The sequence below is a fragment of the Parambassis ranga genome, chromosome 1 (genome assembly GCF_900634625.1).
Source record: "Parambassis ranga chromosome 1, fParRan2.1, whole genome shotgun sequence".
NCBI lineage: Eukaryota > Metazoa > Chordata > Actinopteri > Ambassidae > Parambassis > Parambassis ranga.
This window is the reverse complement of record NC_041022.1, coordinates 16,060,546-16,310,231: the sequence shown is the minus strand read 5'-3', so window position 1 is coordinate 16,310,231 and position 249,686 is coordinate 16,060,546. Positions and strand designations below refer to the sequence as shown.

The following is a 249,686-nucleotide window of genomic DNA, read 5'->3' as shown; positions in this document are numbered from 1 at the left end:
ATTTACATAAAATATACCCCCCCCCCTCCCTCCAAAAAAATAAAAAAAAGAATATTACAAATGTGCTGCTTTTGTCTGTGCGACTCTCACTCTGCAGTGAACAGGATGTTGAATCCCAGAATTGGGGGCAGATGGAGGGCCTGGCAGGGAAAAGCCTGCAGAGCGGAGGAGCAGGTTATAAGTGTAGACAGGAAGACTAAAACAGGCTGATGGTGCATTCAAGCTGGAGTCAGCAAAAGTGACACTAAGTAATTGGTGTGTCTTCTCCACATGAGTTTTAGTGGCTCTGTCCAAAACACTCAGGTTTTAATGTGGCGTTTGGGTGCAGCTTTGCGTGTGCCAATACATTTAAAAAGACATTCCTACAAATCTTTCATCCATCAGCTGCTGTTTCCTTTCGGTACAGTGAATGCTTGTATGTTTACATCACTGCATGTTTATGAGTGTGAATATGTGTGTGTGTGTCCGCAGCATGTGGGCCAGCCTGTGAAAAACACTGCTGATGAGTCGTTACACTGAGAAGCCCTCACTGAGTTTGAGTCCAAGAATAAAAATCTGCTCAGGGATATTAAACAGACCCGTCAGGATAAACATTACAGTGATGTTTATCCTGACAGTCAGATTCTTTTTTATTTTTTTATTTTATTGCCAATTCATGAACAGATTGTATATGCGATATTTGCTCACATCAACTAATGTTAGCATGTTAATGTGGACTGATGTGTTCAGACGACCATGGGTTTTCCTATTTTCCAGGGACACCTCCTGTTTTCAGTGGCTGGTGCTGTTCAGGGTTCAAGATTCAAAGCTTTTACTGTCATGTGGACAGCAAGGAAACAGACTTCCCTGTACAATGGAATTCTTACTTTGCTATTCACACTGGATGCCAGATTAAAGATAACAGATTAAAGCATTCATCTTGTATGATGTATTATGTCTAAAGGTGTACACTTCACACCAGCACACGTATTCAACAGCTGAGAGCAGTAGAAGGTAACTGGCCAGCTAGTTGTATTTAACTTTATTGTCATTATGCCAAAAGACAAGTCAAAGGACAGTGCTAGGTGGTGGACTCTGGTCTCTATATTCAGTACGTGTGAGACTAACACAGTATAAGTGTAAAGACGATCTGAAGAACATTAAATGTGTTTTTCCAGCATCCTGCTGTTGTTCCAGTAATAGCACTGAGCCCTCCCCTGGGACACATGAAGAGTTTTTGGTATTATTTATAAAAACAAATCTGAGGGAAAGAATTAGGCTTCATATTCCTCCTGCTGAAAGGGGCACAGCTGAGTTCTGTTCAGATGAGCTGACGAGCTCGACTCTAAAGGTTATTTTTGGACTTGTTTGTTTTCTTTCTTTGCCAGTTTTCTGTGCGCACTTCATTCTTGCTGCAGCTGTAAAACCCTCTCTCATAATCAGCAGTAATTAGTAAGGCTTGTTTTAGTGTATGATTTTAACCCAGATCTATGGACGTCACAGACTAAACTTGCATCTGTTGAAGAAAATGTGTGAAACCTGTTGCTATCGCACCTTTTGGGTAAAGGGTGATGAAATTCCACAGAGCGAGTGTCACATCTCTTGATGCCAAACTGGAAACAGCTGAAAAGGTAGAATAACTTTGGCCCCTCTGACTTCATGGACCGTCACATACCAGACTGTAGAGACCGCTCTGTATGGATGGCACGCACGTTCTTTGGAGTGTTGAGGTTTTGGAGGAATGATTGTCGTGCACTGTGTTTCTTCATGAATTCCCATGTGGCCTTGAGTTCAATCCTGTTAGACTCCGGTGTCTCTGGGACTCTGTTCCAGCTGTCAGAAAAAAACTCAGAAGAAAAAGTCAGAAGGATGTTATTACACTCCAAAAAAGACAGCACAAATATTGTATATCAACTGTTTCTTGACATTTATTATACATGTTGAAGGATAAAATCTGAGCACCACCATAAGTTTCTGCAGGTCATAATTCTTCACAGACTGCAAGTTAAATTTCTCTTGGATGCAGTGTGAAAACACTTCTTCTACTTCTACTTCTTCCTCTTCTTCTTCTTCTCCTCTTCCTCTTCTTCCAATACCATGAATCTTCTCCTGAGCTTGTCTTAACATGTGGATGAACTTTCACTTTTATATAAGTGAGAAATTCAACAATAATTTGTAATATGAAAATAGTTTAATTAAACACAGACATCGCTACATCTACATGTGAAAACTAGATTTGGATTAGGATTTTATGATGCAGGTGAGTTTGTTCATTAAACTGTATGTTTTTTTTTCTCCAGATAGATACATGTTCCAGTTTTGCTCTTGTACCACCAATAAATAAGTTGCGTTCTTTATTTACACTCTGAAATCATCTTTTCATCTGAACATATTTAAAAGTTTCATTCTTGTTTTCAGGTTCTTTCTGAATCATGTACTTGAGCCCACATTTGTTTTGCTATTTACATGATTTTCTTTGAATTCTCTTTCCCCCCAGTTTGCAGTGAACATGCTGTTAAACTGAACAACAGGCACAGGAAACATTTTGTTGTCCATTGCATGTGAGAAATCTCACTAAAGGGAAGGAATTATAACTGCACTACTGTGTGACTGCTTTGTTGTCACAGGACAAAATACTACGGCCAGCATTGTGTTGCAAAAATCTTCTACAGGTCATCGGACTCTGGGACATCGCCTTGCTTCAGGGTGAGGGTGGGCAAGATCAGGTGGGTGCCCTCAGATATCCACCCCTGGGCCGTCCTGTTGAAGGTGGGCCGCTTCACCCCCGGCTCCTGCAGCTCTGGGTACCTGGGAGGGTTGAGGTCCATTTCGGGCAGTTTGAATGTGATTCCTCTGGGAGCTCTCTCAAAGCCTCCGTAAGGAGTGGCAACCCTGGAATTTAGATCAACCTTTAAGCAGTGTTCTTGTCTGCACCCTGAACCGATTCACTGAAATGTGCTGAGAGTTTTCTCACCGGTTGAAGGACTTGTATTCAGGAAGCTCCGGCCGTGGGTCTGGTGGTGGCATTCTTAGTTTGACAGTTTCCACGAGGTCAGGGTCACCGAGGATGGCTTCCTCCCACGGGGAATGATAGGACTTGGACGTAGCTGTGGCATTTAACTTCTCTGGAGGAACAAAGAAAAACAACAATGATGTGGATGATTGTTCAAACACTGCAACAGTATGAGCGGGCAGGCTGCTGCTGGAAGTTAGCAGCCACAGAGCTGTTTCCTTCAGCCTGTGTTTTAAAGGCTAAAGTTTTAAAGTGGAGATTACGAACAGATACTGCGCTTAGAGAACACTTAAAGCAGGCAGGCTAAGTCGTCCATCACTGCGATCTGAGGCCTTAAAATAGCACATAGTTGAAGTGTGTACTCATCATATAATGTGTCGACATGGGACATGATACCCGGCTGAAGCATTCTACAATAAAGCACAGAACTCTGCTGTGAAAATGATAAAACTTAATAAAGGTGTTCAGGTTGTATAAAGTCTCATACATCATGCTCTGGAAATGTGCTGCCAGACAAAAATCTGTCCAATGTGCATGTTAGGTTACATAACCATAACCTTACCATGCAGTGTAGACATTTCATGTTTGTCATTTTTTCCCTTCATACACAGAAAAAAGCTCTCACTCACTCACTGAGCTGCATAATTACCTGAAACAGTGTTTTCTTCATTACTTCCAGGAGGTGCGTCCACCTTAATTTCCACTGTGTGTGTATTCTCATTCAACATGTTCTGCAGAAGACAATTTAAGAAAAAACACTCAGTTATGTGGCATGGAGCTTTGTTTGCACACAAATGCAAGTAACATTTCAGCACACACACACACCATCAACATGCACTGATAAACAGCCTCTCAGAAGATCTGGCTGCAGGACGCCAGAGGCACGAGGCACATGTCTCTGTTATCATCCAAGTTTTGTAACGCTTTTTTTCCAGGAACATATGTCCTGATAAATTCAGTTAATATTTGTTCACAGGGAGCTCAGCTCATTTTCTGTCTGCTCTGCTAAACATCATGAAAAGACGAGCTGACTTACATTCAGCTGTGCGTTTGCTTCGTTTTGAATACTCTCAAATGTGTATTTGTCAGATCTCCTCTGGCGCATTTTGAAAAGCCGGGAGCCTCTGTTGGAGAGCAGCGATAACTCCTCCAGCATGATGTCTTTAGGAGTACAGAGCTTCTTCCCGAGGTCCATGACGTCCCCTGTTAGACCACACAAAGGATAAAAACATATGAAGATGTAGAAGAAAAGAAAACCATCAGTTCAAGAGACGTTTACTACATTTACAACATTATATGACACAATCATTTATAAACACAAGATTTAAATATCAGAGATTTTCAGTACTGGAATGTAAATGAATACATTCATTTACTGTCTTTAAGTGTAGTTTTGATGTAATAAGATATAATGCTTATTATAATCTTATATCCCTATAATGTAATATGTTTATTTCTAAAATGGGCCTTTCGGCATAATGTCTACTTTTCTTTAAATACATATTTTAATTAGCGTGTTAGCATTTAAAAAACACTGCTTATTTTATGATCATTTGATTAATTGTAAATTCTTTGGGCAACATGACAAATCACATAAAGTCCCACAGTGAGTGAGAGAAGACTGATATTTTCATGTAATCCTTTGGCTTGTGTTGTGTGCTAATCTAGTTTTACTACCGTATTACACGTTTTTAGTATTATACCCACAGAATGAGTATTCTTACAGGGATCTATCACTTTTTCCCTGAGCTCATCCTGTGGGATAATCTGACCCTCTTTTTATAGCTGGGAGGCTTCGGATAGACGACATAAATACACACACAGTGATGCCACACAATTTTGCCAGCTTAAGAAGTTTAAAAAGAGGTTCACAAATTTCAGAATCTCCATTTGAACAGAGCAGATAACTCATTTCCTCTCAGTGAAAATGAGTTGTCATTGCACTGGAGAACGTATATCTGACAGAATGTGCAACAGCTGTCAAAGACCTTCACGTTACCCAAACAGCTACAGCTACAGTTGGCCCGCACAACTACCCTCCCCTCTCCCACCCACCCAGAAATAGACTTTTGAAAAGGACAACGACAAAGGATTAGTGTCCAGAGGCAGTAAATCAGCCCATTAGCTTATTTATGGTAAGTGCTGGAGAGCAGCCCTGATATTCTGAACTTTGATCAGAATGGATGCTTCTCTCTCGCAGCAGTGCGGTTGTCCCGCTCTGCTCTGTAGCATCATACCGCTGCTGGTGCCTTGATGGACCTCTCGGCAGATAGCTGCTGCTCGCTCCTTCCTCTCTCCAGCTGGCATTGTGCAGAACTGTGACATTGTGGTCTTGGTGTGGTGGTTGTCAGGACTCAGGAGGGCTGGAATCACATACAGGAAACAGGATGTAGTCTTAAAAAAGATGTCTGGAAACTTTAAAAAAGAAGTTTGATCATTTGAATAAAGAGCCTATCGTTAAAACATTAAGAGATAATGAGAACAGAATGAACGCACAAAGTGACTTTATTCAGTTTTACCCTACAGTGATCTTTTTGAGTTACATAACTAGAGCACAACAGTTTAACATAGTATAAAATTTTTCATTTGAATTTAAAGATTAATAGAGCGCCTTATGAAATACATCTGCTGAACATTTGTCATTTTATAATAATCTCTGCTAAAATCATATTTCAAGATTACAGTGTGTTGCATAATCCATGAATCCCCATTGTACAGGCATTTCCACAACACACACACTTCATTCTTAAATGTCTTTGAGGTAGTGTTAGTGGTAGGATACATCACCTGTGTACAGGATGAATATTGTTGTATGCTGGACACACACACAAAGAAGTGATCAAACCTGATATCAAGAATAGCTCTGAGTGGCTGGTGCAATTGTATATTTTTAGTTTTGCTTGTTGTCAGATGAGGAATGTGACGTTAGATCGTAAGACTCTAAAAATACTTCTTAAAAACACCTGCTTCCCAAACCGATGACTTTGTAGCATCAATGTTAAAATGTTACAGGAAAGCAGTTATCTAACTCTAAATTGAGAAAATAATAAACAGTTATATATTAATTATAGTCATTAAAAAGCGTGCCTCTTAAATATTTAGAAAATATAAATCACACTAGGCGTTCTTGAATGTTCTATAAACAGAGCTCATATTTATAAGGCTACTCCGTACCTGTGATGGTGTCCCTTGCCCACAGCCTGTATCCTCGAGACACGGAGGCTCAGGGGTCAACCTACAGTAGGTAGTTTGATCTTCCCTGATCTTCACACTCCTGGACACTAAAGCCAAACTGTGCGTGTGTCTCTGTGTCTGTTGTGAGTGGAATGCAGCTTACATCAATAGGCTAAATTTAACCTGTCAAACACTCAAAACCACTCTCAAACACCATGGGGCAAGGATAGCTACAGAGAGAGGGAGAGAGAGAGGAGATGATGGACAGTGCACACACACCCACACACAGTGTTCTTTATGTGGGAACAACCCCCCTCCCCCCTCCTGAGGAATAATTCTCTCGTTGTTTTTGATTCCTCAAAGTCAACACATCTCAGACGGTCGACATAACCTCAGAGCTACGCGCCTTTAGGAGAGGTTGTTAACACCAGGCACAGCTGCTGGTGGTGGTGCACTCCTCTCTCCAAGCTTTGTCACTGTTATTATGTGCAATTACTGACTTTGGATAACGATAAACAGATAGATGAGGTGGGTTAAAAGGTCGATGGTTGTTACAAAAAGTGTTTATAAAGCTACAGTATAATGACGCAGAGCTGCTATTGTGCTTCAGACAAACTGAAACTTTAAACAAAAAAAATGGTATTAGCAAATTCATCTATCCATATTCTGAACCCACTTGTCCTGTACAGGGTCACGGCAGGGCCTGTTCCAGCTATCTACGGGAGAGAGGCGGGATACACCCTGGACAGGTTGCCATAGGAAATTAGATGAATATTAAAGAAAGGATCTAAAGTCTTTTTCATGTCCTTTATTTTTTTTTATTTGTGTTTAAAAATGTGCAAAAAGACACTCTCCAAAGACACTCAAAAATAAGATGTGGTTTCACAGTGTTTGACCAAAGGTGTCAACTTTTATGAAAATGTATGCATGCAATGATCACTACTCACATGTGGTCTGTCAGTCAGAGTACAGTCTGCTTTATGATGCTTAAAAATACTTGATGTGATGTATTTTTTTGTGTAAAATGTGCTGATTAATTTTCATCAAATATTGTAAGAGCTAAAAAAGAACAACATGCCGTCAAGTGAACTGCAGTCAGTGACAGGTTATCATGTTAGCTGGTGAAAGCCAACCACCCTACTCAGATAGTAGATTACTGTGTGATCAAAACTGATGTAGATACTAATCAAACAGCGAGCGATCCCAAGGCTTTAGGTGAATTAGATGCCATCGTCTCCTCAAGACAGTGTTATGTGTTAGCTGGCTGTTTGACAGCTTTTTGGCATTAGACTGCTATGGTCCTGTATCAGAAACTCATTTATTCCCCATTAAAGCAAGGAAAATAACTCATTAAACTTTACATCGGGGTACACCAAATATTTGATATTTAAGTTTGTGTCAAATTTCCTCTAAATACCAATCTAACATTTATGTTTATATAATTGGCCTGAATGTCAGATTTTTTAATTTAGTAAATTTAACTTCGCTGCACTGCACTAAACAAGGGAGAGTACTGAGCTGAACTGGAGCCTTGTCCCATGTATCCAATACTGGCCCCGCTGCCTTGCCTAAGAGGCTGGGCAGGTCTGAACGGTGGCCCGTAGAAGGTGGGTTTCTCAGGTGAAAAAGTCCTGCTCATGGGCAGCGCCTGAAAGGCCGGGGCTGCGTGATGATAATGACCCATGCTGACAGGTGCAGGATCAAGAGACACCCTGCGCTTCCATTCTTCTGGAGGCTCTGGCAGAGACCTGCGGTGCCCTACAGCTTTGACATTAGAAGCAACAGATGACGGCAGGCTCCGAAACAGGAAGGCCTCGTCCACTGAACCAATGGGGCTCCTCGAGGCTGCCTCCCATGGTGTGAGTGGCTTGCAGACTTTGTCTTGAAAGGAGGCTTGCCTCTGCGTGGGTAGGAAAGAGGGCTGCACTCCAGGCGTACTCACAGGTGACAGTAGTCCAGGAGAAGGCACTGATGTCAGTCGCCTGGGCAGGCTCAGCGAACGGCTTCTGCCAAATCCCTGAAAGAAAAGCAATTTGTCACATGGTGTGACAGCAGCAGTGCAGGCTTTGCTGCCACCCTCTGGCTTCACAGAAGCCTGGACAACCTTGTGTTAAATTCATGTTTTATAGATCTTAGTAATGATTTGTATGTGGAGAAAACAACAGTGTCACTTTCCCTATGTATTCTGTCCTAAACCCACTGTTTTACAATTATCAGATCAGTATTTCGTTTTAAGAGTCAAGTCCTTTTAGAATATGTGTGATAGTGATATGGATCAGATCCTGAGTGTAAAGATTCTCAATCAGCTTTTGTGCCATAACAAATATGCAAAATGAATGAAAAAATATTTCACAACTTACCTGCAAGCATGTCAAAACACACACACACACTGGCAATTTAAAAGACAGAACTCTGCTTGGAACTATCTCCATGCTACGCTTTCTTTTCACACTGAGAAAATCCATCCAAACAGAATTTATGTATTTTGAAAGAGGTAATGTTAACTAGATTAACAGCAGGCAAAAAGTAAGGGTAATGCCAGTCAAATACAGTCATTGTCTCATGATACAAACCTGATGAGACCTTTAACCTCTGCAGGTTCGTAAAGGTGTACATAGACTTTATGAAAACTGACTGTTTTTGGGATTATCAGGAACTATTTAAAAGAACTGAACATTTAAGTAGGATTCGGGATCCAAGATGCAATTGGAAAAAAGGCTGATATCATAACAACAATATATAGAAGATGCTGACTTTGTGTCAGATCAAATGCAAATTCTGCTTTTGGGGGGATTTGCTGAGATATCAGTCTGTTTACAAAAGTGTGCAAAAGATCTAATGATAGTTCCAAACATTTCATATTCCAAGGTGAAGGTAGGCAAAACAAACATGCACATATATAGAGAGTGAAATGTAAAAGATAAAGTAATATAACATGAACTGAAGGTGTGGAAAATATAAGCAAATGTTGTAATAAAATGTATAAAGCAGTGAGAAAGATGGATGGAGGATGAAAAGCTCATGACACACACAGGAAGAACACGAGTGGGAGGAAAGAGAAATTTAATAGTGTGACTGTGCTGAGTACAAGAAGTGCAATAAACAGTGAAGTTGTCAGAAAGACAGAGACATGAAGACAAAAAGGACATCTGTTTTCCTATTATCATTTTCAGTTACTATGATAATGTGTTCTGTAAAGAGGATGCAGAAAGTGTGCCATAATGGATAGTTGCAGAAAATAAATCCACATTTAAAAAAACAACAACAAAGAAAAACACAATTTAAAGTCCTCAGGGCGGAAGATCACCAACATTAATGCTTTTGGCTGCTGTGATACCATCAAAGTCTGGAATGAGACTGAAGGAATTGTAGTTTTTTGCCCCAAACACACTAAAAAGTTCAAATATTCTGTAAATCTGATGTGAGGTACTGTTATCCCAGACGACAGAATTATGAAATCCTAAATTTATATGTAATAAATAAATGTTTATTGTGTTGTTTGGAGGGTCAGTGGTTGCTACTGCTACATCTAAATACATGTATTCTTTTTTATTACAAAATAAAAGACTATTGAAGCCTTAGTTGAACAAGGCTCACTTGATTGCACATGTAATAGCACTTCCTGAGAATCACTCAACAATATTTTGTTTCACGTTTCCTTTTTGCACCTCTCACATTTTAGGTAGGTGATGTAATGTGCTAAGTTATTCACTTATTTCAAATTCTAATTAATTTATTTGTGAAAACAGTTCTGCTTACATTGCCATCTAAATAAATCCCTGCATACTGTATATGAATTTTGAACAAGGCCCAGATTTAGTATATCTATACATTTCCACCTGTTATGTAAGACACTTTAGACTCTTTAATTATCCTCTCAGGCTACCCCACAGCACGACCATATACAGTGTTAGGACTAATGAAGCATAGCAACAGGCTTCCACTGTTTGGCCATCACCACCGGCTTCTTAGCAGAGAATTTTGGCCGAGGAGCCATTTGACGTACGCCTCTAGCAATAAGAGATGCAGGGGAAAAAGCTGAAGCTATGCTGTCAACAATAGATGAGCGCTGAGAAGATGTGCTAGCAGGTCGGGAAGGTGGTGCTTGCTTGTTGGTTGTGTGGTGAGTTGCAGGTGCGACAGTGTGTTTTACATCCAAGTGCTGTTTATCAGGTGCAGGAGCCTCAGCCATTTTGGAGGTTTGGGCAGAAGAATTTTGGGAACTTACCATAGAGACAGGCGACTTAGACTTAGAGGGGGTGTCTGCCTTGCTATGAACAGCAAGCTCAGAAGTATTATAAGGAGAACGAGCAGAAGCACCTCTATTTTTCAGGTTTTTGGTGACCTCAAACTTAGATGCTGGTGTGGGTTTGGGGCTGGGACTTTTGGCCTCTGGGTTTGCATCATACTTGAATAGTGATGAGTCCAACTGATAAGGCTGGTGTTTCATGATATCTAAGGGGTTGAGGTGCTTGGGGGCTGGTTTAGGTTTCTCTTTGGTCTTGGTTTTGATTTTGGGGCTTGTGGAGGGGGGCTGCTTGGCTGCAGCTGGAGGGTAGAAAGGAGCAAGAAGGGGATTGTATGATACTGGAGGTGGGGCACGAATATTGGATGAATATCTCCAGGAGTTAGGAAGGGAAGAGGTTGGGGAGGGGGTTCTTGTTTTATTAGCTTGCACTTTTTCAGCATCGACAACAAACTTCTCCATCCGAGACTGTCTTTTGGCAAACAATTCGGCACCTTTTCCAGCCATATTTGGACTACTACCAGTCCGATTCATACCTGAGGCTCGACCCCCTGGAGAAACCTGTGTTGCTTTGGATGCAGATCCCTTCCCTGCTTGTGGTGGACAAGAGGCAACTGAGTTTGGAGCACTGTCTGATTTATTCCTTGAGGGTGAAGGTGGGTAATGTGGGCTGTAAGTAGGACTACGGGCCTGCATACTCACAGGGGATTGGTGTTGACTCCAGCTATTTGTGGTTGGCTGAAGATGAAGCTGAGAAGCCGGAGCCCAGGCATTGGCAGGTGTTTGAAGTGTTGCCTGAGTTTGATCTGGTGCCCAGCGGTTGGCCATCTGTTGAGACGGAGCCCCATCTTGGTGCTGTAAGTAATGCTGATTATGCGGCCCCACAGGACTGTGAGAAGGCTGTGCAACTGTGCTTCTTGGAGGAATATATGGTTCACTGGAGGGACTTCTTGTCATCCAAGGTGGACAGGTCGGGTTAATGGCAGGTTTTGGGGGGACCGGAGGAGGATTCTTGAGTTTGACTGTTCTGGGTTGCATGAAATTACAAGCTTCCGCACCCAGACTGAAGCAGTCCTCCTCTGACTCAATGTAAGACCTCCTGTCCCCTTTATTTTGAACGTGGTGATCTGATTCCTGTGCCTGCATTGGTTGCTGTTTGTTAGTTGGCTTGCGTTTTGACTCTGGTAGGATACCGGTCTTGATGGCAGGCACAGATATTCGTTCATCTCTTGAGGCTATGATGTCCCCAGTGGGAGACCAAACCTGGGGGTTAGTGTTAACAGGCACCGGCACGGGTATTTTGAATCTCGATTCATTCTTCTTCACAGCTGGAGCAGTGGTGGTAGGCATAACAGGAGCAGCCGTGCTATCTTGGAATCCAAGGAAAGGCTTTGCAGTTCTGTTCGGCACCAGGGGTTTTGGCACGTTGGAAAGGTGGTTCATCTGTTGATGATCTTGGAATTCGAAATGCTGCTTCAGATTTACATCCATGTAACTGGCCTGGTCAGCATACACATACATTTCCTTTGTGTCATAAATATTCTGTGCTTCTGTACATTCTGTTTCTGTCATTGGCTCCGCAGGTAGTCCTTTACTCCTCAGTTCTTCCTGCTCTGACACAATTTCATCCATCCGTTTGCGTCGCTGGGCAAACATCAAAACTCCCTTCCCTTTTGTCTCTGGTAGTGCCTCCATTTCTCGAACACTTCCCCAATTCACACTCAAATTATGCTGCTGGTGATACAGAGAATACTGCTCATCTAACTCGGAATCACTTGTAGCTACAAAGTTGTACGCAGCTGATCTAACTTCCTCACTCTCCTCCTCTATTTGGTCTTCGCTGTCGACCTTGTTGTCACCAGTTCCGTAACTCACAAGTGTGTATTTCTTGACCCTCTGGCGGCGTTTCTTAAACAGCAGGGCTCCTTTATTTTGAGGGTTGGGTGCGTCAGTGAGAAGCCGAGCAATTCGCTTACATTTAGACTTGGTCTCCTTCACATGCCTTTCTGATTGGCTCTCATTGCGACTGAGCCCTGGAACAAACAAAGGAAGAGAGAAAGAGCAGGGGAGATATGGGAGGGGTAAGAAAGATGAAAACACAACAATTTAGACAAACTCAAGTAAACTAATTTATTTTTTACTTCTTTTTTTAATCCACCTGGTGATTCTGCAATAAAATAAATCGGGCTGATTGCATCATATTTATTATTTGAAATTCTGTTCCCCCTGCTGAAGCAAGTGCACTAATAAAAGCATCATATTTACTTACAGCTTACCTAGAGGTGGTCCATAAGGCAAGGAAAGTGAGGAGCTCACTTTTCCATTGCAGTCTTACGATTGGAAAAGGGATCGGGTGACAGGCCAGGGTGACACATGCTGGTGTCTGTCAAGTTTGTTTCTGCCAGCCTCATCATATGGTCATATTTTATTCTTATCCTGCTCTGACTCTTAAAGCCATGGGAATACTCCCTGTAAGTCTGCCTCAAATAGAGCCCATGTTGCAGCATCAAAATAGCAGCACCCATGGTGTTTTGTACAACTTATCACCCACTGACAAAAATGTTTTTGTTCATATAAAACAGAACACATACAGATTACAAATTGTGTTTAAAGTGACATGAAGTTAATTTGCTGCATTTATAGCAACCATAAAATCATATCTGCACATAAATCATATGTGGCCATTCAATTAAAAAACATTTACTGTGTGCTGTGCAAATTGCACTTCTAGCTTTACTGAAATATAAAAGAAGTGTAGAAGGTAGATACTTACGTGTGTGCCTTGCCCTGTGCCTGTCCGGTCTGCACGGATCTGTGTCAGACTCTGAGTTCCACTTCTCTGCCTGCTCAGCACCCTCATCTGAAATTCCAAAGAAGACAGAAGCAGGAGGTGCTTCACTACTCCCTCCTTCCTCTGAAGATTCAACCCTTCTGTTCCCAGTCCCTGGGCCCTGCCTATTACTGGCTCCCTGGGGTTGTTCTGCAGTCAGGGTCAAGGCCAGGGTCATATCAGCAGTACAGCCAAGAGAGGAGGAAGAAGAATGGGAACGCGGCCATGATATCTGGCCATGCTGGGGCTCAGAGTCAGGGTGCTCTGGGCGTGAGGACAGTGATGTCTGTGAGGTGTGGATGGGAGGAGGAGACTGTCCTGTTTCACTAAGGTAGATGTCATCCTCTCCATGGTATGACACATCCTCTTCACTTCCACTAAGACGCTCAACTGCAGATTCCCAGTCCTGTACCTGAGGCTGTTCTGGGTAGTCTTGGCCTCTGTGTCTATCTAATGGGGACTCTGTTTCGCTGACGTCTTCGTCATTGTAGGACTCTGCCAAAGACTCAGAGACACAAAGTTCCTGGGAACCCTCTGAACCAGACCAAGGGGGCAAGTTCTCATTGTTGTCTTCAGTTTCTGGTTCCATCTTTACTGTGGTTTCACCAATGACACCTACATCAAGGACAAACAATTGAGCCCAAGTTTTATTTCAGCACATTTTTAATTATTGTATGTCATCCTCAAAAACTTCATATTCAGATCAGGACATCTGAGCATCCAGTAACCTTTTGTAACATAATTGTAATTCCCTGCATGATTCCTATCCCCAATAGGAAGCGCAGCTTTGCTTTGGCATTTTCATCAGGGCTGCCATTGCTGTAAATGGAATGGTATGTAATCTGATGGGGGGAAACAACGTTCACATCCAAGAGTATAAGCAAAACAATTGGGTGGCTGTTTTCCGAACTCATGTTTATACAGCGTGGTTTCTTTCCCTCCCTGTTCTCATCTGTCACTGCAACAAATATCAGCACTGCCATGGCTGTCAGCACTGCCTTTACAAACTCAACCTGAGACACTTTCTGTTTCTATGCACAGGAGAAAGAATCAGAATCAGATCAAACCTTTTATCCACTGACTGCCAGTGTTCGCTTCATATATATAGTATAGTATAGTATAGTATAGTATAGTATAGTACAGTATAGTACAGTATAGTACAGTATAGTTAGTAAAAGCTTTCCAAATAAAGCCCTAAGATTATTTTATTATCACCGAACACATACAATATAAACTTATTATTGATTAAATAAACTAGCTCTGTCAGAGGATTAGCCATCTACAGTGTTTAATACTGCACTACATCAACCCAGTTATTTTTCCTAACATCTGCCAGAAGGTGGTGCCATGACTGCATGCTGTATGCCTCAGTCATTCCAACCCCTGACTGAGTCTAAGTAATATGTCACAGTGACCCTTTGTTTTAAACACACACATGCACATCTCTAAATTATAACCTAGTTTAATCTTCAGAATTACTCAGATTAGACTGTTTTTTCACCTGGGTATTTATTTATTTTGTATTATGTGGATTTCTTACTGCTGGATCTGATGTATGTAAGGATACATCCCTTAACAAAGAGTAAGTGAAGTCATTGCATTTTTGCTATTTTGTCCACATGATGGCACTAGAAAGAAAAGCTGGCCTCTGTTCTAATGAGCTGTTGACGTGTGCAGATGTGACTTCCATCCATCCATCATCTGAACCTGCAGCTGGAGCCTATCCCAGCTATCTACAGGTGAGAGGACAGGTCTGCAGATCTGTAGCCTGAAGGTACTGTCAGTAGAGAAGGATTACACAAACATCTTCTTTTATTCACGTAACTCATACTAATAGTCTGGCTGCTAATTCATCAACATACTTTTTTTGGAGTAAACCATACACATTTCTGCATATGAAATGCAGGCGCTTTGTTCCTAAACAGACAGAGGAAAATAACAAAATAATCTATGAGGTAGACAAAATAACTTTTGCAGAAGTTCTTCAGTTAAATTTGGACTTATTGCCTATTGTTTTTTGGGTCTGTCTTACATGGATTTATTGACTGATTTAATCAACCTGAACAAAACAGTAACATCTTGCAATTGTCAAAGTATTACAAGACAAAAAAAACCACTAATATGCATCATTGCACAAACGTTTAAATTGCATCATGTGACATAAACCGAAGGCTCAGATCTATACTATTGTACAATTCCCTCTAACACTTGCAGCAGTGGGATTAATGCCATTGTCCTGTTCCAGGCTTCCCTTCACACTTGGTTCCACTTCATTTTAACGCTTCAGCTTTGACTGTGGTGCTGCTGGAGTTTCTCTGTCCTAGTATGGCAGTAACTGCAGTATGTTGACCTGTTGGCATGGAAACAGAGACCCAGCATCCTTGACAAATGACTGAACTTTTGGCCTGGGCAGTTGAGCCCTGTCAGAACCAAGCTCTATAGCAGATTAGATGTTTCCATGTCATTACATAATTCCAATCGTCCAACCTCAACCTCTTATTAAAATCATGCCTACGTCTCCATTTTAAACATACAAAACTTTAAAATTCAACTAGACCAACAGGATCTGTCCAAAAGAATATTTTTATTTATTCATTTATCTTTAAATGATGCAGCCTATTCTTGTAAAAGTTTCTTTTAAAAGTCACAGATTTCAACTCGTCATGACTGCCATATTTCTAAATAGTCTATTTCTCTTATTAGTGAAAACCACAACAGACATGCAGCTTGTCTTCAAAGGAATCAAACCATACAAAAAGCTGCTGTAAAGAGATTTTAGGAGGCTTAAATACTTTCCAAACATCCACTACTTACAGCATTCATCCCCGAGGCAAATAGTTTGTCCAGAAAATGTCCCTTCACTTGATATCCAGCATCACATCCTGGCAGGTGTTCATGTTACCTCAGCTTCTACTGAAACAATGGTCATTCATGTAAGCCACTGTATTTAAAGAGAAAGACCACCACCCCCCACCTCCTCCTCCTCCCCCCAGGAACATGCTCACTTACCATCATCCAGCAGCAACAAGTTGACATAGGGATGTAGTTTACCAACACGGATATTTAATAGGCTAAAGTGCATACCAACCAGCAGACCAACATGTTTTATTAGGAGTCTTTTCCGTATTGGTGTTAAAACAGGCTGTATTAAAGGGTTAATAAAATATGGGGTAAAGTTACACTTTATGGAGCAGCTGTACAGCAAACAGATGAGGTAAGACTGCGGTTCTCTTTGACAGCATGACCCTAAAAGGAACAAGGTTTAATAAAGTTTTCAAGAGCAGTTTAAGTAATATGGGAACAGAAATAAATACTGTATCATAGTTTGTTTTTTCTTTCAACAATGATCTATTCTCTGTCTTAGGATAATCATCTCCACAAAGCTGTCTTTATGATGGAAAAAAGAAAAATTCGCTTCTCATGTAAATTGTTGTTGCTGATGATTAGTCTAAATGGTTTCAAGTTCAGAATGACTGTGGCACATCTCAGGTAACAACTATAACATGAGGTGAAAAGATGAACTAAATGAAAACATAACTAATATGAATGTAATATATTTAAATAAAAATGGAAACAAAAATCCATGTCCATGTCCAAAGATGATGAAGACCAGTAAAAACAGTCCAAATATAGCCAATGCACAGGAGAAGCACATGGACCAAAAATCAAGTAAGAGAAAATGACCTTTGCTTTTAGTGCATTTCTACCTCTACCTTTCTAAAGTACTCAAAGTGCTTTACACTACTTCACATTAACCCCTTTTGCTCGCACACACACATACACCAGTGGTGCAACCACTTGGAGCAACCAGCAGTCAGGGCAGGGGATCAAACCACTGACCTTAGGGCTAGTGGACAACCACTCTACTGCCTGAGCCACAGCCACCCCTTAAAGGAGCAATAAAAGTGGAGTGGAAAGTGCACTTTCTTAGTGTGACATCTCAAGAATGATTGTCTAAGGATGAATGTGTGAGGCAGGTTAGTGACAGCGAAAGCTGCTTGGGTCAGAGAACACGCTCAAAAAGGGAGTTACTAAGAGTCATTTAAGATTAAGATTTACTTTATTAATCACCATGGGGAAATTGAGTTATAATAGGTGTTAATTTGCTGACATTAACACCTATTTTCTTATTATTTTAGCATATTGCTATAAAATGAATTTATGATTCCATCAACATGATGTTGAACAAATAAAGATCACTAAGAATCTGTTCTATTACTTTATGTGTGTGTGAAGAAATAAGTTTAAAGGTTGTCATTCAAACATCTGTATCCATTAGTATCAACTAATGGATACAGATGTTTGAATGTATCCATTAGTATCAACTAATGGATACAGATGTTTGAATGTGCCTATAAGATTCAAGATTGAAGAGATGTATTTGTCATTTACATCATGCAAACATGAGATAAGGCACTCTGGTCAAGGCACAAATACAATCATTTAAAAATAAAATAAAGAAACTAAAGTAAAAAGCCTGAGTTGACCTCATTACAATTTAATTTTAGACACAAATCTGTCTTACATACCATCGTTTTTAATGAATTCCATCTTGTGGGACGGTGCTTTCTGACACCCTCCCCTTGTCTAAGATAATGGTTTACTCTTACACATTTATTTTCCAGCTTTCCTGAAACAGTTTAACACGGTGTTAGTAAATGTGTCTGTGTCTGTCGGTGTCACCATCCCTGACCTCACTGTCGCAGCACTCTGCTTCCTGTCGACTCACTGTCAGCAAAGCAAAATGAAATTCGACAACTTGCTTTCAGAAATTAATGGATTTGGAAAATTTCAAATCAAACTCGTCTTGATTCAGATGCTCTCTCGAATCACAATGCCGTGTCACTTCCTGCTGAATAACTTTATGGCGGCTGTTCCCTCTCATCACTGCAACATCAGTGCTCTGCAGGATGACGGGGTCTTTGGGAATTTAACTTTACAGCAGAAACTGGCCATTGCTGTTCCAGCAGAGGAGGATGGGACTCTGAGCTCCTGTCAGATGTTTTCCAAGCCACAGTATCAGTATCTGTCAGGCTCTAACAGCAGCGAGGACTCATCCACTGTCCAGTGTCAGAATGGATGGGTGTATGACAACAGCACCTTTAAGACCACACTGGTGACAGAGGTAGGTGTACCAAATATTACTTTCTATAGAGATGTTGTTTGACAGTTGTTCTTTTGTTAAAGACAAGTCAATATTTTTTATTGTTATTTCCAGCACTCCTTAACTTCCACTGTGTAAAATAAATACATTTTATTTGCAGTGGGATCTTGTGTGCAGCAGAAAAGGAATGAACAAGGCAACAGCCACTATTTTCTTCATTGGTGTGATGATAGGAGCCCCTGTGTTTGGGTTTCTCAGTGACAGGTAGGTTGGAAATAAGAAAGAAAATTGCAGTATGTGCTTCAGACAGTCCCTTGCTCTCTTTAGCAAAAGGCAGGTGAGACTGTACAAGATTTCTTCTACTCAAGTTCAGATTGACTGTTGCACATATCAGGTAACAAAAGTTATAACATGAGGTGAAAGCATGAACTAAATGGAAACATAACAAATAAAATCCTTTAAATAAAGCTGGAAACAATAATCCATGTCCATGTTCAAAGATGATGAAGAGCACTAAAGACAGCCCAAATACAGCCAATGCACAAGAGAAGCACATGCACCAAAAATCAATCACTGGGAGCAACTTAGTGCTGGACACATTGACCTGCAGCCAGGGTGGGCGATCAAACCACCGACCTTAAGGCTAGTGGACAAACCTGAGCCACAGCCATCACTTAAAGAAACGAGATTAAAGGGGAACGGCAAACAAACATATATTTTGTTGGTTATATTTTTAGTATTTGAACTATATTGTCGTCCTTTTTTTGCTTCTAATACAGTAAATTATATATATATACATATGCTGACCCACAAGTAAGCGGCAGTGTTGTTATTGGTAAAGACTCATATGTAAAGACTGAGAATCCATCCCTGTGTCTTACAAACCCCCAACCAGTGACACATTGGAGCAGTACCTCCATTACCATTACAGTATTCCTGCCAGAGCAGTAGGGCTCTACAGCTGACTACAAGCAGGTTTGGTAGAGCTGGTTTATCATTGGGTCATCAAGCTGCCTTATGTCGTTGAATTTGCTCCCACCCTGCCTCACTGCAACCACAAAACCACTGAACTATACGGACAGAAGTTTGGACTGCTTTCTTTATTAACTACATATTAGAAGTTTTTATGCACTTTTACTTTTAATACTTGAGTAAATTTTAAAACTAGCCGCATTTAATTCTGAAGTACAAAAATACTGAATACTTTAAAACTTCTTTTTGAGTATGGTGCTTAAAGAAGACTTCTACTTCATATCATTTTTGAGTATCTGTTCTGTCAAGGCTGGGTCTCTGGTGCTTTACATCTAACAATAATACAGTAGCAATGAGTGTGTGTATGTGTGTGTGCATGGGCATATGTCTGTGAGGAAAATATACATTCATACATGTGCAGTGACTCATGAGAAGTGAAAATGTAGTTTTGAATAAAAAACCAATAATAATGCAGACATACACAAATAATACACAAATTAGGAAGAGTGATATAAGAGTGAATTACAGTTACAAAGTTACTAACTTCATTTTATTCTCTTCATGACCAGGTTTGGGCGACGGCCTCTTCTGCTTGTATCATATCTATCATCCATGACGTTTGCGGTGCTCAGTGCGTTTTCCACATCGTACATAATGTTTGTCATCATGAGGTTCTTCACAGGAATATCACTCGCAGGAATAAGCATCATCTCTATTGTTTTAAGTAAGGAGGCTAATGCTAAAACAATGCTAGATGTATTAACATCCATAAAATGTGTAAAATTGTGATCTGACATCTCTGCAGATGTTGAGTGGTTTAGCATTGAACGCAGGACGTTCGCTGGTGTAATCCTAAGCCTGGATTGGACTCTGGGGAACTGGATGCTGGTTGGAATCTCTTACTGTGTAAATGAGTGGAGAATGCTCATCCTGACTGTGACCTCACCTTTGATTCTGGCCATTATTGCTTGGAGGTATTACAGCTATTTTTTTTAATATTTCCAACACAAAGATAACACCCACAGCTAAATCATACTTGTGATTAAATGTTGGTCACTCTAGGTGGCTTCCAGAGTCTGCTCGGTGGCTTGTGGCCAAAGGGAGGGCAGAGGCTGCTCATTATTACATAAAGAAATGTGCTGAGATGAACAATACAACCAAATGTATAGCCTCCATCACACCACAGGTACTGCTCAGCATTGTTTTTGATTTGACCACATTACCACTGTAATATAAGAAAAACTGTGTGACTGTGCTTCCTATAGACACTGCTGGAATCTGCAGAAGCCACAACTGAAGATAAGAAGTACACTGTTGTAGATCTTTTCAGGACCCCAAGTATTAGAAAACTGGCTATATGCTCGGGGATTGTATGGTGAGTATCTTATGGGTTTATTTCAGCATGGGGGTGCAAATCTCGGCAGGCCCAAAATCCTGCCGATTATTGCACCCCCTGCTTGTGTTGTCCTGCAGACTGTCTAGGACAATATGATGTTACCAGAGTATAATATAGTCTGTCTGTGCACACCAGAAGGAATTTTAGGTAGGTAACACTCACCTGGCTTATTTTAGCAAGGCAAGGGGTTGCAAATCTGATAAGATAAGACCTCATCATCATTTGTTAAGATTACTGTTTTGTTTTTTAGGTATGGAGTTGCATTTACATATTACGGGATAAGTCTGAACATCACCGGGTTTGGACTGAACCCATATCTGACACAATTTATATTTGCATTCATTGAAATGCCAATGAAGGTCGGTGTGTACTTCTTCCTGGAGAAAGTTGGTAGAAGGCATGGCGAGATGGGAACCCTGCTGTTAACTGGTCTTTGTCTCTTCATCAACATATTTGTTTCACAAGGTTTCTGTCACATCCAATCAGATTATTTAATCAATGTCTTATTATTTAGGGCATATGTGACACATACGTCTATTTATTCTTCAGATAAGTGGGTCATTCGGACTGTTGTGGCAGTTCTTGGAAAATCCATGTCAGAGGCCTCATTCACAATCATGTTCCTCTTTACAACTGAACTGTATCCCACAGTTGTACGGTCAGTCATCGCTCACAGACTCTGACCTTCTGTCCTGCTTTGTAGCTGCTGCAGGTTTATATTAACTTTTAGCATTTATTTCAGGCAGAACGGTTTAGGCTACACCTCCTTTGTGGCACGGCTGGGCGTGTCCATTTCCCCGCTGATCATGCTATTGGAGGACGTGTGGCATCTCCTCCCTGCTGCCACTTACTGTGCAGTGGCAGTTGGAGCTGGTTTAGTGGCATCACTCCTGCCTGAGACATTAAACACCCAACTCCCTGAGTACATTGAAGACTTGGACAAACTGAGGTAAAGAGGAGAGACAAGTAATTCAATCATGAAGCTACAGTAAAGGATTAACCAGTCACTGAACTTCATGTCACTAAATTATAATCTAGATCTACAATCTATAGACTCAGTTTTAGCACATTATGCAGGGCATGGAGCATGTCTTTATCAATAACTTCAGACGTCAGATATACTTTTCTTTTTGTTTCCTGAAGTGTTCCATTAATGACTAACTCATGTATTATTTGCATTACAGGAGGCCATTAACAAGGACAAAGGAGATTCACTAAACCTCACTACTATGACAATGTCTAAAATAATTGTCACTATGTTTGAAACTACAAAAATGAACCTAAAGTACATCAGCCTGTGATAAACTCAACCAGAGACATTAAACAGACAATACTGCCATGATAATGTTCAATAGAGCAGCTGTGGCAAAAGAGCAGGGATTTGTCATAATGGTGTTTAAACTATACTATACGGCAAAGGCTGCACAAACACAAGCCATGCTAAAATAGATATATATTTTTAGAATCGGTCAGTTCAGACCTTACAGATATGTATGCAGAAAAACACAGGACAGCCAGGCAAAGTGTGTCTTCATACACATATGTGTAATTATGGAATAAATGATTGATGTTTGATCTGACTGGATGTATTTTTATTGACCAAAAACACAAAACATCTTCTACATGCTGTCATTCTGGTCCAGGACTGCTTGGGAGTATTTACTGAATCAGTGTTCATGAGCTGGACCACACATATCTTCTGTCTAACATTATTTTAACTTTGGACACAGAAAATGTTCCAAAACTTTAAAATAACAAGTCCAACATTTATGTTATGCCCCTGAAAGGGGAGAGCTGTTAATTCTGATACTGAAACGCAATGCTTTCTTGCTGGCAGCTTTATCCAGAATGAAGGATCAACAAAATAATCATTTACAGTAAGCTCCCCTTTCCCACAACACCTTGCCTTTACGCTGAAAAGATCGTGTCGACACCCATTAATAGCCTAATATAAATGTTGATATTAATAATATTATTATGAGTAGTGGTAGGCCTATTTCCATAGCTTATCTGAGCATAGTCAATGGAGTTAAGTCAAACCAACTAGCACGTCATGAGCAACAGAGCCAAACAACATGCACTCTCTACCTGCTGGTGGGAGTGGGCTCACCTGTATGTGCACACATGTGTCTGCATGTGTGTTTGTGTGCGCACACGCTTGCATGTGTGTATGCACATTGGGCCACTGCAGACAGCTGCAGTGAATTTTAAAAACGCCACCATGTAGACAGAAACCTCATAAAAGAAATTGATAGCAGAGATGGCACAAGAGGACTGCGCAAGAGGACTAATGGGTGGTGTGCAGTGAGTTAAAAAATAAGAACTACCTGTTAATTTGACAGATTTTAAGACAGAAGCTGCAGGCCATATAAAGTCCGACAGCCGGACTTTGCACACTTTATACCCTATGACGCACCAGAGTGACGCCTTTTGTCATCCAGTCTCTTTGGCAGGGAGAGGGAGAGAGAGACAAAGAGAGGAAAACAAACGGGCATGCAAGTGTAATTTATTGCGGCCGAAAAACTTATCGAGCCCATTAAAAGTTATCGTGCAATTAATTGATTTATTGCTTATCGCGACAGGCCTAAGTAGTAATATACCAGACTGGTGTATCAAGTGTGGGCAAGAACAAGTATCTTTTTACCACTATGTTTGGGATTGCAATAAAGTCAAGTTTCTGAAGTGTGATCAAGCAAGTGCTAGAAAATATTGGATACACTTCTAAAAGTGGATGGATCTCAAGCTTTTCTTATTAGGGCTGTACCTTGATAAACACAGACTGCGTAAGGTAAATACGGATGCTCTAAATTGTTAGTTGCAAAGAGAGATATTGTGTTGAAAAAAAACTAGTAAACCTTTACTTGTTGATAACATACTAAAAGGTAAAGAGGGACTGTTTAAAGAAGTGTGGGGCCATTTCATTGAATTTTTTTTTAGAAAATGTAGATTTGATTTTGCCATTTATGAGTTTTTATGACATGGATGCACATGTTCTATGTATATGAGTGTCGTGTTGACGCAACAATATTAATAAACATACTGTTAGAAAAAAGTCTCTTGTCAATGTTTACAGGGAAGAACCCACTTCTAGTTTCAAGGCCTCCAGGTCTGATGAATCCATTGTTTCTCTAAGCTGTGGGCAGTGTCAGTGTGGTGCAGAACCTTTTTCTGGGAAGAATAGAGAGCACCGCTCTCCTGGCACTTTAAAGTTGACCTCCGATTGCAAGCAGGTCTCTCTGCGCAGTCAGTCAATCACCATACGCTCTGTCCACCCTGGCTGAAGATGTGAAGGGTTGAATGATGATCAGGGATGTCTCACTGAGACAGCTAGTCCTTGCCACAACCATCCCAGTGGTGCCTCCAAAAATGTTACCCCCTGAAAGAGGAAAGCTGTCAATAATGAGACTGAAACACAATGCATCCTTGCTGGCTGCTTTATCCAGAATGAAGGATCAACAAAATAATAATTTACAGAATTATAAGGAGTACTGGAATGGACATGAAATGTAGATTTACACATTAACACATTTGGTCTTAATCTGTCTTAGACAGGTTAGTATTGAAAACGACCCTCAGATAAGTGAAACAGAGGTTTAGCTGAAGATATCCTAAATAGAAACATTTGCAAACAAATTCATTTTCACCATACTCCCACACGTGTAACAAACTCAACCATACAACTTGATAAAAGCAGACTTACTCCCTGGTTATGAGTCTCACTTGAACTTAACACAGACACCGTGAAATTAGCATCTGTTAGCAACATGCTATTGTGCTTTTGTGACAGACTAGTAAAATAAAAACAAATCATTCCAAACTCTTTACAATCACTTGGGATACTAGCGGAACTCTGAGAAGTGTTTAATTACATAATGTCACAGTTAAAAGAGTGCAAATACTCGTGCGTTACCTGAAAGAGGGAAACTGTCAAAAATACTACTACTACTACTCGAAAACCTATCAATACTTCTATTGACAAATACACCATATGGCTTCAGTTTGCAAGATAAAAGTCCATGTGCCGGATGAAGTACAACCCCTTTGAGGAGAAGTACCTGTGAATCTGTCCAGAGCACTGAAATTGGCTTCTAATAAAGTCCACTAGGTCCACCAGGTCAGAGTAGGCTTTACGTCTCAAGAGTCCAATGTCTCACACTTATGTAAAAAACTGTGTCTACTTAGGAGTAACTTAATGTCTTTGTAACTGAGACCGATACTCAAAATAACATGCACATTCCTTGCAACCCAATTAACCCTGAAGTAAAACTCTAATAACCTTTATCAGAATCTCTGCGTCTGTGATAACTAGCTAAAGTATCTTGGGATGCAATGATACTTAACTTAGGATCTGATCCCAAAAAAACAATGACCAGAAAATGAGTAACAAAACTTGTAGTACTCATAAGAACACAGAGTAATACCACATGTATGTATTTATAATGTCCTTGCAAATGATTTATTCAGAAAAAAAAATTCTCATGTGTTTGCTAAACATTAACAGAATGAAAAAGGCTTGTGGCTCACTGTCACACAGCTTGTGTGCTTTGCTCAAGCTCCTTTTATTTTTAAGATGAAGTTTGACAATGTGCTGGCAGAAATCAACGGCTTTGGGAGATTCCAGGTGAGGACGCTCCTCATGCTGGTGATTCCTTGTGTTACTTTGCCCTTTCACTTCCTGCTGAATAATTTCATCACAGCCATCCCTTCACACCACTGCAACACCAGCTCTCTGCATGATGATGAAGGTGCCTTTAGCAAGTTATCCCCAGAAGAAAAGCTCACTGTCTGGATTCCAGTCCTGCAGGATGGGACTCCAAACTCCTGTGAAATGTTTGCAGAGCCTCAGTATCACCTGCTGTTAAACTCTTCCAACACAACTGACCTGCAAACGGTGCCATGCCAGAATGGGTGGCTGTATGACAACACAACCTTCAGTCCTACTCTGGCCACAGAGGTGAGTGTTAACATTCTCCATTCTTCATCAGCCTGTCTGTGTTCTGTGATCTGGGTTCACATAATAATAAATAGTTACTAACATGGTACAAATCAAGGCCATGATTCACATGCAGAAACTAGATCAAATAATAAACAGTAATTTTCAGGTAACTGTAATAATTAACAAGGTGTTAGTAAATGTGTCTGTGTCTGTTGTTGTTACCATCCCTGACCTCACTCTCACAGCACTCTGCCTCCGGTCGACTCAGTCAGCAGAGCAAAATGAAGTTTGACAGCTTGCTTTCAGAAATTAATGGATTTGGAAAATTTCAAATGAGACTCGTCTTGATTCAGATGCTCTCTCGGATCATGTTGCCGTGTCACTTCTTGCTGAATAACTTTATGGCAGCTGTTCCCTCTCATCACTGCAACATCAGTGCTCTGCCGGATGATGGGGTCTTTGGGAATTTAACTTTACAGCAGAAATTAGCCATTGCTGTTCCAGCAGAGGAGGATGGGACTCTGAGCTCCTGTCAGATGTTTTCCAAGCCACAGTATCAGTATCTGTCAGGCTCTAACAGCAGTGAGGACTCATCCACTGTCCAGTGTCAGAATGGATGGGTGTATGACAACAGCACCTTTAAGACCACACTGGTATCAGAGGTAGGTGTACCAAATATTACTTTCTATAGAGATGTTGTTTGACAGTTGTTCTTTTGTTAAAGCTAAGTCAATATTTTTTATTTCTAGTACTCCTTAGCTTTCACTGTGTAAAATAAATACATTATTCTTTGCAGTGGGATCTTGTGTGCAGCAGAAAAGGGATGAACAAAGTAACAGCCACTATTTTCTTCATTGGTGTCATGGTAGGAGCCCCTGTGTTTGGGTTTCTCAGTGACAGGTAAGGTTGGAAATAAGGAAAAAAATGCAGTATGTGCTCCAGACAGTCCCCAGACATATATATATATATACACACACATATATATATATATATATACACATATATATAAAATACATTAATACATGTGCACTGTGTCACGACCATTGACAGTAATAACTTGGACAGTGATTCCGTGATATCACCCGTTTGTTTCTAAAGAGCTGTTTTGATTATGGCCAGCCGAGTCCCTGCAAACAATGGCCCAAACTTGGGGAGGAGGGCGTAGTCTGAGACAAACTCCCAGTCTGACAGGAAACTCTGCCTGTGCTCCTCCACCCCCTTCAAGGCAGAGATGTACTTAAACATGTAATCTTCTGGGTCCATTGTTGCCTGCTGAGTCTAAGGGGCCAGAGTGTAATGTCAGGAGTGTAACAAGGATAAGAGGACTCAGGTGCAGTCAGAGAGTACTGTTTCCAGACAGCTTTATTTAAGGTGGTCCATCCAGGCAAACAAACTAACTAGAAGCCGCTAGTTTCGATATCACAAAAAGGGGAAAAAAACACTAAACATGGAAAACTCAACATGAACCCCAAAAAACAGCAGAGACACAAAGAACTCATGGGCATGAACAAGACACTCTGGCAAAGAGACAAAGGAAGACACACCTGATAAGCAATAGGGAGGGAGAGACAATCAGACACAGGTGCGACACATGAGGGCAGGGCAGGTAATTAAACATGTTTATTTCTGCTGTGAAGTTGGTCATTTTAACATGGGCGTCTATGGGAAATGAATTGCTTCTGGAGCCAGCCCCCAGCGGTTGCAACGTGAACTACACATTTTGACACTTACACATGGGCTTTAAGTCTGAGCCGTGGAGGTTGCCGCTTGGTTAAGACCTGACTCATAGGAAGGACAAAACTGGAGACCACACAAGACTGTACCTAATCAAGAAATGTATTTAATCAAAATAATTAACAAGTAAATCACTTATTCAGTAGTATGTGATATTGGGTGTGTGTGTGTGGCCAGCATGAGTGTGAAACAAAGCAAAGCCCAAAATCCAGGGAGAAAGGAAGGAGAGAGCATTTGACAGCCCAGGCACCTGTATAGTGTGCAATCATCAGGTGAACCAGGTGTCAGCCAATCCTCCTGATAGACCACTCCCAGGTGTCAGCAGACTGCAAAACCCAAACTGGATCTGAGGCCTGGGAGTGTCACAACTGACTGAAGTACAAAATGTTATTTTGAATAAAAAAACAATAATAATGCAGACATACACAAATAATACACAAATTAGTGTGAGTGATATAAGAGTGAATTACAGATACAAAGTCACTAACTTTGTCTTATTCTCTCTATGACCAGGTTTGGGCGACGGCCTCTTCTGCTTGTATCATATCTATCATCCATGACGTTTGCGGTGCTCAGTGCGTTTTCCACATCGTACATAATGTTTGTCATCATGAGGTTCTTCACAGGAATATCACTCGCAGGAATAAGCATCATCTCTATTGTTTTAAGTAAGGAGGCTAATGCTAAAACAATGCTAGATGTATTAACATCCATAAAATGTGTAAAATTGTGATCTGACATCTCTGCAGATGTTGAGTGGTTTAGCATTGAACGCAGGACGTTCGCTGGTGTAATCCTAAGCCTGGATTGGACTCTGGGGAACTGGATGCTGGTTGGAATCTCTTACTGTGTAAATGAGTGGAGAATGCTCATCCTGGCTGTGACCTCACCTTTGATTCTGGCCATTATTGCTTGGAGGTATTACAGCTATTTTTTTTAATATTTCCAACACAAAGATAACACACACAGCTAAATCATACTTGTGATTAAATGTTGGTCACTCTAGGTGGCTTCCAGAGTCTGCTCGGTGGCTTGTGGCCAAAGGGAGGGCAGAGGCTGCTCATTATTACATAAAGAAATGTGCTGAGATGAACAATACAACCAAATGTATAGCCTCCATCACACCACAGGTACTGCTCAGCATTGTTTTTGCTTTGACCACATTACCACTGTAATATAAGAAAAAACTGTGTGATTGTGCTTCCTATAGACACTGCTGGAATCTGCAGAAGCCACAACTGAAGATAAGAAGTACACTGTTGTAGATCTTTTCAGGACCCCAAGTATTAGAAAACTGGCTATATGCTCAGGGTTTGTATGGTGAGTATCAGTTTAGTGTGCTGGATGTAAAGAAGAAGTTTAGGACTTGGGTTTCATATGAAAAGCACTGTACGCTTGTATGTTGTGTGTTTATCACAAGCATGATTTTGAGGTTTTTAAAATGCAGCATCAAGAGCAGAAATCTCTAAAACATGGAGGCATCTTTCAGGCAACACGTATTGTCCTTTGTCACAATTAGGTGGTGACATTGCAAGCATGTAGCAGTGCTGTAGTTTATTGTTTATTCTTCCAGGTCATGTTCAAGAGTTTAAATTATGACGGCGTATTAGGGCCACTGTCCAATTTGCTAGAAAAAACATAGAAATTTGCATCTGTTGTTCTTGGTCAAAACAACAGATTTGCATTTCCAAGACGTCATCTTCAGTGCATCCATACTATCAGGATGGGCACAAGATGGGCCCCAGATGCAGCACACAGAGTCCCAAAACAGGCTGGCTAGGTCGGTACACAGGTATTCAGTCCGTAAAGGCAACAGTACAGTTAGAGCTTGACCAGAGCAGTGACGTAGTCCGAGCTAGGATTCCAGTAACCAAAAGACAGTCCACGAAGCAAAGGTAGCAAGAGTGGCAGAGCGGGGAAATCACCAGTCAAAACTAAAGGAAACAGAATCCAAGACAGAAGGTAATCCACACGAGAGTTAAGCCAGAATAACAACACTGGAATGCAAGGGTAATCCACAATACCATCTGGAAATGACAGACGGGAAGGCAGAGAAACGGGGCAGGAATCGCCCTGACCTGAACCGGAAGCGGTAGGAGCGTTTGCGTCCGGTTCAGGTCAGGGTGATTCCTGCCCCGTTTCTCAGCTAATGGGCAGAGTCCTAACACATACGGTTTATGTAAACTGGATAAAATGCAACTGTTTCAGGGCTTTAGTTTTTATCACGGTGTTATCTTCTTCACAGCATTGCCACAAGTACAACTTGATGAGCTTTTCAATGGCAACATGACAGCAAGCAAAGTATCTCTCTTCATCTCAGTTCTCAGTTTCTGGTTGTTAACTGACCAAACAAGAGTTATGTGAGTTCCTCCAAGATCCATCCACAGAAGTCCTGAGCACACAAAAACACAGTTTCCCTACCAGAACAGCAGCAGAACTGAAGAAGCCACTCGTGGTGAAACATCTTAGAAAAATCTTTCAGTCCGGTTGGCTCGATTTAAACCCTTAGACATATTTGTAGCGTAGTACTAGCTTTTTTGTGGCAATCATAGTTCATCTTCAAAAATAACAAGTCAACATTATTTGTTAAGATTTTTGTTTTCTGTTTTTTAGGTATGGAATGGCATTAACTTATTACGGAATAAGTCTGAATATCACCGGGTTTGGACTGAACCTGTATCTGACACAGTTTATATTTGCATCCATTGAAATGCCAGTTAAGATCGGTTTGTACTTCTTCCTGGAGAAAGTTGGTAGAAGGCATGGCGAGATGGGAACCCTGCTGTTAACTGGTCTTTGTCTCTTCATCAACATATTTGTTTCACAAGGTTTCTGTCACATCCAATCAGATTATTTAATCAATGTCTTATTATTTAAGGAATACGTGACACATACGTCTATTGTCTCTTCAGATAAGTGGGTCATTCGGACTGTTGTGGCAGTTCTTGGAAAATCCATGTCAGAGGCCTCATACACAATCATGTTCCTCTTTACAACTGAACTGTATCCCACAGTTGTACGGTCAGTCATCGCTCACAGACTCGGACCTTCTGTCCTGCTTTGTAGCTGCTGCAGGTTTATATTAACTTTTAGCATTTATTTCAGGCAGAACGGTTTAGGCTACAACTCTTTTTTGGCATGGCTGGGCGTGTCCATTTCCCCACTGATCATGCTATTGGAGGACGTGTGGCATCTCCTCCCTGCTGCCACTTACTGTGCAGTGGCAGTTGGAGCTGGTTTAGTGGCATCACTCCTGCCTGAGACATTAAACACCCAACTGCCAGAGTACATTGAAGACCTGGACAAACCAAGGTAAAATGGAGAGACAAGTAATTTAATCATAAAGCTACAGTAAAGGATTAACCAGTCACTGAACTTCATTTCACTAAATTATAATCTATTCACCCTGTCAGAGACTGAGTTTTAGCACATTATGCAGAACATGGAGCATGTCTTTATCAATAACTTCAGCTGTCAGATATGCCTTTACTTTTTTTCCTGAAGTGTTCCATTAATGACTAACTCATGTGTTATTTGCATTACAGGAGGCCATTAACAAGGACAAAGGAGATTCACTAAACCTCACGACTATGACATTGTCTAAAATAATTGTCACTATGTTTGAAACTACAAAAATGAACCTAAAGTACATCAGCCTGTGATAAACTCAACCAGAGACATTAAACAGACAATACTGCCATGATAATATTCAATAGAGCAGCTTTATCATAATTTGTCATAATGGTGTTTAATCTATACTATAGTATATGGCAAAGGCTGCACAAACACAAGCCATGCTAAAATAGATATTAATTTTTAGAATCGGTCAGTTCAGACCTTACAGATATGCATGCAGAAAAACAACAGAGGACAGCCAGGCAAAGTGTGTCTTCATACACATATGTGTAATTATGGAATAAATGATTGATGTTTGATCTGACTGGATGTATTTTTATTGACCAAAAACACAAAACATGTCATCTGTCTACATGCTGTCATTCTGGTCCATGACTGAGTATTTACTGAATCAGTGTTCATGAGCTGAACCTCACCTATATGCCCTTGTTTCAACCTTGTACACAGAAACAAAAGTATGTCCCGAAACTTAAAACTAACAACCCCCCCTGATGCTGATAGTTAGTTGTGTATACTGGAGTCAAATGTTACTTCTTCAGATTTAAAGGAGCTTTGATGGCATAGACCCTGGTCTTTAGTACACTCCACACATTTAGGTCAATTTTTCTGATGGAGACACAGAGTTGTCATTTCATAAGGGAAAACAACAACCAAGACAACCTGTTTTGCTCATCATCCTATCCAATCATCCTCATTTTTCATGATTCCTTTCACCCCCTTCCAGACACTCTGAAGAATCCCCAGAGCATTATACCACCACCGCCATGTATTCAAGTAATTAAGGCTTTTTCCAGAAGATATCCTGACAAAAAAATAATATAACTTTTTTTAATTAATATTTTTTTAGCTCTACTAAACAGAAAGTAGGAAATACTTGAAAAAGAATTACTAGCTAATCATTTTGTCCCCTACTGTAAACACATGTCAGAATACCAACAAAACTAACAAAACGAGTAGTAATACTCATAAGAACACAGAGTAATGCCACATGTATTTACTGTAGTGGACTGGCAAATGATTTATTCAGAAAAAAAAACATGTCACTTGTTGGACTCTTCAGAAAGTTGTCTGTTATGACACATTTACACATTCTCATGTGTTTGCTAAACATTAACACAACATAATGAAAAAGGCTTGTGGCTCACTGTCACACAGCTTGTGTGCTTTGCTCAAGCTCCTTTTATTTTTAAGATGAAGTTTGACAATGTGCTGGCAGAAATCAACGGCTTTGGGAGATTCCAGGTGAGGACGCTCCTCATGCTGGTGATTCCTCGTGTTACTTTGCCCTTTCACTTCCTGCTGAATAATTTCATCACAGCCATCCCTCCACACCACTGCAACACCAGCTCTCTGCATGATGATGAAGGTGCCTTTAGCAAGTTATCCCCAGAAGAAAAGCTCACTGTCTGGATTCCAGTCCTGCAGGATGGAACTCCAAACTCCTGTGAAATGTTTGCAGAGCCTCAGTATCACCTGCTGTCAAACTCTTCCAACACAACTGACCTGCAAACGGTGCCATGCCAGAATGGGTGGCTGTATGATAACACAACCTTCAAGTCTACTCTGGCCACAGAGGTGAGTGTTAACATTCTCCATTCTTCATCAGCCCAGCATCGTCACCTTCATTCCTCACTTTTCTGTCTGCTTCTGTGTTGTAGTGGGATTTGGTTTGTGATAGGAGAAGAGTGAACAGAGCCATGGTCACCATCTTCTTCATGGGGGTCATGATTGGAGCAGCAGTGTTTGGCTATCTTAGTGATAGGTACAAAAAATTGCCTTTACCTCTCCAATTAGACACCAACTTTCCACTTCTATATATTTATCTTTATTTTCAACCTGTGAAAATGCAGCTAAAGAGACAAGAACTGATGTTGTATTCCCAAGTTGTCAGTGCATTTTGCATGACTTTAACTTTCAAACAGTTCAGCCAAAGTTCAGATGTTTGTCTTTCACAGGTTTGGGAGGAAACGAACACTCCTTGTATCCTACATAACAACTACCCTCTTTGGTTTTGCGAGTGCTTTCTCCTATAACTTTCCCATGTTTGCCACCATGAGGTTTCTGACCGGATTTGGAATTTCTGGAATAAGTATTATCACCATGGTCCTTTGTGAGTTTGTCCTGACCGCACATTCGTGGTGAAAGCATGGTGTCAGATCAGTTACAGTGTTCCCTATAGGTGTGGAATGGGTGGACATCAAGCATCGAACAGCTGTCGGTGTTTTGATGAGCTTGGACTGGAGTTTTGGTGTCTCTTTACTACCTGCTGTGGCCTATTTTGTGAATGACTGGAGGTACCTGACAGTCACTGTCACCAGCCCACTGTTTGTGGCAATCATGTGTTGGTGGTAAGAAGCAAAGAAAAATCAACTTCAACCTGTGTATATTTGAAATAACTCAGCAGTCTGTATTCACATAGCAGTATGATTACTAGTTTTAAGGTCATTCATTTGCAAAATCTGTCAACGTTCTGTCACAGGTGGCTCCCTGAGTCAGCCAGGTGGTTGATGAGTAATGGAAAAGTGAAAAGTGCTCATTTTTACCTGAGTAAATGTGCAAAAGTAAACCGCAGAGAGGAGTTCATGGCTGACCTTAAGCCAGAGGTACAATATTTCGCATAATCTTTCACATCCTCCATACACAACTCCTTTCTCTGACCAGTTTATTTTCCCCTACAGGTTCTGTCTAAAGTGATACTTGTAGAAAATGAAAACAGAAAATATTCCTATTTGGATCTTGTGAGGACCCCGAAAATGAGACGACTGGCTCTGCTGACTGGCATTGTGTGGTACAAACACTGTGTTTACATAAATCTGAACCTAATTCTTTTGTTAATTGACAATTTGTTTTTTTATTTAACTGATTTATTAATAATAGTCTAATGAGCGGTTAGGTTAAAACAAATGACATGTTTTGGAAGTAAGTATTCATCTCTATTGCCTTTGTTATTAGTTAAAATATCCCTAAAACAATCCTAAACTGATAACTCAGTAATTGATAAGTTAATAGACAATCAAATAGTAGCAGCCTTTGTGTCTATAAGAGGATAACCAAATGTGCAGGGACATTTTAGAAAGAGTGTCAGTGCAGATACAGGGTAACTTATTAGAAACTAGCGTTCTTCAGCTGTATGACCTGTTTATTTATGTATTTTATTATTTTTACTTTCTCCCCCTCTGTTAACAGGTTTGCAGTGGCCTGTACTTATTATGGGATCAGCCTGAATATCAACGGATTTGGCGTTAACATCTACCTCACACAGTTCATCTACGGCGTCACAGAAATTCCAGCAAAAGCATTCATCTATTTCACTTTAAACAAAATAGGTCGAAGGTTAAATGAAACCGGGGCTCTCTTTTTGACTGGAGCGTGTATAGTCTGCAACATGTTTATCCCTGAAGGTACATTTTTAATGCAGGTGAAAATAATGGCCATTTACAACATCCACACACATTAGTCCTAAAAACTGAGCCTACACTGGCTTTTAAACGTTTTCTTTTCAGATAAGGGGAGCTATCAGACAGCTGTGGGAGCGATGGGCAAGATGTTCTCAGAGGCAGCTTTTACAACTATATTTCTGTACACAACAGAGCTTTATCCCACTGTGTTGAGGTCAGTAACATACACATATTTAATACCTCTAAGTTGCAACCCAGGAGAACCTCACATAAAAAGTGTTCATTAAGCTAATTTTAAGTTGGGGCAGCCAACAGTGCAGATGTTGGTTAACTATCAACATGCAGGACCTCCAGGCTGTAACCTGCCATACATTTTGTTTTACAGGCAAAATGGATTGGGTTACAGCTCCTTCATGGCCCGTGTGGGCGTGTCTGTATCCCCCATGGTCACACTTCTTGAAGATGTGTGGGGTCTGCTACCAAGTATTGTTTTTTCCCTGGTGGCATTTGTTGGAGGGATATGTGCTTTTTTACTTCCTGAGACAAAAAACGTCCGTCTACCAGAGACTATTGAGGATGTGGAACAAACAAGGTACTGGGCTTTAGCCTGAAAACAACCCAGACATTTATAGTGAATATACACAATTATACAAATAAAGATATATACTGTATACTTGGCATTTCAGAAGATGGTCAGTCCCCACATCTGAGGAGACACCTCCTCTGTAAATGTTCTCTTCGCACCACCAGGCCTCTATCATCATCAGTGGGACTCATACTGGTGGGACTAACTAGCAAACAACCTCTCACTTGATGTCTTCAACCATTCCCTGCTAATTAAAATTGCTTTAAAGACAACATGTTCTCCTTAGAGCTGCAGCCTACTCTTTTGGTCATTTGATTCATGTTTACTGATGTAAGGCACAACACAATAATCAGTCAAAAAACTAATTATTATGACTAGATATATTATGACTAGAACACCAATCATGCTTTGATGAATTATTCATTTAACATAATTGTCCATTTGTATCGTTAATTTGTCAGGTCTTTTAAACTGAACAGCCGACTGTGAGTAACTACAGCAGCAGTCTGCAGGGTCTCTGTGTTGCTGCATTGTGAGCAGATTTTAGAACAATGACTTTAATGATCACTGTTATGCAATGAACATTGAATTGAATATTGTGTCTGTATTATTGAATAAAGACTTGCTGTATCTTAATGCCTGAGAGTAAATGCATATATTCGATCAAGACTGCTGTGTGTTACAATGTCACACATTGTGGGGTTTTTTTTTTGTTTGTTTTGTTTTTTCATCAGTGCTATTTACCAGTAGCCCAATATTAATATTAATTCTTAGTGTTTCTTCTTCTGGCTTTTTCCATCATTAAACTGAAAGTATAAAAAAGATGACAGTCAAATAACACATATAATAATAATAAAACACTTTTGTTTGTTTTATGCTGGGCAGAAATTGTTGAGTGACAGATTTAAAAAAAAAAACATTTTTGGATGGAAAGAAAAAATCGTGTTTTTGTTCAGCATGATCTCACACCTTTCTTTGAATAAAATATTTCATAGGGCTAAAAATGAACATCACATAGAGTGAGGAAAGTGTTTTTTCCAATCGCATGATGGATGGTTTCTTTGCATTTATAACCACATAGTAGCTGTTTTGAAAGAATATAATATATAGTCTAAAAACCTAATCTAAAAAAATCTAATCTAATCTATAATATAAGTAGTCCAAAATATTTTATTTTATTGAAGTACCAGTCTTTGGCCCTTCTTTCCATCAAAAGAATTTGACTACGTATTTTCTATCATGCACAGTGAAAAAGTGGAATACAGAAATGGTGGAATTGTCACTATATAAAATCACACTCTAAAACACCAGGGAGGAATATTACTGTGTTCTCTTCTTTAATAAACATGAACAGAGTTCATTTTAAATAATCTGTGACAGGATGGTCAAAACACAATCGGTCACTCAGTGGTTTAAACTGTTGCTTCAGCCCAGCTTAACCATAGTGGAAGGTTTCGGAGTGACTTTGCCCTCCAAACACCATCAATATAACTCTGAGATAATGTTTTGGAAGGAGGGTGCTTTAGAGACTTCAGTGCCATGGAAGCTGTTAGATGAATGGAATAATTTGATGAGTCATTTCACTTGACACTTAGCACCCTTCTTTAATTATTAGCACTAGCAAATGCTCTTTCACACACACAGAGCTTTGAGTGTGGTTTAGTAAGGTAACATATTCACAGATTTTAATCCTGTAAATACCAAAGGTCAGCTGTGTCTGGATTTGGAGCCATAATTGTGGTCTGCTTCGGCTTAGTATGCAGGCATAGCTGTATGAGGAGACATATTGTTAGCACTGAGCAGCCAACATGAAGTTTGAGGACATTCTTACTGATATTAATGGATTCGGAAGATTTCAGAAAATGATCATAGTGATCAGCTTCATTGGCCGCTTCACACTGCCCTGCCACTTCATGCTAAACAACTTCATATCAGCTGTTCCCTCTCACCACTGTGACTTCAGCTCTCTAGATGATGGAGGTACGTTTGAGAATTTATCCCTGGCTCAGAGGCTTGTCGTCAGCATTCCAGTACTGCAGGACGGGACGCCGAGCTCCTGCCACATGTTTGCGGAGCCTCAGTATCACCTGCTGTTTAACTCCTCTAACATCACTGACGTACCCACAGTGCCATGCCAGAATGGATGGGTGTACGATAACACCACCTTCAAGTCTACTCTGACCTCAGAGGTGACCCTAACATGAACTACTTAATTTACAACAGTCACATGTGTAGATCAGACATCTGATCTTTGCAGAATAACGTGAACTGAATCTATTTTATGTATTTGTTGGTTAAAGTGGGACCTGGTGTGTGACCAAAGACGGAAAAACAAGGCAACTGCTACCATCTTCTTTGTGGGCGTAATGTTTGGAGCCGTGTCCTTCGGAAGTCTGAGCGACAGGTGGCTTAATTTAAACCTTCAATAACACAAAACAGCATGAAGAGTTAAAATTGAGAACTTTCTGTAGGTATGGCCGGAGAATCATGCTGCTGGTGTCCTACGTGTCTGGAATGCTGTTTGCTGTTGCCAGTGCGTTTTCTACATCCTACATCATGTTCGCAGTGCTGAGGTTCCTCACTGGTTTCTGCATCACTGGCATCGTCATTGTGTCAGCAGTGCTCAGTAACTAATATTAATATTCTTTATGCAAACATGTGCATGAAACGCAGATTTAGAGAAAGGAACTCACAGCTTGTGTTTCGCAGGTGTGGAGTGGGTGGACATAAAGCACAGGAAAATGGTGGGAGTGATCGACAGCTTATCCTGGACTTTTGGCAACATGGCATTTGCAGCTATTGCCTATTTGGTGAATGACTGGCGGATGCTGATAGTCAGCATTACATCACCTTTACTCTTAGCCATCTTCACCTGGAGGTAAACTCCTTTAATCCAACCTAAGGCCCCCTCCCTGTGGTACACACTTATCTTTGTTTGGTGTCACTGATTAACATCTGAGGGCCATGGGAGAGGTTAACCAAATAAGTTGGTTTTATTGTTCATGTCTTCTCTTTAAACGTAGTGAAGACTTTGTATTGTTGTATAACATGAGCATAGTTCAGCTGACTACAGGCCATGTAGATATGCAGTAAAATATCTATGACTTAATCATGTCATCCTGTAGGGCAGCGTAACAATATGTAGTACTTCACAAATTATTCACTGGTAGCCTTTGACTGACAACTACTCAGTTATCTTTGAGTGTAAGTGAACATTTGCACCAGTTTTTATGAAATTTCATCACCAGGCATTCACTACAAGGAGACAAAACATAATCCATCTAACAAATATAATAATATTAGAAACTTTCATCCATCAGTCTGTCAACTAGCGAGATCCTTCTATCCACATCCTTTGACATTTTTGATGAAATTCAGGCATCAACAGATACTTTTTTTCCCCCTTAAATTTTCCTTATTAAGTTAAAATGTCTTGAGTTGCAGCTCTAGAAAGGTGTTCACATTAATTTATGAACCCATCTAATTTTCTGTTGTTGTTCTGACATCACACTGTACACCAAACACCTGATGGCTTACAGTATTTTGTGCAGGCATTATTTGTGTTACTTACTTAATGTAAACATATAAAGGAATTCATTCACCTACTCTCCTCAACTTTTAGGTGGATGCCAGAGTCTGCCAGGTGGCTCATTGCCAATGGAAAGCTGGAACAGGCTCAGATGTATTTGAAAAAGTGTGCTGAGATGAATCATAGAGAGAGCTCAACTCACACACGAAAAACAGAGGTTGTACATTCCATTAAATTCATCCAAAGTCTGTTTTTTTCTATAACTAGATTCATAAAATAACATTGCTTTGTATTCTTTCAGACACTATCTACTATTGTTGTGACAGAGAAAAGAGATCGGACCTACTCCTACCTCGACTTAATACGAACTCCTAAGATGAGGAGACTGGCCCTGAGTACTGGTACATTATGGTCTGTGAGGCATTATGTTCAATGAGTTCATGAATGATTCAATATCATGTCTGTTTTCTACATGTAACTCATTTCTACTTCCTTCATCCCAATAGGTTTTGTGTGGCAATTACATTTTATGGCATTAGCTTCAACATCACAGGTTTTGGGCTGAACATCTATCTCACTCAGTTTACCTATGCTTTAATTGAGCTCCCAGCTAAAGTGAGTGTTTACTACCTACTGGATAAGATAGGCAGGAGGAGCACTGAGGTGGCAGCTATGCTGATGGCTGGAGGCTGTCTTGGAATCAACATTGTGATGCCAAAAGGTAGGCAGCCATCTCCACAGAGCTACATCTGAGTGCTGGGTTATGTTCATTTTTAACACTGTCCCAGAGCTGATGCACAGCAACCTGTGTCTAATGTCACACTTGCTGCTCTTCTCAGATATGTCAGTCGCCCGAACGGTGGTGGCAGTCTTTGGAAAAGGGTTTTCTTCATCATCGTTTGCAACAGTTGTGCTGTACAGCTCTGAGCTGTATCCTACTGTTGTGAGGTAACTGTACATGTCTCTGGCTTGTAACCATAACAAATGAAAAATTTTCATTCTTTTATTAAATACAGTGATAAAATGACCTTGACATTTCTCTCTATGACCACTTCTTCTTGAACGCTTTTAGGCAGAACGGTATGGGCTACAACTCTTTCATGGCTCGGTTTGGTGTCGCTGTGGCCCCCCTGATCCTCCTACTGGATGAGGTCTGGAAGGAACTGCCACAGGTCATCTTATGCTCTTTGGCTGTGCTGGGAGGTGTAGTGGCAAGAACGCTGTCAGAGACAAGGAACAGGTGTCTGCCAGAGACCATAGAGGATGTAGAAGAGAATTGGTAATAAACAAGGTCTCTGGGGCGAACACACCTCCAGCTATAAAACGTTATGAAGTCTTGAAGTCTGTACAGCTTGTTTTATAAGTGTCTGCAAGGTTTATTACATTATGAGCCTCATAATTCACTGATAAGTGTTACGTTGCAATCCAGCTGCTTTAGATTGAGTCTCATTCCCACAAGATCCATGACATTGCAAGCTTAGATAACAAAATTGCAGAGTTGCATATTTTATTACACTGGTTTCCAAGTTTAATCGCCAATAGTCTATAGCCATATTAGGTCCCTCTTCTGGAAGATGAAATAATAAATGTGTATGTCATAGGTTTTAATAAACAGTAATTTGGACACTTAGACCCATTTAGTTTCTTTCAGTTTTAAGAGCAGATTTGATCACAAATGGGGCTCCATGATCAACAACACTGTAACTCCTAAATGCTCCAACAGTGACTAAGTCATCACAAATAATCTTTTAAGAATTGAGATTTTTAATCTGGATTTTTTTTTCCCCAATGCAAAAGCAAAACAAAAAAACACTGATTTTGCAACAACAGGCTTTACTAATTAATTTATACAGAGAAATTAAGTCAAAGCTCCTTTATTAAAGAAATAAAGCAAGCACAAATCTTTGTTATGACTCCGCAGTGTTCTAAAGGAAATTCAACCACATCTAAATGACATGTTTCTGATCTTCCTTTTCAAAGTCGTTACAGACAGGTCTAACAACCGCTGTTGATATTTCATCTGACATTACACTTAGTTACAGAATTAACATTGATGACAGAAAAGAAAATCAAAAAATATATAAAAATCAAAAGCCAACTTTTGAACATTAAGATACAATGATACAGAAAGATCTAAAACTATAGTATGCAGTTGTTGTCCAGGACAAGTGTTGGCTATTGTTCAGTACTGAGAATACTCCTTGCTCTCGAGTTTGGCAATGATTCGCTCCAGCTGTCTTTTAGCTTCACATTGTGGGAAGTTACTCATGTCATAGTACTGGGGGGCAATCTTCACCAGCCTGAAGCAAAGAAAGGAGAGAGCCATTAATCAGAGGACCACATCATGAAAAACGTAGCTTATCCCAATTTAAATGTCCATACACATACCACTCTGGCTTGATGTCTGTGCAAGTGCGAATGTAGTTCTTGGTGGTGAGGACAAATTCGTTGTAGAGAACCCACTCGGGTTTGTGGTCCAGTACTGTAGACGGGTGCAGCTGGACCACTTGGTTATCTTTGACTGTGAGGTAATGGCCTGTGCGCTCCAAATGAGCCACCTGCAAGGAGGACCAAAGAAAAGAACATGTTGGAAGGCAGGAGTTGTTAGCTATAAAAAAAAGACTAATAAAAGGCAGCATGAAAGACGCTATTAGATCAGCTCACCTGCATAAAGAAGCCGGTGCAGAGTGCTCGTCGAATGTTGATGTAATAATCTCGGCTGGTGAACTCTGTGCTCCGGCGAGGCAGGTTAAAGCGGTCCATGATCCTCGACAACTGCTGGCGCACGTTATCAGCAGACATCAGTGAACGGTAGTTGATAAAGTTGTCATAGCACCACTGGTTGGACTCATGGTCTGGAAAAGGGGACATGGATTTAGAGTCAGGTGCTTTATTAAAACAACAAGTAAATTGCATGTTGGGCCTACAATTGTATGCCATTACCCTGTCAGACTATTTTATAGGTGACAAAAACAATCATGCAGTTTCTACATAACCTTTGCACCAACATTGTTCTGTACAGTGAAAAACAAAACGGCTGCTGCTCACTTTGTTTGAAGGCGTGGTAGACGTTGAGCAGCGTCAAATGGTCTCCATCAATGTGAGCAAACCTCATCTTGGACTCGTCTGCTGCCTTCTTAGCCTCCGTGGGACGGACAAAACACTGTGGGACTAAACAAGGTTGGTATGGGCCCCAACAAAGCCGCCCATAGGGATGAGTCAAACATTCACAGAAAAATGGAGCAAAGCCTATGATGCTAGGGCACTCGGCACGCTGGGACAGGGCAGGACCACAAGCGCTATCAAAGAGGGGTCTGCAGTCTTTTCTCATGGTCATTCCCAACTGTAATGGCTATTAGCTCGTAGAGAGGGGGGTCATTTAACCACATCTGTAAAACAAGAATTTTCACACAACTACAAAGTGTTAGGGACACCAGCAGGGGTTTGATACATAATGCTTGAGCCTAAGAGCAGATGATTGAAACACTTCTTGGGCTACACAAATAAAGAGAATAATAATATCAATATAAATAAAATAATTAATTTGACAAAATTAGTGTGGTGCCTGCCCTATCCACATGCTTTGGTGATGAAACACTCCTGAAGAGGTTCACTTTCTGTATCAATACGATAAGAAATTCAAATCTACAGTTACAATGTCATCTGGCATTTAAGCTTGTAAATAATTTGCAAAGATGTTTGCGATGACACAAACCAATAATGGAGCTGCAGGTCTAGCAATAATTGCATGGAAATTATGTTCAATATTGTAGAAAAGTATGTTAAAAATTAAAATAAAGTTTTGTTAAGATTAATTTAGTTAAGTTAAATTAAAGGGTTAATATTAGTCTGCACTGTATTATCTGCCAAAAAAAATGTATCGCTTATGAAGAAAACTGAGCATAATTTGTTGCAATAGTTTAACCGTAAACAACGTTATTAAGCCTCTTGTATGTCCCATTAGATGGATATGCTTCTAATCTGCAAATACTGCACATTCAAAGAGATTGACTGCTAATTAGTCAGTTAGCTACAAATACTTTTAGGGAAACATTTGGGGGGGTGATTATTCTTAACACCACCTGTAATCAGAAGTGTTGTTAACCCAGAGAAACCTGGCCTACAGAAGGCAAGGAGGATGTCAGCCCAGTTCTGGGCATTACCTGACAACATGGCAGTAATGGAAAGGATCTCGTTAGAGCAGTTAAACTCGCAGCTTGCAATAACCATCTTCGCCAGCTGGGGGTCCAGAGGAAATTCTGCCATCATGGAGCCCAACTCTGTCAGGTCTCCGTCATCGTTGAGAGCTGCCAGGTAATTCAGCAGCTCAAGGGCTCTCATTAGTGTCTCTGGAGCTGTAGTGAGGAGAGGGGAGTCAGCGATGTCAGCTAGTCATGCCTAACTAGTACAAAGGGGTCATTTACAGTTCACAGTAAAAACTAATGCAGAGTGACTCACCAGGTGGATCCATGAAGTCAAAGTGTACAAGGTCGTCAATACCGAGCTTCTTCAGCTGCAGCACAACAGACCCCAGGTTGGACCGAAGAATCTCAGGGTATGTGTTATCCTATGAGAGGGAAGAAGCCAATATCCAAATGTCAACAATGTAATTTGAATTAAGAGCAATGCAATGTGAGGAAGTTGTGAAGTTGCAACAGGCATGCAACACTCCTTCACAACTTCCTCACAAGAGTAAAAGTTGTAAAAGTGAAATACTTGGTGAGATTTATTCAGTGTATCTCCCATGGCTGCAGTACATTGGTCAGTCTGCTGCCACTGACGTTTTTATCAACACAGACAAACAACATACTCTAAAATGTGGAGCAATGACTAAAAATGCTTAGTTATAACAGGAGATGTAGTTAGATTGGCATTAAAAACATTTTAAGAGAGAACATCAGCTAAGCTCAGTACTCCCTACAGCAAAAGTGATACCTGCAGTACTTGTTGTCATACATTGAAAGCTCCTTCTACAGAATGACTTTCAATGCTACAAGCAACAGATGGGTCTATTTAAATTAGTATTCTGTTATTAATTTAAAATATGTTTTTATAATTTTATTCCATCATACTCCCACAAACCAGACTTTCAGGAGAAGTGTGTTTCCAGTAAGCTGCTGTGTCACAGTGCATCGCTGTGATTGGCCCAGCCATTTCTGAGCCATGACCCCCCCAGAGATATGCTTGGCTAGAAGTGAGTTTATTATCAACAGACCCTCTGGTCCATATTCCACTCCCAGCTGGCCCTTTTGGACTATGCACTGTTTCACTACCAGGAACCAAAATAACATAATTACTTTATGTTTGCACCCTTCCAGTGTGTTTTTGGCTTTATCAAAACCATAAAAAGTTCAGCAAAGTACTACAGGTTTACCTGCATCTCAGTTTTGTAGGCCTTCTCTGTGTAGAGGCGGAAACATTTCCCTGGACGTGTTCTGCCAGCTCGCCCTGCCCTCTGCTGGGCAGAAGCTTTACTGATGGCTGTGACAAGCAAAGACTCCACTCTGATACGAGGATTGTACACCTGCACACACATTCAAAAACAGCAACCATGAGATGAAGCAAAAAATATATCTGCATTTACCGACTTAAACATAAATAAATATCCACCATGTATTTTACAAAACGCACATTATAATCTAAAAAAATATACACCTTATGACTATAAACATTTAGAAGAAACATTTTTACTCACCTTTTGTTTGGCAAATCCAGGATCAATGACAAACACTACACCGTCAATTGTTAGGGAAGTCTCAGCAATGTTTGTTGATACAACAACCTGAAGGAGAAGCACAGGCAGTAAGATTAACATTTTTAAAAAGAGGCAACACTATTTAGCCTGTCCTATTGTTCAAAATGTACCTTTCTTCCTATTGCGCCATTGGGCTTCCTTGGAGGAGGTGGCTCAAAGATCCTTTGCTGCTGCTGTGGGGGCAACGTGGAATACAGTGGAATGATTTTTATGTCGCCAACTTCAGGTCCAAGGTCATCCACCTCACGCTTGATCCTCTTGCAGGCCTCATCAATTTCCTACGAGAAAGAAAATTAAGTTCATGTTTTGCTCTTTGTTAAAAAATGTTGTGCAAAAGACGAGCAGGAAGCAATTTGAGAATTACCTCTTGACCAGTGAGGAAGAGAAGGCAGTCACCTTCATCTTCCTCACACATGTGAATCTGGATGACTGTACGGATCGCTGCCTCGAGGTAGTCCCGTTCAGGCTCGGGTGTGTAAAAGATCTCTACAGGATGTGTACGCCCAGGAATGGTCAGCAGGGGACAGTTGTCAAAGTACACTTGGAACTTTCCGGCATCTAGGGTGGCACTCATGACGATCACCTGTGCAGAAACAGAATCACTGCATTACATCTCACGTCTGTTCCACACTGGCAAACTCCTCTTGCCCACAATGTTGTTATTATCCATAAAGAAACAATAATAATATTTTGAGGTGCTGATTTTTTTTTTTTTAATATAAACAAAATGTACCCATCTATCTATAAACTTGTTGTACAGACTAAGGTAAGTATAGACGTTAATGGATTTTCTCATTAGTGGGTTTATTTAGGAATAATGTTTGACTTTTATCCCAAGACAACACACCTTCAGATCTGCTCTTTGACGGACCACTTCCTTCAGCACTCCCATCAGAATATCTGTGGCTAGAGTTCTCTCGTGGGCCTCGTCCAGAATGATCACACCATACCGCTCCAGCAGTGGGTCATTCATGGCCTCTCGTAGCAACATACCATCAGTCATGTACCTTAAGAAATAACAGACGTGTTAGATTGTGACTAAAAGTACTAACTGTTCTGTGTCTATAATCTCATGTAAACTTAAATCATCACTTACTTTAGTATAGTTTTGGCAGAGCTGCAGTCCTCAAATCGGATGGAGTAACCGACTTCCTGTCCAAGCATGACGTCCATTTCGTCTGCCACTCTTTGAGCCACACTCATAGCTGCCACTCTCCTGGGCTGGGTACAAGCTACTGCACGCTTAGGACCAGGCAAGCCTCTCACCATGTCCACACACCACTGTGGAATCTGCAATACAAACAACGATTATGTCAGAGGTAGATTAAAGTAATGACAGTGAGACAGAGGCTAATCAGAAAAGAACTTCCATTCATACCTGGGTTGTCTTCCCAGAGCCAGTTTCTCCAACAAGGACAAAGGACTGCTGACGGTTGATGATGTCATTGAAGTTTTCCTTGTACTCCCACACAGGCAGCTGTAACCGTTTCTTCAGAATCTCATAGTAGCGTGGTGTGTGCGGCAGGTTGGTGAATGGGTTGATCTGCTGTTGCACAGCCATCTGCTTTAGAGGTGTTAAGCCCAGAGTGGCTGCCGTGCTGTTAGAGGGAGTGCTAGAAGGCTTTTGGTCTCTGTCCCGGTCTCTGTCTCTGTCCCTGTCCCTATCTCTGTCTCTGGATCGATCTTCACGGTCTCTGTCACGATCCCGGTCTCTCCTGTCAACATCAGAACAATGCATTGATATCAACACATACAGTGGACAGAAAACATTATGATGCCATCATCAAGGGGATTTTCAACCCATAGCATTGACAAAAACAACCTGGAGCAGATGTGCCGAATTCACATCATACATGACAAATTGAAAAATTAGGGGGAAAAATAAATTTTCTCTCAGTTAGCAAGCACTGACAATGTGTGACAGTGTGTTCACTCTGTGGTCAAATATTAATCTAAAACCTGCACCCATTACTCTTGTGTCAATAGTCAGTGAACTTGACTTTACAAAACAGCAGAACCAGAGTTGAAATGATGCTCTCCCATATTTGTACCAAGTGTGAAGGCACTTGTTCCACATATTAAAATAAACAGCATAGCTTACACGTTCCCCCCACTGTTTCTAACATGCTGCCAGACAATACACCCCAGTTCGTATGAAAAAAATAAACACAAAATTTGTATGGAAAACGTATGCTCTAAATAGTCTGTGGTTCAAAACGCTGCAAACGAATCGAGTGAGGTTCGTTACTATTATGTAAAACGTCCATGTTTGTTCCCCCTAACCAATTTAACCAATATGTAAACATTTACAAAACAGAATTTCCCTGCACGTTTGACTTTGGCTTTGATAATGTTGCTATATACGATTAAAAACTGTAGCACATACGTGTTAGCAGAAGTAGGGAAATATAGCTAAAGTTTCTGTTATGCTAAGAAATGAGATGTTCACAACAACAAATCATACAGCTTCTGGTAGTATGGCTATTTTAAGAACACCATCACAGCGTTTAAATAGTTGCTAAGGTATGCTAGTCAGTTAAGGCTAGCTTGGAAGGGTTGTTAGCAACTTGCTAAGTTAACGCTAGCCACACATACACGTGCCTCAATGGTAAAGGAAACGTTGATTCTTCGTTTGCTAGCTAAAGCCGTCCCAAGCAGCTAGATGAAGTTATTGCCGCAATTTCACTAGCACTCAAATACCCCGCGACTTAGTAACAGTTTGATACGACATAACGACTGCTAAACCACGTATACATTAAAAGCTTAGGTTATTGTCTCTGTTCTTCATACATCCATGGTGGCTGTTAGCCAACTTCATCAACACCAGCTAACAGTTAGCTTGTGCCTAACTGGTTAAAGCAGGCATTGCTCACTGTAGAGCTTCACCTACCCATCAGACCTCTTCTTGCTGGAAGAGTAATCATCACCCAGATCCAGGCGATGTCTTTTGGACATCTTTAGAGGAAAAAGATGCTTATCCTCAGTCAAATAGCGCGGACACAGCTCTGCCGGGCAACTGTCTCGGTTTTCCTGATTCCGGTACAGGACTGTTTTCTTCTTTTCATTCTAGTGTCAGAGTCACTGTCAGCGCCACCTGCTGCTCTGGAGTGGACGCTGCGTGTTACAACACCCGCACACTTACTGTGTGCAGTAAAATCTTGTCTACAATAAATCCAATATGGATATAATTAACAAGACAGTGTGTTAGATCAGATTGTCTGATCTCAGGAGTTGTACCGTTTGATGGCCACAGGAAGGAATGACCTCCTGTGGCGCTTAGTGGTGCATTTAGGAGGGATCAGTCTGGCACTGAAAGTACTCCTGCACCTCAGCAGCACGTCGTGGAGAGGATGGAAGCTGTTCTCCAGGATCCCTCTGCAGCTGAGACAGCATCCTTCTGTCTGACACTGCTGTCAAGGAATAAAAGAAGCGTTTATTCAAAGCGTTTATTGTCATATGCACAATAAGGAAACAGGTTGCAAAGAGCTTGCAAAAATAAACATAAAATATATACTATGAAAAAGTAAAGTAAAGGCTATTATTATTATTATTATCATTATGTAACGGCTTTGTCTTAATTCTAACCTGCGGCAAACAAAAACACTCTTAAAACACTTTAAACCGTGTCCTGCTCTGGTCCTGCTCCACCCTCTCCACCCTCAGTGACGCCTCCAGGCACGCTTATACAAGCCCGTTAGGAAACATTTTGTATTTTGACTCCGCAGAAGATCAACACGCACATTTTTTTTCACGGAGACTATGCATCTGTATGTGTAAGTGGACTTCGCATTGTATGTTTGTATTTAGTTTTAGACGCGGAAGGTAATGCGACGTGATGGCGACGTGAGCAGAACAATTCGCACTTTTTTGTTAGCTCTACACAGGCCTGTTTGTGGCCTGTATCCATGTTCTGTGCTTTAATTTTAAATTACAAGTCTCACTAATAGGCTCAGTCAACAATGTCCTTTTGGCAGAATTTGAATGCATTTACTTCAAAGGCTACATTTGTATTTCTTAAAAACTTAATGGTCTTATGTCCGTGTAGAGTTGTATAACTAGGCTCCACTGGTAGTAATTCAGTGCCTTTGCTTTACATTTGTCCTTATAACCCTCCACATGCTTCAGGTCAGTGAGTGTCCCTCTGCTGGTTCTGCTGGCGGGCTATCAACGTGTCTCAGCCGACAGTGACAGCTTGGCTCCACCAGAGGTCTCACACCACAATGGCACCATGTATGCAGCCTGCAAAATGAAACCCAGCACCTCACTGACAGAGGGCCTGCCCAAAGTATACGGACAGGCGCTGTTTAAGCAGGACTACCCTGATGGAAAACTCGAAGTACTCCTCCAGTTTAACGGCTTCCCCAGAGACACTGCTCCTCAGCTGAGAGCGGTGCACATCCATCAGTACGGAGACCTGAGCCAGGGATGTGGCTCCACCGGTGGTCACTACAATCCATACGGTGTGCATCATCCCAACCATCCTGGAGACTTTGGTAACTTTAGTCCCCAGGAAGGAAAAATCAATGCAATGTTTGAGTCGGAGGCGACACTGTTCGGAGGCCTGTCTGTGATCGGAAGAGCTGTGGTGGTTCATGAACAGATGGATGACCTGGGCCGTGGTGGGGACGCTGGGAGCCTGCTGCACGGAAATGCTGGCCAGAGGCTGGGCTGTTGTGTCATTGGGATCTCCTTCCCCAGTCTGTGGAATAAGCAGCATAAGCAGTATGCTAGGCAGATGACGAGAAATTAGTGATTCAGTAGTGGCATATATTCAGTCAACTTACGCGGTCCATGGCTAGATGTAGCACAGAATCTGAAAGACTGACAATGGGAGACAGGAAAAGACAGGAAAATACTGTTAAAGGGTTAAAAAGAAGACATTTTTTACCTGAAACAGGTCAGATAAAGACATAAAGTCACAGAGTAAGGATCATGGGATTATATTCCCATCTGATCCAAAGGAAAATCAATGATTCAATAAAATCCACTTCTTCCAATTAATAGCATCTTATCAAAAGAACAAAAACACAGTATGAGTGATTTATTCTACTTCACATACAGAGATGATTGATCAAACTACAGTACTTTGCCAGTGATGTGGTACACTTTAATACTAGATGATAAATCAATTGACTGCTGAGCTTGCATTTGTTTTCCTAGCATCAACATCACATTTGGGTCTTGTAACTAGAAGATGAATAAAACTACTTTTTTAAAAATTAGACCTCAAGAATAAGTCCAACTTGAGTTGAATACCTTCACTAATACACTCCCATCAGCCTTAGTTACATTTTGTTTGTGCTTATTACCCAAAGTTATGATGTCAGCATGCTTATTTTGTACAGAATCACAATGGATGTTTAGAAATTAGACAACCACAGAAAACAATATATTCTACAACGCATTATGTTAAGCATTTCCTCCAGCATGTGATAATACAGCTATTAATCAATATATATTATTGAACTTCAGTTGGTTCTGATGGTTTAACTTCACAGCGGTGTCGGGGTTAAGCCCTGCCGCCTCACTTGTTATTTGGTTCAGATAAGCCTAGAGGCCTTTTCGGGTGGAGTTTGCACATTCTGGGTTTTCACCGGGTACTCTGGCATCCTGACCTGCATGTTTGTACTCTAAATTGTGAGCAGGACTGGTTTTGTTTGTCTCTCCTGTGATACACTGGCAACATGTCCAGGATATATCCTGCATGTTGTCCATAGACAGCTGAGAAAGTCTCCAGGCCCTTGTGACCCTATAGTCCAGGACTAAGTGGGTTCAGATAATAGATGGATGGTTTAACTTCAACTAAGAGATTAACGGCTCAAACACTGAGGATGTCTATCAGTTAAATAAGCAAAAGCACTGAAGAAGTTGTAATTCTCAGTAAATTAGTAGTATTTGTCACAGAACTTTGTTTCAGGATTAACATAATCTGGGTTTTAAGCATTATTACTGGAGTTCCTGGGCAAAATGCCTCTTTCAGTATAAATGAAACAATTGAAGACGTGGTAACCTTTTTGTGATTTTTCACATTGTTCTTGAAGAAACAAAATAAATCTGCTTCTTAAACAGTATTTAGGGGGACAGCATGAGACATAGCAGAGAGCTCAGTAATCTGGATCAAGTACAGCAGGAAAAGTTACATAATCTGTTACATAATCTCAGTTATACCTTTCATGGTGATGAAAATACACGTATGGACACAATTTAAGATGTTTCCGTAAATTCTGACTGACTCATAAAAATAAATAAAGTATCCCTATATTATAAAAGCTTCTTTTGTCATTATTGTTCCTGTTAAGCTACGTGTGAGCATAGCTCTCGGAAGACTTCATGTCTCCTGATGATCACACACATGCGCTTCCTGGTTTGACTGGACGTCCTCCTGCTGCTCTTCAGGAGCGTTAGAGACAGTGGTAGAGGAAACAATGTGAATACTTCCTTCTGTTATAACACGCTCGGTTGTAGCAGTGTCCACTGACTCATCCTCTTGCCCTCCTGTCAGCTCTGAGCTCTCTGAAAGCTGCTGTGACTGGCAGGGGTCTGATGGGTGGGGTTCGTCTGGGTGGGTCGCTGTGAGAGGAGAGGCCCTCACACACTCACTTTCTTCTGTTAAAGCAGTACAATCCTCTGTGACTTGTGACTGGACACTTTCATGATACTCCTCATTATTTGGCATGTCTGTGTGAGGGCTGGCTGGCTCCTCCTCAGGTGAGAGGTATGAAGGGTTCTGGTAGGATGTGTCCACCCTGGCTGCTGATGGTGGGTCTTTGGATTCAGCTGGTGCTTCACAGATGGGGTTTGGATCTTGTGGTGCGCTCTGCTGCTTTTCATCAGACAGACTATCACCTGTAAGAACAGAGAATGTAGACGTTCAACAAATATTGCTTTAACAGATGGCAAAGGACCTGCTGATACATGACATGGATATTAACCTTCCTGTCCAGGAGAGTTTGGCGATTCAGCCCGAGTGTCCTGAGTGTTCAGGATGATGGCATCTTTCCCCCCTACAGCCAAAACCATAATAAAAAGTAAGCTCCTGAAAAGGTTTCTAAAAACTGTTAGATTAGAGATGTGCAAAATCATTGTTAGAAGCCCAGCAGAAGATGCATGTCAGAATTTAAACAGTGTTGGAGAAACATACTTCCATATATTCCCAGAGACACATTATAAGTCAGACCTCCAGGTAGCAAGAAGCAAAAGAAGACAGAGAAGGTATCATTGCAATTAGTTACACAGAAAACAGGTTAGAATGATCTACAGTTATATCAATAACTGAAGTCACATTTATTCACCTGGGAGGCTCCATAATCCAGACATCTCTAGTGTTTTCAGCTTCTTCTCCAACTCTGCTACTCGGCTTCCAAGAATCCTAATAATTATAATAATAAAACACATTGAAGGGACAGTAAAGAGCCAGTTATATCACAACAGAGTGGAAAATGCTGCTACTACAACTCAATTTCCCCACGGGGATTAATAAAGTTAATCTTAATCTTAAGAATAAATCGCCATACTTGTTGATTTGCCGTTGATGCTGGACCACCATGTTCTTTTCGTGGATGGTTTCCAGCAGAGCTGTGGCCAAAGACTTGAGGTCAGAGATGGACTGAGGGGTCACCGGCAAACTGCAGCCATTTTCTTCAGACAGTAACAGCTCCTTCACTGCACAGACATCACGAGTCACACTTACAGTACAAGGTCTTTCTCCATGAGACACACTGACCGGGATAAACATCACTTTAAAACCACAGCATGGAGCTTTGGTGTCAGTCAGAGTAAAAGTACAAACACTGTGTGCTGGCCTGCTCAGTCTGCAGTTTAAGAGTTAACTCAGTTTGGACCAGAGTGACTAAAACAAATGTGGTATTGATCCACTTTGATTGTGCAATAGGCCACATCCCTGAGAGGCTTTAAGCATTAAATGGTTACATGTTTCCTCAAAATAACAGCTAAGAGCTGGTTTTAACGGCAGTGAAAGAAAAGACTGCTCTCAGTGGATATTTGCAGCACTGCTCTCTGAGCTGATCACTTTCTTGTTTGCTGCAGCGTGTTATTACAGTGGCTCCACTCTTTAGCTCAGGAAAACCACTCATTGCAGGAATGTGATAAAAACACTTATGTTGGAGAAGCAGAGACACTCATTAAAACAGCCATGTGTGCAACACTGGATGTGTGAAAATGTTACTCAACATATTCTTCTGACCTTGTTTCGCAGAAAGCACCCCAGTCAGAGCACTACTGTTGGGTTTCCCACAGATTTTAGAGTTCTTCCTGCACTCCAGAGCGCTCTAAAAGCAGATACATAGATTTGATTAATAAAATATTCTTATTTTAGTAAATCACTTCAAAACATCTCATCAGTGAAACTCAGAAACTGGTGTGAAATTATTTAGTAATAACAAAATCATTAAAACAGATCAAATTACCTTATATTTCAAAAGATTCGTCTTGAGTAAGTTGACTTCTTCTTGAAGTTGGTTTAGCCGCTCGTGTAAATACCTGAAAAAAAATGTATTTAAAAACCTTAGTCAGGGAAGTCATTGAGCTTTCATTGAGTTCAGTCTGTTAAAACAGCGAAGATGCTTTCAAGGTGTGAAATTTAAACAATGTTATGTCCAGGTTTACAGCTAATACAGTGTATGTATATTCCTATAGAACAGGAGAAGTCTCAGTTTGAACTCTCTGAACAGTTTGAGCCATTCTAATTCTACAGACAGTCAACCAGTTACGAACCTGTTCTCCATGCAGAGTGCATCTATATCTAAAATCCGGACGTCACTGTTCCCTACGATGTGGTTCATTTCCACATTGAGTCGGTGAGCCTTCTGTTGGAACACGTCCCGCTCTGCTCGAACATCCTGAAGCTCGTCTGTGAGTGACTTCACGCTGTGTTCCAGCACATCGCTCTGCAGCAGCAGACAATGTGTCGGCACATCATGTCATGTCATACTAATACTTAAAGAAAACCCTGGCCTTACTGTCACACTTACTGTTGAGATTAATCTTGTTTGCAGTACATTACAGCTGTTACTATCATTTGCCAAAGAAAGAAACATAAATATGTCAGGTCAGCAGTCCTCACCTGTTCTCTGGCTTGTTCTAACTGTTTGACCAGATCTTCTCTCTCATGAGCAGGAAAGTGTCGAGCACCGACCTCTTCATCTCCCAGCCTCTGTTTGGTGATGGTCATTCGCAGGAGCTGCAGGAAAAGCAGGTAAGAAGAAGCCTGTTGTGTGTAACCACTTTCTGCAGCCAGCATAAATGTTAAAGATCTGTGAGGGTTACTACATAATATGACTAATGGAGAACAGCTTGGAATCACACCTTGTTGTCACCCTGTGCTTCTGCCAGTCGTTGTTTCAGCTCCTTCACCTCCTCAGACAGTTGACCATTTCTTTCTCTGGAGTCTCTCAGTAACTGGGCTAAATTCACCTGGATAAGAAATAGACACATGACCAGCAGTCACTTCTACTGTATACTAGATTTCCATCAAGAACTACAGCGTCCAGTACACAGCAGTACAGAAGCCCTTTTTGTCTTCTCTCTGTTTGTCTTCATATTAGACCCTGCTTCTAAACCAGCAGGTGCTGCTCTAAATCCAATTTTGTGGCCGACACTGTCTGAAATCATCCACCCACTCACTCTCTACTCTCTACAGGTGGAGCTGTGTTGGGAGTGTGCTGGGCTTTACAAAGGGAAATCGTCGGGAAAACACTTTCGGACACTACTGCATCCATTTCTGGTGCCTTTTATTTCATCACTGCTGTCGCATAAATAAAAAAATTCTCTGCCAGCTAAACAAGCCGCTATGTGCCTATAACACAATTTATTATATAAACGTTGTATTATGCGGATGATTCTATAGAATCTGCCACGATTCTGTATATATAGAAGATTGTATAGAATCATCTATATGGATGATGTAGAATCTTCTATATGGATGATTCTACAGAATCGTGGCAGATTCTATAGAATCATCCGTGATTCTATAGAATTGCTAATCATTCTATATATTAGCAATTCTATAGAATCTTCTATAGAATCATGGATAATAAACAAACTTAACACGTCATGGTTCGGATCATTATATTTGTGATGGGTCACGCTGTCCCCATACCTGTTCTACTCTCCAGTTTACTTCTTAGCTTCAATGGATGACTGTACTGCTCACTCACTGTACACTTCTTTTTATAATGCATTGTGGGATGCATTGAGGGAACTACACTATATAGAGCCCTATACAGTGAGCAGGGGGTGATTCTGTACACAGCCCTAGGCTTTGACTACAAAAATGTAAAAATGTAAAGAACTGATTTAAGATTGAGACACTGGTTCTGACCCTGCTCTCCAACTCCTTTGATGGAAACAGGGAACAGCTATACAGACTGTACTGAATGTCCCTTATATTCATGTTACCTTGTAGTAATATGTGTAATGTATTTCTCAGAGCCCTGTAGGTTAAAATGACTTACCTGATTCCGTTTCTCAGGAGGAAGAGAGGGATCTCCATCCTGTTATAAAAAAACAAGAGTGACCATTTTCAATAAATGCAAAATCTCCTAAATGTAACACTCATCAAGCATCTTTGAGACTGTGATATGTCAGCTTACAATGAGTTCTCTGTACTTCTTCTTTAGTCCCTGATGCCGCTCACGGAGCTGGTTGGCCATCAGTTTATATTGATCCCTCTCCTGCTGGCAGGTGTCCAGCTCTTTGGACAGAATCAGAAGAGCTTCTTTCTTACTCTCCAGCTTTTGCTTGCAAACTACAAACTGCAGAAAGACAAAAAACAAAACAAAAAACAAAAGCTTGATTCTGATGTTAGTATTCATTATGATATATCTTAAGGCTTATGTTTCCATCAATCAATGGAAAAAGTTCAGATCAGGTTTTTATTATTTTTTATAAAATAAAATATGTTAATATATGAGAGCCGTGGAGGCAGGGCCTATTTTTTCAGTTCATCTTTAACAATAACAAAGTATAATAGGCTACTTCATAATCCGTGAGTGTTAGATTAATGTGTTGAATTAAATATTTGACATGTAGTGGAGCTCATGTAGAGCACACAGAGGACAGTGAGTGCTTGTTTACATGGCTCTAAGTTAAAGCAGTGTGTTCTTCATCTACAGAGAAACGGAAACAGAAAAATAAATCCTTGTGTCAACACTCCCTACAGGTGTACACAAAGCAGCAGCTTGGATTTAATCCCGTACACTCTGTGTAATCTGTCTATCTTTAATTGTATGTAGGTGCAAACAGACGACAGAGTGTTATGGATTACAACAATATCTTGCTTAAACACGACTCTTATGCAGTGTCAGCGCACATTAGCGCAGCTCCCGTGGCTGCTCTCTGCGCCTCCGCAGGCTCACCTCGCCGATCAGCCCCTGCCAGTCGCTCTCGCTCCTCCTGGACGGATCCATCGCTTGGATTTCTTCCTGCTGCGCGATCTAAGGTCATCAAAGACTCCAAATGAGTTTCACCTGAGCATCATGCTGTTTCGCTTCAGATGAATTCTCTGACATTATCCATCACCAACAGATTAGCTGACGGCAGGGACGCGATATGCATCACTTCCGTCCGTGTGTAGACGTCAGAGTGGCGTCACGGCGCAAAAAAAAAACAAAAACAAAAACGAAAAAAAACTGCCTGGGCAGCGTTTGAATGTATGAAGAGCCTGAAAGTTCAAAAGCACAGACTGTAGCTAAAAGAGCAAGACTCCTAACTAACAAAGTACCTTCTTGTTAATGTAACGATATCACCGTTTTTTTTAAGAATCAAAATCTAACAAAAGCAAAAATATAGACTTAATATATATAAAACCAGTCAATTGCATGTTTTTCTAATTATTTAATGTGTTTTTTTCTTTATTTATTCTCCCAGGTGCACACAATAATATGCTATTTTTGGGGCATTTGCCAAAAGCATCATGTTTACACATCATTAGACATCACAATAGCTTATCTGAGCAACTTTCTCTAACTCTCCCTCAGCTGATTCCAGGACAGCTTTCCTGGGTTTGTCTCTGCCCAGTTTCACACAGTGGCACCTTTTAAAGAGAGGCAGCCAGGAGGACAGTAAAAAATTACTCAACTGGGCTTCTTTTTCTACCACAACCCTGATGGAGAAACGGTCTGTGGTCAGCACCTGCACAACCTCTCCTTTATAGGGCTTGTATTGACTGCCTTTCATTTCCACCTGTTGTCTGTTCCATTTGCACAACAGCAGCTGAAACTGATTCACAATCAGTGTGAATGAATCTCAAGCTGCACTGTTGTGCATTTAAATATAACCTTAACAAGCATAGTTTGACAAATTGAGAATTTTTTAAGCAGGTTTTGATTACAGTGCACTCTTCTGTTCATATTTAGACATGATTTTCTGAATTATTTTTTGTATCAGTGAAAGGTCCTGTGCTACAGGACAAAGCGGGTTCAGCGGATGGATGGATGGACAGACTCCAGGGTGTCGGTGTCTGTCTGATTTTAGCTCTTAAATTAATTGTAATGCGATCTAATCTGGAACAACCCATCATGTTTTATTTTTTATAAATGCGAAATATATAAAAAAAATCAAAAAGTGCCCTGTTGCCCAATAATTATGAAAAATGTCTGAAAGAGAACAGTTGTGTCATCTCTTTGTGTGCAGCATGCTGTTTATTTTAGATTTTTAAGAACTTAGAAACCAACACTTCCTTTTTTAAGCAGGAATACCAAATACATCTATGAGCTTATAATTACTGAATAGTAAAAGTATGTTTTATTATAAGGCTAACACTTCTGAAAAAAAAGATGTATTGGATTTGCGGAACGAAAGGCACGGCAATGTGTTCAAGCGAACATATTTTCAGGACGGACCGAGCAGCAGTCACTCCGCTGATCATTTCGGTAATTTCCTCCATGTTCATACAAAATATACCTTTATATTTTAAATGACATTTGTGTTAAAGTATTCACGGGCACCGGTGAGCCTGTTTGGAAGTGAAACAGTTTTAACGTGTGGCTTAGCTAACGGTAAAGGTTAAATTTAAAGTACGTAGCCATGTGTCAGGTAAATAGCAGCAAGGCGACATGAACAAGAAGGCTATAATTTTTATCATGGATGTTTGTCCTTCATTTGTGTAAGCTACCTGTTTTACTGATCGTTGTGCGAGTGTTATTATTAACGTGGGAAAAATAATGGGAAAAAAGAACTTAACGTTATCCTCGGATAGCTGAATTAGTGACACATAGACTGATTAGCTGCATGTCCGCCCTGTAAGTTTGTGTTTTCAGGAAAGAAAACCAGCAGAGAGTTCGACGGAAAACCAGAAATGCCCAAAAAGAAAACCGGCGCCAGAAAGAAGGCTGAGAGCCGCAAAGAGAGGGAGAAACAGACTCGAGCCAACCGGGAACATGTTGATGTGGCTAAACACCCCTGTAACTCCAACATGGTATGCTGGCGCTGACACATACAGGAATATCTGAACATTTTTTCTAAATCTTACTCATATATGTTACTTTATTTTTGTAGGAATGTGACAAATGTCAGAGGTTAGTAACTTTAAGTTTTCATAACACATTTGCTTTAGTATGACAGAGCAGAGAGTTAATGTGATCCTTCTTTGTTTCTGTTAGAAAACAGAAAAACAGAGCTTTCTGCTACTTCTGCAACTCAGTGCAGAAGCTGCCAGTCTGTGCCCAGTGTGGTGAGTATGTTATGAGCTGAGCTTTGTCTTTTAATCAGTGTGACAGATTATTTAGAAAGGAGATCCAGCACTGAGTGGAATTAAAGTCAGTAATTGCAGATGAGTCATTTATGAAATGTTTGTGTCCTTAGGTAAAACCAAGTGTATGAAGTCATCGGATTGTGTCATCAAGCATCCAGGGATTCACAGCACTGGAATGGCGATGGTGGTGAGTTAATTTCTCACATGGTTTATTTGCTGTGAACCCGGCCTGCTTTTTAGATTTTTAGGAGAAAATGTAATAGACTGTGTTAGAGCTGAAGCGAAACAGTGAGTGGTTGGAGTGTATTTGAAAGTTATTTTATCATACAATTGCACAATGATGTATTTTATCTAAAACTACTTTTACATTAAGGGGTATGAAATCAGGACAGGTTCAAACTGATGGTCAGTCATGGATTACTCTGCTTTTCTATGATTTAACGTATAATAATGTTGGAAAAAAGTCAAATAACCTTCAGGCTTGTGAGTGTGTCTGTATGTGTACAAAAACACTTCTTACACAAGCTTTGTCCTTGTACGTCTTACAAACACTAGGGGGCAGTGTGTGACTTCTGTGAAGCTTGGGTGTGCCACGGTAGGAAATGTCTTAGCACTCACGCCTGTGTGTGTCCCCTGACTGATGCAGACTGCATAGAGTGTGACCGCAGTGTCTGGGATCATGGTGAGACTCCACACAGCCACTTCTAAATAAAATACACATCATGCAAAACTAAAAATCATGACACACTCTGTTAACTTCCCTGACAGGAGGACGAATCTTCCGCTGCTCCTTCTGTCAGAACTTTTTATGTGAAGATGATCAGTTTGAGCATCAGGCAAGCTGCCAAGTCCTTCAGGCAGAAACGTATAAATGTGAGCCATTCAGTTTTGCTTTCACTCTGTCATTCAGCAGATTTTTGTGGTTAATGGGGAAAGTGTATCATGAACAATAATGTCCAGAGGGGATTGTGCAGTGAAGGGAGTGTTTACACTTTGTTCTGCTTTTTCTCACATTGTATTTTAAGGTGTTTCCTGTAACAGACTGGGACAACACTCCTGCCTGCGCTGTAAGGTGAGAGAGCACAGAGCCGGAAGATGCTTGTTTATTTGTTTTGTGGGCAGTGGCAAACCTTTTCATCCCAAACCACAGACCGCTTCTTCAACATGTCATGTCAACAACCCGCATCACCTAACTGATAAGATGGCTTTGTTTAGCTTTCGGTTTCTCCCACCACAGCAGGAAATATTTCCGACATACTGGAATTGTGTAATGGAAACTAAAAAAAAACTAAAACATTTTGTTTACTAAACAGCAGCAAAAGAGTGCTGCAGTCAATCCATCCATTTTCTACTCTGTTTCATGCTGTACTGGGTAGCAGGGGGATGAAGCCTATTACAGCTATCAATGGGCAAGAGGCAGATTACAACTTGATCAGGGTGCCAGTTTATCTCATGGCCAACAGTCACACTCGCAGCACTGAGAATCCCAACTAAGCTGTAACATGCACATCTTGTTAAGGTGCATGGGAGGAGTGTGGAAGGCTGTTTGAGCCAGAACTAATACAAGGCTTTACTCACACGGGTATCTGGTGTTCTAGCAACCATTAAATGTGTGAGAAGCTGGAAGTCTTCCCTCTGCTTGGCGACCTGTTGATCCAAACATAATGACTCTGCAGTGTGGTTACTGTACAATTACACCGAAATTTGATACACGTAGCAAACACAGCTCGACTGTACCTAAGTACAACAGAGTAAATGACCTCAGTTCCCAGCCATCACTGGGATTTATTGATGGACTCGTAATGCTTGCATAAGTGTTGCTCTGGGGGCAGTGTGACATGACTGTGTTACAAGCGATAGTGGTGGAAATATAAAGTAGATTTCTGTTCACAACATTTTATTGTCATGTGTCCCTAACCTTAACAGAAAAGGAGAAATAAGAATGGTCTAAAGAGCATTATCAAACTGTACATAAGGAGAAAACAGAAAAGCTGGTAAATCCTCAGTAAGAGTGAAGAGTCATGGCAGAAGAAGAGAGAGTCAACAGTATGTTTCTGATTAATGATTTAAAGATTAATCAACTTTTCCCCCACAGGCATGTTACTGTGACGACCACGCTAAGAGCAAAGTCTTCAAACAGGAGAAAGGCAAGGCCCCGCCGTGTCCCAAGTGTGGCCATGAGACACAGGAGACCAAGGACCTCAGCATGTCCAGTAAGTCTCACACAAACACTGCTGACTGACTGCAAGTTACTACATAGCTGCAGTTAGGAGGAAGTTACTGCAGCTTTAGCTTTCCTGCTCAGTGATTTAAAAATGAAACGGAAAGCAGAGATGGTATGTTCTTAAGAAAGGCACTTATTTCCCATAAAAAGTGCCCTCTAATAATGTGATTGGTCAGTTAATTGTATTATTGACATCGTATAGAAGTGTTGTGTAAACAAAATTCAGTGTGATGTAACTGTAACCTTAGAAACGAGTTATCAGTTATTAAACGGGGACACAATGTGTCAAATCACATACTGAGACTCTGCTCAGCTGCTGTTTGGCAGTTTCAGCCTGTAGATACTCACATATTTTAGGTTATCAATGTGATTATGTGTAAAAGTATAGCTCATCATAATATGGAACTAATTTCCAATATTACTGCCACAACTAAATATCTAAATAAAAAAATCTATTTAGACACATGCTATTAGCTTAACTTTATTTTTAAGATACTTTTAAACCCAATACTCTCACTCATCTTCTCTGCAGCTCGCAGCTTGAAGTTTGGCCGCCAGGCTGGTGGTGATGATTATGATGATGATGATGATGATGGAGCATCAGGGTATGAAGCCTACTGGAAGAACCTAGCATCCAGAGGAGACCAACAGGACTACTACGGAGAGGATGAGGAGGATGAGGAGGAAGATGATGATGATGATGAGGAGGATGAGGAGGAGGAGGAAGATGAGGATGATGACGAAGAAGAGGGTGAAGAGGAAACTACTTCTGAGTCCATGGGGGCTCTTAAATTGGATGGGGCTGCTGCCTAGGCTATGACAGACTGCAGAGCCCAGTCCTCAAGTCCAGATCCTCCCTAGTGGATGTTGACAGCTCAGGAAACACTGTCAATATTCTCCTTCATGTTAGATGGTGAAGCCATAATGTGTGTCTGTAGTACACACAAGCAGCAGCACAGGAACTGGTTAAAACGGAGCAAAATAATGAGGCCTTTTTTTGACTGCAGGAATTTGAGCCTGCCACAATGAGCTGCATTATATGTTGTTGTTTACAGGAGGAACCATTTAATCAGCCCGCTGAGCATTTCCATTTGTGGGGACTGAGATCAACGGATAAATATCTCTTGCCAGCAGCCTCAACTCTTTACTTTTCTGCTTTGTTTTGCTGCTCTTTGCATTATTCCTGCAGGGGTTTTTTGTTTTTAATTTACTTTTTGTTTTTAAAGTCTAAGCTGGGAGCAGAGTGTTTGACTGTTCTTTCAACCTAAAATGAGCCAAAGTTCCTGCAGTCAAAAAAGAAAATATATCCAGAAATGTTCTTGGTAGTCTAAATAAAAGATATTTTGAATCTGACTCCTTGTTGTGTGGAAGTTTTTTGGTACCAAAATATCAATAAGATATTGTGTTTTTCTCTCCTTGTATTCTGGGCTGGTCATGTGATTGTGATTCATTTTGTGATATATACTGTCTGTACAAAATCAAAGGCTATCTAATTTCACAATCGGCAGCTGCATGTTATTACAGGAAGCAGGGAAGCCTTTTGTTGCAGTACAGGAGAAGACGTCTATGGATGGTTTCACATTTTTTGGGGGGAAAAAGACCTCACAACAACACTAAGAACCTCATGCACTAATTTTTTTGAAACTCTTGTTTTTGTACTGTGGCCCCAGATCTTTTTCAAATTACACAACCCGTCCTTTTAAGGTCATGCCACAGCATCTCAATCAGGTTCAATCAAGAACTTGATCGACTCACTCACTTAAATAGGAGCGGCCTGACAAAGTGGAGTAGACCAAAAGATCCTCAGAAGCTGGACATCATGCTGCGATCAAAGGCCCAGATCTTTGCGATCAAAGGCCCAGGAAATCCAGGAACAAATGAGATCATTTGTTCCTGGATTTCCTGGATTACATCTTTTGTTCTACTCCACTTGGTCAGGCAGCTCTTATTTAAGTGAGTTCTTGATTGAGAACATATGTGGCAGTAATCAGGCCTGGGTGTGGCTAGAAACACTGAAGATGTTACAGATCATTTATGTTTTTTCCCCTGAATAATAAACACCCTTTATTTAAAAACTGCATTTTGCGTTTACTTGTGTTATTTTTGTCTAATATTTATATTTAAGGTATTTTGATGATCTGAAACATTTAAGTGTGACAAACATACAAAACATATGAGTCACATCATGGTGCATTCTTTGGTACTTTTTGATTTTTAGCAATCTTATAAGACCATTGCATGACACTATGCGACGTAGATCTAATAAACTGGGTTTCATGCGTGCAGATTGTACTATGACCGTTTACTGAATCGCAGGCGATCACAGGTTACGTCGTACGTCAATATGCGAGGAGGAGGAGGAGGACGTGGTCGCGGGGTGACAGGTCGCAGCAGCTGTCACACTGAGACAGTCATCCTAAGGTTGTCTTAAGTCGCAAGACGCTGACAACGGACGACGTTGAACCTGCCTCACAGTGCGACGTAAGACCACGCGTGTTAGAGCCACGATCACGAGTCTGGGACCGCGCGGTGTATACCCACAGGACTGTCAGTGACGACGCAGAGGAGGAGTAAACTTTCTCTCCAACATGACGTGCGCAGGGCGTGTGCGAGTCGGTCTCTGCGCAATTTCTACACCTTAAACACGCTCGACTGGAAGTGTTAATGATACTGGATTAACAGACCAATGAGACAAAGTACACTTATTATCCTAAAGGACATGCAAACATGTGATCGTGTCCTGCGGCTCCGCTGGGAAAGAGGGCAACCCCTGCCGCTGCGCAGATGAGAGACTTCATGACGGCACTCCTGGTGGTCCTTCTTCAACTCACATGTCCCAGAACTCAGCGAGCGGTAAGCTGCCTTCTGGTGCGTGGCGAGTGTGGTGAATATTTTACTTTACATGTGTCAGATTATAGTTAAAGCTTCTGAAAATAAAAAGCGTCTCTAAACTGCATTGGAAATGAACCGCGCTTAAATATCGGAGGTGTGTCTTGATGATCCACGTGGGTCCACAGAAGGCTGCCGTGGGCGATCTGGGTGTCATTATGGTTATTTGGATAAAAACAGAAAACGCTCTCACTGTGAAGTGGTTTAGTTTCACTTTCGGTTGGTGCATGGAGATCAGAAGGCTCCTCCCCTTTTGATGTCTAAAAATCACTACTGCCGGCAAACATCTGAAGAAGTGAGGAGGAATGTGCACATGCTGCTATTATACTATGAGACTGTGCGGGCAGTGTAAGATACTTCCTCCACCTTTAATCCTTACTTGTTAATTCTGACTGCAAAACAAAATCTATATTGTAAAGAGCAGAAACACAGCCGAGTATCATTTATCTTGGATAAATGATTATAGAACTGTATTGATCCTCTGCAGGAAATATTCATACAGCATCACACCCACCCACATACTAGTAATGCACAATATATATCAAAAAGAATGAAGTAATAAAGGAAAAATATAGTATAAATATAAAATAACAAGTGGCAGGTTTAGGTAACAGTGCATGTTTCTATGTATAGCTATGCATCTTCCATTCTGAAGTGAAGTTATGAAAATATACATGATGTATATATTAAAATTCAGCCAGCATGCATGCATACCATAGGAAATAGGATCAAATTGCACATTGAGGATATAAATTTGCCCAAAGATGTGCTTGTTGCACGTTGTAAGGTCTGCTGGCAGAAAAGAGCTCCTGCTGCCCACACACACCGAGGTGGTATAAGTCTGGCTGAACACCTCCACGTCGTGTAGTGGGTGAGAGTCATTGCACAGGTTCCTAAAAAGTTTCCTGAGCATCCTTATGTAGATCCATTGAAGCAACGGAGGTAAATCTGTAATGCAATGCAATAAACAATAGCAAATATCCAAGGAGGTCACCCAACCAACACATGTGCAGCTCAGCTCCAGTGTAGCACTCGACTGAACAGCTGATGTGTTTGAAGGAGGAGGAGAAGATGGCCCTGTCCACACTCATGGGCAGCCATTGATTCATGTCAGCAGGTCAAATCATTTTCTTAAATCCATGGCTGTGATGTATTCATCTATCCCTCTGACTGCTGATTCATAACTGCACACATGAGGTGGTGTGGTACACCAAGTCCATCCCTGGAAACACATCACATATGGATGATGTATGGACAGTATGTAGAAGTGTAGTTTGAAAGACTTTGATGGACACACTAAAACTAATCAAGCAAGCCAGATGCTAACTCAGATGCTAAATTTGTAAAGGCTTCAGACATGGAGGCTCTAGCTTCCACTCTCCCCATGGGTGCTAACATTTACTTATTATTGATTTATAGAAAGACGTCCTGTTCCAGTCATCCTGTAACCTGTGCCGAGAGAGCCACAAAACTCAGGTGTGGCTTTGTTTCTTACTTCTGAGGTAGGCAATAAAAGTGTGACTCCATTTAAAATGAAAAAATGATCATAACTTCCTCTCGCTGCTGCTAAGAATACTCGCTGATACTCTTGAATTGAACAGACTGTTAAAAATATTCAACACATCTTTCATCATTTGATGTGTCATCAAACTTCTTTCATGCAGCTGATGTATAATGTAACAGCAGGTCAATTAAATAATTCTTTGAACCAAAAACAAATAAAGTGTAACCTCTGTGTCTTCATTCTTTCAAAGCTTCTTGAGTACATCTACATGTGCTACACACACTTCTGCTCAAATAAAAGATCTACAGGAATGTGTGAACCAGGTCAGGCAAACCATTGAGGTGAGAGAAGGTATCAGAATAACAGACAGTTGGTTATGTTCAATATGTTTTGTCAATAAAGCACTATTCAAAATGCTGATTTGTTAATTTTTACTTTTATTTTTTTTGTCAGAAATCTGACGTGATGCTATATGCTCTATCAATTGATGACATCAAAGTAAGTGGTACAGATTATAACTTGTGCCCCCATATGTTTGGTGATATATAGATGATAGATAGATAGATGTTCTGCAAATATATGTATAATGTAATGTATATATAGTGTAGTATATGTATATGCATAGTATAAATAGCTCTATAATGTACACAGCTATTGATGCTGATATTCTGATATTACTGTTATAAGAAACATGAAATATTGCCAGTGTCATTGCCTTAAGTTCAAGTGCACCTGTCATTAAATACACATCTTCTTCTAGGATAACTGCAGAGTTATGACACTCAGATGTTACATGTTGGAGTTGAGCATGGTCATGTGGGAAGAAGACGTTACCACCAATAAGGCAGGGTTCATCAATCTATTCATTACCGAACTGAATCCTGAAGTAAGTCCTGTGTTGTCTTTGTATTTTTACACATTTTTTATGAACGTTTAAAACAATGTTTTTCCTTTGAATTGTAGGATGGATGTCCACAATGTGAAACATACCCTCTTACAAATATTACAATATTCCTGGACAGAATAAAAAATCTTTTGGAACTGATGACCTCGACCTCGTAAATACTGTAAGCTACTATTTGTGCATTATGTATATATTTGGGTTTTTATTTTGTAAATATCACATGTAAAACCACGCAGAAATATTATTTTATACTATAGACTACTGTATATATCTACCACGACAGCTTGAATGTGTTGCATGATAACACTCTATCTTGTTTTTAACTGTACAAATGAAGTCTGTGCCTTGCTGTCTCTTTTACAGTTTGTATCAGGGTGTATGTAAAGAGACATGGATGCACAGATTCTTGCACAAATGGTGTCCAAATACATCACAAAAACTTTGCCAGAAGTTAAGTTGTTATATCATCTGTATTCTATTTACTGAAGGGCCGGACCTCATAAAGTCAAATTATATTTTTAACATGAGAGGACAGACTGGGAGGAGCAGCAGTGTTGTCAGTGTAGGAAACAGCCAGGTAAAGATGCAGGATGTCACTGTCCTACAATCAACAAACTAAAACCACTTACCTAAAACAGTTTCTTAACACACCTCTGGGAGACTTTTAATCTGCCGAAAGATGCAATTGAATGAACATCATTTATAAAGGTATGCCTTCACAAGCCATAACCCAGTCTAACAGCCATTTGGGCATCCACACCTCTCTCTTGGAGCGACTGTTACGGTCCACCACAAAAAGGCTTTGGTGCTATTTGCATATGGATTTAAACAACATGCATGAATAAACTATATTATTTGACCCACCGCTGTTGCTATTGTTTCATACTGGCAGCGGATTTATTAGTTTTATGGACATGCCGAGTCTGGAACTTTTTTCTTTTTAGATGAATGGCAGCACAGGAGCAGTAGATCCCGGGAAGCAGTGTGCAAAGATCAAACAGCAAATATTCTCCACTGCACAAATGAAAACTAGAAATAAAAACAAATGCCCAATTAAATGATCAATTGATATCAACAGCTATTTAATTTTAAATTGGTAAAGTGTATACAATAAGCATCTTTAACATGCATTCAAAATAAAAGCATCAACTAGAATATAAAAATTATTTTAATATAAAAAAATAAATACATTTGTTTTATAGCATACAGAACCATGTTTATCTTCTATCATTTGGTCCCACTGAGCTGAATGAAGAGATAAAACATTTGCTTTAAAACACTCAGCGTGGTCACAAACACAAGAGGACTTGGATACCAGGAGAAAAAGCACAGCATCAACTTTAATACACATGGTCATGGTTCTATAAACACCCTGCAGAGTGGAGAAAGAGCACCGAGTGGAGGAATACACACACACACACACGCACACACACTCACATTACAGTTGTGGTTTGGCTGGTGATGAATAATGAGAGGGAATGTGCATTTATTGTACACTAAACACAGGTGAGGATTTAATGTCTGCGTATGACTGTACCCTCCTCACACACACTGCAAAAAATATCCAGCAAGTTCTTCGTTATCCACAGCACATGTACATGTTTGTAAGAGTTCATATTTAAGACTTGGATAATACTGCAGTATTACAGTACTGTCCTCAAGAGTCAACCTTGCCGTAAGTCCCCTCTGGTGGTCGGTAGCACTTGGGGAAAGCCATCAGCTGCAGCATGTTGAAGGCATATTTCCTGCATCTGATATTCTTTTGTACGTTTTCAATCCGACAGCCTTCTCTGATGGTCAAATAAAGAAGGTGAAGAATAATGAGGGAAAAGAAAGGAGAACAAAAACAAAACATGAGTGAAGTTTATAATAAAGCCGGTAACACGATGACCCCGCAAACACTGTGTTAATGTCTGATCTATCTATCTATCTATCTATCTATCTATCTATCTATCTATCTATCTATCTATCTATCTATCTATCTATCTATCTGGATGTTACAGTTGTGGTTTTTATGTAGATAATGCCCTCTTGTGGTCATGTCAATAAGAAAATGGAAGAAAAGCTTGTTGCAGGCAAGAAAAGTCTGAAAGGTTATTGATACCATCCACCACACCACTACCACCATTTGCAGACTGTGTTGGACTTAACAACCTGTACAATGTCATTTGAATCGATTATCATGTATGAGGACCCATCAGATTGAAAATAATACTCTTCGAGTATTGCTTCATGGTCACGTATCTGGTGCAGAAAACACAATAAAACAGGTTACTATCATGTCTGAAGTCACATGCTTATGCAAAACCATTTACATTTTAAGCACAAGTCACTGTGCAGCTCTTTGTATGTTTTTGGGTTGCTGGTGGAATCCCAGCACCAACCTGCCATTAACCTGCAGTTTAATGACAAGTAAGAAGAACAAAACAAAGAGGTTAAAGCAAACTCCAGTGATTAATAGTTTCGTCTTCATCCAGAATACTTATGGCTGCATTTGACCTTCTTCCAACAAGACAACCTTGTTGTGGAAACACCTACAGAACTGAAGAGTCTGATGCTCCACAGAGTTACAAAGGAACATTCCTCAGGAAGAGACCACCATCTAATTGACAATAAGATCTGCATTGTTGGGCTCTGAAATGAAACTTTAAAGACTAAACTGCTGAGAGAGCACTTAGCGGCCACACACAGGAAACCTGGACAGCTTGCTCTTATTGATTTGTATCAGGTTACCACTGAATGAACCAACCAAGAAGACAACTGCCCAACATTACATCACTTTCTCCTCGCAGGCCAGGAGATAAGACCAACCAGACCAGTCATAAAACTTTCCGGAGCATGAAAAGAGACTCTTCACACTATGATGTGCTCTTTGATTTTACTATCTGAATGTATGTATTAAGATTTGACAGAAAATGCCAACAATCGGCTTCTTTACAGCATTTCACATTTGTTCATCGGTTGAGTTATGTTGAGTTCAGTTAAGATGTAGATCACATCAGAAACTCAGATCAAGCCCAGAACAGAATAATTCAGAAGAAAGATGATCAGACAAAGAGACTCCTTCATCTCAGAGACTGGCCCAAGAATGCTACTTTAAGCATGTGCCTGACTCCCCCACAGAGCTATGTTTTTATCTTTTTACTTAACTTCCTTATCTTATATATTATATATTTTTAAGGTCACATTTTTGACTCTTTCCCAAGCCTAACATCATCTCTGAATCACAAATAGTTTTTGGACTCTTAGTTTTTAATACCAACCCACAACTGAGGACCAACTGCCTACGACCTGAGAGCACCAACCAGTGTTACGATGGAAAGACGTAACATGTTTATTACATGAACATGACAAATCAAAACAAACTGACCATACAGCCTGAACATGGCTCTAAAATGTCTTTCCACATTCAAAAGAAAAGGGACATTGAAGTGCAGCATCAAAAACAGAATCATTGTGTACACATAGCAGCACATTGTCTTTAAGTTCTTCTGGTCAGAGCACCCACAGAGATCGCCGAACACCCACGTGTGCCAACCTACACTAATTGTCACTGATTTGCTGATGACCACTGCCCTGCTACCTATCAAAGCAAGCGTGCGTTAATTGCCACCAACTACAACTACAACTTTTTGCTATCGCACTTACATGAGAATCAAAGTCATAAGTCATAAAAGCTGAATTGTGCACAGGGGTGACTTGACATTGCCATGTTATAATGATTAATTGCATTAATGAATGCCCCGTATGAGGCATACAGAATCTATCCAAAGTGTGTTAATGCTACAATTGTAACATGTTCAGAGCAGCAGAGAGGTTTCATTATGTTTGTATGTTATAACTGGCTTTGAAATGACATAAAATCACATCTACTGATGCTTTAGTTGTGTATGAACAATCATGTTCCTACTTGAAAGCCTAATGTGGAGTGGACCCAGAGCCTGAAGGTTAGATTTCCAGACAGAGGAGTGAACTTTGTATGTATGTATAAGTATGAAAAAGTACTGTAAAATGAAAATATCTAAGTTGTATTATTAATTGTTAGTATTGAAGTTTTTGTGCCAGTTTTGAACTCAGTCAGTAAATTAATGGGTTCTTTCATATCAGACAGTAGCTGCTGTAATCTATTCATAGCCAACGAGCATGGATCATCGACACTGTTAAAACTGGAAAAAGGTCATCAGATATCATCTGATGTTTGTAGAGCCAAACCCGATATAGTATATAGGAGAGTGAAGATAAGCTGACACAGACAGGAGGAGGCATGTTTGTAAGGGGTTATTTATTTGTTTTGTTAAAAATCCTGGTTTATAGAGTGGGTTATTCTCAGGGTTCCTCTTCACTCAGTTCTGAGTCAAGAAGACCTTTTGAGGGTGTTCACAGTGAAGGCAGAGAACCTGTGTTACTTGGTGATTTTCTTTTGACTCAGAAACATGTTTATTGTACAGTACAGCTACTAAATCTCAGGATCAGGTCTCTCCAGGTATCTGTTGAATTTGGCTAATGGCCAGGGGGCTTAAACCTTTTCTCTGCAGACTTTCTGTTTCAAAATGGGTTGGTTGCAATTGGTTGCAATCTGTTTTTGACACTTTTGTTTGATCAGCATCTGAAATGTATGTCTGCCATGGATTCACTGAGAGTTTCTTGGTGACTGTTTGTTGGATTACTTTTGAGCATTAAATAATATTTCATATTTGACTGTTTGCTTGTCCTTCATAGTTGAAACCATGATATTATTAACAGTTATATGCTGCTATGGTCAAGCAGTTTAGAGTTATAGGTAGTAAAGAAAGAGAGAGGGACAGAAAGACATACAGAGAGATGTCCTGAAACCAAGGCAGCTGCTTGCTCTTCAGACAAAAAGGAGAAACAGAACTGACACATTCCTACAGTCTTGTTGCTCACAATTAATGCAACGAGTATCCATTAGGCTTGATATGCTGACTTCTCTGCATGCATCACACTCAAGGTAGTGTGTATTAATATCTTACTAAGGTTTAATGTTGTCAGATAATTTACCAGAAAAATCTTGCTCATTTTATGGAGAAAGTAAAAAGGATTGTTGGAGTGAGAACATTTTTTCCCTGTCCTCCCCTACTGCACAGGGATTAACACCCTACTGCTCGAGCTCAATCCTAAACCACTTTCACAAATTACCCTGACACAAAGAGTAAGGAAACTCATAATCACCTCTCGTAGAAGAATAATCAGCGAACACAGAAAAGAGGAGTGAATAGAGATGGCACTGTCAGCAGTTTATTGATATTTTGCAAGCAGAAAAACAAGACTTAAAATGAGCCACACAACCAGTAAGTGGGAGCTAACGAGCAGCAGGGCAATGGGATAAAAGTGTCGTGACGCTGGTTTGTTCTCGGTCACGGCGCCAGCCTCAGGGTCCTCCCACTGCCCAATGTCTCCCTGGGTCAGCCGACTGCGCCCATCGGAGTGAAACAGACAGATCAGAAGACCGTGGTGTTAGTACAGAGCAGATGCTGTCTACGTGAGCTTTCTAGCACAGATTGATTGTTTGAGACTCCCTGTGCCAGGAGGCCCACTTAGACACAAGGAGCCATTAGTACAGAATGGCTGCCTCAGCCACAGACAAGCAGGTGGTGATGGATGGAGCAGAAATATGAGCAACATGCTGCACTGTATGAAATTACATGAAAGGCAGACGGAGGAAGGCATGCATTGATGTAGCTAATCCAGCTAACATGGGCTCAGGAAAATCTGGAGTACCGGTAGTTACAGTAGCAGTTCAGCTGGTAGTTGAAGAACATGGAAGAATGGGTTTCCTTTTGGCATTTTCACATTTAATGACTTCACTTATGTCAGAGCGTGCTGAAAATAGCTCCACTAGTCAGAACTTCCTTTTTAGATAAGCGGCACCCTTTGTCCATTTAAATGTAAACGATCAGGGGTCTACGTGACAAATTCAATGCCTCAGAGTTTAAGTCAAATAACTGTTCAGGACATTCTTTGATGGCCAAAGTGAAAAACCTCCTGTACCTACCTTGTTAGTATGTGTTAATACACATCAGTGATTTAGTCCAAAAATAGCATATTATTGGGTATAGCTCCACTTTCCAAAGGTAGAACAGATCATATTCTGTGTAACTTGTTATTATTTATCCAATAAGCTTGATTTTCAAATATCAAAGATAAGTTGTATTTTATATGGATTGCTTCTTGGTCTGCTTTGATCATATTTGTCTTGCGTGCTGTCATCTTATCAACACAGCTGCCATCAGCTGGCCTGTGCAGGTCATTACTGCAGGCGTTTCACCAGTGTTCTCACAAAACATCTCAAGTTAACCCTTATCAGATTTAGTAGAACTAGATATTTACCCTGCTGGCAAACACAAACATTAAAGGCAGCAGTGTCCCTGCAGCACTGATAGGAAGACGCATGGCTGCCTTTAAACGTGTGAGGGATGGCGGTGATGGTGGAGGGAGAACATGACAGCGCTTATACTGGCACATCTGATGGTGATAAGCAGACAGGAGAAGGTGCAGACAAAATGTCTTTGATGTGAATGTGAAGCATGATGAGGGTGCAGGTTATTACTTTAACCAGAAATTACTTAATAAACGTTTGCAAATAGGAAGTCAGGTCATCCAAACGTACAACATGTTTTTATCACTTCTGTCTGGTAGTTTTAGAAATTCCTCTGAAGTCATTACTAAAAATTCTACATTGTGTCTCTCAAGAGAAAAACATCCTGGTTACTCTTAACCAATCTGCAGCAGCCTTCAAAAATATTATTGTCAAATAATGAATATAAATTCTTCATAAGTCTTTGCAAGCCTTCAAATTCACAATATACTCAGGATTGGCTGAAGCAATAACATGCACCCGTAGTAGTTGGACAACATTTTTTACGGTCTTACCTCCGCATACAGTCCAGAGCACGAACAAAAGAGTCCTTGCTGAGCTGGTGTTCATCACGCAGGAGGGCACACTGCTCCAACGTGACAGACATGGATGTTCGGTCTTTGGCACTTTTACAGCTGGTAAACCTGATGCCATTTAACCTCCGGCAAATCTGGGGAAAGACAAAAATGGCATCTTTTTTTTTTATCCTTTGATAACCTTTGGTTTACATAGACCCCTCACACTCACATTAAATTATCCGTTATCACATAACATAGAGAGCAATACTGTCTGGGCAACTACAGTCTCCACAACTACTGAATGCCTGCACAGACTAATCTAAGATAATGAAAAGTTTACACATCATCTCCTGTCTTTGGTATTTTTGGTTTCTGTTTTGTGCCCTAATTTGATTTTTTAAGCTGATAGAAATGTCCGTGTGCATGTCTGCTGTGCTGGTTTGAGTCTGTATAAATGGATATAAAGGCTCTTAAGACACCTTGTCCCTTGTGTGTGAGGAGCAAATGTACTGAGCATGTTAAGCAGTCTTTAAAGCAGACAATAGATTGTGGGTGTTTGTGCACACAGCCCCATGGTGCATGCAGAGATGGACACTGCATTAACACTGCCTGTGCTTTCGTCTGCAGTGGCATATTTACTCAAAATGTTATATGACCCCATTCAACGTAGTGCTGAGTGTTGACTGAAGAGTATTTTTGTTGTTCGACCCTGTAAGAACTGTAACTGTGAGATACAATCCGCATGTCAGCCTTAGGACCAGACAGTCCAGGTTTTTGTTCAGCTCGGTGCTTCATGTATAACCCATGAAATATTTAATCATTAAAAAAACAAACACGAGTATACACCTAGTGTTGTGAAATCAAAGATGCCAGTGTTACACAACAGCAAATGTTTTAAGTGGTTCAAAGAAAATGCAGCATGTGAAGGACTTGTGAAGGCAAAAACATGACTCACGTTTCCAGCAATCCATAGTATCTCCACATTCTTTCTCTTCTTTGTGACTACATTCTGGCCCAAGGTTTCAAGTAATTCCTTTATGTCAGCCTGTGTCTGAAAACATGGTAGACCTGTTGGTGGAAAACATAATGTGAATCTTTCTGCTTCGGTAAAAGGTACAGTTAGTGTTTTATTTAGCTGAAAAAGGTGGAAAAAGTGGACGTACATTCTAGTGGCACCTTGTCGCTTAAAGATTTGTAGTAGGCTTCTAATGTCTCAAAGTTCTTCTGATTTATTCTTTCTTGTAGGGAGATATCTCCAAACCTGAGAGGATTACAGAGGAATACAAAGAGGTATGCTGGGACTCATTTTATCCAACAAACATTAGAATAAATCAGCACTGACACTGAAAAAAATAACTTATTTTTACATAAGCAAATACTGAACTATGTGAGTATGCCTCCAACAGTTCCGGATATAAACGTAGAATAATCTGTGGATATTAGACCAAAGTGTACTGGTTTAAAAGTACATATAGAGAGTGAGGAGGAGTACCTTTCTGCTATAGTTTGTTGTTCATTGATGCCCACATTAAACAGTACTGGGAATACTCGCAGAGGTTTGCCCTCCTTGATCTCCTCTGGTAGGGTCTGGAAAACCAGCTGTGGTAATGGCACTTCTACAGTGAAGTGGTCTCTAAATGGAAGGAGAGAAAGAAAGTATTACAAGAGAAAAAAAGAAGCTGAAAAGAAATGAAATAGGATTTTGCAGTGCACTAGAATATGATCTGTTTGGGAAGTTGTACCATTTGACACCTGAAGCAGGCCGAAGAATGCTGGGAAAAGAAGCTGATGGTGTGCACGCATGAGAGAAGAAGAGTGTTAAATGTGTTGGACAGACTGACATGGGATGGGAGGCATGAGGCACATGGCTCATATAAAGTTTCCTGTTCTTGTTGGGGTAAATGCCCTACAAGTTATTGCCAAAGCTCCACCTGCTGTGCACAGCGCTCTGGCATGAAAGGAAAGTGTCTCTGCACAAATTGTTTTGTAAGAGTAAAGTTCACAGAGATACAAAAGCCTTCCTCATTACTTCCTGCTCAGTGCACCTGTGCTATCAGTTGGCATTTATAACTCACAGAACCACATTTGAATGTTTTTTTGTAACGTATTACCCGGGTGCATGCTTAATGAATATGCTATAACTGCTCGGAAGAGCTGGCATGTTGTCTTGCAAGTTTCCAAAAACAGCACAATAGCACCGCTAATCCAGTCAGTGCTACAGTTAAGTACTTGTTGTCCAATACTCCTTTGTCTTTGTCTTTGTTAGTATACAGACTATATAACACAATTTGTTACTCTGTATTGTTACAAACATCTCGAGCTCTATGCTGTCCTCAAGATGGTTTGGATTTGTGTGAACGTTCAGGGAAACAGAGGAAGGCTTACCCCCACATTGTTGAAGTCTTGGCAATACACAGATCCACTTATAATTAGTAGGGTTGGGACGGTTCAGGAAAAAAAATCCGAACCGTTCGGTACACGTGTTTCGGTTCGGGGCGCGTGTTCTGTTCGGTTCTGGACATGCGCATCAAGTAACGCAGGGAGGCGTTTTTACCACAGCATGGAGACTAGTGTTGACTAGTGTTGCCAACTCGGCGTCTCTCTCGCTACATTTGGCGTTTTTCAAACTTTTATAATCTAAAAGTGAGTCTCTCTGGTGACGTTTGGAGACTGACGTGAAATCATTCTGCGGTCAGGCTACTGTCCTCGACAAGCAGCGGCCGTGAGCTCCTCCCCGCCTCCAAACGCTCCCAGCCGGTCAGTCTCTCTGTAGCTTCACGCAGCAGGTTCAGCTGCAGCAGAGCAGAGACCCACAGCAGTCTGCGTCCAATCGTGGGCAAAAGCTGCCGAAGGTCCCGTCATGGTTTACAGAGCGGGATGTAAATAACATATTTCAATTCAATTTCAAAAAATAAAAATAAAACACAGGCATCAGTAACGTTAGCTTAGCCTAGCGTAGTCATAGAGTTCAGGCTATCCAACTAGCATGTAATGAGCAACGGTGGACAAACAACACAAATTGCGTCACACATGACTAATGAAATGCTTTACGCTTGCAGTGTAAATGTCAGTGGACAAACAACACACGTCCTCTGTCCGACTGTGTGTGTCTGTTTGTCTGTGCATGTGTCTGTGTGTACGCACATCAGACAGCAGCGCAGAGAGAAATGACATGCTGCCGTGTAAATAAGATAAATAACACCAGCTGTTTAGTTTGTTTAATAAAGGAACCAGGTGTAGACCTGATCTATAGGAAGGTTTCCTTAAATGGCTTCTGTTATGATCTGGTGCTATGTAGAAATTAAAAAGAAATAAAATTGACTTGACCTGATATAATGATGGGGAAACACTGAACTGATTCTTAAATATGTTGAATGTTGGATAAATAGGCTGTGCATTTTATGCTCATCTGATATTTCCAGAGTGTTAAAAGTAGAAAAAACCTCAACAATGTAAACCGAATCGAACCGAAAACCGTGACCTCAGAACCGTGATACGAACCGAACCGTGGATTTAGTGAACCGTTCCACCCCTAATAATTAGTAATGTTACAGTCTGAATATTGGTGCAGCACAAACAGCATTGTTAGATATATTAACCTTTATCATTGGCATTACTCTTGTTATTAGTTAAACTGAACACACTGTGCCACTATTTGTGTGAAATTCACTACACTGCATTTTAAAGGTGCAGTCCTTCAGTTTCTCAGGAAGCTCTGTGAGTGATACTAAGTGTTAATTAGATACCCTGCTATCTAACTACAGACATTTGAGCACTTCATTTTAGCACTAGCTGGTGTAAAATAATTCAGGCGGGATACATCCTGGACAAGTCACCAGTCTATCACACGGTCAACAGTCCCCAGTAACCACCGCACCACGCTGCCCTAATAATAGTAATAATAATACGAATAACAACATTATTATTAGTAATAATAATAATAATAATAATAATAATAATAATAACAACAACAACAACAACAACATTGAGGACTTCAGGGGAGGTGCAGTGGTCAGATCATTTCACCTTCTTAAGTTCCCACATTCTCAAATGCTCCCACACTGCTCTATAGACCCTGTAATCCCAACATAAAAAAGACTGTAATTAACTGCTGGCTTGGCAAGCAACAGACAGTTCATGCTGCTTCTAGTAGTAATAAGCTTTGTGTGTGAGGAAAGCACAGCAAAGCTCACCGTCGCCCACACACTAAAGGCTGGAGGTCACTAAGGTCATCCGTCTTGGCCTCTGTAATCTTGAACACGACTTTCTGCAGGTCTGAGATTCCAACCTCCATGTCCTCCAGCATCCCGATCTCTTCACCTTTAACAGTCAGACAAAACAAGTGATTTCAATCTTACTCATCACTTGCTGCCTTTATAAGTCTGTATACTCAGACCAAAGCAGGCTCAGTCAATAAATCGCTGCATACTCTATCCTCTCTGTTTAAACAAACCTCCCTGAATGAGAATTTTGATCATGATGATGTGGTAACTGTAATAAATCTACCTATATCTTACAAAGGCCTTCCTTTGTGTCAGTTTCTAGGCTCTTAACTTTAGACATCTTTCCTCATGCTAATCCTTCACCTGGAAACCTGTTCTATGACAGACAGAGATAAACATGTTTGTATTAACAAGGCATTTTGCCAAAAACAACACTGCACTGACTCATCGCTTCGCTATAGTACATGGGGTTACACGTTGAACCATCTTTACCAAACACTAGAAAGCAAACCTCAACATTCAGCAGGCGTTTTGAGGTTACCAGAGGATTCACTCACTGTAGGTGCTGAGCAGGCTCTCAAACTGGGCCACCAGGCCAACGAGGTGGAGCTGCCTTAGGAAGCCTTTGTCCTGCATTCCTGCATACAGCCTCATGATGAAACCACAGGCCAAGGATGCCAGCTGTGATAAAATACAAAAAACACTTCTTGTGAGACATTATTGCCACAAGCAGGAGGGCAGCCTGCACATAATGTGGGAAAACATGAGACTGAATGAGCTTCTATGCAAGGGCCAGGAGGTCATGTAGCCCCCAAGCTGTAGCTGCATTCATATAATGAATTCTGAGCTGTATTTTCCCACCACGATGAATATTGTCATGTCTCTTACTTTCTTGCTGGTGCACATAGAGGTTGGTGTGTAGTGATGCATACCTTAAAGCTTAATAAACAAAATTTTGACTTGTTTGTAAGTATTTTACTGACTGGTACTAATCACTATTCAATTTATTGACCTCATATATGTTGACAGTGTTGTTTACTGTGTCAGTGTGAAGACCTACTGCCTGACTAAAGACCACGTCCCGCCTCTGCTGGAGGAGAAATCCCTGCGGAATGCTGCACACTGCCTCCTGCAGGAGCACAAAGGTCATGGCTTTCTTAGCCTTCTCCACCACCTCCATCACACATTCCTTTAACCTGGTCACCAGAGGACACAGCTGCTCCCTCCAGTCCCCTGTGGAAACAAGAGGAGAGGCGGAAATGTCTCAGTAACAACAATTTACTTCTGACATAAACTCCTTGTTTCCTTTGAACATGATAAGACAACAGAGACAGCGCTGATCATGTGGTTATAACTGAGCAGTATTACGGTAAATGTGTAGAGGTGTGTGGCTGTTTTGAAGCAGGCTGATATAATTTCAAATGCTTTCATTTGGCTTTGACACAGCACTTACCAAATCAGAGGCTGCAGATTTCTAGACATATTTTTAAACATGTGTCCTGCTGCCTGCACACAGCTGCAGGGATTTATGAAGGAATAGGTTTTCAAATCCAAAAGCAGCGGCAGACAACAGATTCTGTAAGAATCACATATTCATTTATAAATCCATGCTGACGGCTGTAAGCACCTCCCAGCTTTAACCATATTAGACAGCTCACTTACCTATATAAAGGTGTGTTTACACTTAATGCCTTGTTCTGCACATTGGTCTCTTGTGATAAGTTTTGTTCTGTTTCAGTCACCACGCTGACAGTGGAACTCATTTATTGAACATTTCACTGGCCCTTTCTACCTTCTGTGCTCCACTAAAATACCAGACAAATTGACAACAGAGCACACCAGCTATCACACATGTGCCATCAGTATGTTTATTTTATAACAAATGTAAATGCAGCAGCTAGTCCTAGCGTGGTGGAACAGCTGCTCAGATGAGGCCACTGTCATGTAGAGTGAGCACACAAGTTAATGCAACAACTCAGAATTAACATGCACTGTATTAGTGCAGTACACAGAGTCTAGTGCTGTAAAAAAGGAAGTGAATGTTGAAATGAGATCCAGACAATGAATTGCATTTTCACTTCCTTCTATGGTTTGTAACAGAAAAAAACGATTAACTTGTCTGAAACTATGTTTATGACAGATTTCCACATTTGGCAAATTGTGTTCAGGATTAACATCTAGTAAGTAGTTATGATGGAAGGAATGTTACTTTTAGCAAAACACCTTTAAAAAGAACAGAAACCTTCAGCAAAATAACCCTTCAAATGTGAACAGTAGATTGTAGAAGAGGGTAGAACTCAGTTTTCAGAAGCGTTGGGTAATTCCTGTTAAAACAGGAAATCCGATGCGCATGCAGCAAAAAGAGAGCAGACTCAGTGTCTGTGAGACATTCCAGCTGCTGATCATTTCAACTTTTGTATTTTATTGTGTTTGTTGTGTAGCTATTTTAACTTTCTAACTTTCATTCATTCACATGCTCATCTGAAGAGTGTGGCAGATAATAAAAAATAGACACCTGTTCTTGACAGTATATTGTGTATACCTCATACACAATATACTGTCATGATTTATATACATCATACTGAGTTTTGATCTGTGGTCAGCTTGTCCATGTCCTTTTGTTAGACATGACTTCATGACTTCATTCTGACTGCGGTCACGCTTCATGATGAACAATCTGCTCTGAAAGTGTCCCTTCAGCGGCCAACAGGGGGCAGTATTGCCTAAGTATTGTCTTGGATGTGGTTTCTGACATGGCTCTCTGCTTTGCTTGAAGATAGTGTAAAGTTCTTGAGTGGGAAGAATGAATCAGTGTGGACTAACACACACACACACACGTAAATTCACATGCACAGCTGGACTGGACACAGAACGTACAGCACATTAAGCTCGTCCTTGCCTTGTCAAAGACTTCACATCTTATCTTTTTCTGCAAACAATAAATCTGCACAGAGAAGGTGGAAACAGGACTCCAGCTGTCATCTCATCACTGGTCCACATGTCCAAACCCCCAGGATGCCTTGTTGTCCATATGTAGATAAAGCCTCTCTCTTTATTCTGTCCGTGTTTGTGTTTAGCCAAGCAGATGACCACGTACTCTGAGGCTGTTCAGCGTCTTAATAAAGCAGCTTGGGGACTGAGCTTATCGTTCTGATTGAACACAAAGTGGATGGCCTTGTTCTTACCTGAGAGAATGTAGACACAAAATAATGCAAATGCACCAACGCTGCTGCAGATGCCTGAGAGTGAAGCACGCGTACACACATGCAGAGACAGAGAGCCTCTCCTTGTCGTCTGGTCAGACTACTGCAGCTGCTCTGTGTGCCAGTTGGCAGCAGCGTCAGCCTGGACACTTGTCTGAGCACAAGCTTGAGGCTGGATTTCATTGGACGTAAGGGAAGGCTGGGCAGCTTGTGGTCAACAGTGAATGGCTCTGCATATCAAACGCAGCTTTCATCCACTTTTCTGGCAACAATTGTAAGTTTCTCGTTTGCTAATGCTTGAACAACAGGGAGTCAGCACGTTGGAACAGAGTCCTGTGTCAATCCCCTTCGATCCAGGATGAAATACTCTCAAAATATGAACTATGCAGTGCTGTTTCACCGACAGGGAAAATCAATTTAATTAAGTTTATTATGATTTTTGAAAAGAAACAAGTCACTGCTGTTTTGTGATGGAAACATGAGTGGAAACACTGCAGCCATAACACAAAACAGTGCTATTATTCCCACATGCGTTGCATCCCGTTCTGCTTCCTTAGATGAACATCATTATCCACAATTTAGGAGCTTTGATTTTTTCATATTAAAATAGAGATTTCGAGAAAAATATGCTAAAAATGTGTTCCACCTGTTGTGGCACAGGGTTCGGACATTGGCTGGACTTGTGGAATAATTCATCCTGGCCTGGATGCAAAGTTTACTTCTGTGACTGATAATACAATTAAAAATTGATGCCAGCAATTATAAAGGGACATCCGCCCATGTGTGTGTATAAATTAATGACAAAAAAACCTTTATTGGCCCGCAACAACAGCAAGCTGCTGCCCAGCAGCTTTTGAATCCTTGGTTTGAAACTGTAAACATGAAGCTGAACAAACAGAAAAAGTAATTTACCAGGATTGTGTGAGGTGATGACATCAGCGAGCTTCTGCTCAGGGACGGGCTCCTGCTTGCTGTTGTCTTCTTCTTGGAGTTTATCCACCATGGCGATTACACAGTTGAGACATTTGGCCACGTTAGCCCACACCCTGTCCTAAAAGAGCCGAACACACAGCACAGTCACAGCAGCCCCTCGGACTCAATCTGTGTCTTCCTCCCACTCTTTCAACCACCATATGTAACATAAAAAGCCAAACAGAAACTTATTCTCCTCACAGTCTACACTGGTTTTTGGTCAAAACGGTTAAAATGATTGTCTCTTTCTGTTATGTGTATGAGCACTGATGTGCAGCTCAGTCTTTGTTTCCTCTAAAATACAGTTTAACATGTTGTAACGGGGAGGAATCGTCTACTTTTGACACATAATTAGGCACTGGTGTGTGGAAATTATGAAGAACTCCTGCTGTCGGTGTGGCAGATGCTGTCCTCACACACAAACAAACAGTCATAAACACTTCAATGAGAAGGCGCAGGATGGCTTAGACTCAGTGACAGGCATAATGCTGCAGTCACTCTGTTAGGATGATGAAATATTTAATCTCAATTAAGAATGTTTGGTAAAAAATCAAATTTGGCAAATAATTAACACCTTTATCATGTATAACTGTGACATTTCTGAGGAAGATACGTTTTACCTGCAGTTAGTAAAATGATAAGACATACCCATTCCTCCTCGTCGTACTCCTTATGGTGCGGTATAGAGTCTTGGTGTTTCAGCCCACCTTCCCCTCCACTCATGATTTGTGATCCTTGCACGTTGTTACACACCACTGTGCCCTCAGTGACTGGCGTGGCTGGACTGTGGCCTGGAAGTTCCTGGGCTGGGCTCTGGTTCTGTTCAGGTACCTGGTTCATGTGACCCTGGTTTCTCTCCTGCACTGGGGTTTGCTTCTGGTTTTTGGAAACATACCCGGGCCGAGCTGTGTGCAGTGCTAGCAGAGCACTCTTGACCAGTTCATCCTTAAGCGTGTGAACAAATTGCTCTGTCTGCAGAAAAAACAGAAGAGAAAGTTACAACATATAAAAATGTAGGTGGTAAAACAGGCGAAGAGATAGAGTAAGTGAGGGAGACAGAGAGAGGCTGTCACACAGGTAGGCTGGGAGGTGGAAGCAGAAGACTATTTACAGGGGAAGTGAAAAGAAACAAGGAAAATGAACACTCTTTCACCATAAAGACGCTGCTCTCTATTACCACAATGCAGCCAGTGAAGAAAAAAAAAACTAACAACAAACAATTCAATTACTCCTCCTACAGCCTTCCCCTCCGAGGAGCACAGCTTCTTTGATCTTAAATTCACCAGCTACTGTAAGTTGATGATGATCCGGGTACCAGGGAGCCGCATGCTCACTGCCGCCACTGCGTGAAAAAATGATAAGAGCTCTCAAGAGTAATTGAGTTAGCACTGCAATAAGCAATTCTATTACCACAGAAAATGCAGTCTAACAAAACACATAAGCCAAGCCCTCCATGAAAGAAAACCTGCATTATATACATAGATTTGCTACCCCAACCCCCCCTTTTTTCCTGCCGCCGCCTGTCTGATATGGACTAAAACATGAGCTCATTCACAACAGCTTCGTCAGCAAAGGAGTAGATAACAGTGGAAAAGAACCTCAGGCCAGCCCCGTCCCAGTAACCACAGCACATGTCCATAAGGAGGGGGACTTGTTGTGGTTTGTGACCCTTTAAAATCTGAATGATCTTCTATTCACCCAACTATGTAAACAGACAATTTAAGCATTCATCCTTGCGTGTAGTGAAGTCAAAGACATTCAATGAAGTACTGTGGAGTCCTAATTTCCTCAGCTTGTTCTGGCTTGCAGGTCATACAGAAGAAGCAGGTGCAGTGAGGATGATGTGTCTGCTGTGCTGCACTGAAAAGGACAACAGCGGAGTCACCATCACTGTCATGGTGTCTGTTTCTGATGACCGGACATCCCCAGTGTGACGTGTCTGTATCTCATGTACGTTAATTAACACACTCAGTCAAAGAGTAATTAAAACCTGGTAAGAATGATGAGGGAATGAATTCTATCTAACGTCCAAGCAATCTCATTTCAAGCACTGCATGTAGTGAAATGTGACCTTGATATTATTTCCGCCTCTATGATCACTGTGGGACTCTCAGTAAACTTCATCATACACGTACTGCACATTTCTACCACAGTCCACCTGCTGGCTTTACTCTGCTACCACCAGCTTCTGAACGATGACAGAAACCTAACGTCTGCCTTTCACATACGTGTGTATGCTAAAAGGTGTACTTATGATTGAGCTGTAATCTATAGTTATATATTTATGAATGAAAAAAACCCACGCTTAATGATCCATCTGAGCCTTGTTCTACTATTCTGGTCTTGATTTAGAAAATAACATATAAAGGTTGTTATCCAAAGTGAATGGGCCAGCTAATGAATGTTTGAGCAGAGAAAGCAAACACGGACTACACTTAAAACACCATTGTATTTAATTCATATCCATTTTAATTGCCTTGCATGGATCCAAATGAGCTCTATTACTGTAAGTCAATGATGTGAGAGCTGAAGTCTAAGGATAAGAGGACTGGTGTAATAATGTGAGAACAGGCATCTCTGTGCTGTGCTTAATTTTGTAGAAACAAGTAAACATCATTTTGAAGATGAAAATGTCCTAATGACAAAAAAAGCCAGGCTTGTTTCAGTAACCAAAAAAAAAAAATATCCAAACTGGGGATTGAAAATGTGAATTCATATTCAAATTGAACTCTGCTTATCTGACCTCAGTGTTAATTTGCAATCTGTGAGACCATGTATTATTCACTTCCTGAGACGAGTGAACAAAACCACACACTGTATTTAAAACAATCTGGGTCATATTTGCACTTCTTAACCGCGGGGTCACAGATCTCATTTATTTGAGTATGCAAGTGCTCAAACAGGAACTTTTTCATGATAGGGGATTCTCTCTAAAATTCATGCATCCTTTTGTGGATTAATTACAATAAAAGTCAAACATGTCAATCAACTGAGCCAATCAACACTGCATCATACTCCTAGAGAACAGATTTTAGGATCTGCAGTGAATATTTCAGATACATAGTACTGCAGCATCCACATAGATGATAGGTTTAAAGAATAATATCAGAAGTGCACTTTCTTACCCAGGATAAACCAAAGCAACTTTGCTCCTCTATGTGCAAAAAACTAGTCCTTAGTGTAACTCTTCGACACCTACCTGCTTTAAGAGATGTGAAACACTCTGAATCCCCTGGGAGAAATTCTGTTGCTTGTCTTTCTTCAAAATATCTGCTGATGTGATCTCGACTGAGCAGGAGTGCAAGTCTGAAAACGCCTCTGTGCTCTCTGACTGTGAAAAAATGCATTACGTTTGATCTAAAAAGGAAGAAAACTGCAGGAATCTATTCACCCCGAAATGGTTTTACCCTGAAGGATGAGCAGATTTCAGCAGAGTTAAAAATAGAACTTTTTTCAGTCTATTCAACTTTAGTTGAGAGGTACATGGAGGCAGGATGGATGGAGCTGGTCAGACTCCAACAACACTTGGCTGTTAGGACACTTACTACTGTGCTCATGACCCCTACACACCATATAATTTAACATAACACATAGACAATCAGAGCCACAGCTCTTTCTGAGGTAACCATTAACAATGGGGACATATAACTTGTCCAAGGACACAGCTGGAGGGAGGAGAGATGCTTTGCAATTGCCTTTTTCACTATGATTATAATCAGAGTTCAATTATTATTACCATCATCAACGGAATCATTATCATATATAGAGAAGCAACAGCACATCTGTCATGTCCAAAGCTAATCAGAGTGTACCTGTCAAAAGTATACAGGGGAGAAATATTTAATTAATCCAGGAGGCAGAAGGTCTGGACTAAAAAGAAAAGAAAAAAATACGAAAAGACAAAGATCCCACTTTTTTCTTGAGGTGTCTCATCTCTAATAGATTCTCTAAAGGTGTGAGTCATCACTGTAGAAAAAAAATCACACTAACCACAAAAGACACTACTATATCTATATTTATATGCCTGTCTGCTGGATAGCACATATCTACCTGTATTTTTAGAAGATGTGTTAAATACATTACAATTAAGCATTTAATATTGTTTAATGTGTTTGTAAAAAAAACTTGTGGAACATTGTGACAAAATATTATCGTGACTCTGAGAAAAAACCCTGCAAACTCAAAAGGACAGTGGCTAATAACACATTTCTACAGTAAATCCACACTACAATGTTTGGGCCCTGCAGGTTGCACTGTAACATTGAACAACAACACATTAAACAAACAGGGAAGCTGCAGTTCCTCAAATGGCCACAAGATATGGATACTTCTATGTTAAAATGTATAAATTTAAGGCAGAAATGTGTTTTTATGACACAAATTATACTTTGGATTAAAGACTGCAGTTATAGTCTCCTTGTGTTTCCACTGCCTTTGTGCATAGGGGACAAGCTATGAATCCTGCACTAAGTGGTGATGGTTATCAGCCCCACATAAAATGTGTCTTGGGATGTTATGGATGGAGATCATTTCAGTAGTTGCCGTTTTAAAATGAAATTGTGTCACTGTAGATGTAAAATAACAGCAATGCTAACTTTTAATTCCTAACTTTAAAGTAATCTGCAGCAGAGCAAAACTGCAGCAAGTCTGCTGCTGCAACTGGAGAAGATCATTTGAACTGTGACCTGCTGCTGTTCAGTTAAAGCACATCTGTACACAACTGCAGTATATTTAACTATTTAAAAAACAGGTGGGATATTTCTTTTCATAATACTAATCTAACCACCTCCTGACTTAATAAAAATAAAAACAGCAAGAAGAGAGAGAATTTTGTTAAAAGGCCAAAATAAAACTAGCATGATTTGAACAGGTGAACACAATGATGTGTGTGTGTGTGTGTGTGTGTGTGTGAGAGAGAGAGACCTTGGGATTTGAAGAAAATGATACTTAGATTATTATTTAGAAAACACGCTGAGACATGTTCACACATCTTCTTAAACACACACACACTCACGCAGCTTGAGATTTTAATCAGAGAGCATCCCTGCTTGTGCTGACCAGGCCAGGGGTTTACTTGGCCAATGCGTGCGTGTCTAATCAAGGATGAGAGGAAGTGGTGACAGAGCGAATGTACCAATTAAGCGGGCTGATTGGGCTCTATTCCACTGTGGCAAAAACAATCTCTCCCACAACAGATTGCAATCTGACAGCACCAGATGTAATTCATTAATTATACTGATAAAAACGCCTCAACTTCATAAACCTCCATGCTGCTATTCACTTTTGTTAGTTTGGCGTTTTTGTGATGAGTTTACTGCACGCATGTGTGTGTGTGTCTGAAAGCAACTGCTGGGTTTAAAGCTGTTTTTGAGAAACTTAAAAATCTTCAGATATTAGTAGAGGTAAGGCCAAGTTGCTCTACTCAGGTAAACATTTAGTAAAAGTATTGATAACAGACTTAGAGGAAGAATCCCTGCATTAATCATTACATTTGGGTTTGAATGAATGTATTGCCACGAAGAGTAACCTAGGAGATTGTGGGTCTGAGGTAATGCCTGACTGTTATATATCTGCTTTGTGCATTGCAGCAGCTTGAGGCACAGAGGGAAGAAGGGAATGTTGAGAAGGAAGTGAAAGCAGATGAAAGGTTTGGGTGCTGCCTTACTTTGTCAGAAAGGCTCTTGAGTGCATCCCTCAGTCCAGGGGAAGAGTGCTCATGGGCAGCCTGGAGGAGCTGGTCCGATAAGCTTGTGATGAGGGGCTGGAGGAGGTTCATGGTGCTGAGTACCTCCTGAGCTTTGGCTGTGTGCTCTGGGGAGTAGTAGATACACTGGTAGGCAGTGCTGAAGCTGCAGTGGAGAGAAAAAAAGGAAACATATCAATTTAGATTTGACAGATCAGGCTGCAGTTCTACAGCCATATGTAAGTGACCCAGATATGATTTTAAATAAAGAACCTCTGCAAAGCTAGCCTGTAATGACACCGCAGCCAAAACTGGACAGAGACTCATCCAGTGTTTGTTCAGTGCAGCACTGCTGGAGTTAGGTCCTTAGGGGGGAATAGTCAACACACGATATCAAGCAGGATTCAGGTCGCAATGGGTGACTCACACTGAAGATATTGTCTTTATACAGGTTTTTCAAAAGTTTGCTTTTCAGTTTTTTTCCTGGCGCATCATGAACCACTGCAAGAATACAGTGTTACTAACACTGTATGCTAGCTTTGCAGGGGTTCATTAATAATACTTCTTAAATAATAGTAATAGAAAAGGAAGACAGGCTTCTTTAACTTTGTTCAACATTTTAAAGATGCACTAAATCAACACCGCATGTGTGGATATTTTCAGGTGAAGCTCATGGTTAGTGTTAAACACCTGCATTATTAGCATTCAAACATTTCATACGGGTCGCAGCATGCTGCTGCAGAGGTTAGGGACTTCTCTCTCACAGCAAGAGGGTCCCTGGCTCGAACCTTTGGGCCAGCTGGGGCCTTTCTACAGTATGTGAACTTCGCATGTCCTCCTCATGCCTGTGTGGGCTGTCTCCAGCCACACTAGCTTCCTCCCATAGTCTAAAGACATGTAAGATGGCTTAAGATGCTGAATTGGCCACAGGTGTGAGTGCAAGCATCAAAGGTTTTCTCTCTCTCTCTCTCTAGCGACCTGTCCAGGGATTGATATCGACTCCTGCCCCCTGTAACCCTGCACAGTTAAGGAAATGGAAAGATTACCTTCAACAACACATGTGATGTGCAGGCTGCAGATATGGACACAGTGGTCCTTTTCAAGGACAGGAAATATCAACGTTTCCCTGGTCATGACATAATTACATAGGATTTATTTATACATTTGTACAACTTGCCTTTAAAATTAGACTTAAAATCACCCATACATACAAACGCCTGCCTCAGTAACAGGCTGGTGCTGTGTCAGATTGTTAGCTCGCTGCCTGCCACTGTGGCTGCAGTTAGATTCAATGGCAGTATTTTACAGTCTATGGAGTACAACTAGCAAATTCCAGGTGTTTGTGGGTGTTAGTGCTTTTTTCTCTATTGTGGGGTTTTCATAACATTGCATTACAGATGTCAGCCTGTCAGTGTGCATATTCCCACTGACATTTAACAGCAGCACAAAGCACTGCAACCCTTTGACTTGTCTGATCATAAATGTGTTATAGAGGGCGGCTGACTACAACTATGTGAGGGGTCAAGTAATAACAAACGGTTAATTGTGTTGAGTATAAACACCATAATGGTGCACTAATTTGCATCATGTGTTGCTACAGTACTTTTAAAGTGTCAGCAACAGCAATGCTTTCCAGGTACTCAGCTGAACTGTCAAATTGGACCCGCAGTCCAATGTCAACCAATTTTCCCTTTATGAATATTTAAACCCTTTTTTTTCCATTTCTATGGAGCTATTTAATCGCAGACAAAAACACCTTTTGTCAGTTCCTAGATTCAGGGCAAATCACTCCAATCAAACGTTCTCCTCGGGTAAAGTTCCAGTGACTTTCAATGAGTTTCTGCCGACTTCCTGCCATCAGATGTAGCGTGGAGCGAGGCAGTCATTTGCAACCCTCCCAGCTAGTTTAGAGTCAGCTCTGCAAACCTCTATGTAGGCCAGACCCAAGAGCCAGATCCTTAGGCATAATTGATGTGTGTGTATGTGTCAAAGAGAGAGAGAGAGAGAGAGAGAGAGAGAGAGAGAGAAATAAGGTGGAAAGGAGGGACCCATACAAAGGGCTGCCATAATACAGTATTCTCTGCAGCCCTTGTAATATTTTGCAGTGACAGAAAGAAAGTGCTTCTTTAGAAGTCGTCCAGGAAGAGGATCTCTACCTGATGTTTCAATAAGTGTGAAAATCTGAAGGCCTTAAGACATAACGGGTAGTAGACACTACCCACTAACTTAGTCTTTGACTGGCTAACTTTAAAATCTTGGCCTTGTCATTACAGCTAATGAGACCCCTGGAGGACTACCACCCACAAGCTCGAAGCTAATCAAAGGAATCACTAAGAGAGAGAGACACAGGGCAACGAGTGTGAAAGACTCAACCACACAGAACAATCCACCTTCTGTTATACCCACTTCCATAACCATACCTTCAAACGGTGACATAGAGACACCCAAAATTGAATAATCTACTGCAACAAAGTAAAGTCTGTGAAACCCTTTCATTCCCTGTGAGCTTACATTCATCTTAATACATTATGCAAAACTAAAGAGATAAATCCTTCAGGACTGCAACAATAGAGACACTTCAGAAAAGAGGCAGAGGAGAAACTTGTTGGAAGAGAACAATTGCTCCAGCGATTCAGATTCAATAACAGCCCTGTTGACTCATAAGTACAAATCCAATCCCATTAGGAAGTCCATGCAGGCAATAATGAATGCTGGGACCTGCCACCTGATGCTAGAGGACAGAATTGATCCCCTCTAAGGCTGGCTAAAGCAAGGAACTTTAATTGTCTCATCAGCATTTCTGTCAGTCCAAACTGGTCCACCAAAAAGGCAACCGTGCAAAAACTGATACAGCATAAATCTGTGAATGCAAAAATGATAAGTGGCCAAAAGGGGATGCACACACGGATGTGCCTGTCTGTTTAAGCCTTGGACATGTTTTCTGTCCATTTTTTCTGTCCGTAATTTTGGGAGACGTTTTTTTTTTGGAAAGCCAGAGGCGGACCTAAAAATGCACAATATAATCCAGCTCAACAGCTGTCCTGCTGATACAATACATTAGTACATGAGAATCTAGCTTCTTTACAGGGTCCAGTCCTGGCTGACAGAAAGATCATCACCACGTCAACAAGTGGTTTCATATTCCTTGTGAGGACAGCTGACTTTGGATGGCAAGACAGCCTAAATCCTCCAGCTTGGGCTGGTGGTGTTTTGTTTCAAAGCCGTTACTATATAATAAAACCATTTAGAATGTTTGATCTATTGTTTATGCATGCCATAATTATCACATCTAACACTCACAGAAACATTTTGCTCCTGCATTTATTTACAGCAGGTATTGGTTTGTGTACAACCACTGTATACAGTATGTTAATGTGATCATTAAAATTCACATCATGAATGTGAGTCATTTGTCCAGCACCTAAGTCAACTTTTAAGTCTGAATGATACACATGAATATTTATGTGTATGTCTACAGACCTGAGAGACTCATTAGTTTACATTTCCATGCATGCTGCATTTCAAGTGAACGTGTTTGTTGTTTATTTTTTCTCCCTAAAGGAAACACTACCACCTCTGACTACAAGGGGGCTTTTGGGTGTTTTTTTAATCATACACATGTGACATACTAAGTCTGATTTCTATGTATGAACTACAAATCAATAACACTCGTGGTTGCATGCTGGTAAACTTACAGTATGTGTACTGAATCTATACCTACAGTATAAAGAGGATGCGAGGAGCCAGGACTCCAAAACACTGCACAGCGCTACTGTATATACAGTCACAAAAATGCTCTTTTTCTCTGTAATTAAAAGGTTGTTCTTGGAAAAAAAAAGTTAAACTAAGGCACAACGCCCAGTATCTGATTTATATGAGCATCACTCATCCATGATATCCAGTTACACGTGCCAAGACTACACTCCATGGATTGAGCATTGCTCAGTGGAGGACATATGCAGTAATGGTGGAGCTGTAGCTGTGATGAAAAGAGATGGACAGGGCAGAGCAGGAGGACAGCCGGCCATATGCTCCCTCCTGATGACCTATATGCATCGTAAGTGTACATTCTTCTGGTGTTGCAGGACTCTTGACCATGGTAGCCAAAAAAAGGTGCAGAAGATACTTGCTGCAGATAGGCCCTTGTCTCATGAAAGTTCCATTAGTTTTATTTCTGTAGCATATCAAATAACATCAGTTGATCCAATCAAGCTACAGGATCCCCCAAAAGGACAATGTAGGGTTCAAAGTTTGAACTAAAATCAGAACTATACAAAGCACACAATGAGCAACAACTGTCTGACTGTCTGATTTATAGTTGTCTGAGGTGGTAGAGTGTGTAATATGAAGCAATAACCTCAAACATTATGTACTGCAAACAGCAAACTGTGATTAGTGATGTGGAGAACTGGCACGATGCCATTGTAGAAGTGCAGCCACAGTTGTGTTACACAGGACACAAACCCAGGTATGCTAGGTAGAAGTCTGCAGGTGGGTTTTTGCTGTCTGCAGACTAAGCATTCAAACTGAAAGTGGGATCACTTACGTAGTCTTGGTACTTCTTGTCTTATAGTGCTTTTAGTTTGTGTTTTTGTAGATATTTGAGGGTGTGTGTTGCACTGCCCTATAAGGTGTGAATTTGAAGTTTAAAGTCTGAACAGCAGAATAACCTTGGAAAATATCTGTGTTACATACTTGTCCTTTTAAAATTAAATGCTAAATAAAAAAAACTGTAGATGCCAGAATGACATTTTTGGACTGGACTGTGTTTGCACCTTTCCATCCCCTGTGAGAGAATATAAGCTTCCTCTTTGGTGGGGTTCCTTCAGACCCCGTTATGTGACATCAGTGTGTCTTTGTGGTGATAGCAATGCTTTCAGAAAAGAATTTTCTGCCAGACTCCAACACGCTCTCTGATAATGTATGATAATGGATTCATTTTAATCCCACCTCTCACCACCCTGTGTGCGCCACGCGCCTCCAGTCATTAAAATACCGAAGGTGTGCTGTCGCTCCCTCTGCACAACATGCACAGCAAACTTGACTACGCTTTGCACCTGCACTTTGATTCATTCATGGAATTATCACCATTCGTCTTTCTATAATTCAATTTTTCACAGACAAACAGCACTGGATTTCCAGGAAAAAGAAGCCATCCATCTGCTCAGGCACTCAAGGTGTGACACTCTATCAGCTTAACTTGGGTTTAAGAGGAAATTCCTACGAATAACAGATTAATAAACCTAGCAGTGTGTCCAGTGTGAATTCCTGCCTTGGTTTTTCTAAATGAATACTAGGAATTGGTTATACCAGTAATGAGAGGTAGAAAACCATTGGGCTCAGCGGTCTAATTAAGCTAGCATCTCTGGTGCATGGCTAATTAATAGTGTAGGGGAAATTAATGAAGAGCCTGTGGCCTGCTGCTGACAGCCAGCAGGAGTAAAATGGAGCTACGTCAGCAGAGAACCCTGGAGCACTTCAGGTGACTACCTAACCCTCCTCTGTCATTTAGACAGTACACTCTAATCACAGTTGTTATATTAAGCCTCTGCCACATGGCAACAGTAAAAACAGACAGTTTGTCTATATATACTTCTCAAACCAGATTTTTTGACTGCCAATCCCCATCTGTTGTTCACCAGGCACTGATCTTACATCAGTTCTTAGAATAGCAGCCAAACCTTTCCTCAACAATTCAGACACTTTAACAACCTGATCTGTGGTCAGATCAACCTCAAGGCTACTGCCAGCATCCTCCTGCATCATCCACATAACCTGGAGCAGGATGAGTCCAGAGCAGGCAAACAACTAACAAGCTGCTGTCCTTCAGCATGAAGACTAAGCCACTGCCAAAGTCCTGTCCCTCCAACACACACAGAGATCCGGGGAGTGGGAGTGATTTTGTTGGGCAACATGCTGCTAGTCACATTAAATCTGAACATCAGCCCCAAGAGACTCTATTAAATGTCTGCCATGTAGTTTCAACCACTCAGTGTGTCCCAGAAATGTGTCGCTCAGCAGTTCTGCTTGACCAGGAGGTCTGGCGAAAAGACAGCACTCCTTCCTCTTGGTTACAGTCGACTGAATTCAAAGATGCACGCTGAGAGGAGCTTTACTGCACAGCTTCTGCAGCAACTAACTACAGCTGACCTTACAAAAGCAGGTCTGTCTCATACACATGCGCACAATCAGTGCAGGTGAGGAAAACCCTGCAGTGCTCAGGTTCTATAAAAACCTCTCTCCCAAAAAAAGTGTGTTGCATCGTTATTCAAATGAGCTGAATAATTCAAAAGAGGCTGTTAATGAAAGATTAGACCACCTCAGCATATCCACAACTACGTCTTTTGGGTTCAATTAAAAAGGATAAAAATCCAGCGACTTTTAAAACAGACATTTAAGTGGGACTGCATGCATTAATGAAAGATAAATGCTTCGCCCTATGTGTACATGTGCAGGCTTTCATGAGGAATACTAAGTGTAGCTATTGATTAAACTCTTTCCTGGCCCATCCTGAGAGACAAACTACATTGCATACTCTGACCAATGCCAAGTTTGGCCAGTGCAGGTTTTTAATGGATCTGAAAAGAACTCCCCCTCCCTCTCCTCTAGTGTCTGTGGAACAAAGACGAATAGCTCTTTTATTGCCCTCCTGGTAACACCTCTGTGCTCAGGGTTTCTTTTTTTTCCTTCCTCAATCCTTTTCCATCTTCTCTTTGATGAATTAATATCATATTGAATGGCCAAGTCTTACATCCTGCCGATTGTTCCCCTTTTAATCAAATGTGATTACAAAAGGTGAAGAGGCATACTGGGAGAAGTAAAGAAAGAGTGTGGGAGGGAGGGAGTGTGTGTGTCCACATGAATCTCTGCTCTGCCTAAAACAGCTTGACTTACAGAGTAAGATTAACACACACACACACACTCAGACTTCATCAGGTCATACACAGCAAGATCAGAGTTTATTCCCATTTCTGACTGACAAGTGCCTATATTCCAGGTCAAACATGTATCAAGGCTCAGCACAGGCCGCAGTCAGTTAGCCAGGCGTAAAATTGGAAAATTTAAGCTACAGTAAGTCATCAGCTAAGTCAAATATGAAACAAAAAGCTCTGTCTCCCTGGAGAATTCTTTCTGAAGTCTAATCTCTCATTCAAAGTAAATGATTTCACTTCAGTGGCTTCTGGAAAATATGCTAACCTTATCATTGTTCATGCAAGCAGATAAAACTGACCATCTTCAGCAAATTCACTTGTGCACTTTAGTGTATCAAAAGTCCTTTCTTTATTTTTTATTATCAGCACAAGCCCTTCAACTATTTTCCCATCAGCTTTTCCATTTTATACCCATACCTCAGCCTGCTCCATCTTGCCTCTTGCCCTCTTTCTTGAGCTGAAACTCTGTAACTAATTGGATCTGGCATGGTCTGTAATGACTTTGCACTCTGTGGGGAGCTATGGGAAAAATCACCCTTCATTTCTTCTGGCATCACTCAAGTGACCACATACTGAACCCCAGTGACATATAGCTCCATCCTGCATCCAAAGGGCAAAGGCAGCAAAATGTACAGGATACTGCTGATCTCAGATTTAAGCAGGTCCCATGGATATGTTGCCCCAGAGTGCACTTTTAGTCAGAGCCAGAGTGTATACGCATAGTATCAGTGTGTGCAAAATACACCCCTATGCTCTTAGTCACTCTTCAGTGTTTGTGGAGCTAGCAGTGTTGGTCAGTGAAGAACACACACAAGACATATTTTTCCCATCAAGCAATCAAGCAGAGAGCTGCTTCAAAGCCACAAACTCAATCTAACATAAACTCAATATGAAAGACTCCCTGTGAGTCAGTGAGAGCAACTCTCGGAGTATCTCTGGTCTGTGTGAGCAGAGCAGTGCATAATGCAGACTCCATATACAAACAAACCTTTAAAGGGGCAACACGTAGGAGACAGAGGGGAGAAGGATTAACTGACTGGTTATGGTTTGTTTTGTGCCTAACACAGAAGAGAAGTCCTGCTGCTGGCCATCAGGTAACACAGGGGCTTGATGTCTGGTCCCTGCAGCAAGCAGCGAGCATGAAGCTTACACAGTAATTGGCACACAGATTGACTGATGATTTTGAAGCTGTTGTAATGGCTGGTGATTGTGGGCACAGGCACAGTGATGTCCACACAAACATGAAGCATTACACCTTTCATCTCTTATGAACTGTAGTCTAGACATTCATGCATTTCTGTAGAAACATACTTCTCTATATTCAGGAGCGAAGCGCAGCTGGGAAGTTACAGCGATTACAAGTACAGTACAAGTTAACACACAACTTCAGGAGGGAGAAAAAAAATGCTTGTTGTGGAAAAGAACAGGTGCGAAAGAACTTCTGACTCAACAGACCTTCTCCATCACGCCTCTTACCTCCAGTCAAATTGAGCTGTCAGAGGCAGTGGAGTTCCAGTCTAATTTCAGCACGGCTTGGCTGTAAGTAACTGTATGGGACCTAGAAAATCAAGTCCATTGCCCACAGACAAATGTGTCTGTCACTGTTAATTATGACCAAGTCAAATCCTTTTGTCAGTACTGCTCTGTTTCATCAGCATGTGTTACGTATCAAATCACCCACACTCTGTTATTATGTCAGTGTTCATACTGTACCTCTTCTTCTCCACTTCGTATTTGCTGAGGAGACGCTGCAGACCGCCACATTTAAAGCCCTGGAAGTGGGCAGCGGGGGCACCGACAGTGATGACGTCATAGAACGCGTCTGTGAAGAAAGAAAAGGCCTTCATTAAAATACTGGTATTTATGACAGAGTGCTTGAGAAAGACTGAAGGCATTAGAGGACCTTGAGGTAAGAAAATCGTGAAAATAAATTACCTCTGTCAAAAGGGTTTTTTTAATTTAAGATAAACTTCAATTCGATTTAAAAATTTTATAAAAATTGAATTAAAATGTCACCGACACCGACAGCAAGGGTGGATTCAGATTTTAATATCAGGTTCACATTTACAGGTTTTGCAGTGTGTTTCTGCCATTAAATATATAATAAACACACACAGATACAGTATGCATGCACAAAAAATAAGTGTGTGTGGTGCTGCGTGTCTGTTCTGTCTCTCTGGATATCTCTCGGTTTTAGCACAAAGCAGTGGTCCCATGTTAAACCAGAAGGACAGCCAAGGTCACAGAGCTTCATTCCAATTTGCACACTGGCATCAAAAGTAAATAAACACTTCACAGACGGCTAGGCGGGCGCAGAGGTGCTTAGGACAGGCCTTGTTTTGAATGAGTAATGGATGAAGCTGACAATTAAATCTGGAAAAAAAGAGGGAGGCAGGAACGGGGGATTATGGGGGTGAATATGTTGGTGTGGTTTTGTGCCAGGTCAGTTAATGAACACCCCCGAGAAAGCAACAGTCCACCACTCGGACTGAAGGAAAACACTGCTTGAAAAATTGTTGGAAGTAGAAATTAATGACAGACCAGTTCCAAGCCTCACCGCAGAAAAGTAGATGACAACACCACAATAGAGCGATGGTGGTTTGATGTCAGGGCTTTGCTCCTACCCACTGTTACTTCCAATAATTATCCCTGTGCCTAGCTCTAAGGCTCCCTGACCGCCACACGTCCAGCCCCTGGAGTTCTCAGATATCCAGGTTCCCTTAATTGGTTCTCCCACAGTGGAAGTACACTGAAAAACAATGGTAGGGTTTCAGAACATCAAGCACAATGACCAATTTGTGCTTGATTTGGCTGCTCTTCTCCTCACACCATCCTTTTCTCAATAAATCCACAGCAGAACAAGCTGTTTAACTACTGAGAGGACAGAGGCTCCTTAAAGAGGAAACTGATTGTGGCAGACAGAAGGAGTGGTTATAATTCATTCTTAACCCATTCAACAATCCCCGTTTAACAATAACAAAACATCCTCTGACTTGACCTAAATGAGTGCTGAACAATGCCTTCACTACAGCTATGCCAAGCTCTGCTTCTCAGGCTGAAACATATTTTACAGTTGTCATTTCAGAGACAGCAGACAGCCATTCATAGCAAAACAAATGAATGCTGTGTGGAGCTCCGAGTGCTGCTTTTTTTTTCCTGATTTCCCTTTCTTGCTGGATAATCAATAGACAAAATGAAAATGAACGGTTTAGAATTGTTGAGTAGATTGCATAGTCAAACTAGAGGAAATGCATCACTTGAGAAAATCAAATGGGACAATAGAGCAATTGAGAAAGGTTGGAAACTGAAACTCAGCTAAATCAAGGATCAGGTCCCACTGTCTCCTGCGGCTGACTGATTACAGCCATTTACCTCATGTGTTTTCTCCAGTTGGGTATTTCTGTTACCATCCTCTCATTAGCTGTTTGAAAAGGATGTGTGTCCAATCATTCACATCAGATGGCTGCTGCTGTCAAGTCTGGTTATAAAGCAGCAGCTCAGCAGCAAACCTTGGAGCAACATTAAAAAAACAAAAAAACAAAAACATGCTGTCTGTGTCCAGTTGAAGCTAATTTAATCTAATATAACAATCCTACTTAACGATATCCTTAATTTCAGACACAACAGTTATGATACTCTATTTTTATATTTTGTGGTATCACTGTTTCACATAGATCTAAAATGGCAATACAGAGAAAAGAAACATTTATCAAGGCCATATATTATCATAAAAAGTGCTCAAGTGTTGGAGAGAACCAGCACAGCACGCCAGACTTTCTAACCTAAGCATGAAGTACACTGCACCTGCTTCTTCAGTAAACTTGAACATTTTCACACATATCCTGAGTCAATAAATAGCTTACAATAAAGAAAACTGTTTTTCAAACACAGAAAGCACCTCTTTCACACAGTAAGGTACAAAATTCATCAAATTAAATCAAAACATGGTGCAATACCCCAATTACACAGCAGTTCAATGTCACATTTTTGAGGCAGCTCAACTAACCAGTGTTTTCATAGGTAGTGCCCACCTTTCCTCAGCGTCCCCCAGAGGAGGAAAAATCTCTTACTTTTTTGTATCTGTCATGCTGGAGGTCTTCACTAAAAGACTTCAAAGAGTTAATGTTTGTTTTGTCTTGAACTTTCCATCAATCATCTGGTGTGTGAAACACATGCACACACAGAAAGTCTGCAGTTATTCACCTCTGCCAGCTAGAGAGAGAGAGAGAGAGAGAGAGAGAGGGAGAGAGGGAGAGAGAGAGAGAGAGAGAGAGAGAGAGAGAGAGCAGCAGTGCAGGAGACAGCAGAAGGGCAAAGGGCTTAATTAGCGTTTTGACTATTTTTTACAGACCAAGTTAATTTTCACCTTTCAGCCTGGGTTCTGACCTAGATCCCGCCTGTCTGAGCCCCCCGAGTATCTCCAACAGATGGAGAAATCAGGCGTGATATCACAACAGTAGGTGACAGCCACATCAGCTTATAGAAATGTTGTATATTTTAGAAGGTGTGTTTTGCACGAGCGGATCAAACAGCTGTTCTGGAGTATAAACTCTAAATAAAGTCAGTATGTTTAATCAGGAGTCTAACAAAAGAGTGTAACATACCTGCTTTTTTGGGGCATGTCACCCTCATCCTCTGGGTGTGCAGGTTTATGGGGATGAACTCCAAAGACTTCTGGGCTTTGCAGCAGCTCGGCTTGAAGGACCGACCTGAAAAAACAGACACACAAGTGAATCGCACATGGTCACAAATCAGGATTGTGTTAATCAGTCTCTGTGTGGCCCTGTGATCAACCGGCAGCCATTCCACTGTTTATTAATTAATTAATTAATTTGAGATCACAGGCACAAAAGTAGCTGATTTTTAGTCTTCGATACCTTCTAATGTGTAGTGTTATCCTTTATCGCAGGATTTAATGCCCTTTGCAGTCATTACTTTGCTTAAAACCTGCAGTTATACTTTTTTACCACATGATACTGTTTGTTTGTTTGTTTTTTTGTTTGCTTGTGGATTATAGTTAAGCTCAAAATCATAATCTGACTGCAGCCTAAATCCCAAATATGTAAATAAAGGCTTAATGTGCCTTTTTAAGATGGGGTTAAGCTTTCAAGAACAATCAAGCAACAGAAGCAATTTCAGAAGTGCTGTGATGTCTGACATCACCTAAAATGAAAGCATTCAGGACAAGAGACAAAAAAACAAACAGAAACCACACATTATAATATCACAAAGCTTCATCATCTAGTTTGGCCTCAAAACTTTTAATTAAACTCTCTTTTAAGATGGAAAACTTAAGTTAGAAAAGTTTTTTATCATAAAACCCATAAAACGCTGTAGTTCAAGTCTGATGTTTTCCTGCTTCTGTGTGACAAGTTATTGTATCGTTCAGGGTCATAGTGTCATTCATTAATGCAAACTGTAAAAAGACTTTCACATGTGTGTGAGTGTACCCACACATTCATTTAAGATGTATGATTATATCACACACTTTGGCTCTTTTCAGACCAGCTGCTTTTTTGGAAAACACATCATTCTAATTCCTTTGAACCAAAGCGACAAATACTTTCACCCAGAAAAGCCCACGAAGAAAGGAAGAAGTTCAATTAGTTATAAAAATATATCGTTTGTTACCACTTTCCATGACTAATTCTAAGATTTCTTTTTTAACTCAAGCAGCTCACAGTGGGAGGCTGCTCATGGTAGATGTGCTCTGATATTTATTTACTCACAACTGTAATTTATACATTTCATATTTCAAATACAATGGCAGTGTAATGAATTGCTTCAGTCAGAAATGTTTAATGTGTGTGTGAGCAGTGGTACAGAGTGATAAAGCAGTGCGCTGCTGTATGCTGATAGTTGCAGCAGTCTCACTAACATGACCGTTCTCAGCCCTTCTTTTTGACACAACTCCCCACCAGAGCTGCATGAAAGTCTTCGTCCTCCTGTTCATTATTTAGATTCAAGACAACAGACTGGTATCCACCAATCAGAGCCCCAGGTTTACAGACAGTCTTTGCTGACATTTTTCTAGCTGAAAAAAAAAATCTGGCACCTGCCACAGGTTTCTAACACTGTTTGAAGACCAAACATAAAAACAAATCAACAAACCTCCTATAATAGTGAAACAGCTGACCCACTCAAGATGAACTGTGTTACCTCAAAAATGGATGAAAGTAATGACTTACAGCGATGTGGTCATTCATTTCAGGAACTGATAATAAATCATGTGTTCTTACGCTTAGGACACCATTCCTAACTACATTCTGATTACAAACACCCACAGTATAAAATACTCAGTGTTAGGCACAAGAGAAACATCCAACAATTGATACAGCACCAGGATGTGAACTTGATGTTGCAAGGTTTAGTCCCAAGGCCAGGTACTGCTGCTGTGAGGGGTCTCTGGGTTCTGTTATTAACTCAAACTACATTGAAATCAACTCATCCTTACACATAACCAACTGAATTAACAGACTAACAATGAATACCAATAACAACTTTCAGGGTTGCTTTTAGTGGGTTTTATATGAAACCGGCAGAGGCGGCAGGCAAACCTCTAACATCTGAAACACTCTTCTTGGAAATTTTCCTGGCACTGTGGTGACAAGCCCCTCCCCCACCAGAGGATTTTACTCACATCACTGCATGAAGGCGCATAATTAACACTGGTACTTTGAATCGCTTTTAGCTATTACTATTGTTTTGTTAGTGAAGCAATCAGAAATCTAACGAAAGAAATCAAAGTAGTGGGAAAACTCTAATCTTGACATGATGATGGATCAAATGTCAAAGTTATTAAAATGTCACTTGACAGGAGTGCAACCCAAGAAGGAAAAATAAAGGCATTATTTTTAGGTTGGGTTTAAATAGTAAAAATTAGAAGAATAAAATGATCATCAAATGGTTAAACATGTATTCAGCTGGATGAAGTTAACGTGGTCTTGTCAGTGCACACATAGGAGGAGCTGTTTCCTAGGGGGTCCGTCCTCGCTGTCGTCTCTGCTCAGTAGCCTCTCACTGTTGGCTGTGGAGCTCTGGGGACCAGGCTAATCGAGCTAGTGACCATTGTAGGTTAGATGAATTAGCTATATCAGATCGCCATCTGTTTGCCCAGGTGGGCTTGCAATGTGACAGAAGGGCTGAATGCCAGCAGTACTGACCAACATCCAGCCACTATCTCTGCTTTTAATCCTCCCTGCAATTTCTGAGCTGTTAGCCACTTTCCTGCACTCCTTTTTATTCCGACCCATATCATATGCTTTTAGAAACTTCAGCTCAGGGGCCTGAGGATGTGCTGAAAAGAAAAAGACAAACTGAAACAACCAGCAGCTTTAAAGAGAAGTATGTGAGGTCTGTCAGATCAATGTAGGGCTGTTTAAGCATGTTCAGGTTTTCGTCTTCGTGGTCCTGTAGCACTGAGAGCACAGCAGGGTTCTTTAATCAATCCACAGTTAGAACATTTTGTAGGCACAGAGGAGGATTGGACACATGCTGTGTGCAGTCTGAGAGGAGCGTGGATAGGGTGAGTGGCTCACGTCTGACAGCACACATTTTTCTTTTAAACAATGTGTCTTTCAACATTTTGGTCATTATTTTTAACCTGAATAATACAAAAATGTCTGTGCACTCATCGGTTGAATTCCTTTATCTGCAGGCAGCACAGATGATTTTCCTCATATAGATATCACTAAAAGAATTAAAGACAAAGGCTGTCATGTCCACCTGTCTTGCTATCTATACACTAACTAGGCTTTGCTTCCAGCCACACAGACATATGACAGTGCCTTAAATACTCAGCTCTGGGCCTTAAGCTGCAGATATCCTGTAAGTGAGGTCCTGGATGTCCAAACCTCCACTTAAGGTATGACTGACAGGTTTTGTGCAGGGACACTATTGGAGGATAACCCCTGGAAACACCACGTTAAGGGGATTATGTATTTATGGTTTTCATTTGTTGGCTTGTTGATTAATTTATTAATGAAAACATTTAAAAAGGAGTTTAGAATGTGGACATGAGTTCACAAATTATTTAAACAGAGACAAATGACAAAAACCCACATCTTTTTCATTAAAATGCACGTGCACATGAAAATCCTATTGACCTTCAACTACATGCATCCTCTACTTAATATAAATGCCCTAATAATCCTGTTTATGGACATTAATCCTTAGAGCCAAGTGCAAACCTGGCCCAATTACTTCAAAAACATAATTAAAAATGTGGAAAATGCTAAGAGTGTCCTGTGGGAGCATTTCATATTTCTGAATGTCGTGTGACGTCTGTTATTTTACAAGTTAAAACATTTCTTGACCCTGCACTGCAGGATAAAGTATGGCATATGTAGCCAGCTGTCATCTTACTTCTCTATAGAATTCCAAATCTAACCCTAACTATCACCTTAAAATAAAGCTGGTTCATAATATAGCACATACACACAGACATTTTGAAAGTAAGCACATATTGACTCTTGAATGAAAAATTCCTAATTTGTGTGTACATACACGTAATAGGACAGTGAGGCCCACTGACTTCATTTTAATGAGCTGTTCTGATGAATGCAGCTTCAACCTCATATTTGTCACCATTTGTTTCACCCGGTAATTATGTTTTCATTCCTTATCTCGTCTGTCCTTGCGCACCCACTCAACCTCCTTTGTCTGCCTGTCTCTTTTTGTCTCATCCCTCAACCTTTTTTTTGTTTTAATCATATTAGTTATCAATAATTAATCTGTAGCAGCTTGCCCTCCCTGCTTGTTTAGCAATGTCTGTCATCCTGTTAAGTTAATGCAGGACTGGATTAGAGGGGGTTCTCCACGTCGTATTGCAGCATCTGGGCCACGCACATGACCTGTCAACAGCCATAATGACCAATGCTGTATTATCCTAATCAGAGCTTGGGCAGGCAGCACAGAGGCTCGGAGCCATCTTTATTTCTTATCAGCTGGGCAACACAAAAAGGAGACAAATATCTCATTACGGGGCTGAGAGTTAATCAGTGTAAAATTAATCAGCAGCCATAATGTTCCTACATCCATAACTAACTGAAATATGCATAGAAAGAAGAGACAAATAGAGAGTGACCAGTGAACCCAGGAGCTTCTGTTATTCCTTGGTTATTTTCATTAGTAATAATTTATTGGCATCAGTTGAGGACGGAGGCAGATGATGTATTATGAACTAACATCTGTTGTGCATAATCAAAACAGAGCGCTTAGCATACATATGAGGACATCACACTATGTGCATGTCGTTGATGTGCACTCTGAGTGCACTCACGTCACCTACATATGCACATGAAACACCGCAGACTTGCACGTTCAGTGTTTTCTTGTCAAACATCAGTACGAATAAGAAACAGTTTAAATACCTCCTGTGTTCACATCAGAGCTAACTGGCTGGATTAAATGTATTATGTAAAACATTTGCAACAAACAGAAAAGCCTAATATTTAGAAGTGAGGTACTTTTGTTCTTTGCACATGCCATCGATTTGTTATCGGTGCACTGCTCACATTTGCTTTAACAAAAATATACATAGGAGCACATTGGTGCACACACATTTCAATTGCCCCTCTTTGAAACCCAGGTTGCCATGGAAACTCTTTGACAGCAACTTCTCCTTAAGCTTGCCATTGACATAAATCACCCCAAAATCCATCGTGCAGCTCAAAGTTGTCCTTTCTTCTTTGGACTTCACTTAACAGGTCTGGAGCTGCTGCAGCGCTCTCATCCATTATTGTGTTATTACACATCAGCCAAGATTGTGCAGAAGGATAGCTTAGATTTGATGACTGTTATTATATACTTAAATATTTCTGTATTTAAGGACCATATATTACAGGAGGTGACAAGTTTCACCATTTCTAGAAGTTTTTTTTCCAGTGATGACTTTCAATGACTCAACACAGAAATACCATAACCTAAGGCCACTAGTACTGCATGTCTGTGCATTACTGTGTGTTGGCATGTATATAAATGTACAACTCAAACGTGCCGGCAGCCATACCAGTTATCTTGTCCAGTTCAGCCAACGTCTCCTGGTAGGAGCTGATGATTCCTCCATACCGTGTCATCACCTCCTTCCTTAAGTTGTCCCAGTGAGGAGAAAGCTCCCCGAGGTCCTTTAGGTCCTGTATCCTACAAATAGACACACATTTATGAGGACAATGGTGGCTTTAAACTAATAATCATAGTAGGCTGACTCACTACACCCCAATGTAAAAACACAAAAGCACGAAGAAATGTTTTATTCTTATAGCTAGTGTTGTACCATATTCATGTTTTAAATTATCATAATTTTCCAGTTAGGGGACAAAAATGATGAACAGTCCTGGTAAAACACAGACAAAGGCTTGCACTCACTGGATCAGACCCACATTCACACGCTATATCCCAAAGCACTCTGTGCTGAGCCAGATAAACACATTTCTAAACCGAGGGCTAGAGGCTGGTTCCCACTTATCCGCTCTGCCCTATCAAATTCCTCCCCTGCTCCTAACATTCTTCTACCATCACACATATAACAAACTCTCGGCTCAGTGCTGGTGTCAGTGGAGGAAACAGTTGTGTTTCTTTTAGCCAGTTGTGACTGCAGCCCGGGGTGAATATCACCCCTGCTTCTTGAGGAAATAATTGTAGCTATGCATAAGCGTGTGCGTTCATGTGTGTGTGTGTAGTGGCTGATTTGACACTCAGCAACACAGTCTCTTTCATTGGCCAGTTATTTGCATATGAAAGGCGACATCAGATGGACAGATATCATTCAGAAACCAGCCCTCCAGCAACCACTGAAAAGTAAATTGCAGTATTACATAGAATGAGAGGTTGAGGGAGGTTTTCAGGCTAACAAATACCTGGTCATATGCATTGCCTTCATGATAAGGAGACCCATTTTAGTGATTACACCTCATACATTTTGCAATGAACGCCTACATGTGTAAATCAACGTACTGTAATGATCAGGTATTAATCAGGTATGATTAAGGTAGTTCTCTCCATGTTGTAGTTCAACTATTACAATACAGCATTTGGAGCAGATCATTGTTCCTTCCATATACACTTGGTTATTTTTGGTTTTCTTTGAAGTATTTCAATACACCGCACACAGTGCGACGGAACAGCTGCCAGAGAGAGGAGGGGCGGGGGAGTGGAGCGAGAGGGAATCTCATTTGACAAAAGTCAAGGTCAAACAATGTTTGACTAAACCCAAAATGTTTTAAAGGAACTGCAGGTTGCTGAAACTGACGTTTGTACATATATTTTTAGCTAACAGCAGAGAACATACAGTGTACTCTCTCTTGTAGCAAAATCAAAAGAAAACTCAATACTTTTAAAATGTGTAAAACAAGGCAAACAAAACCCCCCCTGATGTGATGGCATCTGTTTTAATGAGGCACCATGGATACAGTGAGAATTATAATGATTCAGCCTATTAATGTCAATTTTGAGCTCACACTGATATCTTTTTTTAAGGCATTATCAACTAATGCCAATAATGTCCCAATATCTAAAACACACAAAACACCCATGGACTCATTAACTGGCTGGCCTGATGACACTGGATAAAACACTTTGGACAGGTGTGTCATCAGTGTGTCAGAGCGCTCAGAATCAGACACAAATGTTGTTAGTTTTAATTTCTTAGATTAAACACACTCAATCCAGTGCTGTGCATTTTAGGTGCTTCAGATGTTTCTCTTTTAGACAACACCATCACAAAGGCACATGATTAGTCCTCAGCAGGAAAATGACCCCAGACCGCCAGTATGATGAGGATTTAAGTGTCAGAGTGGGATTAACACAAAGAGATGACTTTGAGAAAGCCGACGTCTAAAGAACAAACTACCTGTGACATTCCCTGACAGACTGTGTATCTATTAGGACAGGCAATAATCCCCTTTACTTCTAGTGCCTCAGATTTGTATACATAAATGTGCTGGGTAACTGAAATTAGTTTTCTGAGATCACTGACAAGAAATTACAAGCATAGAAGAGTTACTCAGTATCTCCATTAGAAAAACAATCAAACTAAAATGATCCGATGGGAAGCTGCTACTAGAAGAAAATGAGGAAACAATGTCTTCAGTGTTTGGGTTATCTTCAGTGTGCCTTCAGCTCAGCTGATGCATACACTGCAGCAAACCTCTGCAAAGGACATAAAAAGTTATTATTTTTTAGCCACACTAAAAACAACTGAACTGGCTGAGACAAATGGTAGATCAATATGAAACATTTTCTTCATCTCCTGCCTCTTCCTAGATCTAAACAAACCCTGAGCTTAAAACAAGCTCCAGGCAGTGAGGCACCACATGCTGGGCAACTCTGCCAACATGCTCTGCAGGTGGTTGTAAGTAAATTGTGCTTATGGCATAGGAAGACAGACAGAATACATCCTGACAAAGTATTACCACAACACCACGAGGAAAGAAAGCTCATAGTACCTGCAGGGTACTAAACATTCGATTTTCAAGTTGTTTTCAAGAAAAATTATTTTCACTGTTAGAATATAATTAGTTTTGTTTTTAAACCATGACAAGGCGCTCGCCACATTTCTCACTGGTTTTAATCAAATATATTGTTCTGTTCTCAGTGTACCTTCTTAATCCCACCATACATGGAACTCTTTACCCAATCAAGGGAGCAATGTCTCAGATTTTCTGATTTTAATTGTAAATAAACGATTTTATTAGTCCTGACCAAATCTAGCTATTCACAACAATCTATTTTGCCAGGCTGCCATTCGTGCATCACAGGGTCAAACACTATTGTTCCAGGGAGATCTGTTTCTGTGTGTGATGGGTGGAGGTCAGGGTGGAGAACCCTGGTGTAAATAACAGAAGGGATTAATAATAGATAAACATCTGGTTACTAAATGAGGGCGATAAGGCAGCAGGATGGCGACTAAAGAGATGTGGTATCACCCCCTTCATCAGCGTGCTATTGTCAGAAAGAGTAAAGGTGTGATAAGCAAAGGCTGATTAACTATATGCATGTATTAAAAGGGTCACAGTGTCAGCGGGTCCTTTGGTTTTACATCCAACAGACATCCGATATTTTAAAAGCAAACATTTTTTTTTTATAGATTTAAGTTTTCTGATGTTCCATTTTCTTACTGCATGTTGCACCGGTTGCCCAGGAAGTTTGCATGTTTGCACTGCAGCTTTTTCAGTTCAGTTTTTTCATACATCATCACAGTGAATTCTGCTTTTAATTAGTACAAATGGGAAAGAAACAGAATTTTTGTGTTTTTTTTTGGCTTAAACCTGATGCAGATGTTGGAAAATGACAGTGGACAAATAGAACAACGTGTTGAAAAGGACTTGCAGAAGACTGGGATAACAAAAGAGGAAGGACCTGTCATGTAGGCACCTTTATTTCACGGTGCGTTATAGTGCCTGTGCAATTTAATCACAGCGGGCTTTGTGTGTGGGGTCAATAAAAGCTGTGTGAGAAGACTGAAAAGCAAACGTTTCCCTCACAGCACAGCCATTAATCCTCATCCTCAATATACTGAACAAGTAGAATCAAATAAGATGCATGTCAAGATGTCACCTATATGATCTTGACACACAAACACAGTACTTATTAATTAACTCAATAATAAGGAGGACGTGTTTTTTATTCATTAATGAGAAAGCAGCTCTAATGAATGTGGTTTACTACACCCACACACTTTACTACACATGCATTTATTATCTTCTCTATCACACAGACATATACACATAGCAGCATCTTCACTGGAGGAATGGGGAGAATCAGCCACCTCTGTGCTCCCATTTACAACACAACTGTCAACACCAAAGCCATTGAATAGAAAGAAGAAATCGCTGAGATTATCACAGAGTGGTAAAGCAAACTAAGCCACCCACCATCCGCCGCTGGTACTCACAACTTTGCAGCACCACTAACTGAATCATTAAAAATCCTGAGCTTGCACCACTGTGAGCTTGGCTGACGGAATCAGCTAAATGGAGAGGCACCGTGGAGAAAGACAACATTTAAAGAGGATTATAGGAGAGGTGCTTAAGCGACCAAGCTGGAGATACGGTGCACATGCCTGTTAATAAACAAACATTGTATATATATGGTAGTCATGGTTTGGAGCCTGCTGAGCGCATATGAGCTGCATTATACAGATAAGACATTTCATAAATATTCTATAATTGTCTTCTAAATTTAGAAAAAAAAAATGATCAGTTTGCAGAGCACATGTCCTTCTTTTTAATCAGAAAGTAGAGTTGGTGGTACACACAGGCGGCCCGTGGTCTGAGCATGTGAATGGATTCCAGTGCAGGGTTCTTGCAGGTTTTAGTAAGTTAAATTTAAGACTGTTTAAGACCTTTCAAGACCATTTTGAATTAAATTTTAGACCAACACGACGCATTACCCAAAACAAGATGCTGCAAATAACAGTACAACTGTTATATGACAGATGCTTTAATTAATTTTTGGAACCAAATGTTGCTCAAAGGTTGTTAGTTGAAGTGGTAGTGACACTGCGCTGGAGTGCAGAGGGACCAGGTGACCGCTGAGAAAGGTGAGGGCGGCGGGGGTGATATACAAAATTGGGTGATAGATTGAGCCCGCTGAAGGATTTTTACAGCAAGCTGGTGTTTGTCTGCCTTGGAGTGAGACTCAAGCGCTTTCACACCCAAGGTCCCTAACTGGATGGTCCCTCTTGCAAGGTTAATAGCGAGCTTGCTGGGAACCACTTGCAACCAGCTGCGAAAATCGCTGTTATCAAGCTAGGCCTTGTTGAAAACACCCTTCCCCGTGTTGTCTACGACAAGAATGCGAAGTGACTGAAACGCAGACATCTCAAACATGGCGGCAAACTGACCAGAAGTTATCGCTGGATTTGTAGTGCCACATTCCAACAATAGTAGCTATCCAAGCCTCTCAGAAAGAGAGACAATGAAAAAGCAGATTCTGATTGCGGCGTTTTACTCAGGAATGAGCAAGATTAAATTTAAGACCTTTGGGTGAAAATCTGGTCGTTTTAAGACTTTTTAAGGCCTTAAATTTAAAGTTTGAAATTTGAGACATTTTTAGACTTAGACCCTGCAAGAACCCTACCAGTTCATCTATTGGACAGGTGAACTATGATGAAGCTCACCTCCACAATAGGTTAATATATATCTATTTGTGTAACTGTGGTGGAAGTACAGGTGTGCAGGTTTCTCTATGTGAATGCATGAGTCTGTGATAATTACAAATCAAATGCATTTTTTAAAAAATATTTAAACAAACATATTGAAGTTATGTGGTCGTGTGTTTGTATTCATTTGCCTGTGTGACAGGGTTGCCAGGGACAACAGGCATTATGAGGAATGGTCTGAAAAACACTGGTCAACCCTGAGGGAAGGGACTCTGATCTACTTATGGATGCACTCTCAGAGACTAGTGAAACATCACCTCTGTCATTGTCTCAAGCTGTCCTCTTTCTTTCACAGTATCAACTTTAGGACAGTCACTACTGACTGTAAAAAAAACAAGAGAAGACAAACATGTAGTAACAAGCTGCTATCACACTATAAGGCTTCTACTGCTGAGCAAATTCATCCTAGAGGACAAGACAGATGAGCAAATTATTTTAAAAATGAAGAACTGCTGTAGAAAAAGAGGACAACACCACCCACAAGCTAACACACCTTCACCTGCACCCTGCTGATTTCACTGCAGCATAGCTCCTTTCAGACGTGGGATACTTCATCAGTCACTTATATATTGATGCTCGTCACAGCTTCATTCAGTCATCATGACAGACAGAAAGAATGACGGTGCCTACATGATATTTGCCAGATGCGTAAGAACATAAGTTGGTCTGACCTTCCTCCATCCTGCTAACCTGCATAAACGCTGCCACCTGCATAAACTCCTGGTTTATGTCTCTCATCTCTACATAACATTAACTGCTTAGGTGGAACATGGACAAAGCAACTCAAGCCATATTTTAGAATGTGGAGATCTAGATTAGTTCTCATAATGGTTCTGATTCCTTTTGCTCAGGTTGTCTCTTTTTAAAAGGTTTAATTCATCTTATTTATATGTTTTTTATACATATGTCTTTTGTTTGGGGTTAAAATTGAAAATAACATTTTTAACATTTCTTTGCTGGCAAATAAGTTGGTGTGTGTAGTGTGTGTGTGTGTGTGTGCACAAAACAGAAAATGAACTCACTGCCGCATTGTGACGTCCACAGAATAAACCGACTTACCTGCTCATGTCTTCCTGAACGTACAGGTAAAGCAGCTGTTTGGGGATGCTAAACGACAAAGTGCACTCCTCCATTTGTTCCCGCACAAGCATCCACTTGCTGTCCATTGTTTGAAATCTGTACACCTTGCATACTGGGTTCCTGAACACTGCAAAAAGGGGGAGACAAGACAAATATATGGCAGATTCTCCTCGAAGAAATTCTTTAAAAGGTAAACACAACATTTAAACCAACTCTGACAGCTGCCTGCCTCAAGGACGCCATAGAACAGACTGAAAGTCTTCAAAAGTCACATAAGGTGTGAAGCACAAATTAAATTCTATAATCAATAACTGTGTCTGCCATAGATAAGGTGTTTCTCATCTTCCAAGGCTGTCTCTCTCTCTTACTGTCGACTTTAGTGGCAGCAGAGCAAACCAAGACAGCTGAAAATACAGAGACCATGTCCTGCTAATCTTTGCCCTATTATTTCCTCCATTTCCATTTTAATTGCTTATTTATTGTACAACAGTCAGTTGAATCTTTCCTTTTGAAACTTTCCTTGCTAACCCCACCAACAGCTCTTCCATTAGAACCAATTCACATTCGAGCCCCATCCTCTTGCTTTTTGCAGAGAGTGGCTAATAGCAGCAATCGAAGGCTGGAAACGGGAAAAAAACTCTAATGCTCTTATCTGCATGCTAGCAGCAGAGGGCAAGGAAGCATTGGGCTTTAAACAGTGTTTACCACTCCTCTTCGTTTGCAGAGCTGCAGTCAGAAAGAAAGTCACTCGGTAAGTCGGAGCTGAAGCACCCGGGGTGAAACATTGACAATCCTGCTAGCGGTAGTCAAACAAGCATGGCAGAAAAATGAATGCTTGAATTCAAAAGTGGGAGCCATACTTCCATACTGCTACTGACAATGCAGAGGATTCTCCCCATAACAAACAGCTCCTACTGTACTGCAAGTTCTTCTTCAAAGTCATCTTAGCATCCAGGCCATTAATCCTGGTGCTGCTACGTCATTTGTCCTCGAGCATTAAAGTTCAGTGGTGCCCTTCAGTTCAGACTGGTGTAAGAAGGTGCTCAAAAGTGAGGGTCCTGTAAGGGCATTAATTTAGGATGAAACGTCACGATGTGTGCTGCCTGATTAGCTTTAACACAAGTTTGAACAATGTGAATTTTCAGTTTACTTGTCTCAGTTCAGTAACACACAGACCCTTTATCATTAGATCCCAAATACCCATTTTTATAGTGTTCTATCACTTGGTCTTAAAATAAAAGTGCCACAGACGAAAAACAAACAAACAGGGAAGCAATGAGAAGATCCCTGTTTTTGTCTTTATGTAATTTAAAAACGTGTGTGTACTAACCTATGGTATCCATAGTAAAGACATTAGAAATGACTCTGACATGACATTACTGACATCTAAAGACGCCTCTGAACCTTCAATTTCAATTAGTGCTTCTTTTCACAAGCAAATACATTCAGTGCATCTAAGCTGCGTGCATTCTTTGAAAGATATCCCACTGCACATTGCTGAAAAGGCTATTAACTTCAATTTGTTTTTCAAATTTGTCAAATCATAATTTGTGTGAACAGAATCCCACATGTGTACAGACAATTGAGACTCTTAAGTACAACGACTGCAAGGCAAAGACTGTACACAGAGTTATTATTTTTCTCTGTGCTGGAGAGGATGTTGAAATGAATGATTAAGGTTAAGACTAGCCTGAGAATGACCCCTGAAAGGATTCATAATTGCATTTTAATGAAATTGGATATTCAGACATTGTTGGCATGGGGATTAGAGAAAGTGAAGTGGATGACAAAAATAAATGGGGAGCAAGGGACACATGGAGAGAAAGGGGGCGAAGACACAACCTTAATCGGAAGAGCGACAGTTGCTGACTTCCACCTCCATCAGAGAAGCGGATTAACCCCTGAACTCCCCCCTGCCACCACACTAATCTGACCACCAATCAGACGACTTTGTTTCCCGTCCTGACACCTCTTAAGAAAATGACTTCCCTAGATGCGCTGTGCATGGGCCAGGCTCGCTGCATGCTCATTTTGAAAGGTAATAAAAGTGGAGGACTAAATTGCATTACTCAATCTGGTGGTATCTGCGGGGAGGGTATTGTTTTGACAGGCTGCAGATGTGCACCTGCAAACATGGCTTCACTTCACTAGTTAATCACAGTAGAAACAGAAAGCGACAATGACACCATAACAACATGCATTGGGGCTGCTGGGGAGAGCTCAGAGAGGAGGCAGGGATGAGGAAAAAAGGAAACTACTTCCCTCAAGCCTCCTCCGAACAAGGGCTGTGAAGTTTCAACACAGCAGGAGTTGTGACCTTTTCAAGTCTGTCTTTCATTTTCTCTCTTTCTTTATCAGCTAGCAAGCAAGCTTTCTGTGTTGCCACCAAATTAGTCTCACGCAGCTCGCATGGCATCTTTTGCTCATCTTCAGTTAGCTCGCAAAGAACCAAGCAGGTTCGCCACATTGTTGGATTCTTCTATCTCTTCTCCCTAGCTGCCTCAAAACACCCAGAGACTTCTACGAAATCATAGCAGAGAAAATATAAATGTTTAATTAAAAACGATACCTCAGAGATGTTTCAGATCTTGTTAATGAAAAGGTTATTGAAGGGCAGTTTAATGTTAATTACATGCAGAATAATTAGGGACTGTAAAGCATAGAAGTTACAGGAGGTAGGCATTAAATAGAGTCCAAGCGAATACAGTATATTTCAGCTGTCCTTAGAGGCCCTTAAAGGGTGCATTCTTGCAATTTTCTGCAGCAAAAGAAACTTTGAAGAGGGACAAAGAAAAATATTGGGTAGAAAAGGAAATTAGGGAGAAATTATTTTTTAGTAGTGAAATTATAGGTGTTATACCTGGCCCTGTCAGTGGGTTATTTTCTCTGTCGATGCAGGAGTGGTGCGCAGACTCACAAACCAAGGGACACTGGAGAGGAAGGAAAGAGAGAGAGAGAGAGAGAGAGAGACAAAATCAATCAATCAACAGGAATAGTGAAGTATCTTAAATAATTATTAATGTCACAACACATATATTAAACACAGCCTGACAGCAACAGTGCATTTAGCAGCCCAGTATATTTGCTTGCATTGGCTTTGGTATAAAAGCTCATAATTCCTTTGTCATTCAGATGCCTGCAGTCTTCTTAGTGCTGTGTTAAATGCTGCTAATTCAAACATTCACACATTAATATATTGTATTCATGTTTTTGGTTTGCAGTTGTTTTATGTGGTTTAGCATTGCAACAATGTAATTTAATGCCATTTCATTTCACTGAGACAACCAGCTGTGGCAACCAACAGCAAGAGTCGCTACTGTACTTATTTTATGCACATTGCAATTACTACATTTAAAGGCTACACTCTACATATGGAACCACACAGAGCAAGCAGCTGCTGACACGCTCCCCTCTTTCAGTTCACATCTTTGAGCATGCTGCACTTCTGCCTGCACCGCAATCAGCGAGGTCACAGTAGGCATCTGTTGAAAGAAAACACTTGCTGTGACTTCACTGATTGGGCGGTGGATCTGTAATTTATTACCCACACTGCAACATCAGTCATTATCAGCTCACCGTATGTTATAGTTTCCTCCTCTGACAGTAAATCTCAAGCTACCATTACTTGACATATAGTACATTTTGCACAGAATAACCTTACCTAATAAAATGCTTTTAATTTTACAATTACAATCTGTTACAGGGCAGCAGACACATTATTCATGTGTCCTTACTGCAGTACTGGAGTGGAATTCACTACATTGTTTTTAAAGGAGAACCATGTAAATGCACTTAAATGATCTCTTGACATATGTTAAAAGATGCACTGTGTCACAGTAGTTAGTAAGTTATACAGTGACATATACAAACAATTGTGTCATTTAACCTTGCTACCAAATCATCCATCCATCATCCATTAACCCGCTTCTTCCTGCAGTGCAGCGTCACGGGGGCTACCAAATCAACAAAACACAAACTTTGAGCATTTAAAAATGTAAAACTCTCTATGCAAATGTCAAAATGAGACCTCTACTGGGGCCCTTTTTACTTTGCTTCTTAATGCTTTAAGTCTGGGTTTCCTCATTGCAGCAATACTGACAACTAGAAATCTTTTTGCTGGCAGTATGTCAGCTCCAGACTGTCTGATGAACCATTACACACAGCGAGACAGGCAAATCTGTCCCCACAAAAAAAAAGACTTTAATGGCTGCTAGGAACAATCCATCACCTTCCCTAGCACTGAAACTAATTCTGAGTATAAAAAAAGACACTGACCAAGAGCTGTAGTCTCATCCAGAAGCCCACAAACAGAACAGGCTCTAACAACATTTGGCTAATGAAAAGTATAAACAATGAGCCAAGGGCCACAGCTGTGGAAGGAGTCCCATTGTAATTGTAGGCAGCGGGCAGCATGTGTTCGATGGCTCTTTGATGACTAAAATATGTAAAGGGATGAGATCAAAGGTGACTGGAGTCCCTTTCTTGTTTCAGCTGACTGTTTTTGCAGGGTCAGTGGGATATTCATGAGCACCAGCCACCCAAGCAACAGCCGGGAACGATCAAACAAGTGCCTCTAACCCCCCCACAGACATATTAACATGTGCAAATATGTAAATTCAAACAAGACACGCACATAAGGTAGTTTGAACTATAACTTCCCCACAAGTGAGTTTTGAGTCTCAGGCGTACCTCCCCTAAGGTTTGTCATATCCCTTCCCTCTTTCCTGCCTCATCTCCTACAACAGAAACAACACACATACACACACAAGGGAAATGTGCTATGACAACACGCTCAAGCACACACGCACACACAGGGCAACACATTCATCAAAGCGACATGGGCAGATTGTCAGTGACACAGTGGAGCTAGCAGGGAACCTCCCTGCACCAGCAACAAGGGTGGGCAGGACCAAAAGCCAGTCAGCCATGTCGAAGCCCTCGGTCAATTATATAAGACAGTGATTCACACATGTACATACACGCACATACAAGTACACACACAATTACCCACACATGCAACAGCAAATCAGCGGCAGGCAGGGACTACAAGTCTCTGTGTTGCCATGCAGAGCTGCTCTGCGGCACCTCTACACATATCAGAGACGTCATTAATGCTTCTTTACTTTTTAATACCCGACTACTGCTTCTGCTGCACACATTAGCCTGACAAATCCATTTAGAAAGGTACAGAAAAAAAATCAGAGTACATACAACTTCATTTTTGGTGTGGAGGCATCCCATGTGAGCAACACAATCTTCAGTTTACTGACAAACTCTGAAGGAGAACGCTCTTTCTTGCTCTTTTCCTCAGATTATGTGAGTCACCTCGAAGCCCAGTTAAACAGTATGTATTGGGTGAGATTAGGATTGAGAAGAAGAGCGGCAGCAGTAGTGGTGATAGAGTCACGGGAAAAACGCTTTGGCTAATCAAATAAAGGAATTAAAGATAAAAACAAATGTATTTAAATTCTGTATCCATAAAGATAGAGAAAAATCCTGCATGTACTCAAAGACAGAGACATCACACTCCATGTCTATATCCCCATTAGTGTTTACTGAAGTTTATTTAATCTCATTGGAGGATTTGAGCAGTGCCGATCTAATCCCAGTATTAGCACAAGGCATCTGGCGCATGGAGACTCCTGCTTTGTACAGTGTTTTTTTTTTTACCTTCTGTGACGATATGTCGGTGGTGATGTGGTCCACGTCAACCTCCTCCATCTCACCCATCTTCAGACGATTCACCACAACTGTTCCTGCTGCACACCCACCATCAGATGACCTGAAGGGAGACACGAAGAGAAAAAAATACATCCAGTGTTAGCCTCTTTATTTAATCTTTCCCTGCAGTTACAGCCCCTCTGTGTGCCTCAGAAATATTAATCTTCATGTTGGGCCCCCAAACTCTCCAAAAACCTAATAAGCTTATTTCCGGCCTCAAACAGGTTGTGAAATTATGAAGCCGTTTAGATAAAATGTGAAATCAGGACTTGCACTGCTGCAATTCCCTTTCCTGACAGACTTTGTGAAAGAGTCTGCATGCAGAATAAAGCCCAGCCGGCTCCGGCTGGGGAGCTGACGGGGGTGAAGGAGGGAACATTCCGTCTAACTGTTCAAATGGCGGTCTAATAACCCAGGCTGTGCGCCCTGACAGAGACGAAATTGATACTAGAGTTTTCATATCAGACAGCCCGACCAATCACTTTCCCAATCATGGAGCTATGATTAAGGAGCTGATAGAAAATCTATAGTATTGACAGTGCGACAGATGCTCTTAAATGAAGAAAAATGGTCCCTGGGCATGGCGGGAGCAATTCTGATCACCTTAACAGACCCATCCCTAATGTGCTCAGTTCCACTCCAGCTGGAGAAAATATTGGATGTGGTGTGCCAGCCAATGGTCTAGAGGGACAGGGAAGGGAGGTGTGATGGAAACAGAAAGGATGCTTTCAAGGCCAATCCATCTTAGTCGGATACAAGAAAGAAAATCGAGATGCACCCAGGAGAAAAGAGGAAATGGAAGAGGAGACATTGAGGAGAGGCAGGAAGTAATGTGAGGGAATACAGGAGAGGAGGACTGGGAGGTAGATGGAGGGAAAGTGTCTCTGCAGTGGGACACTTGGAGCCTCAGTTAGTGCTTAATGTCTAACAGCAGTCTCAGAGCAGAGAAAATAACATTGGCCAGTTTATAAATCTAATCATTGTCCCCTGCCAGACACCTGTCTCAGTGTTTACTCTGCTCATCTTCCTGTTTCCTACCATTCCTCATCATGCCCCCCCACATCACACCGCCCCAACGTGCTTCAGTCCTCTAAAGCACAGTGAAAGAAAGTCACCCTGACTTTGAACACACAGTATGTACTGACGGTGGCCCACACATAATCGTGGAAATGGAGATTAACATGCGTCACATTCAGCGATAGCCCTCCCAAGACAAACCGCAGGGGTTACTGTGGCCCTCTACTCTTTAAAATTGCTCTGCCGCAATCCACTAATGAAACCCTCCATTCAAACAGAGCGAGACTGTTAGAGTTACTTTCAGATAATTGACTTACACTATGCCTTTGAAAGATATATAGTGATTTTTTTGATTTGTAGCCAAACATAAACTCAGCACCTGCTCAAATACAATCCTTATATATTATTGTCTGCGAGAGAATGATCCCTTCTACAGCTCATTCAAAGGGGTGAAGATAATGTGATTTAGCTTCATCATTGCACTGCTGGTTTACTGTAAACATTCTGTGCAGTCTTTCAGCATGCACGCTAATCGACCTCAAATTAACTTTGAAGGTTTTGATGAGAGCTGTGGTTGAAAAAGAAGCCCATCTCCCACTCCCCCTTCCCTCCCACATCCCCTCCTCCTCTACCTCTCTTTCCGTCTGTTTGAGCTGGCATGGAAACAAATCTGCAGATTGTTCTTTGCCTGCAAGCCCATCTCTCTCTCTCTCTTTTTTTAATCTAATTGGCCCAGGATAGCATTTATGACAACACTTAATCAGATGGCTTTGTTCAAGTGACAAAAATAATGTCCTTAAAATGTCTGCTATGAATTTGGCACAATTCAAAAAATAATTAGTTATCAGGAAACTGCCTTACATTTAACACTTATTTTCTTTTGAAAGCCTCTCTTGCAATTTACAAACACCTTTCCCTGCGTAAGAGCATAGAGTGCAATTTCTTTCAAATAACCGATTTGTACTAAGAGGCTTTTGATGTCTTGGTCATATACATCACATGCATACAGTATACAGACTACTATCCCTCTATACAAAATACAGAAAGCATAGAAATCTCCATATGTGTGTGTGGGGCTGGGGCTTCCCTGATTTTTTTCAACAACCATTCAGCTGATCTACAGCACACAAGGTGGGTGTATTGCTGCGCATCAAAGGAAGTCATGGAGGAGAGGTTTTCATATTGATGAAAAGTATCTTCTGCTATGTTGTTACAGCATTTATAGGAGCCATGCATGACAGGCAGGCAACTGCACGGAGCATCATGTCCCTAGGGGGGCCCTACAACCGAGGGGGGGGTTAATGTCAGCCTTACCTGATGTTTATCAATGAGCAAAGGCAGAATAAAAAAGGGTGTTTTCACAGTGGCTTTAACCGATTTCTGCGTAAAGGTGGCAAAACTTTACTTCACACTAACCACCATGTCAGTATGTTCAGCATCTCATTCACAGAATGCAGCTCATTCTAACCTTAATCTGTCAGTAACTCTGAGCCTGCCACCATTTAACTTATCAAAGCACCTGACTAGAAAGGATAAAAGTTTAACTTCAGTTTATCAAAAAACAAACGATCAAACCGGCACTGCCACATGATGACATATTTCACAGTATAATATTCAGTCCATGAGCAATCTGCTCCTACAAATGGACTTCTCTGTCTTTGTTACAGTACTGTCTGCCATATAAATTATTCAAATTTAGGACACACAGGCACAGTAAGAAGTTTCATCCTGCCCATGTGACTGCGACTTTAAAAATGGTCATTTTTCTTGGTAATCAGCACTTTATGAACACCAAACATCCCAGTTGGAGGCTGAGTTAATACTTTGATATCTGTGTCAAATCATACTTTTGAGTTCACTACTCAGTAGTAAAAGTTGTAACGTTTCTTACCCTGAAGATTCAGAGACATCAGTATTTACTGTAGGAGCTCCTGTTATGCTCACTTAGCTGTGAACTAAACCTTTGAACAGTAAATATCAACGGGACTGGCAGTTCAAAACAAGACATTCAGAGAAAGGATATATCAATAAAACACTGTCAAATGTGATTCCACGTGTGCATCCATTTTTGTGGCAAACATTTGTGGTGCTATGTTGAAAAAATTTGAGCACCATTATGTGTAGTGTGAGCAGCACTGTAACATAATTACCATTATTATTTGTTCCCCTATTACATTAAATACAGTCATTACTGCTGCTATTATCTGCTTCTTTGGTGGTTGGACGACGACAGATCGTGACGGCTACTATTTGAGACTTCTTTGTTTGGTGAAATAAGCAGTTTTACTCTGTCCCAGCCCAGCACAAAATGTGGCTAAAACGCACAACTTTGACAAAAATAGTTTTTTTGTCTTTGTCTGTGAATACAAAGAAAAAGGTACAAAACTAATGCAGTAAAAGTGACCAAATAAATGCCCTGCTGTCTGTACAGTATTTTACCAGGGGAAGGACAATAGTACTTACATTTCAAAGGTCTGAATTAAACAGCCTGTGGGTGGGGAAAGTTCATCAAAAACTTCAAAGCTACTTCTGTGCTCGTCAGGCCCTTTTCTCTGTGGGAAGCCACACAGAGGAAAACACCTGACAGCCAAAGAAATGAAGCAAAACACCAGTAGCTTTTCCCCTCACAGGGGCTTTAACTTCAACTAAAAATACTCAGCAGAACTTGGGACAAGCTATTCTGCTTCTTTCTCCGGATTTTGCCTGCAGTAGATCGGTTTAAGAGTCCTTCAGGACACCTTAAAACTGTGCTTTGTCTGACGAATGGGAGCGGTCAAAAGAAACTAATTGCTGAGATCCTACACAGGAAAGAAGACTACTACAGCCTTGAAGTGTAGCACTGGAAGTGTAGATGGGATTCTTGACCTATATAAAGCTGGACGGGTGCGCTATATATAGCGCTGGTTAGTTTTCACTGAGGACAGATGTTAGGACACAGGACAGTATTAATGAGGAATGCCAGTATTACAAGTGATGCTGCTGGTTTTAACTGGGGATGAATGACACCATCATGTGACTCATTATACATTTTGCAACTGGAGAACTGACTCAATCATTAAGACTACACTGCCCGTATTGTTCATACAGCTGCCCAGAATCACCAGGGGACACTATACTGAGCACTTTCTCTCTATAGCTTGTCTGGACAACTTGAAGTAAATTCCCAAAGAAAAAACTGCCCTGGTTTCCACTTGATGAAAGAGCTTCCACCAAATATATATATTCATTCTGAATTGAAAATTAATGCAAAACTCTGCATGTATCCATTAAAGGTTTGTAAAAAAACTCACTTCTCTACTCAAATGAAGTGTATTTTAACAGCAGTACCATTCCCAGAACTGTTTATGCACGAAGGGTTTGGATTTTCAATCAAAACAAGCTGATTTAACTGGAATACACCAGCATGATCAATGAGATCGCCATGTAAATTTATTTAAAAAGTTCTGTCAGTCTGCTGTAATACATCTGCTGTAAGCAGAATAAGAGCAATGTCAATGCAGGATGCATACTTTCACAGTATTTGTGATTTTTTTTTAATGTATCCTATTTGTTCCAGTTTCATCACACTCACACACACACACACACACACACACGCACACACACACACACACACACACACACACACAAACACACACACACACACACACACACACTACTGTATTCTTGCATGACGAGAACTGTCTTCACACTACATTTACTTTTTATGTTAGTGCTTAAGCACTGTCAGAGGCTGTCTGGGATAAGCTGTTTTCACAGAAGAAGCAAGGTGGAAAAAACATTGAGAAAGGATGCTGCTTCTACAATCACATCAATCCAGACAGCGGCTCAAAAGCAGGCAGCTGATGACTGCTGTGGGAAAATGCATTTCACTGAATTACTAAAGTCAGAGATGCAGAATCAGTCATAAAGCTGCTCTACACAAGCAACATGGTAATGAGAAGCTACCTGTGACTACAGCAGAATGTTCCTGGAGAGCGGCTCGGCACAAAATTAAGTATTTTAACACTGCACGTTAAAAAAATGAAGAAACATACTAGTTTCAATATTGTAATGATAATGTGAAAGGTTTGCATACATTAGCCTCCCAATCATTATGTATTAGGGCTGTCAATGTTAACGCATGTCCGCAGATTAATCCAGCACAGTGGCTGTCTGGCTTGTAGTGTAGGGGTGTGATTGTTGGTTTCGGAGCGCGAGGTCCTGGGTTTGAGACTGGGATGAGGCGGGTGCTTTGTGAAAGTTACCACTTTGAATGGTAGTATTTAGAATCTTCGGCAATGCGTTTCTGTCATTTTGTGGACGTATTACCTGTGGAAAGCAACATTATATGCCCTGTGATAGCACAAAATTATCGGCAGATACTCAAGATCAAATGACTCAGACTCAGACTCGGGGGCAAAAAAACCAGATCGGGACATCCCTACTGTTAACCATCAACCACACTGAACAACCCATATTATCAAGCAGATGTGCAAAACTGTGAACTTGTTCTTTAATATAAAACAGTTATTGAAGTTGGATTCAAGAGCGAAAGGCCTTTTGAACCATCTAAATGTCAATCACAGGCAGTCACCTCATGCAGCCAGCACTCACAAAAACCGCTGTCTGCTTTCATCCCTCTGAGCTATTCAGTTCTCACGATCACTGACACAATGCAATGTGAAGCTGTGTTGTTTATGGTGTCACTGTGAGGATGTGAGTGATCAAAAGGTGCGAGTGTTCTTGCATTTCTGATGGTGACGATGGCTGGCATACATTCAAAAAAGTCACTGCAAAGCAAAGTGCAGATCAATGACAATTAGATGAGCGTGGATGGAGAAGATAGTAGAGTGGGAGAGGGCAGACGGAGCCGCGACAGACAGAGTGTACAGTGTGTTTGGATGATGACCTTCATCTCCACTCACTCAAAAATTATCACCTACAAGTGAAAAGGGGTCAAACCAAGCTAGCATGCTGTGAAAATGCTCTTCACACATGCGTCCAGTCCTGGAAAAGCAGAGAGCGTCACATAGTCTGTTTCAAGTGTAGAGAGAAAGAGAGAGAGAGAGAGAGAGAGGGGATGTCCCCACAGAGAGTGACTAAAGCTTCATAATTATTATTCAACAAACTGTGAAAGAGCTGACAAAACACAGTCCCATTTTATCTCTCAAACAGATGGGTTTTGTCCTTTAATTGCTCTTGAAGAAGAAGCCATCCAACAGTGTCTAGAGTCTAACAGGCCAGGAGGATCGGAAGAAAGTCCTGTCCTTTTTTCTTTCCCCCAGAAGGCAGGGAACATTTGATTTTCTGAAAAATGTAAATACTTCAAATCAGGCTTGACATTATCTATTTTTTCTGCGAGTTAAACAAACAAAGAAAAAGGAGTCACATATATAGAGAGGTAAGAGTGGGCACAGGAACCAAATCCTAACAACCCTCAAACCCCCCCACACACCCTAACAAGCCTTTACATGTGGCTGATATGCATAAGAAGCAACAGGTTTATAAATGAGATTATGTGTGTGACTATTCCTTGGCTGGGTATGATAACTACATCACTGCATGCCCCGTTCAGTTCCAGGCTGTTGGCTCATTGAACTTTTCACATCCTAATTATTTCAGGAAAATTTGCATTTTCCCACAATATTTATCAATTTTAAGATTAAGATTTACTTTATTAATCCCCATAGGGAAATTAAACTGTAGTAGTAATCTGTTTAGAAATTAGGAGACATAAAATCTTGTTGATCTTGAAAGTGTGTTGATCAGCACACTGTCTTTCATGGAAAAGTGAAAAAGAATCATGTATTAAATGTGATATTAGAAGTTATTATATTAGTAATTTGTGAATTACAGCCTTTTTAAACTTTCCTGTCTCTTCTGTGTTTGCATATTGTGACTAATAACAAAATTAAATTCAGAGCGTGTTAAGTGTTTTTGGTACTATGGAAGTCCAATAGTTTGCTTAATTGGTATTACTAAAAACAGCATAAACATAAACAGCACAAGTGCAAAGTACAAACAAAACTCCAGCACATTATTACTTAAGGAAAAGGATTCAACACTGATTACGAAAACATAGCTTTAAAAGGCTGAGGTTGGTGCTGTTATTGGCAAATATAAATTAGAGTAAAACACTTGATTCTAAACCTTAAACCTCTGGTGCAGAAACAGATTTTTGCATGTTACAGTCAGTATGAATAAAAAACCTTTGTTCTCCTGAAGGTCATTTCTTACAGGACGAGTTGCTGCAGGTTGTTGTGATGTTGGAAAAGAAAATGACGTCCACAACCAGTTTTCCTGCCGACTGCTTTTGTTTTTTTTTTTCAAGATAGTCAGACAGTCTTCTTTTCTAATGATTATTTCCATCCCGACAAGATTCCCTGTTCCACGCACACTGGAGCATCCCCAGAGCATTAAACCACCACCACCACAGTGTCTGACTGTGTGAAGCGTGTTCATTGTGTTATACTCATCTCCTTTCTTTTTCAAACAAAAGGCTCCATCTCTGTGACCAAAGACCTCTAGGTTTGTTTTATCTGACCAAATGACACACTTCCTGTGTGTGTAATCTTTCTCCAGGTTGTACCTGGCGTACCTCAGTCTGGTTTGGAGGTGTCTTTTTTTCTACACTTTTGCAGTCCATTCCTGTGCAGGACTCTAGTGGCTGTCTTCTCATGACACTTCAATTTCAGACTTGGCTAAATCCTTCACTAATGTCTTGGCAGTTGTTCTAAGGTCTGTAGACACATCTCTCACTAGTGTTCTTTCCAAAGCCTTCATTTTTTCTTCTCTTTCTACCTCTGCCAGTCTTACTCTGTTTAACCTTGTTTGAATGTCTTGATAGTACCTCTCATGTTAGTTCCTAAAACCTGGGAGCACTCTGATGAACTTGTTTATCTTCTCCTGCTTTCTAGGCAAATCTAAACTTATTTCTGCCACAACAGTTTAACAAGTGTTAAGGTATAATGTAACTTATTACACTGTGTGAGTGCTGCAAGCTTTGTTTCTACCTGCATACTGTACATTTCTCACAGGTCACTTTGAATGCTGGCATGTCTGTTATTTGGTAATGTTATGCAACACGCAGCTAATGTAACCTCAAGCTACTAGCCTCAGGCCAGGAGGATGGTACAGGAATACATTTAGGGCAGTTCTTACCTCAACGTGCATTGTGCTTGTCTGATATTCTTTCTAAAAAAGAGAAGTGTCAGACTTCACACAACTTCTCTTCAAATCCAGCATCTATTTTGTTATGCAGCTAGCTGCACCTGGTGGGAACGGGGACCCTGCTATTTAAATGTATGTCACACCCTGGATGACCTCTGTTTACTGGGCAGTGCAGAAAGTAGAATGAGCAAAAGGCTACATCAGGGATAATCATATTCATACCTTATTTCTTTTGTTTCTCTACACAGACTTAGAACTGTGCATCTGCAGATATGACATTTTATTGTCTTTTATTTTATTTTTGACACATGCAATGCCATTTAATGACTATAACAGGACTTTTTCTATAATTATCCCTTCATTGGAAAAGCTAGGGTCTAAGCTACACTGCCATTTGCCACATATGCCATTTATATCTTGACACATGTTGCCTGTTATGCTATTTCTCTGCTGTTAGGTTATTTCTCTGTACCACAGAGTAATTGGGCACCAGTATGTTAAGACATATGTCCACCCCGTGCCAAACAGCACACCTTGTAGCTTGATAAATAGATGATGCAAGTCATTTGATCAATATATCTACTGCTTGTGGCAGCGGAGGCACATTTAAAGGCATCAAAGTTGTGAGTATCTACATTTGACAGCAAGGAGCATATGCATACAAATTGTGGACACACACACACACACACACAGAGCGGGAGAGAGAGAGACTGCGTAGGAGAGCAATCCCTTGCTCTGTGTCGCATGGAATTGTTTCTTTCTACATCATTACTAAACTATTACCTGGAAATCTGCAGCGGCAATTATGCCTGGGTGATCTATGTCAGGGTCCCTGGAGACCTGCTGGAACCGCATGCTGCATGCAAATCATGTGTTGGAAAGAAAGAAACAGGGTGAGCTACTCCTGTAGCTCACCCTGTTTCACATGGAGTGTTACAACTACTGTTGCTAGTGGTGATTGCAGTGGCTTGTTGACACAGGTAGGCAGTAAATGATAGGTGTTCTTTGCTCCATTGACTCTTACTGAGACAGAATTGAATGGGGACGTGGTAGGAAGGCCTTGGCTCTGCAGAGTGTTTTAGGTGGTAAAACAACGTGAATACACCTGCGTGCCCACACTTCCCTTCACACACACAAAGAATGACAGAGAGGAATGGGTGAGTGAGTGTCTGCAGAGAAGCAGTGAGGGATCTAGGTTAACACATCCAGCAGACCCATAATCCATAGGAACTTTCTGCGGATGAAGGTAAAGAAACAAAGACAGAACAGAGACAGCAGAAGAGTTGAGACTCTTTCTCACGAATGTTAATGATTGGAAGTGATCTATTTTCACAATACAGCATCATTGTGACTGTGATAATCAACTGTGACACACGGCAGGTTTCATGCTGACTTCACAGTTAAGGTAAAGGCTTGCCTTTAAGAAAAAAGGGTTACCTTACTGTTACAAAAGTCTACTTTAGAAACAACAAACTATTACTGCCTCACCCTCAAAATGTTGGCTGAATAAAGATTGAAGGTTGACAATAACAAAAGCATTCAGAGAAGCCTTTCAGTCAGCAAACAAGCATCTACACACGGCATGTTTAGATAAAAAAAAACTAACTGGTGCTGTTGAGAATGCTGTGTGAATGATCATGCATTTACAGTATTGCTTTGTGACCCAACTATCAAATAATAGACACTGGCTTCTGTCTCTTTCTAGATTTGGGTATGAATGTACAGACATGTGAAGGTCACTACAGAGGGTGGTGAAATTTCGACAATATGTAGTAGTTTGAATGTTTTACTAACCTCTACCAACCTGTGTCCCTAGTGAAATCTTAAGGGTGGTTTTAAAGCTCTAAGTCCCTTTCAGTATAAAAGGAGATATATAAATGCAGACCATTATCCTTTAATTGTGTTCTCCCCACTTCAACCTGCTGTCCATTGTCTGTTTTTTTTCCCCAATAAGCTGCTGCAAATAATAAAGTCTGCATGGTGTATGTTGATTGTGTATGTGGTTTTATATTTATAGCCAAGAGCATGAAAAACTCAATATGTATAGTGAAAAGCTCACAGCTAACCACTGTCTGCAAAGGCACGTACAGCAAGTAAATGGCCTCGCTCAGAAATGCCTTCTCGAAACACCCACTAACCACAGGTATCAGGTAAAAATGAAAACATGAAATTCATTACATACCAGATGGATAAATAAAAAATAAATGGCAAATAAAGAATAGCTACAGGGAAAGGGGAAGGTTCTTTCAGTGTTATAAGGGGTGTCATGTCTTTACTAAAGGATCGTCATCTTTGGTTTAATGAAGATGTTGGTTCAGTAGCTATGCTAACCCTAACTTTAGAATACTAATGGCTAGGAATCAATTAAAACAAAACAATTATTCAAGTCCACAACTTGTAGTAGATATTCAGTATACAAGGTTTTTAAGCTATTGTATGACTATTACTGCACCCTTAAACACTCGTTCTACAGAATACGATACACAGTTATGACCATTTTCTCAGCTTCACATATTAAATAAAATAAAATAAATGTTATTCCAGCGTGAAGAAGGATAACACAAAACAACAACATTAGGTGAAATAACTGACAAACCAAGCCTTTAGCTGCTTCGGTTGTTTTATTTGATTTTTACTTAACATTTTCCAGTTTAATGCTCAATGGAAATCGTGTGTAAAGCAACATGTACACACACACACACTGTCGCACACTGAAACAATATATGTGCAGTGAACAGATTGCAACAAGGTGAGCCTCAGACTAACTCTCCCCAAGGGAATCAGAATCGCTTTGAAAAAACATGATAAGAAAAGGTCAGCCAGAACTCACAGTTCTATCAAAACTAGCCTTTCAAATCAGGTTATGGCAGCAGAGCCGAGCTCGCTTCCTATTCCAAGTAAATGAAAGGGACTTAAGAGCTGTATTGACACAGGTCAATGGTATAGACAAGGCAGATCTACCAAGGCTCCTTCTCAGGATGTTAAAGACACTGGGAATCTGGTTCTGAAACGTTGTACATCTCAAAGAAATATATAACTCTATGACTAACACTTAGGAATGTGCATGTATGTAAATAGTCTGCACATATATATTGAAGTAACAATAATAATATTAATACACTTCTCAGCTTGTTTCTTCTATGTACACAAAAATAGAAGAACAGGGAGCCAAGACTTTAGGCAGGCAATTTTTTTAGCTGTTATCTCTCTCTCTCTCACTGTCTCTCTCCTCTTGCTCTGTCTAAAAAAAATGAAATAAAAAATAGCCTCGGTACATAAATAAAATACAATTCCATGGTGCAGTCTGCTATTCTGAGCTATAGGAAACAAGATACATATTTGACCTTGACCTGAAATGAAGGTAGTTTCAGTGTGGACTTTGCAGTCAGCCTTCATTACAAAAACATGAAGTCTATTTAATGGAGGATTCAATCGGATACAAACCCTGTGGTGTGTGTTGTATTCCTGTATCTGTGGGAGTGTATGTTCACCTGTGGCAACACTTGAAACAACAAATTCACATCGTCTCCTCTCCTCCTTCTCTCTCACACACACACAGAGTCCAGACCTGAGTGACCACTTATGTAAATGCAACATAATAGAAAAGCACCCAAGTAGTGCATCCCTGCAGTGTAGCCTAACTCACAGTTTACTGCAAACAGTGTCAACATTATGAGTCAACATGAGCTTCTTGTCATGCTAATGGAAGATACGTGTCACAGTGGATATGCAGCATGCATGATTGGACAAGCACAGGTCCAATGGATGCAAGTTGTTCTTGTTTGTTGAGATGCTTAAAATGACAATGAGATGGTGATTCTAGAGGTTTCCCAAGGTTAGTGGGATCGAACACAAACACAGCAACAAAATAACAATTAACTTTTCAATGGCACAAAGTCAACATATTTTAAACATTTGATACAGTTTAACACCAATTTGGGACATTTCAAATGAACTATGAAACATGTTTGAAGATATAACTAGCTTGTTATGTTTGTACTTCAACACCTATGCACAGGAATGGAAATTATTTTGGCTCCTTCCACCTGTCATTGGATACTTTTAAACATTACACAGAGTTTCAAATTAGATACTGCATGTTTTGCATGATAAGCTGCACAGTGACACACGCATAGTGGTACCTTTATTTCTGCACCATTAACTACTACCTACACAATCATGTTGGAAACAGGTTGGTGGTCAATTTTAATTCCAGGGTGGTCTCACTCTGAACCTGTCACTTTGTCGTCCTTTTCTCAGGTTTCCTTGGCTTCACCTTGTAATAGATTGATAGACGTTATTGATTCTAAAAGGTGATGGTCCGTGGTCCTTTCCCATACCTAAGAAAGTAGCTTTGCTGGTTAAATAATAACAAACAACAATCACCTGATTGAAGTCCCTGCTGTCCAGCCATCTCTCCAACCACCTGCCTCTGTCAGGAGGATGCAGCACATGCATATTAAATCACAGGGATACCTGCAGCTTTACAGGAAGGAAACCTGACCCAAGACCACTGAACTCATTAAAAAAACATATACAATAATAAGCACAGGACACCCACTGAGACACGGTGCTATTCTAAGGACTGCGTGGGACATATCTGTTACTTGCCTGTTAGCTTTGTTACACTTGTTAAAATTACACCTTGACCTATCACCAAGTGACATCCCACAACTACCAGTTTGGCTCTCCACTCCTAACTTGAAGAGAGGTGTAATCATCCAGAAGAGGTGAAAACAACTGTGTGGGAGTGGAGGGTTATTTAAATGAAGCTTGTGCTTTTAAACAGGTGCATAGAACAATACACAGCACGTATATACAGCACAGGAAGGCTGTCATGGCTGCATAATATGTGCATAGTTGCAATCCTTGTATATCTCAATGCCATGTGTTGTGTTATGTGTACAGAAAGGGGTTGTGTATTTGTATGTAAGTGTGTTTGTGCTTTTTAAAGTGCTGTAAAGCTTCTCCCCAAATAAACTGAGTTAATTAGAAAACAAAAGAAGCAGCACATTACCATTATCATGCTCCATGCAAGAAATTCAAACATTTCAAAGCCATTATAGCCCCAAAAACGGCCAATGAATTGCATTGTTGAGGATGATATTAAAAAGCACTGCAGACAGGATATTATGCATGACCTCTCTTTGGCATACACATTCACACATTGGAGACGGAGCAGAAGGAAAGATTGCATTGCTCACTGTTCAGTGCCCCAGCAGGGTGCTTGAATGATGGAACACTACAATTCAATCTCATGGCAAAAATAGAAGATGACATAAAAAACAGAAACCAGGGGTGATTTTATGCACTTAGTATTCCCCTGCCTTCTTCCACCCTCATTATCATCCTCTCATTTCTTAGACAAGGACTTGGCATGAGCTGTGTCCCTAGCATGCCTCAGTGCCACATTGGGCCAGATTGATTAAATCTCTCCATCTTTGCCTCTTCATGCCACTTATTATGTCCTATCTCTTTGACCTACTGTATGCATGTCTCTCATGTTGCATAGCAATGAACTATAGGAAGAACCTGGTGAATGATTTACTCAGACTTATAGATCTCACTACGGCTCTATTACCTAGTTCAATATGATGTTATGTTAACAGCTCTATAATGTGCTCACGGGTATCCCTTATGTTCCTACACAGTTTACTGGAATTGTAATTACTCCTGGCTGATAATAAGGGAGGCTGCCAATGGAGTATTTCTTTCTTTTCATAATTTTCCCCTTGCATTTCCATGCTATGTAACAGCACAGGCCAAGTAAGTTATTTTCATATTCTGCCCATGAGCCCTAATGCCTGAGGGATCTGACAGATTATGCAGAAGCACTGTACAGAGAAGAAGCAGTTTTTTTTAGCGAAGAAGGAAAAATGAGGAAGCCATATGTGCATTTCTTTAAGCCCAACCTATTGCAATCATTCCCTCTTTTACATATGTGTATGTGCTAATAATATTAAATATAAAGTGTGTGCAGCATCTGCTGTGTACACACACTTATGTGCCTTCATGTACATGTAAGGCAATGTGGATAAATTCATACAACCTACTAAAAAGCAGGTGGAATGAACACACACACACACACACACACACACACACACACACACACACACACACACACACACACACACACACACACACACAGAACTTGCTTACAATAGTCCTCTCCATGTGTAGCCTGCAGATAAAACATTTCCCAGCAGCCATACATACTCAGTTACTGTGGCCTTAAGAGTCCTTTGGTCTTCGCTAAGTCTGCTGTACATATGTTCTTCTGTACAAAGCTACAGCGATAAAGCAAGGAAACCATGAATAATACTTATTAATACCATTAATAATTATCCTCATTTCATATAATTTCCTGTGTTTTTCAATGTAAATACTCCTCTTTTTTTAAACAAAGCATCATGACATAGGATTTGATCTATTATGAGCCAGTTAATAGTACATAGTTTACTGTATAATACTGTTGTATTAATTTTTATCATATCTATGAGTACCCATACACACACAATACTAGTGACAATTATAATCCGAATACTCCACATACAGACACAGAAACTCTTCCTAATGGTTTTCACCAACTGTACCTTAAAGTTCCTATAACCTCTCAGACTGTAAGACTTCTCTCTCTCTCGGAGTGATGGTTTCTGAATGTTACCAGGTATTAAGTTATTATACTGTGCAAAATCACACTTAACAAGATCACAGATTCATCCGTGGATGCTCTCATTCATCCAAGTCATAGTCATGTCCAACAGTTTAAACACAGACCCTGGCACAAATTCTGGTCGTTAACTGACCAAAAACAGGGATCTTAGTCAGGTCTTAGGTGAGTTTCTCCAAGATCCACCCACAGAGGTCCTGAGCACATAAAAACACAGATTCCCCACCAGAACAGCAGCAGAACTGAAGAAGCCACTCTGGGGAGTGGTGAAACGCCTTCAAAAACAATCCTTGAGTCTAGTTGCCTCGATTTAAACTCTTGATCATGGATTATTCATATTCTTGACTGCAGAAAAAGTGGATTTGTGTGTTCCAAGTACCCAACCTTGTGTATAATATGTATTGTCCTTTTTTGTAATATGAAGAGTGGATGTAGTGAGTTTTGATAATTATTTTTATATTTCAGCACAGTAAGTGAGGTACAGGAGTACTAAAGCAGAATACATGATTCTTATAGTTGTGATCACAGTAAAATATATTAGTGTCGTCTGCAAATAATATGCATTTTATTAATTTAGATACATTGAATACGTCACTCACATACAAACTGAATAGTTTAGGGAATAATACTGACCCCTGGGGGACACCACAAGCACTGCCAAGACACTTAGAAGAACACTCTCTCATCTACTTGCATTGTACTCTATAACACTCTAAGCTGGATCTTCTCAGTGTTGTGGTCTAAAATGTCTCGGCTATATGTTTAACTACCGGTGCGTTTACAGTGAACTGAAGCATCTATAGTGCAAAATACAATATGTTACTGAGAGAGATAAGACAGAGGTTGTGCTGGTCTGACCTCCTGCAGTGGTCATACTTCAGCAGCAACACCTCCGCTATAGGATGCCCAACACATACACGTAAACATTGTGATACAGCTTAGTGTCCACAACACAACAAAAATGTGAGCACACAGACACAGAGAAATGCCTGTGGCCAATTCCACATTTTTTTTCCAATATAACTGGATCAGATAGTTGATCTTTAGGCTTTTAGGTCAGGCCCAGATAGAATCAGTCACAGGGGAAACTGTGTACGGTAGAGTTGGCTGTCTGTGGATAAGTATAGGAATTGGGACAGGGTGATACTAAGCACTCTGGGGTGGTGAAATGATATTATCATTATAGTAGGCTAAACTGTTTCTGGTGGGACAGTGAAGAAAAGCTCTATCCAGTAGTAGTGGATAACCAAGCCATGAAGCCATGCAGTGGAGGGCACTGGTCTGTGATAATGTAGCCTTGCTGTGGCTATTTCTGATGCACGCACATGTACACACAACACACACACTAACACAAGCATATAAATTCATATCAAAATCAAATCTCCAACTGTGCTGTAGAACTGGGTCAAAGAGTGCCTCTCCCACTGAGTGCATGAAGTTTTCAAGATAAGTAGAAGTGCAAAATCGGAACTCCAGTGTGAGGGGCTGAGAGGGCATCAGATCGAGTGCAGCGGACAAAAAAGAGCTGAAATAGCACAATGAACAGATGCTTATGCTATATGTTCTTCCATGTCCACCTTTTACAGTTCGTTATGTGTCTGCATATCTGATAACAGGAAGCTCACCCTTTTTTGGAGATAATAATCTTGTGTGCATATATAACATGCATTATTGAGAGAGCTCTGCAGCGTTGACATCCTTGCAGCTGCTGTAGCACACAGGCTGTGCTGTTCATCGCAGGTCCCTATTTAAACCATGCTAGATTTAGAATGTGAGTTTCTGCAGACTGAGCTGACCTCTACACAGAAGAGGGATGTACCTCCAACTATTCCTAAGGTATTTAGCAACAATAATGGAACTACACAGGAAAACCAACATCCAATGGTGTTTAAATTTAACAATCACGAACAGCTACTGTAATTATTACAGCTATGTGCTGTATGTATCTATGTTTGCAAACAGCAGATCATTAAAAAACTACACATGATCATGATTAGATATAATAGCTCTTTCATTTTGTGTGAGTAATAGTCTTTAGGGAATCCAGCAGGGAGTCCAAGTCCATATAACACACCACCAGAGAGATTTACTGCAAGCTCTGTGCAGGTCTGAGGGCAAAGGCAGGCCTATAATGTGACAGTATAGTATTTAATGCAAAGGAAAGTTAGGTGACTGCAGATATAATGACTGGTTTTTTAAACAGTAATATGAGACAACGGTTAAAGCTGCACTCATTAGGTGTTGATAGATCATAAGTAAAACTGCTACCTAGAGCATTTTGGCTCATTATTTTGCAGCTTCACTGCTCCTGCTTTACTTCTTCATTCTTTATTTACATTAACTGCTGTTATCAATTTTAACATAGAACCTGTTTCTCTCAGGAGCTGTTAAACTTATACTTTCAATGGGTAGCAGTCAGAATATTGTTACATTACTTGAAGGGATAATTAAGCTTTATTCACTCTGAAAATCATAATACATCACAACTTGTCCAATCACCTCCTGACAGGTATCTTATTACACATGTAGGGTAGCATTATAATGCAAGAGGATACCTGGGGCTTCCATAGACTCCAATTATTTTAAGTAGCACCTGGGTGAAAAGTTTCTTTTCCCCTTTTGGGTTGTTTTTGTTTTTGTTAAACTGCAACACTACCTTATTGTTGGAATTATTAGAGTTTGTGCTAGCTCACTAAGCAGGCCAAGCTAAAACAGTCACCACAGAAGGGTGACACAGCAATTTACAAAATGCTTCATGTCAGGTTTAATTTTTGCAGATTATTTACCTTTGAACAACATAGCATATAGCAAGATGTTCTTACACATTCAGAAGGGTTTAGTCCACAATAGGTAGCACGATTGCATGCTACATTCTTCTGTGTGTGTTACATGCAAAGTCATGAACATCCCACTGTATTTTATGTCAGTCACAAAAAGACACTATTTTTTTCTTAGTCAGGATGTGTAAATAATCTACTGTAACAGATTCCCAGAAAAAATGGGGTGTTTTTGTTACTACAGTCAACAAATGTCTGATGTTTATAGGTTTTTAAAATATCAACAAGCAAGCAAAGAGGCAGACAAGTATAATCTTAACAGTGGGCATGATGCTGCTCCTGAGTCAGGCCAACTTACAACAAGCACAGCAGCTGTAGAGAGGTTGTATCTGGGGTTTTTAGGGCTATAACCCCAGGCAAGACACACAGAACATGCTGCTTTGATGCAAATACATCTTCAAAACACACTCACAAATGTGGCTAGGCAGCAATGGGTGCCTAGCCACACACACACACACACACACACACACAGACACACACACACACACCTGCAGTCAGATGTGCACTCGTCCCAAGCACCTTTACCAGCTGACCTTAGATGACACAGTGGCTTCACTGTGTGCTACTTTTCTTTTAGATTACTTGAATACTGAGTACTTAATGTCTGTTCAGAGCTTTGATCTCAATCAGCACTCAAACACACAAGAGTTCAGTTACAGGAGCCCACTCTTGATTAAATTTATTCCCATTTTAACATCAAATTACTTGTTCAATGAAAATGTTTAATAGGTATTTTAGGTTATTTTTAAGGAGTTCCTTTTGGAGGTGGTACTGCAAAAACCACCATGGCATGTCATAAATAATTCCCCTTAAATCAGATAACAGCTTTTTGATCAGTAAAGGTACAAACTTCAAAGTAATCAATAATTCTAAAGCTCCTATTTGAATCAGTATTTTATGTGTGTGTGTGTGTGTGTGTGTGTGTGTGTGTGTGTGTGCTACATCTGTTTGTATGCTGGTGAGTGTGTAGAGCCGCTCTGTGTGCTTTCTGTGGTAGAGTGAGAGCTTCAGAAAGGTAAGATTTTCTCATCATCACTTCAGTGGCTTCAGGTGCCAACAAAAGAGAGGGGTCTATGTATCCAACACTCCTACTCATTCAACATGACGCTGTCTGAAACCATTTAAAAAAAACTGACCTAAATCAAACTGGTCATGGCTACCAAAACAAAAACAATCCGTGACAAACAGCATGCACACATGAAAGTGAGCATGAGACCTGAGAGAGGAGCTGAAATGCAAAGGATTCACAGAAATAAGGACTGAGCTTTGAGGTGAACAGCCCTGCAGCTGTGTGAACTTTACTGAAGGACCAGAATGAAAAGCAATACTCACATATACACACAGTGGTGCTGGTCAAACACCAATTTCCTCTCCACATATGCTCGGCAGCAATGCAAATCTAAAAGTTTATGAAGACAACTTGGCCAAAGTCACACCGAGATTCACTGAGGGGAATCAGTCCTTCCCTTGCACAAATAAACTAGGCCCACTTTCCCTCTGCTGAGCCAAACGGCCTCAATTAACTGACTTTCTGCAACAACCGGCTGAGTGCAGATTAAAACATTGTATTCAAATGAAGCATCTGTTTCTGTAGCAGGCAGAATGATACACGTTTCTGTCCATGTCAGTGCAGCAGCACTGGGGGGTGAACTAATGTGAACTGTGAGTCATAGACTCTTCCACAGGTCAAACAGTGGAAGCCATGAATCATGCATACTCATGAAAAGCTGCTCATCTTTGAAATGTTTTCCTCAGTGGATAAACCAACAAGCAAACAGCATATGAAATCAAGAGACTCTCCTTGGTGTGTCTGGGTGTGTTACACATGCATCACTGACTGTCAGAATAACACATACAAGCTCAAACACCACACCAGCAGCGGCTCTTCGGGCCAAAATAACGGCAAAATAATGTGTGAGTTTTTGTAGGGATGAAGTGAACTGTGACACCTGTCAATACAAGATTCTCCCTATGATACAAAAGAAGCAAATCAAGGTTTGTTTTATTGCTCATAGGTCACTGTGTTACTGCACAAAGTATTGTAATATGTTGGTGCTCTCACTGGACTGGACTAATCAAGTAATATCTTTTTTTTATTTTATGGACATGTCTGTGATCAGGAGGATTTTAACCTAGCTGGAAGACTAATGAAGTAAGATTAATTTTGGATTCCTACACACAACCAGTGCCCTAAAGGATTTGTATCTGAGCATGCTGAATATGTGTCTGTGGAAAATCTGAATAGTGATAAAAGTCTCAAAGTAAGAATAATCTCTGAATATTGAGGCTATTGCTGGATTTAGACTAAAATTACCACCTTGTGGTTGTATGCTTCTGCTAACCTGTCACATTGCAGTGTATGTCAATGTCAGAGAAATCCATTTGAAAGTTATCAGCTCATTGAATGTGTCAGTTGTACCTTAATTATGGCTTGTGGAGCTCTCTTCTTGTTAAGACTATGCCTGAGGATAAACACACAGTAACCCAGATAGGCTCTTGCAGTTGTGTTTTGTGAAAAACAGCATATACTGGCATCTCAGCAGACTTGTCAGTTCTCCAGTTAGGTAAGAGGGATGCATTTTAAAACTATGATCTTTTCCTAAACATGCTGCTGCCTAACTGACCTGAACTGATAGTGGATTAAGTCAAAACAAAACATAACAAATCAGTGAGCAAGACGCTCAAACCACAGCGTCCTCGGTGGAAGTTCTTGGCTTCTGTTTGACATCTAACAACCCTGGGGTGCCTCCTGATGAGCATGAAACTTATCCATTGTGTATAACACTTGCTTCAACACTAAAGAGTTATAACATTCCCCCTAAATCAGGTACTGGAGCACCTGCTAGCCATATAAGAGACATCAGAAGATTGTTACATTCTGCTTGATGAGTATAAAGCAATGTCACTTTAATTGCTCTGTTAGACATTTATGTGTGATTTGGTCATTATTCATGTACAATTTTTTGAGACATGGTCAAACCAATTTTGTAAGATCACAGTGCCTTTGACCACCAATGCCCAATAGCATCGTTTTGCAGTGCAAGTGAATATTTGCGCAAAAATGTGTATATATTCCCTCTAGGTGTCCCTGAGATATTATGAACCAGAAATCTGAATGCCTTTGGCCGCACCGGTTTCCAGCAGAGGCTTTTTTTTTTTAGTTATTAAAAAACACTGTGGCAGTGGTGTAAGTACCATGGGAGGACTTCTTGTTATCCTCAGGAATAAAACACAAAAATGGCAAACAACAAAATGAACCAGAAATACAACAGTGCAGTGTGACTACAGGGGAGTGAAATGACAGTTCTGTGCTGTTCAACGGTACGAATAACCCCTGCACACAAAAGTGTGCGTGCACACACACAAATGTGCAAACACACAGGGGGGAGGGCTGTAATCTCTATTCTCAGTGCAGCTCGTATAGTCAATCGTGCAAGATACAATTATACCCAGTGACCTGGGATCACCTACAGGAAATGAAAAGCATAACAAAAGAGAGTAAAAAAAGAAGGAAATAAAGAGAGAAGATTGCTAAAGGGGCATATTTTCTGACATAACTGTGACTGCGGAGGGAAAAAGAATTTCAGTCTAACATACAAACAGGAGAGAGACGGACAGTTTCACTGAACGGTTCACAGGTGGAGGAAGATATCCTTGAATCAAACACACCAACTGTATAATTACAAAAACCCCTGTAAAGTACTCTGCATGGTCAATTTTATTAAGACAAAGTCTGCATTGGACAAAGTCACAGACATGAGGATCATGTTTAGATCTACAGACAAAAGCAAGACACACGTGTGTTATGTAATGTATGTGATGTAGCTGTAGGTACTAGAGTAAGAAGCATTTACACAACAGCCAACTGTACTGCACGGGTTAGGATCTTATCTCTGGTCCCCATAGTAACTCTTTTGACCTTCAAATTTCTCTGTGCACTCTGCCTGTCACAAATCTTTGGAGTATTTAAGAGTATGAGGAAGAAGATATCTTCAATTTGTCGAGAAAAAGAGCGGCCTCAGTCATCATGGTTTGTTATAATAAAAACTGACCTACACAATAAACTTTCATCTAAAGGTGGAGTGTTGTGTAAAAACTGAAGCACCCTGCACACAGCAAAGCCTGAGGTGGAGCAGGTCACTCTCTGACTATTGGAGAAGTTAGCTTTTCATTCCCTTTGCTCATCTTGTTGCTCGTGTCCTTTGACAAAAATCTTGTAAGCTAAATTACTCCTGATCATCAGAACAGTACATGCTTGCTTCGTGTGTGTATGTGTGTGTGTGTGTGTGTGTGTGTGTGACCCCGAAAGGCAAACTCAATAACAGGATTTTGAATAAAAATCCAAAAATATAAAAATTCACCTCAACTACATGACAGCAGCCTGGATGATGAAACACATGTTGAAATATGTGGTTTTACTGAGTAATGAATCAAGCTTAAAATGCAGCAATGGTAGCTGGATGGTGAACAGAATATTAGAATATTAGAATTAGCAACACCGTGCATCAGAAATAGCAGATCACATGTCACTGCCTGGACTGGTCATGCAGCCCTGACCAGGTTCAACATTGCACACAGGTGTGTTTGGGTGTGGTCTTGCTATAGGTGAGTTATGCTGCACCTGTAACCACATCCAACAGCTAAACAATGTGAGGTCAGTAAAACCTTGTGTAACGTAGGGTGACAGAGCTGATTCTTGGTTGTGGTGGCCTCTTATGAGTAATTACTCTGCACTGTCTGCTGGTGTAAGTAGCCCCAGAAGTCTGGCAGTAAGCTGTGAAGCCCACAACCAGCATGCAAAAAAAAGAAATCCGATTTTGTGTGACAGCCCTATGACTTCCTGGCAAAAGAATGCGGAGCTTTGGGAGCAGGCTGCATGGCGGGAGGGGAGTCATTGTTTATTTATAAATTATATCTCTTTTCTAATAATATGGTGTCATATCGCCAAGGCTTTGTCAGATGAGATAGTCCTCAGGGTGAAAAAAAGCTCTCCTGCCTCAGCACAGAGTTTGCAGTAGATGAAAAACACAGAACTCTCACCCAAGAGACCATGTCCTGTTTGAAACTTCAGAGTTTCACTATCTTTAGTTTTCAGCAGCACTTTAGTTGGGTCTAGCTTAAAATAGACTCTTTCCCAACATCAACCACATGCTATAGAGCTTTCCTGTCTGGTGCAAATTGCTGGCTATATGGAGACTTGAGTGAGAACAGCATCGCCTATTTTAAAAATGAATGAACATAACTAATTGATTTTAGAGTAAAACACACAGAAAGAAATCTATTTCCAGCTTTCTGCTTTCTCTATAGAAACAATTAAAGGTAGGGTAGGAGATTTTGAAAACTCAGTAAGTCAGCCAGATTTCGAAAGTAAACACACACCCCTTTCTCTCGGAGCTCACCCCGAAGCCACGCCTTCCAATCACATGGACGCACATTACCTGAAGACGAACTGCGGTCTGTGACCTTTGCAATCATGCAAGTACCTCTCTGGTGCGCGCAGAGCAGGAAGAGAGTGACAACCAGCCAATACTCCGTGCAGGGTCGTCCCTGAGGATTGGCTGATATTTTAGCATTTTATAGCTTCCACAGATGATTAATATTCGTCGTTTTAATGCAAAACTGTCTAACTAATTGGTTGCTGTCGGATTGTAAAGAGAAGTTACACTAATTTAACAAAAAGTGCATCAGAATGAAATCTCCTACCCTACCTTTAAGAGCTGTACAATACAGCCTTTGTACCATTACAGCATCTTTTGGCCGACACAAAATGTAGTCCCACCTTGTGTAAAATAACTAAACCTACCAGAGAAGAGAATTTTATTGCCTTGGTAACCTCTTATTCATACACCTACATTATAGTTCTTATAAATCATGTCAAGCGCTTATCAGCTTATCTGTTGTTTGTGACATGACAATGTGTCCTCTAAAAGCAAACAACCAATCTTCTTTGTGGCAAAATATCCTCCTAAGATTGCCTAAGAGACTTTGTGCTACCACATGCAATGAGTATTCTGAATATAAAGTTCGGAGATTCCTTTTTTCTCAGTTGGTGGCTTAATTTTAATCAAGCGCTCTTACTTTGGCTCAAATGACTAAAAATAGAGAGCGCATCCTCGCTGTTGACCTTTAAACAGTCTGCTCTGAAGCAGGACAAACATTTTCTTTCTCGATTTATTGCTTTCTGATGGTCAGTTTTTGGCTCCATCTGTACTAAATGTATTAAATTATATTAGAATGTCCTTGAAAAATAAAATACTGTTGGCCCACCTCTCAAACAAGACACATGTATTTCTTTTCATTTAACAGAAAAAACAACACATAGTGTGGAGTAGATCTTTTGTACCTCAAAGACAAAAAGCAGATCAGAGCAATGTATTCCCACAACACGCCTGAAACAAACAACCCTGGCGTGCTACAGCTGCAGTTGTAACACCTGGATGGGTCTCTTTTCCCAGCTCGGTTTCATGTTGATCTGTCAGTTCTTATGTATGAGGAGACTTAATGTTTGCACCCAGCCAGAAAGGATGAGGGTGACAGAAAACATGCACTTACCTGAGACTCAAGGTCAGTTGTTCATCTTTAGCCCTCAGTAGATCTGCTACCGAAAACGTGGCACTACCCAGGAAGGTGCTCTGTGGAGACGGAGAGGAAAATGGTTGGTTAATATATTTTAGCATGTTTGTTCCACAGGTGTTAGAAACACGTGGGTCGTGTGACGTGTCAGAAATCATCAGTGATCTACAACAACAAAATAAGTGTGATCATGTTGACACAAGGCACTTAGGCATCCAATTCACTCTTCTTCTCTGTTTTTCTTTAATCCTCTTCCTTCCCTTTTGCACTGGTCTGACAACATGTGTTTGCTGCAGGCATGATATGAACAGGGGATGTCAGCACACAAGAACTGGGTCACTGAGAGAGGTAGGGGACGAGCCCATCAATAACAAAGAGAGATGATCCACATTTGTAGAAAGCACACACACTCCCTTATGGCTATACACACCTACACACCTATACACATACAGTACTGCACCTGCAAGAAACACAATCAACATGGTAACTTGTGCTACAGGACTGGAGGCCAGTGACTGTGCCAAGGACACAGGCTGCTCTGAACAAAGCTGTAACACGGTGTAGGTAATTACAACAGGTACAAAGGTGATACCACCATTTTCATCTAACTTGTGACTTTAATTAAAGTTTAGGAAGCCAGTTCACACAATTAAGATGCCACAGAACCAGGTCTAGGCCTTTCATCCTACAAAATTAACTGATTTTTTTTCCCCTTTGGCTTTTCTTTTATGCTCCTGATGGTTCTTCGAGCACTAAAATATGAAAGAAGACAATTTGTGCCTTGCTGCTCTCTGTTCTCTTACATAGCTGTCAAAAGCAGTGCCTTGTCTCTGAAGATGAAAACAGAATTGTGTATGGTTTTCTAATGAATGCAAACAAGTTTCAGGTAACGTAAGAACGCATGTCAGTCTGTGAAAATGAGATGCAATAATCCTCATCAGGCAGCAGGTAATACTACAAATGGTTGATATGTTTGTGGCTTTTATTTAGAAGCAGTCAAATTTTACACCACCCAGTACATTCATTTTAACAGAGACCTTCATTTACAGACTTAGTGCAGCAGATGTGGAACACACAGAACCCTTTTTTTAATTGGTCAACATTGGACATGCAGAAAGCTGTCCACAGCAGTGTTGACACCCCTGTCAAAATGGCAGTCACTGAGCTTCTTCTTAATCTTCTGAACAAGGTCTGAGTGTGCCAGACAATGCAAATAAGGCAAGGTCTGGATGACTTACAAATCAGCATTCTTGGTTGTCTGCATGAAGGCCATTGTTGCAACTTTACATGCACGTGACGACAAAACTCATCCTCAGCAAACTTACTTCATCCACACACTCCACAGCACTGATCCTAACAGTTCTACATTTTTAAGCACCTGACTGCAAATAATTGAGAACCACTGCCATAAGGCCATATGGTAAAGGTGGGCATGACTACAGAGAGGAGCAGTAGCACCCCAAAACACAGTACAGCTGACGCGTCACATGACTGTGACGCGTCAGCCTTCAGACACATGACTCACAAAGTTCTAGTTTGCTCTTGTCACTGGCTAAAAATAATATGAAGAACTGGGTGTTTCTTCACCTTTCCTTTAATTATTTGAACATTTGGTTACAACTCAATGGTGGTTTGCTTCTCCTTCTTTCTAACACTTTCCTGCTTCTCCTCTCCCTGCCCCATTCTCTGCAGTCTCCACTTTAAGATAAAAAAGGGCATCCTGTCTGCTGACCTTTTCACTCAATCATTTTCTCGCTTTCATTTTTTCAGCTACCCCATACAAATCTTTACAATGCTAATGGCAACATATTCTCCTGCATAAGAAGACAAACCCATGCATGTGTGCACAAAGAAAAAGAAAAAGGAACAGAGCAAACACAAGGTTATCACTAAAAGAAAAAAGGCCTGTAACAGTAGATAGTATGGGAAAAGGAGTTAAAAAATTCAATGGTTAAAAAAAAAACCATAAAAACACAAACCCAAGCATCTCATTTAGATTGTGCAGGACTGTGCCATGTGTTTATGAATTAAACAGAGCCAGGGCCCCCAGCAGGCAGTGCTTATTATGCACAACGTCACTTTCTCCAAGACTGACGTACAGCCAACTCCAGTGTGACCTGATAACCCAGAGCACAAGGCACAGAAGGCCATTACACTCTGTGGGGGAACATTTTATCCCTCTGTAGCCATTACTCGAAAGTCGGTACAGAACGTCTGGTAAATGGTCTTAGAAATCCATTCCTTAGCATCTTTTTATGGCCCCTCACGATGAAGGCTTTAAAAGTAATGAAGCTCTGGAGACTCGTCTTCTTACGCAAGATCAAAGTAGCTATACCACAGAAAATGAGAGAAAGATGGGGGCAAGAGGAGGAGTGGAGTGAGAACAGAAGACAAATGATGCTCTTCCAGGATCAGGGAGGATTGATTATGATGGTGTGCCTCTGTTCTTATCTTACATGCTCTGTCCCTCTTTTCTTCGATCTATCTTTTCACCTGCTCTTACTCATCTCCTTGACTGCTTCTATTGGTCATGTCGGTTGGCAGCTACAACAGAAACTTTTGATCAATGATCTTCTTTCCCAGTTTTTCAAAGAACAAAAGGGGTCAGTTTTTTTGTCATGTTTCACACACAAAACAGCTCTCACACATGCAATCACATATGAAAAATGAAAGACAACTTGTGCAAGAGCACGCAGAGGTGACGGACCACAGGCCGTCCCACGCACTTGCATGTGGACCTTTGAAGGCCACGGTGTCTGCTCATCACTTGGCAGAGGTAAGCGGCCTAACTCAAGCTGTAGATCTATTGATTTTTCTCCATGCCCCAGGTGACAGAGTGACACACACACACATGGACACACACTAGCGCTCTCTCAATCATCCCCTCTCTCCCTATCTGTCTCTCACTCACACACCCGCAAACTGCATAGAATACCTGGAGGAGAGGGCATTCATTCACATGCTACGCCAACAAATGACATTTCACAGAAATGGCAGCAGTGACAGTTTGGCACTTGATGAATAAAAGCGCCTGGCGTATTATTAACATTTATGAATATGAACAGATTTGTACCGTTGAGGTCAGTAGTGTCTACATGAATACACTGCTCCCTCACTACAAATGGGGCACTACAAATTGGCCTAATTAAGTCATTAGAGATGTCATGACATGCCATTTATTCTAGCATGCAAATATGTGCACTCAGACACAAATTACTGCAACAGTATAAGTTAAAGCTGACAAAGGGTGAGATCACACACAACAAATATAGCAGACAAACACAAGAAAGTCCACTTACAGTCCTGTTTCACAGAATCCAAGGAGCGAGTAAGACAGTGAGAGAGGAGCTACAAAACTGAGGAGTCTGACAGAAACAGAGAGGAGACGAAAAAGTGATGTTATGTCTTCCTTCTTCCTTTTAATGAGCTCCACCACGGTCTCCTTACATATCCTCTTCCAGTCCTTGGGTTAGAGTAACTCCACGTATATATATTATATTGTCTCTTTAAAGAGCAGCAGGCACACTGGCTGATACATAGATTGTAAACACAGGAACACACATGCAACACACACACAGACACACACCGCAGCCTCCGCTGTGACTGAGAACTGGCTAGAGTGAGCCACTGGCGCTACTGCTGTTGCTGCTGTGTGGCTGCCTTGACGGTAAGTGAGAGCAGTGAGACAGAGTGAGAGAGAGAGAGAGAGAGCGGGGAGGGAGGGAGGGAGTCACGAATGGGGAGGGAGGGATTCGACAAATACATGCAGTCAAAGGGGAAGGAGAAGGAGGAGGGCAGAATAACATAGAAGAGGAAGAGACAGAAAGGAAGGAAGAAAGACAATTAATGGCTAGAAAACCAAGATAGCACAGAAAAGGGGAGAGAAATATGGCAGCATAGAGAGGAAGAGAGAGGCAGGGAGGGAGACAGACTTATGTGTCACACCTCAGTTGCAGCCTGTGACTCAGATGGCCAACAGGAAAATAAACACTTGTTATGGCTACTCGAATTAACATGAATTCCAACCGCACGGTGCAAGGTACACGTGTAGGAGTCTGTTTGCCCACAGACAAACACTTCAAAATACACATTGACATACTTGAGGATCACATGAGAGGCTTGTTGAGATACTCACAGTCTCTCTATATTTTCACTCAGATATTAACCAACACATGCAGCTGCCACTGAGAGGGGGGAGAAAAAAAAACATCAGTGCATCATGAGACACTGAGACAATGATGAGCAAACCCACACAGGAACATCAGTGACACCAAGCACAGGTTTTAACTATCTGGGCTCGAACCTTGGATTAAGCAGGGTTTAATTTACCCATGCTGACAGAGGGGGGGATGAGTAATACTGAGAGAACAAAGAACATGCTCTACACTGCCCCTTATCACCCCAAGCAGGTACAAAACAAACACAATGAGACATGCTCACAAAACACTTTAGCACACACACACCTAACATTTGTAAGCACACACAGTTTGGTGCAAATACACAAAGCACTGGAGGTCACAGTGATGAGGAGTTAACTTTGCTTAATATGGGAGGTGTGGTGTGGAATTAGGAAGCGTGGGTGGAAATGGTGCATTTAAAGTATTCTTTTTGCTTTTATTACCCCGAGGATTCATCACCTGGGAGCCAAGTGAAAGTCAAAGACTGATGCATGAATACATACCTGCCAAGAGTTCCTTCCCAGTCTGCTAACAAACTGCTTACTCTGACTAGGCAACAGTATTTATGTACAGTTGTGCTGCTGCCAAATCCATTTGAACATTTTTAGTTGGTTGCTGTTCATTTCTTTTTTGTCAGCGATTACTGATGTGTTTTGTGGCCTTTTCTTGTGTGCACTCCCACTCTAAATTTTCGGTGTACAATACGAATTAGTTTGAGTCTTTCAGGAACAGAAAGGAGATGTATTCTAAATAACAGCATGCATGGAGATCAAAGCGCACTGCGATGGGGCGTATTTAAGGCCATTCTTTGAAGATCAAAATGTTTGACATATTTCAGAACATTCAAACTGTGAGTTCCTGAAAAGCACACTGAGATGAGCAGGGATTTACCAAGGAGAGTGCAGGCTAACTACTGTAGGCTTCAAAAAATGAAAGTTTTACAATGACGCAAGGACCTATGAGGAGTCCTTGTGTGCAGTTTTTAGTCAGTATAATGTTGCCATGATAATAATGTTGGACATGATGAGGCCTTAACAGCTGGAGATGTTTTTAAATCATATGACAACCCATCTCGCCACACTCCAGTTGTCCACTTGTGGCCGAACAACAGTACTTCAGACCAATCACTGTCCTCTAAGGAACTACCTGCAGATATGAGTATATTTAAAGTGCACCAACCCTGAAAGACAGTTCATGTAAAAAAATAGCTTAGCTGTTTGTCTTAAAGTTTATTTATTGCAAAAATAAACAAAGAAGGGGAAGAAGGCAACAGAATAAATACTTTTTTGCCACCGAAGAAATGTCTTTATCCAATGGTACATATTTTGACACCAAGCTTCAGTGGACAGCTACAACAGGTAGACATGAGTCTGTGTAGCACCATGTCAACATGGTACTGACGTGGACATGTGAGTCTGTGTAAACATGGCAGAACAAATGCCACTGGCAGCTGAGGTTTTCATACAGACGGCAACATGGATCTCAGACAACCAGTCACCCCAAAACTGGATGAGCACATATGAAAACACTGTGCTGTGTTTTCCCCCTAGTGAGCTGATGCTCTCATTCTTAGCTGTCTACCCTCAACATTGTCCTTGCATTCTTCACTGACTTATTCTGTTCATGGTTCTCTACCTTGACCTCATTCTTCTGCTTTTGATCTGTCAAAGGAAAAAAAAAGTCTGCAGGCAGACAGACATGCAGCCCTTCTTTTTGCCCTTTACAAGTAACTTACATAAAAAGCACAGCTGATTCTGTTGCCCCTCCGTTGGCTTCTTAATATTTAACATATGTCAGGATTGTGTTCCTGTCTAGACTTCTATTTATACCTGCATTACAAATTGCATGTTTGCTTCTGCACCTATGTTTATTTTTTATTATGCTGTAAATAATGTTTATACATTTTAATTTTTACCGCTAGAGGTATATTTTTTAGTATGCTTGAGTGCCTGCTGCAATAGCGAAATTTTTGGGATGAATAAAGTATTTTCTATTCTATTGATCATAATATGATGTTGCTACAGAAGATTTTGCGTCAATTTTGAGTCAGCACTAAAAGTGCCACATCATTCATACATTAAATAGTAGCATTGTTTAATAACATCTAAGACTGGACAGTTTGCGTGCAGTTTAAAACCATTATGGTTTAGGCTGCTTGCAGATGATGAATGACACAGCATACATTTGATTACAGAGATTTAAGGGGAGTTGAGCAGGTGTTTATCAACAATAAAGGGACATAATCTGATCAGGGTTGCTTTATATATGGGCCAACACTGCATTTATTGATGACATAGTCAGATGGGTATAAGCAGGATTTTTAATGGTCTCACTCTGACCTGTAGGGAAGGTTTAGCAGGCTTCAGGGTCTGTTCATTTCATGTTAAAGGCTGTGTGTGTGTGTGTCTGAGTATAGTGAGTTAATCAGAATGTAATAATACTAATTTGTACTCAGATACCAAATACTTTGATGTGTTATTTTTGCCATTACAAGCCTTATTAATTGTTTGTACTAGTTTGACTGCTTTGTGAATAACTTGAAATTTATCAAAGGCACTAAATGCACCTACAGTAAAACAAACGGCGAATGCCTTCTGGGTCCATCTTTGATAAATGAAAGTGAAACTTGAATCTTTTTTAACTACAGTGAGATTATTGAGTGTAACACTGTGGAAGTGGAAATTGGCATAGCGTCCCATTACTGCACTTCTGTGCACGCATAATTCAGTGATAACTCTTATCTAACTATGGAGTCTAAATTGCCATGACAACATGTGAAGGAAAAGGTGGACCACAAGGACCAACAAAGAAGCCATGCACTACAATTAGGAACAGAATAAATATCTTCATATCTGAGTGATGGTAAAAATGTAGCCACAGTGGCATCATCATGTCACTGCTAGATGCATTTTGTAGTTTAATTAGACAGATGTCTCACTGTGCTGAAAAATCTGCTGTAATAACAAATGCAATCATTATCCCAGCGTATTATACCATCTTTGATACCAAGAGTATAACAGATTTTCCACTGAATGAATTTAAGTCTCTTCAATGCTTTTTTTTTACCATTGTACGTCTGCAGTGTGTTTTCTGAGAGATAATGTCACAATTTACATGTGCTACTACCTCAACCAAAATCATCCCAATGCTGTGAAGGAGTAAAACGTCAATGAACCTTCCTGTCAGTGCTTCTATTTTCAGAGTGTGTTTATGAATACACTAAATAATACCACGTTTATGATGCTTCTTTAATTTCAAGGAGACATGTTTGCACCTGATTCACAGACTTCACTCAGAGGAGGCTCAAGTTTTCCTGCCAGAAAGGTAAATACTCACTGAAAGCTGACTGCTGAGAAACAGTGGTTTCCTCTGGAGGAAGCTCCCTTTAGGATCCCATCTCCTGCAGTTACAGTAAGTACAGAGAGATCTATAGAGCCATGTATGATAAACGCTGCACAACAGCGGGCGAGTTAATATCTCTCTTCTTTCCAAAACGGTGTAAGGCTCCTGAAGATCTGTGATTCTCTGTCACAGAAAAATAGGCTCAATGTTCATACCTGCTCACACACATTCTTTAGCTTGTCAATGCTTGCCCCCAAACAAGAATCTCTTCCTACTTCCTCTTTCTATTCCTGCATTAGCTCATTGGCACCAGGCAAACTATCAGGCTTTGCACAAGGCTCAAAGAATGATCAGGATGTACCATTAAAACCTGGTTCTTACTTTCATGTCACTATGTCAGAGGCAAAAGGTTCAGAGGAGGAAAGAAACTTAACTTGTGGTAACCAGAGCGGAGTCCTAGGTATACTAGGAAGCGCACTACCACAGCTTCCCCCCCACACTGTCAGCTTTGCTCCATAAACTTTAATAGCTAACCCCACTGCAGACTAGGTGATAAAAATCAAGGCTCCCTTCACTCACAGTCTGTAAACATGACTTGGTAGCAGGTCCAAAGTCTGTACTGGCTCATTCAAAACCCCACTATTGCCTGTAAGTACTGCATTTAAAATAGCAGCACACCAAACTTGATAGAGTTGCATTTTAATAGACTCTCTCCCTCTGCCAGCAGATGAGGCAGGTCCTTATGATCACACATTTACTGTAAGCTGCTATCAAGTCGAGCTGACGGAGGCTGAGAACCACCAACTTCCTCTGTGGTTCAAGCTAAGGCCAGCAACTGCGCCGAAAGACAGAAGTTGCACACATTGGGGAGAAAAGATGCATTATCTCTTTATCCGCCACATAACATGTTGCTCAGCTCAACATCCTGTTTCTCACATCATTGTTATCTCAGCTGTGGTATTAGCATAAAATGTTTGGTCTCTGATATCAGCAAAACACTTTTCATACAAATACTATCAGAACGTAGCCTGTAATTTCATGCGCAGCAAAGATACACGTCAGGGTTCTCTGTACTAATTTCCATACATACCTGCAAAGAGATAACAGAGAATGTGCATGTTGCAGTTCCCTCTTATGTAACAGCAAGAAGCTGCTAGCTTACCCCGAGGCTACAGGATATACTGCATGGGTCTCTCTCACTCTGCCTGGCTTTCTTTCCTTTGCACACTCTCACATGCACAGACACAATAATAGCACTATAATATGCTAGCTCATGCCTGAAGTGGTTGATAGCTCTCTTCTTCAGAGAGCAGGGCTATAGGGGCTGTGAAAGTAAACAGCTCGGATCAAACCAACTCTTAGCTCCCTTTGAAGAGTGGGAGACAATTACAGAGATCAATGGTGCAGCCCAGAGGTGGTTAACAGCCTAGACAGGCAGAAAGACAGAGATTGATGCCCCGTAAGATCTCGAGTCTGCTCCTCAATGACTTCAGTATGCAGTCAAATCCAGTGCTGAGTGCATCTTCACCAAACATACATGTCAGAACACAATGAGTTGCACCCTGAGGCTACAATGCACACTGTGTACCTGGGAGCACTTACCCCTCAGAGAGCAGGATTCAAACAGTGTGGATTCCACTGCAATACATTTCAAGTTAGAGCGCATGGGGGTCAAAGCTCTGTGTGGGTGGACAGTTCTTCCTGCAATACTTTTCTAATAGAGTTGCACTGCTTTCATATTACTCTCCAGTTACTTAAATAAAGATAATGAGAGACTTACGTGATCTCTGGGCTTATGTGTGAAACGCAGCTATTTCAGATGGTATCTGAACAACTACTATCTGTGTGTGTGTTACACCTGGTGCCAGAGATGACTTGCTGCACCTTGACTTCATAAACAATGAGATGCAGGAAAGAGTGCTGAGGTGCAAACAGCCCACAGCTATTCTCGTTTCCTAAGACCCCTACTGCCATATTAGTTTCCTAAATGACATATTTGCCAACGCATGTGAAACACCATAAACAAAAAAGGCTTTTGAACTAAATATACTGCTTATGTGAAAGTAAAATGTGTCCTTGGTGGCTCTGAGACAGCAGATGAATCGATTCAGAAAGTGTTTTTTTTTTGTGTGCACTCATGAATAGCGCATAGGATTCTTTAAAAAAAATGGAGAGATAAGATCAAAACAAATTTGTATTTCTCAGGGAGGGAAAAGGCCTCTGAGGCTTTATTTTTTTTAATGTCTTCCCACCTTCTTTGGGTGTGCAGAGAGGAAACAATGTTGACTGATTTCTGATTATCGCGAATTCCATCTGAGCAAACACAACAAAATAACGAAGCGGGTACCTAAAAAAAAAGAAAAGAAACGTGCCTCATTCTTATTTACTCTTCAGGCCTCCTGGGTGAATGAAGGTAGAGAAAAACAAAATGTCACTTAATGTAATAGCTGTACTAGAGATGCAGCCCGTGCAGCAGACGAGTCTCATGATGAGTCATGTTGTGTGTTGACACCATGCAGAGTTGATGATGAGCTGCCTACCCTGTCTTAAATCGTCATTTTATAGCATTAAATGACAAGTAAATAGCTTACAATGCAAAGACATGGGATGCAAAATGTGAGAGTTGTCACACACTATGTTGCTTCGAGGGGAAGGGAAAGTTATAAACTATGGTAATAAAAAGGCTGTTCTACATCTATCTCAATTGAACGATTGAGTGTGGTTTTTAATTGTACCCACCCAGCATATACAATACGCTGACACCCACACATATGATTACAAATGCACCCAGAGGCTTACTTTCACACACTGTACCAGACCCTGGCCTGGCTGGCAAGCTCATCAGTGGCTCAGTTAGCCATGGAAAATAGCTTACACACACGCATAGACACACAGCCAACAAGCATCAGCACTTTCCACCAGTGTCTTTCTCAAAGGAAACCATTACACTGCAGAAACCCACAGGAAGGCAGGAAGAAGGGGATTTTCTCTGGCACTCTTCTCTCCCACTGCTCTCTCCCTCTACGAAAAAAGCCGAACTTACAATAAGCTACTTTTCCCTGTGAAAAAAAAAGATTACAGTCAGCCAAGCGTCTAATTCACCTGTGACCTAGTAATTTATTTGTCTGATAATCTGCTATTGCAGGTGACACCAACAATCACTGATAAAATGGGTAGAGAAGGATGGGAGGGTTACATGAGGCATGGGTTGGGCTGATTGGTGAAGGAGATATTTGATTAAATTCTCAAATGAATAATGCATTATGAAATTGATCCAGACAAATCCCACCTTGAGGAGATTGGAGTAGGATTATACCGGGAAAGGTTTGAGAGAGGTTATGACGAAGAGGAGGTTTGCCGGTGAGGTGCACTTCAGTATCTAGTGGTATCCCGGCGCTTGATAAGGCAATTTGCCATGCTCCATTTATATGCATGCAAACTGCAAGCAGGGAGATCATATGGTGAATTGCATGCACAGCGGTAGATTATATGAGATAAAGCCGTGATAGATATTTCACATGTCCATTACAATTTGTATCTGATGGCATTTACAAAACTCAAGCGCAAGCAGTTTGTGCCCTTTTTTCCCTGATGTATACAGTAGCTGAATTTATGGGAATGTCTGTTTATTCTCCCAAAAGTTATCAAAAAATCTGCGATGCCATGCGCCTCTTAGAAGAATGTTTAAAAAAATCGGGTGTTTTGGTGCTTGTGGGCAGATTTTATGAGCTTAGCAGGAACAAACTGGCATTCATTCCTAAAAAAGACGGCAAACAGTCTGCAAGCCATGTCATCTTCTATTTACTAAAACAGTTAAACATCATTTTTCATATTTAAGTTCTGTCATATAATCAGTACTATATTTACTAAAAATAAAAAATGTCGTTTTCTGTATAGAAATGCAAATGCTCCTTCGAATTTGGTACACTGGCTTGAAAATAAAGTGAACAGGCTGTCCGCTCTGACAACACTGAAACATGGAACATTGATCTAAATGGTTGAAGTTAGACTGTGATAGGAGGTGTCATGTAATAGATGATATATAATCCAATCACCTGCCAAGTATTTTTTTTAAAGTGTATGCTCTTTCCAAATGTTTTCCAAGGACAACTTTACCAGATGGCTCGGTCTAACAAACCATCTGGTTCTATACGAGATGCAGTAAACACAAATACTTTTGGTGTTTATTTGGAATTTGGCTTTAAAACAGCACCAATTCTCCTGCCTACACTCACACAGGTTTAAAGGTACTTGGCAGGCAGGGAGCATATCTTCTGTGGATTTAGTCTGTTTCAGTGTCTTCTGTGTCTTCTCAGACTGACTTAGATCAGAGTTCTGCAGGGGTCAGACCATCTGTTGCAGGAGTCCTACAATAGTTCTCAACTAACCAACTCTTGTTGTATGTTTGCTGTTGTGGCATGCAAACCTGTTGTCATGCTGCACTGCCAGTAGAACTGTATATTGATATTGCAGTACAAGAAAACACCAGAAAATGTTGTTTCGCTCGTACCAAACTCTCTGTCTCCACCCAGGCTTTCTTCTAAGGCTTGCATATCACCCATAGACCCTTTCATGGTGTACTTCAAGAAAAGGGCGTCTCCTTGTGGCAACAGTTCTAGACATCTGCTAAGCAGTTTTTATAAGTAATTAGCTCCTCTGCTTGGATTTAGTTGGGTGCTTTTAATGAGCGTGCACCCTTCCAACAACTATTTTCACGAATGACTGCATATGCACTCTGACAACAAAACCTAGAGTACACTTAATCTCCACCAATTGTAAATATTCATTGGCACAATGAGTCACTTTATTGAAGTGCATGTCAACAGTGAATGCGGAACAATGTAGGGAAACTAAGTAATTATCTGGTGCCTTCTTAAATATGGTAGACAGCAGTCTGAAGTATTGTCAGCCAATAAAAATGATATCATTACTGTGAGAAGGCGCTACAGAGGCCCAGGCTTTGGAAAGAAGCTGCACTGTTTCCTAACACATTGCTCCAGTGTGACACGTTTCGCTGCTCACAGACTGTCCACAGAGCTTTCAGATGCCATGCGTGACATATGTAATGTTAACCTAACATGGCAGAGTAAGTGCTCAGTTGTCAATAAAAGTGTTTTAGTGTGTGTAAACTTTCTATTCTTCAGGGGTCAGAGACCACTTATTCCCTCTCAATTGTCATCTGCCAGGCTCCAACACTTTCACAAATGTGCTACAGGTAAGAAGGAAAGGTACACAGCTATGCTTTAAAAGCTGGACAATCATGTCCCATCTGCAAAGCTAAAGAAGTGCTTTAATTCATGACTATTTCTAATTTATATCTCACATAAAAGGCAAATCCCATTCAGGCTTTGGCGGCTTGCCATGAAGTATATAATCTTAATCCATAACATTAAAAGCCGCCACGGCTGCTTTAATGGTGAGTTTGATTTGTGTCTACAAACAAGTCTGACTTTACCCTTCAAAGACAGGCCAGCTTGGACTTTCCAGTTGCTTTAATCAAGTATAAAAAAGGTGTTGGCTTCAACAGTTACAACACAGACCTAGGGGAAATTGGTTTTTCCTTTGCCTTATTTTCTTGTGTTTTATTCTTAACTTTGACTTGTAATGGAGCATGAAACGTGGAGGCCGTCGGTCACGGTAACATGAGCACTGTTTAAAAAAACAAAATCAAAGACTTCGTAATCAAGTGAATAATTAGTACAGCTGCCTGAGCGCAGGAACTCCCACTGAAAATAAACTGAAATTAAGGAGACTTTATGATAGGATTTCCTAGGGGACGATAATCCCTGATGTGTATCGGGCAGATTAAGGAGTGGCATTTTCTGTGTTTGAGAGGTAAAAGAAAATTCTCATAACTCTAATTGTGCAATCTATCAACTGCACTCTATGATTAATAAAAGGGTGAAATGTTATTTTATCTTTACTTTATTTTGGAATCACATTGTCTCCAGTAATTCAGACTTCACAGATTCATATTCACTGACTTTCAAACACTAAAGGTGAGCCTGTCTATCAGCATGATGTATATTTTGATTGCTATCTTTAACAACAAGCTGCTTTATTGTATTTCTATTATAAAGCTTCTTTGTACTGTTTTCTTGTTGACTTGCATAACTACAGTGACGGCTGCAGCTGCTCTGCTCCCACTACTGCAGCTTCTTTGTGGACATGGCTCAGGAAGGTCACTGGTTTGATCCCTGAACCCAGAGGCATAAATCTGCAGGACATTTAAGGAGTCCCCCCCTCATTTCACCACCTGCATTAGAAGAGGCTCTCGATGGTTGAACTTGAGGTTGGACTTGTGCGTGGCTGTATGACATACAGCAGGTTGTCCGTGAACCCTCTTCAGCACAGCAGTGACCCTCAAGCTGCAGTCATGTGGACTTCATAAAGACAAGCCAACAATGTGTGAATGTCTGAATGAGAGGCCAACTGAAAAGTACTTTGTCCGTTAAAGTACTGAAGTGCAGCACATTTACTATAGCTGTGCCTGGCAGCTTCCAGGTGTGTGAGTGGTGTAGTGAAGTTTTTTTGAAGAAAGGGGCCTGATTTTCAGTGGTGACAATCATTAAATAATGGTTCAAATGATATGAAAAATATCTTAATTAAGGATTCAAGCAACAGTTTTACAAAGGTATAATAAGGCATGATATTGCTCCCATCGTTAAATGTTCAGGATTGCAGCATTAGACTGGCTGTTAAAAAAGAACAACATGACATGGTAAAAATTCCAGCAAACAAGCTGCTAGTAAAGAGAGGTCAAATTTTAGTATTGAAGACTTGAACAGCAGTACTTTTCAGCTCTTGTGACATTGGCTGACATTGCCACAATGATGGTGAAGGAAGCAAAGTGGCCATCAGACAAGAGACAGTCCTTATCTGAGGACTGTTACTCTCGTAGGTTATCACTGCTGAGCTGTCCACCCAATCACTACCAGGACCTTTCTTGGATATCTCTGAGATTGGTTCTTGTAAAAGTGTGTGTGTGTGTGTGTGTGTGTGCGTGTGTGTGTGTGTGCATGCTAGTTTGTTTATGTGTGTGTCTGTCCCCTCTAGCTCTCTCTCGCTGTCTGCCCTGTTTCCCTGTCTGCTTCCATCCCTCGTCTCTCTTTTTCTGGCAGTAAACACTCACACTTACAGAAAATTCCCACCACATTGACACTTATCCAGCTAAAAGCAAGTGCCTATGCCAAAAATATGTCAAGTCGCCGTCTTTTACACATCATGATTATTGACAGGCCAGGATTAACTGGGGCTGGGATTCTCCATACTTCAGCAGTTCATAATTGGAGGGACAATTCACCATGGAACAGTGGCTGTTCAAACTGTCTCCTGAGATGTGACTAATATCTGCCAGTCAAACAGTCCTCGAAACAGGTAGACTGTAATCTCAGTCACCAGATGTGGAGTGATGATATAAAAGCTGCTTTAGCAGAACTCTCCTTTTTCCACTATATTACATCCTCCGACTATATTCCCCCACAAGGATTTACTGTCTTCCTTCCATAACGGTTGCTGAGCAGTCATTGCAAATAGCTACTTCTGCTTGCAAGCACTTGACACATTAAGCACACTTCCTCATCTACGCAATGATACCATGTTTTAGGTGCAACTTCATGCTTCACATGCAGTCAGAATTCAACTTCTCTATTAATCATCATTCAATAGAAAGTCTTTCATTGTGCATCCCCACTAAGCTTGTGCAAAATCGTATTGTTTGCACACAATACGATTAATCATCAGAAATCATCAGAAAAGCTTATCGATTACAGCGATTAGTGCCTCGTCATGATCACGCATTTTTGTGTGCGACGTACTCTCACCATCACCCGCAAGCACATGTGAGCACATGATAACAATAATGGCGGTAGGCAATGGTGTTCAGTTAAATAATGCGGAGCAGCACGTTCCCAACAGAGGTTCAACGTCTGTCACCATAAGCCCGAGTACGAAGAAAGCACAACAAGGCCACAACGCCGGCTGCAGCTGTAGTATATAGTGCCGTGATGCATACACGACATGCATTAGGTGTGAAGCATTGAGCGTTGGTTGTTGCCATAGTAACCGGATGTTTGCTCTTATTAAAAGTATAAACTCCGACTGGAGAAGAAGGACTCCACAGCAAGATAGCTGGAAGAATGTAACGCAGGTTGATTTGCACAGACATACATTTAAATGTGAAATTGTCCTGTTTGTTTGTAATGTTTTTCTGCTGCTGTTCTACAGTATGAGTGAAAACATGCACCAGTGTGTGACATATTCCAGTCACAGGTTAATTTGCACAGACGTTTTTTTTTTACTTGAAATAATCTTCGATGTGACTTATTTGTCCTGTTTAATTTTAATGTTAATATGCTGCACTCCTCTTAAGATAAGAACATTTGAAGGACAAAGTTACTTTAAATGTTTGCTTCATTATTATTTTGAAGCAGTTTGTGCATTGTGCATCTGTTATCAATACATATTTCAAACATGGCTGGTTGGTGCCTAATCACTACTCACCAGCTTAACCTGTTAGAACGAAGGAGTTAACTTGACTGATGATTTGTCGGTATCATTTTAGAACAATGTGGCGGTTTAGAGTCAAAAACATGTAAGTGCAATTGTCATCAATTAATCGTCAAATTAATCATTATCGGCTAAATGCCACAATTAATCATGATTACTTTTTTGTCAATATCGCCCAACCCTATTCCCCACTTAAAGAAACACTGAACCACATTTGCAGTAAATTATGTTTTGCGTCCTGCTGAATTTGTCATGTACACAGAGTTCGCCGGAAAGTCTGCACTCTCAAATCTAAACTTGTATTTTCAGCTCAGCAGTCTCCCCCCCAAGGACTTACAAAACTGTGACAAACTGGGAATTAACTTCAGATTTAAAAACACAATGGAAATATGCGCGCTCAGGGAAAACACTGAATCGTGGTTAAAAAGCGCAGCCTCGGAAACATAAGAGACGCCGACGACATTTACTCTCACAGAGACACCATGAACCATGAAAGTCAGAACCAGCTCAGCCCACAAGAAACAGATAACATTCATAACAGCTGGCACATGAAAGTTAACAAGCAATGTGATTTTATATGCTTTATTGATTCTGAGGTTCTCAAGGCTGTAGTCAAATTTGATTTAAAAAATAAATAAATAAACAAAAGAACATATAAAGTTAAGAAGTGTTTCCCCACCATGGAAATACCATTTAAATGGTGTACAAAGTTCAAGCAACACCAAAGGTAATCCAACAATACCTCCTGCTTCCCATGCTTTGAGCCTCCTCGCATACAACAATCCAATTTTGTGTGTGTGTGTGTGGCAGAGCAGCGGTTTGTGATGGAACTTTGATCGGTTCTTTCACCATTGCCCTCTGAATCAAAGATATCTTGCTCTGTGCTTTTAGAGCCTTGTAAGTGTGTGTGTGTGTGTGTGTGTGTGTGTGTGTGTGTGTTCATCAGGCTCCTTGTGGCAGCCACAGGAAGAAATGACCATTATAGTAGCACAGTAAAAATCCCCTCTGCTTGTGTTTTATTTGATTGAATACATTTTATGACTGCTTTATGGAAATGACCAGACATGCTCCATTTTCCTGTTTTACTCAAATGAGGTCTTTTGTTTGTCACACCATGGTGCACATCACAGGAACCAATCAGAATGCCTCACCATGGTCAGTTACAGGAATGCAAACTGAAAACTGCATTACACATTCATTCCAGATTGTAGAGAGCAAAGGCAGGATAAATGAGGCTGTGATTAGAGAGAAGAGCTCTTCCAGAGGCAGCTGTCCTATCCCTTTATACCACAAGAACACTCAGTAATAGGTTTGCGCTGACAACAAACCACAGGTCTGTCATTAGCAGTCTGTCTTTGAGCCTCTTCACAGAGGTAAGTGAGCACAAATGTGATGTAGCCAACACACAAACAATCTCATTTGCCTCATTCATATGCGTTTACCTGATGGATATCTTTAATTCTCTGAAATCAGTCTTGCTTAGATTTTGATGAACTTTGAAGTTAATGGCTACTGAGATCCCATCTTCCACTCCAATCTCCAGTACAGGTGAAAGCTGTTTTATACTTGAAACCTACAGGAAAAGCACTGTATGCACTCATTACCAAGTATTCAAAGCATAATTAGAGTTTTGTGCTTTGTACCATGACAGGCAGTGAGGGCTTCCTCTTATCCCTCATTTGAACAACGTTAGAGATGAGATGCAGCACATTAGTTATACTGACTGATCTTAAAGTCATTCAGTTTACAATATATGTTTAGCTGAGCCCATGCTAGAGTTATTTTAACTGAAGCGACCCCTCTCTTTTCAGCCACAAAGATTATTCACAATGCGAGCTAGGAAGGATTTTTTTTTGTGCCTCTAGACATTCAAAATGGAGTTGAAGGCAAGCCACCAGTGACAAAGTAAGGCTAGCCTGTCACCCTTTGACAATGGTTGACAGTGGGATCACTTACACCTGAGAGATATCTAACCCGGCTGAACCTCTTCTTACACCTCCACTCTCACACTCATCGTTCCCTCAGCCCTGTGTGTGTGTGTGTGTGTTCTCAAATATTCATGACCACGCAGCCAGTGTCATCTTAGAATATCTAAATGGAAAGCCCAAGGCACAGGCAAATCATCCTACTATGAAATTCTCTGGTTCTCTGCGAATGTTAAAGCAGTCATCTATAAACTGCGCTCCATCAGTTTCCTCCCCCTCACCATTTCAATTTCCACACCTCTTATTTCCACTCCAAAACTCTAAGGGTAGATATGGTAATGGATGACATGGCATATCATACAAAATGCCAAATACACTTGTTTTTTTTTTCTATGGATAATCAGTTTTTACCATGTGTGCAATTCTGTTTTCCACTGCAGTGAATCAGCTCATGACACAACATCTGCTGCCAAAGCTGGCAGTGATATGTAAAACTTTTGACAGCTGATTTGTAAAACACACACACAAACGGAACAATTGGCCCCCATGTTCACTCTAACTATGAAAAGAGCAACATTAAATGACTGAGCCTCGACTGAGTGATTTTTCTATCTGCCACTTAAGCAACTTGGGGCTGACGCATTGTGCCAGCTCATGTTCAGGGTCATGGCGGTGTCACTTAAAGACTCTCTAATGAGACCCAGACAAGCACGCTGTGCCCAGCCGAGCGGAGCCAAAAGTCTAAAAGCCGACCGCAGCCCAAGAGTATTGGTTACCAAAAAAAAAGAGGAGAGAAAGAGCTCTGAGTATTATAAGGGCACTACACAAGACAATTTCAAATGGTTAATTTTAAATTTTAATTCAACCCATCCCTTTTTAAAGGCAGGAGATGGTACGTAAAGAGAATGTAGGTATACATAACAGGGACTTTACTCCCTTGCAGCTACAGAGCTGCAGACACCAAAGATGGTCTAATTGGATCAGGTGGTCCATACAAGCACAATGTCTGAACATGCCGTATAATCAGTGCTCAAAGTCTGAGAAGTTTTCCCCCCACATTTCTTTTTCTTTATATCTTTTTTACACATATGCAGGTGACAGGCACACAGACGGTGTTTTGCATTGTGTGTACTAACTGGCACCCTCATGTCCACCACTAGAACTTCCCCTGCCTCTTTTCTGGAAGGAGAAAAAATGTGCAGCAAGACTCAATGCTGATTGGTTAATCACAGTTTAATTCCTAACAGGTTAAACAACAATTTAGAAATTGATTAATTAGACATAAGGCCTTGATTTTTTCCATCCATAAAGCCAGGAGTTCCTAATCACCATGGACCCTTCACCACAATGGAAACACAAACACTGAAATGGCCTGCTTGGCAGAAATGTAACTTACATAATGCTGTTGATACAATCACTAAAAGCCTTGAGTGAAATGTTGTGTTCTGTATCAGTACTGTAGCATACACCTGGCTTGGCACTACCTTTTAAATTCAAGTAACATAGGCATCAGTAACATATCTTTATATCCAGACATTAGCTTGCCCAGCCATGTGTATAGTAAACCTCAGATGGCAGCACAAAAATCAACACAAGTACTCCCAGAAAGGAGCTGGGAAATGAATGGAGGGCTTATATACAGTGCTGTGCTCACACGGGTGCTGTTCAACATGAATATTCAATACACACATTAGAATAAACTATTGTGTTCCCATTGTGTTTCAGGGATTCAAAAAAAGGTAAGTCACTATACAAACACACACATTCTAATGCTGCTAGACAAAAACGCAGGTAAAGGGTGCGTGGCAGGATAAGACTCTAATTAAACCCAAATCTTACAAATCTTACCATCAAATGTTTGCAAACAGAAAAACGTGTTTTGTTTTGATCAGGAAAAGAAACAGGAATGTACTCTGAAGGTTTTTTCAGAGACAAATACCTTGCAGGATCATACAAGTTAATTATGTTGTTTTAAATTTCTTGGAATGCTGTGCTAAAAGCAACGGTCTTGACTGTAAAAAGCAAAAAAACTCACAATAATTCCATTAACAAAACATAGATTAATAATTATCAGTGTTTTTAACTTGTCATTCATGACAAATTGGAGCTAAGATGTTTAATATAGCCCAGTATATTTCAAATAATTAAAAAGGGATTAAATAACTTCACAGGAGATTAAAGCAATGAATGAAGACAGTCATGAAGTCTGACCTCTGCATAACTCCAGCTGCCACATCTCTCAAATAATGGCTTCCATTTATTATTAAATCCACATTACCTTCGCAGTTCGAGCTACACTTAAATGTAGTGGATATCAAAGTAGCAGATATAAAACTCATCATACATGAAAATGTTGGCTCTTTGTTGCAGGAGTTGGCAATAAGAAGCGGACTCCCCTGGTGAAAACACAAGTCGCAGTTCTTGCCAAAACAGACTGCACAATGCACCCACCTTGGCGACAAAGCTGACATCAAGTTGGTGTGAAGACTCATACCAAACACAAATGACACTGCTTTTGTGTTTGTGTCAAAGCTGGCTTTGTGTGAGCACTGAGGCCTTAATGTGATACATTTGCAAATGCTTAACACTGCTGTAATAGAGTTCTAACTCATCATAAAGCTCATGAATGTTTCAGTCCAAGTTATGCCAAATTAAAATCTTGGCACACAGGGTTGAGTGCGGGTGCTTGATTAAGATCAAGCATACACCCGCACTGAGGAGCCTGTTACAAAGTGTGTTTTAAATGTTTGAATCAGAGGGCCCAGCCCATTCAGGATTCTATGTCTGGCTCTGTTTTTCATTCCCACTGATGTACTGGATGGTTTTCCCAAAAGAACAGCACCAAAGGATGAGCTGCCTTACTCAGGCGCTCACTGAAGGCTGCTTTACCCTTTCCTTCACAACTCAAGTCTTAGCTGGACTCAAATAAATGATTACAAAGGCGCGAGGCATAATTCTCACCTGTAATTCAGCACACAACTCGATGTATCTCCGAATCTGTAGGATAACTTAATGAGATACTTAAACTGCTATTCATGTTCATCCCCTGTAAAGTTTAACACTCAGCGCTGCACAACCAACACTTGAAAAATGACTGCTTCCCAGCTGGCTTTGAACTCATTCTCATCATTATTTCTCTTTTTCTCTTTTCTTCTCTGGATCTTTAACATGCAAATACACAACACACACATGGAGAGCAAAACAGCCACTGTTTACTCACTGAATCCTGGTTCTTGTCTTTTGCATCATATACAGTTAGCTTGACTAGTGTCTCTGGGCTAGCAGGATACTCTGAAGGGAAGGTCACCCCCGTCAGAAACAGCGGGTCTTTGTTCGCCTGTCAGAGAGGGGGACAACACAGAAAAAAAGGGTGAGATACAGCATGTGAGCTTGTGTGTGTGTGTGCACATGTGGCTAGTGTGTCATTTCATGCACATTTAGACTGCAACACACATGTTCAGGAAAAAGCAGGAAACTAGAGAGGGGGAAGGGAGGGAGGGAGACTTGAGTGTGTAAATGAGCTAGCAGCTGGGCTCAGTCTGTCCTTTTCCTCCTCCCGGCATTTCTCCCCACTCCTCCCACCTCCCCACCGCCTCTTCTGGGCACAGAAACAGGAGAAGATAGAGCTCTCCCTGGTGGGTCTACCTGCAGCTCTGGAATAACTACAGTCTAATAACTTAGACTGCAGGTCATGGGCAACAAACAGGTAAGCTGGCACAGAGGCAAGCTGGCAATGGGATTAAACCAGACACAGTAGTCCGTGTTGGGCTTACCAGAGGGCAGAACGGCATTAGCTGCACAGACTAACTGAGATCACAACACCCAGTCACCACCTTTACCTTCCGCAGGGCTCGTTTTTCCACAGCTTCCAGAGACCTTGTTTTTATTCCACTGTAAAAATGTCCACCTAACACGTGTGTTTGCTTTAAATTTAAAACCTCTCTAAAACCAAAGCAGTGCCCAAAGAGGGAAGGACTTTATGTGAGTTGGCAGAATGATACTGATTTTACTGGAGAAGACTTTTCAATTGACACGATATAAATCAAGACATTAAGGTATGCTGTCTTTAGACTCTTATCTGGCTACACAATTTATATGATCAATGACTGGGGGTCAGTTCTTGCTCATAAACCTTTTAGGTCAACCTACAATGAAATGAGTATGATATATGATATTTACAGAATAATCTACTGCTTTAAAGACCAGCCTGCATTACATTTTAATACGAACATTGTTCCAGGAGCTGAGGGGTTTTCCTGAGAAGTCTCAGGAATTGTTTCACCACTTGTTGTGGTGTATTTGAACCAATTCAAAGCAGTTTGTGTGTTTACAGTGGGGGCTTCCTCTTCCTTTGCTGTGCTCTGATGGGCGTCTCTAGAACGCAACCCTTTGGGACTGTGTGGGGAAAGACAGGGGGGTGGTAATGAGACTGACACAGACAGACTGGCAGACATGCATGAATGTATGGTCACACCCCTGAGTTAAAAACAACAAAAAAACAAAAACACAATCATATATTTCCTTAACCTCTTTGTTTGTATATCAAAAACATTATAATTATGTCATAAAAATGTAACTTGAACTTAACACAAAGATAGATAGTAGATACATCAAATAAATTAACACCTTTGGGCACATCAGTGCCCACATCAGCGCAGGAGGCATAGGGAGATGGTTATGATCTTTAAGGTATAGTTTCAGCACTGACTGTCAGCACCTGTATGAAAGTAGATAAGGAGTCAAGTGCTGTCTTAGCTGATAATTTGTGAAACACAGTGTTGGATACATGAAATGAAAACAACCACAGTTCTTTGAGTATCCTCATCAGGGTGATGCTAAACTAAGTCCATGTTAAAATGTACAGCAGAAAAAAACATAACCTGAATATGATAATTGCACATGGTATAATTTCCATACGCTCTAATTGATATTATAAGGATGTGACCACTTTGAGGGACAGACTGGTGCAATCACAGAGAGCTTGAGCTGCCCGCTTAAACCACCTTGACAGTACGGTAGATGCGTTTTACACATGCTTTCCATATAAGTTGATGAGGTAGCTGCGCTCAACAACGAGGGCTTTCAGATGATAATTTTGTGCTCTGTGAAATTAATATTGGGCTAGTACCGGTTTAAAGGTTGAAGTTTGGGGTGGTATTGTTCCATAAATAAACTTATTGTTGCTGATTAAAATAAGGTTAAAACTGAGCATCACCATAGCTCAGCTATGACTGACATACTGAGTTTCTGAGCAGCGTCAGCCCAAGCATGAAGTTTCCTAACAAACAACAGTGAACCTAACACACAAACACAGAATAATGTGTTCAAATGCACACTCACACAAGGGGAAAGACTGACCGCCTCATCGCACCACTAACCCTGCTGATCTGTCTGACATAGGGGAAACAAAACAAGTCTATCACTTCTGATTTCAGCCTCTCCAGACATGGTGATACTGGTCTTGACGCTTGGTGCCATTTTGCCACTGAGCCATGACGCTGTGTGGTTTATGTACTCGAACATCCTCAACACACAGCTTCATTCAGCACAGCGGTGGAACCAATGTACTGCTTTGAGCTCAGCAAATCGGGATATTATCAGTACTGTACACTGACAAAAGACAGACAGAGCCATTTTACTCAATAATGTGCAGGTATACACACACACACACACACACACATCACCCCTTACACCTCCCTCAGCAGCACACTGAATAGGCCTCATTCAGACTTACCAGCATGCTTGGCAGCCTCAGCTGCGGCTGTATCTTCTTAGCGCTACTGATGGGCTGAGATGAGCTAAAGTGGTAAGCCTGTCTCCATTTACACAGAGAAGTAAGCCAGTCTGTCATACAAGTGGTCAACATATGCTGTGGGACACAGCTGCCCCTCTTATGTCTTTTTGTCCATTTGGGTTGCAAATCTCTGTGGAACAGCCAATTTAGGCCATTAAGAGGGTGTGTATGTGTTTGTGTGTGATTGTAAGTTTGGAGAGGAGGTGTTCTGGTGTGAGTTTCTCTGCGCTGGAGGTTTTTCCTCCCTCCTTTGACCACTCATAATTACATATACACACACACAGAGACACCAGACTTTTTGGACTTGCTCCAGGCAAGAGGAAGGGAGGAGGTGGGGTCTTTGCTCGACTAGCATGACATCAAAAGGCTGTTTTATCCTTTGCTTTGCGTGACGTCAAATCCTCTTGAGTACCACCACTTCTGGACTCAAGGCCAACATTTTCAGGAATGGGATTTTCCTACACAGACATATTAGGGTTTGGCAGAAAATGCAGCTCTTTCCATCTTAATTCCTCATCTAATGCTGAACACACAGTTAAAGCGACATGCTGAACACTCGTGTAATGCTACACTTTCTCCACTTTTTCTTTTACTTTTCTTAACCCTCAATAGACACTAAAGAGCATTTTGTAGCGCTGAGAACTTCAAACACAGTTAGTCCACTGCGTAGATTTTTACAGGAGAAAGTTTCTACTCTTCACAACACCCAGTGACACACACTTGCTTTGTTGAGATTAAAAAAAAGGTCTTCCTGTTAATGAAATATTCCGCTGTGCCCCAGTTTCATATGATATTATCATGTTGTAATTATGTATTATTAAACAATCAGTAAACATATTCAGTAACATTCAGAGGAGGACTCAGGCTGGTTAGAGCTGACAGAAAGGCCAACAAGTGAGCAGAAAAGCCTCTCTCAATGCACATCATCTCCAACCATGATGACTACAACAGCAGAAGACCACAGCGGGTTCCATTGCTATTCAGACTTGAACAGAAATTTAAGGTTGCATTGGGCACAAGCTAGAACTGTACAACTGAAGACTGAGAAATCTCCATTTCTGCTGAATCTGCAGATGCTAAGTCACAGCTTGGCTTCAACAGCAAGAATTTATGGAGCCGGCCTGCCTTATGCAAACAGTGAAAGCTGCTGGTGTAATGGTGTGAGGAATTAATACCAATCACTCGCTGGTTTTAATTGGTACTGGTCATTTGTTAATCAATTGTCGTTGAGCTTAGAAAGCATTTTGTGAAATAGTACAACACCCCCTACTCATAACTGCTCACATGCTGGTTACACTTTTAAGACATCGTAGGTGGGAACTGTGGCTAAGCCTCCTTTGGCTGGTCACTTTCAGCCTGTGGTCTGTTTCTCAGCCTTTGAGTTGATGCTGAATAAAAAACAGCCTTATTCATGTCCTTAACACTCCTGAACTGTACATAACATATACTGATATACAGACAAACACTGAGATATCATATATTATTTTATTTATATCATGCCAGTCTATTATCAACTACTGATACTGACTGATATTTTGGGTCTAAATCTGCTTTACGTTTAGTTTCTTGTGTTACGGGTATTTTAAAGACGTCTTTCCCTGACTTACTGGAGACATACTGGAGACAACTGTGTTAAATCATACCATACCTGGTATTTGTACTGAGACTCTAATAAAGACTACACTTTATTTTGTTACTTTTGATGTGATAATATAAACAACACATATAAAACAGTGCATGATTTACCCCCCACTACTATATAGTTTCTGTGATTCTCTGTAAGACGAGGGGTTAACAGGGCTTCGTACAGTTGTAGCTGAGATGTTCCATTATTATCTTTTAAATGAAATCCTCACATCATACAGTGGATTCCTGATAAGACACCCATCACATGAGTGGGACTACTATTGAAGCCTTTTACGTAGCCAAACCAGCCAGCGTCCAGCAAAGCCGACAGCAGCTGTTGAGAGCAGGCATCCAGGGAATGTGACAAGAGAAGAAACACAAGTGGCAGTCGGGCTGTCTTCAGACTCTACACATACAAAAAGGCTGCCTGGTGCGCGCACACACACACACAGGTCTTTCTTTGGCCACACAGGTTAATTAACATCTGCTGCTATGCTTGTTAAATGGGCGTGTGTAAATGGGAAACCCCACTGGTTACCCAGGTCCTGACAAGTATCCTCTATTGCTCTAAATGAACCTAAAACTTCAGTCACTGGCCATTTCAAAGAAAAAACGATTTTTTCTTAATGAAGCTAGACTTCTTCTGACGTTAAATTACACTGTTGTTGTTAATCTGATTACTCTAATTACTGTTGCTAAAAACTTGTACATATAATAGGAAGGATGTTCCCTTCTATTACACTATCCAGCCTAACACAAGTCACTGTCACTGGCGTATTCCTCAGGTAGAAAACATATTTTCTTTTTCAAACAGACATAAAATAAAAATGAAAGTGCAGTTACCCTGTTTTTGTGAAGTCGAAAGCAATCCATATCCTCAGACCTGACTCCAGATCCTGAACATTGCAGCCATAAAATCAAAACTCCAGAGTGTCTGCAGAGCTGGCTGAGCCAGCATACGGTATCCTACCACATCCTGTGTTTCACACATACACACATACGCTGCTGTTCTCTCGACTGAGGGGAGAAGGAGTTGGAATCAGTCTTTGAAAGAGACGGTTATGCTAATTTAGCTTTACTGGATTAGGAGGAAAATAGTGTCTCCTTTTTATCCGACTGGAAACTTTGCCCTCATATGAGGAGGGAGAGGAGAAAAAAAATGTGTGAGTGTGTTGGTGCACATGTGTGTAAGTGGGTGTTCCATAATGGGACGGGGGGCAGCTGTTGCTGCCCAGAAAACACTTGTGTGGCACTGTCACACTGGAAGTAATAAAAGAAGAATTTAAAAAGGTAAAAGAGCATAAAACACTCTCACTGTATGTAACCTCCACACAATTAACCCCACAAACACCCACTGCACTCATGTATTTCCAGATTGAGAGCTACACAGCACCTTATGTGGATGCCTGGCACACTGTCACAGGAAATATAAGGTTAACGCTCATTGTCTGTTCCAGTTGGGTGAATAAGATGGAAAAGCGGTTGAGAAAAGGAGGGCAGACAGAGAAAGAGAGAACACCAAGCAAGGCCCAGTGACCCAGAGACACAGCAAAACAACAAACATCAATGGTCGGACAGAGGCAAGGAGAGGAAGGTGTGTGTGTGTGTGTGCATGTGTGTGTGTTGCCTTACCTCAACTATCTCTGTGCAGGCTTGAGACAAGAGGTGCTGCTTGTGGGGATCTATGACAGCCACCTGGACCAAAGCATTGGGCTTCCTGTCTCTGCCTGAGGCCACCAGATCATTGCAGGCTACACAGAGGAAGAGAGGGAGGAAGGAGAGGAGAGGATGGAGGGAAAACAGGAGATGAGTGGAGAGAAGGGGGGGAGAAGAGGATGAAAGATGAGAAGGGAAGATAATCCTTTAGGATACACACATAGGTGACACAAATCACTGGGTCACAAATGAAAACATGACAACAGGCAAGAGATAATCACAGTAAATAAAGATAGGAGGTGGGAAAAAGGTGGATTTATAAACATCAGATTAGTGAGTCACACACAAAAGCATTAAAGACATGTGTGATCATAAAGGAACAAAGGGAGTTTGATGTACTATATACAATAAACAAAAGCCTGAGCCACAAATAAACCTTTGGAGATAATAAATAAAATATCTTTCTATATTAAGACATGAAACTGCTGCCTCAGCAGCAGATTAAAAGGCACCCTGGCAAGTATAACTCCCCCAGGCAGTGAAGAGTCACATTTACAGAGCTTTCTTTTCTGACATAAAAAGCAGCCCGTCACTCAGCACGCCTCAGGCCATGGACAGTGTGCATCCCACAACACGGAGGAATCCTGAGTATCCCCAAAAACGTAACGCTGAACTAACAAGTGATTCATCATGTATTAAAATTAGATATACAGTAACAAAGTCAAGTCAGCCCATCTTTTCTGTGAGCAGCAAAAATGTTCACTTCCACAGTTTCTACAATTTTTCATAATATTCAGTAGAAGACAGACGATGTGTTCACATCTGCTTCACATGAAAGGCCTAAACTGCACCATATGGCTGTGAATTTACATATTAATTAGCATTCGTATACACTCGAGTACAGTCATGACAAATTCTTCTTCAGAAACCTCCTTGGATCTTATCCAAAAAGCTGCGTTTTATCCACACAGCACATTTCTGGCATGTAAACAGCCATTGATCTGCTTTCAATGCCCGGTCAGTTTCACACATTATTCTGCAAGAAAAATGGATAATACAGTATCACGCAGTGGGTGAAGAAATTCCATTAGGAGTCCTTCTCTGTGTGCAATTCCATCTTCAAGGGTGAGAATTTAATGTTTAAGCAACTGAGCAGCAAGTGGAGATGAAAGAGATTTTTATAACAACAGAGTTGCAGAAAGAATTGTAAAGTTCAGTAGAAGAAACAATAACAGTGGCATATATATCTGTATATATATGTATATATATATATATAGGAAAAAACATGCATCTTGAAGTTGTGACTGATAAATGACTGATTCCTCTTTTTGAACACGTTACAGGTTTTTTCACTCGCTAAAAAGCGCTTACCCATTCTTCAGAGACTTTTTCTAAACTCTTAAAACAGACACATACTAACAAAACACAATCACCCAAAGGGTTAATTTCATTCTCAAAAACACATTTTGTTAAATATACACTAACTCTTCATTTCAAAATACAATACATCTTTCTCTAACACACTAACTTCACCAAAACACTGGAAATCAGACTCAAAATGAAATCATTCTGTCACACAAAAACACGTGTTTTCAGTTTACAAGGTACATGCAGTCAATCAAAGTGCTTAGGTCTGTGTATCTCTTCTGTAAGCTTATATATAAAAGTATATATAAGTGAGTCACAAAGACACAGATGGTGCTAGGTGTAACTAGACTGAATTGAGTCCAAGTGACAGGCTCTACACACAATCCCATAACACAGTATTACAATATTATAAGAGGGAAATATGAAGACACACAATACATGCTACATATGTTTCATAAAAGATTTGGGATAAAAGTGGAAACTATAACTCATAACAGGTTCCACACAGGACAAAACCCCACTAACATCTGGCTGTAGTGTTCAGTGGGACAGGGCGCAACTGGCATTCATTCCCAGATCTGATGACACTGCATTAGTGGCCCTCAACTTTGATGGGTGTGACACAGAACAAATATTTACACTCCTGACTTATGAATATATAGATGTAAAGTAAGATAAGACTTTAGTTATGCACCTGAAAAAACATAAATAAATACTCATACCGAAGCTGAGATGACTGAAGGCTGCACACTTTTTCAAACTGGGTAAACGTAGCCAGGAAAGGCTCTTATAAGGCACTGATAAAAACCAGCCTGTCTGTTACATTAAAGCCCTGTGACATCAATTTAGAGATTTGACCTCTGATTCCATTACATTAAATCACATTTGCTAATTTCTCCAATTCTCCAGGGCGTGTCTCATCATGAGACTCCCTTAAGAGCATTTAAAGTACAAGATCCTATTCTGTGATATTACGCTATAGAGATGATATGATATTATGAGAACTAACATGTCTGAGTGATGACATCAAATCCTTTTCTAAAGCTGTAGTTTTATTTAGCTGCAATGTGGCAGAGCAGAAAGAAGTGAGAACTACAGAGACCATCATCACATGCTTCACTGTGATCCCTTGTGCTCCGCTTGTTGTAGGTGGCCTTGGTAGCTCTATTACAGTAGATGCTGGTGTTAGCAGTGAGGGAGAACAGATTACTAAAGAGTAAACCTTACTAGGAAATTGTTTTGCAAATGCTGTTGAAGAAGACTGAGATCACATAGAATGCAAAACTTCACTGTGCTCCCAACAGATTCAGGGAGATATCAGGCTGTGTCACTCAAAACCAGCCTGAGCTCAGTGTTTCTTTCACAAGGTAACTGATTATAGCTTCCCAAGCTTAGGGACAGACCACAGCACTGGAGATCCTCCAAAGGTGGTTTTAAACAACAACTGAAGTCACCCACTGTTACATCTGCATCTCCTCAGATGTCCATATCTGGCTGCTCCAATCAACAAGAAACCCCTCCTGATCAGCTGCACCTAATTGATAATGAGACTATAAAACTCCCCTTTCTCCACTTTATAGTCTCCCTCTCTGCCAGCAGACTCTGCAGGAGATTTGGTTTTATGAGAAAAATTCCCTCTGGAAAAAAGAAAAGAAAAAAGAAATGGAACAGGCAGATACAGACACCCTAGTGGACGTAACACCTGCCACCAAATAAGAGTTGCTCCCTCCACTATTTAGAAAACTGGTAAAGAAAGCTGAGTAAGAAATGTGCCTGCACTGCCAGCTGGAGGGATGATATTCAAATAAGGAGCAGTTTCCCCATGAAAGGGATTGTTTTAGTATTGGCTCTGCATTGTAATAGATAACTTCAGCTTGCATTAGAAGTAATGTTTTGTGAACTAATACAGACACATTCCTACTTTTGTAGTCAAAAGATGCATAATAATACTCTTTAACATTCTCTTTCAACATTCCCTTTCAACTCTAAATGTATTCCAGTAGAACTCATTTTTCCCTTTAACTGTGCTAAAGTTTGCTTCCTTTGTAGAAGCATATAGATGGTAGGCTCATTTCAAGAGCAAAATGCTTTGGCAACTTTAGGTCTTTTTTCACTGAAGGACTTTGCAAGATATGTAAGGGCAGCACACACCTGTGTACGTGTTCTGACTGCAGGCACTTCACCTGTATGCCTTTCAGGGCTGCTTTTTTTGGTGAGAAAATAAACTAGTGACTCCAGAAAAACTGTCCTAAAAAAGTGCAGAGTGGTTACATTTGATGGTGTAGAACCATCTGTATTAACATCATAGTTACAGCGCAGGCAAGTTCAAAAGTAAAAAGTGAATGAAAAACAAAACTCAATTTCGTATGTGGGAAACAAAAGTTTCTTGCCTCTTAATAATAATAATAATAATAATAATTTGGTATAATCAAAGTGCACAGCACATGTGGGGGTCTGTTTCCATTCTCCGCAGTGCCCCTGTATAAGCAGTTCTACAGCAAAATTTAAAATACATTTTTCATACTGAGAAGATGATGCCAAACTACAGCTGTATGATTTTGCTTCACATGCCCAAGCTGCAATGCAGCATGACTGCACCTAAGATAGAAAGCCAATCGGGGTCCACACAAATAGGATTAAGAACCATTGATCCATATCTCCATGTTTTCCCACAGAACCAAAGGAAGTAATGAAAGAGAATAAATGAAACATGGATAAGGCTGACGTGATCTGGAGACTTAATTTGTGTATGTGTGAGATTGTGGCCAAGTAAACACAACTTCTGCAGCAGGCAAACACTTAAGATATTCTTACAATTTTTTTATGTATTGGTTTTCTATTTGAAAAACATGAAACAATGGCTAAAATACACATTAGTGTGGCAGATATCAATGATTAGGAACACTAGCTGTATGGACTAAGAGCTTAATTAACTCATTAGACTATAATTAAGTTGACATGATGAACTGGCAGCCTATGTCAGTTCATAGACTGTGTTAAAATAACAGGCTCTTGAATACAGAACAGGGAGGTTAAGTAAAAGTTTTCTTTCTTTGTCCGAAAGGTCAGACAAATGTGGTAGAATTTAACATTTGATCAGCTGGGTAGAAAAGGCAAAGCAAAATAACTACACGCTGCTGTTTACTGATGAGAGCTATAGACACATTTTTTTTAATATTTATTGTTGAATCAAAATATAATGTTAGCTCTGTCCAGAAGAACATATTTTTAAAATAAAGAAATGTTACTTTGAACAGAAAGTACAAAAAGAAGCTGGCTTTGAAAAGGCAGCCAATTATATGCAGACTATAGTTAGCCACAAGATGTGATTACTAGGCCTATATTATTTAAAAAAAGGCCACTTTGACAACAGGAAGTCAGGTTGCAGAATGACAGATGAGTAAAAGTAAAAAATGTATCCAGTTGTCTAAAAGCCAGCTAAGTGTAGTTCCAATTCTACAGAAAAAAAACACGTAATCCCTGCAGTGTCTGCCGAGTCTGAATGACAGACTTGAGTTAAAAAAAAAAAACACAGCAGAGATGTTTACTTTGGGTATTAGCATTAGACAGCAGCATTCAGAGCGTATGGGTTCTCTTAGCATCAGTTGTTAAGAAAAAGCTATAGGGCAGAGTTGTAGAGTATCTTGTAGTGCAGCAGAGCTCATGCATGTATTATCTCTTAGGGGTTATTCTAATTCCACATTCCTCTCCTCTCTTCAAGATGTTGGTGCCAGGTCTTTTGGACCCACATTAAAGCAGGTCTCACATTTACTCATGCAGAGGAAAGATGAAGCATGGGAGTTTGTGTGCAAGAAAAAAAAAAACGTTTTTTTTTAGTCATGCAAAATATGCTCACATACAGATATTCATACAAACAGCATCTGTGTGGCTGTGATTGCGGTTCTGTTGTGTCAATACTGTGGACGTAAAAAGTGTTTGTTTACGCACCTGCTTAGGCTAGAGGGCTCATCTTCTTCCATTCAGTCCATTTCATCATATTAGTAACTTTGATTTTCTGGTTCTTTCTTACTCTATGGCACCGCCTCCATTACATTGATACAATACTGAAACTATTTTTTCAGTAGCACCCACATTCAGTTAGTATTCAGACACTTTGCTCTTAATAATTATCAATTATTATGATCAATAACTCTTAATTTAGCATTTGCAGCTTGTGATGGTAAACCTGCCTTCTTTAGGGGTCTCCACCATTGACAGTAATAACTATGGACAGAGCTTCTGTGACGTCACCCGTTTGTTTCAGAAGAGCCGTTTTGAGGCTCGGTGGGAGGCTCCGGGACACTCTGACCACCGGCATGTTGGCAGCGTCACATCCGCCAACACTCCAAATATGGACAAAGAGGGGGGGCGCAAGCCGAGTTTAGGGGGGCGGCTGATTGTGGAAGCAGGAAACTTGTGCTGTGATACAGCAACTGTCTGCCCTTCAAGCCCATAATTATGCGTAATTTTAAGTCAGAATATAATTAAAAAAAACATTCAATGCCCATACAATTGACACTAGAAGAGAACTTATCAGTTGAGAGCAGAGTGGATTTTTGTACCAGGCTGTAAGCATGTTTATTTCTGCTGTGAAGTCGGCCATTTTAACATGGGAGTCTATGGGAAATGACTAGCTTCTGGAGCCAGCCCCCAGCGGTTGCGGCGTGAACGGCAAGTTTTGACACTTCCGCATGGGCTTCAAGTCTGAGCCCTGAAGGTTGCCCCTTGGTCTCCACAAATGTTCTGTAAGGTACCACGCTGAGGTGATGATCAACCATTGGCCAATGTCAAGCCCATTCAAAGGTGGAGCCAGTCAGTTAAATTAATCACTTGAATGGTCGGTTCAGCTCAGTGGATCAGTGCATGAAATTATATAGACAAACGTCAATAATGCTAGTTGGCTACTAGTGCTAGTTGGCTGTTGAATATACAATTTCCATGCATGTCCCACTGCTACTAGATGTTAGTTTGTTGTGCCTGGATTTTGGGTGGGCATCCAAGATGAAGTGCACACTGGACACTGTAGCAGCATTTTTTATGGTTGAGATATAATCGATGAAGTAACACCAGACTTTTACTGGTCTGTCCTGTACAGTCTGTGTAATATCTGACTGATTACTGTATAAATACACAGTATTTACAGCAAATGTGTGGGGGTGTGTTAACAATTCTGATGCTGTCATACACGGTTTGAGCATTTTGTACTACTTCCTTCTCATGCGGCCTCTTATTGTTGGAGGTCTACACAGAGTTCTTTGTAAGGTTTTCTCTCCTGAAATGCTGAAGATGCTGCTAAAGATGGTGTGTGTGTCTTTCTAATTAAGCTATAACCACATGAATGTGTCAAAGGTTAACTTTAATCAGGATGCTTCTGATGACAAGTTTTAATAAATTTGCAAAACTGTGTCATATGAAACATTGAGTGTAAATGGATGTAAAAATCCAATTTAAATTGTAATTTTACAAAGTAATTAACCTTTTTTAAATACAGTTTGCAGCGTCTACATGCAAGACCTAAGATGTGACAGTGCAGATAAGTTGCTTGCTGTCCCTATCAGTCGCCTCTGGGGATGTATGTTTGACTGGCCAGAGGAATCTTCCCTGCCCCACTGCACAGTTAACCACAGCTAGCCTGGTGATTGAAAAGGGAATAGGTGCCCAGCCATGCATCACCAGACTGGCTCTCTTACAAGGATATGACACTTCAGCTGACCCGCTAAGGTCAGTGCTATTATGATGCTGGGTGCGGGTGTCAGAAAAAGGGAAATAGAGAGGGTGGCAGAGGTAAAGGACAAGGGAGTCCCTTAGAGAGACATTTAGAGTTTCAGGAAGGAAGTCAGAGTGAGAGGGGAGATAATGAGGGAGGGACACGGTTAGAGGAAAGAGGACTGTGGCCCATTAAAGTGATAAAGACGGAAATAATGAATTGAATGCAGGAAAAACGAGTTAACAAAATTGAAGTGGCTTCAAGAACATTACATTTGTAGATTTTTTTATTAGAGAATCGCCTGCCTTAGCTTAGGTAAAAATCAATTCAACACTGACGTGACTTGCAAATTTTAGTCAAGCAACTCAGCTACCAAAGTACGTGGGGACTGATTCTCTAAACCACCGTAACAATTGAGCAATTGGAGTAATAATGTTTGCCCATCCTTGGAGGCTTCAATTACTATGCTGTATTTATTTTGTGTGATTGGAATATGCCATGCTCTTTCAAGATGCATTTGCAGGAAATGAGTTTTAATGCAGCAGGCTTCTGTGACCCCACAATGACTGTAAATTCCATTTAATGGAGAGGGGAGGCCTGGGAGTTGCCACATGAGACAAATATATGCTCATCTCCAGAAGATGTGTATTCATCATGATAATTATCTCAACGCTTCAATTAATTTGACAACATTATTTGCATGTGCCACTGGCTTGCACACCTGTTTGCCAGCGTGTCTTGGGAGAAAAAAGAGGGGGAATAAGGGCTGTTGTGTTGAGATAAACAAGTCATTAACCTGCTGTGTGCTGCTGCTTATCACTCATGTAAATTTATGGGATATTGAAGCATATGATGTTAAATCGGTAAAAGTCTAATAAAGGTATAATGCCTGTAATTTTAATGTGAATGGAACCATGGGTTTGAATTAAATTATGCATAATTTGCAGACTCAGTAAAAAAACACAATTTACAGGGGAATGTGTGTCTGAATAATTATCTAAATGTACTTTTACATATATCTTGTAGTTCAGCTCAAGTACTGTTAGAGATTAGATGAATTTACTTTGAACTTGTCTACTGTCACAGTTATAAAGAAAAAAAAAACAACATTGAAATAAAATGTCAGCATTTACTGTGCTCACAGCGCAAAGTTGATCTAATATAAAAGATTGTATTGGCCACCAAATACACACCAGCTCTGATAAAAGAATTGTGTGAGTAAATAATCACTGTAAAAATGGAATAAAGTGGTCTGAATGCATAAAAACTCCAAATATCTGCATCTTATTAATGGCACTTTGAGTCTTAGTGGCAACAAATCTACATATAAAAAGTCATACCACAGGTACCTCAGTATCAAAGAGCTACTGTAATTCAGTATGTAAATGCAGTCAGTGATCAAAGGGAGGTACTCATGTTCCCAAAAAGAGACAAACTCTGTTCCCATGAGTTTTTGAGGCAGAGTGGTGGTTATGGGTCACAACAAGATAAATAATTAACTGTTCATAAATGAGATATAAATGGAATGGTTTTTAAAATGATTCGCTTTAGGTGCTGAAAGTTGCAGCTTTTAAACTGGTAAATCTCTAGTGTGCTAGTTTATTTCATTGTATATGGCACAGTGTCAAAAGAAAAGCCCAACACATGTGAAAATCTTCATTATTTTGGGTTTAAAATTTGAGTCCAAAGCTGCATGAGTGGATAAGTTTATAACCAGCTGACCACTGTATTCTTGAATCTACAAAAGTCATTAGAAAATGCTTCCCTGCTTTGGGTTTAAACAGCATGTAGACAATATATTCTGTTTGGTTTTATATACTTTTAGCACTGGTCAGTCTGGGAATCCATCAGTTGTCATCTGGTGACTTTGCCTCTGGGGAAAAACAGCCAGTGTCTCTCAGCTTCTGGTGTAACCATCTGGATAATAGACAACAGATACAAAATCCAGACGGACTGTTCTGTGTCCCGATCAATGCTTGGAGTCAAATTGAAAACTTAGGACACAAGGAGTTGAGAGATGGTGTGTTCCCTTCTCCCAAAGCCCCACACCTCCACTTTGTTATGCTGTGTTATCTGATCCTCTCTCAAGTCTAAGTCAAACCTGACAAAATAACACTGATGTCCCCAAAGAACCCCAAAGAACCCCAAAGAAGATGTCTTTGGGGTTGCTTTGGAAACTACTCCAGCATGTCAGAGGAGAATGTGTTTTCACAGAGTGGGATGAGTGGTTCTCATAAATAAACTGAACTTCATGTGTAAAAATGGTGGAGTGCCCCTTTAATTAGTTCCATCTGAGGCTGACCTGAGCGCCTTAAATACCATGTTTATTTACAGTTATATTATTAAATGTTAATTGGCTGCAAAATTACAGGAGAGGTTTAGCACCATTCCTACACACAGACACACACACAAAGAGACCAGTTACAAATTATTATGATGAATACATATTTTCCACCTCTGTGAAATAAGTAACAGCTGCAGCTTATTCACAAAAAACAGCCTGAAATTCTAACAGGGACTATAAAAGCTGTGCTCTCCTCAAACCTCCGCATTGGCTTCAAGAACTAAATGGAATTTAGTTGAAGTTATTTTGCTTATCTATTAAAGCTTGTATTTGACATGCTTAAAAGCTTCAACCAATACCAATGAGTTCAATTCGTCAGCTGGTCTGTGCTGAGGGTCAGTTGAAAGTCTGCTTAGGCTGTTTGATTTTTATGCTTTTAGTTGCAACATTTTTTTTTTCTGAGAACTTTAGATGTGCCGACATGTCGACTGCCTGATTAAATAGCAGCCTCCAAACATGTCTTATTTTCTGTTGCCTTTTCAGTAATTGGTAAAATTAGACAGTGAATAGTCTGCTGTCAGATTCTTTCTTGTCTGCTTGTGACAGAGCAGTGTTTTTTTTATTGTGCCATTTTTCATTTTTCATTTTTATCCTAACTATTTCTTCTTGTGTGCGTGTCATGCTAATGTTGGGCTGACACTGACTTGCAGCTGTGACTGATTGTTGGATTAGGGCTTGTTTACTATATTCTTTCTCTCATTAATGATTTTATACCTTTTCTCAGAATTCATTGAAATGCTACAGCGAGTTAAAAATGTCACCTCTGCACAGCTAAAAAAAAATAATAATTCTGAGTTAATATCAGTGGATTAGTCAATAGAGATTAATTGATTACATTTCCCTCAGCTGATGTGAGATACCATTTTCTTCTTAACTCTGACATTCAGATTTCTTTTATTTATTTATTTATTTGGTGCTCACTCTTTAAGCAATTTCAGCAGGGGTAAGCCTGTGTGTTCAGTTCTCCCTAAACAGCTTTATACAGCCCTATAGCTATAAAATCTTTTACTTAAATAAACTTGTCCATATTCATAGCTTTAGCAAAGAATCACATTCAGCAGAGATTGCTGGCAGGCGACTTGTCACCGCTGATCAGGTATAAAGGTGACACATTACAGTTTATGGCTGATCAATTGGTGGATTTCTGATAATCAATAAATATTGAATCAAATTTCTGGATAAAATAGATGTATCCTCGATTGGTCGCATGTTAAGTGAACATCTTGCTACAAACCATCCACACTTTATACCTACATGTAATTTTGTTATGATGATATCAGGAGCAGAAAGAAGATGGCAGCTGGGGTCGTAACACAGACAGTGACTACAAACCATAAAGGTCATCAAGTAAGGATCTGTGTGTACACATGTATGAAACCATTATCTTTCCTTACAGTACTGAGAATTGTGAACCTCTAAGCTACTCTACTCCTCTACATAAAACCCACCTTCTCATCTACTGTGAACAGAGCAGTGAGAAGCCTTTGTTGCAGCTGTGTCAAAAGATAGAAACAAGGCAGCCAAGGCGCCAGCGTTTGATGCCATCAATCCTGAATGTCACAGACCACAGGAATAATATTTCGGTTCGGATTATCGCTTTAGGAAACATGACCTGAGCCACAATGATTTGTCTAGAAATAGAATTCTAACATCGCACATGCATCAAAAATGAATGAAGCTATCAGTATGAAAAGTTCAAAGGGACCATCTCACCATTCAGTCTAATATTTTCTCTGTCTGTTTTCCTTTCTAAGCATACTGGAGTGTGTGTCTCACCTGAGAAAAGATTAAGGATTTTGACAGACATGCCACTAATTCTAAATGACTTCTGCAGCTATTATACTGTAACTATTGTTGTGTTTCTGCCATGCGTGTGAGATCTGACATTAAATTGCCTAAGAAAGCCCATATATCCTTTATTAATATGTTTGTAAAGATCACAAGGATGTCGTTATTTACAGTGTTTCCCCATAAAGTCATGATTTACCGAGTTAACAAGACTTACCGAGGCTGAACTCCACCCGAGGCAGCTTGGGTGTTAAAATAACACCTGTGAGACAGAGAAAGCAAGAGTAGATGAAAAAAAGATTAGAGGAAGGAAGAGACAAAGGTGAACATTAGAATAATGTAGGAGACAAAGGAAACCAGGAACAGTGACTGTTTGACTTCACTGACATTTACAACGTGTACAGCTGAAACTAATGGTTTTATTATTGTGTAATCTGTTTTTTTCTACCTAATTTATTTTAGGTATAAAACATTAGACAAAGAGAAAAACATAATTTGAAATGTCAAACTGACAGAAAAGGTGGAAGAAACCTGAAAAAAAACCCTTTGGTTAGGAGGCAATTTAAAAGATGACTGCTTTTATCAGGATGCTGAGGTCTGCACCATTATGCTGCCACTTCCATCAAAACCACTTGATTAGGGTAAATCATTGTCAACTTGTGACCTTAGAAAATCTAATAATGGATACTTGTGCTTTGTATTGTATGAAGGTAACTCTGTCATTTGGTCCGCTAGAAAAAAAAAATGAAAAAGATCAAATAAAATAAAATGCCTGGACTTCCCTTCAAAGCATTCCTGACGTGTCTGTGTCCACCACATTGGGACAGACCTAAGGACATGACCCTGCCCTTTCACATATAACCAAGTCCAAGTGAGGAATTTTACTGTTGTCCTCACAAGAATGGTACATTTTTAATGTGAGGCCTATCTCAGGTGTCATGGCAAGAAGTAGGGTGCACCATGGACAGATCGTCAGTCAGGGCAGAGACATACAACCAGTCAACCAGGTGACTTCCCAGGTACCTCCCTACATGTGTCATTGGAATGTGGGAGGAAGCTGCAGCACCTGAACGAAACCCACACAGCAGAAAACAGAAACTCCAGACTGAAAGGCCTAAACCAACCAACAGGTACCTTCAGGAGCCTTCTGGCTGTGGGGGGATAGTGCTGCACCACAACACAGTCCTCATTCAGACTTTCTATGTAGCTACACACATGACCTCAGGAGGATACAGAATTATGTACCCGGCCCTGTTAGTTTTAATTGAAATTTCAAAAGACATTCAACTTAAAATGGAATGAAATTATGACAACAGGCTGGAAAAAAGGAATTCTTTCAATCATCCTACAATGCTAGGAGCATGGAAGGTTCCCAAAATGCCAATGTGATTAATGTAACTGTTTGTTTAGATTATGCAAACACACAGCAGTCCTTGTGTGCTTTAGAACAAAAGGTTCAGAGTATCCGGCGTCCTTGAGGGCCTATGCTATAATGATGAGTAGAGGACTGACTGCTTCTATCATCTGTCACCAGTGCTGTCCCTCATTCATCACCTCACCATCCTGACACAACCATCCAAACACCAAACAGATAAAACACCTGCACAGTGGTTCAACACGTATGTAAAGGGGGCCTTAAACCACTAAACGGTATTTTCCTCTTCCTGAGGTGCTTGGACAAAATTGGCCTCTGTAAGGCTCATCAACTCCACTAATGGGCCATAGATACTTGATGCTTACTGATGAATGGAAGCCACACGACTTTAGGTAATAGATATTTTATATAATGAGGCTACCTCACGAGGACCAAAAATGATTTACTTATGTTGTACAAATAGTTCAGTCACTGTGCCTTATTGGCAGATTTATGTATGTATATACAAGTTAACTTAGATGAAGTGAATATTTCTTCACACAAAAGGCACGCAGATAGCCTAATAGTCATGAGACTGTCCCTGTTAATCCCTGCTGGTGGTGGACACAGTGAAACATAAAAGTCAGTTATTTTTCTTTACTTCAGGGTCACTGCAGATTTTCAACCCGAACAACCTATTTGAATTAGCAAAACCCTGTAAACACATTTTTTTTCCTCTGTGCCTCAGAGGCTTACCTTCAACACTCTCTGGTTCCCAGAGGTTTCACAGAGAATACACTGGGTGCTCTGTGTCTGGCACTTTGCTGCTTTGTAAACTAACTACACTTTCACCAGGAAGGTTCCTCCTTTATTGAGGAAACTTTTTACATATTTTTAGTATGTATCAACTTGTGTGTCAGGCACAAAAATGCAGCCTACAGAGACCTACATTGTAGCCACATTAGCCCTAGAAGAGAATGACTGGCTCCAATGCCAAGAGAAACAGAACCATTGCTCATGGATGTGACCATGGGCTGCTGTCTTTTGGATTCAGTTGCTAAAGCTAACCTGATGCAGTCTACAGTATATGTCCATTACAATCATGTGTTATTCCTCACTTGGAGGACGCCCTGGACAAAACAAACAAAGACCAGCAGGACAGAAAACAAGATGGCCGGGTTATTTTTTTATCTTATATAATCATGTTTGGCCAACATAGCTTTAGGTTACAGTGGCGATACAATCTCTGTCTATATCGCCTACAATGAGTTATTTATCGCTACAATTAACAGCAATTACCATCAACACTGATTGGACAATCACATAGACAGTGGACACATTTCATCATCATCTTTGTTTTTTTGGAGCTTTGGTTTGTTCTCCATTTGTTAAAAAAATGTGAAAACAGCAGGCCTGTAATAAATTATGTTTATGGTGGTTGAATCATTTACATGCATTATTTTTTCTTGTATTCTTTTAATTGTATGTAAATATTCATTTAAATTCATGCAAAATGAACAATGGCGCAGAGCTTGTTAGTTAATAGCGAACACGCTAAATTATGGAAATGAAAAGCATTATCCAGTGCCCTGTTGAGAGTCACTTGCCAACTGAGGCCAAGAAAGCCCAAAGCACAGCTATTTAAAAAACACAAGCAATTTGTGGTGCATTTCTATATTCAAGAAATATGTCCACAAACTTGTCAGCTTGCCAATGTTCTCACGTTACCTCAAATTGGGCTCTGTCAGCTACCATACATGTCGGAACAGACGACATTTGAATAAACAGGCTTATGCAAACGTAGTGCAATATGTGCAATTCATATGAGTACAGTAAACATCTAATTAATCAAGTTCACAAATAACTGAAGCACACAAACACAACTACACAACTACAGCAATTATGTATGCAAATAAACGTGTGTGTCACTATCTGGTTTTTGCATTACTCTCATCATCCACTTCCTCAGGGGTCATGTCTCCTCGTGTCACCACTAAGGCTTCCTTGTGAGTGCTGATGAAACTTTAATAAGCTTGGATGACACGTCGTGTGGCTCTGACAGAGGGCCCTTTAGCTTTGTGGGCTGAGACAGTGCCAGCTGTTGCGTCCCGTCTCTGGTGCCACGTTATCATAAGGGACTGTCACTTGGACAGACCAGTTACTTTGGAGGAGTCCATCTGTGCTAGACACCAACTTATCTTGAGTGGAAGTAGGAAGCAGAGGAAAATGTCTGTCATTGCAGAAATAATTAAAGATAAGAAGTAAAAGTCTATGTCTGATATGGGCTGAGGATAGCGATCATGAGACACACATGGCAAAGCAACTGGATATGTTTGATAGTGAGGCAGTAGGAGGACTGTATGAATTTTAAAGCGCAGCTTGCAGTTAAGAGTGTCAAGTATTTATAGAAGGATCATGCCAGATGCTTTGATTATAAGACAGGCAACAGTTGCATCTTTGAGAATGAAGACTGACTACATGACATTTTGTCAGTGTTCCTGCAGAGCTCTGAAAACTGTAACGTGTTCAGAATGCTCCAATACCCTCCAAATCACAGACAAATTATGTAACATGAGGACAGAACACCTGTTATGTACACAGCGACCTCATTCTTGTCGACAGCGAATCATTAACCCCATGGTGAGAATCATGCTGACCAAAACAAAATCTAAAATCTACTAATCACAATAATAACCTATCACAGAGACCGACATAACCCACCTGTTCTGTCTGTCTCAATCACATCTCTGGATGGACAGCACACATGAGGCTCACAGCTCCAATGCGTAAAGTATGTGCAGAAAAGTGGCACAGGTGTGGTATTTATAATCGATATCCGCTGGCATTATGAATATGGTAATAAGCTCAGCAAGGCAGCAGGCAGGCTGGCAGGCAGCACATGCAGATGTAACTCCCAGAGGGGCCCAAAGCAAATGAGGTGTGCCCGCCCGCTATACTGCGGTTTCATCTGGCTCTAGAAATAACAGCACAGCCCCACTGTAGCTCCAATCTATCAGCCCCCTGTCTGCGGGTGGTATCAGTGGGGGAAAAGGCACGCTGAAGGGAGAGAAGAGGGTAATTTATTAGGATGTGAGCAGACTAGGTGATTTCTCTAGAATGACAAAGTTAATTAATGTAGAGGGACCTAAACTGTCCATCTTGCAGATGATCATTTAACCCTCTTCCCTTCTCATTGCCCAGCTTCCTCACCTGCTCTATAGTGTGATAACCACTCAGAAGTGCATTACTAGAGCAAAAAACTAGAGCAATAGGCAAGATAGTGTGGGTCACTTCTCCTAATCGCTCATTTTAATACATGATAACACACCTCCTGGGCAGGTAGAAAAGGTCAGTACTAGTCTGTGTGCAAGTAATGGTCTGACACTGGACACAAACCTCAGAGATAATGCCACTGCCACCCCTCCTCCTCTGTCTTTTTACAGCCACCAAACATTCATTTATATCTTTTTAGAAGACATGAGTAATCCACCTATTCTATCATTAATGTGTGAGGACACGGGGGCATTTTTACATGAGATATTCCTGACTTTACAAAAAAAAAAGCTCAACCAAGAAAATTAAGCAATTTCCAAAAGCAGCTTCAATAAAGCACCTTTGAGTCAGTATGGCACACATTGCTAATCACGTCTACTTATCCTCTTCATGAATAGATATTACATATAAATGCCCACGCCTAAGAAAAAATCCTGTTCATAGTGTGAATATTATTTTCTTTTGGATTTCCAGGTGATATTAATAATTCACTTATGTGGCTGACTCACAGTGGGCTTTGATATTTTGAGGATATATCTAGTTGTCTCTCAGTAAACCATTCCACCGCAACCACCGACTACACTCATCCTTACCATATACCCTAACTCCTTTTGTCTGAGATCACTGCCCTCATCTCCTCCTTTATGTAGTTTAAATTGACTCAAGAACACCTGCGCATGCTTTCTGATGATTTCGTCATCAGCCGGGCTAACATACCTCTAACTCGATTGATGTTTGCTCAGACAGGCATCCCATTAGGACAAGTGGTACTGAATGGGAAAGTGAGTTATCGTCACATTACTGCTGTGGGAGATTGAGAGGGGACAGATGGTTTTTGTTGCCAGCGTTTAATGAAGTGTTGTGAATCAGTTGGATGTGCTGAGGAGGTCTTGACTGTCACGCCGATGAGTGATGTAGTGTGGAGGGTTAACAAGGGCGCTGAATGAGACGTTTCGCTTCACGACCGTTTGGTCATGTCGAACAAACACTCCCTAAATTGCAGCTTTGAAAAACCTTACATTCCTGTATTCAAATCATGGTATGAATACTTAATAGCTGAAATAACATAATTTCACCACGTGTAGTTGGGAATTTGTTAAATGCCAATTCAGTCCCACCTTAATAAGCACTCGGCAGCACCCACAGTGGTCCCCCTTTTTGTCTCCTGTCATAAAAAGAGGAGATAAACTATTTCACCTTGCAGCTGATAATGTTAGGTTGTCAACCTGTCTTTTGTGCCCAATGTGGTAATTATGTGCTTTGCTCTTCTCTTTTGTCTTCCACTATGCTTAAGGTAAAACAAAACGGAGGTACAGTGAGGCGCTTGTCATTAGTGTTACACTCCTTGACCTGTCAGATGGCACCTTGACACTGTGCTTTTAAGTTGTAATCTCAGGTTTGTCATCAGGTCAGGTAGAGCGCTGGCTGTGCATGTGTGTGAATGTGCCTGTGTTTGTATTTGTGTGTGCTTTTGCATGTGTGTAATTGTACACATAAGCTGCTTTACCTATGTATCTGTGTGGTTCCAGCTAAAGCACAACAAGGCATCATGAATTTAAGCCTTTATTCCTCTATTGTAAGGCTCCGTTTGCCTATTTCTTCGGGGAATATGATGGTTTTGAGCCTGCATGCAAATGCAAATGCTTAGCAGCACTGCATGCTGTGTCTGTCCATTTAGTAAACAGGGGTATTAAACTTGGAGAGCAGGCTTTGTGGCATCATTGATAGGGATAATCGCTTCAGCATTCTCCTGTTGTGATGGGCACTAAGACGTCTACTTTGCTTCTGCCAGTGTTGATTAGGGGCAACACGTCCATGTTGTATGGAATATGACTGCAGCAAAGATCCAAATGCGCGCACACACACACACACACACACACACACACACACACACACACACACACACACACACACACACACACACACACACACACACACACAAGCATGCACAAACTAAATTACTTTGACAAACTTTGCTCTGCACTCAATCAAGTACAGAGAACTAAAAGAAGTGTGTGATTTAAATCCAAAGAGCAGACAGTCCTCAGTCAAAATCTGTAGAGCTACTTGACTATAGGGTAACAGCATAAAATTGCTAAAAATATTCACTTCAGTATCAACTGACAAGACATTTTAAAAGTTCTTTCTTTTCCAGCAGTCACATGGAAACCTGCATAATCAATATCTATTTATAAGAGCCATAACTTATAAATAACAACTGCACTGAACTCACGTGGCTATGAAGAATTGTGCACCTAAAATTGTTTCACTCTCGCACTTTTGCTGGTACCTCCACCCTTAGCTTTCTCTCTCCCTCTCCCTCACACACTCCCTATCACTCTGTGTATGTGCTAGTGAACGAGAGAGCCTCTGAAGACACATGAAGAGGAAATACACAAAAACTGGATCTCATGGGGACACGCATTTGTAAAAACAGCAGGATACAGGAGACTATCAATTTCTACAACAGGCAAGGTGCTACAGAGTTACACACTGTAGGAGGAAGGACAGAGGAGACAGATTAAGAGACAGACAGTGCAGTCAGCTCACCGGCACTCAGTCCTTCAGGGTTAGCGCTCAGCTCCTTCATGTCAACCATGCAGTGTCCCAGGTGCTGGGTGCCGTCCTCCATCTGTCCAGCGTGCCCCTCACTTCTCCCCCCACCTCCTCTCCCACCTCCTCCACGGAACACCACAGTCCAGTCCAGTTCACCAGCTTACACGCAGCCCACTAAGCAGAAAAGCTGCCACAGAAATAGAAATCCGCTTGCTGCGCTTCCTTGCTGCCTCACGGCGCGCTCTCTGTCAGCATTAAAGATGCCTTTTGGAAAGTAATATGGAAGAGAGGGACTGGCGAGGGACCTGGAGCAGCAGCAGGAGGGAGGGATGGAGGAGGGGAGGGGGAGAGACAGAGAGAGAGAGAAGGAGAGGGAGGTGAGTAGGAGAGAAAGGGAAAGGGAGGAGTGATGAGGGAGTGAGACTCAGAATGAAAGAGAAAGCAGGACAGAATTGATGTTATGTGCGATACACAGCTCTATCCATCAATCTTGGGCTGTCAGTTGGGCACCTAGACCAGGCTGCACAGCACAACACAGCCAGAAAGACACAACTCTGCTCTCTCTCTCTCCTCTTTTTACTTCTTACTGCGCAGCCACTGCTGCACCCAGACATGGCAGCAGGGGTCCCTCTGATTTCTGACATCCACCTCCCTCCCCCTTCTCCAGTCTGCTCTCACCACTCAATCACCCTTTTCCTTTTCTGGCAGTGAAACAATTAACAAGCATACGACTGCTTAGCTACACACACTCAAGCCAGCACCATGCAGCATATTGTTTTAGAAGTCACATTAAGGGAGACTTTAACACAGACCTAGATCATCAGGTTAAACTCAGAAAATCTGGATGGACACCAGCAAATATTTGAGACTTATTTTTTGTTGCTTACAAAACAGGCACAATGATTTATTCAACATTTTTAGTTGAAGAGGTTCAGAGGTTGAGTAATAGAGATCCCCTATTCTCTCTTTTCTTCTGTTTATTTGCCCTTGATGCTTCTCCTCCCACTCAATGTGAGGCTAGTTATTTGTCCACCAAGGCCATGATGCTAGTAGCTAAGACCATATTGTATCTAAGATCAATGTCAATTTATACCCAGCTGAATGGAGAAGGTGTTGTGATCTGAGCTAAAGCTCAATAAAGCTAAGCCTTAAATTCAGGAAGGACGCAAACACCTATAGACCTATAGATATGTTGTATCACTGCAATGCAGAAATGACAGATGATAGGCAGAGGTGCTGTTTACCAGCAGACACAGGGGGGCAACTGCTTGGGGCCCCAGTTCAGTCGGGGGCCCTTGCTGACATTTTTGCACATTTTTGCCTATAGCTAACTGCCTAGAAACCACTAATGCTGCAACAGCCTAATTTTGAGTGACATCACACTGAGCTTCACAAGTATTCTTTGGGAGAATTTAGATTTTTTTCTCATTTTTTTATGTTTTAAGGTGGCCTTAAACCTTTTAAAAGTTACCATTGTATCATAGTGGCTAGCCTCCATGCTGCTTTTTACTGTTATTACTAACTATGCTTTTCAGGATGATGAACGTGACATACCAGAAAACCATCCACCCATCTATTTTCTGAACCCATTTTGTCCTGTACTACAGGGTCGTGGAGGGGCCAGACCCTCTCCCACCTCTCAATTAGCAAGAGGACACTTACACACACCTACGGCCAATTTAGAGTCCCCAATTAACAGGCACAACTGGCATGCGGGAGGAAGCCGGGGAACTCTGAGAAAAGCCCCGACCAGATTCAGACCAGAAACCTTTTGAAACCTTCAGTTTGCATGAAATTCTGCTTTAATAACTTACAGTGCAGCAAAAGGAAAAAATTCTATATTGCAACACACAAAAGTCAATAACTCCCTGTCAGACATTTTTTGTGATCAACAGGCCAAGAACAGCACTCGCGGGGTGAACCATCGTTCTCCTTCATAGTTTCCTCTTTTTTTACCACTGATGGTCTGCACCACCATAGGCACTTGTTTATAGTTTAAAACTGGGGAGCAAACTTAGGGAGGCATGTCAGTGCACATGTCACGATAACTTCAGGGTTGGCCTACAAAAATACATAATCCCTGCTGCACTCTAACTGAACTCTGTGTCTATTAAAATAATATTTAAATGCATAAAACTGCAGGAGGAGATGCACTGACACTGTGTCACTACAATTCACAATTTATACATTATCCAAAATGTCGTTCTAACATAAAATTTAGTTCTTGCACTTTTTTTCCCTCTTTTTTTGTACTGAGGCTGTAAAATCATTATTTCGCAGATCTAACCTAAAATTAAATAATTTATTCTCAGAATTGTTGGTTTTCAGCTTGTGTTTAATAAGAAAAAGAAAACACAATACAAACCTTGATTTGTAAGAGCCACACTAATGATGCATGAGTAAACATCACAGCAGCTGGTAATGGGATGCATGACACACAAATTAACCTTTTTTTCAAGTTTACACACTTTAAAAATATCAAACTAATAAAACTTGAATATGAGCGAAAGGAAATGATTGGATATTTTGCATGTAAACATCAAATTATGTTTCTTAAACGTGGGTGTTGGTGTGTTATTTGCCATTTGTTGCACACTTTCGGTGTAACAGGGAGCTAATTAAACCCATTTCTGAGAGGTCTTAGGGTAACGGCTAAATATTGATGAGTTCTTGTGTTAAACGGATATAAATATATAAAATGTTATTGTTTTATTGTGCTTGTCGTAGTGACACATCGAAGCAAGGTATCTGGACTTACAGTGATTGTATCTTATTTGATCTTCCAGCTTCAGCCTTTGGAGAAGTAAGAGCACTCTGAGCTGCTTAGTGACCGTTTCTGAGTACATTTACTTTGCAGACAGAACAATCTTTTTTTTTACAACTCACCCAATTATATTCGTACTTAAAATTATGCATAATTATAGGCGTTGCCGCTTGAGCAACAGACGGTTGACATAGAGCGCGAGTTTCCTGCTTCCACGACTGCCCGCCACCGTAAACTCCGCTCGTGCTTCCCCTCTTTGTCCATATTTGGAGTTTTGGCGGACGTGACGCTGCCAACATGGCGGCGGTCAGCACGTCCCGGAGCCTCCCACCGAGCCTCAAAAAAGCTCTTCAGAAACAAACGGGTGACGTCACAGAAGCTCTGTCCATAGTTTTTACTGTCAATGGTGTTTTCCCGTACTGCGCATGTGTTGGATGACCACGGTTAACGTCACTGTGCCTACACAAAATTGTTACAGATGATAAACAAACATGGCAGTGACTGCACAGCGTTGAAAACAGGTAATGGCGGCAGCAACACAGAACATAAACTCTGACCGACGTTTTCTTTAAAATAGCCACAGTTCCGGGTTCTATGTTTCATTTCCAGTTAATTATGATCACATGAGCACCTGAAGTCGTGACGTTACAGACGACCATCGCACCTACAGTGTGAGCACCTAAATCGTGAGCTTTGACTTGACATCACATACGTTTTACTCATACTGTGCGAGTTGGGGTTAAAAAAAAAATCCCTTAAACCGCACAGTGTATGCCCAGCTTAAGGCAGTCAGATCTCTAAAGCAAATGGTCAGAACATTAAACAGTTTGACCTCTTTGGGCAGAGTTGAAGTTTATGTCTACAAAGCACTATCAATACGGCTGAATGATTAATTGAATTTAAATCAAAAGTGCAATTTGAACCTGCAATGGGCAAAGCAAAAACTTTATTAGCGTACATTAAAGGTTGTACACTTGCCTGGAGCTACTGCACTATGTGGTGTGCTGTGAGAAAAGCCTTCCAGAGACAACCACAGCAGGAGGAACACGCTCTCTCTGTCTCTAACAACCTCACCCTCAGCGATTCACACATTATTAATAACCATGTTAAAACTCATGTTATGATACTGCTAGGTCGCAGATCTAGTGGCAAAAATCTTTATGTGGAAGTTATTACACTGCATACACCTGCAAATAAATGACTAAGCCTGCACGCAGATCACACAATTTCTTTATCTGGCCCATATTACAGTGATGATGGTAAAAATTAAATATCCAGACTACTGAAGCAGCAAAAGAGCAGACAAAGGAGAGAATGACATCATGTGTGACCATCCACATGCACATAGCTCGTATGCACATACGCCTTTATTCATTTTATTTATTTAATTTATTTTAATTAAAATAAAACCTGGTTAAACATTTTAGATATATTGCTAATAACTGATGTAGTGTATAAGCGACTGTCTTACCAGCTAAATGAAATGTGACATCAAAGATAGACTGAGACAATCTGAGAGGGAGAGCGATGGTGAGAGGTGACTGACCACGAGAAGGAGGACGACAGCAATGAGGAAGAGCATCCACAGTGTTTTAAGTGAGATTTTTGGAGTAGTGACAGACTATGTTGTTTTTGAGGGAATGATTCTCTGTGGTGACTATAACCAGGAGATTCAGAGATTAAGTGTTGCTTAAATGTTGTTTATATTTATATTTTGAAACTCACTCAAACATTATTTTTAGTTTTGAAAAAGAAAAGCTGTCAGATTATTTATAACATCTGAGTGATGAATGCTGAACACTGAAAACTGAAGGGAAACTCTCTGGTTATGCTGTAGTTTGGAGTTCATTGATTGTTGTTCAGCAGCTTGATTTATTATTACAACCCCTGGAGGTGATGGTTCAGTGTGGCACGCACACACTTATAAACACAAGGAAAGCAACTTATTGGACTGCATGTAGCTTCTCGTTGCATACCACTATCACCAAAGTCTGACATTTATTAGATTTCATTTTGCCTTTACCTTATCCTCCCACGTCTGTGTTCCTATGTCCTTTTACTGAAATCAATTCTTTGAGTAGTAAATGTTTGCTAAATAATAACGATGTTTCTTTCATTGAGCTTCCAAGCATAGACCGCCGACCTCTTGGTGCCGCCGTGCCTGTGCTCATTAGCCAGGTATCAAAGTCCAGTTTTGGTTGTTGTTTGTTTTTATTTATTTTCTATTACATGAGGGCAGCACAGTGGTGTTGTGGTTAGTGCGTGTGTGGGTTTTCTCTTGGTTCCGCAACTTCCTCCCACCTACCAAAGACATGCATGTTAGGTTAACTGGGGATTCTATATTGGCTGTGTATTGGTGTGAGTGTGAGTATGAACAGTTGTCTCTCTGTGTTAGCACTGCGACCTGTCCAGGGTGTACCCTACCTCTCACCCATTGACAGACTAAGAAAATTGATGGATATATTAATGGTCTTCCCCTTTAAGAATTCAATTCAGAACGCACACTAATAGGAACTGGCAGTTAAAAGTTGGACCGCGTATGTGTTCACAGAGCAGTGACTAATTGTGGAGTGACAATTAGGCTGTCTCTGGTAGCTGTCAGACTGATCGGTGTTGAAAAGCGCTGCAAATTCATGAAATACACCAAAAATGGTGTTCCCAAAGCAATTAATAGCAAATGTTATTCTGACCTGTTTGCTCATTTAATGGCAGCAAGCAGAGGCGACCTTCATCAAATGTGACAGTCTTTTCCAAATAGTGTGAGACAGCCTTTTAGTTTATCTGTACAGCTTTTCGCTTATCAGACATCTCAATCTGATTTATTATGTTTAATTAAAAAAAGAGTGGTGATGCTTTATTCAAATTAGAAAACACCACAGATGTGAAAGATGAAAACAGAATCACAGCAATCACATGTGAAAGACACGGATACAGCATAGGCTGTAGCCTAAATATATAGCTGCTCTCAACATGCTGTATGAACATATTAGCCCAACCCTACTAAGTCATCCATGCAATACATCTGTTTCAGATAATTATTAAAATATTAAGAGCAGAAACCAGGATAAAAAAACACCCTGCCACTAACTTCAACACAGGCTCACATCATAAATATATGTGCACATTTTTGTTATGTTGCAGAAAAAGATGCTTGATAGAACTCTAATATTGGTGGAGGATTTAAAAAAATTCTGTGATTGATTATTACTGATTGCTTTATCAAATCACTATAAAACCAGGGTCTGCCCATCCTATGTGCACCAGTCAAACCATAGGCCACAGGAGCCATGTGGAGTTCATGTTCTTTCTTAAGGCGGCTGGTCTGGGATGGTGCCAAAAACCTAAATGAAGATAAATTGGTCCCTGCAGGAGCAATAAGACAGAAGACGAATCCACTCTGCACAAGGAGGTTTCTTCTTCACTTTCCCCTCCTCTATCTGTCCTTATCCTTTCATCCCTCTATTGCCACATTCTCCTTGTTTTCCACTCCCTTTACTCTGTAAAACTGTCAAGATAAATGCTATCTCCGTCTGTTTTAATGAAATTGTAGTGACGCACACATACACATAAATACTCTTGCGTGCACGTGTACGAACTACTGCCCACACACAACACAGCAGAGAGTCAAATAGGTTTGTGGACTGATCCATTAACATTCTAATACGTTTCTTTTAAAGGCGACATGTGTTGTCTTATTAAAGCTTGACTGATAGAGGGGGCTGGAGAAAATCAATACACAATGCACTAGAGATGGGGAATAGTACAAGTACACTGAGGAAAGGAGAAGAAAATAAACATGCCCTTTTTAGTTATTCGGCCCCATAGCCTGGAGAATAGATCCTCACATTTACCCATTCCAATAGCACTCGAGGCCCATTAGAATTTGAGATATACTCCTTCACAGTATTAACTGAGGAGAGCCAATAGCTTGATTCACAGTTGAGTTTGAGGTGCTTGTTGCCTCTGCCAGGGTTATCCAGCTGGGAGACAGCCCATGTCAATGATCTTAGTACACACTGTAGCTGAAAGTCAGATACTTACTGAGGATGGCCTCTAGGCCGACTTAAACACATCATCTTGAATCCCAGTGTATAAAATAATACATCTGTTGATCCACAAAGGCACCATCAGTTTTATTTTAAGCCTCTACTGTATTGTGCATTAATGTTTTATTTGTGGCTGCAGAAAACGGCACGTGGACTTTGAAAACCACAGGAACAATAACAACACAGCCATGCCTGCTGGGTGTCTCTTCTGTTATTTTAACATGTTGGTGTCATAGCTTTAGCCCCCTGGACACATTGTGTGACAGCACAAGAACTCTAAGGATGCCTATGTTTCACAGTCATGGTGCTTTTGAGTTCCTTCTTGTGGTAAATGTTTGTTAAATAATGAAACAGTGTTGCCCTGGCATGCATCAGATCTTTCACACAACACTCAGTTCCTTTTTGAAAACAGCGTTTGGTTACCACTTTACTCACTGAACACGATGAATCCAAGCAGACATACACATGCAGCAGTATCACACTGTAACAATCACTACTAATAAACACAAAACTGGCAGAATGAACAACCCTAGTAACCAAAATCCAATGGATCCATTTATAGTAAATGGGGACTTAAAGATAAATTAAAGCTGGCAGGCCTTTGAAAGTACTGGCACACCTAAAACAATATAAATGGAGGCCAAAGAGGACCAAATTCACAATCCTAATTCTGTAAATCTAAATAAATATTGTTGTATACTGACAAAGCAAGATTAATAACAATATATTTTGGGATTATTCTGCATCTTCAGGTGATATGTTGTATAGTGCACAGTACCACAGACAACATCTGTTCATAGATTATCCTTTTTCAGCTGTGTCATCTTGTCTAATGGGACCACAATCAATGCCTGTCAGGATCCACATGATCCCTCTTCACATTAAAAATGAACTGACACCCACCCCCATCCAGCCTTTCCTTTTCAATCATTCTCCTTTCAAAGAATGTGGAGGGATGAGGCCATTGATTTCTCATCATGTGTTGTCATGTCATGTTACAACATCCTCTTTCACTAGCTGACATCCCAGTTGTTGACTTGCAGTATCTTGTAAAAAGAATCCAGAGACTTTTTTTCCAGAGGAGACGGATCTGACAGGTTTTGAAATCTAAAAATCCAGCAACCATCAAAACAATCTATTGAACACACCGAGTGCTGGTCTTTGAGCAATTCAAATTCCAGGTATCGAAAAAATGTGCATTCTTGTTTAGACATTGGAGGACAGCTTCAAATACTTTCACTTACATTCTGTGGGTAAAAAAATCTCCTTCCTATTGTGATGAGGTCATTTTTCTCACAAATAAAGGAGCCATTTGGTCAATAATTCTAATCCTATATTTCCCAGGAATGACACGTGGTCATGTTTATATCAGATGGCCCAAATGGCCTATCAAGGTGTATAGCCTGACATCATCCGGCCATGGGACTGGAGTAGCAGCAAAAAAAACAAAAACTCAGACTGTTTCTATGGACACAACTCAGTAAACTGGCTAATCTCTAATCAACATAATGTCCATGCAGGTTAATCCTAAGTGTACCACTAAACTGCTGTACAACCCTTTGTATAGCCAGTTCTTTGATGTGCGCTAATTATCTTTTTTTTTTAATTTCCATCTGCTTTTTGACCTGTGAAACAGTCCACAAACAAGCTTATAGTGATGCTGCCCCTCTGATGTGACCCGCAAAATTTACCCCTAAATGACAACAGTATTAGTTACATACACAGAATCACCCACACAGTTTGTACAACATGTTGCTTGTTTGTGGAGTCTAGTATTACATTATAGCAAATTCAAGGGCATTATAATAGCTACAAAAAAAGTTGTGGCCTTGTCGGTTGTGCTTTACCCTGAGGTGTATACATACATGTTAGGGATGCACAATAACTATCGCCACCGATAATTATCGGTCCGATATTGAAAAAAATGACGTCATTCAGATAATTCCGATAATTAAAATTTTCACCGATAAATTAGAACCCATAATAGTAAACGTAAAGGGTTTGGATTTCGCACATATTACAGTACACGATACATGCTGCTGTTGCATGGCCAACCACCATAAAAACAAAGAAGAAGAAGAAAAGGGCTGTTGCCCTCCTAACCTCGGCACTCTTCTTCTTCTTTGTTTTTAATAGCAGTTTGGTAACAAACTGACTTTTTCACTGTTTCAGAGAGAGACGATGCATTTGCAATTTGCGCACATTGTTGTTCTGCAGAAGTTTACAGCTGGCTGTAAACGAGGCTTTGCTGAGCCAAAGGAGTATATCTGAGTGTGTGTCAATTGGGCGAAAAAACGTAGGACATTTCAGACTCTCCCAAGTCGCTACCTCCCGTCTGGCAGAGTTACAGACACGACTAGGAGTGAAAACAGCACGGCTGCAGCCAGACATATCCACGCGATGGAACAGCACGTTTTACATGCTGAGGAGCACCAAAAGCGAACGCTTGCAGTCTATGGAGTAGATTATCAACTACCTGCAACTCTGAGCGCAAACCAATGGACACTAGTCGATCCGTGTGAACAGCTGACTAGAGACAAGACTGCTGGGCCACGCTTCCCATGAGCCCAGACTGGAGAAGCAACAAGTCCCGTTTTCCAACCCCTGCCCATCTTGCACGTAAATACCTCTCTGACCCTTGCACTGGTGTTGACAACAAGCGCTTGTTTTCTGCTGCTGCACATGTGATTGATGATAAAAGAAACCGAAATTTATCAATTACATGTTTGATTTTATTGCATTACATTTATGTCTGAAAGCTTTATTTTTGTATTATATCAAGCACTTGTTAATATGACTGGGTTAACGTTGACACTGATTTGACAGTCACACATTTCATTTATTTTGATTTCAGAGAAGTAACTGAAAAGTAACTGGAAATCCTTGGTTTATTGTGCATTTAAAGCAGCCATAGGCTTTTGGTTCTGTAGAACCCTTTATTTTATTGTTAACAGAGTTTTGCTAACTTGAAATAACAAAGGTTCATTTGAAGAATTGGAACTGTTGTTGTTTGTTATCGGTATCGGCTACAAGAAGCAGGAAGTTATCGGTTATTGTTATCGGTTGTAAAAAACAGTTATCGTGCATCCCTAATACATGTATTTGTTTGTGCTTCAACAATCTTTACTTCTTCCCACACTGAAAATAAACACGTTTAGAATGACTGGATAATGATTCAGGATCAAGAATCAAGGGGGTTAAATCCTAAGAGTAATGCCATTACCCAGTCCACCAGTGGACTTCTGCAGCATAAATCATCACGTCATACAACATATACACCATCACCTGGTACTCTCCACAGTTTTAAGTCCACCACAGATCATAAATCACACACCTGTTCCCTGAAATCTCCTGCCTCCTCCCCTCATTCTACACTTTACAGGCTCATGTGCTGACCAGCACAAAGGTCAAACAGACAAACCACAGATTTTAGGTTTCCAAAAGGCTTTGGGGGCATTTCTCTATAGAAGTATAATGCTTCAAAAAGCCAAGCAGCTTAGAGGATTGATCCATTAACAGAACAACAAAGTCTTTCACCCACCAGCACTCAATAAAGCTCCAGTCTTTTCCAGTGTGTATCAAAAGAACACTGGTACTCAGGGGCTGTGTGAGAAGAGATCAGAGATTTATTTTTATTTTTTTAAAGGTCAGGAGAAAGGTGAAGATATGAGAAGGTTTGGATAAACAGCAATTACATGCCTATATAACAACCCGAGCCTCCACAGTCCGCTTCAAAACTCATTACAACACCTATAGTTGTCATCACAGAGGGTTCGTTCAGCTTTATTTACAGTCTATGGTTTGTTTCAATTATAGCTGCTGTTCAGCATCTGCTGTGATGCTGCAATATGACAGCCTCCTGCCAGGCCAGCAGGATGTCTTCACAAACACACACACACACAGAGATAAATACACACACGCACAAACAAACAAACAACAAAAAAGCCCTGTGCGTCAGTGTTGTATTTTCCTTCTACATTCCTTCAAAAATTTTTAACAACTGATCTGAATTAAAATGCATGGCACAAATTCATGTGAGAACTGCCAGTTCTTAGCTCGTGCCAGCCCGACGGTGAGGGTAGGGCACAGAGACAGCTGAGACGAGTAGCCTCCTGATCCTGCACTCTGTCAGCTGTATACGCCTGCTGTCATTCTCTGACAGCAGGCATACACCGCTCCATGTGCTCCTGGTGTTTGTCTGGCCCGTTCTACGGGTAGGGCATGTCTCTCACTGCAGCTAGCTCACGGAAGCATTACACACTGAAATCCAGATTAGTTAGGCCACTGATGGGTAATTACTGGCTGGCGGCATGCAGGTCTGCTCCTGCTAGGCTACATGAGGATAAAACTGTTAATTGATTGTGCTGGAGTCCATTTGTGCCATACAAATAGACTGAATTATGAATGCCAAAGCTATTGGTTGCAGATATGCTGCTAATGCAGAGAGGTGTCCTCCTACTGGTACTGTTAAAAAGGGCAAAAACACACAATGTCTCAGTATTTAATCAGCATGCCCGCAAACAGACAGCACTTATCTATGTATTTAATTTGGCCCCATATTCTTTATTTATAGTCTCATATTTAGGTTGGCCCATTTTGCCGAACAATTTAGTGATGAAATGGAATGCTTAACATTTTACTCGGACAATGTGAAATGTTATAATTAACCTTTAAGGCCTTTAGCCAGTGCTGGCCAGATATGCATTTGCATTGCACTTTTCATTCAATTTGCGCCCATAATCTGCGTGTAATTAGCATCTGATTTAAAAAAAAAGGCTGCAGTTAATTATGCTATCAGTGCCTATGGCAGCCTTGTGGGATTTGTCAAAATTAAGATCAGAAAGAGATCAGACTGAGTGCAGCTATGCAGAAATATGCTCATTATATTAACGCAATGTGATTGAGGAAATAATTTGTTGGTGTCTATTAAAATTATAGAATAATTTGTAACTAATTCACTGATTCATAAGACAAACAAAATAATATCCTCAACATATTTCTCTGTGTAATCTGTTTATGAGAAATTACATTGACTTTTGTTTAAAACACTGTGCCCGCTGACAAGTTATTACATCATTCGTGCCAATACTGCCCTCTAAAATTAATTTTAATACATCTGTCAACACTGCAAATCTTCACCTGCATTAACCGAATTCAATAAAGTATCTATCACCTGCATATTATAGGAGCAGTCCATACATCGTTCCATCTGAACGAAAAGCCCTTTAACCCATATGATGAGTCACATTTTACATTGCTATTGGCATGCCATGTTTTAAATATATGTTATATGGTTAATTATTATATTTGTAAGTCTTAACTATTCACTGTACAGTGACCACTTGTATGTTACACAATATATATATAAATTATTTTATTTATTATTGTCCAGCTGAAGGGTTGAACAGTGCATCTTCATAGAGATTATAAAAACAAATTTGATTCCTTCATAGGGCGAAATTGCACCATTAAACAAGTTGTTCTTGCCTGAAAAGGATTTCCTAATAGCATCACTAGCTTGTCCCTCTGTCATAAAGCAATGCTTCTGTTGCCTAGCAACCTCCAATTGTGACCTACGGGCAATACTGTGAGATTAAAGGCAATGATTGACCGGAACTACTGGTTGGCCAATTACAATGTAGAGCATGTTTTAATCACAACTCTGTTGCAAACTCTGTGCTAGGGCACAGCAGGGGAGCAAAGTTCTGGTACAACCTATGCAGCAAGCCATACGGATACTCTGAGAGGCTGCTGACGAGAGATTGGTTGTAGGTGAAACGGCAGGCTTCCAAACAACAGCATAAAAGCAGAGAGCACAGGGGAGGAAGGTGTCGCTGTTAGGCCTTTAAATGGTGTCCTGACAGAAGGAGCCCACCTGTTAACCCCGATTTACCCCTATCCACACTCCTCGAAAATTTTACGGGTGTAAAAACCTAGTTCTATGATCTAAACTAATCACATGGAAGCCCTAAATCTAATTTAACCAGACCATCAAAATTATGAATGTAAACAGTCAACTACTAGTTGAGTAAGTAAATATAAACCAGTTAGCACTGAAGGTTTGCAGCATGTATGCCTCTGTGACTTATGTAAAAAGAAAAAAACCTCAAATAGTTTCTTCGAGAGAGAATTAGCATCAAAAACCTTTCAACAAGTAGTATAAGTACAGAATCACAGCTCAAGGAGCCATGTCTCTGTTGGAGATATTCTCAAATATTCAGGCTGGCACTGAGCCCTAACCCATCACACTTACGTGTCCCCACAGTACTTGTATGGCCACTCAAAAGTAGAAACATGTTCTTACACCTGATTTCCAACAGAAAAACTCCTCCAAAGGCAGCATTTCATGAGAAAATTCAATATAAGATAGATTTTTCATTACATTAGGTTGAGCAGGGAAATGAGTTTGTAAGTTGCACATTACTAAAAGCTGCCTTAATTGTTTAAATGGTTTAAATTCTTCAGGCCATTTATCACAAGCTAATGTAGGCACATAGTTGATAATAATCTTTTTATATAACACTATCAAAATGTTGGTGATCACTGAGGGTTGAATGGAAACATATATGGCTTCATATTATTCTTAATCAAGTCTAAGATTTGTGCTGCACAAGTTACTCAGGTAATTCTGTGCATCCATGGTGGGTCAGTCAAACAACTTCTCCACATTTCAGACCCTCACATGTCTTTAGCTCAGAACAGAATGGCTGTTGTAATGTAAGAGCTTTACATGAAATCTTCTGGCAGCATCACAGCTCTTTCACTTAATATATTCATTTTTGAACTTTTCATGATAACAGACATCCATTTTTAAACTTCAGCCAGTAATTACAATAATTCCAGTGTGACATTCCCTTTGCGTGAAAAACATGATATGTAATTTAATGTTTGTCTGCCGGATGTTGCAGTGTGCTGTGTTGTTTCAGGTTGCAGATGTCTCATTCTTTAAACTGTCTGCTCAGTACGAAGTATAGTATTTATGACTAAGCTACTTCACCCCTGTAAAGTAAGCCACAACATGATGCTGCTTTAACTCTACAGTAAGTTATTTTCACACATAATGACAGCAGAGGTCCTACGAGAGAAAGAAACAGAAGAGCAGATGTTGTAAAGAGTCTCTTCCCTTTCATCAAAATAACTTCTTCTTATAGCTCCTTTCACACTGTATAAAAAACCTTACACTCACTAACATCTGGATTTTTTTTTAAGTGGAAAAGGGTTTAATAAGCATTCTTTTCAGGTGAAGTGTCTTTGCAGGAGTCAAGTATGGGTACTAATAAGCTCCCGCTTTGATTGCGAGACATGGAAACTTTTCCTGTTAAAGCAAAATAACTTTTTATACGACTTAAGCAACAAGTAATATTCCATGTAAAAAAGATGCTTATTCAATGTTCCATCTGACAACATAGAAGCAAACAAAAGTATTTCTTGTCCATTAATCCATAAAAAAAGACATCACTTCTTTTGAAACGTAAAATGTGGTTTGGGTTTTTTTATGTCAGTTTTGTGTACAAAAACCAACAAGTTTTCAGTTGAAGTGAGGCCCTGAGGTAAATCTGTAACACACTGGACAGCACAGTACATCTCATTGATGCCACGGGATCCCCCAGTAGGAGCTGGAAAACACTGCTTGGGAGAGAAAGTGAGAGAGAGAGAGAGAGACGTTCCTGCTCCGCCTGCTGCTGACAGTGACATGAACCCATGGCAGAAAATGGATGAATGTATAAATGTTATTAAATGTCCTATAAAGACACAGTGGTTGGCTTGGATTCCTGTGAAGGGAGCCTCACTCAAATATTAAAGATGAGCTCCTGCATTCCCAAGTGTAAGATGGCAACTATGCGATTACACAGCACAGAAATTATTGGTTTTGCAATTAAGACTCACTGCAATTATGAAATTTATTTTTTTTTCTCCACACAAAAAAGACTTGGAAATCAAAGTGCAAGGCTCATGTATGAATGACTTTTTCTGTAATTTTTCCCCCAATGTTTTGTTTGTTTCATGCCTCTTTTTTTAATTTGAGTCACTGCTTGTTTTGGTTTAGACATTCTTAGGATTCATTCTTTGGGTTTAAACATATTCTGTTACAACGCAGACATTTTCATTTTCAACTGAGCCACAGTGACGACTCCTGCCTCAACAATAGCTCCAAATAAACCTAGTATAATTCATACATTATATTTTACTACACATACATATATCTGAGCCTTCATTGTAAAATTGGTGCTGTGGACCAAGACAGCTGCTACACTTCTTGTGGGGGACTGATCAGCAAAGTGAAGCGTATGCTTGCTGTCATTTGGGAGTTCTTATTTGGCCATTCTGATCCTGCCTACAAAGACTAAAGTACATGTTGCCACCCTGTCTTTTATATCATTTTGCAGCTGCTTTCTGAACAGAGCAACATTTGGCCCATTGTTAAACCAGAGTGCTAAGATGCACAGACATCCTCTCTCCTCCCCTATCATCCCTTCCTCTACATTTCCAGCTCAAGCTCTGGAACCTTTGGCTCTCCCTGATAAAATATTTAAGATCTGCCATGATTAAAGTGCATCCTCCTCACCTTTGCAGCAAAATCCATTAACCCCAAGAGAATCAATCCTATTGATTTCAATGATAGAGGCTGGAAATGTGCATGTGGAGGAATGAGCATGAGGTCACAGTATAGGGGGCGTGAGGAGGTGAAAAATACAGTATGTTGGTGAAAGATGGAAGCTGGTGAGTAAAAAAACAACAACAAAACTTTTTACTCACTGCTAACACAGTCAAGCTCCAGTATGAAAAATGCATGGGACATCAGTCAGGAACACAATTATTTGCATGGCTCAGAGGATTGAAGCAATGCGTGCAAGCCTCCTTGACACAGGCACTCAGGATGCCCCAATAGCACAATCAGCCTAACCCAGCAGAGCTTAGCACAATAGGAAGGAAGACAGGCAGGGAGGGTGTGAGAGAAAAAGGATACACACAAGCTTGAGCAAACTCAGAGAAAGGTCACATGGGAGTGTGTGCCGAATAATTTATGTCACTGTCATCTTCACCATCATCACATTAATGTGCAACATACAACCTTCACACTCACACACCAGAGAACTGTGAGCATCCTTTACCACCCTGATTCACCTGCAGAGCTCATAATTTCCATCATACCCAATCATTTTTCTTTTAATGTACTTGATAACATGCAGGGAAGCATTTCAGTCTGGTGAGTGAGGGTAATTACACTGGCAGAGTATGTGAGTGTCATCAACAATGACAGTTGTGTGCACTGTGAACATCATAGGAGATAAAGCAGTCCAGGTGTGCTTCTAAATTGCCATTCCTCTACACAGAGGCAGAGGGGTTTAAACTTTTGAAATATGTTTTAATCCAAGGATGTCAAACCAAATAATAGACACCAGGTCCACATTTTCCTCCACTGTTGGGTTTTAATTAGCAAAGAAGAAGCTAAGGGCAGATTATCAAGTTAAGGTTACAAACAGCTGACTCAGTTACAATGTTTAGCATTCCTCATACATACACAGGTTTCACTCAAACCCTTTGTGTATCCATCCTGTGCATTCATCTTTGCACAACAAGCAGAAAAAAGAAATTCAAAAATGAATTAATCACCCATAGAATGTGCAAAAATACCTAGGTTAGCATGCTAACTAAACAAACTGTAATACTGTACCCTATGCTGCAGCACCCAGTTGTTAGAGTGTGCTAATGGCTAATTTTTCAAATACATTCAAGTTTTCCAAAAACAACAATTAGCAGATTCTTAAGCATTATAGTATATAATGAACAAAACAAAGGATTCACATGCTGCGTCAGGCATTCTACACCTACACATACATCTTATTCATACACACATTACACTAAACAGAGCAACCTTCTCATTTAACAAAATCACCAAATTTATTATCTTACCATTTTTTAAATATATTGTTTATGAGGACAGAAGCACAATATTTCGCATCAGTAATATAGTTTCCTGTCTCTACCACCTCCACATGCAATCTCTGCACTTCATGCCTTCCTACAGAGAAACAGCAGGACAGTTAGGCACAGTGGGGGTCTTTTTCAGAGCTGCAAACCCTCTTGCCAATTTGTTGACTGGTGGTACTAATGAACGATAGCTACAGGGTCCCCCTGTTAACCAGAGAATCACCCGCCCCTTTGATGAAACAGCTTTGTTGTGGCTTACCAGACCTCAACCTGTTGCTTTGTGTGCATTGCAATTGCAATGCAGTGAAGGATCAAGGTTCTCTCCTTCCTGCCACTCTTTAAATATGGATTATTATTATTAGCAGTATTATACTTATTTGTACAAATAAATCTGTGAATGTTTATTGGAAAAAAAAATCCCCCTATAGCAACAAAACTCCTGCATGAATGTATTGATAAGTTGTCATGGTGCTATAAATGGTCACTAGCAATCAACCTATTCCATTATTCATGTTGAAAATGGGCTGGAAAAAAATGTATAAAATCCTGACAATGTACACGACAATCACAGTGGATAGAAAACCTCAGGTGCATCACTATTGTAATGTACACTGTTAAAAAAACAAAAAAAAAAACAAAACACAACATGCTGAACTGTGGCCTGATTAAGTATCACTTGTTAAAATACAGGACTCATGGCCATCATTTACATTGTATTATATTCCAGCGAGTGGTATCAAGTGATCAAGGATATTAAAATCAATTAGCATCTGACAAGCTCCAGTCAAGTGTGTGAGAGCGCAATTTTAGCAACCTGCCACACTCTCTGTAATTAAGGGTATAATTAGTAAGACAACTTTGTTAGGTGATAATCTACGCTCCACTCATTGAAATGGCAAATAAAACAAACACTACACACCTCGCTTTCAACTGCCAAGTTGTTCTCTTGACTGAATGTAACTTACAATGTATCCTCATGTGTGTCCATTCAGTGTCAACTAGTAACAGCAATATGTTATTCTGCCTTGTTTGCACAGTGAAGAGATTCAGTGAGCACATCATTGCAACTAGATGTTGTTGTAGATTACTCAATCATCCCTGTTTGTTAAGTGAACAGATTGTCTTCACTGTGCTGCAGTCCAGCAGCCAGTTTCTAGCAGCAATTTTTGTCAATTTATTTTGCGAAAGTAAGGCTCTAATTAATCCGTAACATGCAATTCAAAGGGTACACTAATAGGAACTAGCAGTTGGAGGTGGGCCATGCTTTGCATATTCGTTGTAGTAAATACCATCAGTCATGTTACAGAAGTATACCTGTCTTTACAAGTTACTGCCTATCAGGGTCATTTATTATGTTAATATCAACACAATTTATTATGGTCATATTAAAGTGATTTATGAAGATTAGCCTATAACCTGCAACGTCTTTCAGAAAAATTAGATGTTTGCATTAAGACTGTGGATGTCAGAGAATGAGGGGAAGAAAAATGTATTGTCAGGATAAATATTTTGCCCATTAGAAAATAATCAGCACCACCAATAACAGGTTACTGCCAGTTGTAAGGTAGGTTTTTATCACATAAACAATTAATGCATAATTGCTTATGGATGTAAACAATGTCATGGCCTTGGTAACTAATATCTATAGCCTGATCCCTAAATTATTTGCAACTTGTGGATTGGTTTATAAGTCTTCTTTAAAAGAGAATATTATATTAAAAGAGGGTATTACAACCATCTGGGTCCTTGGAAAGAGAAGAAATAATAATATTTTCTGCAACCATTACATTATCTACAAGAATCCCATAAAACAACTCAACCTGCAGCATTAATAAAGCAGGTTACTGAAGTGGTATTTTGTACTGTATTTTGTACCCAGGGCTACAGCGTGGCAATGTACTTTAAAAAGCACTTGCAGAAATACATCACCGATATGGCCTTTAGCCCTTAATTGTCTGCTAAGCAACAACAATGAGGAATCAAAGCCTTTGAAGATAAAGAGAAGCCATTAAGCTTACACTGCCGCACCAATCATTATCAGCCAAATCCCAGCGACAAGGCTCATCATGGGGGTAAAATAAAGTGTAGATAAGGCGGGAGCTAATGATGATTTTTCTCCCAGCATCCAAAATGAAAGGCAACAAATGGGGAATAAAAAGCCCAGAGAGGTGTCACTGAAGCTGACAGAGGCTAATCACCAGGGTTAAAAGCTCTCTGAAAAGACAAGACTGAAACAGTCCAATCACTTTGTTGATTTGTTCAGCAGCCTGGTATGTGGATTATACTTTTCTCATGGTTAGAACTGTAAGGGCCTGCTACACTGTAACCGATCTAAAATGGTGAAATTATCTTTTTAAAAAAGAGGTGATGTCATTAAAAAAAGTTCTCGAAGAAGATGCAAAAGCCCACGGAGGCAGTTCTTCAACAAGGGTGAAATCTGATGACATAACTCTTGTAATGTTAATTTAATTAGCCATATTGATTGTCAGACACGACCACGGCAGATGTATTTCTGTGATATACAATGCAGTTCACATTTATCAGACCTAGTTAGAACATTTTAAATGAGTTTTCCCTGCCTATTGTCTTTATTTGTGTTTAATTCAATCTGCTGCCTCAAAGTGAATTCAATACAAAGCTTTGGGACTCCCTCAACACAGCCAACATACACAAGACGTAATTACGCTCTAACAAAAGATCCATCACCAAAGATTTACAATGGAATCAGACAAGTCAAGTAACCGAGTTCAAGGAATCCAACAATATCTGCTAATAGGCATTTATAATATGTCCTATTATATACAATAAAATGCACATAACAAGGAAAGTATGTGACTATACACATGCTTTTATGACCCAAATCATTATTTTAACGGTGCATCTTTCCTACATTTGAGCATATAAAATTTTGTTTTGCTGTATTGCTTTGGCGTGCTTACATGATGCATGATACATCCGTGACTGCCTGACAATTTCCTCTCATTCCGCTCTGCTTTGTTATAACTGTGGAGAGAGGATCAGGCCCTGCTGCGTTGAACCTTATTCTGGCAAAGCTTTGATCAGAGGTTCACACAGGCGACAGGCTCTACCACCTAACAGAGGACGTGCTGCAGTGCTTGCACAGCGGGTGGGGGCTGATGTGGGGTGGTAAGAAAAGTCTGCAGAAAAATAGCACGACGTATTTTCACTCTGCATAAATATTTGTGCCAATTTGTGAATGTGTGATTTTATCACTGCTGTACACAAGTGCAGCAAGATTAAGTTCAATCAAGGACCATAACTAGAATCTTAAAGAGAGTATTTGAATATTTTCCTATATATTAAGTATTTAAATATCGAAAGACCCACAAGGCCCATTGCTTTACTGTCACCCGTTTTCTGCCTCGGCAGCTCTTTTCAGCACTAAGTTAGCATGTCATTGCAGTCTCAGGACTGATATGGTGGCAATGTTGTTTTTTCATACATGCTTTTTGCTGCTCTTCAGGAAAGTGCACTCAGTTATGACAGGTGTAAATATGTAAATGCCAAAGTTTCACTTCTGTTAATATTGATGTTTTAAAGTGCAAAGTGTTGATAGATTTGAAGCTTAGGGTACAAGACAATTAGTTACACAGCTCTTCTTACACACACATGAAGAACAGATTATGCAGGCAGTTTGAAGACTTCACGTGTTTTTTTTTTTTTATTTAAAATAAAATTGAAATGTTAACACTTTGTGGAAAAATAAACAACATCCATCTTCGTGCAGTCATCCACTATCTCGGTGTCAGTGGTATCACCCATCTACCAGGGCATTTTGGCAACACTAGCTCAGGTGGCTCCTTCTTAAAGCATGATGAAAAAGTGGGTTGCTGATTGAATGTGGGAGAGAGAGGCTGGGAAATGACCCCGGCCAATGTCACCACATGGGAGACCACTGACAGGATTCATGACATCATCTTGACAGACTGACTAATTACATTACAGTATGTTGCCACAGAGCTAGGTATCCCCCAGGAACGTGTTCATACAGCAGTCTGTATGTGTCTGGATGAGACTTGAGTCCAAAACCTCCAAGCAGATACAAAGGAACAATAACATCTATGGAAATAGCTAAAGTCTCTGCCAACAAGAAAATCAAACAAATGAGGCTCCCTGAGTGCAGATAAATGAAGAAGGATAAGAGCTCAGTGATTGCCAGTTTGACTGTAGCAGAGAAATAATATAGTTCTGTGTAAATGTGATTAACAAGACTCAGCGGAAATTATATAAAATGACAATGTGTTTTTTATAGAAAGTATGTCTTTGATTAATAAGAGGTACAATCCATGCTATTTACTAATATCCCTTGATAATGATGATAGGAGTACAAAAGACAACACACCCTCACAACAAATCTAATTGATTCTCACTGATGATCTTTACCAGCATTAAAACACTGCCGCAGACCTGTCACAGCAGACTGGATCTGTTGAATAATAATGGCTTGTGCCATTGCATGACTTCATATTATGTCAGTGGGTTCTGGGATGGTGGGAAAGCTGTCTCCTACAGTATTTTTTTAATACTTTGCTGCATTCTGGATCCCAAAAAAGCACCACCAGCTCCCTCCATAATTAATGAAGCACTCGGGAGGACACTGTGCTTAAAGATATTCAGAAGTTTTTTGTTTTTTTTTTCTCTCTGAAGCACAATGATCAGAGATGGCAGTTTGTGTGTATCCTAATCCCCAAACTAACAACTGTTTGAACAAAGTTCTACAAAGCTAAGATATTTCAAGACAAAGAGAATAAATACTAACACGGACCAACAGTGATGTTACATTTACAAAATAGGTGCTGTTGACATTTCTCTTCAGTTGCAGCTCTTCCTGTTCCAACCTATGAGTTCAGCTTTAATTGACTCTGAAGGTGACATACAGTAATGTCTGAAGGCACTGATAGTGTGCATGGAAAATAAATCTACATAAAATATATCTGGTGAGCAGTAGTAGTAGGTTTTCGGGCAAGCTTATGATCCTTACTTGCCAGTCAAGCAGAAAAGTACAGAGGAAGACAGACCTGCCCAACGGCATCAAAACATTTTACAGAGCTCTCAGGTGGAGTGCACATCAACTGACTCTACAACAATGATAAGCACTGGGAGAGATGACATGGGATGGATGACACGCCTTTCATGCTGCACAATATGTAAATTACAGTGTTTTAGGCAGCTGTTAATGTTAACTCAGCTGGCTTCTCCAAAACAACAATGTATTGTAGCTGTTGTCGTATGTAAGCGGCTCTGGCTCTCCAGTAAGTGACATGCGCACCCACCCTTATGTTGCAGCTGTTGTGTTTCATTTTTTCCAGTCTGCACCTTTTGAAGCAACATTTACAACTCTACTATCTATTTACTGTAACTGTCAGAAGGCATTTGTTCAGAAAAATCACTCTAAAAAACCCTAAATAGATCAAGCAAAACTCACAAAGCAGATAATCTGTTGATCTAAAAATACAAAACACTGCCAGCCTGTTCCGTTTCTGTTGTGATATAGGACCAAACCGGCACCTTTCTTGGCCTGAAACTTATTGCACCAGAAAAAATCAAAAAAATCAATCCTTTAAATGTTGGTCAGAGAGTGTCCATCTATGAAAAACAGGCAAAGGGTACTGCATATTAATTGTTTTGCTAACTTAATGAATGTGACCTATTTAAGTGTAAACTGTTTGTTCCAGGACCCACAAAACTAATATTGCAGGAATACATTATTTCAGACCTCATTCTAGTAAGTCTGATACAATTCATTATTTGAACTGGTACAAAAGTTTCTATTCCTACTTTAGTACTAGTGTTTTGTCTACATACACACTCAGTGGCCTTGTACAAACTAGCGCTACACATTTTTCTCCCACAAACACTTCATGGATGTTGCTGACAACTAACTTCAGTACTCCCACCATCCTCAGCAACATACAGTAGCATCTTTGATCTCACTTTCTGCAGCAGTTAATAAGAGTCTTCCTAATGTTATTAAGTAAGAAAGCAAGAAATATGAGTAATGTGAAGGCATTTTATTATAACTTTTACTGTGATATGAGGAAACTCTGTCAAGTACCCAGGTCTGATTAAAGATACTCATCCACAAAAAAAGAATCATTTCCAGTCTCCTAAGGGGTAAAAGTTCTGCTAGTGTGTTTATTATTTGTTTCCTAAGGATGGCGTACAAAAGATATACTGAGTCCATTGACATATCAAAAGCGTGATGCTTTTGGTATGTCCTCTGAAAAAAAAGTCTAGAACTTCTCTCCACTGACTGTACATTTTCTTGGGTGGCTCCATCCTGATTCTTGTCAGCCCTTAAAATATGATCATGTCCGTGGAGTTAACAAAATGTTGTGAAGACTCCATATTTAACCAATAAACAACATCAGCTGCCACCTCAACATCTCTGGAAAATACTGGGCGATAAAATTCAGTTTAATTTAGAACCTGGTTCCTGTGGTGAAAAGGCAGGTCGAGAATTGGTCCCTGCAGTGGAAATGGAACTATTTAACCTAAAGCTCCGGCATTAACCTTTTGAGACCGCTCGAATGCGACAGCCTCAGAGAAGGATAGAGCTTTTTTTTTCCTTTTAATTCCTACAAAGCAGTAAACTTTGTTGAGCTGGCTTAACAGCATAACAAATCAACCAACATGGCTATTTGCAAACCTTCCATACTGAAGTTATAAAACAAATAAAGCACTTGTGGTCCCTCGGCTATAAAACTGCAGAATCATCTTAAGTGTTTTACAAGAGTTTGCTTTATAACCTTGTTTTTAATTGAGCTCTTATTTAACTTCTTAACTTATCCAGTTATGTACAACTTTTACACAAGTTTTATATCTCTACATTTAAAGTTTTATCCTCATATAGGGTTGTCTTATTGTTCTCTTTCTTGTTACTGTTCTCACACTATGCAGTTCTCCCCTGCTGCTTTACTGTTTCTCTGTTTGGCTGTTAAGTACATTACAGGCTGTAGAAGACTTTGTAGGTTATTTTTAGAAAAAGGTGCAATAAAACGAAAATATATCTTGTATAAAAGCAGCACTGACATCAAACGGCAACCACATCTATGAACACAAGTCCTCTGAAACTCACAGTCGATTCGTAAACATTAAATATTTAAGCAAGACACACAACAGCATATCTGCATCACACACATCACACACGTCTACAATGGGCCATTGAAGTGTGATGTAGAATCAGAGTATGTACATACATTAGTGGCAGTGGTCGAATGTACTGTACCAGTAACTACAACAATGTGTTTTATTCAAATAGTCACACATCTTTTGACAACAGAAAGATTAATGCTGATGAAATGTGAGGTACAAGTCAAGGATTGATGGATCACCAACCAGAATGTGACTAATAAGCTTCTGGCAGCAAGAGGGATTAAAAAAAAATAAAAAAAAATAAAAAACAACATAATTATGTGTTTTTAATATAGAAACATGAATAATAGAATAATAATAATGTACTGAAAACTACGGAGCCCCTCTGATGACATGGTCAAAAAATAAATAAATCATGGCCACGAAATATGTATAACGTGCACACAAAATATTAATTTGTGGCCACGAATTAGTTTTGTTATTGACGAGGTGGCCATGATTTATGGCCATGATTTATTTATTTTTTGACCATGTCATCAGAGGGGCTCCGTAGAAAATTCTAAATAACAAACAATGTTATGTACATAAAAATTGAAACAGTAAATATATAAAAATTAATATATCTTTGCTTAGATTCATATTACCAGACTTTAAAAAAGTTCAGTATATGAAACAGTATCAGTGATCAGAATTTCAATAGAGGAAGCAAATGTGTTAAGTGAGGAGGGATTGAACTCCAATTGAAAGCTTTAAGGCATTGGCTTAGGCTTCATTAAGAATGGCTGGCTCTTCAAAAACAACCATTAAAATCAGCATGTAATTATTAGGCAAGTGAGATGAATTCCTAATCTGAGAAGCTGCAGGGCTTCCAGCGCCTATGGCAAAATAAGGCACAGCAGTCCAGCTATACAGGAAAGCTCACTTAAACATGATCCAAAAATCTGCTCAAAAGGGTGCACAAGCTTCCAACAGGGCCCTGCAGGTGTTGGTTTAAGAAGCATGGAGAAGGAGAAGAAATGGTCTTTCAACAGGATTCCACAAAATAAGACTCACAAAGTATGGTTGTGCTGATGGATGGTGAATTCTATCAATAAATACATTCTTTCTTGAGCTGACAAGATAAAAAAAACCTTCCTGTTGGTGACCCTCATCTCACCTCCATCATAGAACTGTAGATAAAACAGATTCATCAAGGTCACTTTCCATTAAATTGCTTTGTAAACAATTGTTTTGTAAACTAGACATGAGGTACCTCTTCATTTTAGACCCTTAATATATGATTTTGTAAAGTCAACTCTAGCAAGCTGAAATTAAGTTGGTGGGCTTCCTGCCATGTTGACAAGCAGGTGAAGGATGTGTTTGTCAAAGCAGAGATCTACAGTCAGTCCATGTTCACTCAGATGTCAAATACTCTATGTTTTAAGCTCAAACTGGCTTCCTCTCTGCACCTCCCAAACCTCATGCATACTGCATTATTCATAAAACTTCCAGAGACAACTACACAGGAAACGGAGCTTCACTTTTTCCTGCAGCACAGGAGTTTTGCTAGTTGTGCCTGTTTGGATTTATATTCAAATATAGTACAGACACAGTGTCATGCCAACTATCACAGCAGTTTGACCATAATCTGCATACATCAGAACTAAAAATTAAGGGAATCATCAGCACTTAATTTGGCATTTGTTCTGACAATGGGGCTTGTGCTGTCAGTTCAGCATCCATACCCACGATTCAGGATGATACCAACTAACGCTGAATTCTTAACAAGCACAGTAACACTGAATTATTAAAGACAAATTCAGGTTGAAGGCTGGTACACAAACTACCATTACTGAGGTGGCATTTCACTTTTAAACCCACAACATAACACCAAAGCCTTTCGAATGATTTACTTTCTGTTTACCAAGATATACACTGCGCAGAAGTTTGAGCTACTTCATTTGTTTTTCATCCTTTGCACACCAGGGATAGTGACTATTCTATTCACTTTTTTTATATATATATAATTTTAAGGCTAAGGACTCCTAACTCTTTGGCACAGTAGTGCATACTTTAACGTCCATTAAAAGCTGTCAGTAGAAGACATAACATCATTTACAGAGCAAAATATCAACACATGTTCATACATGCATGTTTTGAGCAGACTGCTATCACGCTCTATTAACAGCAGCCCCTGTATGATTCCTAACAGTGACAGAATATTGGAATGGAAAATTAGTGACTGCCTGACAGAAGAAAATGTGCAAATCTCAATATTTCATTATAAAACAGATTATTGTAAAAAAAAACACAAGATGATTTAACCTATTTTAACATTTGTTTAGCAGTGTATTTAAGCTTTCATATGATTTTCTGGCATTAAAGAACAAATTAGATGGCTAGCGTTGTGCTACAAGACCAGGGTAGACTGTCTTTCATCTACACATGATTCGTATTAAAGGACAGTACGTATACTCCAAAAACAAGAATTCTTCTATTCATGGATTCTTTTATGTATCTGTCTTATATGAAGCCTGACCCAAATTCAGAGCTGTACATGCAAAGAAGCACAATTACTTCAAAAATCACCAAATCAAAAAACATATATGCCGTGTACAAAGAGTGTTGACAGTATGTCACTGTGAGATTGTCACAGCTGTCATGTATAAACCCTCATAACTAGAATTTTTTTTTTCATTTATACAGGCAGCTCAGCTATAAACCAGCTTCTCTTAGCTGTTTAGACTTTGACATTTTAGACATATAAATTTCCTCACCCAACATCAACACGATGGAAATGAGATGCAAATGTTTTTTTTTTCTAATATGTATAAGCAGGGAGGGCCAGAGATCGCACAGCCTTGAAGCACCACCTCTCAGCATTAGTGTATTGTGTATGACATATTTTAAAACTTTTGAAGTTCTGTCATGCAGAGTGGCTGCTTTTCGTGTTCTATTCTTTTCAAATCATACCCTTGCTCTTATAAATCTTGTCTAGATCTTGTAAGTCTTATCAGGCCATTTGTTCAACTGATAATCAATGATATGATTACAACACTTTTATTTGGGAGCTGAATCATAATCAATATAGCCTAAAGTGTTTTACACAGGCCACAAAAACTATTTATACATTATTAATTTATTAGAAAATATCTCTCTTCATGTTCTCTCAAAGACATAAATAGCCCAAATAATAGGCTAACTTAAAGCTTTTCATGTCTCAGGACCCGACAGGACCCGCAGCTTGGGATAGGCTTCGGGAGCAGTCAGAGATCCTTCGGGAGCGAGTGGGAGTGGGATTGAAAGCTCACACCCGTGCAGGTCTCTAGTAGGTGGAGCTAATCATGGCAACAACATATACCTGACTGTTATCAAGGAGTCTGCTTCTGGACTGTAGTCCAGAGTAGGGCTGTGCGATTTGACGATAAATGATCGTGAAGGATTTGAACGTATCGGCGATCTACCAGAACGGACAGATCGTTTTATCGTCCATAGAGCACGTTCTATTAATTGCAGTTCTATGTTCGCGCAGACGCATGAGTTTTTTCACTCGTCCAACTCTCAGTGCGCTTAATGTGAACACGACCAACCAATGACAGCCTCCCTGTTAGGAAGCTACGGCTGAAAACGAAAAGAGAACGGAGCATCCGGTCCCTAAAACGAACTCCACCTTTATGTTCGGTGCTTTCTGCCGGTAGCAGCGGCGCGTCTTCTAAGCCTGTGTGTCGCAGTGGAAGGGCCGCATGTATACTAATGTATTAAATGCTAGGAGCACGTACGCGCCCACGTCTCTGAACAATACCAGCTCGTTATATTCAGGTTCGCTGCTGTTGTGCCGTCAGCAGCTCTTCTATGTGTGTGTGTGTGTGTGTGCGTGTGTACATCAGATGCAGACAGAGGCAACAGCTAATGACGTCACCAAAACAATAACGCAGGCATTTGATGAAGAGGCTCCATATGAGGACTCTAGTAAACGGTGGACAGACCTGACAGCAGCAGCTCCGTTTGTCCTTAGATATGATTCCCATTAAAGTTTGATCATTTGTTCTAAATCACATTGAACTTTAAGAGTTACTTAAGTCTCAATACTGTATTTATTGTTTAACTTTAGGAGGCACACTTTAGTCTGTTTAAATGACTGTTGAATAATACTTTACAGAACTACATTAGTCTTCTTTTTAACCTATTTGAAATAAAACTTTATGTGTTGTTCTGTAATTGTTATTTAAAATTTCATGTTTATTGAAAACGAATACTGAGTGCACGTTATCAGAGTTGTTGTTTGCCTTTAAAATCTACTGAGTTTTTGAGAAGTGACTATCTTAAGGCTACCTGACGTCATTTACACAGAAACAGGCAAATTAGTGTCAATGTAAAAAACAAAACATTTGTGTCAATGTAAAAACAAATCGTGATAAAATCGAGATCGTGATTTTATCATTAAAGAATCGTGATATAAAATTTTTGCCATATCGCCCAGCCCTAGTCCAGAGTTTTTTTGTGCTTCTGGTATCACTGTGCTAGTTCTGAATTTAGCAAAAAGAGAGACCACTAACAAGCAGGGGAAAAATTAAAGCTAAAAAAGCTGTAAGGAAATAGATGTTTCAGGATCTACTTTCTCCTTCCATAATTTACCAGACTGCTCTTTCAGGCTAGGTAGTTGTGGATTGAATAAAGATAATATTAGGGCTCAGGGCAAGTCAATATTGCATTTGCACCTGCACGTGTCTGAGGCTGATAGGCCCCATGAATAGTCAAAGGTCCCAAAAGAACCCCAGACTAAATGGCATGAATACAGTAAGAAGGGTAACCAGAGTGCAGCTGGGATTTTGGGGTTACATCACAAATCTGATGATGTCAAGGAGAGCCAGCCAGTGCAGGTGAGGCAGGCACAGAAAGAGGGCACTGGAAAGTGGCTGGACCTAAACTCAAAAATGATGAGGGCCCCTTTCATTTTGATCCGGGTGGCCAGTGTGCACAACCACACCCCCTGAATAAATGCCACATGGATATGCATTTCCCATCATGAACACAAACAACAATAAATGCATTACAGTGAATACAGCCAGGATTCACTGTCTTATCAGGACATAATCCAGTAAACAGCAGGAACCATTTATTTCCCATTTACAGGCTTTAATTATTTAAAAGCCTTGTTAATATTGTAACTACACACTTCCAGAGGCAGAGAAATAAACAGCCATACACAGCATCGTATTTTATGGGCTTTTACAGACAGACAAAGGGCATCTGAATGATCATGGTCATGCCTTCGAGCAACACTAATTCCAACAAGACATTTTTTCACTTACACAGACAACCACTTCTTTTAGTGCAAAGCAATCTGTATGTCTACAGTACAATCTATTTGCAATAACTACAGCAGGTATCTAGTGCAATACATAATAAATGTGTTAACAGAAAAAGGGTGAAATCCTGCAAATGAATTAAATGAAGACAATGAGTTTACAGCATTTATCATTTAAATTAGAAAAATGGCACCATTAAATCCAGCAGTTCTTTCCTCCCTTTGACGATTGATTTTATATCGCAGCAAACACATTGCTCTCAGTAATTTCACTCAAGAATTTAGTGCACGTTACACTGTAGCTCAAATAAATGTTATTTAATCAATAGGGAAGTGTAGTGCCATCGTAAAAATCTTGAGGTCCTCACATATATTGGGCACTAAATCATTTTTCTATTTGCTGTGTTCATCAGTGTTTTCTGCCAGTAGAAATACGGCATTTTCAAGTGTGTGATTCAAGTTTGAGTTTTAGTGGCTTTCTTCCACATAAAGCTATTTGTTGAATTAGTACATTTTAAAGCTTTACGAGCATGTGTTTATGATGTCTGGTAAACATTTGAGTGATTAACAATTGGTGTTATGCTAAAGGACACAGTAAGCAAGGAGGAGAGTGCGCACATATGAGAGAGTCCTTCAACATAGGCAGTCGCTGCCTTCCCTGCAGGACACACAATGATTGATTGATGTGATTTCAACCTGACAAGCCCTAAGCTCACAGTCTCAACCAGCAAAATGCAGCACTGTTCGGGATTTGGTGCAGCTTAGGTGTATTGCTGCTCAAGCTTGACCAGTCTGTGACCTTCCCTGAAGATTTGGTCAATACAACTGGTATGATATTGCACCAATGTAGCCTTCACTGAAACCCTATACACTGTCTCTCTCAGGGGTGGTAGAATTCCGAGGGACTTGAATTATTAGACTTACAGAAACACAGCATCCAGGGACACAGTTGCCAGAAGCATTTGCATTATTTCTCATCATGCCACAGCAGGAAGACAGCATACACTCTGACTGTATCGTTGCTGCCACAAAGTGAGCAGATTCCCAACAAGGAACACTGCCTGCTGGCAGCAATCTCACTTGTTATTATCCCTCTCCAACCTGAAGATAGACAGGACCGGCTGCAACCAAGTCACCTGACAACGCATCACTTTCTCTGCTTTCCTTTATCCACTGACAGGAATTGTACAGTCCAGTAGCAAATGCGAAGCAGCTCCATATTAAGACAGGCAGGGGATTATCCCTACATAGTCACTGTACCCCTACAGCCTCCCACCCGATCTACTCTTCTTTTTCAAGCCAAGTTTGAAGATGACACACATGCCTTCCTGCACCGCAACCTAAATGTGTTGCTCAATTGACAATACACTTCCAAATGTTCTAATCACATCAGAGCAACATGGATAAACCAACCACTGCACTGAGATCTAACATGATGGATGTGATGTTAATATGACTGAGATGTTACTCAGAGTACGGTACATCTTTAGTATTATCACCATCACACTTATTGCAACCACTTCTTCACCAAAATGAGCACACACACACATTGTTTTGCAACTGAAAGGCAAGTCCTTTTGTGAAGACGTGCAGAATTTCACATCTCCAAAAAGTTGCAGTTACAGCACAATAATGTCTCACAATATTTATGCTCATCACATTAACCTTCAGCAGTCTTTTAAGGTTAACAATGTATATGCAATTAGACAAATCACCCCAAGTCTGAATGAAGAGTTTTTAACCAGCTTTTTAACTTGCTAAAGTGCTTTTGTCAAATAAATTTCTTGTAAAACACAGGCCTGGATGTTAGAGACGGGAGAATGTCCATGATTTTACCCAATCACAAGCTGTTAGGGGAATAGCTTGCATTAATGTAAAGTTCATTTTAATCAACACTAAGGAACTCAAAAAGGGACCTGAAAAAAGGAAAGTGGTGACCAAGATAAAATGTTTTTTGTATTAGTTTTTGTGCACATATTTTCAATTAGGCAATTCCCCCCTGGGATTAATACAGTATTTCTAATTCTGATTTTCCTTACAAAGACTTTTTTTATAGACTCTGCTGACAGCTGTTTCATCCAACCACATTCCAAGTATTATTTTGAGGATGCCGTTTCCTGTGGAACAGCTTCACTGGGTGGCCTCTCAAATGGTGTAACAAACTACTTTAGTCTGTTCTGTGAGGTTAATTTAAATAGGCAAATTGTTTGGTAGAGGTGTGAGATGAGATCAAAGGGCTTTAGAAAACTGTATCATCAATAGTTTATAATATCCTCTAATGCATGACTTCAGTTTTTATGTGTAAGCTTGCTGCAGTGAACACCTCACTTTTACCTCATCCAGCAGATCTTTACCACCTGCATGTGGTGACCGTTTCAATTAGTCTGGAAAAGAGGCCGCTGACAGCTCTCCTCTCACACAATCATTGCACTATACTGTATATTCTTATTTGTTGCTGTATGTGACAATTGTAATATGTTGCTGCTGACCTCTGTTAAAGACTGCATATACCAGATATACCTGTTTCTATCAAAAGACTAAAGAGTTGTTAGAGACCAGAGCAGATGTTTTAGCCTGAAAATTATTACTTAGGCATTAATAAGGAGACTTGTGAAAGACATACACTACATTCATTTTTTTTTTAAATATAGTTTCAGTAACGATCAAAGGGATCTTAAGATGTTTTACAGAGCCAATACTAATGCAATGGTAGCAAGAAAACATGTCCCTTTTAGCAAAAAGAAATCTCGAGCAGTGTGGCAGTCCCATATGTATCCAACAAAATAAATGGCCTGAATTCTGAGAAGTTATCTAAGAACTGCTTTTATAGAAAATGCCAATCTACCAGGCCTTTTTAGTTATGTCTCTAAGTTGTGCATGTGCTTCTCTCTGTCGTTGCCTCCCTCTTGTTCCTTCACTACATCAGCATGCTGAAGATAGTTAGGCCCGGGGCTTTTTCGGGGGCGACTGCGTGTCTCATCATGTGCCTGTAGTTTTCTGTATTGACTGTGCTACTGTGTTTATGTTTGTAAGCAGCTGTATTGGAATTGGCTAGCACTTATGCTGAGGCACTAGTTTGTTTGGTGTTCTCCCTCTTGTTTTCTGCATGGACTGTGTTAGCTCTGTGAACAGCCATGCTTGTTCTTGTTGGCATATTGATGGCTGAGGTACTTGTTTTGTAGCCTATGTTTACTCAATTGTCTTGTTGGGTCTTGTTGGGGCCTGAACATTTATGAGCCATGAAATTATATTGAAAAACAAAAGAATAAAACACAGTACAATTTCCCTGTGAAGGGTAAAAAAAGCATAAAAAGCTCACTATGACTCTTAATGTGCAAATGAAGAGAAACATGGCAGGTGCATGTTAAGCCACATGGCTAATGTGTAAGCAGCCAGCAAAGATCGCAAGACACACACATAGGTACGTGCATGCGCACACACACAGGTGATTTATGAGGGTCTAAAGAACAATTGAAAATGAGGCAGTGAAGCATGTACAGCAGGTCTATGGGGATGAGTCTGTGGCTCCTCCAGAAGGCACGGTGCAACTACCGTGACTCAGTGATGGAGAGTATGGCCAGTTGGCCAGAGGGACAGTGAGTGGATGGTGTGTGTGCATGGGGTTTCCATACTTCACTGTCTCGGGGTAAACATTGTAAAAAAAAAAAAAAAAAAAAGGCCAAAATGTGCAGAGCTACAACAATTACAATTACATCATCACATTTCATTTCAAGAGATAAGATAATCCTTTATTAGTCGCCCACAGGAGAAATTCACAGTGCCACAGCAGCTTTACCTGCAGTTATTATTATCGCATCTTGATTTAGAGGGTAGGCACTGAAATCACAGCTAAAAAAAAAAACATTTATCAAAATGTATTTATTTATATTATTTAAGAGCAAAATAACCTACAGGTGAGGTGTAACTTCTACCTTAACAGCTGGATTAAAGCTAACAAACTAGATAGTTTTTCATTTGAAGTGTTTGATAACCCCATTCTTTATTCATTTGAATAGAGCTATTTAAATATATTCTTATGTGAACAAGAGAAACAAGACCAATACAGCGATGATGCTGCACTGAACTGTGTCCTGTCTGTGCTGCAAGACGGGCTTACTGATAAGCACTACCTCATATTGGTTACAAGTGTTTCCTAAACAGGTATTGCTTTCTTTATTCTCTGTTGAGGAAAAGATTAGGATTCAGTGTAACATGTAATATCTGCCAGGCGTAAAAACGAGACACCATGTTTGCTACACTTGTCTGTCACATTTATCACATCAATTTCTGTAACACACCACTGATAATTATGTCACCACACAAACCTGTTGCAGGTGTCTGGCAGAAAGTGTGCGATTGAGAGCTGTGTTTCACTCTTTTGTTTTGGTAGACATGTTTTATTAACCAATAAATTCACCTACTAAGTCTCCTTTAAAAAAAAAACAAAAAAAACAGCATACTAGAGCAATTTTGTGATACAGCTCCTGAGTTGATCCACTACAGCAGCAACTCCCCAGACGGTACTATCGGCCTTTTGCAGGAGGTGCACAATCACTGCAAGTGAGTGATTGTGGACTTTATATTAAATTAGATCGGGAGAGAAACACCTACACTGACGATGTTACTGCAGTCCTGAGAGATCCAGCGTCCTACGTATGATATGCTTCAGTGATATTTGGTGAAGAGCCCAAAACAACCAAAATACTGGACCCCTGGGACAATTTAGCGGTCTCTGACATCTATAAAAGATGTGGCTGGCCTCCAGTTTTTTGTTCTCCACCCTGCAGCATGCATACTGATGCTTTGTGTTGGCTGGCAATCATTCACACAACTGTCAAATATGTATATGGATACTATGAAAAATACATAAGCACATAAGCTATTTCTACCGCTTTCAATACACAGTGACCAGGCGGGATGAAGGTGATACGTTCTTAAAGCTACAGTGCAAAACTCTCATACAAGTAAAAGCCATCAGCCAATAAGCTCAGCCCCGAATAATTAGCTTATCTTTTCCTGATCTCTGCATTCGAGTAGACCTAAGCCCAGCATGTGTGGTGACATTCCAACAATTACACTCACTACCAAAAGGTGAGACTTAAGTTCCAAATTGTAAACATTACATTCATGTGACGTCTTTGAGGTATGTGTGTGTTTTTTTTTTAAATTTTATTTATACTGTTATTTTTTTTAACTCCCATCTAATGTAATTCCTGTTTTCATATTCATGAATACTTAAAATGTCCATGTCATCCCTCACATGCTGTCGCCTAAATTGTTTTCTTCCTTCCATTTGAAGAACCACTTCAGGGACATACAATGCACTTACAAGGCCTTGGCACGTGTTGCATTACCTGTTTATCTACATGTTCTTGTTTTTTAATGTCAGTAACACACAAATTATGTTTCTTCTTATTAAAAATGAAATTTAAATTACCACAAAGACTTGCTTTGCGAGTTACAGATGATCATGACTGTAACTCTGGCTTGATGAAGATGGGTCATCATACTGTTTGCACTTGTGGGACCAAATGCACTTTGCAGACCCACTTTCTGCACTTGTGCCTGGTGGATCAGTAAGTGCTTTGAATGTTACAGAAGCCTTGCCCTCCCCAGATGAACATATTTATGTCAAGTACACAGTATTCCCCTTGTTCCTGCTCTGTATTTTACCAAAACCTCTTAAGAGTCATGAAATGGGCCAGCTATTGTTCTCCTCACCCTTTTAGGGAACTGTAGTTATATTTATAGCCCAACATTTCTTTTGACTCAGTACACAAACTACAACATATCATGCTGTGGAGCATAACATAATTCATCTGGGTTACATTACGTGTGACCCTAAAAAGCCCTGAAAATGGGCTCAAGAATATGAGTGAGTGCAAGGGCTCTGATACACTGGGCAATTTGGTAAACACAGACCAACACTCTCCTTTCTTCGACATTTTGTACTCTTACTCAATCTGGTCTCAGCACACTCGGGAGAATTCCCAAACTTCCCATAGCACAGACAGAATCCAGGAGAATTTCTCCATGTATCTACCCCTATCAGATTTACCCACATATGGTTCTTTATTGTCACATGTACAGAAGCTGCTCTGGTGTAGCCGTGGTTTACAGTAGAGTGACGTAAAACTGTGCAATGGACCTAATCCAATGTTTTTCAATTGGCTCTAGAGCTTCAAAATAATATTGGGGTTGTCTCGACTAAAGCCCAGTCTGGCTGACCTGACAGAGCAGTGACCATGACAGCCATTATAATACCTATTCAATCTGACCAGCGGGGGTGCCAATTCTTATTTGTTACAAGCAGATTCCTTTAGAGCAGAGTTGGAAATAAGTTATTTAAAAAAAAAAAAAAAATGTAATGTCCTTACATAAAATACTAAAAATATTTATTCATAAGGATATCACTACTAAACAAATAAAACAATCGAAAGACACTAGATGTATGTCGAGGTAAAAAGTAACAACTGGTATGCCAGATAAATTATTTATAATTTACATTTATAGTGTGCAATGGGCCAGGTTGTCCTTGTCCACCTTCACTTCCCCTCTGTCTGAAAAACACAGGCAGACAGTTGAGGATGCATTTCCTTTTTCTGGCTGTCAAAGTGCAGTCACGAAAGTGCAAGAGGATCATAGAAGCAAACTGCTGCCTGTAGTCATGTACGAGCCTCCCAGCAATTAATTTAATATAAATTACCTCTAATGACTGCCTCGCAGCACATTGTTCCTTATTTAAATGTGAAATTATCCAAAAGAAATAAATCATTTTAAATAAATTTGTATGAATGCTCACTGTAAAAAATAGTGTCTGATCTCTATTTTTCAGTGTTGTTGTTGTAAAAGACGATCAATGTTTGGAAGTTGTTGCCTTATTCATTTTACTTTTCCAGATCCACTGCTCCTAATTATAGCAACACCTCTGATTTTAACTAAGCTAACATCTCAGCTAACTACCCAAGTATGCTGAATAGCCTTAGTGTGTTATAAAGTAACACAGATTTATTTACAGCATAGTTGTTTTCCTTAACATATTTTGCTAAAATGAAACAAATATATATATATTTTTTTTATAAAATGCAACTGTGCCTCGATACAAAGACATTTTAAAATGAGCAATAACAGTAACTGCCCCCCACTGACACATAGGTAATTAAATCAGCTCCCTGCCGACAATTTTTATTTTTAAAGTTAAAGGAAAAACAAAACTGCTATTCTGTGTGATGGATGATAAATAAATGTTTTACAAATGAAACTGTTAAAAGTTACATTTCTGTTTCTATACTTTCAGTTTGAAAGCATAAACAATAATTTTTGTGAGCATTGCCTGATCTCTTAAATTGGCTCTCCTTAAAAAAGGACTGTAATAAAACAGGAAATTGACCTGAGATTTCACCAGCTATGATGAATATAAATTGACAGACTGCCAGTGGAACTATGGTCCATAGAGAAGACCCATTTCGGTGTAGAACATGTGGACTTACAAGAGTGAGTTATCAAACTGCACAATACTCATACTTATTATTGTTTGTCAAAGGACAGGTTGGCTTTGAATCCAAGACAGTGGGGGAGTACACTGAAAATTAACCAGGAACTGATGTGACTGCATCTTAAAGGAGGTCATCATGTGTCAGTGTGGCCATGAAGAGCCACAAACCACATTTAGGATCTTGCAGCATGTCATTGTAGTAACGAATGGTTCTACTGACAATAAATCAGCATTTTCATCTCAAGGGTGAGTTCCTGTCACCCAGCAGACACTGGCATCTACTTTCAGAAAGAGCAGAAAGGACATAAATAAACTAAAATACAAATTAAGAGGGAAAACAGCAACACTTTGTTTGTTCTTCATCTCCTGAAGCACCCTCTATTATACCTACCATGCATTCAAGCATAAAATGTACCATTGCTCCACCACTCAGCAGAGCATTGGTCAGCTCAGTTGATCCCACAAGACGATGACAAGTCTATAATTAGGTGTAAGACTTTTTAAGCTATTGCACCATCCATCTCTCCATTAATGTTTTGTTCCTTATCCCAGAGTTACACAGGGGTATAAATATAGCTTAGCTTAGTAAAAAGAAATAAATCAATTATTATTTCAGAGTGACTTCTATCAGTGCAGAGTTCTTCTGGGGATATAAAATTACACAGTCTTGAAGTGCATGTTTAGGGTCCTGCAGACCGTGCAGAATGCATAGTGAATTGATGACATGCTGGCAGGGTAAGTCTGAAGATGTGGACGCGTAGCCATCTTTCCTCATTTTTTGCCATCATTTTCTAAGAATTTCGCCTATTTCTGTTTTTTTTTTAATGGAAGCCAGATGGCAACGGCTGAAATTCACAGTTCAGTAAGAGAAAACAGACTTCAAGAAAAGCTGGGGCTTTCATGGTAACTGTGTTGTGTAAAGTGTAGGTAGGCTAAGCAAAGGCTTATAAATGAGCTTACCGGCCAGTCTGATTTAGAGTACCTCTATTTTTGATGGACAAGCTTGCAATCCTTGAAGCAAGAAAAATAAAATCTCAGAGCTGGTTTGCTTGCCCAATTTTCTTTTCCAACCTAGAATACCACAAATCTCCCAGGCCAGCACCTTAAAGTCTTATATTGGAGGGTGTACCTCCCAGTATCACTCCCAGTGGGCGTTCCCACCTTTACTGGAGGAGCAGTTTGACTTGAGAGTTTGAGAGTTTCAAATTTAAGTTCAGAATCAATGAGCTGATTCACAGAGTGAGTTCCACCACCCAGGGGACACACAGTGATGTGATCCCTACACATTTCACCAGCAGTCAATCATTCCCGTTCAATCACTGAGCGACACACATGACCAATCCATGACCCTTTTCCTGAGGCAATGCTGACCTAAACAGACCAACTTGCTAATACTGTGTAGGAATTCTGATGAAACTATGTTATTACACCTGTATATGCAACCTGACAGAGCACATATTTATTTAATGCAAACAAATACTGATCATATTGTGCACTTACAGGTGTCAGTATAGTTTATTCTTTAATTGTTTTCCAGCATTGCATTGTGTTGATCATATTGTGCACTTACGTCTCAGCAATCAAACAGATCAACACAATGCAATGCTGGAAAACAATTAAAGAATAAACTATACTCACACCTTTCTCTTACTCTGGTTAAGCCACCACTTTGGCATCATTCTCCACGACTCTTAACAGTCTCCCTGTGGTCCAACAACAGACACACATCAGGCTCATATCGTGGTTTAAACCAATCAGAGACAGTGAAGGGCGGGAACCCGTGTGTGTGTATACATTTGCAGTCAGACTAGGACCGTCTGCCGAAAATCCAGAAGAAGAAGAAGAACACGGATATATGCTGCGCAGAGCTGATGCGCAGCTTTAAAAAGAGAGGAAGAGGTGAGGAAGATGAGAGAAGAGAATACTGTAGCTACATTGGAAATGTGTTGAAGAAAACAAAATATATATCTCAATCACAAAACCTTTTAAATAAATGGGTGTATATGATTTTAATAATTGTTTAATTCACGAACAAACTGCAGTGTTAAGTGTGATGCGGTGCACCTAACTTTTCTGCCGGTGCACCTAAGAAAAGGCCCACCAGTGCAACCAGTGCAAAAAGTCTAAGTAAGTCTAAGCAAGCAGTGGTGGGAGCTTGGCAAGTAATGTGGTCAGTGTATCCTTAGACTGTATAAAACCAGTAACTATGTAGCGTCTATGACAGAAAATTCAGAAACAACCACACTGCACTGGGGATTGTGTGTGTAAGAAAAAAAGCAAGTTAATCTTTGAAAAACACAATTGTACTCTCTGCATGCATGTCACATTCAGTGCTGCATCAACCAGTCAAGTCCATACTTGTTTCTATTACATGCACGGTTGGTGGAAGAAAAGCTCTTCTATTGAGCTTCAATAAATGTTAGAAAGGCTGGCATCTATTATGTAGTATGGTGTTAATAAATGTAATTTGTTCAAAGCATGAAGTATGTAATTCATGTGTGTTTCCCTGACAACAGAATATGGGTCCTGTGTATAAACACTTTTGTAGCGGATGTCTAAGGAGTCGTTCAGTCTATTCAAATGACAGATAATGAAAATGTGTGGCCATCTCAGCACCTGTTGCAGTCCTGAGTTTGCACTCATAACACATTTTTTTTTATCAATGTAACAAAGACCCGTCAGCTGGAAAAAATGAGGTTCAAAAAACAAAGAAAAAAAAAAATGTCACAAAAACGATTTTGAAAGTAAAACTGTGTTTCCCCCTAAGGGGAAACAATGAGTTTGTTTTCAATCAGGGAAAAAGTCCCACATTGTCCTAGACTTCTTTTCCTTCCCCTCTCCATTCTTCTTGGTCAAACACACACAGAAGGACTAGTCTGTTTCTGGAGGGCAAGAAATCCTATTACTTTTGAAACCACCTCGGTGGCACCAAATAATAGTCCAGCTGGGTGGTTGATTGCTCTGACAAGTGGCATTGATACCAAGGTAGCTAGTCATTCTACTGTAATGCACTGCGATGCTGATGGTTTCCTGTTGGGGCTGGACATGTTTCTGTGTGACCTCATTCAATTTCTGTGATCTATTTATGGGTAGCTGCACAAGAGGCATGACAGGCAGACCAAAAATGTCATGATTTTAAAATATGTACTACAACTCTAGTTCAATATAAAAATACTATGTTGTGTCACATGCCACTAACTGTTCAGTTACAATGCAGGTAGTATTGCATAGATAAACAATGGTTACTCTCACTCCACGCCACCTGCTTTATGTTCTCAAAGACTCAACCTACAAATCATATGTTGACATTTTCTGCCTGTTTACCATTGCCTTCAAACTGCATATGGAGGAAAAAAAGACTGTCAGAAGTGAGAGCCATGCACATCCAGCTGCCCTCATACCAGTGGAGACAGCTGGTGGAGCCACTGTCTGCATTACACAAAAGCTTTGGGCCACGCGTGGACTGCAAAGAGCTGGACAGAAAATTCATAATCCTAAAAAAATAGTTCAAACAACTAGAACCAGCAGGCACAAGACACATCCACACATACTGTAACAGCAATTCAATTATTTTGCAGTATTGTTATTATATGAAAATGTCAATACACTACACAATATTATGCCTTGTAACATATGTCCCTATGATGGCATCTATGATTAGTAGCAAATGTTTTGCATCTTTGTACCAAAACGGCAGCCTGGTTTTATGCCAAGTTCATATTTTCAATAGTAAAATACCACTTTATTGCAAAGTTTGGCAAACTAGACACCGTCTTGCAACAGGATGGCCTCAATCACAATTAGTATCATAATTAGGATCATACCACCCATCATGGCTATGTGTTGAACAGTTGCAATGGTACCCCATTGACAAAATCTGTCCACAGGAATAATAAGCATTAGACAGAATGCTTAAAATTGATGCTGCATTATTTACCACAATAATAGGTGTGTTTCGGGAACACATTAGATCAGAATGACATTGAGAGACAGATTCACAAGGTGAAAACATAAGCAGACGTACCATCATCAATGGTTTTGCAGAATAACCATGCAGGAAGAAAAATTTGTATAAATAAATACACCCCTCTGTCTAAATAATTGCCATTGTTTCCAATTCACATTATCTCCTTTCACTTTACCACCCGTCCTTCCCTTTAACATTGTCTTATGCCATGTTGCACTTGTTTCCCTGTCAAAGCAACCAGCTCAAATGTGGAAGCCAGGGGACTGTGAGACTCCCTGTACAAAGTGAGCCGGCCCACTTTGTAATGACTCCTCACCCACAGGGAGATTCAAGGTGAGAAAAGATAAGAAGGAAAGGGGAAGTGGAAAAGAAACACCTGAGGTTTGTTACACTGGAGAGTGAATGTGGTGTACTGTGTACAGTTATTTCTATCCTAGTGAATAAGGACTGAAATCAAAATGGTTCAGGCCCTCTATGAAAGACTGTGTAAATACATTAGTTGCTCACTATAAGCACTCTAGTCATGGACATGTTCTTCTTAGTAAATCTCCCTATTACTGTCTCACACCCGCTCTGCAATAAAGGAATCTATCCAATACCATTCACCAATTTACCAACACAATTTACTACGCAGCCCAATCTCCAAATGAGGCAGGTATGTAAAACCTACAGCTTCTCATGAACATAGGAGGCTTCAGGTTACATCCCATTTATTCCACAACATACTATAACAACACTGATCTAATCCCCCTAAGAAAGCCTTTCATGTCTACTTCCATCTGAGCTTCCCCAACATTTTGTCAATACTTCTCCAGTTCCTGCACTTTGTGAAAAGCTGTCACTGCAGGCAATCTCAGTGAGGATCAATTAGGCATCAGGACACAGAATGGTAACTGTCACATGCCGAGAATGCTGACAGGTCTGTTAACCAGGCTGAGCGGCTGGTGGTCTTGTCATGATGGAGCCTGGTAAGAAACTGGGTCCATTAATTTCCCCTTGGCTGGTTTTAATTATTTATAGGCTTTGAGCCGAATGTACTGTAAATGCATGCACACTCATACACACACACTCTGCCTCAAATCCACAGCAGCTGGAAAATAATTTTCCCAATTAAGCTGTTGTTTGCTAAGTAAACACATCAAAGTGCACCACACCAGAGTTCCTCCTCAGCATCGTTTGGTATGCAAACTGGCCACCGATCTCTGGTTTGCTACCACTGTAACTGTAAACATTAGCTGAGAGGAGTGTACATATGGTAGCACTCCTGATCCTCCAAGCTGTCATAGGACTCATCAAGCCCATATTAATCCATCACGTTGCTTTGTTGTCTTTACACTGGTGTCTACTTGGTCTATCAGTGTGTATGTTTGTGTGTTACATCAATACATTTACAATAACCAGTGGTGGAATGTAACTAAGTATTTGTACTTAGTTACTGTACTTAAGTACATTTTTATGTATTCATACTTTACTTAAGTAAAAATAATAGTACATACTTTATACTTTTACTCCATTACATTGTGCAGCTGTTATCTGTACTAGTTGTAACTAGTTAGCTACTGTCTGCTAGCACAAATCCATCCATTAATGTCTGATTACCATTTATCATAACATTAATTTAAAGCAATCTAAAACAGGAATACTACTTGCTTTTGATACTTTAAGTACATGTAATAGTAAGTAGCCTTTTACTTAGGAGTAAAGTAGGATTGAATCCTTAGTAGGATTGTTGTTGATGTAGCACTTCTACTTTTACTTGAGTATATATTTTGCTGGGTAATTGTACTTTTACTTAAGTACCAAGGTTTAGTACTTACAGCAAGAGAGAGATCTACAATTAGGCAGAAGAACCTGATAATGTTGCCAAGCAACATTAAACATCCTAACATGGTGTCTTTTTACAGCAAGCTCATGACCTGGGATATAAAACAAGGAAAAAAGTCATATTTGTCTATTGGCAATGAAAAGTCAATCATCATTTTTAGCAGGTCTGCCTGTGTTTAAAAAATTGGCATACACACTCACTTGCTCTGATCATCAAAGAAACTCTGGTTCTACAGAGACCTGCAGGCACTCTTGATCAAGGTGAGGTGTCCTGCCTCTGTCTTCCTTTGTCTAGTTCCTGTCGACAATCTTTGATTTCTATTAAAATATATACACTTCAGTGCAGCTGATGAGCAGACATGGATCAAAGAGTTACACATGGCTGCTGCAGTGCTCTTTCAATTTTGAGAATTAATCAGTGCTGAGAGAGTGGTCCTAGTTTTTTGTCTTTTGAAAAGTGGCTGTAAAAAGTGTATTTCTTTGTTACAGAACATTTTTTCAATTCTTATGTTCAAGTTCTGAACATATCATCCCATCCTCTAACAAATTCTTGCAATAGAGCTGGACTTTAAATAAATAATGTATTTCCCTCTTGCCATCTAATAAGGAAAAAAATGAACAATTCTATTAATCTATTAATCTATTAAAAATCCTATTGTAAATGACTTCTACGTGTGTGTCACTGAAGAATTACATAGCGAGGTGAAAATAAACTTACATGGGTCACCACTGAGAGAATGCAACACAATAAGGGGGTGGCTGAGGGCTAATTCATAATGTCACGTAGCTTTCTGTGTATGAAAGTGAATCAATTAACACGCTGAATTTAAACAATGCAAAGGTTACAGGCATGCACCCCTCTTCAGACATCCAACAGGTTAACAGCGTGTCATCTCAACAAGGACCCTACATGTAGTTTTCATACTGATTAGGTGAAAAGTTGGCTTACAAGACTGCAGCAGAGCTCACAACTAAGAATACAGCAAGTGAGATGATGAGAGAGAAGCATATACTACACACATATATATTAATAAACCCAGTCTCTGTGACTGCAGGGGCAAAGCAAATGAAAGTGTCTTACAATTTTGGCACTGCCACCTTTTAAAAAAATGGCAACAACAGTACAGACCTGCATATGTTGACTTAAAGCTGCACGCTACAGGCAATATGTTTTATTTGGTTATTATTCACGACTAAATTGAATGTGCTTAAAAGCTTCTTTTGTAAAAATGATCAAAATATATTGCCAGACAAATGACAATGTCTTGCAAAGAAGACAACAAGAAACAATGGCTAACTTCAAGTACATCAATCAGAGGCACCTCTGTGGACCTGAAGGTTTCTTTTATTGTTGCAGGTGCATCATTTGTCAAAAGCACCTGTCCACTGCAGTCTTAAACAGCAAAAACCATTGTTGATAGTTGACAGAGATAATGTATCTAGACACTTTTACTCAAAAAGTGATGAGTGTGAGCTTCATTCGGGGTGCCCCAGGGACCCCGTTAATGCAGCGAGGGGGTCTCAGTCATCTTGATAGGTCTGAAAGGTCTGAGAAGTATGACTAATGGGACAAAAGATGAGGAACTATAGAGAGGCAGAGGCAAACCATACATAAAGTGTCATCTAATTAACCTCAGCTGTCTGTATCGTGGGTTTACAAGCATTTCAATCACAGAGCTGAAGCAGCTTTGAATTCACACAATATACCGTGCAAGCTATTTCCAGGAAAAATCATTAAATACAAAAAAATTAGAAAATTCTTTATCAAAACCCATGTTCTGTGTGGATTTTACTGGATACGTGAGCAGCTCATTTCTTCCTCACTGTCACACAGCAGCAGCAGTAAAGAGACAATCCTTTGTTGGTACACAGCAGTTGGATCAAGGTCTTCTGACGCACACAGTGACTTATTGTCCACCTGGGAAATAATGTCTAATTGATAATTACAAAGAAAGCAGAAAGGACCAGGAATCAGCACACACCTTCTTCAGCACTACATCAAATATGCACAGCATTTTAAATATTTGTGTATATTGCAAAAGAAATGTCTAGTGCAGCTGCTAAAATTACACTTCAAATTGATGGCACATGGAAAACAATATTGGCAAGATTTGCCAAGCCATTATTGTGAGAGCACTTGAGGAAGATATGAATGCTGTATGGTAATAAGGGCTTTTTGTGCTGTATGCTATAAGAATTATATATTTTTTTCCAGATACTGTGAGTTTTCAGATTCACAGAGTTTTCCTTCCCCCCTCATGAAGTAGCTAGTTCCTTGTACCACTGCTGGCTGCATCTTCTCAACAATTGTTTGGAGGCGACCAGCTGCTTCACATAAATGTGGCTGGCAGACTACAGCGGTGGCACTCAGAGAAATTCAAGTAACAGAATATTAACAGGATTTATGCCCTACTGCTGTGCAATGTTGCTTTGAAATTACAGTTCAAATAGAAACCAGCATTTCCTGTAAACTGTTTAATTGTTTCTATTTAAATAGTATATGTTAATATATATCAAAAGTCTAATGAGAATCAATATCAACTACATTTTCTCCTTTATAATCACACTTGGGAAAAGGGTTTGAATTAATTAATCTTATCTTCTCTCTTCTTCCTGTTAAAAGCCTTGAGACCATTCTAGGTGTAGAATCACTATATAAATAAAACTGAATTGAATTGAAATGAATGATGTGTTTTCATTTTAACCTTTCAATTATTCAATAACAAATCTGAACTGTTGGAAGAGGTCGTGAGTGACACATGAAGTTAGTAAGTACTAAACATCCTAATGAGCAAAGTCAGGAAAAGACATTTTTATTATGATCGTCCTGATTATACTGCAATACTAGCCTAGAAGTAGCAACAACAACGTAGAAAGAAGGATCACAGTTCTCTGTGGGTTTGGCAATATTAGACACATCCATGGTAAAAATGGTTGTTATTAATTGTTATGCCAAAGAGTTTTTGTCATAAATTAAACAAGAACAACTCCGTATCAGGAACAATTCCAATTAGTAACATTGTGCATGAAACATTTTGGTCCCAGTAACATAAGCTCCCTCTGTCTGCAGTTGGATAATTGCTTAACCTGTTTTAAAGACTCCTGTTTTGCAGGTGGTCCAACTGTTCCACTTACTCCTGACTAGTTTGTTCTCAGACTGCACTGGGACTGCAATTCACAGACAGATGGTCAATGTACTTAAGCAATTTAAAACTTCATTCTACATCAGGTCTTTACTTTTCTGCAGGGAGTCTGCAGCTATCAGATTAATTGTACCATTAATATTTGTGGGAATATTTGCAGACTTTCTTACACTGTGCTATTAGTTTAAGGCTTTGACATGTTGGTTTTATGAAGACATTATATTCTGAGTATTTAAGCTACTGCGAGGGGCACAGTTGGGGGTATGATGGTGGTATGAATATCTGGACGGGAGTGACAGGATGTTCATGTGGATAAGGATGAAGTAGATTCAATGGGTTTATAAGCAGTACATCACAAAACAAAGATTTTACATTGCACAAAAAAAATCCTTGTCATTTGCTGATCAAAATTGTCATTGATAATCAAAATCTGTAATAAAAAAACAATATACTAATTTTATACTGTAATAAATACTCCTAGAATAGGGGAGATACAGCTTATTCCATCTACTCAAGGGTGGGTGGTCAGCAAGCCTGTACTTTTGGCTGAACTGGCAAGAACTCTTCAGCTCCCTCCTTTGAAGGTGACAGCTCTGCGGGTTTCAAACCTTTGCTCTCCTTTGCTTTCTGACTGACTCTGACACTTACAGGAGGATTCCTCATGAAAGAAAATGGCACCGTCTCCAAGGGTTTTCTCAGCCCTTGAAGAATCATTTCCACTGAGTTAGACATGTCAGTGATGCAGAGACCACCTAGTGAGTTGAAAAAGAGGGTAAAAGCCCATTGGGTGCCATGCATTGAGGTGAGGTCAGAGACAGAGATGTAGTGCAGCAACTGCAGCAAACCATGTCATATGCCCCTGGAAACAGGCTTCCAATGTACATGCCTGAGGCTGCTGTGGAATCCAGAAAGCGGGACTACAAAAGCCCCCATGAAGGTCCAGTTAGCTGTAACAAGAGCATGGCAGTGCCCCGGAGCAGTATCAGCGGACAAAATTAATTAATCCTTGCATGGAAATGTCAAACGTAAGAGCTGCTACGGAATAACTTGTTTCAATTGGCTGCTTATGATGACAGGTAGGCAAGTCTATAGGAGTTACATGCCTCAGACATCAGAGAACGAACATGAAGAGTGAGCCTGTGAGCCTGTGAGGACATGACACCAGGTAACACTCACTGCATGCTGCCATCTCACACACATATTCACTCCTAAAAAACATACGAGTGGGAAAGGAAGATAGAATACAATGTAAATACACATAGTAGACTGTTGTAAAAGCAGTCAAAGCCCTGCTTGACCTCTGGTTGTTTATGTACAGTGCTGATAAATGGGAGTTTTCCTGGTATATCGTCCAGATAATTACCACAGTAATGAGCACTCTGTGCCACGCTCTGTTCTCTTTCTGCCCTGTAGTTCAACTAGAAACAGATGTAACGTTCACAGACAGCTAGTTCAGAACATGGAACCTTCTCTCTCTACTTACTTACTTGCTCCTGAAAGTAAGCAGAGAGAAGAGTGACCATTTTTATGTAGATAGCTCACACCTGCTCTGTTGGAGTGCAGGACTTAACCCAGGGCCTTAATGTAACTGTTGTGGAGCTACTACATTGTGACTGTGATATGGTTACAAAAAAAAATCCTACTTTTATAGCAATGAGAAGCTCACACCATCCCTAAGTGTGTGTGATTTTAGTGATCTGATTTGAGTGCATTTTTAACACTTCACACCTCACTGGATCGTCATTATAATTTTAATGATGACTGGATAAAACTGAGGATGCCTAAACTGTGTGTGAAAACACAGGATCCAAAATATTTTACATGATCCAGTGACGATCAACTGAAATTGAATGTGTATTCAGTTCAACTGAATTTATGTCTACATTGAGTAAAAAAAAACCCCAATCAATCATCATACCATTCAAAACTGACCTACTTCAAAATTCCATCTAGCCTAGTCTAAATTGAGAGAACACACTGAAGCTAGCTGTGTATTTTGTACACTGCTAAAAAATAAAAAGCACAGAAAAAATGTGAGAAAAACAGGAACATCTCCACCATGAGTATAAGGCACTAAGGCAGGCCAGCTTAGATGAATAGTTGAAACTTACTACAGTCCAGTTCCAGTAAAGACATCAGAACTAACCATTATGCCACAAAGCTTCCATCAACTTCTGGAGAGTGGGGTACTTTGAGAAGTTTTCTCTATGTGACATTATTATATTTCTACCAAATCTATTCCCATTAAAATGTGTTAATTTACCATACTAATCAACTAGTTACAGTACAAGCCACAACCACAAAGACGGAGCATATTTCACACACTAATTCCCACTTAGTATTCTCATGTGCAGCGTTGCCACATTTCTTTTCACAGACACTCTGCATAGAGCTACATCTAATAATATAGAGCTTAAGATACTGATGCTAAAATTCACTCCCTTGAGCTTTTTTTTTCCCCAGCAAGCCTTTTGTCAGCCTCAAACTGATGTAGTGTGGGTGGCAACTGCAATGTACTAGCTGATAGCCTGTATTTCTCTTTCACACTTCAAGGACCCACATCAAGACAAGCATCGCTAGGGAGACTATTACTACAGACAACAGAAACTAAAATATAGGGCTTCAAGCACCAAGAGCAGGCGGTGTGGACTTCAGTTACAGCCTGAAAGTTGGTTTTCAAAATTACCATGAATCTATCCCATTTTCTATTACTTTTCACTATGCCACTTTGCTCTAGGGTTATTTTGCAGCCAAAACCTCTTCAACATTGCAAAGCAGAAGAAAAAAAAAGATTTCCATGCATTTTTTAATAAGAACTACTCATTTTGTGTTTTAAAAGTTAATCTTTGTATTGCGACCTCAACCTCACGAGAATAAAAACCTCTAAACAAGTAAATATCTACGATATTAGATTCCAATTAAATGATATGAGAACAGCAGAAAATGTACTGTGCAGCATGAGACAAGTATGCTTTGTGTCATTTTGCAAAATGTTAAGACTTAAAGAAGAAGTGTCAGCTATTTAATGGAATAATGTGACAGCACATTAACTTTACATGTGTGGTTCCACCACAGCACAGACATGGGGTAGATCAACTCTTCCATGCCAATGCAATGAATGATAAGCCCTCGCAGCTGCAGTCATTCTCTACAGAAGCTTATATCTAGCTTCAGGGCATGAGCATTACAGAGATATTACAGGAAGATGTAGAACCAGGACGCAAAGCAGTGGTTCTGACTGAAAGTAATATGAATTTGGAATGTTTCCAATGATGCAATAACCATTAAGTATGAACAGATAAGTGTTAGAGTGCCTCAGCATGGGTGACCACTGCACAAAGATGCCTGCTGTGAATGTAGAAGAAAAAGAAAGAAAGAAAAAAAAGACAGAACAGAGACAAAAACATAAACAGGACAATCTATTATTAGCTATAATTAACAGTTCAGTTCACAACATACAAATGTGGGTCTCCTTGATCAGTCTATGAATGAACAGGATCTGTGTACAGTGAACAATCTGGCTTCATTAAAGCATGATTGAGATGAGTTTTGCTCATGTACAAAGATGCACAATAAGTTTATAACAAATAATTCACCTGAGAAGCCGATTTGAGCCACTTTCACACCCACAAAACAAAAACATGGACTTAACAGGACTAAACAGGACTTAAGAAGTGCTTGAATTAAAGTGTGATCACTGAAGAGTTATGAAAGAGTGCAGAACATTTCTGTATTGTACTGATGAGCGTCGTCTGAAGTTTCAAGAGTAGCTGGGTGGTAGCCCCCTGCTGCATGACTGGTTTTAAATCTTGCTGAGAGAAGACAGCAATGTGACAGCTTTTTCTTCTTCTTTTTTAAGCTGTCTTCTATATCACAGACAGCGTGCACTCATACAGAATTGTACATACACAATTCTCACTCTTCTTTCTTTTAACTCTAATCTGAGCTTTCTGCCATCTCCACATCATTCTCATGCAGTATATCTTAAGGATTTAGAAACAAGGAATGACAATATATTTTACTTTAAACATGTACTTTTCCTAAATTATTGAAAAAATACCAGGAGTTCATTAAACCAAATATAAATCACAGTAGTAAAATACTCATGTGATCCATTTAATGTTAAATGAGGTGCCATCATTTATCATTGTCACCTTTCAGTGTAGTATTTTTTATTACAGAGAACCATGCCAACTTTTATGTAACTCCATTAAAAGAGCACACAGTGTTCAAAGCATGCAGCCAATACTGAAATGCCATAAAAAAAGAATGCACATACAGTTTGTGAGGATCAGTACAGTACTGCATGCTACACTTATGTGAAGATGTCAGAAGGTGTGGCTTTACAAGGTTTAGCTTTTTCCTGAATTGTATTGCTATTTTTGCATACTAGACTATATTTGCACAGAATGTTAGTCATCTGCACTTTAAGATATGATTCTTGCTTAATATGAATCCATGTTTGTGGTGTATTTTTATAATATCAGCATCATCTTGTCTTATTTGTATTTAGTGGAGGAGTTCTCTGGCCCCAAATTGAGGAGTCCATACTTGGAATACAATGAGAGAAATTCAAGACAAATGTCTACACCCTCATTGCTTCATTCTGTCTGTGTGTTTACTGAATCCAGAACTGTACAAAAGGTGTTAAAATCAGACTGTTTGACATTTATTCTTCACGTATACACTACAACGACGACAACCTTGTGTTTGCTCCTGTGTTTGCATTAGGCTGAATGTTTTCCATTTGTAATTTATAATAAGAATATTGTCAAGAGCTGGCTCTTCTGCCAAATCCAAGCATCTGTTGTTATTTTTTTCTTCTGTAATACAAATCTGAATTCAATTTAAATTCCAAGTAAAAAAATGAAAGAATATCTACTGTTAAATATGATATACAGACAGACAATGAAATTCTGTCTAGGTGGAGTCCCTTAAGAGACTTGCAGGCTTTGGGAGTAGCCTTCTTTTCCCAGGGCATCTTGAAATTCAACATGCAGATTCATTAAATTGCACAAGTCACCATAAGAGGCACTTCAGTTGCAGCTGGTTTGCACACATAGTTCTCAGTGGGACTCCAGATTGGGGTAGATTTTGCTGTCTGTATGCCGTTGCAAAAATGCAATTTCCCCATTGTGGGACTAATAAAGGTTTCTTAATCTTAATCTTAATTCTTTGGCTGACCAAGTGTAACACAAATGTAAAGCAATGTTTTGCATTTGAACATGAAGCACTTAAAAAAATCCGGCAGGGAAAACAAACTATCTTCCATCATAAAATGAGATCAAATATTAGATATTGATTTGATCGGATTTTCATACACATTTGCCACATGAATATCTTGTCAGATTTGACATTACTGTGAGGGCTTTTAGCTACGATATCTGGATTAAGGCACAAAGGTTGCAGTGAGAGTACAAAGGATGGTAATAGTGCAAGACAGTTGGCATAGATGTAAACAGTCCAGAGTGAGATGAGTGCAAGGGCTTGACAAAGGCTTAAACTATTTCTTTTTAATAATTAAAAATATCAGTGTTATAGTCAGTGTTTTTTTCTTAACGGTAGTGATTAATTGTCTCCCACAAAGCAGTCCTTCGTCTAAGCACCATTAAAGAAAATGTGTTAATCACTCCCGTTTAAGAGAAAGCTGATGAGGAGTATGTTCCCCAGAAGACTAATGCATCTCATTTAGTAGAATGGCATTTTACGGGAGCCTGACAACACTGTGGTGACAGGAGAGAGAACCTGCGGCAGTGGGACCAACAAACACCCAGACAGATAAACTGCAGCAGGAGTTCTAAATACTTTAGTCCTTTTTACACTCAGTCACACTCACTTTTTCACACAGAATGTTTCTAATGTCTCCCCCATTTTGTTGTCAATGATCAAGACAGATGCAAGCAGACATGTGACAAATGCATTTGGTCCAAATCACTTAAAAATCTTGCTCCATTTTATCACTATTCAAAACAAAATTCAACAAAATCCAAGTAATAAATACAAAAGCTGCACAACTTCATGTCATTAGAGGATAACCACTTATCACTGACATCCCTACACTCTGCTAACACACATTCAGAACACTGTTCTTATTCAAAAATACACATTTCAGGGGCTTAAAATATAGTTTTATCCAAATGCACAATACAATCCTTAAATGAATATCACTTAGAGAAGATACAGTAGGTTTGATTTTGACAGGGCTTTTCGGCATCATGACTTGTAAAACATAGCTTAGAAGAGAACAGAAATTCTTCATTCTGTCTTAAAGTTCATGTGGTAGTTGAAAAAGTGGCGTGTATGCTAATCAGACCATCTTCATTTGAAGAGCATCCTGACACTTGCAAGGCTTTAATCCATGGCTTGTTCTGAACATTATCTAATAATTGGCACATTCCCCTGGTGAGAATGGGCCTGCAATCTTTCCCCCCACCACAGCAGTGTAATGCATTGCTATGCACATTCCACATGGCTTTGAACTTATCATCAATCCCACCCTCCCAACTAAATTCTTAGTTGGCTCCTAGCTCCCTCTGAATGGAAATGTGGTACATCACATTACTTCACCCCCATTGCTTATTCCTTCAGGCTATGTACAGTAATATTAAAGATTAATTTCATGGTCTGCCATTTAAATGATGTTTACCCTGAAATAACATGGTAAAAAGGGGATCATTAAAATATAAATTGTAGCACACCACTCACTAAGTATGTAGTTTCATGTGAATTCAAGTATACGTTGTGTTTCACTGATTATGTTGCACATTTGCTCTTGTGGTCCTCATGGCAAATTATCTAACCTGTTCGCAGTGACCTGGCACTCGACAGATACACACAGCATAAGCTCACAGGAAGGGTGAGGGAAGACATGTGCTCCCTTGATCTTCTAATCTCCCATACTGGACTGAACTACAGGCAAGCAGACCAGCAGATGGGCAGTTCTGCACACAGGGGCTTTTCAGGTCAGTGGGGAAAACACACACAGCAGGTTGCACAGAGCAGTGTTTGGGGGCAGCATGAGGTAAACATCAGTCTTTTTTTCCTGCTTAGTAAACTAACAGCTCCCAGCATCAACACTACCTCAATACTTTATGTTTGAGACCTGCTGATTGCAGGCACTACCACAGGCTTTTTTCAATAGATAATATTTTTTTTTCTTCTTGATTACTTTTGCTTTTAGCCTTCAGACATTTCAGCATCGCATACTGTAAGTAATAAATAAATAAAAACATACACATTGCCAAAAGTACCCTTGACAACAGAATTTAAGTAATTACTAGGCCTGGGACGGTTCAGGAAAACAAATCCAAACTGTTCAGTACACGTGTTTCAGGTCGGGGCATGCGTTTTGTTCGGTTCAGGACATGCACAGCAAGTAATGCAGGGAGGATTTTTTTCCACTGGCATGGAGATGAGTGTTGTCAACTTGGTGACGCTCTTGCTAAATCTGGCAACTCTGCAAATGTTTTCTTTTTTTTGTCAAAAGCAACTAGTGGGTTTCTCTGTTGACTGTTTGAAACTGACGTGAAAGCACATATCATTCTGCAGTTAGAGTTCTTAAAAAGCCGCTGGTGTTGCCGTGAGCTCCTCCTCAAAGGCGGTCAGTCTCACAGGAGCTTCACGCAGCAGCAGTCAGAGCAGAGAGGAGACCCACACCACTCCGCATCCAATTGTGCGCAAAGCTGCCACTGGTCCCATCATGGCAAATAGCATATTTTAAATGGCAAAAAAAAAAAAGATCAAATGCAGCAATAGTTTACAAAGCAAACTTGGTTCCACCGCAATACGGGGAAGATTTCTACTGTAATCAATAAAACTGGTGTTGTTTAAAGGTTATTATTAACCAGTGGGAAAGTGTTCTAACTGCATGTGACCACAGTAGAGACTGTAGCCAAGTAAACTGTTATTATTTTTCTTGTGAGGAAGGGCCACAAACCCAGTAATCAAACAACTCTGATTTAAGCCTGTTTATTAGGAATACGTTTGACAAAATTAGTGATGCTTAAGTCCAGCTGCTCAGTGTCATTGCCCTGGTGTTGCATAAGCTAGTTCAGTAAACGTGGTGGATTCAGGTTCCTGATAAACTCCTTGTACTTTTGTGCCACCTCATTCAGGCATTTGGTTTTACTTTCCCAGTTAACCTAATTTAGTTCTCAACCAGACAGCTCTAAATCTAATAGGTAATTTGAGGATATAATCGATCTGAATGTCACCAGAACAGCGTTGTTTCACTGATCCAGGATTTGCTGGCTAATCCCTCTGCCGTGTAGCACTCATGATAAAAAGAAGTCCAAATCAACATGAGGGAGTCAAGGAGCCCAAAAGACATCAGTTAACTTGAGATAAGGCTTTTCCTCCCTGTGCCCACTTATAGCATCCCTAATTCCCCTGGCACATATCCCTCGCCCTGCCTCTAAATCAAACACCGTGGCCTTTTATTAATAGCCTGTCAGCAGAGTTAACATTTATTTCATGTGTATTCATCTGAACAGGTTTTACAAATGGCCTGGTGCTTGTGAACCTGCTTTTGAAAAATTAGCCTTGTTTTTTAGCCCTCTCCTCATGAATTTCAATGACTAACTGAATGCACGGCTGTGTCTCTACCTAGACGTTTTCTGCCTCAGGGTAAAAATGAAAAACTGCTTTATTTGGAGTGCTCTGAAATATCATACGATGTGGTAGTTTGTTAAATTCTGAAGAAACATCACGAGGCGTGGTGATTGTAGTTCATTGCTAAATGCTTACTGAACCTCTGCCATTGTAGGCTACTTAAAGAAAGTCAGTGTAATGATAAAATCCGTGAAAACTGTTCTAACTCTGCATATTTGTATCAAAGAGGAGATGTTTACTGTTGTTAGACCACCAGGGACATGAAAGCCAATGTATAAAAAGAGGGAAGTCACACAGGAACCAGCATATGGAAGATGCTATCAAGAGTTATCTAGGGGTGATCTCCCTAAACATAAGTGAAACAGACAGCGTCCCTCTGCTGAATTTATGGTGGCCTATTATTTCATTTCTTGAATACCAAGTGTTCTCACAGCATTGGCACTTCCAGAGAGAAACCTGGTGTGCTGACACAAATTGATTATAGGAGCGAGGAGACAATCTATTTCTTCCTTTAAACTGATAGCAAAAAAAGACAAGGTGAGAAAGGTGAGCTATGCACACAAAGAAAGAGAGGGAGAAAAACAATGGGGTGGGGAATTAGAAGTGAGGGAAAGGATGATGTGCAAAGTTTTGCAACAACTTCCCGTTTTCAAAGACAAACATGCCAATGGAAGCGGTTTGCATTGCAGATCCATTCAGTGATAGTGCTCCTCTTGACAGAATTTCAATCATAAACACATCCCAATACTGCTCTGTTTATAAACTGCTGGCACCATAACACAAAGTCAATGCACAGAGTTCATTAACTTTGGGGAAAAGCCTTCTTCACCTCACCACCTTCTTATTCATACTATTGGTGTGAGAAAGTGAGAAATGTAAGTTTAAATTAGAATCTATATTTACTATGAAATGCACAAATTATTATGTATCCTGCACATAGTAACACTTATTCTACACTCACCAACAGGCCACCTGCACATTTATGTGTATATGAAGCACTACAACTGTAATAATGCACATTAGGGTTTGTTTGACCACAGGACTAGCAGATCATTGTAGCACAGTGCATTGTCACGTCCATTTCCATTAGCTGCAACTTCCCCAGTAGGATCTTTCAGGGTTGTTTTAGATAAAGTTGTACCTATCCCTACTAACAGTCTTCTAAACTGCTGGTCAGAGTTGATAGACTAAACTAAGCCTTACAAAACCAAACCTTTCTCTCCAGATTCTTCTTTGGTGGACTGTCTTGCAACATCTCCCCCTGGTTAGTCTGTGCTTCATTCCAGATAACTTGTATGTCAATCCTGATCTTCCAGGAAACTAAGGCCTCTCCTCGTGTTTCTCTCTACCTCGTGGACAGTATATGTTATCCTTGTCTTCCGGCCCCTCCTGTCTTCTGTGTGTTTCTTTTGTACTAGCTGTCTCCAAGTTTGTTAGAGCTGCCTTGTGTGTTTCTATGGTCTGTTCTTTTTCCTATTACAAACTTTCTGGCTAGTTAAAGTTACCACACAACATTAGTTTATAATAATTGGTGTTGCATCACAAATATAAGGACTGTTCACATTTTAACCAAGAACTCTTGCTTGCGACTTTCCATTTTTTGCTGTAACCGATGTTTGGAAAATATCATACATGTTATTTTGCAAGGTATTTTTGGGGGGGCTGTAGGTTAAACTTAAACATGCCATATATCAGCCTTAAATATTTAGTAAAAGTCTTCAGCCCATGAAGTTTCAGAACTCCAAAAGATTTCATTGGGGATGAACGTTGAATGTTTATTCATGGATCAAAGCCCTGCCAGTTCAAAACACCATCCAGCAAGATGCCTCTGACATCACTGTCAGATGCAATTTTTAAATTAATGTCAAAAGAGAATTAAAATCTCCTCAGTGCATCACTTCACTGCTTTCAGAGCCAACTTGCTTGTGGAGCTACCCAGACAGCACTAATCTCTACTCTCCATACTTTATGTATATGACAGCACAGGTAAAGCCGCAGAGCCAATACATTTGTCCTTCAGCACTTGACACCTTAGCCTTACTAATGAGCCATTTAACATCACTATGAAGGGAACAGCAGTTAAACGAAAGGCCCCTTGTGGATTTGGTAAGAGCGTGTCAAGACTGGAAGAGACAGTAATACTTCACATTGACAGGAGGAAGAATGAATAATGAGAGGTTTTGCAGTTCTTTCCGCATAAGGCTAATCTCTCTACATCTTCCCATGCCCCGTTTCTCCCTGGAGGGGTAGCTATGCCCATGCCTCATGCTACCAACTCAAATCAAAGTTCCATCAGGACATGTTATATGTTCGTTTTAACTTACCATTAAATGGCAAGAATATAAATGATTCACTGATCACCTGACTTGCTGAGAAACCAACACATCATACGTTCTCTGAGGAATATTCTGCACTTTAATTGATAGTGACACTGGATATATAAATACACTCTAAAGCACTTAAGCTATTTTTAAACGATCCTCTAAAATGTACCTGGAGCTCTGGGAGCCACAAAACTAGTTCTTATAAAAGCTAACTCTATTCATGAGCTGAAGCAGATGGAACTCTCCAATGAGACTCAAGTCTGTCATCAACAGAACAGTCTGTCAGTCATTGTCAAGGTAAGCAGGGAACTCCAGGGACATTGTTAGGTTTCTATTATAACCCAATACAAATGTTCAGACTCAACAGCTCAGCTCATGAAGATCAAAAGCATCTGCACTGAAAACTCAACTCAAACCTTTATAAAGTTAATGACTTAACATCCTGCTCTGATGGTGGAGCCACTCATTTACAACATAGTAAAGCATAATTGTGTTGACATAAGAATTGAAAGTTAAATCTAGACTTATATATCTATGACCATGACTTGTGCCATGCTTACTGTCTGCACATCATGTGTGAGTTACCCTCACCCATTTTCTCACAATCTTTCCACAGTGATCAACCTGACCTGACACAGACACTGTTGCTCATCTGTCCTCTGTGCTGCTTTAGATTTAAAGCTCTTGTTTTCACACATCAAGTCCACAGGCATCTATAGGGGTAAGTGATAGAGTCAAAAATGATTTTCAGTCTTATGAACAATATTTGTGGGCATGTGCCTCATTTTTGAGTGAGATTTGTTCCGCATGTAAATAAAACACAACCATCAGTATTGACTTGGACCTAATGCTTTCCTTCCTTCCTCCTTTCCTCCTTAAAATTATATCAACTTCAGGAATGTCTGTCCCACTGCTATTGAATGTAATAATCAGGTATTTATTATTATCTACATAACCTCTTATTTGTTTTATTGTTGTGGCTGATCAGTTGTGTATCATAACCCCTGGCGTTACACATCCTGAATATGAAACTCTTGTTAATTCTGTTTATTAATGATTACATATCTCCAGAAATTAAGACTCTGCACACGATGATGACATTAGCATTAATTAATGCACATGCAATTGTTTCCAATGAAGCTGAAAACTTACTCTGATAGCCTCTTCATTATCCACAATCATTATGCTTTACTTGCAGAGTCTGTGATGTTATACCAACTACAGCCACAATTTAGGAAGAAAAAAAGTGAGTGACCACTGCCAGTCAAGTGTGGACAATGTATCTGACATCAAGGCATTCCCCAAACTACTAGTGATGTATGTAGTACCCCCCTTTTGGAAAATGCAAAAATGAAAGACAGTCTGAAAAGAAATTAAGGAAGAAGGCAGCAGTGGAAAGGACAGCCTGGCATGCAAATGTGCCTATCTATCTTACAGGGGAACAGTGAGTGTGCTTTATCTCGTCTAGAAGCAGCAGTTCATCTTAGCCGGACAGCAGTTTGGAAGCATTACACTTATAAAGCAGGGCTCTAAATTGGATGGCAATTGTGCAACTGCATAAATGCTCTTGATTTGGTCACCTCAGATAGCCTCCCCATTACTCAGAGCATGTCAGTGGTGAGCCGGCCCTGAGCTACATGTGAGGTCATATATGACCCCAATTTAACTGTACTTCACAAGATACAAAGAATTATATGTAGTGCATGTGGATGAAGGGATTGTATGATTACAACAAAATAAATACAGCTCTTTTTCTTTCAAGTGGTTTTGGGTGTTTATCGGAAAGCCGGCTGGCAGCTAGAACATATTGGCAAAAATGACAAAACAAATTGCACCCCTCTGTTTATAGAGCAGAGGCTCTGAAAGTACAGCAGATTGCATCAAATATGCTTAAAATGCGCAGCTTTGGGTTGTGTACCAAGGTTTGCGATTAGCCAAGCACTATTCTTAAACGTATGTTTCATCTTTTAAATACATACACAGAATTATGCACCTATGTGTGCACAGATGGACACAAGCATATGTACTAATACTAACTGTACACAAACTAACAAATTATCAGTATCATTTAATGCACAGATGTTCCATTGAGCTCCAGTCTCAGAATTTTTTTAAACCAAGATGGTGCGTGGAAATTAAAAAAAAAAAATGTACACAATCTAGATTTAGGCTGATTTTCTGTTCAGTCACAGACAACTGTTCACTGTTATCTGGTAATGTGGCAGGACACGAAGAACTGCTCTAGATACAGTAAGGACAGGCACTTTGAAGACAGTAATAGGCAAGTGATTTTATAAACCATCTCCCAGTCACTGTCTATTATGAGCTACATTCAACCAATCAGAAGATGCATCTTCACGAAATGAGAGTTTGTTCTTGCTGTTGTCACCATGGTCCATCATCACATCTAATTTCATGTAGTTCCTCACAGCCTGATCCAGACCACTCATGGATCAGCCACAACTGCCAAGTTTGAGCACCAGCTACCACAAGAGATTGTGATCTGACAAATCTTACAATAGACAGTTGCATAGGAATGCAACAGTTCCAGGACCCACAGAACTGGGTATATGCAATCTACCTGTGTTTACATGGAAAGCCTTAGGCAGGGAGAGTAGCAACAAAGACCCACCCCAGAAACAAAAAACATCAAGTATCAATAAAATTAATTAAGTCAGACACAGACACACAGTAAGAACTAGGATGAAGTTCCCCATAGTAAGAAAGAGAGAGGATGAAGGAGTTTAAAAAGGTAACTTTATGAACATTGTCCACTTACATGCTAGCATTGACAACCACATTTCTAGAAAGACTTTGGGTTGGGTTAAATTTTTGTAGCCCATCTCAAGGAACAATAGCCTCAAGTCAATGTCCATGATGACTTAATAAATCCATTATCCAGATTCTTCACAACAAAATTGCAGCTGAAATCCTCTTATTCATCAGGAATTGTTGGACTTACCCTTTTTAAAAGGACATCATCAGATAAAGCCTTAGTCACATCTCTCAACATTGGTCTTCCATATTTGTCTGTAAACATAAGAAAATAAAAACACTTGTGATGAGACAGCAGCACCACAAAACCTAGCCAGAAACGAGTCTGGAAAAAGCTTCTGCGCAGCCTCTTGCTTTGTTTACTGACAAAACAGGTGCACTTATTGAAGCATGGTAGGCTGAACCGCTTGACATACTAAAGGAAGAAAATCTGGAAAACCCCACTGTAGAGAAGGTGAAAGCATGAAACAACAGCAGAAGCAGGAAAAGGGGGCAATTTTAAATGGTATAAGCTGTGGGATTCCACCAGCAGGGATGATGGAGCAAAAAGCCTGAGAAGACCCCAGAGGGCACTGTGGTGACAGCAGTGAGAAGTGAAAGGCAGCAGTACAGGTACTTAGGCTGTATGAATGCATATCCTTACTGCACAATAAAACAGGCATAGTTTGGTAGATTATTGTGCTGGATGCATACTTCACAAGCCACACAGATTAGTTTTACTCTCTTTTAAACAGACTACAATATCAGACCTTGTTCTAAGACTGCACTGATATAAAGATTTTTGTGCTTTGGGAGCACAACAGACACATAAGGAATTCACAGAAGCTTTTGTAAATACAGCTAGAGATATATAGGACTACATCAGCAAGAATCCGTTAATAGAGTATGTATCATGATTAGGGCTGGGTAATGATCCCTTAGAATTACACTGGTATCAAGTGATGAGTTACATTTTAATTTACTACAATGTTGTGATACTGTAAACGGCCAATATGAGTTTTGCAATTAATTCGAGAGAAATTGCTTTTTGTGTAATCTGATCAAAAGAATTAAAAACAATAAACACAGTATAACAATTTTTAAAAAGTGATATTCAAGTGTATTTTTTATCACACCCAAAACTAAAGGAGTGCGTGCAGTTCAGACTAATTTAGTGTCCACATATTATTGCTTCATCAGCACTTCTACAGCAACAGTTAGTCTGTTGGGTAGTGAGTACCACTGGCTAAGAGAAAGCAATGATTGTTATGCCAATATCTGAAAAACACCTTTAAAAAGGTACAATGTTACAGCAGCGTGTTTTTATTGTCTTTTATTTATTGAGCTATGCCTATCAATATTGGTCAGCGCCTTCTAGGGATTGACGTTAATGGCTAAACGTTTTATCCCTGTCATTTCTGGCATATAGCCAGGTAATGATAAATATGACTAATCAGCCAGGTTTAAAATGTGAAAGGAGATCCAAAACACTCAAAAAAAAGTACACTGAAACTTTTTGAGATGAGATGAGCATGCCGAGCGGACCTCAGACCAAAAGATGGCAGCTGCCAATGTCACACACTCTGGTTTAAAGCTGCCAAGTATCTTGGTCATATACACATTACAGTACTGCCGTGCTCAAACACCCCGTCTCACAGAGGATTCTGTTCTGTGCTGTGGCACATTAAGTTGCTGTTACACAACAACAGGTGTGCTGTAGGAAATGATCCAGTTTCACTTAATTGTTCCTAAAATGATCATTCATTGTGAATAATTTATCTTCGTTCGCCTATGCCAGCGACATGTGACAGCTTAATGCAGCCAACGTGTGTGAGCGCTCATGTGTATGTCTGTGTATGTGTGTGTGTGTGTACGCACATCAGGGTGAACTCCGCCGTGCACAATACAAAGAGCAAATTGTAAATGTGCAACTATGCAGAGACAGAAATGAAACACTGTCCGGCTATTAGGTGTGTTTAACAAAAGAAAAAAGGTATCAACCTGTTCTAAAGGAGAAGTAAGCTATTACTTCTAATTGCATTAATGTGAGAAAACTGTTAAGTCTTATATTTTCTCAAGGCTGGGGAAGCCACATGTTTTATAAAATGTCACCTACTGTGAAAAGATAGAGGTAAATGTGTTTTATTGTAATTAATGTATGTTTTAAATTATACATTGTTTTATAAGTTGCTACAGAGTGAAAAATAATCCCATGAAAACAATTTAATCGAGATGCATCCATAATCGTTGTTATCGCTGTATCGTTAAATCGTAATCGAATCGAATCACGAGGTGCCTTAGATGGCACACCCCTAGTAGCCTGTTATCCTACAGCTGAAGTCCTGCAGCTGTGTGCCTCACTAGCCTCTGCTAACCCTGAGCAAAGCTTCATTCAGTCTTTGTTAGTCGTATTCTAAACCATGATTAAAGGTAGGGTAGGAGATCTTGAAAACAGCCAGAATTTGAAAATACACTCCTGCCTCCTTCTCTCTGAGCCCACCTTGAAGCCACGCCTCCTAATCACAGGGACGAGCAGTATGTGTTCAAAGAAGACGACTGTGGTCGAGAACCGCGACCTGCATCGGCTGGATCTCTTTCACAGGTAAAAAAACACATAACATCATCATAACAAATATAAACAACAAATGTGGCAGTTATTTCAAGCTAGATCTGCCATGCGAAAACGTTATCTATGAAAACAGTGCATAATACTATTTACATAATAATGTAAATAGTGGTAAGAGTGTGGTGTTGCAGGCTTACTAGCCACAGCAGTCATGTAAAGCTCGTCACCATGTTAGCCATGATGCTACACCATCTTTGCTTTGAATGCTCAAAGTGTGCTCACAGTGTGTTCCTTCGCAGTCAGTTCATGTTATGGATGAACTCCTGTAAAGCTAATCAACAAGGGTAGTGATGCTACACAGCCAGTTAGCATTGGATGTATGAATCTTCAGTGCATTTCCTCTGGTGTTTATGTTGTTTACAGAGCAGTCTGCTCCCTACAGATATTCAGCTACCTCACATCACCAGACACCTACCTGCTCTTCTTTAGTCTGAACATCAATGATATGCAAGACCTGTTCAAGGACAGTAAAGCTCTGTTTATTGACAATATATAAATGTTTATTGGTTACTGATTGACAGGTCAGAATTCAAATCCTGAGCCTGGAGCAGACCCATCAGCTGCTGGAGCTCCGTCTGAACCAAGTCTGACATCTGACCTCCTCACCATGGTTCTCCTGCAGCAGGTGCAGCCAGCTGTTGTTTCCGAGGGAGCTGCAGGCTCAGATGATGCTGTGGACAACCTGGTGACTGGTGCATCCTCATGCTGACACACACAGGCCTGTGTAGTAGGGAGGCGTCCCACACCTAGAACTGGCCTGTTATTTCTTCAGGTTATAACATGTTTGGTGCTTCTGTTCTTTTTTTGTTGATCATACATGAGAATAAATATCTGTTCACTGAAAAACTGTGTTTGTTGTCTATTACAGAAAATATTCAATCTTCAATCTTCAATCAATAAAAATCAATTCATCTGCCAATAAGAGCCTGTTAGCATGATGTTAGCATCACGTTAGCAAACGTAGCCTGGTGAAAGCTGCCTACCTGTACGGAAGAACCGTGCCCACCACAGCAGCACTCTGTAGCCGCTTCTGCTCTCTCAGTCGTAGCCAGTGCTGCAAAGTCGTGTCGATAACCACTTTTGTCTCACATCTTTCTGCATCAAGCCGTTTTCTGGTGGTGGCGTTTCCAAAAACAGTGTTTCTTTTCCCACTCACTGGTAGCATCTCTGCCATCCGCCATTATGCGCCGATCCGGTGATTAACTTGGCGTTCATGCGCATCGAGTTCACATACCTCTCTTGTGCGCGCAGAGCAGGAAGAGAGTGACAACCAGCCAATACAACTCGCAGGGGCACCTCGGAGGATTGGCTGATGTTTTTAGAATTTTATAGCTTCCACAGATGATTCATATTCTTTGTTTTAATGTGAAACTGCCAAACTAATCGGTTGCTATCAGACTGTAAAGAATTTAAGTGCATCAGAATGAAATCTCCTACCCTACCTTTATGTCTGCTGTTAATTAAGAAATTAAGAAACCTTTTTTAGTCCCACAATGGGGAACTTGCTTAGGGCAGCCCAGCAAAGAGTGCCATACACCAGTGAGAACACTGGAGGCTATGCAGTGCCTTGCCCAAGGACACGCAACAGTGACTAGGGAGGAGTTGGGATCGAACCACCAACCTCCCGGTTATTGGCTGCCCAAAGAACAAAGCAATTATGTGGGCAAAAGTGTTGTGTTATATATTCTACATTAGTGCTGATGCCACTGAGCTTCAGGCTCATGTCAAGAGAGAAAAGTGAGCACCTAAGCATCATTTACGAAATGGAAAGCTTATGTCCTCCTTCTCTAGCCTCTGCTTAAATAAATCAGCATCATTGTCACTGACAACTGGACAGACTCCAGTTTTAAAAAGCCATTTCAGCATGCCAATCCAGGCACACATAAAATATACCCCTAAACATATCCCTGTCTTGATGCTTCACTCTTATTCACATTGGCTGAATGTTTAACTGCTTTGGTCGTGGGAGCCTATATAACTTCAAAATGCATGCAGTACTGTATAATATAATCTATGTGTCCATACTATATGTCGCCCTTTCCTCCTTCACCTTCCCTCTCATTCTGATCTTTAATTGGTGCTGGATGAAAGCCTGGACAAATTAAAATGGACCTGCATACATTAATAAACAACAAATGTAAAATAATTATCATCATCACCAAGAAGATGCACACATGTCCGGAACATAGTCAAGTCCACAACAGAACAGAACAGAACAGAACAGAACAGAACAACCTGTTTCTGTACAGATATACACTGTATTTTGAAGTGTAATGATAGTAGTAGGTCAACATTATGAACAGCACTAAAGTTATTAGCTGTTGTGTTAACCTGAAATTACATTCACGTGAAAGACTTTTTGAAGAGTGTATTGAAGTGACATATACTTTTACAGTTCAAATCAAGGGAAGTTTCTGGCTCTGGCTTACAAGAAATTACAAGAGTTGGGGTAGAGGCCACGTGTTAACCTGACTGCTGGAATTCAGCTGCGGGGAGCGGCAGAGAGACGTCCCTCTCTGCTGCACCACCATCCTGAGATGTTATGAAGATTGGTGGCGAAACATCAGTGAGGGATGGCTCCCAGCTGAAGCTGGTACTCTGGCACCAACAGAGGTGCATCAAGCAGAAATGCTTCACAGGCATTAACAGCTGCCTGTCAACAAACCAGTTCTTTCAGAGGTCACAAATATAACTGAAGTTGTAAAACAAGCACAAAAGATGAAATGTCTTTGCAATGAGCAGGT

At 40.3% G+C, this 249,686-nt stretch overlaps 11 protein-coding genes across 17 annotated transcripts; 6 read left to right on the top strand and 5 right to left on the bottom strand.

Moving 5' to 3' along the window:
* Positions 1-2,155: 2,155 nt before the first annotated feature.
* On the bottom strand, positions 2,156-6,343 carry myoz2b (myozenin 2b). Its single transcript, XM_028404880.1, has 6 exons — positions 6,167-6,343; positions 5,230-5,355; positions 4,029-4,195; positions 3,642-3,723; positions 2,954-3,104; positions 2,156-2,871 (listed from the first exon to the last, which is right to left on the bottom strand). Exons 2-6 carry the CDS (start codon positions 5,315-5,317, stop codon positions 2,646-2,648), a joined length of 714 nt encoding a protein of 237 aa, XP_028260681.1. The 5' UTR covers positions 5,318-5,355; positions 6,167-6,343; the 3' UTR covers positions 2,156-2,645.
* A 2,869-nt stretch (positions 6,344-9,212) lies between these two features.
* synpo2b (synaptopodin 2b) lies at positions 9,213-13,842 on the bottom strand. The gene is made up of 2 exons (XM_028415132.1): positions 13,186-13,842; positions 9,213-12,445 (listed from the first exon to the last, which is right to left on the bottom strand). Exons 1-2 carry the CDS (start codon positions 13,829-13,831, stop codon positions 10,083-10,085), a joined length of 3,009 nt encoding a protein of 1,002 aa, XP_028270933.1. The 5' UTR covers positions 13,832-13,842; the 3' UTR covers positions 9,213-10,082.
* Positions 13,843-17,583: 3,741 nt separating this feature from the next.
* On the top strand, positions 17,584-22,414 carry LOC114441992 (solute carrier family 22 member 7-like). The gene is made up of 10 exons (XM_028415258.1): positions 17,584-18,367; positions 18,507-18,610; positions 19,888-20,042; positions 20,124-20,292; positions 20,381-20,504; positions 20,584-20,693; positions 20,965-21,179; positions 21,264-21,372; positions 21,457-21,663; positions 21,899-22,414. Exons 1-10 carry the CDS (start codon positions 17,987-17,989, stop codon positions 21,930-21,932), a joined length of 1,608 nt encoding a protein of 535 aa, XP_028271059.1. The 5' UTR covers positions 17,584-17,986; the 3' UTR covers positions 21,933-22,414.
* A 3,485-nt stretch (positions 22,415-25,899) lies between these two features.
* LOC114451461 (uncharacterized) lies at positions 25,900-35,394 on the top strand. The gene is made up of 20 exons (XM_028430106.1): positions 25,900-26,312; positions 26,447-26,550; positions 27,898-28,052; positions 28,134-28,302; positions 28,391-28,514; positions 28,595-28,704; positions 29,998-30,212; positions 30,297-30,405; positions 30,490-30,696; positions 31,745-31,794; positions 32,153-32,595; positions 32,679-32,782; positions 32,976-33,130; positions 33,200-33,368; positions 33,500-33,623; positions 33,699-33,808; positions 34,207-34,421; positions 34,524-34,632; positions 34,804-35,010; positions 35,105-35,394. Exons 1-20 carry the CDS (start codon positions 25,932-25,934, stop codon positions 35,145-35,147), a joined length of 3,303 nt encoding a protein of 1,100 aa, XP_028285907.1. The 5' UTR covers positions 25,900-25,931; the 3' UTR covers positions 35,148-35,394.
* Positions 35,395-36,747: 1,353 nt separating this feature from the next.
* On the top strand, positions 36,748-40,359 carry LOC114433383 (solute carrier family 22 member 7-like). Its single transcript, XM_028401918.1, has 9 exons — positions 36,748-37,193; positions 37,305-37,408; positions 37,476-37,630; positions 37,714-37,882; positions 38,627-38,750; positions 38,835-38,944; positions 39,040-39,254; positions 39,373-39,481; positions 39,606-40,359. The coding sequence occupies exons 1-9, from the start codon at positions 36,813-36,815 to the stop codon at positions 39,814-39,816; spliced, it is 1,578 nt and encodes a 525-aa protein (XP_028257719.1). The 5' UTR covers positions 36,748-36,812; the 3' UTR covers positions 39,817-40,359.
* Positions 40,347-47,346, bottom strand: LOC114433372 (pre-mRNA-splicing factor ATP-dependent RNA helicase DHX15). The gene is made up of 14 exons (XM_028401907.1): positions 47,179-47,346; positions 45,667-46,003; positions 45,385-45,578; positions 45,136-45,295; positions 44,653-44,871; positions 44,399-44,566; positions 44,229-44,315; positions 43,908-44,057; positions 42,992-43,100; positions 42,697-42,888; positions 41,582-41,704; positions 41,198-41,388; positions 40,922-41,091; positions 40,347-40,833 (listed from the first exon to the last, which is right to left on the bottom strand). The coding sequence occupies exons 1-14, from the start codon at positions 47,241-47,243 to the stop codon at positions 40,716-40,718; spliced, it is 2,283 nt and encodes a 760-aa protein (XP_028257708.1). The 5' UTR covers positions 47,244-47,346; the 3' UTR covers positions 40,347-40,715.
* A 599-nt stretch (positions 47,347-47,945) lies between these two features.
* LOC114441035 (extracellular superoxide dismutase [Cu-Zn]-like) lies at positions 47,946-50,552 on the top strand. Its single transcript, XM_028413778.1, has 2 exons — positions 47,946-48,061; positions 48,414-50,552. The coding sequence occupies exons 1-2, from the start codon at positions 48,048-48,050 to the stop codon at positions 49,036-49,038; spliced, it is 639 nt and encodes a 212-aa protein (XP_028269579.1). The 5' UTR covers positions 47,946-48,047; the 3' UTR covers positions 49,039-50,552.
* On the bottom strand, positions 50,539-55,870 carry LOC114441023 (coiled-coil domain-containing protein 149-like). Of its 2 annotated transcripts, XM_028413758.1 has the most exons (13): positions 55,664-55,870; positions 54,899-55,060; positions 54,761-54,799; positions 53,613-53,720; positions 53,371-53,487; positions 53,022-53,194; positions 52,715-52,787; positions 52,492-52,576; positions 51,803-51,950; positions 51,581-51,657; positions 51,430-51,465; positions 51,221-51,292; positions 50,539-51,134 (listed from the first exon to the last, which is right to left on the bottom strand). In XM_028413758.1, exons 1-13 carry the CDS (start codon positions 55,712-55,714, stop codon positions 50,617-50,619), a joined length of 1,659 nt encoding a protein of 552 aa, XP_028269559.1. In that variant the 5' UTR covers positions 55,715-55,870; the 3' UTR covers positions 50,539-50,616. The 2 variants fall into 2 exon arrangements, with proteins under 2 accessions (XP_028269559.1, XP_028269567.1); XM_028413766.1 differs by lacking the exon at positions 51,430-51,465.
* Positions 55,871-57,106: 1,236 nt separating this feature from the next.
* Positions 57,107-61,199, top strand: znf330 (zinc finger protein 330). The gene is made up of 10 exons (XM_028416966.1): positions 57,107-57,178; positions 57,553-57,723; positions 57,804-57,823; positions 57,908-57,978; positions 58,110-58,186; positions 58,555-58,681; positions 58,768-58,872; positions 59,025-59,071; positions 60,095-60,212; positions 60,756-61,199. The coding sequence occupies exons 1-10, from the start codon at positions 57,116-57,118 to the stop codon at positions 61,034-61,036; spliced, it is 1,080 nt and encodes a 359-aa protein (XP_028272767.1). The 5' UTR covers positions 57,107-57,115; the 3' UTR covers positions 61,037-61,199.
* Positions 61,200-62,590: 1,391 nt separating this feature from the next.
* il15 (interleukin 15) lies at positions 62,591-66,480 on the top strand. 4 transcript variants are annotated; one of them, XM_028417763.1, is made up of 7 exons: positions 62,591-63,091; positions 64,532-64,614; positions 64,867-64,957; positions 65,070-65,114; positions 65,377-65,502; positions 65,580-65,683; positions 66,465-66,480. In XM_028417763.1, exons 1-6 carry the CDS (start codon positions 63,008-63,010, stop codon positions 65,676-65,678), a joined length of 528 nt encoding a protein of 175 aa, XP_028273564.1. In that variant the 5' UTR covers positions 62,591-63,007; the 3' UTR covers positions 65,679-65,683; positions 66,465-66,480. The 4 variants fall into 4 exon arrangements, with proteins under 4 accessions (XP_028273564.1, XP_028273476.1, XP_028273648.1 ...); XM_028417675.1 differs by lacking the exon at positions 66,465-66,480 and adding an exon at positions 65,884-66,379; XM_028417847.1 differs by lacking the exon at positions 66,465-66,480 and having other exon boundaries at positions 62,591-63,076; positions 65,580-66,379.
* A 190-nt stretch (positions 66,481-66,670) lies between these two features.
* On the bottom strand, positions 66,671-143,287 carry inpp4b (inositol polyphosphate-4-phosphatase type II B). 3 transcript variants are annotated; one of them, XR_003671446.1, is made up of 20 exons: positions 142,934-143,287; positions 139,614-139,693; positions 115,338-115,449; positions 112,528-112,597; positions 109,647-109,794; positions 103,437-103,567; positions 98,032-98,136; positions 95,141-95,249; positions 86,478-86,661; positions 81,461-81,784; positions 80,753-80,891; positions 77,698-77,870; positions 77,195-77,318; positions 76,608-76,734; positions 73,907-74,047; positions 73,578-73,675; positions 73,370-73,482; positions 72,412-72,566; positions 71,869-72,003; positions 67,190-67,310 (listed from the first exon to the last, which is right to left on the bottom strand). XR_003671446.1 is itself a non-coding variant. In XM_028417414.1 (19 exons), exons 3-19 carry the CDS (start codon positions 115,395-115,397, stop codon positions 67,178-67,180), a joined length of 2,334 nt encoding a protein of 777 aa, XP_028273215.1. In that variant the 5' UTR covers positions 115,398-115,449; positions 139,614-139,693; positions 142,934-143,287; the 3' UTR covers positions 66,671-67,177. The 3 variants fall into 3 exon arrangements, 2 of the variants coding, with proteins under 2 accessions (XP_028273215.1, XP_028273125.1); XM_028417414.1 differs by lacking the exon at positions 71,869-72,003 and having other exon boundaries at positions 66,671-67,310; XM_028417324.1 differs by lacking the exons at positions 67,190-67,310; positions 71,869-72,003 and adding an exon at positions 67,373-70,951.
* Positions 143,288-249,686: the final 106,399 nt, after the last annotated feature.

Bases quoted from the DNA above. Each gene is read 5' to 3' on its own strand.
- il15 (XM_028417763.1), top strand. From the start codon at position 63,008: ATGAGAGACTTCATGACGGCACTCCTGGTGGTCCTTCTTCAACTCACA. The intron at 63,092-64,531 runs GTGCGTGGCGAG...ATTGATTTATAG, and splicing joins GAGCGGTAAGCTGCCTTCTG to AAAGACGTCCTGTTCCAGTC. The intron at 64,615-64,866 runs GTAGGCAATAAA...ATTCTTTCAAAG, and splicing joins CTTTGTTTCTTACTTCTGAG to CTTCTTGAGTACATCTACAT.
- LOC114441023 (XM_028413758.1), bottom strand. From the start codon at position 55,714: ATGGATCCGTCCAGGAGGAGCGAGAGCGACTGGCAGGGGCTGATCGGC. The intron at 52,788-53,021 runs GTTCGTAACTGG...ATTTTTTTTCAG, and splicing joins GCACTCTGCATGGAGAACAG to GTATTTACACGAGCGGCTAA. The intron at 51,135-51,220 runs GTTAATATCCAT...CTGTTCTTACAG, and splicing joins AAACTCTCCTGGACAGGAAG to GTGATAGTCTGTCTGATGAA.
- LOC114441992 (XM_028415258.1), top strand. From the start codon at position 17,987: ATGAAATTCGACAACTTGCTTTCAGAAATTAATGGATTTGGAAAATTT. The intron at 18,611-19,887 runs GTAGGTTGGAAA...CTTCATGACCAG, and splicing joins TTTGGGTTTCTCAGTGACAG to GTTTGGGCGACGGCCTCTTC. The intron at 20,505-20,583 runs GTACTGCTCAGC...TGCTTCCTATAG, and splicing joins TAGCCTCCATCACACCACAG to ACACTGCTGGAATCTGCAGA.
- znf330 (XM_028416966.1), top strand. From the start codon at position 57,116: ATGTGTTCAAGCGAACATATTTTCAGGACGGACCGAGCAGCAGTCACT. The intron at 57,179-57,552 runs GTAATTTCCTCC...CCGCCCTGTAAG, and splicing joins TCACTCCGCTGATCATTTCG to TTTGTGTTTTCAGGAAAGAA. The intron at 57,724-57,803 runs GTATGCTGGCGC...TTATTTTTGTAG, and splicing joins ACCCCTGTAACTCCAACATG to GAATGTGACAAATGTCAGAG.
- myoz2b (XM_028404880.1), bottom strand. From the start codon at position 5,317: ATGTCACAGTTCTGCACAATGCCAGCTGGAGAGAGGAAGGAGCGAGCA. The intron at 3,724-4,028 runs GTAAGTCAGCTC...TGTCTTCTGCAG, and splicing joins AAGCAAACGCACAGCTGAAT to AACATGTTGAATGAGAATAC. The intron at 3,105-3,641 runs GTAATTATGCAG...TTGTTCCTCCAG, and splicing joins TGAAGAAAACACTGTTTCAG to AGAAGTTAAATGCCACAGCT.
- LOC114433372 (XM_028401907.1), bottom strand. From the start codon at position 47,243: ATGTCCAAAAGACATCGCCTGGATCTGGGTGATGATTACTCTTCCAGC. The intron at 42,889-42,991 runs GTGAGTCACTCT...TCCTCACTACAG, and splicing joins TGACTTCATGGATCCACCTG to CTCCAGAGACACTAATGAGA. The intron at 40,834-40,921 runs GTATGTGTATGG...TCTTTGCTTCAG, and splicing joins ACAGACATCAAGCCAGAGTG to GCTGGTGAAGATTGCCCCCC.
- LOC114451461 (XM_028430106.1), top strand. From the start codon at position 25,932: ATGAAGTTTGACAGCTTGCTTTCAGAAATTAATGGATTTGGAAAATTT. The intron at 30,213-30,296 runs GTTTCTGTCACA...TTGTCTCTTCAG, and splicing joins CAACATATTTGTTTCACAAG to ATAAGTGGGTCATTCGGACT. The intron at 33,131-33,199 runs GTGAGTTTGTCC...TGTTCCCTATAG, and splicing joins TATTATCACCATGGTCCTTT to GTGTGGAATGGGTGGACATC.
- inpp4b (XM_028417324.1), bottom strand. From the start codon at position 115,397: ATGGGTGAGATGGAGGAGGTTGACGTGGACCACATCACCACCGACATA. The intron at 77,871-80,752 runs GTAAATTACTTT...TTGTTTCCACAG, and splicing joins CATCACCTCACACAATCCTG to GGGACTGGAGGGAGCAGCTG. The intron at 70,952-72,411 runs GTAAGACCGTAA...CGATGGGCGCAG, and splicing joins GCTCTGGACTGTATGCGGAG to TCGGCTGACCCAGGGAGACA.
- LOC114433383 (XM_028401918.1), top strand. From the start codon at position 36,813: ATGAAGTTTGAGGACATTCTTACTGATATTAATGGATTCGGAAGATTT. The intron at 37,631-37,713 runs GTAACTAATATT...TGTGTTTCGCAG, and splicing joins CATTGTGTCAGCAGTGCTCA to GTGTGGAGTGGGTGGACATA. The intron at 39,255-39,372 runs GTAGGCAGCCAT...TGCTCTTCTCAG, and splicing joins CAACATTGTGATGCCAAAAG to ATATGTCAGTCGCCCGAACG.
- synpo2b (XM_028415132.1), bottom strand. From the start codon at position 13,831: ATGGAACCAGAAACTGAAGACAACAATGAGAACTTGCCCCCTTGGTCT. The intron at 12,446-13,185 runs GTAAGTATCTAC...TGTTTGTTCCAG, and splicing joins GCACAGGGCAAGGCACACAC to GGCTCAGTCGCAATGAGAGC.